Here is a 288,358-nt window from a genome sequence, read left to right as displayed (position 1 = left end):
GCAGCCTTTTCCTGACATGATTGAATTAAAGCTGATGCCAAGCCTATTATTAACCCATCCAAGAAGAGCCTAAAGAATGTCAATGAGACCCAGGCTCGTTAGGCAGTCATGCAAAGACTCTGACAAGAAAACACACCAATATCACACAGGGGTTGAATACTACGGCACAATGGAGCATTTAGAGGACAGCAAAAAATAAATAAAATGGCCAGTCATAAATACCAATTTATAGAAATGATGAATTGGGTTATATTACTGTGCGCTCGCAGATGCACCATGGAGAGGGCCTGGCCTGTGGTCCTGTAGAGCAGGCTGTAATGAACAGGCAGATGCTTCAGCCAGTGAAGGTCACAGGGGTCAAAATGATCCTTTATGAGAACACAAGTGGAGTATTTATTCCGTGCCTTCATTCCTTAATCTGTGTGTGGGGGGGGGGGCCTTAGGGAAAATAGAGGAGGGCTATTTAACCCCCTCAGGCAAATGCACTGCTGATACAAAACACATTCTGTTTGGCTCCTCACTGGTGGTGTGTGTGTGTAGACCCCCTCTCTACCTTCAGGTTGTATGCCTTTAGACTAGCCTATAGCGTGTTCTGTCATCCAGTCTCAGACTGACTCAGGAGAGGGGAAAAAGCTTTGCCACCAAGTTGGATAATGACAGGAAAGCACAGGAAATAAGGACATTTGACATCACTAGAAAAGCATGCAGACTGTCAATCAGACACGAGAGTTGCACAGTCCAACTCTGACAGTTATTATGGACAGACACACATACTGTGGTATGTAATATGTAAAGTAAAGAATACCTGCATTTATGAGTTTCTCCATGTTGATAAATGTGTGGTCGTCTGATGCAAAGCATGTGTGCTTACTGTGGAATTGTAGCGTAGAAAAGTAGTGTGCGTGTGTTATAAATATGTTAGCACAGTTATGGCAGAGCTAACAGTCCAGACACATGGCAGGGAGGGGGAGAGTAGAGTATGGAAGCTTGTTAAAATACTCTTGTAAAACCCTGTGGGATTAGCTGTGAGAAGCCTGTGGCACTATAGGATAGCATAATTAGCAGAAACAGGCAGGTCTCTGACATTAAACCCCCCACTTACGAAGAATAACTCTCATCGACTTTCTCGTCGCCATGTCAGACCTAGCCATCTGTTGTGTAATACATACTCTGAGGGTATTAACATGGCTTCTATTAACCAAGACCAGAAGGTCCTCCATTAAGAACCTTCTCTCTCGTCAAACCATCAGACCTCCATTAGATGAAGGTAACACACTGATAGAGAGACACTGCCCACAAAATGAGGTGGAAACTGAGCTGCACTTCCTGACCTCCTGCCAAATGTATGACCATATTAGACACATATTCTCCTCAGATTACACAGACCCACAAAGAATTTGAAAACAAATCCAATTTCGATAAACTCCCATATGTGTTGGGTGAAACATCACAGCAGCATCATTTATTTTCCCTTTTGTACATCATTACAACAATGTATTTAGACAAAGTCTTGTGTCTTTTACTACATATTTTTTTTAATTATTTATCTATCTATTTCACTTGCTTTGGCAATGTAAACATGTTTCCCAGGCCAATAAAGCCCCTTACATTTAAATGAATATAAATGTAGAGAGAGCAGGGGAATGAAGACAGTAGAACAGACAAACCAGAGAGAAAGTAATAACAGCAGTAATCTATAACGTTTGCTTTGGACTGAGGCTACACTGTAAGGAAACCGCAGTTCCAGGCTTTTCGCTACACTGTTATTATCGGTAAATGGATGGATATGAACCTATTTACTGTAAAATATCATTATTGGTATAAAAACGAACCACAAGTTTTCAGCGAGGCTGATCTCTCCACACGAGCTGCTAACCAGAAAGCCTGCTGCTTTCCCTCAGTGTCTTGCCCTGCCCAGCCTTGCCCTGCCCAACCCAGCTCTGCCCTGCACAACCTTATCCTACTGGAAACAAACAGCCAGGCTAAAGTAGCCCTCAGGAGTCTATAAGGTTGGTTTCAGAATGACTAAGAGGGACAAAAATAATACATAATGGAATCATTCTATCATAATAAGACAGTAATAAGCAATGGATGTCAGATAACTGGGGAAACTGCCATTTAAAAGCTGTGCTAACTCTGTATTATATAGACTACTGAAGCTCAAGTTAAGATTGACAGAAACAAGCCAATGCCAACACATATTACTGCCTGGGCTTAGCTATATTCACTTAAATGAAGACTTGCTACACCTAGTACTGTAAGACAATCATGCGTCTTCTCTCCCAGACACAGTTGTTCCAATTGGCTGACTGAGTGACATCAGGCGTATGAGTCACCAGAGAGGGTATGCTCCCATTAATCATAAAACTTTGAATAAATCATTTTTCACAGCAGTCGTTGAGTCACATGCAGGACAGTGTGAGGATAAGATAAGATGAAAGCTGCACTGGTAAACATTCTACTTTTCATTCACAAACACATCTGGATTGCACTGCAGTGGAGTAAACTTAATTGGTAAAAGATGACAAGTGCTGAGGGTATGAAACACAAAGAATCACAAATGGAAAGAGCTCAGGAAGATAGATAATGACTGTAGTTGGCAATGGGGTTTCCATTGAGAAGTGGAGGATAGAGGAGATATCAACCACAGTCATATGGGAGGCAGGGTAGCCTAGTGGTTAGAGCGGTGGGCCAGTAACCGAAAGGTTTCAAGATCAAATCCTTGAGCTGACAAGGTAAAAATCATGCCCCTGAACAAGGCAGTTAACCTGCTGTTCCTAAGCCATCATTGAAAATAAGCATTTGTTCTTAACTGACTTGCTTAGCTAAATAAAAGATATAATAAAATGATGGCTGTGTGGCAGCCGTTCCATCTACATAGGAGATGTCTATGGGAGGCCACAGGTTAATACACAGAGTTCCTATTATTCAGTTGGGTGGAATGCAGTTAAAAGCAGTGCCATGTGCTCAAACACTCATCTCTGTACCACTTCAGAAGAGAGGGTATCTCTCTATAAAAAAAAACACACTCAGTCACACATTTCTCCAATGGCAAGCAGTTGTTTCATTGTACACAGGATGTGATTTTTTTTCCCTTCGCCTGTGACTCAGTCCTTCCTTTCCCCAAGAGTCTAAACTGAAGGCACCATGCCCTCGCACATTCCCCCCTTCCAGACCAGCCCATTTGGAGCTGCCAACAAAGGGCCTGTTGAGTGAGGACCAAACCACGAGAGACATTGGGGGGTGAGAGAGATGACCCGTAGTCACTAATCCTAAGGGGCAGCAGAGTGTCAGGCATGGGCAGAGATGTATGGACAATTCCAACGGCAAGGTTCTGAGAGAGAGGCAAGAATTCTGCTCTTAAAAAGGGACCGTGGCTGGACGGTCTCTCTAAAGAAGGCTGCCTCTTAGCTCTCATACCTTTAACATTAGGATTGTGCAGCAGCAGATTAGGAGCCAGAGTATCAAATGACAGCTGCATGTCGACAGACAGGAATAGCCTGAGATATACCGTACTGTCCAACTATACACCAGTTACTTACTGTTAGTGTTTACTCTGCCTCCTCAACAGTGGTTGTTTTCCATCTTTACTGTACTCCCATGCAGTATTCATTTATGGAGGTAAAGCTTCAGAGATTAATCACAGGCTTCATATCTAAAGGAACTGGCACAAAGTGGAGCCGTCACTCCTTAAACAGTTGCACAGCAGTGAACCATCTCTGGCTAGACTACAGATTTCTTTTAAATATGGCATTTAGAATGGAAGTGCTTGGCTGGAAGTTAGGTTGCGAATACTGTAGTCCCAAAAACCGGAAAGATCCGTTTTGTTTCCGACACACAGAGAGAGTGCAGTAAGCCTAACACCAAGGCTCAGCACAGTCCTCCACTGCTACTGGACACCAACAGGAGGGGCACCTGCCAATGATAATATTTACCCAGTTGATCTGTTTAAAAAGGTAGCACCCTTCCCAACTATTTATCTGAAACACAAACCATTGAGAGCCATTCATTGCATGAGAACAATTCCTCTGGGAGCTGAAATGAAGCACAACACAATATCAGCAGGTGAACGGTGTGCACTGCAGGGTGCAGACTGAAATGTATTCTGTGTCACACAATAGCACTCAAAGTAATCAAGGAGAAAATCTAACTCCACTTATCCAGAACACCTTCTCCTAGCTCAGCTGGTAGACCCATTGATTCCTCGAGAGGAATGGACTGAATGTTTTCCCTCCAAACAGATCACTGCTGATAAAATAAACCTAGCCAAGACTGGAACAGTCAGGGTGGTATGGCTGGCTGGTTCTCCATACATCCATGTCCTGCTGGCCAGGGAACAGTGATTCAGAGTAAATTGGTCTTAAGTAACAATTCTAGAAACGGCCAGCCTTGTTGGAGGGTTCTGGCCTGGGTGTAGAGTGTCTAATCAAAAACTATTATTTTGACCAATGGGTAAAATTATGTTAATTGTGTAGATTCTCCTCTAAGAAAACCAATGGTCCAAACTTCATGTCTCTACCATAATCCATTCAAATGTTAGAGTTTTAACTCTTGTAGGGTGACTAAATCAATTGAGGTCAGAGAAAAAGTGGTTGAGTCAGCTAGGCTGGATGCTGTGTGAGAATTAATGCTAACTGACAGGCTCAAGGTTTAACTCTTCATCTTTCTTCTCGAATCCAGAGGACATAAAACAATATAGAGGTAAGCTAGTTAGACACGTAGTATTTTCAAATTGTAGCTTTTCATATTAATGTGTAATTCCTGTTCATTTTCAAAGATTTCTCACAAAAACAAGTGTATTTCTGTGAAATGTCAAGGGAGCACTGAGCATAACACAAGCTTATTTTCAAAGCCTTTTACATTTAATTCAGCTCGTGTCGTGTTAATTTTGCTTTCTGCAACCTGTAGAAACAATTTTGCAGACGACCACCACAACAATATAAAATCCTCAAAAGTTGGTGCGAGAGCTTGGTGCTTATTATTGGATTACGAAATCGGACTTTTTGGATATAATGTTAATGATATGTTAGAGAAAAGACCCCACTGAAGGATTCAGAAGACGAAGAATCATACTCGTCTTGGTAAAATGTATTTTGTAACATAAGGAAGTTAAATTTCATCACATTCTGGGCAGAGTAGGTAAACACCCTACTGGGTGAACCGCGAGTAGAAGAGAAACACTATTGGACTGTGGTGAGAAACAGAACTGATCTCCTCTGATATCCGGAGGGCACAGACAAACACACCCACACAAATACACTTTCTTTCTTTACTGGCCGCCACATGACCCCTTCCCTTATCCTAGGGTTCCAGAGGAATACAGAGATGGAAATGGATACAAATAGCTTCCGTTTCCCATGTCTCAACATTTCTAACAGTATGTTTTTGTGTTTGTAAGCCAAAGCAAACTAAACTAGCCATTTATGCAGTAATTGTACCCGAAGGTCCTCCTACAGCAGCTGAGGCCTTCGCGCCAAAGCAGCCTTAAAGATGGCATCTCTCCAGGGAACATGACTTAGAAACATAAAAATCTAATCGAGCTCATTCAAGGTTTGGATGCCAGGGTTGCTGGTGACCTAGAGCAATCAAGGCCTTCACTGTTTACATTGGTCTGACTCCAAATGACTGAACCAACATGACAAAGCCTGAATCTGAGGGGGGAAAAAAAGAGTTTCTCTCACTCCTACATCAAACTAGGCTCCTAATTTGAGTGAGAGAGAGATAGAGCAGCGTTAACGAGGCTGAAAATGCATCTCACATTCCACATGAGTGCTGCTGCAGCCAAGCTCTCAGTCAGTCAGTCAGTCTCCACAGCACTTCACATCTCCCAGAAAAATAGAACCATTGAACTGGAGACTCTGTAGGCTGTTCTGCATGGTAGGTGACTGACAACAAAATACATTTTACTGTGGTCTGTTTTGTTACTAGGACGTAGCGCCTGCTTGTAGCCCTGATGGTAGAGAGAAGGTAGGGTGAGTTGTTGATGAGGCATTGAAGCCCCACTGATGAGCAGGTGGGAGAAGTGCACCCTGAACTGCATCATCTGGATCCATCACAGAACAATACTGGACAACACATGGCGCCTAATGGAACACTTCAGCCAATAGCGTCCCAGCTGTGCTGTATTTACACTTCCAATAGAGGTAGACGGTCACTGAGGTCTGATGGCTAGTGGAGGGTTGGGCTATATCAATCACAATTACAATTGTTGTGCTTGGCTGGTGAAGTAGTTTATGTCACAGGGATAGGCTGCACTATGGCAACTACCACTGACTTTTCTCAACCCGTCTGGACGAGTGGTCGTATTTGTACATATCCCTGACACACACATGCAGTCACATTCACATCTAAACTCACAAACAAAGACAAGTACACATGTAAACCTGATACTGACAGGTACATTTGAAGTCGGAAGTTTACATACACCTTAGCCAAAGACATTTAAACTGTTTTTCGCAATTCCTGACATTTAATCCTAGTAAAAAATCCCTGTTTTAGGGCAGTTAGGATCACCACGTTATTTTAAGAATGTGAAATGTCAGAATAAGAGAGAGAATTATTTCTTTCAGCTTTTATTTCTTTCATCACATTCCCAGTGGGTCAGAAGTTTATGTAAACTCAATTAGTATTTGGTAGCATTGCCTTTAAATTGTTAAACTTGAGTCAAATGTTTCGGGTAGCCTTCCACAAGCTTCCCACAATAAGTTGGGTGAATTTTGGCCAATTTCTCCTGACAGAGCTGGTGTAACTGAGTCAGGTTTGTAGGCCTCCTTGCTCACACACGCTTTTTCAGTTCTGCCCACAAATGTTCAATAGGATTAAGGTCAGGGCTCTGTGATGGCCACTCCAATACCTTGACTTTGTTGTCCTTAAGCCATTTTCCCACAACTTTGGAAGTATGCTTGGGGTCATTGTCCATTTGTAAGACTCATTTGTGACCAAGCTTTAACTTCCTGACTGTTGTCTTGAGATGTTGCATCAATATATCCACATAATTTTCCTGCCTCATGATGCCATCTATTTTGTGAAGTGAACCAGTCCTTCCTGCAGCAAAGCACCCCACAACATGATGCTGCCATCCCCGTGCTTCACGGTTGGGATGGTGTTCTTTAGCTTGCAGGCCTCCTCCTTTATCCTCCAAACAGAACTATGGCCATTATGGCCAAACAGTTCTATTTTGTTTCATCAGACCAGAGGACATTTCTCCAAAAAGTACGATCTTTGTCCCCATGTGCAGTTGCAAACCGTAGTCTGGCTTTTTCATGGCGGTTTTAGAGCAGTGGCTTCTTCCTTGCTGAGCGGCCTTTCAGGTTATGTGGATATAGGACTCGTTTTACTGTGGATATACAGTGCCTTGCGAAAGTATTCGGCCCCCTTGAACTTTGCGACCTTTTGCCACATTTCAGGCTTCAAACATAAAGATATAAAACTGTATTTTTTTTGTGAAGAATCAACAACAAGTGGGACACAATCATGAAGTGAAACGACATTTATTGGATATTTCAAACTTTTTTAACAAATCAAAAACTGAAAAGTTGGGCGTGCAAAATTATTCAGCCCCTTTACTTTCAGTGCAGCAAACTCTCTCCAGACGTTCAGTGAGGATCTCTGAATGATCCAATGTTGACCTAAATGACTAATGATGATAAATACAATCCACCTGTGTGTAATCAAGTCTCCGTATAAATGCACCTGCACTGTGATAGTCTCAGGGTCCGTTAAAAGCGCAGAGAGCATCATGAAGAACAAGGAACACACCAGGCAGGTCCGAGATACTGTTGTGAAGAAGTTTAAAGCCGGATTTGGATACAAAAAGATTTCCCAAGCTTTAAACATCCCAAGGAGCACTGTGCAAGCGATAATATTGAAATGGAAGGAGTATCAGACCACTGCAAATCTACCAAGACCTGGCCGTCCCTCTAAACTTTCAGCTCATACAAGGAGAAGACTGATCAGAGATGCAGCCAAGAGGCCCATGATCACTCTGGATGAACTGCAGAGATCTACAGCTGAGGTGGGAGACTCTGTCCATAGGACAACAATCAGTCGTATATTGCACAAATCTGGCCTTTATGGAAGAGTGGCAAGAAGAAAGCCATTTCTTAAAGATATCCATAAAAAGTGTTGTTTAAAGTTTGCCACAAGCCACCTGGGAGACACACCAAACATGTGGAAGAAGGTGCTCTGGTCAGATGAAACCAAAATTGAACTTTTTGGCAACAATGCAAAACGTTATGTTTGGCGTAAAAGCAACACAGCCCATCACCCTGAACACACCATCCCCACTGTCAAACATGGTGGTGGCAGCATCATGGTTTGGGCCTGCTTTTCTTCAGCAGGGACAGGGAAGATGGTTAAAATTGATGGGAAGATGGATGGAGCCAAATACAGGACCATTCTGGAAGAAAACCTGATGGAGTCTGCAAAAGACCTGAGACTGGGACGGAGATTTGTCTTCCAACAAGACAATGATCCAAAACATAAAGCAAAATCTACAATGGAATGGTTCAAAAATAAACATATCCAGGTGTTAGAATGGCCAAGTCAAGGTCCAGACCTGAATCCAATCGAGAATCTGTGGAAAGAACTGAAAACTGCTGTTCACAAATGCTCTCCATCCAACCTCACTGAGCTCGAGCTGTTTTGCAAGGAGGAATGGGAAAAATGTCAGTCTCTCGATGTGCAAAACTGATAGAGACATACCCCAAGCGACTTACAGCTGTAATCGCAGCAAAAGGTGGCGCTACAAAGTATTAACTTAAGGGGGCTGAATAATTTTGCACGCCCAATTTTTCAGTTTTTGATTTGTTAAAAAGTTTGAAATATCCAATAAATGTCGTTCCACTTCATGATTGTGTCCCACTTGTTGTTGATTCTTCACAAAAAAATACAGTTTTATATCTTTATGTTTGAAGCCTGAAATGTGGCAAAAGGTCGCAAAGTTCAAGGGGGCCGAATACTTTCGCAAGGCACTGTAGATACTTTTGTATCCGTTTCCTCCAGCATCTTCACAAGGTCCTTCGCTGTTGTTCTGGGACTGATTTGCACTTTCTGCATCAAAGTACGTTGATCTCTAGGAGACAGAAACGTGTCTCCTTCCTGAGCGGTATGACGGCTGCGTGGTCCCATGGTGTTTATACTTGCGTACTATTGTTTGTACAGATGAATGTGGTACCTTCAAGCATTTGGAAATTGCTCCCAAGGATGAACCAGACTTGTGGAGGTCTACAATTTTTGTATGTCTTGACTGATTTCTTTTGATTTTCCCATGATGTCAAGCAAAGAGGCACTGAGTTTGAAGGTAGGCCTTGAAATACATCCACAGGTACACCTTCAAATGACTCAAATAATGTCAATTAGCCTATCAGAAGCTTCTAAAGCCATGACATAATTTTCTGGAATTTTCCAAGCTGTTTAAAGGCACAGTTACACTAAGTTATGTAAACTTCTGACCCACTGGAATTGTGATACAGCGAATTATACGTGAAATAATCTGTCTGTAAACAATTGTTGGAAAAATGACTTGTGTCATGAACAAAGTAGATGTCCTAACCGACTCGCCAAAACTATAGTTTGTTAACAAGAAATTTGTGGAGTGGTTGAAAAAACGAAGTTTAAATAAGTGTATTTAAACTTCCGACTTCAACTGTAGATGCATGCTCCTTGGTTAGTGTTTATGCTCCTCATTGCACCCCTTGATCCCCTGAAAGATGAGTGTGCTGACAGGATGAGCATTGATACAGGAAGAGGAACACAAGGCACCCCTGTGGCTGTTACCTGTAGCCCTCAGGCTGTCATAACATTACAGATGTGTTGCATCCTGGTTGATCGACCCCTGAAGTACAATACCCCTATTCCATTGTTACCATGGGAGCTGCACATGTAGGGGCTCAGCCATAACTGCAACTTGTAGGCGTATATCATCCTCAAGTCCTGCTGCTGGGGCTGGATATGGGGCTTTTACCAGACTGATAAATGACACCTTATTTCACATATATTGCACTGTAGTTACATTAGCTGCCACTTCATAGCTGCAGTCTACAGCCAAGGCATTGTATTTAGCGATGATCTACCCGAGTTTTGATGAGCTCTAGTCCTGCTTTTAGTGCATCTCACACACACAGAGTAAATCTCCACTCCATGACAGAACACTCTGTAATCTTCCATCATCTGCATGATAAATCTTAATCTGCGAGTTTATTTGGCACGTCGCTTATATGTTCACCTTCATTTAATCTTCATTTTCCCAAACAAACCACATGGATGAATCTTGAAACGTGACCCACAATAAACACAATTCAATTTGAACCAACACATTAATCTCCCCAAAGGCTTCAATTTATAGCCGTTTAGGGGTGTCAGTCTGAACATGAATAGGCCATGGGCTTCCATCTGTTCAGCTGAACACCAGCCCCACTAACCAACACGTATGTTTGTTTAGTAAAGGATCAAATACTGGGACAGATTGCTACTTTTTGATACCCGAGACCCGATACGGGAGCCAAGCAGGTCAGGATCCAGAATTCTACATAATGGCACGGGTCTGGGTGAGACCTGATATGATTGTCATGGGTCTCGGGTATGTGTAATTTTAACAGACTTGTCTGGAAAGACCAGTATAGATCGGAACGCAACTGCTGCTGTAGAGGGAGAGAGAAATTGTATCATTCATGCCGCTGCTCTTGCTTTTCATTAGTGAAGCGTGTAAGCTTGTTGTTGTTGGCCAATCATAAGTCAGAAAAGCAGCATTGGGCTAAATTCATAGAGCCGCCGTGCGTGGCAAAAGTTAGGAGATATCTAATCAATGGAATATGGAATTAAAATTACAATTAAAATGTTAAGGAACGGATCAAGTGACAACAGGTAGGCTGCTACTTAATCATCTGAATGGAGGTGTAACTTTAGCATGAGAAAGCGCATGCACTGGAGCCTCAATTAGCCTAGCGAGCTAAGGTTAGCGTCTCCCGGTTTGATGCAGTTAAGTCAGGTACTACGTAAACATATTTGATGATAAATAACCTATTGGTCTACTATAGTGAGAGTTGGCTTGGTTGCTTGCAGTCTCTCCCTCCCTACTCCCTGTGTCACTTGCTCACAGTGTGGCCCCTCCCCCACCTACTAGAACTGAGTCTCTCCCTCCCTACTCCCTGTGTCATTTGCTCACAGTGTGGCCCCTCCCCCACCTACTAGAACTGAGTCTCTCCCTCCCCTCCCTCACTTGCTCACAGTGTGGCCCCCCCACCCTGAACTGAGTCTCTCCCTCCCACTCCCTGTGTCACTTGCTCACAGTGTGGCCCCTCCCCCACCTACTAGAACTGAGTCTCTCCCTCCCTACTCCCTGTGTCACTTGCTCACAGTGTGGCCCCTCCCCCACCTACTAGAACTGTCTCTCCCTCCCTACTCCCTGTGTCACTTGCTCACAGTGTGGCCCCCCCACCTACTAGAACTGAGTCTCTCCCTCCCTACTCCCTGTGTCATTTGCTCACAGTGTGGCCCCTCCCCCACCTACTAGAACTGAGTCTCTCCCTCCCTACTCCCTGTGTCACTTGCTCACAGTGTGGCCCCCCACCTACTAGAACTGAGTCTCTCCCTCCCTACTCCCTGTGTCACTTGCTCACAGTGTGGCCCCCCCACCCTAGAACTGAGTCTCTCCCTCCCTACTCCCTGTGTACTAGTGTGGCCCCCCCACCTACTAGAACTGAGTCTCTCCCTCCCTACTCCCTGTGTCACTTGCTCACAGTGTGGCCCCTCCCCCGCCTACTAGAACTGAGTCTCTTCCACTTGCGCTTTATCAGCTCCAGTTAATAAAGTACGTTCAAAAAGGACTTTTCTGCTGCTTTCCTCACTCAGATCAGGTCTGGATCCGACCAGGTCTATATGGAACGGGTCTAGTTGTCCTCGGATCCATTTGTAACAGGTCTCTATATTTAAAAAATTGGGTCTGGGCGGGAAAGCCTCAGCTCCATTTCAGAACAGAAGACTTCTACCACAGGTGAAGACCTCTACCACAGACCCCCCCCACACCATTCCCACCCAAACAACCAGTTTACAGTATAAGCTCTTTATGTCTGACAAGCAGTATGGAGCTGCTGCTTTGAGTATTGCTTATACATCATTTGTAATGTATTCCCTGTGAATCTGGTTGTTCCCCATTCAGATAAAGTAGCCATTTAAGTCTCTTGCATTATTTATCATAAATTAGTGTGAAAGTACCCCATTTCGCCCACTAGATGCCATTGTTCCTGCTACTTTTATCCACTTTGCTGGTCTCGTGTTTATTAAATGGATCACAACATTTTCTTTGCAACTTTGGGTATTAAACTAAGAACTTTTGATTGTTGTCTAAACAAATTGTGCCGTCATCCTCATAATTTAAGCCAGTCCTCCATGAAAGCAATTCAGTTGGTCCTTCTCTTAGGCTTAATATTTGCCCAAGAAACAGCCCTGTTCTTCACACTTATAAAAAGTCTGGATTAGTTAGACCATTCCTGGTGAAAAAAGCAAACCGTTAGGCTACAGCACTTCTAATGGTTTCCATGTTCTGTTTTCTAGTTGTCTTGAATGGTAAAAGTCCCAACACACTGTTTATTGTTGTGTAATGGTAATGGGTTCGGTTTAATGGTAAATGTCACTAATCACATACAGGTGTTTTCTAATCATTTATTTAAAAAAAACATATGACTACAATGCAATGGTTTACAATTGTATTAGAGTTGTCACAATTTAAATCAAATCACATTTTATTGGTTGCATACACATGTTTAGCAGATGTTATTGTGGGTGTAGTGAAATGCTTGTGCTTCTAGCTCAGCCAGTGCAGTAATATCTAACTAGTAATATCTAACAGTTTCACAACATATACCCAAAATACACGTCTAAGTAAGGAATGGATTAAGAAATACATACACACACACACACACATACACACACACACACACACACACACATATATATGTCAGAGCGGCATTTCAGTCACTAGTTCTGGGCTGTAGGAAAAGTCTTCATATCAAAATTGCAGTATGTGGATTGCCCTCAGAGAGCTATATTTTTTTTTGACTTTTCAAGGAGTTGGGTTGAAGCATTCCTAAGAGAAGGTCAAACTCAATTGCTTTCATGGAGGACTGTCTTGAACACACAATTTACCACATAATGTATTTGTAATGGGCAAAAGCTATTAGTTGTCTACACAAAGTTGCAAACAAAATGTTGTGATCCATTTAATAAACACAATAGACCAGCAAAATGGATTAAAGGGTATCGTGGCAGTAGCACGAACAGTGGCATCTAGTGGGCAAAACATGGTACTTTCACACTAATTCATGGTAAATAATGCATGCAACTTCTAATTTCTCTAAACAGGGAGGAAAAAAAACATCACCAGATTTCAGAAGAATCAGATGCTGACTGTCAGGGCTTGCTGAAATTACATGGAATGACCCAATGGAGACTCTCCATTGATATGAAAGGGCTTTTCAGTCCATGAGTAGGCTTAATCTGGGTCCGTACACCCACCCATGTGAGTGAACCAATGTCAAACTATGGTTTGTTGTCCCTGTAATGGGAGGGAGCCCAAGGGACAGGAAGTGGTGGTCATGCCAGTCATCTGGTATGGCAGCCTGGTGACCTGACTGGTGGTGAAGTCCCCGTCAGGACACTGTCGACACCAGCCTGAGCTCACCTGCTTTTTATAGCTCTCCTCCAGACACTGCTGAATTGCCTGCCCAGCCCACGTGCACACGCGCCCCACTTCTCCCATTGCCTTAAATGCCAAATAGAACTTCAGCCACAGGGAAAAAAACTGCCCCATATGACATTAATATTTTCCATGGTAGCTGACTAAATTAGAAGGTTCAATGCAGCCATTTTCATCTCAGTATCAAATAATTTCAGGTAACAATTAAGTACCTTTCTGTAATTGTTTTCAATAAAAAAATATTGTCAAAAAGAAACAAAAATAGCTTCTTAGCAAATACCAATTTCTCAAGGAAGAATTTTTCTAGAACTGTATGGGAGTGGTCTGAGTGGTGAAGGAAACTTGAAAACTAGCCATTATTGGCAGAGAAGTTTGGAACTCTAATTCTTAATGGTCTATGAACTAATTTGATGTCTCTTGGCAGGCCAAAACGCCGTCCCAACAAAACAAGTCAACATTTCAAGCAGCCATTTCAAACGGCTCTTACACAAAAAGGGCATTATCATCCTTTTCACAATATTATTCAAACTTCACAGAGTGGAAATGTATATAAAAACACAGGGGGGAAAAAAAATCACATTTGACAGCATTGGGACTTTGGGGAGTGCATTAGTCCAATCTTGTGACATTTCAAATAGTTTTAAGTTGATCAACAAGAGCAGATCAGTAGGGAAAAACAGTCAAAAGAGCACAGATAACAATAACAGTGCAGTCAAAAACATGAATTTCCTGTGTCTGGCTATGACAAATTCTTGCTTGAGAAAGCTGAAACACTTTTGGACCATTTTAATTGAAAACAATCACAGTAAAGTACTTAATTGTTTCCCAGAAAATAATTTGATATTGATATTGAAAATAAAAAACAGCTGCATTGGACCTAATTTTCCAATGAATAAGGATTGGGATGTACAGCAGAGAGAGAGAGAGAGAGAGAGCAGAGATGCTGTGTTTCCCCTAACAGTGCCTCTACCTACAGACAGTAAAAGGCCTTCTCCTGCAGTGTGGAATGTGACAATAAGCACAGATATTACCAACGCCTGATAAGTCACAGCCAGACGCCCTTATATGGAGAAAAATGTGCCGCGAGAAGACATGAAAAATGTGTGTTTCTCTGAGAGTTGCTAGCACTTCAGAATTAACGACGGACATTCACAGCACACAGCCTTCCACAAGGGGCTTATGGGGAGGAGAACCATACGGCAAGATGTCCAGCTTGACATAGGCCTAAAGCACTAACTATTGAAAAGATTGAAAGTACCTATGGACTTCACTTTAGCCAAATAGGTTCAGCTTTAACACATTAGACAAATGAACACACTACGTATTAGGACATTCCTTTTCTATGAGTACCTTTAAAAATATATATTTTATTGTTTCATAGTGTGTCAACACTCACTTGAGCGAGGAGTTGCAGATGCCTCTCGAGACCATATGTGCCACCCAGTGAGAGTAAAATACACATACAACATCCCTTTAGTCCTTTGTCACTGGTAAACAACTCTGACAGCTAATGGTGGGGCCAGCTGAGAGGGGAACTAATCCCATTCTTCAAAGGTCACATCAGGAGAAAGAAAATAACACAATCATATGGTTTGCTATGTTTCCATTGAAAAAAAAAGCATGGAACTGTCCATATCAATTCTGACTGCAGACCATTTTGGGCTGTAAGTATAAAATGTAGTCTTCCTTGTGGTCACAGAAAGACCCAGGCATACGGATCATGTCTCTAACCCGATGTTTTGTTATTGCCCTCTGAAGGAGCTGGCGCTCATGACAATAACAACAATTATGTCCATGAGCATGTGCTGTGTAAAGAACATCAGGAAGGGAGTAGAGTAGGGTTGTCTGCTGAGATTTAAACCACAGAGAGCATGTCCCCTTCAAATAAACAACTACCACCAAACATTGTAAGATAACAGTCAACAGCACACATGTTCATTTCTGGACAATGTTCCATGGACAGACATTAATGCAAGTTTTACAACTTTTAAATAAGCATTGGGGTCCTTTTTTTAGTTTACTTAAATACATCTTTGTATGAGTGAGGGCGCAAACTTGATGAGCAAATGTGCAGTGCCAGCCAGGTCAGAAATGTACCATGGCATACCAAAGACTATAATAACTCCATAGGAGACTTCAAACAGACACACACCAGTAATAAGCAGAGTCTCCCAGTAAAGCATTAGCCTGGTTTAATGAAAAGCCTTCTCTAGGCCGCAGCAGAGTGTAGTACTGAGGGTGTGTGACAGTCAAACAGACAATAGGGTAATGGGTTACCATAACAGACAGCCCTCTGTGCCAAAAGGCATGCCTGGCCCTTCCTCAAGTCCCTGCTCTCTGCCTCCTCTCCTGGGTGTGTTTGCTCTGGCCAGCCCTGCACTCCAGGGTTCCAGGGGCCCTTTTGTTGCCTCTGTGGCCCCAGAGCTCTTCAGCACAGTGATAACCACCACCCCACTTCCCCAACAACAAAGACAGAGGGTAAATCACCCCCCACACACACACACCACGGGGGAAGGAGCAGGCCGGCCCCCGGACATTTACGGGCATCGCTGGGCGCATTTCTCTCCCCATAAATCAGCAGAGAAGGAAACAATAAAGACACTCTCAGACTGATGTCAGTTACATATTGAACATCCCCAGGCCTTTCATGGTCACAGGTTAATGCATTTCTAATGATCAATTACCTGGGGCAGGTATAGGCAACTTTGATGGGGGTGGGGGCAACAAAAAAACACTAACTCATCATGAGGGGCCGCAGTGGCTCTGCATCAGTGGAGGCTGCTGAGGGGAGGACGGCTCATAATAATGGCTGGAACGGCGCAAATATAATGGCATCAAACACCTGTAAACAATAGAAACCATGTACTTGATACCATTCCACTAATTCTGCCCCAGCCATTACCATGAGCCCGTCCTCCCTAATTAAGGTGCCACCAACCTCCTGAGGTCTGCGTATCCGCATCCATACCCACACATGCAGTCAGTGGGCCCAAGCCTTTTCCGGGCCCTATGTGAAATTGTTGGTTCAATGCAGTTTAAATGTGGTTAGGACTGACTCTGGGCTCCTCAAGTGGCATTTTAACGTTTTGAAGGCCTACAGCAAAATATGACAAGCTTTCAGCAGATTTAAGTTCATCATAGGAAATTAAATAAAAAAAATGTCTTCTATGAATAATTTGGTATAGACCCTGAAGTGACTAAAATTGCGCTTTCTAAACCGCACAGGCCAAATTATGAATGGAAAGAGAGCAAAGAAAAGATACAAATCACCGGTGATTAAATGTTTGGATCAAATGACAAGAGGGCAAAGACTCTTGCAGCACAGATTGTTGGAAATAATGTAAAGTAAGCACACGCATCTATGCATTCTTGTGAGAGAGATCACCACAAAACTTTGAAAACAGTCACATTCAGGTTCACTTGGTGAGCGGTTAGCATCCAGCAATTTTTATTTAACCTTTATTTAACTAGGCGAGTCAGTTAAAGAACAAATTCTTATTTACAATGACGGACAAATAATGATAACGTTGTATTGTTTGGGCACAGCTGCAAGTTGTAATAATGCGCACAATTATAAGCACTGAGCACTTTGGTTTCCATAAACGTTCACGGAATAATTTTCCAATATTCATGGAATAATGCAACAAAAAAAATCAATTCAACCAAATGTTAGACTATTGTCTTTACTGTGGACGATATGAAAGAAGACTTCTCCTTTTACGATAATCGTTTTTTTTTTAAGTTCGTTGATCAACTTACCAGATTACAATAGTGTAAGAGAAGACGTTCGTTGTATAGTGTGGCGTATTTTTCGTGAACTCATAAACATCGGCTACACGTAGTTTTCTACGTAATTTGGCTTTTAACACCAGCGCTGTCCCACGGTGATCCCACGCTTTCCAAGTGTTTTCTTGGTCGCACCACAGGCGCGACGCCAAAATACTGAACTCCTCCCAGACAATGTGTAGGGATTTAACCACGCCTCTAGCTGACGGACACTAGACTCGACTACTAGGCGAAGTCATGGACCAAACGCAACATTTCATGGAAAAACATGCATCTCTACTTTGATTCATGGTGCTCTTTTTTAAAACTGAAACAACTTTAGTTGTCTAGTAATGGACCCCAAGCAGAATCCAGCAGAGTGCAGCCTGCTGTACACAGGTGAACATATTTTCCTATATATTTTTTTACAGTTGTGTCTTGTCTGTCACATAAAAATGTGTGATCAACAAAACAGACACGTTTTCTTCACCACAAATTACAAAGAAGATAGATAAGCAGACATTGTATGTGGCTGTGATGCAGGTAAACAGACCACTGTAGTAAATGCTTGCCAGATAACACTACCAGAGGGACAGGTCTTCCTGGTCTTCCATGTTCATAAACATTATCTGGCTCCTCTGTGACCTGCATGACTGCCAACAAACACACACTATATGTTTGCCTCCCCCTCACAGTCACTAATACTGTAATCTGCAAATCAGTTTCTTTACAGCAGATTGAGGGCTGAACGGAGATGTTTATCTGTGGCTGGTCTATTGTTCTGGCAGATACTGTATCTCAATCTATGCTCTTTAATGTAGGACCATCACTGTCTGTCTACACTGTAGCAGCATGGTGCCTCGTTCATTCCTCTGCACACGGCTGCCCATGGGGGGATTTTCATGACTATACTAGAAGCCCTCTGGCTAATCAACGATGTTATTTATATTACATCTGATTATGCTTCTCTTAGAAATCCCAAAGGATTACAGTATGTTAACTTGATACATCGCTAAAGGTTAGGAATACATACAATTAAAAACCCATACCTCTGTTGCTCGGAGTAATACAATCACTGTGTAATTGGTTCAAATAACAGATACATTTACATATTGGGATATTATTTTTGAGGATATATCGCATTGTATTGTTTTGAAAATGTTGCAATATTATTTTTGCGCCATTTGGCTGCACCTGCACCAAAGCCCATAGCTTGTTCTCCATCTTCTTGTTCTCCAATTTGTTTTCAGCACTTGTATTTCCATGACTGATCAGAACTAGTTTTCTCATGGCTCTCTCTTGTCCCTCTGCAGCAGACATATTGTGAGCAATATGTTTGTAACATCAAATCACAATAAAATCACTGTATCGAATCGCAATACATATAGAATTGGCACCTAAGGATCGTATCGTGAGGTCCCTGGCAATTCACAGCCTTAGTTCAATAGGAACAATTTTGTCATTACATGCTGTAGTCACATACATCTTAATGTATGACTGACAGATAATGGGTGTTAGTTAAAGTATATAGGCAACAAATGATGTGACACAGATCTGTATCATCAAAAATATTTATATTTGTCACATGCCGAATACAACAGGTGTAGACTTTACTGTGAAATGCTTACTTGCGAACCCTTTCCCAAAAATGCAGTTAAAAGTAAGAAAAGAGAGCTAAATGTTGTTGTTTTTTAATTAAAGGAAATAGTAACAAAATAACAATAACGAGGCTGTATACAAGGAGTGAAGTCCGGCCGAACGACACCCTGCCCGTAGACCCTATCCCCTCCTCCCTTCTCCAGACCCTTGCAACTTATCCAGAACGCTGCAGCCCGCCTGGTGTTCAACCTTCCCTAATTTTCCCATGTCACCCCGCTCCTCCCCATACTCCACTGGCTTCCAGTCAAAGCTCGCATCCACTACAAGATCATGGTTCTTACCTACGGAGCAGCAAGAGGGACTGCCCCTTCCTACCTTCAGGCTATGCTCAAACCCTACACCCCAAACCAAGCACTCTGTTCTGCCACCTCTGGACTCTTGGCCCTCACAGCTTCCACTCAGCCCAGTCCAAGCTCTTCTCTGTCCTGGCACCCAAATGGTGGAACCAGCTTCTCCCTGAAGCTAGGACAGCAGAATCACTGTCCATCTTCCCAAAACATCTGAAGCCCTACCTCTTCAAAGAGTATTTAAAATAATCCCACAGCACCCCCTTCAAATAATAGCCTTTTGTGAACTAGCACTTGCACTTGTCCCCCCCCCCCTTACTAGCTCTGACTTTGCTGATCGCTACTTTGAGGAAAATGTACTTACTATGACTGATATGTGCTTGTCCCACATTGCTATCTTAAGATGGATGCACTAGCCATTTGATGAACTGTTCATATGTACATATAACATGTTACCCTAGCCCATATAACATGTGTACAATATCCTGTAATACGGTCCATTCTGGACAGTGGCATGCAGAGCCTTTGTCTGCTGTTGTCTGGCAGCTTTCAGGAGGGCTGCTGCTCTGCTCACATTCACCCTGCATCTCATTACCTCTAGGCTCTGACGGACATCCTGTCTTCCATCAGGTCCTTTCTCTGTCCCCAGACAATAACACTGACCTGGATGAGGTTTAGCCTGTGCATGTCCCAGTCCACGCCAGCTAGACAGATAGCACTTTCCCTACATGCACAGACACACCTCTGTCTCCCCTCCACAGCTATCACCCTTCCCTGTTTGAATTGAGGCTGAGAGACTAGAGAACAACTTCGGCACAGGATGTGTGTATCAATGCGTGTATGGAGAGTCCCACCATCCACTTCTGGCACCAGTTAAATCTCCCAAGATGGCTGCTATAATAGGATCGTCATGGTAATTGTGCGGAGGGGAACAGCCCCCTGCTAAGTGATTTTCTCACCCTTCTCTTCTCGGGGGTGGCTATTGTACAGTGTGATCCAGTCATTATTCCCAACTACTATACCAGCCCCTAAGCATAGCCTGGGCTGTTCACTGTCTGTAATTGCCATGGCAATTTGTCATGTGGAATATAATGGGTAGTTAGCTGGGAGAAATGAGAGCGCTTTGTCTGATGATGCAGTCATTTCAAAGGGAGAGTGTGTGTGTGTGTGTGTGTGTGTCTACTGTATGATTGTAATCAGACACATAAACAACTGGATGCCTGGGTCCCGTTTCTAAATGGAGAATTCAGTATAAAAAGTACCTTCTATAATCATCCTCTCTGCATCTGCGGTATTCTACACATGACACAGCTAGAAATATATGTATAGACTACAACAGTACTGCGTATGAACCCAGACGTGTGGTTTTTAAAGCAGACCCCTTTGAAATGCCTATTATATGTAATTGACCAAGACAGGTCTTAAATGCAATCCCAGTGATGGAGCTTACAGTTTCGTAATGAGCCAACTAATTAGAGATCAATGGTAACTAGTAGTGAACTGTATCAAAGCAGCTTATCAACAGTCACAGTGCAGTACAAGTCCAGTGCAGTACAATACAGGGCTTCACAGTGAAGAGGTGTACGACAGTGTCCATGGTAGATTGTCTTGTGAGTGACGTCCCTCATTGTGTTTGGATGCTGTCAGGGCTGACATACAGTAGACAACTGTTTGGATGTGTTTTCGCAGGAAACCCCCAGATCTAATGGATCTAGCTCACATCATCTGTCTGGTCCGGAGGGCTGACTGTCTGTCTGCTGGGTGATAAACTGTAGTCATCACCGTCACTACTGAGAGAGAGGAAGTATTCATGTTGTTGATTTCCTGATCTCTGGGAGCAATAACTAACGATATATCTATCTATCTATCTATATATATATATGAGAGAGAGAATGTGTGTGAGGAAGAGAGAGCATAAAACTCCCTAGTGACACAAAACCACAGGTCACGCTATTGATGCAGATACAGTACAGTGATATTTTAGGTCTGATGGGAATGAGGTGACCTATTGACCGGGACCACACTACGCAAGTTATGCATTGATATCAATGGAAGATTTTTGTGAGGTTTGAGTTATTTATGAGAATATCAAGTCATAGCTCAGAGCTTATAGCATTATAAACTGATGACATTGTCTCTGGAGGGAAAAGTTGGAGTAGAGGAACCCTGCTGTTTCAGTGTAATACTGTGAGTAACCTATGGTACATGATTTTGCCACGCTCTTGGAAATTGCCCGTTGGAAAAAATGCTGCTGGTCTTGCCATGAGACCATAGAAGTCTAACAGTGGCAGACAGTAGCAGGTCAGACATGCCCAAAAATGGGAAAATAAATTATATAGTTTAGTGGTCAGCATGATGTGTGGCATGACATCATTCAGTAATAAAAAAAATGTCCTGAAGAACATGTCCTGAAGAACATTTCTGATTCCCTCAGTTAAATGAATAATGGGTCAACTTTAATACTGTAGCTTCACAGAGGCATGTAGACGACCAAATATAACATCTAGCATGAGAAAGTCTTCTGTCTTGAAATAAGGGACATTTGTTATTTAGAAAGACACTGAGGGGGCGAGAGAATGTCACATCAATAAAAGCGAAATACCTTTTGAAGCCTTTTAAATAACTGGTGTCTGAGGAAATGTGTGTCAGTGATTGCGTGAGAGTTGAAATGACTCGCTTATCATGTTAAACTACTTCTAGTTACATGACTCTTATTGAACAAACCCAACATAGTTGATGCACATAAGTCCATAAGGGGCAAGTGTAACAGGCCTGGAACATTTATACAGTGTGTCACATAGCCAGTATTGGGTTAGTAGTTTATCCATAGTTTACAGTCAACCGGACATATAGAGCAAATAAACAACGATTAAGAACTGAGGTTCCATTAAGTCTGAATTGGACCAGCCTGATTCTGATTCTAAATCGCATTAAACCACTCAACAGTTTAATATGATTTAACCTCTAGGGCAATAACAAATTCTGCCCTATTCTAACTCAATAAGAGCAGCAACAAGCTAAAAATAGCGAATAACTCTACTTCAAAAGAGTTATTATAAATTATTATTATACATTTTGAAAACAAAATGAAGCAACCACAACAGTGATTTGCACTAAAGAGGAAAACTATGTTTTAGGTAAATATAGCATTTATGGGCAGGTATTTGAGAGGCAGATAAAGAAATGGTGACCGACAGTGTTTTTTTGTAAGGTAACTCTTCCACCTTCCTTACCCGGAGTTTCTGCTGAGCACTACATTCACACCCATACATAGTGAGTAGAGTGGAGGTCTGTTAAGTTACAGTACCTTATTAAAGTCAAGGACTGTGGCTATACTAATTTCCCTTTCACTAATGAACTACAGACCCTGTAAGGAACCAACTCATCTCTGAGAATAGAAAGTGAATTCAGAATCACAGACGAGTAATGAGTAAGCTCCTACGCCTGTCTCTCACAGAGGCAGATCACCTCACAGACCAGAGGAAATGACTGACTGTCCAGGAGGAGCTAGTTGTTAATAATGTACCAGCAGGCCACTAAAACAGTCTGATCTGTACCAGCCTGTCTCTAGCCTGCATGTTTATAGGCCTTGTGGAGGCGTCCATGGCAACCGTGTTTACAGGCTGAGAAAACCTAGAAACACCAACCGGTTCTGCTGCATCTGGTATAGAAAACAACTATTCTGATAATTACAGGCTTATTTAGAAGGTATTTATACATGATACAACTGTGTTCTTAACAAGTATTACGCTATTAATTATGCTGTTAATAGATAATGGATCTGCTACATAAGGCTCTGAAATGTTTTTATCCGATTATCTTCCCAGCGGTGGCACTACGCTGGGCTACGCTGTGGGCTGTATGCTGTGCTAAGCTCTCTGCTGAGCTGGGCTGGGCTCTGCTGGGCTATGCTGTGGGCTGTATGCTGTGCTAAACTCTCTGCTGAGCTGGGCTATGGGCTGTATGCTGTGCTAAGCTCTCTACTGAGCTGGGCTATGGGCTGTATGCTGTGCTAAGCTCTCTGCTGAGCTGGGCTGGGCTCTGCTGGGCTATGCTGTGGGCTGTATGCTGTGCTAAACTCTCTGCTGAGCTGGGCTATGGGCTGTATGCTGTGCTAAGCTCTCTACTGAGCTGGGCTGGGCTGTGGGCTGTATGCTGTGCTAAGCTCTCTGCTGAGCTGGGCTGGGCTCTGCTGTGGGCTGTATGCTGTGCTAAGCTCTCTACTGAGCTGGGCTGGGCTGTGGGCTGTATGCTGTGCTAAGCTCTCTGCTGAGCTGGGCTGGGCTCTGCTGTGGGCTGTATGCTGTGCTAAGCTCTCTACTGAGCTGGGCTGGGCTGTGGGCTGTGGGCTGTATGCTGTGCTAAGCTCTCTGCTGAGCTGAGCTGGGCTGGGCTCTGCTGGGCTGCAGCGAGCCGGGCAGTGTGTGTGGGAGAGGTATTCTGTTATTCTGTCTGACTCAGTCAGATGGTAAGAGAGTGAGTGTCCACCGCTAAAGTCTCCATGAACAAGGCAAAGGACCCGACTGTACTCTCCTCTCCTCTGACCGACAGCCAATTACAACAGCGAGGGTCTGCGGCTTCCACTGTGTGGGACACTCACTCCAACTCGGTGTTGTGTGTTGCTGCGTGTATATGTGCATCTCTCAGTCTGTGTGTGTAGGAGATAGCAGGACTTAACCTATGTGTATAAAAGCCAATTCATCAGATCCACTGCAGCAGCAGCCTATCGCTACCCTTTCCCTCTCATCTGGCACAGAGCTTTCCCCTCGAGTAGCATGGGTCCTGGCAGCTTGACAAATGTGTGCTCTCCCCACCCAGCCAGGCCTGACCCGCTCTCCCCCTCAATGTTACTCTCATTGGAGACGAGCTCTCGGCCGGTGCGTGCCGGGTTAATGTTTCTCATTTTCACCGGCCTCTCCAGGGACCAGGGATGGAGTGAGGTTGTATGGAGGGGTGGAGCCGGCAGACAGACGGCTGGGCAAAAACCTGTTAACTTATGCATAAGCTAACCCCCGCAACCCCCTCTTAAGCACCACCCCACCTCCATCCTCCTCACCCCACCTCTCTCCACTACAACGCCACCTCCCTCCTCCTAACCCCAGCACTACCCCTCTCCTCTACCACATCACCCCACCTCCCTCCTCACCCCTCTCTTCACCCCACCCCTCTCCACTACCACCCCACCACCCTCCTCCTCACCCCTCTCCACCACCCTCCTCACCCCACCCCTTTCCACACCCCACCACCCCACCCCACCTCCTCACCCCACCCCTCTCCACTACCAACCTACCTCTATCCTCCTCACCCTGCCCCCTTCCAGCACCCCCCCACCTCCCTCCTCCTCACCCCCTCCCGATCGATACGCCATGCAGCCCACAGAGAGAAAGTCCTCGTTGTCAGGCCACCTGATTGGAACAAAGAGCGTCTGGTAATAAATCGTCCTGTTCAGGAGAGGAGGGTGCAGCAGGGGGACACTATGCAGCATCAGCACTCATCTATACACCATCCCATCGCTCATCTGTCATCTAATTTGCAGATGCCATGTATACCGTGGGGCAGCACATGAGTGTACAAAACATTAGGAACACCTGCTTTTTCCATGACAGTCTGAGCAGGTAAATCCAGGTGAAAACTATGATCCCTTATTGATGTCACTTGTTAAATCCACTTCAATCAATGTAGATGAAGGGGAGGAGACAGGTTAATAAAGAAGGATTTTTAAGCCTTGAGACAATTAAGACAGAAGGTGTGTATGCCATTCAGAGGGTGAACAGGATATGGTAGTAGGTGCCAGACGCACCGGTTTGTGTCAAGAACAGCAACACTGCTGAGTTTTTCACACAACAGTTTCCCATGTGTATCAAGAATGGTCCACCACCCAAAGGACATCCAGCTAATTTGTTGAAAGCCTTGGAGTCAACATGGGCCAGTATCCCTGTGGAACATTTTCGACACCTTGTAGAGTCCATGCCCCGATGAATTGAGGCTGTTCTGAGGGCAAAAGGGGAGGGTGCAATTCAATATTAGGACGGTGTATGTAGTGCATCATGGGGGGGAAAGCAAGTGCATGAAGCAAGGCTGAGAGGAGAGAAGAATGCAGCAGTGTGAAGGGACATGTTTCCCAATCCTCCATGCTCTCTAGGCCATAGACCTTCAACCCTGGCTTGTCAGTCTCTGGCTTACATTAATGGCATCTGCTCTAGATCAGGTCCTGTTCCTTCCTGCCACACTAGTTGCCACAGGCCCAGACTGTCACAGGTGTCATCCCAGAGGACATTCATTCCTCAGCCCCTCAGAGAGTTCAGCCCCAGTCATCAGAGAGGATGGAACCAAGAAAGCTCTTCCGTCTCTATTTAACAGATGAGTGGATACATATCTGAGGCCTCGTTAACTGACGATGGCCATTTCCATTTCGAGCACTGGATACTAATCAGAGTGAAGGAAGGAGAAGGAAGCACAATCAGATTAAATATGGACGGGGGAAGGCATGGGATGTTCCCAAGGGACCACAGATGCTCACTGGTCTTTAATAAACATGATCATAAATGTTTCATCCTCATCAGTGGGGTAGAGGAACCCTCGTGGGCAATATTGATGAGAGCCACGCGCCAGATTAGAGCGAGCCACGGGAGGGGAAGCGGTTTGAAGCACTCCACACGGGGTTAACTCATGAGCACGGCATTGGATTTCCTGCTTTGTGTGAGCATGGGCGCTGAGATTGAGAGGGCAGATATGGCTTCAATTGATCGGATCAAAAGGCAGGCTTTTCTCTGAAGACGTCTACACAGTGACCTTCAGGGTTCACAATCAGAGAGGGGGGGGGGGGTTCTGTGGGCTCCATCCTTTTTGGAGTACTCAGCAAATAAAGGCTTTTCCTGCTTTCAATCACTTGCACAACATGCAAAGATGCTATGACATTTGATTTACAAACTGGAATTGTGTATAAAGAATTTGATATTGCATTGGTAACCTCAATATATTGTCTATGTTTATGAATCAAATGACTCAGAGGAAGTTGACGTTTTAACAGTGTATGTTTATGATGAATGAAGTCCCATTCCCATGAGGCAATCTGCTCCGCCCGTAATAAAGAAACCGCAAAACAAGCAGGCCTCCAGGGCTAATCACCAGTTGTGTGTTTTATGTGAACATAGTGAGGGGAAAGGGACAGCCTCTGACTGGGCTCACACAACCACTCACACAGCAATTCCCTGGGATTGGAAACAATGAAATGTTATGCTCAGAGGGTGCTCAACCAGGTGGCATGTCCTGAGGCACTGTGTTAGTCTGCCAACATAATAAGTAGCTTTTACTGACTCTTCCTTCAAAACAACGGCAGAAACACGTACTGAGGTCCTGTTTGGAGACAACATTTTGTTTTTGTGTGTGGGACTGTGGTGGCGGAAGGCTGACGGGAATGTCCAACTGTGCATCTGCAATCTCTCTCTGTCAGTCTTGCCATGCTACGTTTCAAGTTTAGAAATTCCCAATTCCCAAGCCTACTGTGCAGCTCTATCGAGCACTTGCTTGCTTACCCAGCATATTCACACCGCTCTCCATCCCTCCTGTCTTTCTCTCTCTGAGCAGGTTTAAGAAGCTCCCAAGACCCTGTGCCTGCGGTGAGATATGATTGAGTCCTCTCCTCTCTCTCCGAGATTGAGAGTATTTAGCTTGTTAACATCGTCTCCTTGACTGACAACTTCCTGCTCCTTTCCCATAGTCTTTTGCTCCCCCCCCTTGGACCTGTTGAACTCTGGGAGGGGTGATGAGCCCTGAACTCTGAATCCTAACCCCGGCCCCTCCTAATACCTGCCTCTCTATTTCAGACAAAGAACAGAATCACTGAGAGGTGGTTTACTAATGAGACTGACAGCCTAACGAGTGTTGGAGAAACCTGCCATCCCTGGCAATGTCAAATCAAACCAAACTTTATGTGTCACATGCACCGAATACAACAAGTGTGGGCCTTACTGTGAAATGCTTACTTACAAGCCATTAACCAACAGTGCAGTTAAAGAAGAGTTAAGAAAATATTTAACAAATAAACTAAAGTAAAAAGTAACAATAATGAAGCTATATACAGGGGGTACCGGTACCGAGTCAGTGTGAGGGAGTACAGGTTAGTTGAGGTCATTTGTACATGTAGGTAGGGGTGACGTGACTATGCATAGATAATAATAAACAGCAAGTAGCAGCAGTTACAAAATGGGGGGGGTGTGGCCATTTGATTGATTGTTCAACAGTCTTATGGCTTGAGGGTATTTAAATGTATTCCTTTATTGAACTAGGCAAGTTAGTTAAGAACAAATTCTTATTTTCAATGACCGCCTAGGAACAGTGGGTTAACTGCCTTGTTCAGGGGCAGAATGACAGATCAATTACCTTGTCAACTTGAGGATTCGATCTTACAACCTTTCGGATACTAGTTCAACGCTCTAACCACTAGGCTACCTGCCGCCACAAGCTGTTAAGGTAGAAGCTGTTAAGGAGCCTTTTGGTCCTAGACTTGGCGCTCCGGTACCGCTTGCCGTGCGGTAGCAGAGAAAACAGTCTGACTTGGGTGACTGGAGTCTCTGACAATTTTATGGGCTTTCCTCTGACACTGCCTATTATATAGGTCCTGGATGGCAGGAAGCTTGGCCCCAGTGATGTACTGGGCAGTACGCACTACCCTCTGTAGCGCCTTATGGTCAGATGCCGAGCAGTTGCCATACCAGGCAACTGGTATGGCAACTGATGCAACCAGTCAGGATGCTCTCGATGGTGCAGCTGTAGAACTTCTTGAGGATCTGGGGACCCATGCCAAATCTTTTCAGTCTCCTGAGGGGGAAAAGGTTTTGTCGTGCACTCTTCACGACTGTCTTGGTGTGTTTGGACCATGATAGTTTGTTGGTGATGTGGACACCAAGGAACTCAACTCTTGACCCGCTCCACTGCAGCCCCGTTGATGGTAATGAGAGCCTATTCGACCCGCCTTTTTCTGTAGTCCACGATCTGCTCCTTTGTCTTGCTCGCATTGAGGGAGAGGTTGTTGTCCTGGCACCACACTGCCAGTTCTCTGACCTCCTCCCTATAGACTGTCTCATCGTTGTTGGTGATCAGGCCTACCACTGTTGTGTTGTCAGCAAACTTAATGGTGGTGTTTGAATCGTGTTTGGCCACGCAGTCATGGGTGAACAGGGAGTACAGGAGGGGACTAAGTACACACCCCTGAGTGGCCCCAGTGTTGTGGATCAGCGTGGCAGACGTGTTGTTGCCTACCCTTACCACATGGGGGCGGCCCGTCAGGAGGTCCAGGATCCAGTTGCAGAGGGTGGTCCTATCTTGTTTGTTTCACAATAAAAAATATTTTGCATCTTCAAAGTGGTAGGCATGTTGTGTAAATCAAATGATACAAACCCCAAACAATCCATGTTAATTCCAGGTTGTAAGGCAACAAAATAGGAAAAAAGTCCAGGGGGTGAATACTTTCGCTAGCCTTTGAATGTACGTACGGTCACTGTGGGGACGGCGTCGTCGATGCACTTATTGATGAAGCCAATGACTGAGGTGGTATACTCCTCAATGCCATTGGATGAATCCCGGAACATATTCCAGTCTGTGCTAGCAAAACAGTCCTGTAGCGTAGCATCCGCATCTTCTGACCACTTCCATATTGAACGAGTCACTGGTACTTCCTAGTTTTTGCTTGTAAGCAGGAATCAGGAGGATAGAATTATGGTCAGATTTGCCAAATGGAGGGCAGGGGAGAGCTTTGTATTCATCTCTGTGTGTGGAGTAAAGGTGTTTTTTTTTCTCCCTATGGTTGCACATGTGACATGCTGGTAAAAATGTGTTAAAACTGATTTAAGTTTTCCTGCATTAAAGTCCCCGGCCACTAGGAGCGCCGCTTCTGGATGAGCATTTTCTTGTTTGTTTATGGCCTTTTAGAGTTGGTTGAGTGCGGTCTGTGGTGGTAAATAGACGGCTACGAATAATACAGATGAGAACTCTCTTGGTAGATAGTGTGGTCTACAGCTTATCATAAGGTACTCTACCTCAGGCGAGCAATACCTCGAGACTTCTTTAATATTAGACATCATGCACCAGCTGTTATTGACAAATGGACACACAAACCCACCCCTTGTTTTACCAGACGTAGCTTCTCTGTTCTGCCGGTGCATGGAAAATGTTCTGTTCTGCCGGTGAAACATAAGATATTACAGTTCTTAATGTCCCGTTGGTAGGATAATCGTAATCGTAGGTCATAAATTTTATTTTCCAATGATTGCACGTTAGCAAGTAGGACAGAAGGCAGTGGGAGTTTACTTGCTCGCCTACAGATGCTCAGAAGGCAGCCCGATCTGCGTCCTCTTTTCCTCTGACATTTCTTCATGCAAATTATGGGGATTTGGGCCCGTTCCAGGGAGAGCAGTATATCTTTCTCGTCAGACTTGTTAAAGGAAAAAGCTTCTTCCAGTTTGTGGTGAGTAATCGCTGTTCTGATGTCCAGAAGTTAATTTCGGTCATAAGAGACGGTAGCAGTAACATTATGTACAAAATAAGTTTAAAAAAAAACAAGTTACAAACAATGAAAAAAATCTAACAAAATAGCACAATTGGTTAGGAGCATGTAAAACATCAGTCCTCCTCTTTGGCACCATCTTTTCATGAATGTCATCCCTCTATGTCTGACTGGCATACAAGGTCATATGCAAATAGCTGATATTTACATGTTGACTGATATGTCCTCTATCTCACATTAGGGGGGATAGGGGTAATAGGGTTACCTACTGAGATATCATGCACACAAACTGATAGAGAAGGCTTCCAGTAACAGTGCATGTGTGTGTACGTGTAGTTGGGGTTTAAATTGTGGTGACTGAAATCTTGACACTGTACCGACAAACACTTGTATTAGTGTTCAGGCTGTGATAGCAGAAATTACCATGTGAACTCTAGATAAGAAACCTCCCCATTCTGCAAACATCCAGGAGACTGATCTGTAAACAGAGCCCGTCCCTGAGATTGTGAGCTGGCTGCCTGCTTCAGCCCTAAGCAAAATATATATTTTTAATTGAACTTCCATTTCCAAAGAGTAGCTTAATACTTTCAGCACACTCAGAGCAATATCGAAATGGTGCTCACCTCACTCACTATGTACATTATACTGTGCATTCGTTAAGTATTTAGACCCCTGCACTTTTTCTCATCATTCTACACACAATAACCCTTATTCTACACACAATAACCCAAACCTTTGCTATGAGACTCGAAATTGAGCTGAAGGGCATCCTGTTTCCATTGATCATCCTTGAGATGTTTCTACAACTTGGAGTCCACCTGTGGTAAATTCAATTGATTGGACATGATTTGGAAAGGTACAATCTGTCTATATAAGGTCCCACAGTTGACAGAGCATGTCAGAGCAAAAACCAAGCCATGAGGTCAAAGGAATTGTCCATAGAGCTCCGAGACAGGATTGTGTTGAGGCACAGATCTGGGGAAGGGTGCCAAAAAATGTCTGCAGCATTGGAGGTCCCCAAGAACACAGTGGTCTCCTTCATTCTTAAATGGAATAAGTTTCGAACTACTAAGACTCTTCCTAGTGCTGGCCTGCCGGCCAAACTGAGCAATCGGGGGAGGTAGGGCGGTGACCAAGAACCCGATGGTCACTCTGACAGAGCTCCAGAGTTCCTCTGTGGAGATGGGAGAACCTTCCAGAAGGACAACCATCTCTGCAGTACTCCACCAATCAGGCCTTTATGGTAGAGTGGTCAGAAGCAAGCCACTCCTCAGTAAAAGGCACTTGACTGCCCGCTTGGAGTTTGCCAAAAGGCATCTAAAGGACTCTCAGACCATGAGAAACAAGATGAAACCAAGAGTGAACTCTTGGCCTGAATGCCAAGCGTCACGTCTGGAGGAAACTTGGCACCATCCATACAGTGAAGAATGGTGGTGGCAGCATCATGCTGTGGGGATGTTTTTCAGCGGCAGGGACTGGGAGACTAGTCAGGATCAAGGGAAAGATGAGCAAAGTACAGAGAGATCCTCAGGACCTCAGGCTGGGATGAAGATTAAACTCCCAACAGGACAACGACCCTAAGAACACAGCCAAGACAACGCAGGAGTGGCTTCAGGACAAGTCTCAATGTCCTTGAGTGGCCCAGCCAGAGCCTGGACTTGAACCCGATCTAACATCTTTGGAGAGACCTGAAAATAGTGTTGCAGCGACGCTCCCCATCCAACCTGACAGAAGGTGAGATGATCTTCAGAGAAGAATGGGAGAAACTCCCCAAATACAGGTGTGCCAAGCTTGTAGCATCATACCCAGGAATACTAAAGGCTGTAATCGCTGTCAAATGTGCTTCAACAAAGTACTGAGTAAAGGGTCTGAATACTTATGTAAATGTGATATTTTATATTTAATACATTTGCCAACATTTCTAAAAACATTATTTCTTGGTCATTATGGGATATTGTGTGTAGATTGATGAGGGGGAAAAACTATTTAATCCATTTTAGAATAAGGCTGTAATGTAACAAAATGTGGAAAAAGTCAAGGGGTCTGAATACTTTCCGAATGCACTGTATATATTAAAGTATGTGAACACACCTTAAAATCAGTGGATTCGGCCATTTCAGCCACACCCGTTGCTGACAGGTGTATAAAATCGAGCACACAGACATGCAATCTCCATAGACAAACATTGGCAGTGGAATGGCCTTTTTATTTAACCTTTATTTAATATTTATTTAACTAGGCATGTCAGTTAATTAAGAACAAATTCTTATTTATAATGACGGCCTAGCCCGTCCAAACCCTAACGGCACTGGGCCAATTGTGCGCCTTACTGAAGAGCTCAGTGCCTTTAAAATGTGGCACCGTCATAGGATGCCACCTTTCCAACAAGTCAGTTTCTTCAAATTTAGGCCCTGCTAGATCTGCCCCGGTCAACTGTAAGAGCTGTTATTGTGAAGTGGAAACTTTGACGAGCAACAACGGCTCAGCTGCGAAGTGGTTGGCCACACAGGCTCACAGAACGGGCTAGCTGAGTGCTGAAGCGCTTTGCGCGTAAAAATCTCTATCCTCAGTTGCAACACTCCCTACCGAGTTCCAAACTGCCAACGTCAGCACAATAACTGTTCGTCAGGTTTCCATGACCGAGCAGCGGCACACAAGACTTAGATCACAATGCGCGATGCCAAGCATTGGCTAGAGTGGTGTAAAGCTCGCATCCATTGGACTCAGTACCAGTGGAAACATGTTCTCTGGAGTGATGAATCATGCTTCACCATCTGGCAATCCGACGGACGAATCTGGGTTTAGCAGATGGCAGGAGAAAGCTAACCTGCCACAACGGATAGTGCCAACTGTGAAGTTTGGTGGTGGATGAATAATGGTCTGGGGCTGTTTTTCATGGTTCAGGCCCCTTAGTTCCAATGAAGGGAAATCTTAACGCTACAGCATATAATTACATTCTAGACGATTCTGTGCTTCCAACTTTGTGACAACAGTTTGGGGAAGGCCCTTTTCTGTTTCAGCATAATGCCCCCCTGCAGAAAGCAAAGGTCCATACAGAAATAGTTTGTCGAGATCAGTGTGGAAGAACTTGACTGGCCTGCACAGACCCCTGACTTCAACCCCATCAAACACCTTTGGGATGAATTGGAATGCCGACTGTGAGCCAGGCCTAATCGCCCAACATCAGTTCCTGACCTCACTAATGCTCTTGTGGCTGAATGAAAGCAAGTCCCTGTAGCAATGTTCCAACATCTAGTAGAAAGTATTCCCAGAAGAGTGGAGGATGTTATAGCAGCAAAGGGGGGACCAACTCCATATTGATGCTCATGATTTTGGAATGAGATATTCGACGAGCAGGTATCCAGTCCACATACTAATGGTCATGTAGTGTACTTCTGAATGTAAGATTCAAGGCTTCTCTTTAAAAGTAGTGTTCTCCTTGGTAACTAGATTCTATACCCATTGCATAAGATCAGTGTTCTCCAGCCACTGAACTAAAAAATCTTACTCCTTTGTCTGTTAATTTGTCAGCCCAGATATTGCCTCTGAGTGAGGTGAGACAGCTCTGTGGGCCATGAAGATGGGAGCTAGCCAGCCTGCTGTGTGTGATAGGAAAGACCCTGACCAAGTCCTCCTGAAGGCAGCTGAGTTATACAGAGTCCCATAGAGGGAATAATTACTATGCCAGCCTTGGAGCTCAGATAGGGATTCCACCAACCAACCGACAGCACGTACCTCAGTGGACTCATCTACTCTCTCTGATTTACTGCCCTGTGCCGCTGAGGCAGGATAGGAATGCAGTAAGCAGTTACAGAGATACGGGCTGATTTAAGTAAGGACTGCCTGGGTGTCTAATCAATGACTTTGATTCATTAAGAATGTAGCATTCCAAAATCAGCATTTAGGACAAGTACCAGACTTGTGTCTTGCTTTCCTTTTCCCCCCTTATCTTTTCCTAACTGATCTTAAAAGATAAAGGGAATATGCATCAGAGATCCATAGTAAATATGCTCTAACAATGGAAGCCTTGCAGTACCATATTTCAGCAGGTTTTGTGTAGAGAACTCTGTGTCCTACAGTATGGAGACTATTAAACTGTGACAAGCTGTGTAAGAGGTGAGCACTGCAAATTTTCAGCTTTGTCTGTCTGTTGCACACGAGTTACGACTGAAGAACAAGGCCACATACAGACAGACCTGTGACTGCAGTAGCCCCACATTGACCCCTAGTGGACAACTAGTGCACCTACACTGTCTTCTATACTACAGAAACTGGGTTCTCGATCCAGGGTCCACATACTGCAAGTGCATACTCCTGTACTGTATACATCACATGCTCATTAGTACAAAGAAAACAGAAGAAAGAAAATATTTGTAGATTTCTGGAATATTTTAAATTAGAGTCATTTAGCAGACACTCTTATCTAGAGAGACTTACAGTAGTAGTGAGTGCAAGCATTTTTCTTACTTTTTCGAATCGGTCCCCGTGGGAATTGAACCCCCAACCCTGGTGTTGCAAGCGCCATGCTCTGCTGAGCCACACGGGACCAATTGTGAATAGATTGTGAAGAGGAGATAGGGTGATTCCATCTCATGCCATAGTATAAAAAAATGTTCAAGACCAAACTACCTACTGTAGTCTGTGAACCAAAGTCTAATGACATTCCCCACAATAGGGAACTTCTCTGCCTCAGACTGCCCCATCAGATAATCATCTCCATCTGTGTACCACTGCCAGCTAGGGAATGAATTATTTCTGTTCCACTCCTATTAATTCTCCCCTGCTGGGTACTCTAGACTAGCAGAGGTCAGCATCTGCTATGCCTCTCTGGGACTGTGTGGGGGTTATGTGTGGCATGAACCTACTTGGCATACAGTGACTTGCAAAAATATTCACCCCCTTGGCGTGTTTCCTATTTTGTTGCATTACAACCTGTAATTTAAATAGATTTGTATTTGTATTTCATGTAATGGACATACACAAAATAGTCCAAATTGGTGAAGTGAAATGAAAAAATAACTTGTTATAAAACATAAAGAAATGGTACGTGCATATGTATTCACCCCCTTTATGTACTCACCCCCTTTACTATGAAGCCCCTAAATAAGATCTGGTGCAACCAATTACCTTCAGAAGTCAAATAATTAGTTAGATTGCACACAGGTGGAATTTATTTAAGTGTCACATGATCTCAGTATATATACACCTGTTCTGAAAGGCCCCAGAGTCTGCAACACCACTAAGCAAGGGGCACAACCAAGCAAGAGGCACTATGAAGACCAAGGAGCTCTCCAAACAGGCCAGGGACAAAGTTGAGGAGAAGTACAGATCAGGGTTGGGTTATAAAAAATATCTGAAACTTTGAACATCCCACGGAGGACCATTAAATCCATTATTAAAAAATGGAAAGAATGCCACCACAACAAATGTGCCAAGTGAGTGCCGCCCACCAAAACTCACAGACCAGACAAGGAGGGCATCAGAGGGGCAACAAAGAGACCAAAGATAACCCTGAAGGAGCAGCAAAGCTCCACAGCGGAGATTGGAGTATCTGTACATAGGACCACTTTCAGCCATACACTCCACAGAGCTGTGCTTTACGGAAGAGTGGCCAGAAAAAAAGCAATTGCTTAAAGACAAAAATAAGCAAACATGTTTGGTGTTTGCCAAAAGGCATGTGGGAGACTCCCCAAACATATGGAAGAAGGTACTCTGGTCAGATGAGACTAAAATGGTGCTTTTTGGCCATCAAGGAAAAACGCTATGTCTGGCGCAAACCCAACACCTCATCACCCCGAGAACATCATTTTTTCACCGGCAGGGACTGGGAAACTGGTCCGAATTGAAGGAATGATGGATGGCGCTTAAATACAGGAAAAGTCTTGAGGGAAACCTGTTTCAGTCTTCCAGAGATTTGAGACTGGAACGGAGGTTGACCTTCCAGGAGGACAATGACCCTAAGCATACTGCTAATGCAACACTCGAGTGGTTTAAGGGGAAACAGTTAAATGTCTTGGAATGGCCTAGCCAAAGCCCAGACCTCAATCCAATTGAGAATATGTGGTATGACTTAAAGATTGCTGTACACCAGCGGAACCCATCCAACTTGAAGGAGCTGGAGCAGTTTAGCCTTGAAGAATGGTCAAGAATCTGAGTGGCTAGATGTGCCAAGCTTATAGAGACATACCCCATAAAGACTTGCAGCTGTAATTGCTGCAAAAGGTGACTCTACAAAGTATTGACTTTGGGGGGGTGGTGAATAGTTATCCACGCTCAAGTTTTCTGTTTTTCATGTTTGTTTCACAAAAAATATTTTGCATCTTCAAAGTGGTAGGCATGTTGTGTAAATTAAATAATACAACCCGCCCCCCAAAAAAAATCCATGTTAATTCCAGGTTGTAAGGCAACAAAATAGGAAAAATGCCAAGGGGGGTGAATACTTTCGCAAGCCACTGGAGCATCCTGGCTGATTGGCACTGGGACATCATAGGATTCCAGTAAAATGAGCTAAGTCTCTGGCTCTGGCCTTGGCAGATACACGCTCCAACATACTGTAGGGATAGTAATCAATGGCTTAAGCTAGCATGGAACCGTGTAACCAAGCTCACACCTTCTCACGCTACATTCTTATTTACAGACACCATGCTGATAGAGTGCTTGATCACATGGTAAAATGCTTGGGTTATGCTCTAATAAGAATCAGTAAATCATTATCACCTTAGTCTGTGTTAATTATACTAGAGAATAATATAACAAAACATCTTAGTTCACTATGTTTGAGATGACCTTCAAGGGCTGTGTTTTGTTAGGCCATCTGTGAATACCAGTGATTCCAAAGGCACACTGAAACAGAATTCCATTAGCAGGGCTGTCCTTTTTCCACCACACTACCATAATAACTGTTAATACTGTTAGAGCGTGAGTTCCCATGGATGTTAGGCTTTTATTGCAGTGTGAGGGAGGGCTGGCTGGCTCTGTGTGTGTGTGTATTACTGAGTGTATGCACTGCAGCCTTCTCTCCTCCACCCCTGAGGCCAGTCTCCTGCTGGGAGGTAAGCACTGAGCTGACCTGCCTGCCTGGAAGATACACTAGGTGGGAGGAAGGATGCAGACGAGGATCACACTGTATTCTCATGAATCATCTCTATGAATCTGTACAGATTTAATCTTTGCACTCAGGTGCAAGATTCTTGAATGCATTGACAAGCCCAGGTAATGATTCCATCATTCATCTGTATTGACTGACTCAGTCTGTTTGAGGTAGAAAAACTACTGTAGTGGTTTGCGATGCAGGATGCTGCATCGACCTACACTGAGTAGCTCAATGCAGCTGTGTCGTAATTTCACTAGACCTTTATCTCAGCAATAACTAGCCCCAGGAATCTATGGGACCTATCGTTGATAAATTATGTTGTTTCCTGACGTTAAACAGGCCAAAATGCACAGGGGGAGGAGCTATGCTGATTAAGCACTTACCCCAGCCTTTTCTGGCAGTGCAGTGGGGTGGAGGCGGCCAGAATAACAAATCAAATCAAATTTAATTTGTCACATGCTCCAAATACAACTGGTGTGGACTTTACCATGAAATGCTTGCTTAGGAGCCCTTCCTAACTTTGGAGAGTTTAAAAATACAAATTAAATAGTAACACGAGGAATAAAACAAAATCCACAATAATGGACCTATATACATGGAATACCAGTACCATTTCAATGTGCAGAGGTACGAGGTAGATATGTACATGAAGACCGGGTGAAGTGACTAGGCAACATGATAGATAATAATAAGATTAAAATGAAGAACAGAGTAGCAGCAGCAAACAATGAGTGTAAAAGTGTGTGTATGTGGGTGTAATGTGTATGTACAGTGCATTTGGAAAGTGTTCAGACCCCTTGACTTTTTTCACATTTTGTTACGTTACAGCCTTATTCTAAAATGATTTCAACCGTTTTTTCCCCCTTATCAATCTACACAAAATACCCCATAATGACCAAGCAGAAACAGGTTTTGAGAAATGTTGGCAAATTTCTTTAAAAAAAACAACTGAAATATCACATTTACATAAGTATTCAGACCCTTTTCTAAGAACTTTGTTGAAGCACCTTTGGTAGCAATTACATTCTCGAGTCTTCTTGGGTATGACGCTACAAGCTTGGCACACCTGTATTTGGGGAGTTTCTCCCATTCTTCTCTCCAGATCCTCTCAAGCTCTGTCAGGTTGGATGGGGAGCATTGCTGCACAGCTATTTTCAGGTCTCTATAGAGATGTTAGATTGGGTTTAAGTCCGGCTCTGGCTGGGCCACTCAAAGACATTCAGAAACGTGTCCTGAAGCCACACCTATGTTGTCTTGGCTGTGAACTTAGGGTTGTTGTCCTGTTGGAAGGTGAACCTTCGCCCCAGTCTGAGGTCCTGAGGATCTCTCTGTACTTTGCTCCGTTGCTCTTTCCCTCGATCCTGACTAGTTTCCCAGTCCCTGCCGCTGAAAAACATCCCAACACCATGCTTCACCGTAGGGATGGTGCCAAGTTTCCTCCAGACGTGACACTTGGCATTCAGGCCAAAGAGTTAAATCTTGGTTTCATCAGACCAGAGAATCTTGTTTCTCATGGTCTGAGAGTCCTTTAGGTGCCTTTAAGCAAACTCCAAGCGGGCTGTCATATGCCTTTTACTGAGGAGTGGCTTCCGTCTGACCACTCTACCATAAAGTCCTGATTGGTGGAGTACTGCAGAGATGGTTGTCCTTCTAGAAGGTTCTCCCATCTCCACAGAGGAACTCTGGAGATCTGTCAGAGTGACCATCGGGTTCTTGGTCACCTCAGACCCTTTTCCCCCAATTGCTCAGTTTGGCCAGCTCTAGGAAGAACATTGGTGGATCAAAACTCCTTCCATTTAAGAATTACGGTGACCACTATGTTCTTGGGGACCTTAAAATGTCTGCAGCATTGTTGGTACCCTTCCCCAGATCTGTGCCTTGACACAATCCTGTCTCGGAGCTCTACGACAATTCCTTCGACCTCATGGCTTGGTTTTTGCTCTGACATGCACTGTCAACTGTAGGACCTTATATAGACAGGTGTGTGCCTTTCCAAATCATGTCCAGTCAATTGAATTTAAAAACATGTTTTCGCTTTGTCATTATGGGGTATTGTGTGTAGATTGATGAGGAAAAACAATTATTTAATCCGTTTCAGAATAAGGCTGTACAGTGCCTTGCGAAAGTATTCGGCCCCCTTGAACTTTGCGACCTTTTGCCACATTTCAGGCTTCAAACATAAAGATATAAAACTGTATTTTTTTGTGAAGAATCAACAACAAGTGGGACACAATCATGAAGTGGAACGACATTTATTGGATATTTCAAACTTTTTAACAAATCAAAAACTGAAAAATTGGGCGTGCAAAATTATTCAGCCCCCTTAAGTTAATACTTTGTAGCGCCACCTTTTGCTGCGATTACAGCTGTAAGTCGCTTGGGGTATGTCTCTATCAGTTTTGCACATCGAGAGACTGAAATTGTTTCCCATTCCTCCTTGCAAAATCAGCTCGAGCTCAGTGAGGTTGGATGGAGAGCATTTGTGAACAGCAGTTTTCAGTTCTTTCCACAGATTCTCGATTGGATTCAGGTCTGGACTTTGACTTGGCCATTCTAACACCTGGATATGTTTATTTTTGAACCATTCCATTGTAGATTTTGCTTTATGTTTTGGATCATTGTCTTGTTGGAAGACAAATCTCTGTCCCAGTCTCAGGTATTTTGCAGACTCCATCAGGTTTTCTTCCAGAATGGTCCTGTATTTGGCTCCATCCATCTTCCCATCAATTTTAACCATCTTCCCTGTCCCTGCTGAAGAAAAGCAGGCCCAAACCATGATGCTGCCACCACCATGTTTGACAGTGGGGATGGTGTGTTCAGGGTGATGGGCTGTGTTGCTTTTACGCCAAACATAATGTTTTGCATTGTTGCCAAAAAGTTCAATTTTGGTTTTATCTGACCAGAGCACCTTCTTCCACATGTTTGGTGTGTCTCCCAGGTGGCTTGTGGCAAACTTTAAACGACACATTTTAAGGATATCTTTAAGAAATGGCTTTCTTCTTGCCACTCTTCCATAAAGGCCAGATTTGTGCAATATACGACTGATTGTTGTCCTATGGACAGAGTCTCCCACCTCAGCTGTAGATCTCTGCAGTTCATCCAGAGTGATCATGGGCCTCTTGGCTGCATCTCTGATCAGTCTTCTCCTTGTATGAGCTGAAAGTTTAGAGGGACGGCCAGGTCTTGGTAGATTTGCAGTGGTCTGATACTCCTTCCATTTCAATATTATCGCTTGCACAGTGCTCCTTGGGATGTTTAAAGCTTGGGAAATCTTTTTGTATCCAAATCCGGCTTTAAACTTCTTCACAAAAGTATCTCGGACCTGCCTGGTGTGTTCCTTGTTCTTCATGATGCTCTCTGCGCTTTTAACGGACCCTGAGACTATCACAGTGCAGGTGCATTTATACGGAGACTTGATTACACACAGGTGGATTGTATTTATCATCATTAGTCATTTAGGTCAACATTGGATCATTCAGAGATCCTCACTGAACTTCTGGAGAGAGTTTGCTGCACTGAAAGTAAAAGGGGCTGAATAATTTTGCACGCCCAATTTTTCAGTTTTTGATTTGTTAAAAAAGTTTGAAATATCCAATAAATGTCGTTCCACTTCATGATTGTGTCCCACTTGTTGTTGATTCTTCACAAAAAAATACAGTTTTATATCTTTATGTTTGAAGCCTGAAATGTGGCAAAAGGTCGCAAAGTTCAAGGGGGCCGAATACTTTCGCAAGGCACTGTAACGTAACAAAATGTGGAAAAAGTCAAGGGTTCTGAATACTTTCCGAATGTGAGTTTGTGTGGGAGTGTCAATGTAGTGTGTGTGTGAACGAGTATGTATATGGTGTGTATATAGGGTCAGTGCAGATAGTTAGGGTACAATAGGCTATTAGCAGTCTTATGACCTGGGGGTAGAAGCTGTCTCGGAGCCTGTTGTTACAAGAGCGGACATGGCTTGGGTGGCTGGAGTCTTTGGCAATTCTTTGGGCCTTCCTCTGACACCGCCTGATAAAGAGGTCCTGGATGGCAGTGATGAACTGGGCTGTCCATACCAAGCGGTGATACAGCCAGTTAAGATGCTCTCGATGGTGCAGGTGTACAACTTTTTGATGATCCGAGGACTCATGACAAATCTTTTCAGCCTCTTGAGGGGGAAGTGGCCCTGCTGTCCCCTCTTCACGACTGTGCGGGTGTGTGTGGACCATGTTATGTCCATAGTGATGTGGACACCAAGGAACTTGAAGCTCTCAATGTGCTCTACTACAGCCCTGTCAATAAGGGTGTGCTCTCCCCTCTTTCTCCTTTAGTCCACTATCAGCTCCTTGGTCTTACTAACTTTGAGGGAGAGGTTGTTGTCATCGTCATCAGTGATCAGGCCTACCACTATTGTGACGTCAGCAAACTTGGTGTTGGAGTCGTGCGTGGCCACGCAGTGGTGTGTGAACAGGGAGTACAGGAGGGGACTAAGCACACACCCCTGATGGGCCAACCATGTTGAGGGTCAGCTTGGCTGAGGTGTTGTTGCCTACCCTCACCATTTTGGGCTGGCCCGTCAGGAAGTCCAGGATCCAGTTGCAGAGCGATGGGTTCAGTCCCAGGGTCCCTAGCTTTGTGATGAGCTTCGAGGGGACTATGGTGTTGAATGCTGAGCTGTAGTCTATGAACAGCAGTCTCACATAGCTATTTATCTTCTTGTCCAGGTGGGAGAGGGCAGTGTGAAGTGCAATTGAGATTGCATCATCTGTGGATCTGTTGGGGCAGTATACGAATTGGAGTGGGTCCAGGGTGTCTGGGAGGATGGTGTTGATATGTGGCATGACCAGCCTTTCAAAGGACTTCATAATTACAGATGTGAGTGCTACAGGGCGATAGTCATTTAGGCAGTTTACGTTGAGCTCTTGGGAACAGGTGGTCAGCTTGAAACATGTTGAGATTACAGAGTGGAACAAGGAAAATGTCAGAGAAGACACTCGCCAGCTATTCTGTGCATGCTTTGAGAATAAGCCCTGGTATTCCAGCCTTGTGATTGTTCACCTGTTTAAACGTTTTGCTTACACCGGCCACGATAATGCGGGATCACACAGTCACCGGAAAAATAGGGCTTTCACGCAAGGCAGTGTTATATTCTTCGAAACAACCATAAAAGGCATTTAGCTCGTTTAGGAGTTCTGCATCGCGGCCTGGTTTCCTTTTGCAATCTGTTATCATCTGCAAGCCCTGCCACATACAACGAGCGTCAGAGCCGGTGTAATAGGATTCCCCTTTCCGCTTATATTGCCTTTTTTCATGTTTGATATGTCGGAGGTCGTAGCGGGTTTTTATTGTATGTGTTCATGTCCCTGTAAGCGGTAGCTCTAGTCTTTAGCCCAGCATGGACATTGCCTGTAATCCATGGTTTTTGGTTTGGATACGTTCTTGAGAATTCCTTCTCACTTGAAGCAGCACACCAGTTATTTATTAAAAAACACACTCCTCTATTCGACTACCCCATTGCCACCATCCAATCCTACTGCTGCATGGAGAATCCACTGAGTACTATGTGCATAGGGTCATCATCCAGTCACATTTCAAAAAGACACAATATTGCAGCTTTTCAAGTCTCTCTGATAGGAGACTCTCAAAGAAGCTCATCCATCTTATTCTCGAGTGATTGGACATTTGCCAATAGAATGGAGGGGAGCGCCGTTCAGTTTGCTCTTCTCAACTTCACCAGGACTCCACCTCTTCTCTTGCATCTACACTTGCAGCATTTTGGTAGCCCATGGAACTAAGGAATAAGGTCCCGTATGAACAGTGGAACAGTTGAATCAGAGTTGAAGTCGTATTTGAAGTCGAAATCGAGATTAGTAACTGTCGATCTGATGTCCAGAAGTGCTTGGTGGTCATATGTGATAATTTGATGAACTTTCACTAAATAGCGAAGTTGGGTTGGAGCCAATGTTCCCTCTAAGCCGTCCGTGTTGTTCCCCGATACTGCCGCACGCTGAAATATAAGCCCACATAGGGAGATTGAATTTCACTCAACTTTTTAGAGCAGTAGTCACCAACCGGTCGATTGCGATCTCCAAGGCATTCCTAGTCAATCACCAAACATTTCTGTAAAAAAAACAACGATAAAGCCTTCTGTTCTTTTTATTTATTTGTCTCGGGCTGTTGGAGGGAGGTGGACCCGAGTCAGCTGCCCTGCGGGCCGGATAGGTGAACTGTTGCTATTTTGAACCACTTAAAGTGTCTGAAAGAACAAACTCTACCTTCCCAACGGGCCTAGAGAGCAAATTAAGTGCACTATAGGCCTACCGCTGGCAAATGGGATGGCACAGATGACCGTGTCTGCAGTAACGTAGCAGGCATAAAAGAAAGCTACAGCAAAGTTGATACTGTGAAATTTCAAAACTTTTAAAACCAAATGTTTTGTAAATAGGCTGTCATTGTAAATAACAATTTGTTCTTAACTGACTTGCTTAGTTAAATAAAGGTTACATTTAAAAATAAATATATAATTTAAAATGTCTAGACACTCAACGAATACAGCAAAGAGATGCTGCTTTTATGAGTGAGTTCATGTTTAAGTTCTTACTCAGCACTGTCAACACTTTGTATTCAACACTTTTATAAGCCCTAAAATGCGCATTCTTCCTATTTCCACTCAACGCTACAACAAGCACTGCAGCAGTAATGAACTAGTAGGAAAGTGTATCTATAGGCTTGCGTTTTTGTGATTATTAGCAGCTTAGGTGTTTTTTAATATCAAGGAAAATTTCACTTTCTCTGTTCGTAGGAGTAACAACATGAATTTGTGCATGAGGCAGAAATAATGCGGTGCGACTTGAGTTTCACCATCATCTGAAAGACAGTGTCCCTTTTTGGTCAGTGTCAGTGGAGGACAGGGAGAGCGGTGTCAGTGGAGGACAGTTGAGAGGCGGACCCTCAATCTGCTGCTCTCTCCCTCCGCTGAGACAGACCATCAGATACAGGCACCATCAGCACAGTAAAATAAAAAGCAAATGATTTAAATGTATGCTCACTCAGCTGTGCTTCACAAGTAATACAACAACGGGTCTATTAATGGTGTGATCATATAGCATACCTCAAATTTCTAAATATAATTTTTCAAAATGGCCCGAAAAACAATGCATTGGCAGGGCAATTCAAGCAAAGCCAATATGCAGTGATAATGTATTGGGCTTACTGTACAAACCTCAATGCTACAGTACTGTTTTTAAATTAGTTAATGTTGCATAGGCTTAAGTAATGTAAAAAATAAAATAAAAAGTAAATAGTGGTAGATCTCAGCTTGCATTTTGACTCAGTGATCTTGACTCAAAAATGGTTGGTGACCACTGTTCAAAAGATTTCCCTGTGAACACTATCAACGTTTCCCTTTACTGTGGCAATTGTGATCGAATCAACCCAATATTAGCCACTTTCAATGCAACATACCGAAACAAAACGAACTATGCAAGAGATTTTTGTACTCCGCATCGGAGTAGGATTCTATTGCATTGACACGCACTACTCAGCCCGTACTCTACACAGACCAGTGCAGCATAACCAATCAGAGCTGCAGTAGGCCTATATGCAAATAGACAACTGCCATATATGGATCTGTGCAATTTACTTTGAACTGGACTGTGCTTACAGCATGAGTGCTCGTGAGTAGATGTGCTTGTTGTGAAATCAAAGCGAGAGCTGCATGCAGCCACGTGTGCACATTTAGTTAATATCCTTTGCTAGTTAGTGAGTTATTAGCCCAGTTATAGATCATTTGTAGTCAGTGATTGCTTCCTATAGGAGTATACTAGACATCTTTGAAAAGCGAGTCAGGTAAAGAGCTTTTTCTTTTGTATTAAAGGGGCAGTGTTGTATTTTGAGACAGGCTTGAATAAGCTAAGTAGCCAATAGACGGTAGAATCATGTCTGATTCTTTTTAATAATGTATGGGAATAATAATACATTTTACTTTGTAAAGTGGTCTCCTGCATCAAACACACAATAATTGGATAAACAGGTTAATGTCAAACCCTGCATGTTTTTTTCTGAAGTCTCATGGAATGTGGCCTACATTGAACACCACACGTTGTCTGTTACCATAGGGGCGGCAGGTAGCCTTGTGGTTAGAGCATTGGACTAGTAACCGAAAGGTTGCCAGATCTATTCCCCGAGCTGACAAGGTAAAAAACTGTTGTTCTGCCCCTGAACAAGGCAGTTAACCCACTGTTCGTAGACCGTCATTGAAAATAAGAATTTGTTCTTAACTGACTTGCCTAGTTAAAGGAATATATATATATATATAAATTGATAGAACAGCTATTTCCACGTCAAAATGTTTTTGATGGTAGGCCACTTTGGTAGGCCTACATTATGATCAAATAGCCACAGTAGCCTACTTGGCCTCTGTTGAAACTGTAACTTAAAGCAGGTACAGCCTCAGTGTTCACAGTAAAGGCGCGCTAGAAGTTGCACAGAATTTTCACAAAGTGCCAGCACACCTGAAATTTGCTCAGTGCTTAAAAAATTAGAGGGAACATTGGAACTCTTCTTGGTTTGGAACCCCTTCTCCGTTGGCGCCATCATTATTAGTCTCTATCCCTCCCAGTCTTCCTTCTGCTCTGCGTGCATATGTCTACGACCAACACCAGATAGATGGATTATGCGTATCTTCAGATCACTCTGACAGGAATCATTCTCTGCCATGTCAATATAAAACTTTCTGCATTATGTACTGTAGCTCACATCTCACTGCTAAAACATGACAGTACTGAGACACCTTTATTGATGTAGGTGTGATGTAGATCAAGGTTACCTAACTGGCGGCCAAGTTTTGTATTTATTTTTTATTGTTGAACATAAAAAAACGGTAAAAACACCAGCAAATCAGCTCCAAGTGATTTTAATTTTGGAGATATGTTCCACAGTATTCCCACACATAATATAGAGGTATATGTGATTGTATACAAATGTAAACAACGTTAGAAATTATTATGTTTTAGTCAAATATATCTGTTTGGGCTTCTTGCAGTCAATTTGCAGTCTACAAAATTATTTGTAATTATGTTCCAGCCTCCCTGACCATCTGTTCAAGAAGAAAAAAAATCCCCTCTGCTGAATCTAGTTCATGATCCCTGATGTAAACAGTGTGGAATTTACCTTTGTATATTTCTGCCAAGTTTTATACGATACGGAATAAAAGTCAAACTCTTGGTAATGTCCTTGATTGGGCCTTTTGAATTTCAAATGCCAGCCATGAAAACATGTGGAATACCTTCTGTGTTCTAACTGTGCAGCCTGATCTATAGTACAGAGGCTAAACCAGGGGGTGTAATGGTGTGTGGAACAAGGATCCTGGTCCCTAATCTACCCAGATTAGGATTTATGACAATAAGGAAAAAAATGCTGATTTACCTTCAACTTTATTCAACTTCACAACTCTTATAACATTTGCTTCTCTGAGAGAACTTCAGACTATTGAACCTGTCCTGGTAGTATAGTGTCTCAACAGAAATGCACTGGAGAAGTATGAAGTGAACAAGACAAAGGAGAATAAATGGCTACAGGCTGGCATGCACACAACGATGGAGTAAACAGACTGGTTGGTTCCCCGTATACATAGGCTAAATGGTGTATAGGCTGCTCAGCTATGATCACACAGACAAAGGAGATCATTGTCTGTGTTGTCAGCTTGCTGGACAGACTGCTGTCTCTCTGAGGGGTTGTACAGCCTCAGGGAAACCAAAGCAGCACATTGAGCATAGTGTGGTGTATTTGGTGACATTATGCTGAACAATAATCAAATCAAGAAGGCACAATCCGATCCCAAAGTCACCCACCAAACAGAAGAGAAGTATAGGGAAGTACAGAGTGCGCAGAAGCTAACATAACAAATTAATCCCATGGTCGCAAACAACAAATTTAAGAGCGGTTTAGATAGAATAGATTGATGTCAAAGTACAGGCACTTTAACATCCTGCCTGACTTAATGGAGTACGACAACATCAAGTCAATGGTCTAACTACTGTAGAGACACAGCTGTTTGTATGTGACACCACCGCAAAAAGATTATAGTCTGTGTGTAAAACATTATTCCACTGGTCCTGGGTCAGAAAATACAGTCCTAAAGCATTTGTTAACAAACAAAGCATGTTTATTTCAAACTAAAACAGAATGCACCCAACATCCACCATCCTTAAAAAATAAAAAAAAACATATATATATAGATATTTCTATATATATATTTTTTTTTAATCTCTCTGGCTTACTTTGTCCTTTGAATCACTGCATTATGATGAACAAATTACAGACATTTCTTTTGGGGATAACACAGGTCATGTTTTTAATCTTTTAGGATGTTCCTTTTTAGAAGCAACTGTACGGTTCTTACTGTATGTAGGCTATATTCTGCTTATAGACCAGAAGCATATATATAGGACACCACAAAGGCATTAATTTAAAACTTTGCTGCAGCATATTTTAAAAGAAGAGAAAAAAAACAGGCCAGTGACTGCAGTTTTCAAGTATTCCCTCATCTGGATTCAATTCAGTGGAAACAGCCAGGATCCGTACACTCTTCCATAGGAAGGTCAAAGCTCTTTTTCTCATTTACAATTCAAACATTTTGGCAAGCAATTTTCATTAAAATTCACCAAGCTTTAAATCGTGGGGTGGCATTACAACTTAAAAAAAAGAAAGAAATAAAATATTGAAAAACATAATCACCTACCATTTAATCAGCTAGCGAGCCATCTATTGAAGTACACCGTTATGTGAGAAATAAAATCAGTTGTTAGGTCATCAGACAATATTATGCAAATTACTACCCAGGGTCCCGTGGGTGGCTGACATGAGTACAGAGAAGAGACAACTTTACAAAATGATCTTTACCTACTGAGTGATGATTATGTCCCCTCAGTGTCAGTTTGCTCTACCACTGGCTTTTTCTCAGCTTCCTCCATCGGCTCACTCAGTCCATTGTCCTTAGGGGAGGAGGAGGCATGCTGTGGTGGTTGCTGCACGTCCAGGGGTTCCGGCAGGCATTGGGGTTCCTCAGAGCGGTGTGTGAGGACAGGTGACATTGAGAGTGGGACTGGAGTGGGGGAGAGGGTAGGGGTGGGAGCCCGTTCAGGTGTGGGCTCAGCCACTACGTCAGTGTCCATCCTCAACCCCGTCCCATAGACCAACTGAGATGGAGGTTCCTCTATGGGTTCAGGCTCTTCCATGGGTTCTTCCTGGAGTTTCTCTGGCTCTTCCTGGGTGTCAGTGATCTCCTGGTGTGGCGACGGGGCCTGGGGTGGCAACTGTGCCAGTGGTGGGGACAGGGCCTGGGGGGGCGACTGTGCAGGTGGTGGGGACAGGGCCTGGGGAGGCGACTGTGCCGGTGGTGGGGACAGGGCCTGTGGTGGCGTTTGAGCCCGTGGTGGGGACAGGGCCTGTGGTGGGAGCTGTGCCCATGGCAAGGCCTGGGGAGGGGATGGCAATTGGGCCTGAGGGGAAACCAGGTTTTGGGGTGATGACTGGTTCTGAGGAGAGGATTGGGTCTGGGGTGAGGACTCAGACTTAGGGGAAGCATGGGTCTGGGTAGAGGACTGGGACTCTGTCTGGGGCTCAGGCCTGGGGAGGGCTTCATTCTTGGCTTGAGTTGGAGACTGGGATGGGGCTTGAAGGAACTTGGTTGGGGCTTGAGATGTTGACCGAGTTAGGAGGATTGGAGTTTGAAGCAGACCCGGTTTAGTTAGGAATCCAGGTTTAGGTTGAAGCCTGGACTGTAGTTGCAGCAGGGCCTGAGATTTGCCTTGGGTCAGGGAGAGGGTTGGGGTCAGGGCAGGAGTAGGAAGTAGGGGTTGTGGTAGAGGGAGAAGAGGTGTCCAGGCTCCACGCTTGTTACGGTCCCGCTCACGTTCTCTCTCCCGATCCTTCTCCCTCTCCTTTTCACGCTCTCTCTCCCGGTCGCACTCCTGCTCTCGTTCACGGTTGCCACGCTCTCGCCCATGGTCCCTTTCTCTCTCCCGGTCCCTCTCTCTCTCCCTCTCCCGGTCTTTCTCGCGGCTATCTCTCTCACGGCGGTTGCCGTTCATCTCCTTCCTTAAGTCAAATTCCCTGTCGTCCCTCTCCCGTTGCTGCCTGTCCCAAGCGCGCCGGCGCTCATCCAAGTCCTGTGGCATGTCAGCATCAGGGAACGGTGCTGCAGCTCCACCACGACTCCACGCCGGGCCCCCTCCAACACCCCCGCCACCAGGACCACCAGCACCTACTCCTCCTGCCCCAGCGCGGTTCTGGTTCTCAAAGCGGTTGGGAAAGTTCTGCCCCTGGTTGGAGCCAGGGCGCTCCTCCTGGAAGCCCTTGGAGACCCCGGCTGGTGAGCCCCGCATGTCACGCTCATCAAAGTCCCCTCTAGGTGGCCCCCAGCGACTCTGGGTCTGGGGGGTGAAGCCGGCGAGGGCCTGAAGCCGCCCTACCACGCTGTCTCTAGCTGGCTCCCTCACTGGGGTCTGCAGCAGGGCAGGTCTGCCTCCTCCTCCGCCCATACCCCCACCACCAGCACCCCCACCACCAGCTCCCCCACCACGTCCACCTCCACCCATGGACTCTCTGTGCTCCGGGGGAGGTGTCCTCAGCAGGCCTGTGCTCTGCTTCTCCTGGGGCGGGGGGAAGCGGTAGTCTTGGTCCCTCCCCTGCTGGCTCTCGTCTGCCCGAGAGGAAGGTTGGTCTTCAGCCTTAGACATGTTTTCATTTGGGGGGTTGGGACCCCGGTTGAAGGCCCCTTCGGCCCTGTTGAAGTGGTCCATCTGGGAGGCCGCTCTGGCGCGGGCCTGTGCATGGAGGGAGGCATCCAGGATACTCTGTTGGGACAGGCCCTGCTGCATCAGGAGGGGGAAGCGGGCCCCGGCTCCCTGGAGCATACTAGGCCGGAGGTCCAGCGGCATTAGCCCAGGCATCCTCTGGCCAGGCAGGCCCTGCTGTTGTAGGGGGTGGGTGAGGGAGGCTGAGGGGTGCATCCCCAGAAGACCCATACGACGACTCATTGCATTTTGCATACCTAGAGAGAAGAGGAACACAAAAAGTTATTTAATGGCAAAAAACAGGTATCAGCAGCAAAGTCTTGAGAAAGTGAGACATTTTTCAAAAGATTTCGAAATGGGTCATTAAGAACAGACAAAATATTGGCAAAGCTTTCACCTGAACCCTAGATTATAGTTTACCTTGCAGTACTAACTCTGCAGCAGCGTCCATGCCATCAGCAGATTGGCCCGTCTTGTCATTGGCTCCTTGCTGCGCCTGGACTCCAGGTTGAAGCGGGTTGAAGACCCCTTGTCCAGGGATGGCAGAGGGCATGAAGCTTCCTGGGACAGTGGCTCCGTACGGGGAGTCCTTCATGCTGTCCTGAGCCTGCGACATGGAGGGCTGCACCAGAGCTGCAGGAGAGGAACAGAACAAACCATCTGTCAGATTTGTCTATTTTAAATAAAGCATATCACATAACATTTTAATATTATCGGGCAATATTTACTCAAAAAGTAATGCAACATCATGGTTTCTATAGACATGCTATACTTACATATAGGAGCTGAGCCCATGCCTGCTTGCTGAGGAACACCTGCTGCCTGCATGAAACCTACAGTGGGGAGATACAACACACCATTATCATTACTTTAACAATAAATCACTATTTAGGCCATTCAAACTTCCTTTACTGTTAAACGGATGCCCTGCTTCACGTTTCTCCCCTTATTGAAATATGTATAATTTGGCCAATTTATGCAGTGCTTTGTTCATATAATGCACTGTCCACTTTCCCAAGCTGATGCGCGAGAATCAAAGACCAAACCGCCTCAGATCACTCACTTGTCATGTTTGGGCCTTGGATTGGACAGTGGTACACACTGTGGAGATGTTTCATTTCTCTCGCATGCCAGCGTAGCTGAGGCCAGCGCAAATTCCTAGTATTTATGTGTCTATTTATGTGTCCAGGATAAACATGGTGTGGCATTCCTCGTTATAAACAGTCGGTTAAATTCACGGTTAATGCATCATTTTCTGACCTATTAGAAGCAATTAATACCTGAAACAACAACGTCATCATGGAACAAAACAACTGGCCAGCGATTAGAGCCCTGTGTCATGTAAAAATCTTCCCAGCGTGAAATACTTCCCAATCGTTCTGATTGTTACGTCATGTAAAAATTCTCAGTATGAAAATGTTCCCAGTTCAATAATTGCACGTGCGCCTCTTTATGTGGATGGCTGAGCTCGTACGGACATTTCTCTCACACTCTACCGTAGCGCCCAAGTCTTTGCAATTGCCAAAAATCTCTCCTCACACCAACCAGTGGTGTAAAAAGTACTTAATTGTCATACTTGAATAAAAAGTAAAGATACCTTAATAGAAAATGACTCAAGTCAAAGTGAAAGTCACCCATTAAAATACTAGTTGAGTAAAAGTCTAAAAGTATTTGGTTTTAAATCAACTTAAGTATTAAAAGTAAATGGAATTGCTACTCAAAATAATCCTTTCAAATTCCTTATATTAAGCAAACCAGGCGGCACCATTTTCTTGTTTTTTTCCCTTCAATTTACAGATAGCCAGGGGCACACTCCGACATAATTTACAAACAAAGCATTTGTGTTTTGTGAGTCCTCCAGATCAGAGGAAGTAGGGATAACAAGGGATGTTCTCTTGATTAGTATGTGAATTGGACAATTTTCCTGTCAAAATGTAATGTGTACTTTTGGGTGTCAGGAAAAATGTATGTGTAAAAAGTACATTATTTTCTTTAGGAACATAGTGAAGTAAAAATTGCCAAAAATATAAATAGTAAAGTATAGACACCCCAAAAAACAACTTAAGTATTTTTTTTTAACTTAAAGTACTTTACACCACTGACATCAACCCTCAGCACTTAAGACGCGCAGGTCCGGGTGTTTACATACTGACCTCACGCCTCAACAAGCATCTGAATTGGTCAGTGTCAATACTCATGGCCACCATTGACTGGCAGATGTGTGAAACAAATGCACATGCCCACAGAACAGTTTTTCGAGGTCGAGGAAGGGTGTGAGAGAAACATCCGCACGAGCTCAGCCATCCACACATAAAGAGATGAGCTCAGCCATCCACACATAAAGAGATGAGCTCAGCCATCCACATATAAAGAGATGAGCTCAGCCATCCACATATAAAGAGATGAGCTCAGCCATCCACATATAAAGAGATGAGCTCAGCCATCCACATATAAAGAGATGAGCTCAGCCATCCACATATAAAGAGATGAGCTCAGCCATCCACATATAAAGAGATGAGCTCAGCCATCCACACATACAGAGATGAGTTCAGCCATCCACACATACAGAGATGAGTTCAGCCATCCACACATACAGAGATGAGCTCAGCCATCCACACATACAGAGATGAGCTCAGCCATCCACACATACAGAGATGAGCTCAGCCATTCACACATACAGAGATGAGCTCAGCCATCCACATATAAAGAGATGAGCTCAGCCACCCATATGAAGAGACGCACGTGCAATTAATGAACTGGGAACATTTTCACGCTGGGAGAAATTTTACAGCATGACGTCCCAATCAGAACGATTGGGAACTATTTCACGCTGGGAAGATCTTTACATGACACCCTGCATGGGCATGAATTTTAAGGCCCTACCCTACCCAGGCCTGATTTCTTCTGCCAAATTTAAGGCCCTGCCTGAAATCCGAAATAACTTCCTCCATTAGTAAATCCATTAGCTGCTCCTATCTGTCGGTCACTCACTCCCTGCGTGCAGCTTGTTTTGCTTGCGCTCTGCTCATGGTGCTCTGAGTCTGTGTAACCATAGCAATGGCTCCGCTTGGGCTGCTCTGCTCAATGAAGAGACATGAGAGCAGTTAGCTGTTAGCTACTTTTCGTCATTCTAAACATTATTGTCGGTGAAATAATCTATCCTGTCTCATATTTGACGAGATTGAAGCACTTCTGACAATGTTATGATCTTAGCCAGATATGACTGCACTGAGCAGCAGAGCACTAGCAAATGTTAGTGAACAATTTTGTGATACCCGAGCCATGCCTATACCTTAGTTATTGATGGGAAAAAAACTGTCCCTACCCCATCCTTAACCCAATGTATAATGTTGTTGCCAGTCAGGCTCGGGTAGGAGAGCTCTAGATGCATCGCCAGTGGTATGCACACACTTCACACCGATCACGTTTGGGGCTTTTCCTGGCAACCGGAAGAGGCAATCGAAGGAGTGAATTGACTGTATAGACCTTCTGGCCTCGAATTTAGTAAAGCTTAATTTCTTCAAAGTAAAAGCCTAGTCTGATAGGCCTATTCATAATTGTACTGATACTTTGTTATAGGCTATAGGTAATGAACTCATTATACCATAACATTTTATTTGATTACAATTATTTATTGTCAATCAATATTGAATTAGAAAAACAAATATTGTAGTCTATTGCACTATATACATCTTAAATGACGTTTTACCCTGTAGATGATCGGGATTGGATTGCACTTTTTCCAGTGCTGCATTCATTTCATAGACCTAACTTGAATGACTGTCCCTCTTTATATACAGTAGCCTATTTCTACTAGAAAGTGTTTTGGGGGGGGATTCTATATATATATTTTTAGCTCGCTCACAATCTGTTCAATAGACCTTACTTTTTTTGTGCAATACTCTTTACTGGCAGACTGCTGTGTCTTACCTGGAGGAGGCTGGGAGGCGTTGAACCCTGCTCTGAGGAAGGTGGGCGGGGGGCCATAGCCTGGCGGGGGCATTGTCATGGAAACAGGGAAGGATGGAGGCACAAGACCCCTAGCAGGGACAGCCTGGGCCACAGGGAGCTGAGACAGAGGATAGAGAGGAGAGCAAACCGGTGAAATGAGTGCTGGGATGAATACGCTCGGTTGAGATGTGATCACTGTAATATCATTTAACAATCAATCAAAGAATTAGGAGGAACAATATTTTCCCACTGATAATCATGGTTTAAGACAAATACTATGAGAAACAACAACATTGAAATGCTTTGAGAGTTGAGATGTATTAAACAACGGGTGGGTCTAATCCTGAATGCTGATGGGTTAAAACCACATTCCAGCCAGTGTCTCTTACATAAGTTACCACTGGCTAAATCTATGACGTTAAAATGCTTATTTACTCTGTTCCATCTGACTGCGCTATCCACTGTCTCATCAGCCCAGCCAAGCAATTTATAAACTTGATCACTATAAAAAGCATCTAGACATTATCTCACATTTCTTTTAGACTAACATTTAGTTATCAACAGCGGAGATTTGTATAAACCTGTCTCTCCGACATTTGCAACATTGTTTCATTATTGAAATTTGATCTCCAGCTGTCCCATAGTAAATAACGTGTCGGGACGAGACACAGGCAGGCAGCATTTCACAGCCAGTCAAAATCATGAATCAGCTGGCATAATTTTGATGAATATACACAAAGAAAGGTAAAACGAAGTGTAGCTAGTTTGTTGTCTTTCCAGCTCCGTTTGAAGTGATTGTGTTCACTGTGTTGTTGGCTAGCTCCTCTGAACAACAATGTCCTGATGAGTGAGAACATTTTCTTTGGCAGGCGAAATTGTGCCTCATTAGCTCATTGTTATTGATGTATGCAAATAAATGTCACCAGAAAACAGCTTAAACAAATGCGGCTACTTTGCTGTTATTCTGGCTACACTTTTTGACGTGACCGTAAATCAGCCGTAGTTAGCTAGCTGGCAAGCAAGGGATAAGAACGTTGCCAGCCAGTATGGCAATGGAACATTTAGAACGAACGACTGGGTTGCATCCACAGATTCAGAACAAAAAGACTGAACGACGGTGTCCCGTCTCTGGCAACCTAACCGATAGAACGAACGACCATCCGGCTTGGGTAGCAACCCTAGAATTGTCGGGCCTATATCTTGTGGAAGGATGAAATAGTATAAATAAATTCTATGAAATTATGTCAATAAATATTTGAATATGTTGGTAACTGGTTGTATAAAAGTGATAATGCCCTCCAAGCTGATGTTTGGAGGATATATTGGCAAGTGCCAACAACACCCGTGCCAATATATTCTACAAACACCGGCTTCGAGGGCATTATCACTTAAATATCTGACTGACGAGTTGAATAAGGCGTGTGTGGGTAAATTGCATGAATGAGTTTAGTAGACAGATTAACTCCGACAGAGGTGATTTTCTCTGAGCTGAGTTGTATACTAATCCCCAGCCTAAACACTTCCCCCACCCACTGAGCCAACCCTTCTCATTAGGCCCACCCACGAGCAAACAAACAGAGGCCCTGCATCCTGCATTCACTGAACAACCCTATCAACCCCGTCACAAAGGACTGAATACTTGAGGCTAAGCACCCCATAGACAGGGCAGGAGCTAGCACCAATCACAGGAAGTTTATGGTGTTCAGTTTCACATCACTGACTGACTGGCTCCACAGAAGACACTCGGTACAAAGGAAATGGGAGAGGAACCATAGAAACGTGAAGGGCCCAGTGAATTAATGTGAGATCAACTTGTACCCTAACAGTTATCTTGTAAAATAAACAACTTCACAGCCACATCATGTGTGCATGGGAAATGTAAAGAGTTGATTGATAGCAATTTCACAGTGGGTGTTCCACCCTCCGGCACGCTTTCTCACAAAAACACACAACTCTAGTTTTATATTATATGTTTGGGTACCTGCACAGGCATCATGGAGACTTGTTGGATGAAGGCCTTTTGTTGGGTCTGTTGGGAATTAGTGGCTGCCATGGGTTCAGCGCTAACAGCCTGGCTCACCGCTTCCTTCACTGGCTCTGGTGCATTTTTGGCTGCTTCCCACTCTACAGTTAAGAAAAACAGAGGGGGTTAGAGAAGAAAATTCACTGTACGACACAGTCACATTTACTTTGACCTGCTGGGCTGTATCTCTCCAGTACTATATTTCTCCGTGGGACTTCCTACTCTGATAAACTCCAAATAACCAAACGGCAGTAAATATTTGTGGTTGGTGTTCAGAGAGTTAATGTGAGTGTGTGACGCCTGTTTATGAGTGAGCAGTAGTGTTGGGCTTGTAATTCCTGTGCCTGTGTATGTCTTTTGTTTGTATATATGAGTAAGAAGTAGTGTTGGGCTTGTAATTCCTGTGCCTGTCTAGTGTGTATGTCTTTTGTTTGTATATATGAGTGAGCATGAGGGTGTTTCTCAAAATGCATACTAGGGTCGGAGTATGAGTCCAAATCAAAGTATGTGAAACTGTGCGCTATTTGGACGCGTATTCCGTTGGTAAGTATTTTGAAGCATGCATCGATGCAAGCTTCAACTGAAAGTATCCACAGAAATATGATGCAACCATGTAAAAAAACAACACAACATTAATTGAAATCAATGGCGGCCATTATTTAAGCTGAAGTGAGAAAATAAACTGACTGAATTAAATGTTGCCCATTCACATCTCATATGTTTCCTGACTACAATATTTTATTTTGATACATTAATACATACTCTGTTCATTTTGGCATGTTTACCTGCCTACAATACCCACTGTCGTGTGCATAGAACGCAAGCCCAAGTTAATAGGGTTAATGTTTACTGGTTAGCTACTACTGTTAGCTGGCTAGATAGCCACAACGAATTACCTTGTATGGCATTAGTTTTAAATAATTTTTGCCTGTTAAACTATCTGGTTAGTTCGATTATTACGATACACATCTAGCTAGCTGATAGCTTTGTGTATATCTTGTGTCGTCTCTATTGTTGCCATTGTCCCGGCCGGAAGAAGGTCCAGTGAATGGAGAGGTGCAGCGTGAGGTAATACAGTAGTGAATGTTTTATGCATTCTCAAGAGAATGTCCTCTGAGAATGCACTCGGAACATGAGTGTGGTGCACGGTAGTATGCATATTGAGAAACACCCGTAGTGTTCATTTCTGTGTGTGCCTGTGTCCTTTGCTGCATCTGCTCACCGGCGTTGACAGTCTCCTGGTCGATCATGCCTCCCTCAGCGAAGCCGTCCAGGTCGTCCAGCTTGACCTTCTCCCAGGGGATGTAGGTGACCCCCAGGTCCATGTCCCACAACTGCTTATACTCCTGCTTCACTCCCTTATTCAGCGCCCAAGCGATCTGAACACAAATGTCAGCGGACACATGAAAGAGCAGCAATATCAAGGGTATTTAAGTAGAAACAGGAGAGTAGGAAATATGTAACGGCTGGGTTGCTATGAGGTCAGTGGTATGCTTAGCGAGCCACCCAAGAGATTTAAAAACATTAACACACACAGAGGACATACCCTAACCGCAGTGAAGTGGCAATCACATCACGCCAGACTTTACCTTAATGACCTTGGAGACGATCTTGTGTGAACCAGTGCTGAGTTTCTGTCTGGCTTGGTAGGCATCCTGTCTGTGGACCATACAGATGTAGGCACAGCCACGGGGAGGGATCATCTATAGAAGGAGAGTGAGAAAGGGATGTACAGAAAGACAGATGGTCAGAACTTGCTAATGAGAAATGCCTGGCCTGGCTTAAAGAGCAACGGGTGAGTCCTTTAAAGTGGACTGTCAAGATAATAAATATTTCCCTCCGGTCAGAGGTGACAGAGCTTGCGTACCCACATAATGAGCACCAGTTAATGAAGTCAAGTTCAGACAGACAGCGAGTTCTCTACTTACATTGATAGACTCAATCTGACCAAACTCTTCAAACAAATTGGTGAGGTCCTGCGGAGTGGCCTTCTTGTCTACCTGTCCCACCCACAGAGTGGTGCTGCACACTGGGGACACACAGAAGAGATGGAGGCTTAGAACACATTTAAGGTACCAAGGATGATAAACAGTAAAAGGAGATTGGAGTTTGGAGATTTTCATGAGTAGTGATACACTAAAACATTAAAAGGTCAGTGAAGCGCTAATCGGGGGCTGGTATTACCACTGAGAAACTTGGATCGGATTGGAGGCAGTCCTTTCTTCTGACGCTCTTTCTCTAGCTCGCGGGCATGTCTCTCGCTGGAGTAGGACCGCGACAACTTCCTCTTCCGTTCTCTGGAGCGTGACCGTGATCGCTTGCGATGTTTCCGTTTCCGAGAGCCTGACCGTGATCTGGACCGTCTCTTCCTGGGAGATCTAGAGTAGAGGGTTATTTTGAAGGTAGTTTGATGTTGTGGTAAAATTAACATGCGCCTCTACAAGGTGTCTCAAGATGCCTTGTGGACGCTTTCTCTCAGAATGGGTCCTTAGACTCACCTCGATCGTGACCTGGACCGTGTTCTTGACTGTATGTCAATCGTCTTGGACTTCTTGTCGTCTGGCTCGAAGATCTCTTCGTCCATCTCTGGCCCGTCATCCAGGTCCATGTCCATGTCCTATAACACAGGCATCATTACAACAGAGCTCTACTTACAAATACAACTACCACAGAGCTCTACTTACAAATACAACTACCACAGAGCTCTACTTACAAATACAACTACCACAGAGCTCTTACAATTGCAGTTATATATCCGTTTTAGTCACAGAGAAGTTCATGAGTCAGTGAGGGAAGAAGGCTTACCTGCTGCTGGTTTTCAATGGAGTCATCAATCTTGTTGTCTGGCTCCGGGTGCTGTGATTGGCTGCTGCTCTGCTGGGGTGTGTTCTCAGACCCAAAGATTCCATCCTGATAAATACCGGATTGGTTAGTGTCCTAGATACTTTCCTCACAATGGTCTCAAGAGACGAATGTATGGGAAATTAGTAGGAAATTAAACAGGTAGGGGTTCGGAAAGGAACCAGGGCAGCTTTGTTTAGGGAAGTCAATTCCTGTGCTTATAGAGGTGATGTATAGCAACCTTCTGCTGGTGCTGCTAGTACTCCGGTATGGATAAGGTGGGCGGGCCGTAAAGGAAGGGACTAAGGGTGTCTGTGAAGGTGTGTGTTGTGTAGGTACCTTCTGCTGGTGCTGCTGGTGCTCCATGAGCTGCTTCTGTAACTGCTCTAGGTTCTGCTGCTGCAGCTGCTCTGCCAGCTGGTGGAAGATGGAGTCAGACACCATGGGCCTGGAGGGAAACAGAGAGACAGACAGGGGTCAAGAGTTCAGTTAACTGCTGTGCGCCACACAGGTAGTGGGGAGTGAAAGTCCATACACAGAACCTGTGACATATTCCGCAAGGTCTCAGATTTGTAGATAAAAAAACATGCTTACATCTGGGATGATTGCGAGTCCTTTTTGGATTCTTCAGAGCGTTCTGAATCATTCCCAAAGTCAAAATGACCCAACATTTTCTGCAACAAATGGAGAAAGACGATTGTCGTTAAAATATAGATTTGAGAGTCACACCTAGTAGAAGATAGTTACCAACATCACACAAAACACACACAAATGCGCATTAACAATTTTTAAAAATGTATCCTTAATCTCACGGGGACTTACTTCCACTCCATTTCTGTGTCTGTGGCCTTGATTCCTCACCTTGTTGAAGGAGGAAACCCTCTGGTCCAGGGGGTTGAGGTGCATGGGGTTGGCTGAGGCGGCAGCAGTGAGCTGGGCCGTCAGGGCCTGCAGCTGGACCACCAGGCCTGCATCCAGCGCCTGCAGCAGAGACGGCTGGGGCTTCTGCTGCTGCATCTGCAGACTCTGCACCAGCTGCTGGAGCTGTCACACAGATAAAGACAGCCATAGAGAATGATGCACAAAAAGTCTACAGTTGGTCATTTGGAAAGGAAGGAGCATCAGAAAGGTCAGAACACAGACTCAACAAGTGTAAAAGTCAAAACAAAACTAAAGATGCAAAGAGACATTCAGTGTCATTCTCTGAGCTTCAAATTTGATGTTGAGTTAAATTGACTGTTTGAGGACCATGGATCTTCTATATACTGACCTGTTGTCCCTGTGGACTCTGCAGGATCTGGGCCACAGCAGCTACAGTGTCTGTGTTGGAAAACTGAGACGCCCAGTCAGGCAGACTGGACACGATGTTGGCTGGAGTGGCCGGGGTCGCTGGGGTACCTGGACACAAACACACAGAGAAAATCCATAATGAGAAATCAATATGAATAATTCAACAAACATCTACCATTGAAGTTGATTAGAGAGCAATGCCTGGTCACAAAAAAGGCCTCAGTACATTGTGTCAGTTCAGGAGAAGGACGGTATTTCGCCACCAGGTGTCAGTATAGAGCTGTATGTGTATGCATGTTATATGTTGGGTGACTGACCAGGCGTAGCGTTGTTGACCAGAGCATCCCTGCTGGTCATGACAGGGGTGACACTGGGAGGGGGTAGTCCTGCAGCCATGTCCAGCAGCGGCTGGATGATGTCACTCTTGAAGACGGCGTTCTTCTGCCACAGGTTGAGGACTCTGACAATCTTACTCTGGAACACAACGGAAGGAAGATCACAGACTGAGACACACAACCACTCAATCAAAACAAGACCACTGCAGCGAATGAGTCACCGCCTAAAGTTGATGCTGTATACTCTACAAATGTGGAGTATTAAAATAGTATATTCATTGATTTCATTCCCCACTGACACTGAATAACGTTTTTCAAACAATGCTACAGATCAGATCTATCACTAACAACAATAGAGGATGTGTAGTCAAAGGTAGAATAGAAGGTGGTAAACTAGAACAGTGTTTCTGAATAGAGAAACCAGAGCCGTCTCTGTTCCCACTGTGACCCACCTTGTCATCTGAGGGGCAGCGGTAGAGGTGCTGGAAGGTTCCGATTATGTTTTTGCTGAAGCGCGGGGCGAACACATCCTTGTCCTGGCCAAACTGGTGTCGTGACTGCCGCACGATGGAGTCCATGACGTACAGGCCTGGGACCTTGTACTCTTGCTTGCACTGGATTGCACAAAACAAGGTGAGCGTTTAGCATCTCTGTGGTGATGGGCAAATGAGTGGCAAACAATTTCAAAACATGATTTGTATTCTACTTCACTCAGTTTGACTGGTGAAACCAAAATAAACTCACTTTCTGAACAAACTTCTCCACGCTCTGGACAACATGTTTGTAGTACTGAAAGAGAAGAAACACAAGAAAAGACATTGTGATACCCCACCAAAACTACAACCACAGCATCCCTGGAGACAAAGACCTGAAACTGGTCAAAGATGGCGGTTATAGCAACAGCAGTATGTGAAACCATGAGCAATTCCATCATGTCAAGTGACACAAACAAAATCACATAACACGGAAGTATCCACCTTAGAGCTGCTTTACTCCATCATCTGAGTAATCAAGCATTTTGTGAAATACTGAAATATTTTGAGATGAATCTAATTCCAACACAAAAACAAAACAATTGACGGGGAATTAAATTAATTTCATGTTTTTCTTTCTAACAATGATATAAATAGACATATATTTGGATGTCTCAGCCGAGTTATTTCTCGCTCCTTGAAAGGGAAAACACTGGAGACCCCAATAACTTGATTTTTGCATAGTGTGAATCAGTTATCTAATGACCACAGCTCGAAAAATAGTTGTTATATGTTCATTGGCATTGACTCAATGCAATATGCACTGTTACAAAATTAATTCCTTTGCATTCAAGCCATGTTCTCAGCTGCCTTTCGCCAGATTACAGAGTAATCGATTCCTTTGATTAATTGTTGCTGTAGCATTTAAGCTATATCCTGGTAACATGGGAAGGAGAAATGGGGACTACAAACACTTTTGGGATGTCTCAAGTATGGCGAGAGGTAGGAAATGCTGCCTTAAACATAATGCAGCATGTGTAATTGAAGAATCCACAGAACGTAGGCTATTGGGCAGAATCATTTCACAGGAATTATCACACCACAAAAGAGAGAAGAGAATAATAATGGAGAGAATAGAAACAGATTTTGGGCCATTAGCAAATAATAGAGATATTAACATCATTATTGGTTTGAACTAATGAGTATTTCTAATTCATTGTAATAGATTACTGCCAACTCATGATGCACTACACCTGTCCCTTCACAGCAAGTGGTGTGTTTACTGCAGTGCTGCTGGGATCAAAATATGTAGGAAAGCATTTACATTTTAGTCATTTTGCAGACGCCCTTATCCAGAGCAACTTACAGTAGTGAGTGCATACATTTTCATACCTTTTTCCCCCATTCTGGTCCGCCGTGGGAATCAAACCTACAACCCTGGCGTTGCAAGCACCATGCTCTACCAACTGAGCTACATGGGACACCAGTGCTCAACTACTGTGCTTCTGGCCAATAGGAATCAATAATACAGTGTGAATCAGTTGCTCTCAATAGCTTGTATGAGGGCAAAAACAAGTGATTCAAACATACAAGCGCATCAAGTCAAAGTGGACCACAGGGCTATATGGGATAACTGGGGTCATGAGACCAGCACTAGAACTGCCAGCATGTGGCGCTAAAGTTGCCTTATTTCTCCAGATCACAGTAGGGAGTACAGACTACTCTATGGTACTATACTGTACAAGAATATAAACACCACATGTAAAGTTTTGGTCCCATGTCTCATGAGAAGAATAAAATGTTCCACATGCACAAAATGCTTATTTCCCTCAATTTTTTTGCACAAATGTATTTACATCCCTGCAGTGGTGTAAAGTACTTAAGTAAAAATACTTTAAAAAATACTACTTAAGTAGCTTTTTGGGGTATCTGTACGCTACGTTACTATTTAATATTTTTTCCAACTTTTACTTTACTACATTCCTAAAGAAAATAATGTATTTTTTACGCCATACATTTTCCCTGACACCCAAAAGTACTCATTACATTTTGACAGGAAAATAGTCAAATTCACAGAATTATCAAGAGAACATCCCTTGTTATCCCTACTATAAATTATGTCTGAGTGTTGGAGTGTGCCCTGGCTATCCATAAAAAAGTTTTTTTTTTTAAATGTATTGTGCCATTTGGTTTGCTTAATATAAGGAATCTTAAATGGTTTATACTTTTACTTTTGATACTTAAGTACATTTGAGCAATTCCGTTTACTTTTGATGCTTAAGTATATTTAAAACCAAATACTTTTAGACTTTTTCCACCACTGCACCCCTGTTAATGAGCATGTCTCCTTTGCCAAGATAATCCATCCACCTGAAAGGTGTGGCATATCAAGAAGCTGATTAAACAGGTGCACCTTGTGCTGGGGACAATAAAAGGCCACTTTAAAAGGCGCAGCTTTGTTTGTTATATTTTTTTCAGTATAATTCAGACTACAGTTTATCACTGTAAGACAAAATTACCTCAACAGGTTGTCTATACTTTGAGAAACATGTATAACAGTGTCGGCACTTTGGGCACAAAGGTGCTATAACAAAGTGCCAAGTAATTAATACTTGGATACCTTGTCCTGCATGTTGTTCTTAGTTAGAGCTAGTAGGTTTATAACGCACTGTGAGATCATCTCCAAGACTGTGACAGCAAATACACATCTCAGTAACCTGCACACATTCCACAACCAAGTTCACATCCATTCCCAGAGCTGCTAGACATCATATTACAATAGTTTGGCCTAATATTTGGTTGGTTGGTTTCACTTGCTAAAAAAGACACGGAGGCACACATATTTTAAAAAGACTTGGAACATCACAGAATAATAAAAAAATACATTAAATGCATAATAACAGAGTGGAATTCCCAACAGGGTAGCCATGTAGAATAGCTAGGCTACATTGAGGGAGGGTTTTGAATGGGACAGAATGCAAGTATTGCAAAATTGAGACAGACACTGCTCACAGCTGCTAAATAACAATTCAGCTATATGATTGAGGAATGTTGTTAAACTACAATCTCCATAGGCCATTAAAACGTTGAAATAACTGCAAACCAATAAAGCAGATAACATGTAGGCTGGATGAGCTCATAATAGCTCCGTCTGAAACTGGTTCAGTGTCAGTGAGCCTGAGGGGCAGATGGCTACAATCACCCCAGCAACGCAACATACAGTGAGAAAGTTATGAAAAGGAGTTTATACATAAAGACATTCTGGACGAATTTGGTCTGTCTAGTTTGAGCTGTAATGATTGTATGGAATGTAAAAATTACATTTGTTTTGGTCAATCCTGCCAATGTTTCTTGTACTTGGGTTTCTAAACTTGTACTTGGGTTTTCAAAACTTTGATATATGTAATGCAATGCAAACACAGTATGGCTGGGATTTGCCAGGGACCTCACGATACAATATTATCACAATAATTAGGTGCTGATACCATATGAATTGCGATTGTCACAATAGTATATGTATTGCGATTTGATACGGTGATTTTATTGCGATTTGCTGTTCCAAACATATTGCTCACCATGTCTGCTGTAGAGGTACAAGAGAGCCATGAGAAAACAAGTTTTGATCCCTATTTAAAAGATGGCGAACAAACTATGCAAAGTTTTGGCGCAGGTACAGCCAACTAGAGCAAAAGTAATATTTCGATAATATCAAAATGAATTGTCTTGTAAAAAATAATATATCCCGATATGTAACTGCATCGATGTATTCCCCCATCACTACAACACAGTAAGGCTGCGTTTATATGGGCAGACCAATTGTGATCTTTTTTTCCACTAATTGGTCTTTTGAGCAATCGGATCAGCTCTGAAAAAGATCTGACGTGATTGGTCAAAAAAACAATTCATGAGGGGACTCCCGAGTGGCGCAGCGGTCTAAGGCACTGCAGTGCTTGAGGCGTCGCTACAGATCCAGGTCCAATCCCGGGATGTGTCACAGCCGGCCATGACAGGGAGACCCATGAGGTGGCGCACAATTGGCTCAGAGACCCATGAGGCGGCGCACAATTGGCTCGGCGTCGTCCGGGTTAGGCCAGCTGGAATGTCCTTGTCCCATCGCGATCTAACAACTCCTGTGGCGGGCCGGGTGCATGCATGCTGACACGGTCACCAGTTGTACGGTGTTTCCTCCGACACATTGGTGAACGTGGTTAAGCGACCAGTGTGTCAAGGAGCAGTGGCAGAGTTGTGTTTCGGAGATGCATGGCTCTCGACTTTTGCCTCCTCCGAGTCCGTACGGGAGTTGCAGCAATGGGACAAGACTGTAACTACCAATTGGATATCACAAAATTGTGGGAAAAAAGTATTATTAATGGAAAAAATATCCAAATTGGGCTGCCTATGTAAATGCAGCCTAAGAGTTGTTTTTCACTCCCTAAGTTGCTTGCAGTCAAGTATTGTAGCACAAGCAGGACACAATGTAGGCTAGTGTGGAGCAACAAACTCCCATATATTTAGCCCAGGCTATCATTATCACGTTCTAGGAATAAATCACATTCTCAAAATGGCTGAATGCCAACTTCCAATTCACACAATTCAAATATTTGCTAAACATCTTCCACTAAAATCAATGCATGGTTTATGCAAAGGTTCAACTTCTGTGTGCATTAAGTTTGGAAAAGCAAGGCCTTATCTTTCGTTGGAAATCTGGACAAACTGGGTTACATTTAGTAATTGTAACCTCTTGAGAATAGCCCTACAGTCAGGTCAAAATATTGATTCAAATGTTATGGTCATAGAATTTGATGCAACATGACTCTTTTTCACTCTCTGTGGGCCTGTGTATGATTCGGGCTGGAGTAACGCCCCCAAGTTAAGACTGAGGCTAGGGGGAGAGATCTCGTGTCAAATGTCATGATGACATTTATTCAAGTTCATCAGACTTCAATCTTGGTACACATTCATTTTTGAAGACATGAGCAAGACTGGGTTGACTAATAAACATAAATGAATGTCATTAACCAAATGAAACACACTAATGGAAAGTATTACTGTGTTACTCACAACTGACCTATTATGCAGAGCAGAAATATAATACAATTATATCTAAACACAAAGTAAAGTTTTTCAAAGAAAACAAAATAGAGCCCATGCTATATGTCAACATTCAGTCAATACAGCTGGTCAAGCCAAAGGGACAAGGACACACAGGAAGAGGTTTCGCGGAGGTCACATGGGGTCAACTGGGGTACGGACGTAACAACCAAAGTACCTTTGGCACCGATTACAACTGTGAGTCTTTCTGGGTAAGTCTCTAAGAGCTTTCCACACCTGGATTGTGCAACATTTGCCCATTATTATTTTTGAGATTCTTCAAGCTTTGTCAAATTGTTTGTTGATCATTGCTTGACAACCATTTTCAGGTCTTGCCATAGATTTTCAGGCAGATTTAAGTCAAAACTGTAACCCGGGCCACTCAGGAACATTCACTGTCTTCTTGGTAAGCAGCTCCAGTGTAGATTTAGCCTTGTGTTTTAAGTTATTGTCTTGCTGAAAGGTGAATCCATCTCCCAGTGTCTGGTGGAAAGCAGACTAAACCAGGTTTTCGTCTCGGATTTTGCCTGTGCTAAGCTCCATTACGTAATTTTTTTTTATCCTCAAAAACTTCCTAGTCCTTAACAATTACAAGCGTACCCATAAAATGGAGCCCCCACTATGCTTGAAAATATGGAGATTGGTACTCAGTAATTTGTTGTATTGGATTTGCCCTAAACATAACACTTTGTATTCGGGAGAAAAAGTTCATTGCTTTGCCAAATTCTTTGCAGTTTTACTTTCGTGCCTTGTCGCAAACAGGACACATGTTTTGGAATATTTTCATTCTGTTCAGTCTTCCTTCTTTTCCCTTGTCAATTAGGTTAGTATGGTGTAATAACTACAATGTTGTTGATCCATCCATGTTTTATCCTATCACAACCATTAAACTCTGTTTTAAAGTCACCATTTCACCATAGTGAAATCCCTGAGAGGTTTCCTTCCTCTCCGGCAACTGAGTTAGGAAGGACGCCTGTATCTATGACATTAATTTTATATTCATCACAAAATCTGGACGGAGCCATATAATCCAACTACAAAAAGTTCAACTATGTGTGTTGTTATTGCTTGAATTTGGGCCAAGTTGAACTGGTTCCAATGGAGTCAGGGAGTAGTCAGGGAGTATATTAGAGGTATAGGGAGTAGGGTCATGGGGTAGGGCTGAAAAGCAGTCAGGGAGTATATTAGAGGTATAGGGAGTAGGGTCATGGGGTAGGGCTGAAAAGCAGTCAGGGAGTATATTAGAGGTATAGGGAGTAGGGTCATGGGGTAGGGTTGAAGAGCAGTCAGGGAGTATATTAGAGGTATAGGGAGTAAGGTCATCGGGTAGGGTTGAAGAGCAGTCAGGGAGTATATTAGAGGTATAGGGAGTAAGGTCATGGGGTAGGGTTGAAGAGCACAGTCAGGGAGTATATTAGAGGTATGGGGAGTAGGGTCATGGGGTAGGGTTGAAGAGAACAGTCAGGGAGTATATTAGAGGTATAGGGAGTAAGGTCATGGGGTAGGGTTGAAGAGCAGTCAGGGAGTATATTAGAGGTATGGGGAGTAGGGTCATGGGGTAGGGTTGAACAGCAGTCAGGGAGTATATTAGAGGTATAGGGAGTAGGGTCATAGGGTAGGGTTGAAGAGCACAGTCAGGGAGTATATTAGAGGTATAGGGAGTAGGGTCATGGGGTAGGGTTGAAGAGCAGTCAGGGAGTATATTAGAAGTATAGGGAGTAGGGTCATGGGGTAGGGTTGAAGAGCAATCAGGGAGTATATTAGTCAGGGCTTCCCTCAACCCCCCCCCCCTCTTCCCATGTCAAAGAGGCATGTAATACCTACTCACAGACACACACACTTTAGCCCTGGCATAGTAGCACTGTCTCCAACCAACAGGCCTCGTAGTAACGTAGTGTTGTGACTGCAGACTGCAGTGACAGTTTGTGAAGGGATGACTGCTGTATGACTAGGACACCTCAGTACATGATGAACCACTCTCTGGGTGGTGGAAGGTCAGTATGCACTTACTGAGTACATGCCTTATGCTAGCATCAAATAGGCTTCCCAAAAATAACATAGTCGCTGTCGTATAACATTTATTTTGATTGCAGACTTTCTGCATTTATTCCATCAAGTAGCCTGATTTCAGATGTGTCAATGTAAACAGCTCTTCTTGCAAAGCATGTTGATGTTTTAAATCAAACTATTGGGGCTATATTAATCCAACTATCCACAATAATCATACACAGAGTATACCAAACATTATGAACACCTTCCTAATATTGAGTTGCACCCCCCCCTTGCCCTTACAACAGCCTAAATTTGTCAGGGCATAGACTCTACAGGGTGTCAAAAACGTTCCACAGGGAATCTCGCCCATGTTGACTTCAATGCTTCCCACAGTTATGTCAAGTTAGCTGGATGTCCTTTGGGTGGTTCCTGATACACACAGGAAACAGTTGAGTGTGAAAAACCCAGAAGCATTGCAATTCTTGACAAAAACCATACCCTGTTCAAAGGCACTTAAATATTTGTCTTGCCCGTTCACCCTCTGAATGGCTCACATACACAATCTATGTATCAATTGTTTCAATGCTTAACAATCCTTCTTTAACCGGTCTCCTCCCCTTCATCTACACTGATTGAAGTATATTTAACAAGTGAAATCAATAAGGGACCTTAGCTTTCACCTGGTCAGTCTATTTCATGGAAAGAGCAGGTGTTCTTAATGTTTTGTATACTCAGTGTATTATTGCGTGCATGTATCCGTACTCACTGTTTGCTTCCTGTACATTTAGAAAGGGTTAAGAAGGCGCAATGGGACTGAGTGTAGACTACTGCAGAATACTGTATATTATTCAAGCTCCACTCAGGCCTCTCATACAGGTTTCCTATTCAAGATTTGACACAAAAGTAGATACTAGCTATAATAGGACACTAAATATATCTCAAGCACATGGAGAAGTGCCAAGAGAAAAATTACCTCACTGTATTTAGCTGCAATTGGTAAGCAGTAAATGGTATACTCAAGAAGCTTCTCGCTGCAAGGGTTTGTGTGTGTGTGTTTACGTGCTAGAGAGCAAGCGGGACAAGCGCAGGCCTGTATTGAAAGATAGCCAGCTCAAATGCAACATGTAATTCATTTGATAACAGTGAATGAACACTGCCTAAATCATGAATGATAAAAAAAAATGTAATTGTGACAAGAACTGGCTGATCAAGGAGTGGCTCAAGCTCAAATTGTAACACAAGTAAGGCTGTGACGATTATGGAATTTTGGATAAAGATTATAGCTAGTATCTAATTGTCATGCAAATCGCCACAGTTATTTTCACAATTGTCATTTTTGTTGAAAAATGTTTTGAGCTTGTAATGCTCAAAAATGTCCTACAAAATACAACACAGCTTTGAAGACACTTGTCTCAAAAACTAATAGTTTTGACTGTTGGCAACTTTAGGAAATGACACTTCTCTTCCCAACCCTGCCGTTCTGCTAGAATAATGATTGCCACAAACTTTACTCACTTTATGTAAAAATAAGAAAAACTGCTAATCCGATAAACTAGATCTACTTGAAAATAAAGTACAACCCCCCCTAAAATAACTAAGGTTATTGCCCATAATTGTTGGTTACATGATTATGTGATAATTGTGCCAGCCCTAACAATTGGCTACATTTCATTGACGCTTTCTCCATCAACTTTCAATTCCAGTCAAAATATCCAGTTTCAATGTTCTCTATATCTTTCCCATTGCATCATATATCTCAAAACATGAACAATCTTCTTGAAAATATAAATTGATATTCAATTCACTAGGTCTATATCCATACCTTTCATTGATTGTCAAATCATTTTCATATATTCGATGCCAACAAAGCATCCCATGGCAGTACCTGCCAGTATAGTACAGTACCAACAGCATTCCACGGTAGCACCTGCCAGTATAGTACAGTATCAACAGCATTCCATGGCAGCACCTGCCAGTATAGTACAGTACCAATGGCATTCCATGGCAGCACCTGCCAATATAGTACAGTATCAACAGCATTCCATGGCAGCACCTGCCGGTATAGTACAGTATTAACAGCATTCCAACGTAGCACCTGCCAGTATAGTACAGTACCAATAGCATTCCATGGCAGCACCTGCCAATATAGTACAGTATCAACAGCATTCCATGGCAGCAGCTGCCAGTATAGTACAGTACCAATGGCATTCCATGGCAGCACCTGCCAATATAGTACAGTATCAACAGCATTCCATGGCAGCACCTGCCAGTATAGTACAGTACCAATGGCATTCCATGGCAGCACCTGCCAATATAGTACAGTATCAACAGCATTCCATGGCAGCACCTGCCGGTATAGTACAGTATTAACAGCGTTCCAACGTAGCACCTGCCAGTATAGTACAGTATCAACAGCATTCCATGGCAGAACCTGCTAGTATAGTACAGTACCAAAAGCATTCCATGGCAGCACCTGCCAGTATAGTACAGTATCAACAGCATTCCATGGCAGAACCTGCCAGTATAGTACAGTACCAACAGCATTCCATGGCAGCACCTGCCAGTATAGTACAGTATCAACAACATTCCATGGCAGCACCTGCCAGTATAGTACGGTGTCAACAGCATTCCACGGTAGCACCTGCCAGTATAGTACAGTATCAACAGCATTTCATGTCAGCACCTGCCATTATAGTATAGTCCCAACAGCAATACATGGCAGCACCTGCCAGTATAGTACAGTACCAACAGCAATCCATGGCAGCACCTGCCAGTATAGTACAGTACCAACAGTATTCCATGGCAGCACCTGCCAATATAGTACAGTATCAACAGCATTCCATGGCAGCACCTGCCAGTATAGTACAGTACCAATGGCATTCCATGGCAGCACCTGCCAATATAGTACAGTATCAACAGCATTCCATGGCAGCACCTGCCAGTATAGTACAGTACCAATGGCATTCCATGGCAGCACCTGCCAATATAGTACAGTATCAACAGCATTCCATGGCAGCACCTGCCGGTATAGTACAGTATTAACAGCGTTCCAACGTAGCACCTGCCAGTATAGTACAGTATCAACAGCATTCCATGGCAGAACCTGCTAGTATAGTACAGTACCAAAAGCATTCCATGGCAGCACCTGCCAGTATAGTACAGTATCAACAGCATTCCATGGCAGAACCTGCCAGTATAGTACAGTACCAACAGCATTCCATGGCAGCACCTGCCAGTATAGTACAGTATCAACAACATTCCATGGCAGCACCTGCCAGTATAGTACGGTGTCAACAGCATTCCACGGTAGCACCTGCCAGTATAGTACAGTATCAACAGCATTTCATGTCAGCACCTGCCATTATAGTATAGTCCCAACAGCAATACATGGCAGCACCTGCCAGTATAGTACAGTACCAACAGCAATCCATGGCAGCACCTGCCAGTATAGTACAGTACCAACAGTATTCCATGGCAGCACCTGCCAATATAGTACAGTATCAACAGCATTCCATGGCAGCACCTGCCAGTATAGTACAGTATCAACAGTATCCATGGCAGCACCTGCCAATATAGTACAGTACCAACAGCAATCCATGGCAGCACCTGCCAGTATAGTACAGGATCAACAGCATTCCATGGCAACACCTGCCAATATAGTACAGTATCAACAGCATTCCATGGCAGCCCCTGCCAGTATGGTACAGTATCAACAGCATTCCATGGCAGCACCTGCCAGTATAGTACTATATCAACAGCATTCCATGGCAACACCTAGTGCTGTTAATAGTACAGTATTAACATCTTTCCAACATGGCACCTGACAGTATAGTACAGTATCAACAGCATTCCAACGTGACTCACAGTAGCATCAGCTGGATTACTGGATACCTACACAATGCCAAAACCAACACCACACTTCCCACATTACAGGCTGTTACTAGGGGGTGATTTATTTAATTTAACTAGGTAAGTCAGTTAAGACCAAATTCTTATTTACAATTACGGCCTAGGAACAGTGGGTTAACTGCCTTGTTCGGGGGCAGCCATTTTCACCATGTCAGCTCGGGGATTCGATCTAGCAACCTTTCGGTTACTGGCCCAACACTCTAACCACTAGGCTACCTGCCGCCCCAAATATTTGATATTTGACTGGCAGGTGCTGCCAGGGAATACTGTTGATACTGTACTATACTGGCAGGTGCTGCCATGGAATGCTGTTGGTACTGTACTATACTGGCAGGTGCTGCCAAGGAATACTGTTGGTACAGTACTATACTGGCAGGTGCTGCCATGGAATGCTGTTGATACTGTACTATACTGGCAGGTGATATTTGTCTCTGAGATACAGAATCCGTCTTGTTCTCCAGGTGGGATATATGTAGGGTGTGTGATAAAGGCAGTGTTTCCACTAGGAATTTCCTACTAGGAGGGGAGCTGCACATTGCTGCTAGTGTTAGCTAGCTGTTCCCATAGACGTCCAGTCATTGAGCCAAAATGAATATAGGAGAAACACTGGCAGGGATATGAGGGATAATATACAGGGATATGAGGAATAATATACAGGGATATGAGGGATTATATACAGGGATATGAGGAATAATATACAGGGATATGAGGAATATTATACAGGGATATGAGGGATAATATACAGGGATATGAGGGATTATATACAGGGATATGAGGGATAATATACAGGGATATGAGGTATTATATACAGGGATATGAGGGATAATATACAGGGATATGAGGAATAATATACAGGGATATGAGGAATAATATAGAGGGATATGAGGAATAATATAGAGGGATATGAGGCATAATATACAGGGATATGAGGGATTATATACAGGGATATGAGGGATAATATACAGGGATATGAGGGATAATATACAGGGATATGAGGGATAATATACAGGGATATGAGGGATAATTTACAGGGATATGAGGCATAATTTACAGAGATATGAGGGATTATATACAGGGATATGAGGGATTATATACAGGGATATGAGGGATAATATACAGGGATATGAGGGATTATATACAGGGATATGAGGGATAATATAGCCTAGTCTTGCCTAGAGCAGTATATTCTTAAATCATTTTGTAATGTCAAAAGTCATGGTGTGGTCCATGAACTAAACATCCTATGCTGAACATTTGGAGGGCATCATCTTCATCGGGTGGTATAAACCAACTAGAGGTCGACCGATTCATCGGAATGGCCAATTAATTAGGGCCGATTTCAAGTTTTCATAACAATTGGAAATCAGTATTTTTGGGCACCGATTTTTTTTTACACCTTTATTTAACTAGGCAAGTTAGTTAAGAACACATTCTTATTTTCAATGACGGCCTAGGAACGGTAGGTTAACTGCCTTGTTCAGGGGCAGAACGGCAGATTTTTATCTTGTCAGCTTGGGGATTCAATCTTGCAACCTTACGGTTAACTAGTACAGCGCTCTAACCACCTGATTACATTGCACTCCACGAGGAGCCTGCCTGTTCCGCGAATGCAGTAAGAAGCCAAGGTAAGTTGCTTGCTAGCATTAAACTTATCTTATAAAAAACAATCAATCAATCATAATCACTAGCTAACTACACATGGTTGATGATATTACTAGTTTATCTAGCGTGTCCTGCATTGCATATAATCGTTGCGGTGCGCATTTGCGAAAAAGGACTGTCGTTGCTCCAACGTGTACCTAACCATAAACATCAATGTCTTTCTTAAAATCAATACACAAGTATATATTTTTAAACCTGCATATTTAGCTATAAGAAATCCAGGTTAGCAGGCAATATTAACCAGGTGAAATTGTGTCACTTCTCTTGCATTCATTGCACGCAGAGTCAGGGTATATGCAACAGTTTGGGCCGCCTGGCTCGTTGCGAACTAATTTGCCAGAATTTTACGCAATTATGACATAACATTGAAGGTTGTGCAATGTAACAGGAATATTTAGACTTATGGATGCCACCCATTAGAGAAAATACGGAATGGTTCCGTATTTCACTGGAAGAATAAACGTTTTATTTTCGAAATGATAGTTTCCGGATTTGACCATATTAATGACCTACGGCTTGTATTTCTGTGTGTTATTATGTTATAATTAAGTCTATGATTTGATAGAGTAGTCTGACTGAGCGATGGCTGGCACCAGCATTCATTCAAACAGCACTTTCGTGCATTTGCCAGCAGCTCTTCGCAATGCTTCAAGCATTGCGCTGTTTATGACTTCAAGCCTATCAACTCCCGAGATTAGGCTAGTGTAACCGATGTGAAATGGCTAGCTAGTTAGAGTATGGAATTCACAACTAAATGTTTGCCGGCTAGATATCTTATAACTTAAGTGAATTTTCTAAAATATGCTAAATTCTCTGCAGTTGTGCATTTGGTTTGCTAACTTAGTAGCCGTGCCATCTAATATTAGTTTTGTCTGTGCCGCAAACAGTGAGTAGCATTTTGAGTTCCTTGAATAACTTTATGAGCTGGAATGTCTGTCCTGCAAATAGTTTATATCAGAGACTGTATGAAATGTGTGCACGCATTCGTTAGCATTTAGCTAGAATTCGCTATGGGATTTTACATGTACCTGTTATTATTGCTAACATTCGGAGTGAAAATAGCACCCCTTGGGTTCAGTGCTGGTATTAACGAATATCCAGGGATGGCACAAGGTCAGAATGAAGGTATGACAATCTGGATACCGCCCAAGCCTAGTGCTGAAGCACAATTTTACTATGGTGTAGGTTATATGAAAGCAATTGGGAGCAGCATATGCAGTGCTTATTCAGCAACATTTCTGAGTAACAAAGTAATGAAGCGTATGAATGGCTACAGTCAGCTAATAATTGAAGCAGCCTGAAATGGCTGTGTTGGGCCACCATTGTTCCTGTTCCCAAGAAAGCTAAGGTAACTGAGCTAAACGACTACCGCCCCGTAGCACTCACATCCGTCATCATGAAGTGCTTTGAGAGACTAGTCAAGGACCATATCACCTCCACCCTACCTGACACCCTTGACCCACTCCAATTTGCTTACCGCCCAAATAGGTCCACAGACGATGCAATCTCAACCACACTGCACACTGCCCTAACCCATCTGGACAAGAGGAATACCTATGTGAGAATGCTGTTCATCGACTACAGCTCGGCATTCAACACCATAGTACCCTCCAAGCTCGTCATCAAGCTCGAGACCCTGGGTCTCGACCCCGCCCTGTGCAACTGGGTACTGGACTTCCTGACGGGCCGCCCCCAGGTGGTGAGGGTAGGCAACAACATCTCCTCCCCGCTGATCCTCAACACTGGGGCCCCACAAGGGTGCGTTCTGAGCCCCCTCCTGTACTCCCTGTTCACCCACGACTGCGTGGCCATGCACGCCTCCAACTCAATCATCAAGTTTGCGGACGACACAACAGTGGTAGGCTTGATTACCAACAACGACGAGACGGCCTACAGGGAGGAGGTGAGGGCCCTCGGAGTGTGGTGTCAGGAAAATAACCTCACACTCAACGTCAACAAAACTAAGGAGATGATTGTGGACTTCAGGAAACAGCAGAGGGAACACCCCCCATCCACATCGATGGAACAGTAGTGGAGAGGGTAGCAAGTTTTAAGTTCCTCGGCATACACATCACAGACAAACTGAATTGGTCCACTCACACAGACAGCATCGTGAGGAAGGCGCAGCAGCGCCTCTTCAACCTCAGGAGGCTGAAGAAATTCGGCTTGTCACCAAAAGCACTCACAAACTTCTACAGATGCACAATCGAGAGCATCCTGGCGGGCTGTATCACCGCCTGGTATGGCAACTGCACCGCCCTCAACCGTAAGGCTCTCCAGAGGGTAGTGAGGTCTGCACAACGCATCACCGGGGGCAAACTACCTGCCCTCCAGGACACCTACACCACCCGATGCTACAGGAAGGCCATAAAGATCATCAAGGACATCAACCACCCGAGCCACTGCCTGTTCACCCCGCTGTCATCCAGAAGGCGAGGTCAGTACAGGTGCATCAAAGCTGGGACCGAGAGACTGAAAAACAGCTTCTATCTCAAGGCCATCAGACTGTTAAACAGCCACCACTAACATTGAGTGGCTACTGCCAACACACTGTCAATGACACTGACTCTACTCCAGCCACTTTAATCATGGGAATTGATGGGAAATGATGTAAATATATCACTAGCCACTTTAAACAATGCTACCTTATATAATGTTACTTACCCTACATTGTTCATCTCATATGCATACGTTGATACTGTACTCTATATCATCGACTGCATCCTTATGTAATACATGTATCACTAGCCACTTTAACTATGCCACTTGGTTTACATACTTATCTCATATGTATATACTGTACTCGATATCATCTACTGTATCTTGCCTATGCTGCTCTGTACCATCACTCATTCATATATCCTTATGTACATATTCTTTATCCCCTTACACTGTGTATAAGACAGTAGTTTTTTTTTTTTTTTTTTTTTTTTTGGAATTGTTAGTTAGATTACTTGCTCGTTATTACTGCATTGTCGGAACTAGAAGCACAAGCATTTCGCTACACTCGCATTAACATCTGCTAACCATGTGTATGTGACAAATAAAATTTGATTTGATTTGATTTTGATTTGATTTGTGTGGAGAGTTCTTATGGAAGAAACTTGACATGACTCATCTGCTGCTCATGCTGTAGCCACTGACTATGCATTTGTTAGAACTATTATGAAGCCGACTAACTTGAGACTTGATAGCTAAACAATTGCTAAACTAATATTCTGCAGCATCACACCAATTAAGAGACCCAAATACATGTTAAATAAATGAACTGACATGTAAGGTTTTTCTCTCAATGCTGTATTCCAATAAAATTCTCTTGCTTATCTTTCAGCCTAAGTAGACTGTTTCAAGTTCTTCAAAACTGCTAAGACTAAACAAACTGACCAAGACTCCCAAGCAAAGAGGCCTCCGCCTACTCTGATCATTGTTGCTGTACTACAATCATTTTGTAGACTACATGTTTCAAGGGTTCAGAGATATTTAGGTCACCTTTGACCCACATTACTCTCAATACTGGCTAATACAACTTCAGCAGTCGGATATTGGCTTACTAAGTATAGGCTCTGACAGTAGCTCATAAATTGAATCTAGCGTACATCAAAACAAGATGTTTTATCTGCATCTGAGGCATCAAATATCCTGCCCAAACATATTGTGTGACTGAACATACAACTAACTACAACTTCCATTCAATGCGCCAGGCTTTGGGAATAATAGAGAAATTCCCTTGTAAGTGTTTACAATGCCAACATTTATCCATATCTACAGCTGGATGTTTACTGAGGAAGTTGAGCCTTGTGTCAAGGCAGAGCAGCAGTGTGCAAGAGTAGAGCAGTAGAATGCACATCCACAGGAATTTGAAGTGAAAGGCACAGACATTCAGAGTACGTTATTTGTAGGTGCATTGTAGATTTGCAAAAAAAACTCCCGCGCACTGCTCTTGCAAAGTATAACTTATGATACTTTGGTTTCGGCCTTTCGACAGTTTTTCGACAGGAGGTAAGAGCTATATGACGACAGGCTCATTGTAATGGCTGGAAGGGAATAATTAAAACAGAGCAAAACGTGGTTTCCATATGTTTGATATACCATTCCAGCCATTACAATGAGCACACCCTTCTATAGCTGCTCCCACCAGCCTCCTCTGGTTGAAAGGCTGAAATGTCTGCACAATGCTAGCAAAAAGGTATCCTTTGTTAGTGCAGTGTGCAGGAATTAGGGCTGTGAATTGCCAGGGACCTCATGATACTATATTAAAATGATACGACTGTGGCAATACAATAAGTATTGTGATTCTCACAATTCTATATGTATTGCGATTCGATACTGGGATTTTATTGCGATTCAACGTTCCAAACATATTGCTCACTATATGTAGGCTGTCCCATGCAACAACAAAAATAATAGCTGAAACAAAAACGCTGATATTGTCAAAACGATAAGATACATAATCAAAAAGAATATTCCAATATGTAACTAGGGCTGACACAATTTCCATATAACTGACAATTATGGATGAAGATTTTATTTTTGCGAACAGCTGACTGAAGACTGGATGGCTGGTTGAGTTGAAACTAGCAAACGAGTCTTCGATGCACTAACATTTATTGCATAAACACATTCATTTTCCATTCTAAACTCAAATCTGCTGCCTCTCTGAACTGGATCTGTCTGAGCAAACTGTGTGTCTGTGTAAATTATGAATATGTCTATGGTGTATGCAGGCACCTGAACTGAGCCATAAGGGAAACTGGGCATCTATAACCCCATTATCAGTAAGGGGGTGGCAATGTTTGCCCCATCACTAGAAGGAATCTCCTGACAACAGACTACATTTTAGTGGTTAGAGCTTTGGGCCAGAAACCAAAAGGTTGCTCAATCGAATCCCCGAGATGACAAGGTAAAAATGTGTCATTCTGCCCCTGAGCAAGGCAGTTAACCCACTGTTCTCCGGGCGCTGAAGACGTGAATGTCGATTATGGCAGCCCCCCGCACCTCTGTGATTCAGGGGGGTTGGGTTAAATGTGGAAGACACGTTTCAGTTGAATGCATTCAGTTGTACAACTGACTAGGTGTCCCCCTTTCCCTTTTCTTGAACACCAGTGGTGTAGTGACATTCTTTTTTTAGGTACGGGATCTCCTCAAAAAAAAGTATAATTTCTCAAAGTTTATACCGACAGTCTGTTGAATATAATTATATATATATTATATATAACATGCATTAAATTCATCCTCCAATTGCAACGTCTGCCTATGGCAATACATATTGTCTCAAGAAAATGTACTTTTCTATACGCCCAAACATCAAGTTAGGCATACATTATTTCAAAATAGGCCATTATCACTGTCAATCAAAAATGACCATTTACAATCATTTGATCTCAGGCGGTTTCATGGGAACATGTAGATGTTCTTGAATTACTGCTTCGTGAGCGAATTACAGCTGATGGTGTTTGTTTTAATCAAAGCATATATCCTGCCCAGTGGCGGACTCTGCTGAGTTTTGGCCGAATGAGAAAAGAAATGCGACTACTCAGCTTCAGCTCCTAAAATCTCACTAGAAATTAACGTTAGGCCTACTATGCTATTAGTATGTTATGTATGTATGTAAAATACTCAAATTCAAATTCATCATCATGTGATCTTGAGGGACATTGATTCAGCTTCAGAAATAATTTTTCAGAAATATTTTACCAGCTCGGTGTATTCTCAATTTGAAAAAAGTGTGGGAAAGCCGCTCCCTCGCACTTCAGCAGCACTACATCCCCAATGAACATCAAGCCATGCCAGCCTGACTATTTCAAAACTACAAACAACATAGTGTATTCAGAAGTTTTTCCACATTTTGTTACATTACAGCCTTATTTAAAAATGGCCGTTTCCCCTTATCAATCTACACACAATTCCCGGGATGCTGGCCTTATGGCTTTTTCTTTGCAACTGCCTAGAAGGCCAGCATCCCGGGATGTCGCTTCTTCACTGTTGACGTTGAGACTGGTGTTTTGCGGGTACTTTTTAATGATGCTGCCAGTTGAGGACTTGAGGCGTCTGTTTCTCAAACTAGACACTCTAATGTACTTGTCCTCTTGCTCAGATGTGCACCGGGGCCTCCCACTCCTCTTTCTATTCTGGTTAGAGCCAATTTGCGCTGTTCTGTGAATGGAGTGGTACACAGCGTTGTACGAGATCTTCAGTTTCTTGGAAATTTCTCGCATGGAATAGCCTTCATTTCTCAGAACAAGAATAGACTGATGAGTTTCAGAAGAAAGTTCTTTGTTTCTGGCCATTTTAAGCCTGTAATCGAACCCACAAATGCTGATGCTCCAGATACTCAACTAGTCTAAAGAAGGCCAGTTGTATTGCTTCTTTAACAAAGAACAACAGTTTTCAGCTGTGCTAACATAATTGCAAAAGAGTTCTAATGATAAATTAGCCTTTTAAAATGATAAACTTGGATTAGCTAACACAACGTGCCATTGGTACACAGGAGTGATGGTTGCTGATAATGGGCCTCTGTACGCCTATGTAGATATTCCATTTTAAAACATCTGCCTTTTCCAGCTACAATAGTCCTTTACAACATTAACAATGTCTACACTATATTTCTGATCAATTTGATGTTATTTTAATGGACAAAAAAAATGGCCTTTCTTTCAAAAACAAGGACATTTCTAAGTGACCCCAAACTTTTGAACGGTAGTGTACGTATTCAGACTCTTTAATCAGTACTTTGTTGAAGCACCTTTGGAAACGATTACAGCCTCAAGTATTCTTGGGTATGCCACTACAATGTGGCACACCTGTATTTGGGGAGTTTCTCCCATTCTTCCCTGCAGATCCTCTCAAGATTTGTCAGGTTGGATGGGGAGCCTCGGCGCAGCTATTATCAGGTCTCTACAGAGATGTTCGATTGGGTTTAAGTCCGAGCTCTGACTGGGCCTCAAGGACATTCAGAGATTTGTCCCAAAGCCACTCCTCCTCTTGGCTGTGTCTTGTTGGAAGGCAAACCTTCACCCCAGTCTGAGGTCCTGGGCGCTCTAGAGCAGGTTTTCATCAAGAATCTATGTACATTGCTCTGTTCATCTTTCCCTTGATCCTGACTAGTCTCCCAGTCCATGCCGCTGAAAAACCTCCCCACAGAATGATTCTGCCACCACTACGCTTCACCGTAGGGATGGGGCTAGGTTTCCTACAGACGTGACGCTTGGCATTCAGGCCAAAGAGTTGAATCTTGGTTTCATCAGACCAGAGAATCTTGTTTCTCATGGTCTGAGAGTCTTTAGGTGCCTTTTAGTAAACTCCAAGTGGGCTGTCATGTGCCTTTAACTGAGGAGTGGCTTCCGCCTGGCCACTCTTCCATAAAGAACTGATTGGCGGAGTGCTGCAGAGATGTTTGTCCTTCTGGAAGATTCTCCCATCGCCACCGAGGAACTCTGGAGCTCTGTCAGAATGACCATCGGGTTCTTGGTCACCTCCCTTCTCCCCCGATTTCTCAGTTTGGCCGGGCGGCCAGCTCTAGGAAGAATCTTGGTGGTTCCAAACTCCTTCCATTTAAGAATTACGGAGACCACTATGTTCTTGGGGACCTTCAATGCTGCAGACATTTTTTGGAACCCTTCAACCAGATCTGTGCCTCGACACAATCGTGTCTCGGAGCTCTATGCACAATTCCTTCGACCTGATGGCTTGGTTTTTGCTCTGACATGCACTGTCAACTGTGGGACCTTATATAGACAGGTGTGTGCCTTTCCAAATCATCTCCAATCAATTGAATTTACAACAGATGTTTCTACAACTTGATTTGAGTCCATCTCAAGGAAGATCAATGGAAACAGGATGCACCTGAGCTCAATTTCGAGTCTAATAGCAAAGGGTCTGAATACCTATGTAAATAAGGTATTAGAAAAAGATATATATTATACATTTACAAACATTTCTAAAAAACTGTTTTCGCTTTGCCATTACAGGGTATTGTGTGTAGATTGATGAGGAACATGTTTTATTTAATCCATTTCAGAATTAGGCTGTAACGTAGCAAAATGTGGAAAAGTCAAGTGGTCTGAATACTTTCCGAAGGCACTGTACCATTACTCATGGAGAACTAACAACATGTTTCATCTGTCAGTGATAAAACATCCCCTTCATCTGCAGTATTGTTCTGATGCCAACGGTGACCACCACCACTGGGCAATGCATGGCTTCAAACAGCTACTTTGCATTAGTCACAGGATTTTAAATAAGATACCATTCTTAGTCCACCTTGGTCTAACAGACTCTAAAGAAGGGGGAAACAGTAGCTGGGCAGTTTAACTCAGACACCCGCATAACATTATTTAGCCTACACTACGGACAGAACACTGATGGACAACTTTTCAAGTTCAAACAACTTAAAAAGAGCCCGAAACAGCTCGGTCTATTCAACTCTGTTCTACCTCAGTCAGAACTGAACCACGTATGAAAGCCAGAGAAAAGAGAAAGTGTTGCTGGGGTAGAGAGCAGGGACTCAAGGAGCCAAGAGCGCCCCAGCCATCCCAAGCTCTCTCTATGAGGGAGACATTTGTGTCTCCTTGGTTTGGCTTCTTCCATGTTCCTTGTTTGAAACAGCCCATCTCCTACCTAAGCTGGTTAGGGGTTCCCTTATCTCTGTTACTCTCTCCACCCCATCCTCCTGCTTCACTTTCAGTGCTTTGGGGGAGCTGCGAGAGCTGCTGAGGGAAGGGGAAACAGGAGTTATTCACAGGCAACACAGGCACAGCAACACCAAGATCACACTAATTCGTACAGATTCAAAAAACAAAACAAAAATAAACATTGATTGACCATCCTCAAAAGTGGTTAGCAATGCACTTCATTGTGATACAGCTTATTTTGTTATCCGTTGTTAAAAGGTAAAGGAGCTGTTCATAGAGACTGAGAGAAATCTGCGAGAGGTATAGCAAAAGACATTGGAAAGATGGAGAAGGCAACGAGGGATAAGATTATTTTAGCGATAAGATGTCTTTGTAAGATTGGTCTATGACTTGAAAGTCAAGGATTCTTTCTGTTTAAGTGTAACTACCCAGGAAATGATTGATTAGGATGCATACAGATGACTACTATGAAAGAGTTTGGTTCAAGGTTTCAGCCAGCAGTGAATTACTAGCACTGTGATAGTATGGGAGCTCTTAGGAAGAGGACATCCTTCTTAGATTGTAGCCAATACAAAAAAGAAAGCATATTTTGTGTTGGGACTACATTTCCAAAGTTGATGCTATGTTCATCTCCCTTTTCTCCTCTGTCTCCTGAATGTTCATTGCCTGTGTTTGTTTTTGGTAGAAGTTTGAGTAATGCTCTGCAATAGATGATGCCCCCCAGAGTGAAAAGCTACTCCTACTGTCTAACATGCCATGCAAAACCCAGGAGAGCCTGTCAACTGGTTGTCTCTCTATTCATAGAGCAACACACATCCTGTGGTGTCTGCGCTCACATCACAGACACTAACTAACTTCACAGATGAGTTATCAAAGTATGGCTGGGCAGGAGCTGGCAACACAATCTACCATCAAAGGTTATGAGGGTATATGAAATGTCCAATCAAAGAGAAGCAGCTTATCAGCATCAATCTGCATGTCAAGCTAAAATCTGCTTACACTAGTGTTTCCACCCATTTCTAGTAATCAGCATTAGGCACCGTCTGTCATACCAGTATGGAAAGAAAACAAGAGGATTTGAACAGATGCCATAGAAGGTGAGATCTCATGAGAAATAAGGTTGTGATTTAGGCCTATTGAAGCAGTCATAAGTTCACCCGTCCTGGTGTTTTATTCATGCTCTTGCTAACTCAGACAGCAGAAGTAAATTACTATCTAGCATAAGAAAATACAATCGCTTCTATTTGAGAACAATGTTTGAGCCGTGGCGAACACGAGTTGGAGTTTAAGTACTGCCAACAACACCTGACAGTAGCACACTATTATAATTAGGTTTACAGATAGTGCTCTCAGTTGGAGAAAAATGCATGGAGTCACAGGAAAAGTGTAACAACATCTCCATTACCAACCAAACATTTAGCTTATCTATGTAGCTACTGGTAAGTAGCTACCACCTCAAACGGAATGATCAACATTGTGGCACATTCTTCAGTGGCACCTTCAACTGTATTTCATCAGGCCTAATTATAAGCATGTTATACCAGCGTTAGTGACAGCACAGTTTATGACGCATTTTGAAATTAGTGTTATCAAATACAAATGACACAGAATTGGCCAGTCTGACAAAAAGGCCCTACATTTATTTTTTTAAATGAATGGCTGAAAGTGTTATATACATATCTTTTGGTTAGAGTGAATAGGACGACTGGTAAACTCCCAAACACACCGGCTGACATTTGTATTACTTCCAAAGATTGGTTTTTATCAGTTTATGCAAATTAACCAAAGAGTGCATTGCATGAACATGTCAGAATGACTAGGAGCTTAGTTAGTTCGGGTAAGACAAGGATTGATTGAAACCCAATCATTGTATGGCTGGGAAAGAGGCTCCCTGTCCGCGATCACCCCAACTCTGTCTCTTTTCATTAATTTCTACATACTTACTTTTATAGCTTTTATTGCAGACTTGGTAATATTGGTCATCTTGGCCTTGGAGATCGGAGGCTTGTACTCATTCAGAGAGTAGAGCTGAAACACAAAAAGCGATGGAAACAAACCTTTTAAACATCTAATATAATATACAGTCATTAAATCAGACAAGAAACAATTATCAGGGCTAAGGCTTCAGATAAATGGCAAATATTTAACTTGAAATGCATTTGAAGAGTTTGTACAGTAGGCTACATAAGCCAGGGAAGGAGTGTAGTCGAGTGTTTTAAGACACTTGGGGCTTCCTTTATTATGAACACAAAGATCAATCAAGAAATAGCCTCCAGTCTACTATTTACTTGTTTTTTTCAGTAGCTGAAAAAGTAGTTTGTGTGTTGATACTATTGGGGATGATGCTGATCTTTAAATTTTCTGTATGTTGTCGATGGTATCTGATTTAATGGTTCATGTTATGTAATTCTACACAGGCACACCATGTCATGTGGCCACATCCCCAGTTGTAAGGCTTGTTGCAACATCAGTCCTAATTTTGCATGTCCGTTATCCAGATCATGAGTATCTAGCTATTGAGTGCTAGCTTACTAGCAACACCAGTTGAATTGTGCACTGTAGGACTAGTTTAGACATGCATTATTGCTATAGAGTTCTCAACCAGATAGCTGTGTGTGAACTAGATGGTAATTGTACATGAAGTACAATTAGTGGGACTTCCTTTACCATTTTAAAATTATTTTTGTCGTAGAATTTTAAAAATGTTAAATGTACTATTTAAAGCAAAAAAGCATTATAGTATTTATGGTTTTGAAAAATGTCATAGTAGTGGTAGTGTTGGTGACTGGGTATATTTGATAAAGTAGGTGGATGAAAAGTTAGGATAGCCTGAACATATTAAAGTTGGTTTGCTGTACCAAGCTTGAACGGTTCGAGGTTACTGTTGGTGGGTTATGTTATGCTAATTTATGCACATTTATATAGGATAGTCTGGAAAACATGTTTAGTTGGGATAGTCTGAACATGTGAAAGTTGGTTTGGTGTCCCTAGCTTGAACAGTTCAAGATTGACTGTTGATGAGTTATTTTATGAATTGCTACCTCTGTATTCCTGTGGTTCTCATTCAAACTCATGTTAATTTATGCACACTTTAAGCTTATAGTTATATTATATACAGCATCAAAAATATTTTGACAAGCAATCTGAGTAGAGCGTTAGTCTGGAGTTAATAGCTTAAGCACTGAAACAGGAGATCTATGATTTTAGATTAGTTTACAATTCTAGTCTATGGCCCTCTTTTTGCCATAGCAAGGGCTGCTTGATGACGCAATATGAGAGAGGTGTTAGTTGACGTTAGCTATGTGCTTTTCGTCACTCTAAACTCTGACAAACAGTTGTAACCCTCTACCCTAAGTTTGTGAGAGTATCCTTTGCAACAGCTCCGCCTGAGTTGCTCAATGATGAGACATAAGATAAGTTGTTTTTTCGGCACTCTAAACTCCTACAAACACCTGGAACTTTTTATTGGTAGAAGATATTTTTGTTCAAAAGCCAGATTTGAATAGCAGTGAAGTAGAGGAGTTTGTCTGACTTGTTAGAGTGGTCAAAACAGCAGTGTTCAAAAATACAGTGCATTCAGAAAGAATTCAGACCCCTTGAATTTTTCCACATTTTGTTACATTACAGCCTTAATATAAAATGTATTAAATTATTTGTTCCCCCTCAATCTACACTGAATACCCTATAATGACAAAGCAAAAATGTATTTATTCAAAATTGTAGCAATTTTTTTTTTTTTTTATACATTGGGCTCCCGAGTGGCGCAGCGGTCTAGGGCACTGCATCTTAGGGCACTAGTCAGGATCGAGGAGAAGATGAATGGAGCAAAGTACAGAGGTCCTTGATGAAAATCTGCTCCGCAGCGCTCAGGACCTCAGACTGGGGTGAATATTCACCTTCCAACAAGACAACGACCCTAAGCACACAGCCAAGACAAAGCACGAGTGGCTTCAGGACAAGTCTCTGAATGTCCTTGACTGGCCCAGCCATAGCCCGGACGTGAACCCGATCATACATCTCTGGGGAGACCTGAAAATAGCTGTGCAGCGACGCTCCCCCATCCAACCTTGAGAGGATATTTTTTTTTATTGTATTTAACCTTTAACTAGGCAAGTCAGTTAAGAACAAATTCTTATTTACAATGATGGCCTAACAAAAGGCAAAATACCTCCTGCAGGGATGGAGGCTGGGAATGAAAAAAAATATCCCCAAATACCAAGCATGTAGCGTCATACACAAGAAGACTCAAGGACTTAATCACTGCCAAAGGTGCTTCAACAAAGTACTGACGAAAGGGTCTGAATACTTATGTAAATGTTTTTTTTTTTTTAAATACATTTGTAAAAATGTATAAAAACCTGTTTTTGTTCTGTCATTGTGGGGTATTGTGTGTAGATGAATGAGGGGGAAACTATTTAATCCATTTTAGAGTAAGGCTGTAATTTGATTTGATTTAATGCAACAAAATGTGGAAAAGGTCTGAATACTTTCAGAATGCACCCGGTTTAGTCCAGTCAGTGTTTTGCTTGGCACTTGGGCCTAACAAATCCTACCACTTAGGCGTACAAGCATAGTTTTGTGATATTTTATTCAGTTCCAACCATGGCAGTTATTGGTCCAACTGGGATTCTTGGGAGATCCATACCCTATTGGATATGACATTTAAAATGGTTAGGGTTACGGTGGAGGTTAGGGATGTCCCATGGATCCCGGAAGGCACTAACTACACGTATTTGCTTTGTCATCACGGAGCATTGTGTGTAGATTGATAAATAAAAACATTTCAGAATAAGGCTGTTAGGTAACAAAATGTGGAAAAGCTCGTGGGGTCTGAATACTTTCCTAATGCACTGTAGTTAGAGAAAATGTTGATGCTTTTTTTTTGTCTAAATCGTTTGCGAAGTGATCAAAGCTGAGGAGTCAAAAGTTGCATTGTTTACAGTGAGTGTTGGAAGTGATTATGTAACAATGGGGAGCTTTAACATGTTGAAAAAAGTCATATTAAAGTTAATATGGACAATATCAAAAAGTTGTATGCAAGCACACTATTCCAGACCAGTCTTCACATTTTAAAGTTTGAATTTTGTTTCCAGTTTAAATGGTGTAAAACGAGTCGCGTGCAGAAGAATAAGAATGAGGAAAATGTAAAGTTGGGACTTGAGAAACCAAAAGTCCCATCTAATTACTGCATTCCAGTCAGACGAATTGTGACTCGACCACTTGGCTGCACCAATTGTGTGCGTAAACTGGCAAGGCGCTGGCGCACGCGCGATGTCCAGGCAAAATACGTTTGGATTAAAATATATATTTGCTAACTTTCTACATATAGTGTAGGTACCTAGTCGTACAAAGTCAATTATTGGTTTACTGCCTAACTGCACACGGCCACCACGCTAAAACATAACATTAGCTACCTGGCTAACGTTAGCCATTTTACCCGGCCTTGCTAGGCACAGCTTGGCTAACATTGTTAGTTAGCTCGCCAGCAAACCTTCACAGTTGAATGTGACAGCTAAGAAATTAACTAGTTAACTAAATAAGATTGGGCGGTGTACACGGGTTGTAGCTAGTTATTTTTACGCTTTTTGAGTTAGCTTCGCTGAGTGAGTTTAGCTATTACGTCAGCTAACTAACATTCGCTAAACATTCTTAGCGCACTCTGCCAGATTACAATGTGGCTAACAGTACAGTAGTTGGTACAGTACCTAGCTACAGTTAGCATAGTTATTTCTGACCAAATGACAAGATAGCTTCGCTTACACGTACAAATACTAAATGGGTGGTAAATATTCATAGGCGAAGCAAACCGTGTCTGCTGAAAGGATGAGGCCTTGTATCTAGTTGCCCTTCTCCCCATTTTCTACTTGAAAATCATACAATTCGCTAAAAGTCACTTCCATTGAAATGGGGGAGAAATCATACAAACCTCGTCGTTGAATGCTTTGACTGCCTCCATGGTGTTGTATTTTGGGTTCGCTGTAAAATGTTTATATTGTTCTCAACAACCGGCTTGATGCATACATGCTCTGGCTTGGTGAGATGGAGGAAATTGCCAATATGGCGCACAACCACAACGAAATCCAATACGAACAGTACACAGAAACCAGCGAACCCTAGTGTCACACATTGGCATTGCAGGTCCAGTAGACAAATTAAAGTAATTGGCGACGACTCGTGGCCAAAAAAATACTATAACACCTCGATAGTTTATTCAAAAAAGCATACTCTGTCAGAGGAATAAAATACAAAGACACAAATATATTTATAACGCAGAGCATTTAAACGCTTTAATACTCTTACAGGCAATTAATGACAATTTACCAATGAAAATATAGAATTGTACACACCTTACACTTATGTACAATTATTTTATTTAAAATATTTACCACAGCTAAATCATCTCAATTACAATTCGTGATGAATTGTTGCTGGCACAAAATGTTATGATTGCATAACAACATCTCCATGGATCTGAATGTAACATCTATCACATACATTTTCATTCAACATTGCTGTATCTAAGCAAACCCACAAAAGTATCATGATCCTAATGTAAACAAGTCTAAGTCACAGTACTAGTGCATGTCTGTGGCACTGTTAGAAAATAAAACCTTGTCCTATGGGCTACTGAGCATGTTGCAAAATAAACACTTGTGAACCATCTCTCAGAAAATGTATTTCCATGTACCCAATGTTCCATCGCTCACTACTTAAAATACCACAAAAACAAGCAAACACAAATACTGTACACATTAAAACAAAATTGAAAAAAACCCAGAAAATTGTTAGATCTCTAAACATAAAAAGATAAATTACAACATTAACAATATAAAACCATATAATTTAATCCAATCAACCAAATGTTTGCATCAACTCCATTTAAGAACTTTAAAAATATATATACACTATTCTTATCATGAGTCCACTTAGTGGCAAGACAACATGAGCTGCTTCCTATTGTATATAGTTTGATAAAAACGCAGCCTAAGTACAACTATTAGTGCTACTGGGTTATGGGTTGTCAATGGCAGTGAGTCTTATAAAACGCTCTGAGTAAAAGTTGCCCTTAGGCACAGGTCCACAATCAGCTCATCCATCCCAAATCCTATTCATAAGCATTAGTGGGAGAAACTCAAAACTGACATTAGATCAGTGTTTAGGGGCAACTTCATCCTACTCCCTTATAAACTGGTCTCCACAAAGGAGACAGCGATGGCATTGGCTGCTGCTGCGGAGGGCTCTACCTGTGCTGCCACCTGGTGTACATGCTTGAGACAGATCTCCTGGAGCAAAGGTGTGTTGGCGTCTTTCCATTCCCTGAATCTGGGCGAGGTGAGGTCAGGGTCTGACAGCACCTGCTCGATGGTCAACAGGTCTGCCTCCTTGGCCTGAGTCAAAGGGGAAGAGAGAAAGAGAGAGTGAGAGAGAGAGAGAGAGAGAGAGAGAGAGAGAGAGAGAGAGAGAGTAACTATGCTCAAGAGTCTCAATACTTGCAATACTATTCAAAATGATGCATAAATAGCACATACAATTTCTGCAGAAAACAAGGACAACAATTTGATACTGCCACCTATGTGGTGATAAACATAAAAACAAAAGCATACAATAATTCTAGTCAAGTTGGCGGATATACCTTTAGCGTGCTGTTGAGGGTCCTGATGAGGTGCAGTTTCTCGTTAACGTCCTGGTTTTTGCATCGCTTTATAAAGGAGGCTCTGAAGTCCCTCTTGGTGGATGGTTTGCGGTCTCCTATGGGAGAGAGGCTGGCCTGCTTGAGGTGGATGTACAATCTCTCCATCTCATCAGACGAGGCTTCGTGGTTCACTGCAAGAATAAAATGGACCTTAACAACTTTACATTTTGGCAGAAAAATATTGGTATTTTACTACTTTTCAAAAATCCCTAAAGATAAAGTAGGATGAGGTTTGGGGTCAATTTCCTTACTCAAAAATGGTTCAACAGAATATTAAGTGATTTAAAGCTCATTGACAGTATTTACATAGTTTATACTATAACTGCTTCGGTTAATCTTTTTTTCCAACTGATTCGTTGACAGTCATTAGAAAATGCACTGTATTCTTAGTGCAGGAGGCTGCTGAGGGGAGAACGGCTCATAATAATGACCGGAACAGAGCAAATGGAATGGCATCAAACACCTGGAAACCATGTGTTTGACACCATTCCACTTATTCCGCTCCAGTTATGACTACGAGCCCATTCTCCCCAATTAAGGTGCCACCAACCTTATGTGATTATCCAAAACTGCGAAAACAGGACGATAAACAGCAACTTTTCATGGCTGTTTATTTACCACCACAGACAAATGCTGGCACTAAGACCACACTCAGTCAGCTGTATACGGCAATAAGAAAACAGGAAACCACTCACCCAGAGGCGGCGCTCCTAGTGGCCGGGGACTTTAATGCAGGGAAACTTAAGTTAAATAAATTTCTACCAACATGTTAAATGTGCAACCAGAGGGATAAATAATTATAGATCACCTGTACTCCACACACAGAGACGCGTACAAAGCTCTCTCTCGCCCTTCATTTGGTAAATCAGACCACAACTCTATCCTCCTGATTCCTGCTTACAAGCTAAAATTAAAGCAGGAAGCACCAGTGACTCAGTCTATAAAAAATTGGTCAGATGAAGCAGATGCTAAACTACAGGACTGTTTTGCTAGCACAGACTGGAACATGTTCCGGGTTTCTTCCGATGGCATTGAGTACACCACATCAGTCACTGGCTTTATCAATAAGTGCATCGAGGACGTTGTCCCCATATTGACTGTACGTACATACCCCATCCAGAAGCCATGGATTACAAACATTCGGACTGAGCTAAAGGGTAGAGCTGCCGCTTTCAAGGTGCGGGACTCTAACCCGGAAGTTTACAAGAAATCCTGCTATGCCCTCCAACGAACCATCACAGGCAAAGCGTCAATACAGGACTAAGATTGAATCATACTACAACGGCTCAGGCACTTGTCTTATGTGGCAGGGCTTGCAAACTATTACAGACTACAAAGGGAAGCATAGTGACACAAGCTATATCACTTCTATGCTCGCTTCGAGGCAAGCAACACTGACGCATGAATGAGAGCATCAGCTGTTCCGGACGACTGTGTGATCATGCTCTCCGTAGCCGACGTGAGTAAGACCTTTAAAACAGGTCAACGTACACAAGGCTGTGGGGCCAGACGGATCATCAGGACGTGTGCTGACCAACTTGCAGGTGTCTCCACTGACATTTTCAACATGTCCCTGATTGAGTCTGTAATACCAACATGTTTCAAGCAGACGACCATAGTCCCTGTGCCCAAGAACACAAAGGCAACCTGCCTAAATGACTAGACCCAGATGATGCAATCTCTATTGCACTCCACATTGCCCTTTCCCACCTGGACAAAAGGAACACTTATGTGAGAATGCTATTCATTGACTACAGCTCAGCGTTCAACACCATAGTACCCTCAAAGCTCATCACTAAGCTAAGGATCCTGGGACTAAACACCTCCCTCTGCCACTGGATCCTGGACTTCCTGACGGGCCGCTCCCAGGTGGTGAGGGTAGGTAGCAACACATCTGCAACGCAACACTGGAGCTCCACAGGGGTGCGTGTTCAGTCCCCTCCTGTACTCCCTGTTCACTCACTGCTGCATGGCCCGGCACGACTCCACCATCATTAAGTTTGCAGACAACACAACAGTGGTAGGCCTGATCACAGACAATGACGAGACAGCCTATAGGGAGGAGGTCAGAGACCTGGCCGTGTGGTGCCAGAATAACAACCTATCCCTCAACGTAACCAAGACTAAGGAGATGATTGTGGACTACAGGAAAAGGAGGACTGAGCACGCCCCCATTCTCATCGACAGGCCTGTAGTGGAGCAGGTTGAGAGCTTCAAGTTCCTCCTTGTCCACATCAACAACAAACTAGAATGGTCCAAACACACCAAGACAGTCATGAAGAGGGCACGACAAAGCCTATTCCCCCCCAGGAAACTAAAAAGATTTGGCATGGGTCCTGAGATCCTCAAAAAGTTCTCCAGCTGCAACATCTGCCTGGTACGGCAATTGCTCGGCCTCTGACCGCAAGGCACTAGAGGGTAGTGCGTACGGCCCAGTACATCACTGGGGCTAAGCTGCCTGCCATCCAGGACCTCTACACCAGGCGGTGTCAGCGGAAGGCCCTAAAAATTGTCAAAGACCCCAGCTACCGCATGGCAAGCTGTACCGGAGTGCCAAGTCTTCGACAACAGTTTTTAACCAAAAACCATAAGACTCCTGAATAGGTAATCAAATGGCTACCTGGACTATTTGCATTGTGTGCCTCCCCCCCAAACCTTTTTACACTGCTGCTACTCTCTGTTTATCATATATGCATAGTCACTTTAACTATACATTCATGTGCATACTACCTCAATTGGGCCGACCAACCAGTGCTCCCGCACATTGGCTAACCAGGCTATCTGTATTGTGTCCCGCCACCCACCACCCAGCAACCCCTCTTTTACGCTACTGCTACTCAATGTTCATCATATATGCATGGTCACTTTAACCATATCTACATGTACCCACTACCTCAATCAGCCTGACTAATTGGAGTCTGTATGTAGCCTCGCTACTGTATATAGCCTGCCTTTTTACTGTTGTTTTATTTCTTTACTTACCTATTGTTCACCTAACACCTTTTTTGCACTATTGGTTAGAGCCTGTAAGTAAGCATTACACTGTAAGATCTGTTGTATTCGGAGCACGTGACTCCGAAACTTTGATTTTGATTGGAAGACTTGGATGTTTTGGTATTCAAATCTATTGAAGAAAAACTCCAAGGGGGCAGGATGTGCAGGCAGACATGCAGACTAACTCACATCTTCAGATATACACTGCTCAAAAAAATAAAGGGAACACTTAAACAACACAATGTAACTCCAAGTCAATCACACTTCTGTGAAATCAAACTGTCCACTTAGGAAGCAACACTGATTGACAATAAATACATGAGACGGAGTCTACAACCCACACAAGTGGCTCAGGTAGTGCAGCTCATCCAGGGTGGTACATCAATGCGAGCTGTGGCAAGAAGGTTTGCTGTATCTGTCAGCGTAGTGTCCAGAGCATGGAGGCGCTACCAGGAGACAGGCCAGTACATCAGGAGACGTTGAGGAGGCCGTAGGAGGGCAACAACCCAGCAGCAGGACCGCTACCTCCGCCTTTGTGCAAGGAGGAGCAGGAGGAGCACTGCAAAATGACCTCCAGCAGGCCACAAATGTGCATGTGTCTGCTCAAACGGTCAGAAACAGACTCCATGAGGGTGGTATGAGGGCCCGACGTCCACAGGTCAGGGTTGTGCTTTACAGCCCAACACCGTGCAGGACGTTTGGCATTTGCCAGAGAACACCAAGATTGGCAAATTCGCCACGGGCGCCCTGTGCTCTTCACAGATGAAAGCAGGTTCACACTGAGCACATGTGACAGAGTCTGGAGACGCCGTGGAGAACGTTCTGCTGCCTGCAACATCCTCCAGCATGACCGGTTTGGCGGTGGGTCAGTCATGGTGTGGGGTGGCATTTCTTTGGGGGGCCGCACAGCCCTCCATGTGCTCGCCAGAGGTAGCCTGACTGCCATTAGGTACCGAGATGAGATCCTCAGACCCCTTGTGAGACCATATGCTGGTGTGGTTGGCCCTGGGTTCCTCCTAATGCAAGACAATGCTAGACCTCATGTGGCTGGAGTGTGTCAGCAGTTCCTGCAAGAGGAAGGCATTGATGCTATGGACTGGCCCGCCCGTTCCCCAGACCTGAATCCAATTGAGCACATCTGGGACATCATGTCTCGCTCCATCCACCAACGCCACGTTGCACCACAGACTGTCCAGGAGTTAGCGGATGCTTTAGTCCAGGTCTGGGAGGAGATCCCTCAGGAGACCATCGCCCACCTCATCAGGAGCATGCCCAGGCGTTGTAGGGAGGTCATACAGGCACGTGGAGGCCACACACACTACTGAGCCTCATTTTGACTTGTTTTAAGGACATTACATCAAAGTTGGATCAGCCTGTAGTGTGGTTTTCCACTTTAATTTTGAGTGTGACTCCAAATCCAGGCCTCCATGGGTTGATACATTTGATTTCCATTGATCATTTTTGTGTGATTTTGTTGTCAGCACATTCAACTATGTAAAGAAAAAAATATTTAATTAGAATATTTCATTCATTCAGATCTAGGATGTGTTATTTTAGTGTTCCCTTTATTTTTTTGAGCAGTGTATATACAAAAGGTATGTGGACACCCCTTCAAATTAGTGGATTTGGATATTTCAGCCACACCTGTTGCTGACAGGTGTACAGAATCGAGCACACAGCCATGCAATCTCCATAGACAAACATCGGTAGTAGAATTGCCTTACTGAAGAGCTCAGTGACTTTCAACGTGGCACCGTCATAGGATGCCACCTTTCCAACAAGTCAGTTTGTAAAATGCCTGACCTGCTAGAGCTGCCTCGGTCCACTGTAAGAGCTAATATTGTAAAGTGGAAATGTCTTGGAGCAACAACCTATTCAGCCGCAAAGTGGTAGGCCACACAAGCTCACAGAGCGGGACCGCCGAGTACTGAAGCGCGTAAAAATCATCTGTCCTCGGTTGCAACACTCACTACCAAGTTCCAAACTGCCTCTGGAAGCAATGTCAGCAGAACAACTGTTTGTTGGGAGCTTCATGAAATGGATTTCCATGGCTGAGCAGCTGCACACAAACCTCAGATCACCATGGGCAATGTCAAGGGTCGACTGGCGTGGTGTAATTCAATGCAAAGCGTCGGCGGGAATGGTGTAAAGCTCGCCGCCATTGGACTCTGGAGAAGTGAAAACGCGTTCTCTGGTGATCATTTCACCAGATGGCAGTCTGACGGACGAAACTGTTTGGCGGGTGCCAGGAGAACGCTACCTGCCCGAATGCATAGTGCCAACTGTAAAGTTTGGTGGAGGAATAATGGACTGGGGTTGGTTTTCATGGTTCGGGCTAGGCCCCTTATTTCCAGTGAAGGGAAATCTTAATGCTACAGCATACAATTACATTCTAGACACATCTAATGGAAATCCTTCCCAGAAGAGTGGAGGCTGTTTTGGCAACAAAGAGGGGACCCACTCCATAGTAATGCCCATGGTTTTGGAATGAGATGTTCGACATGTAGGTGTCCACATACTTTTGGTCACGTAGTGTATTTTTACTGTCAGCTCTAATGTGCTCCCAAAGACCAAAGCTGTAACATTATAAAACCAGAGGCAACATGAAGTGTGGTCTTCTTGCACTTCTCTTATCAACAGGTCTGATAACATAAGAACAAAAGGCATCCAAAGGGCACAACTACTGCTCTCACTTTTCCTTAATATCATAGAAATTGTGAGATGGGTGGATTTTCCATTTCCTTCTCAATGAATTAACTAATATGCTCCCCTTATTTAAGTCAACAATTGTTTAGAAAAAAAAACAGCTAAAGAAGCCTCCTCACCATCTTCTGTCCTTATTTCTAGCACAGCCAACTCCTCTGTCTGCTCCCTGGAGTTAAAGTCTTCCCTGGCTGTGCTCCCTGGGGGGGCCTGGAAGGACGAAGCCTCCTGGTGGTGCTGTAGGGGCCCCTCGTTCCTCTGATGCTGTGGGGGCCGATTTGTGTGGACCTGCACAGAGCACACCACTGTTTCCCCGGCAACAGGAGAGGCCTGCGAGACCAGGTCCAGCCAGGACTGACGATGCTTGGCCAGAGAGGACACGGAACTCTGTGATGTTATCGTGCTGACAGGTGAGGAGAAGGATCCATTGGTCTCGCTGGGAGGGGAGAAGGAGTATGGGGGAAGGAGGCTACCCTGGGAGACATGAACATTAAGGGTGTTTCAGCAGGGTTAATAGATGTCCTCTAGTGATTATTTTTTACTTTTACTGTTGAAAAGCGATAACCCAAGTATAAATACAGTAAAGTACACCCACTAAAAGGGTTAAAAAAAATGTTAAGGAAAATAATGTTTAAGACATCTGCAAACTTTAAGGAGTAGGGCATTCAAGGAGTTGGTCTGATGGGAATCTGTGATGTCATCGGCCCCCCCCCTTGTTTGCGGAGTAATAGACAACAAAAGAAAAGCCCCACTTGTGATGTCATGACATATCTGGACCACCTATTTAGATGTGCCTTTTGTTAAGTAAATCAGGTGTTAAATGAGGTGAAAAGACTGGAGTGCCACTTTAACGCTCAACACTTTGCAGAAAGAAATGCAACACAGTGTAACTAGGGCCCAAAGTTTTTCTTGGTCAGGTCACACGATTAGGAAAAACTCCTAGCCCTAATTACCAGGGCTTCCTCAACAACCCAGTGCCTACTGACCTGATGTCCACTGCCATGTGGACCACCCACATCCGCAGAGTCCTGGCTCATCTGCTCTGAGTATGGGGGAGGGGGAGCCTCTATTGTCTCAGCCTCCTCGTGATCACTCGCCTCGCTGTAGCACTCTGGACAGAGTCAAAATGCCATTAGGCTACATACTCCCCAGTCTTCGGCTTGACAAACAATAATCAGCAGTGATACTGAGGCAGTAGTAAATAACAGAGTGAGTCAGTTGGTGGAATTGACTGATAAATGATAAACCATTCTGACGGATCAACATGAAAACCTACCAGCAGTGTTTCCCTCTGCCAATTCATATTGGATTGAAGCGAGCCCAAGCTTATTCAACCATCTGCAAAAGACAAAGAGAAACGGTCACATTTCTCACACTGCTTCTATGATGACACTCTTGACTTACATGACTCTCTTCATGTGACTTACATGTTCATCTCCTCGTAGGTATCAGCTGCAAAGTGAAACATCATGACTTGTGGGTGACATGCTTTGATGGCACTGCAAGAGAGAGGTGAACATTTACTTTCTCACTGTGTTCAATCACTCACTCTGCTCAGACTGAAAAAGTTTCAGTAAATGTTCAATGATTTCTTGGAATAGACCTCATTGACATTTTTACACCAACAGTAGCATGATTTTATAAAATAAGAAAATTGTTAATTACAATTTTTTCTTGCACTCCAATGCTCTGTCGATCATGAAGTCAGTCAGGTTAATGTATCCCTCTGCTTTCTCTGCCTAAAAATAAGACCGGATTGACAGATTCTAAGCATTAAAGCAATAAAAAAATAAAAAACACTATTCCATGCACCATCACCTAATTCATAACACCTTAAATTCTTGATATTGATTACTGCATTGTTGGGTTTGGAGCTTGCAAGAAAGGCTTTTCACTGTACTTGTGCACGTGACATTAAAACTTGAAACACCCGTCACCTTTTCTCAATTTCTAGTTCCCTCAAATTTGTTTTGACACATGGTAAACACAGGCTTTATTAATTCCTCCATCATGCCAATAAGTCATGCAGATCACATCAGCCTCTGTAGAAGAAACTGACACACTGACATTTTCAGCTTCAGGAAACACCATGTCAAACTCCAACAGTGACGAGAGGCAGCAGGCAGCTGTGGCAATGACAGGATGACTCTGCGTAGCGGGCTAAGTGGTGAGCGTTACTCACCAGCGGATTCATGTACCAGTACAGAGAAGTCTTCTTCAGCACAAACCAGTACTTCTTCCATTTGAAGCCCAGGAAGCCCTTTCCTTCCTTCTTCCTGTAGAGCCAGCCCTGGTGGTCAGATTCCCCCAGCTCTTTAACCGAGACCCTCCGCCTGCTCATTGCCACATTACCTGATCATAGAAACACACACAGAGGAGATGGTGCATGAATTCAGGAACTGTGGTTGGATGCAACAATAAACCCTCCATTTCAATGTATTGCAATGCAGGCATTTTAATACGACACTTTGATTGGTCTCATAAATTATATTTATGTACAGCAAATTCAGAATCTCTTTTAACCACTTTCAGCCTACCTGTGTCACATGTAAGTTGTCAGACAGGAAGTAGTCAAAAAGGTCTTCCAAAGGATTATATCACACACAATGAAGCACAGACTGCTCAGCATACAGTAACTGCCCATGAACAGAAGGCTAATAATACTGGGCTCTCTTGCTGAGCTTGGTCTTAAGGCATTTGCAACACAACCCTCCACACACACACTCTAATCATCCCGTCACTTCACACACGCCCACATCAAGGGGCCAAATTACAATTGAGCTGCACAAACAGCAAGCAGCAGAATCAGGCCTGGATAACAATTTACCTCCTCGAGTCTTCCTCCTGGACTTCTGTCTCAGGGAAACCTTGGAGAACAGAAGGTAGTAAGAGGTCAGATAGTCACTAGTTCAGGAGATGGGTGATTGAAGGTAGTGCTCAATCAGACAGTCCCTCACCCAACTACCTCAAATATAGTCTCTGGAACATCCTGTTTCACACCAAGTGTCACATGGGTCTCTCTCGCTCTCAGTCTCTCTCGAAAATAATTATTTGTTGCCATCTTGTGTGTGCATTCTCTCTCAAACATACTGTTGTTTCTTTCATGTTTTCATTCTCGTTCTCTCTCTGATATTGTAAATGTGGTATTTACAAAAAATATATATTTTTTATATATACTGAATAAAAATATCAACTCAACATGCAACAATTTCAAAGATTTTACTGAGTTACAGTTCATAAGAGGAAATCAGTCAATTGAAATACATTAATTAGCCCCTAATCTATGGATTTCACATGACTGGGAATACAGATATGCAGCTGTTGGTCACAGATAACTTTTTTTTTTAAACTATGGGCCTCTGGATCTTGTCACGGTATTTCTGTGCATTCAAATTGCCATCGATAAACTGAAATTGTGTTCGTAGCCCATAGATTATGCTTGTCCACCATGGGGCACTCTGTTCACAACTTTGACATCAGCAAACCGATCACTCACATAGCGCCATACGTGGCCTGTGGTAGGGAGTCTGGTTGGACGTACTGCCAAATTCTCTAAAACCACGTTGGAGGCAGCTTACGGTAGAGAAATAAACAGCATGCCAATTGCACGCTCCCTCAAAACTTGAGACATCTGTGGCAATGTGTTGTTTGACAAAACTGCACATGTGTAATGATCATGGGGTTTAATCAGCTTCTTGATATGCCACACCTGTCAGGTGGATGGATTATCTTGGCAAAGGAGAAATGTTCACTAACAGGGAAGTAAACAAATTTTTGCACAATGAGAGAAATAAGCTTTTTGTGTATATGGACATTTTCTGCAATCTTTTAGTTCAGCTCTTGAAACATGGGATCAACACTACATGTTGCGTTGATATTTTGTTCAGTGTATAAAGTTAAATAATATTTAATGATGACATATGAGAAAGGAATTATAGATCATCTCCAGTACTTACAGGGTTGTAGTCATCAGCTGCCATGGAGGGAGCCAGAGATATAGGGAAGGCAGCCTGCAGAGAGAGACCTTTTAGTTTATTCACAGACCTTAAAATACTAATGCACCGTCGTTGGATGCAACAAGAAACAAAAAACATTTACCCTCCATTTTAAATCAATAGACTGAGTACAATACTATAAATGTCAGAACGTCAACTTGTTCTCTCTGGATTCAGAAAAAAAGGGGGAACTGCCTCACATCATGGATGAGTAGGTAGCCATTTAAAGCATGTACTGTAAGTTGCATTTTGCCCCCATAGGTCAATTTTCACATGATTGTGTCAGCAGGTAGCCTAGCGGTTGCTGGTTCAAATCCCTGAGCAGACTAGGTGAAAAATATGTCAATGTGCCATTGAGCAAGGCACTTAATCCTAATTGCTCCAGTAAGTCACTTTGGATAAAAGTGTCTGCTAACGGACAAACAAAAGTGTAGTCAGTCCTTTTCATTACAGCAAAACATCTTCAAACCAAACATGGAAACCGACATTGTCACAGGCAGAAACACAGTTCTTTGCATTGACATTATTGACAAACTTCCTCATAGGATACTCCCTCAAGGGAACTGGGTTCCAAACAGAGAATAACTGAAGGTTTCGATGGTGGGACCCTAACAGACCCCATAGCCACACAAACCAAAAGGTACCTTGCCAGTGAGAAAAGCATGTCAACTAAGGAAACACTCATTCCAGATCCATAATAGATCCATAGTAAATACATCCAATTCAGTAAGATGTATGATTTGAAAACTATTTTTAAGTACTGGCAGAGCAAAAATCCCATTCCTATAATACCATACTACATACAACATAAATGATATCAAGATGATACATTTTTTATACAGTACCTGCTGCTTTCAAACCAGGTTAAGAGATATACACTTCAGAGTCCTGCTTCAGTTAAACTACCTGCATCGTAAGGCTGGTCCTCACCAAATGACACATACCACAGAAAGGAAACCTACCCAGCATACACTTCTCCCTCAGGCTTGCTCAACACACTTGCATTTCAGTCAGCAACACGTTTCCGGTTGTTAGCCAACCGGTGACCATGAGCTAAACTGAATGATGCTTCACTGTTACCACAGCTGCAGCCTTATGCAATGTCTATGAACTTCACTCTATGGATCCACTAACCACAGCTAAACAGATGAACTAACTGCACCAGTTATCAGATTACAGAAACTATGTAACAACCAACTCTAGAGAGCAGCATAACCACATCAGAGAGGTCAAGAGGGGCAAAATGCTTCCACACTCAATCACTGCTGGTTAGTGCTATCTGGGGGATCCATGGGACTTCACTACCCTAAAACCTAACCTAACTCTAACCATCTTCAATAGGGTAGGGACCTCCCAAGAATCCCAAATAGGACCAACAACGGCCATGGTTGGAACTGAATACAATATCACAAAACTACGGTGTACACCTAATTGTAGGATTTGTTATGCCCAAGTGCTAAACAAAACACTGACTCGACTAATCCCGGGTTCAGTGAAAGTTTTTATGCCTAGCCATTTACTAAAATGTGTGTCTTTCTATGATGTATTGACTAGTTCAATTGTTTAACCAAACCCCGTGTTTGTGTAAAGATCATATTGGCCTATAATAATGCAGTTTTAACTAACAGGGCAACGAAAAAAACAATTGGTGTTCAAACATTAAATTGAGTCAAGTAGTCAAATATATCACCCCAAAACATACCTGCAACCTAGATTTGAAAATGCGTATTTTAACGACGATAACGTTTCTGTTGAAGGAGAGTTTGCAACGTCGAAACTCCGCTAAAACGTTGTCGAACATTAGGGTCCTTATAAAGTATCAGTGATTCAGAATTCTTTCACTTGAGTTAGTGTGTGCGCCACCACCCAGTAACCACTAGATGTCCCTCTAGCCAGCGCATCAAATGTGTAAAGACCTGTTGATTTGACTTTCATTGAATTGTCAAACTCTTGCTGTAGCCCATATATATCCAGTCTGTGCAAACAATTACAAGTACACTTGCCATAATCATGCGGATATTACAGTCTATCAAAGCCATTATTACTGAATTAATTTCATAAAATATACTATAACGGAGGTGCCTTAGGAAAAAGGAAATAAATGTGTAAGATCATCAGAAGATTGCGGGAGCTGTATTGTTAGACTTCCGTGCAGCCTTTGATATTATTGACCATAATCGGTCATTGGAAAAACGTGTGTTTTGGCTTTACATCCTCTGATATATATTGGGTTGAGAGCTATCTATCCAATAGAACACAGAGGGTATTCTTTAATGGAAGCTTATCTAAAGCAAATCATGTAAAGTGTGGTATTCCGTAAGGCAGCTCTCTTGGCCCTCTACTGTTCTCTATTTTTGTACTAATGATCTACCTCTAGCACTAAGCAAAGCCTGTGTATGTATGCTGATGATTCAACATTGTACACGTCAGCAACCACAGCTAGTGAAATCATTGCAACCCTAAACAAAGAGTAGCAATCAGTTTTGAAATGGGTGGTTAGTAATAAACTAGCACTGAACATTTCTAAAACTAAAAGCATTGTATTTGGTACAAATCATTCCCTAAGTTCTAGGCCTCAGCTGAATTTGGTAATGACTGATGTGGCGGTGTCATTTTTATTGAAAAAATAATATACAAGGTTTCTAAACACTTCTACAATAATGTGGATGCCTCCATGATTACGGATAATCATGAAGGAATCATAGATAATGATGAGAAAGGTAGACGCAGAAATATCATACCTCCCATTATTGTAATGGTGAGAGGTTAGCATGTCTTGGGGTATGATATGTAACTTTCTCACTCATTATTTACGATTTATTCAGGATTATCCGTAATCATGGAGGCATCCACATTATTGTAGAAGTGTTTAGAAATATTTTCTATAAAAGTGACCCCAAAATGCAACAATACATTACATACCAATCATTTCTATGGAGTACAGAGCCCCACCCCCCAACATATGGGTCACTGTCCCAATTATTTTGGAGCTCACTGTATGTATGCATGTAACTGTCCGTCAGACCTTTTTTAGTAATATTGTTCTTATAAAAAGTGTGTAGTTCAGTCCTTGCCTATTGATATGTATTATGTCATGTTTTATGTGGACCTCAGGAAGAGTAGCCGCTGCTTCAGCAACAGATAATAAAACACTAGATCACAGGCAGAGAGTTCCCTCTTGGTCCACTTATGGTTTTCTGGGAGGAAATATGTGGGGAAATCAAAACTCCTCTCTCCCTGTGGGGAGCACAAGCCGTAGCCATAACATTGTCTGCATGCATGAGCAGATCTAGCGCTCTGACTGGGGCTGTAACGTTTGTGGATGGAAGCTGCTATCTGCTCCGAGGTTTGAATGTGGTGGGTTCTCCCAGTGCTGGGAGACTAGTGGCAAACCAGACATATTCCTGGAGATTCCTGGACAACTATAATATAGAGGTTACCCTCCTCCTCGTGTCCCCCCCTGACCTCAACTCTCATGGGGCTCATTTCATGCCCCATTGCGCCCAAAAAGTGACAGGCATAATATAGGGACGTACAGGCTACACTTGTGTATAATACGTCATCCTGTTGACTTGACATTCATTGAATTGTCACACTCTTTGCTGTGGACCATATACAGTATACCCACAGTCTGCGCAAACAATTACACTTGCCATAATCATGCTGGTATTACATTCTACTAAAGCCATCACTATTGAATCAATTTCACAAAATATACCATTATGGAGGTTCCGTCCGTCCGTCCCTCCCTCCCTCCGTCCGTCTCTCCCTCCCTCCCTCCGTCCCATATCAAGTAACACCATTGTCATTAAGTTAAAATGAACTGGGCCATGGCTTTTTTTGTTTTCAAATGGAAAAGATTGCTGCTACTGTTCTCATTCCTTCTAGAACAAAAGTCTTAGCATGTCGCATTAGAATGATTTAGCACTGAACATGTTTTGTAACATAAAAAAGCACAGTGGGGGAAATTAAGTAAGCCCTCCGCCACTCATGTCAGAGTCCAATAGCCTTCCTGGGAATGTAGATTTGTCACAGCATTCTGGGCTAAATCTCCCGTCATGTTCCATTCTGATAATTGTCACGGCACTTATCTAATATTCCCGAGCCCTGCTCCGGAGCAAGGGGCTTTCACTGGCAGACAGTGTCTCTTCTTTACCTGGGGTCTCTCATGCTGGGCTTGGGCCCCGGGCTGCAGGGCGGGAGATGGTATCAGGTTCTTTACACTGCTCAGTGTGCTGTGACTACAGGAGGTTGGAAAAGGCCCCACTGCACTGTAAGACCCTGTTATAGGTATTTCCCAGTTGCCTGGCATTGTGGCACTATTTCCACAGGGAACACAGAGTGCTGCAGTGGTCCATAATTTGATGAGCAATGATGATCCCCCCACCTACATACATGATCCCCTGCTCCTTCTGAAAATATTCAGAGGGAAAAAATTTAAATGTATGACTTACACAGTACCCCCCCGGCTTTGACATTTAGGTCTTCTTGTGTTAAATAAGTCCTGGACAGCATGCACCTGCAGTGCACTAGTGATACATTCCCTTGTCACTAGGCCCCGTGGTCATTTATCAGACCCCACTGGATGTGTATGTCTGTTGTGTGTGATTTATGGATTGATATTAACTCATGGCTCTCTTGGATATGACAGGAGGGGAGGAGGCAGGAAAGTGATGGCCAGTGCCCAATATTTAAAAAGTTATCCATCTGGATTTCACCTATCAGATAGGATTAAGTCCCCAATCAAGTCAATGATTGGTAAATTATATTTCTATACATTTAATCCTATCAGATAGGCGAAATCCAGATGGATAACTTTTGAAATACTGGGCCCATGCAGAGGCTTGGCCGCTGAATATTACGATACCCCCCCAGCCAGGTAATCCAATATTTAGATCTGTCATAACCAAGCAGTGGCAGGTCAATTTCAACAACGGCTCATTTTGAGACATAACAGTTGGACATGTCCCGCTGCTGATAAGAGCTTCCAGAATGGCCACTTTCATGGTTAGCTATTAACTGATATTATTAAACTGGCAATGAAATGGCCACCATTATGAAGACCATGAAGGATATGGATAATGGTTTAGTGTTTGTACCAGGTCGCTTGTTAATCTGTGGTTGATTCTCTCTCACACTCGCTCTCACTCTTCTCCTCCAAAAACGACCCTTTAATTGATAGAGTATGGCAGAGTTATAAATCTATCACTGTTCATTGAATTGTGAAATCAATGCTAAGTATGTGTGCTTCATTCATCACATGAGTACTCCAGGGCTTCTCATCACCATTAACAGGATCATGGGGGATTGGGATGTGGGGATGGAGACCAGGAGCCACTCTGAACCAGTGGGGTAGAGATAGAGTTCATGGACACAAAACAGATTATTTTAAGGCTCAGGGGTCAGACATGTCCTTACCGCTTGGGAGAAGGACCAGGATCGAATATGAGGTTGGCTGTATCTGGTGAGAAGAGAGGAGGCGGCAAGATTAGAAACAAAGCATCTAGCATAGAATCTAGACTAATGACAATTAGTCAGTGGGCACATGGGTAACATTCACTTGTCCAAACCACTCATTCTACCCCCTGCATCAACCTCAACATACCACATACACTTACTATACCATTTTGGTTTTGGATGACACATACAGGAAGTTGAAAATCACCAACACATACTTAGTGCATCCTTGGCTCATACATAGGCACTTACTGTCTTTATCTAGCCTCCATTTCAGTTAACTTTCATATACAATTTGCGCTGACAAAATGGGTATTGTGGCCAGATTTTTTTCTCTCTGTGGCGGGAGGACACAGACAGGCAAAGAGCCACGTGTTTTTCCCTGTCTGATGATTCTTTCCCCCCAGTGTCAGTAAATTCAAAACTTGTTCGATGGTCTCAGAAGGTTGGTTTAAGATGGCTGAGACATGGTGAGATTTATGATCAGTCCTTCAGCTAATACATCTGTGGATGTGCCCGCCTCTGATTTTTTAGAAAGGGCTACTGAAAATAATTAACTTGTCTGTAAGTGGATTAGCTAGATACTTGAGTGTCCTAAACTTATTGAATATTCATAATCAAGTGTTTCTGCTGTTACATGCAAATAATCACTCAATTGTCTACTATATTGTGTAACAGTGTGATCTGAAATCTGTGCAATTAGGACAGATAAGGGTCTTAATATGTGAGCACTCATCATGTGTGACAAACAAGCAGAGAATGAGGGGGTCTTAAAATAGCAGTTTGGGGTGTGTGAGTGTGTTGGGATTAGTCATCAATCCCAGTGTTAATGAGTGCAGTCACACCTCCTCAGGCCCAATGAGAGGCTCTACCAAACAGACAGGGTGATCCTTCCACCATCGTCAGTCAGTAGGTTGGAGCAGCTACAGTATTTATAGTTTGTTTGGAAAATCATGTTTTGTTATAACACGGTCATCATTTGTGATTCCTCTTGTAGGAGGTCACCGAAGTGAGGTTAATTTCATTTCAATAAAGGGAATAAAATATGATTGGTGATGTCTTCAGAGATTAAACCCAAATCCCTAAAATAAGAACTATCCTCATTCAGAGCCCTCCATTTCCACACAGAAGGATCTGCCCTATTCCTTCTGGGTCTTAATCATTCAAAGAAAGTCATGCCTTGCGGTTGTAACACTACCTGTCTGATCTAACATGTGGTATCCCAGTAGTCTGTTGGTCTTCTTGTCTGGTCATCTGACACCACGAGGCTGAGGTTAGTTTTCTAACACACTTTTTTTTTCATTTGTCATTAAAATCCAGTTCAGAGCACCCACCCCTGGCTTGGTTAAAAACATGCCACTACTCCCTGACTGACTGGGGGCTCCAGTCAGATGTCACCAAATATCAGGGGTATTTGTCCTATCTGACCTCATACTTCACATGCTTACAGTACAACACACAAGCACTTGAGAATGGGTTGTTATGAGTGTTATGGTTGACGTAATGTGACCACCCACCTGTTGGGGAAGCCACTGCTGGAGCGCCTGTCAGACACCTGTGAGTGACGGACACAAAGAACGAAGTTAACTCATTCACTACCCAGACAGCACTGGTCAACAGTTACTGGCCTTCTGAGTCACTTTCTCTGCATCTTCTGTTCTTGTGAGTTAGAGACTACACTAGTCTGTCTTGCCCATATCGTTGAAAGGCATTGGAGGCAAGACCTGCTCTACAGTCACTTAAAAATCCTTACATTTTTTAAGAACATCTATGTGGCTAATTTAGAAGTTTTGATTTACTAATGTGTTAAGTTGGACAAATCGCTGATTCGCCTCCAAAGCTTAACATGTAAAAAAGAAAAATAGAGAGCATGTCATTCAACACACCAACATAATTTCCTTCAAAGAAAATGGTGAAAAGAAATACATACAAATCTGTCAACATACATAACATCTTTCCCTTTTCACATGAACATAATGCATGGCTGTGGCTTGTGTTAGAAGTGAGCAAACATTGCAGGGAGAAGCAAAGAGCAGGCTGTATTTTCTTCCCACCACAAACATGCAGATTAGTTAAGGACCGCATGTTGCCATAGCTAGGCAGGCTAGGGCAGGGCACAGAAGGTTAGAAGGAAGAGAGACTAAAACAAACAGACAGGGGGCACCCAGACAACCGGTATAATCATGCAGGGAAAAGGTAGAGGGGGAGAAAGTAGTGAGATTAATGTAGAAATATGACAAAGTCAATGTTGTTGTTCTTGTCTAGTATTATGATTTTCAAAAGCCAAATTGGTCTGCCAGCTTTTTTGATCAAATGTAACAAATAAAATAAAGTGAGTCCCGAGTGCAATTTAGATGTAGGTGAAAAGGCGTACAGAGGTTAAGAGTATATTTTAAGCAAGATATCTTGACAGTACAATAAGACATTTGCTTCACTCTCCTTAATTAGAACGTAGGGTCCATTTAAGTTTGAAATAAGGCAGTTGCAGAAGCATGGCCAGCAGAGAGAGAGACAAGGTAACTTTAGCTTGACTATCCAGTTTCACCACATGCTTAAAAAAAAAACAGAAGTAGAGTTCATTCTCAAAAGGTCAAAGCAAACTAGGCCAGATCATAACAGCTTTAAGCCCCTGAAGGTCCCCTTCCAAGGTGAATAGCCACTGAAAGTAACAATGCTAACACCTTTCATGCAAATGGTTGGTGTGGAGATTTGACAGATCACCAACCTATAACAATATGTTTAATCTAGTTCTTCAGTAAAAATAAATTAAGACAAAACAAATGAGAAATGGAATCAACTGGACCTTTAATAATATACTATCAAAATGTTACAAAAAAGGTACAATTGTGTTTGTTACATTTCTTGACATGTCATGGTATTGAATAATACTGTCCGTTAAACTCTGGTGTTGTTACGCTTCTTATAAGCTATCCATAGTCTTACTAAGCTATCTGTGCTGATTACAGAAGACTGCCTGGCCAGTGAATCCAGAGGCCTAACCTACCATCTTTGTTCCCAAGGCTGATTGTAGACAAGCAGCTGTTCGCATCCTTTGAGCAGGATGATCACAGAGCAGTGTGTCTACAGGGCAGGACATGGGACTGTACAGGGGAGTGCATAGCCTTGAACCCAGAGATAATAATTGCTGGTGATGTTGAAACAGTATTTTGTCACCCGCCATGCAGCATCAATCTGTGATAGAGAGTTCCGATATGCATAGCTTTTAAAAAGGCCACCATTGGCAGTGTAGTTTAACTGAATGGTAACAAGGGCCTGACATGTAAAGACAAACAGTAGAAATACAAGTACAATAGAAACCTGGAAACTCTTTTTTTCTTTGTATCTCAAATAAAAAAACACAGTTGGAATTCAAATCTAAAACTCCCTGTAAAAGTGTTTGATTGTTTCTCAAAAATAGTGCTATACAGTGCATTCGGAAGGTATACAGACCCCTTGATAAGATTCTCTGTTCTGATGAAACCATGATTGAACTATTTTCCCTGAATGGCAAGCGTCACATCTGAAGAAATCCTGTCACCATCCCTACGGTGAAGCACGGTGGTGGCAGCATCATGCTGTGGGGATTTCTTTCAGCGTCGGGGACTGGGAGACTAGTCAGGATTGAGGGAAAGCTGAACGGAGCAAAGTACAGAGAGGTCCTTAACAAAAACCTGCTCTAGAGCGCGCAGGACCTCAGACTGGGATGAAGGTTCACCTAACAGGAAAACGACCCTAAGCATACAACCAAGACAACGCAGGAGTGGCTTCTGGACAAGTCTCTGAATGTTCTTGAGTAGCCCAGCCAGAGCCCGGACTTGAACCCGATCTAACATCTCTGGAGATACCTGAAAATAGCTGTCCAGCAACTCTCTCCAGTCAACCTGACAGCGCTTGAGAGGATCTGCAGAGAAGAATGGGAGAAAATCCCCAAATACAGGTGTGCAAAGCTTGTAGCGTCATACCCAAGAAGACTCGAGGCTGTAATCGCTGTTAAAGATGCTTCAACAAAGTACTGAGAAAGGGTCTGAATACTTAAGTTATTTTAGTGTTGTTTTTGTTGCAACAATGTCAACACCTTTTTCTGCTTGGTCATTACGGGGTATTATGTGTAGATTGAGGAAAAAATGAATCAATTTTAGAATAAGGTTGTAACGTAACAAGATGTGGAAAAGGGGAAGGGGTCTGAATACTTTCCGAATGCACCAAGTAAAAACAAATCTATTTAAAAAAGTTCCCATGAAGATACAAGGCTGATTTGTCCCAAAACATTCCTCTTGTCCATTTGTAGACAGATAGACAGTTCCTTTTGGTAAAACATCTAGCTCCAAATATTATTGTTCTCATGCATGTGCTGGGTGTGGCAGCCAGCGCACTAAATATTCCTATATTTATCTGATTGTGCGGCTGAGATGGGATTGGTTGGTAGTCGGTAGGGGACTGGGATTGGTTAGGAGATGATGTATCAGAATGCAGTGAGTTAACTACTAAAGCAGTTTGGTTGTGGAGCAGTACAGTAGCAGTACAGTAGTAGTAACACCGGGAAGGCAGGGAGAAAGTGAGAGAGAAGGAGAGCCCACTGCAAACAGTCGGAGGACAAAAAAGCACTGAGGAGGACAAAGATAGGAACAGGAAGCCCATCAGTGAGTCAATAGCTTAAGCCGTGTGATCCAACTGACCAGAAGCGAGGGCTCTGCCGGGGGGCGTTTGGAGGCGGGGGCTATGGGTGTCTTTTTGCTGTCCAGGTCATGGTCCTGGTAGGGGATGGTGGCGCTGTGGTGGAGGTCCTGGTTGGCAAAGTAGCGGCTGCCCCGGATGTGGTCCACCCCTCGGACCAGCTGCCGTTCCCCCACTGGCCTGTAGGGCGGCGCCACTGATGTGACCTCCTCAGCGATGGTGGGGATCCGCTCATTACTCAGGTATCTGTACAGTAGATCCTCGCCTGGAGGGGAGCGTGGAGGGAAACACACATCTTTAGTACAATTGATTAGAATGTAATGTACAAACACACATCACTGAGAATAGGTTGTTGATTTTAAGGCATATCTTCAGTAGGCCTAAACTGCATTAAGAGAAGCACTATTAAATAAAATGAGTACAATTGATCCCTACAGCATGTGTTAGCCATGCAATGACAGAGCACTGCACAGGCATCTAGGCCAATTAAATCATTCTCCCTCTCCTCTACCATTGCAGTGTAATTGGGTTTCCAGCAGTGAGAGACAGTTTGATCCCTCTGTCTGCATTCACAACTGTCTGTCCTCTCCAGGGGATGAAGAACTGATCTTCTCGGTGTAAACCAGGGGTTTAAAAAAAACAGAAAAGAACGAAGATCAGAAGCGGGAACAAAAGTGATCTATACCGGAACAGAACTGGGAACTGCGTAACAGTGTTATTTTATCTTCTATACCAGGATATATGGAAACAGCCACAGGATGGTTTTTCAATAACCTTCTAAACTTCTATAAATTGTCATTTGTAGCTACTTTAAATAAATACCTGCAGTCAACTTGTGCAATACGTCAGGAGATAGATCTTCATTTCACCGGTCACATTCTTATACATAATGAAGCGTACCGAAGCTCCCCAGAACACGTGTTTTTGTAAATCGCACAATGAGAGAAAGTGGGTAGCAGGTGAGTCCAGCTGTGTATTGACAGGGATCGTGTTTCATATTGAAAGTATGTTTTTTTGCTTCAATAGAGTGATCAGGGACATGTAACTAAAGTCTTCCTTCACAGAAAATACATAAGCGCAACACATTCGGGAGAAAATAGCTTAATTGTCATCAGATGACAACAGAAGTGCAACACTATTTGGCTAGCAGCCACAAGTAAATGAGCTTACAATGAAAAAAAAAAACTATGCATGGCCATCATATTTTGTAATGTTTATCATTGAAAGAGAGGAACCAGCTACATTTCCTAATGTTTTGCTTAAGTTTAATCTTGCATTTTACCGGAGAAAAGTAGCTACACCGAGAAAAGTACCAGAGAAAAGTAGCTACACCGAGAAAAGTACCGGAGAAAAGTAGCTACACCGAGAAAAGTACCGGAGAAAAGTAGCTACACCGAGAAAAGTACCGGAGAAAAGTAGCTACACCGAGAAAAGTACCGGAGAAAAGTAGCTACACCGAGAAAAGTACCGGAGAAAAGTAGCTACACCGAGAAAAGTACCAGAGAAAAGTAGCTACACCGAGAAAAGTACCAGAGAAAAGTAGCTACACCGAGAAAAGTACCAGAGAAAAGTAGCTACACAGAGAAAAGTACCAGAGAAAAGTAGCTACACAGAGAAAAGTACCAGAGAAAAGTAGCTACACAGAGAAAAGTACCAGAGAAAAGTAGCTACACAGAGAAAAGTACCAGAGAAAAGTAGCTACACATCAGTCAGAGGGCTGTCTTTTGATAGTATGCCCATTCGTGAATTATCATCCGAGTGCAGAAGTGCAACTTAAGCACAAAATGTATTTGCTGAGCAAAAATTACAATAACACGAATTTTAGATCTGCATATACAAAACGCAGCAAGATATTTCTTAGGCGTTTAAATATTTTTTTCCTGCGTGAAAAACAAAAGTACTATGAGTTAGGGCAACCCTTAAGTTTAACTTGCTCGTTATCTGTACTGAACAAAAATATAAACGCAACATGTTAAGTGTTGGTCCCATGTTTCATGAGTTGAAATAAATTATCCCAGAAATGTTCCATATGCACAAAAAGCATATTTCTCTCAAATGTTGAGCACAAATTTGTTTACATGCCCGTTGGTGAGCATTTCAAGAAGCTGATTAAAATGCATGATCATTACACAGGTGAACCTTGTGCTGGGGACAATAAAAGGCCACTAAATCTGCAGTTGGGCCTTGCTCCCAAGTGGGTGGGCCTATGCCCACCCATGGCTGCACCCCTGCCCTGTCATATGAAATCCATAGATTAGAGCCTAATTTATTTAAACTAACTGATTTCCTATATGAACTGTAACTCAGTAAAAGTTTAAATTGTTGCATGTTGCATTTATAGTTTTGTTCAGTATAAGTGGCTGAAATAATGTCACAGGAAATGTTCCCTCTAAGCACGCAGCTCCTCCAGGACTGCAGCGCAAAATAAAATATCAGAAGCACAAGAGATTGAACTTCACTCAACTTTCTAGAGTTTTTCCCTTTAGTTAAAAGGAACGGTTCACCCATTTTGAATGTTTATATTGTTTTTGTGCATCTCTGAACGATGTTCTATCGATTCCCTGGGTCAATTCATGTTTTCATGCATATCTGAGATATTGCTGTTCAACAAGGCAGAAATCTGTCCGGTTTGACGTAGCACCGTGATAAAGTCGCTCTCACTACACTGGAAGTTAATAGGAATACAACTTTTAGATTACGAAAACTTATCATACATGTCAGATTTCAATACTGGCCGGTGTCATAACGCAGTAGGTTGTCTTCTCTCGAATGAGCCATTGATCCTACTTTTGCAATATTCCTACCTCGAGAAATTTAAAAGCTATACAATACTACAGATAGAAAGATAATTCTCACAATTCGGAGAAGATTTGTAATGCTGTAATTCGTGCTAATGTTGGGTTTGAGCTAGCGCACAATAGACTGAAGGTAGCAAGACCAACTTTTGCCAGGACTTTGAAGGAACACTAGGAGGAACACTCAACCACAGGAGCAAGAGCAATGGACACCCCGCCCAGACCAGCAAGACACTATTCAATTAGTCAAAACAGGAAAATGTGGCTAGAAATCAATAAAGAAATTCTCAAAAGAGAAATGTCCTCATGCGTGCTACCTACAACGCAATGGGACAAGGATATCCCGGCAAAGCCCTCCCCCAGACAACGCTGGGCCAATTGTGCGCCTCCTCATTGGTCTCCTGGTCACGGCCGGCTGTGACACAGCCTGGGATCGAACCCGGGTCTGTAGTCACGCCTCAAGCACTGCGATGCAGCGCCTTAGACCGCTGTGCCACTGGGGAGGCCCTCAGTGGCACAAAAAACAACCAACCAACAAAAATGGGTCACAACTCATGCAGCTCTGTCGCACGCTGGGTCTGTACATAGTCAATGGTAGGCTTTAAGAAGACTCCTATGGTAGGTACACGTACAGCTCATCCCTTGGCAGGAGTACTGTAGATCACTGACCTCAACCCAGAGTCTCTGAGCGTTGTCAGCCCACTGATGCTCCTATCAGACTACAGCAAAATCACAGTCTACTTGAACAGAGCAATACTCAATAAAAGCCAAAAACTCCACAGTATTAAGAAATGCTATAGATGGAAGGAAAGTAGTGTAGAAACCTACCAAAAAACAATTAGGCAAAAACAAATTCAATCTCATTTACATAACTTCCTGGACAAAACATTTCACTGTCATAGAGAAGGTATAAACTTCACAGTATAAAGCCTAAACAGTATATTTGACATTTAGCTTCCCTATCAAATCTAAAAATGTCAAGTAGACAGCCTAAGAAAATGAAAAACAATGACAAATGATTTGATAAAGAAAGTAAGAAATTGAGGAAACTATCCAACCATAAACAGAGACCAAGAAAACCTGAGCCTACACCTCCACTATGGTGAATTACTAAAACAATACAGAAACACACTATGGAAAAAGGAACAGTTCAATATAATTGAAGAACCCATAGACTAACCACTTCTTAGGAAATTGGAAAACACTAAACAAACAACAACATGAAGAGTTAACTATCCAAAACAGATGTATGGGTAAACCACTTCTCCAATATTTTTGGCCCTATAACAAAGAACAGCAAAAATATATACATGATAAATTTAAAATCTTATAATCAACTATCACATGCTACCAGAATCCACTGGATTCTCAAATTACATTGAATGAAATACAGGAGAAAATGCAAACACTCCAACCCAAAAAGGCCTGTGGTGTTGATGGTATCCTAAAAGAAATTATTTTTAAAAAACCAAACAGACCACAAATTCCAATTGGCTACAATTAAACAAAACATCCTCAGCTCTGGCATTTCCCCCAATATTTGGAACCATGGACTGATCACCCCAATCCACAAAAGTGGAGACAAATGTGACCCCAATAACTACCATGGGATTTGCGTCAACAGCAACCTTAATGATAATGCCAAGAATTTTCCGACCAGCAGACACGTACATTTCGTCAGTGAAAAGAATGTACTGTGCAATTGTCAAATTGGCGTTTTACCCAATTACTTTGACAGACCACGTATTCAATCTGCACATCCTAATTGACAAACAAACCAAAACAATAGCAAAGTGCAAAGTCTTCTCATGCTTTATTGATTTCAAAAAAGCTTGACTCAATTTTGCATGAGGGTCTGCTACACAAATTGATGGTAAGCAGTGTTAGGGGAAAAACATTTTTTGTGCAGTTAAAATGATCAGGGAAAATGTTTTACAGAGGAATGTGGGGTGAGACAGGGATGCAGCTTGACATATAGTCGTGGCCAAAAGTTTTGAGAATGACACTAATTTTCAAACTCTGCTGCCTCAGTTTGTATGATGGCAATTTGCATATACTCCAGAATGTTATAAAGAGTGATCAGATGAATTGCAAAGTCCCTCTTTGCCATGCAAATGAACTGAATCCCCAAACAACATTTCCACTGCATTTCAGCTCTGCCACAAAAAGGACCAGCTGACATGTCAGTGATTCTCTCGCTAACACAGGTGTGAGGGTTGACGAGGACAAGGCTGGAGATCACTCTGTCATGCTGATTGAGTTCAAATAACAGACTGGAAGCTTCAAAAAAGGAGGGTGGTGCTTGGAATCATTGTTCTTCCTCTGTCAACCATGGTTACCTGCAAGGAAAAGCGTGCCATCACCATTGCTTTGCACAAAAAGGGCTTCACAGGCAAGGATATTGCTGTCAGTAAGATTGAACCCAAATCAACCATTTATCGGATCATGAAGAACTTCATAGAGAGTGGTTCAAAATGTTGTGAAGGCGGCTTCAGGGCGCCCAAGAAAGTCCAGCAAGCACCAGGACCATCTCCTAAAGTTGATTCAGCTGCGGGATCGGGACACCACCAGTACAGAGCTTGCTCAGGAATGGCAGCAGGCAGGTGTAGTGCATCTGCACGCACAGTGAGGCGAAGACTTTTGGAGGATGGCCTAGTGTCAAGAAGAGCAGCAAAGAAGCCACTACTCTCCAAGAAAAACATCAGGGACAGACTGATATTCTGCAAAAGGTACAGGGATTGGACTGCTGAGGACTGGGGTAAAGTCATTTTCTCTGATGAATCCTCTTCCTGATTGTTTGGGGCATCCGGAGAAGACAAGGTGAGCGCTACCATCAGTCCTGTGTCATGCCAACAGTAAAGCATCCTGAGACCATTCATGTGTGGGGTTGCTTCTCAGCCAAGGGAGTGGGCTCACTCACAATTTTGCCTAAGAACACAGCCATGAATAAAGAATGGTACCAACACATCCTCCGAGAGCAACTTCTCCCAACCATCCAGGAACAGTTTGGTGACCCACAATGCCTTTTCCAGCATGATGGAGCACCTTGACATACGACAAAGTGATAACTAAGTGGCTCGGGGAACAAAATATCAATATTTTGGGTCCATGGCCAGGAAACTCCCCAGACCTTAATCCCATTGAGAACTTGTGGTCAATCCTCAAGAGGCGGATGGACACACAAACAAAAAACAAATTCTGACAAACTCCCAAGCATTTATTATGCAAGAATGGGCTGCCATCAGTCAGGATGTGGCCCAGAAGTTAATTGACAGCATGCCAGGGTATTTGCAGAAGTCTTGAAAAAGAAGGGTCAACACTGCAAATGTTGACTCCTTGCATCAACTTCATGCATTTGTCAATAAAGGCCTTTGACACTTATGAAATGCTTGTAATTATACTTTAGTATTCCATAGTAACATCTGACAAAAATATCTAAAGACACTGAGGCAGCAAACTGTGTAAATTAATATTTGTCATTCTCTCAACTTTTGGCCACGACTGTACAGTGAATTTGGAAAGTACTCAGACCCCTTGACTTTCCACATTTTGTTACGTTACAGCTTTAATCTAGAATGTATTAAATTGTTTTTTTTCCCCTCTCATCAAATCTACACATAATGACAAATATATTTTTTTAAAGTAGAGTATTCAGACCATTTACTTAGTACTTTGTTGAAGCACCTTTGACAGCGATTACAGCCTCAAGTCTTCTTGAGTATGACGCTACAAGCTTGGCACACCTGTATTTGGGGAGTTTCTCCCCTTCTCCGCAGATCCTCTCAAGCTCTGTCAGGTTGGATGGGGAGTGTTGCTGCACAGCTATTTTCAGGTCTCTCCAGAGATGTTAGATCAAGTTCAAGTCTGGGCTCCTCAAGGACAATGACTTCCCCCGAATCCACTCCTCCGTTGTCTTGGCTGAGTGCTCAGGGTCATTGTCCTGTTGGATTTTTTTAATAAAAAAAAAATGTAACCTATATTTAACTAGGCAAGTCAGAAGCACAAATTCTTATTTACAACGACAGTCTACTGGGGAACAGCCTTGTTCAGGGGCAGAACGACAGATTTCTACCTTGTCAGCTTTGGGATTCGATCCAGCAACCTTTTGGTTATTGCCCAACACTAACCACTAGGCTACTAACCTGCTAAACCTTCACCCCAGTCTGAGGTCCTGAGCGCTCTGTAGCAGGTCTTCATCCAGGATCTCTGTACTTTGCTCCTTTCATCTTTCCCTCGATCTCGACTAGTCTCCCAGTCCCTAAAATACATCCCCACAGCATGATGTTGCAAACACCATGCTTCACCGTAGGGATGGTGCCAGGTTTCCTCCAGATGTGATGCTTGGCATTCAAGCCAAAGAGTTCAATCTCGGTTTCATCCGATCAGAGAATCTTGTTTCTCATGGTCGGAGTCCTTTAGGTGCCTTTTGGCAAACTCCAAGCGGGCTGTCATGTGCCTTTTACTGAGGAGTGGCTTCCACCTGACCACCTTACCATAAATGCCTCATTGGTGGAGGGAGTGCTGCAGAGATGGTTGTCCTTCTAGAAGGTTCTCCCATTTCCACAGAGGTACTCTGGAGCTCTGTCAAGAGTGACCATCGGGTTCTTGGTCACCTCCCTGACCAAGGCCCTTCTCCCCCGATTGTGCAATTTGGCATGGCACCCAGCCCTATGAAGAGTCTTTGTGGTTCCAAACTTCTTCCATTTAAGAATGATGGGGGCCACTGTGTTCTTGGGGACCTTCAATGTTGCAGAAATGTTCTGGTACCCTTCCCCAGATCTGTGCCTTAACACAATCCTGTCTCAGAGCTCTACGACAATTCCTTCGACCTCACTGCTTGGTTTTTGCTCTGACATGCACTGGCAACTGTGGGACCTTATATGGACAGGTGTGTGCCTTTCCAAATCATGTCCAATCAATTGAATTTACTGCAGGTGAAATCCAATCAAGTTGTAGAAACATGAAGGATGATTGTCATGACGTTGCCCTCTGGACACAGCAAGCACCATCTCTCTGTCTCCTACACCCTGGCTGCTGTGGTCAGAGAGGTTGTAAATTCCTGGAAGAGACCATCTCCTCATGGCCAAAGTAGAGAGCGAGAGAGTGAGTTTTCATAGAGAGAACAAAGGAATTACTTCCACCTCACAGAACTGGAGGTCCGAACAATATTTATGTTCTGGAGAATGTATAAAAGATCGGTGAAGAAGAAGAATCCAGCTACGAACTGGTCCGTTTGGTACAAATTTGTGAAACTCACGAGAGACAATACGGCCACATTACAATAACACTGTTTATACAATAGCCTCAGTTATTAGGCTTACATCTAATTGTTGTACAAAATGAATGAGTAAAGATGATACTATTTGTGAAATGACGGATGCTATGTAATGATGTTAATGTGAGAGAATTGTATTTCTGTTGAAAGTTTCACTAAGTCATTGGCACACCCCCAGGGTCAGACAGGACCCGGCATCATGAGAACACCCCCAGGGGCAGACAGGACCTGGCGTCATGACAGCCCTTTTCGATGTTCTGAATAAAAAACCCACTTGGGTTTTCTATCACCAGACCAGTACCTCTATCATAGAGGGAAATAAGGTTTAAATAGATTAAGCAATCTTTTAACCATCCCACGTGGTTAAACTCTTAGACTATCGATACCGACAGAATAAGAACAAGTCTTTGATATTAATTACTAGTCTGCAGCTAGGAATTCGGTATCATTGAACACGAAGACCGACAACTGCCAAAACGCCTATTCTATAACGACATAAATTAATGTCACTCTGAACTATCCATTCTAACCACGACAGAGAGAGAGGGAGGCCAAACTCACCAACAGAAAAACTTTTCAACTGAGATCCCGACGACACACTGAGTAAATATATTGATTTCAATTATTCCCGAATGCGTGAGCGTTCATGTGCAAAGGATTAGCATTTCAATTGTTATAATTATCAACTCTGTAGTGTCTTCTCAGCTGACCCCCACTCCTTTTGTCTAACAAGCCACCATGCCGGTTTAGCCCACTAGGGCACATTTCCCCTAGCATTTCTTTGTAACCATATCTACTTTGTTTGTGTTATGCATTTCTGTGAGTACTTAGTAAATACATGATTTTAAGACAATTGATGTATGGATGACTCAGTGAGGGCTGGGTTCGTGCAGATATCCAACAATTTATGACATTTGGAATGAGACTAACGTGAGGTAAAGAATAATTCATTAATTAGAAGACTAAGTGATCAGATATTAAAATATCTGAAAGTTATTAGGAAAACTATAACTTTGTATTCTGAATATTTTCCTTGGTGCCCCGACTTCCTAGTTAATTACAGTTACATGATTAATCAGTTTAATTGCGTAATAATAAGAGTTATTTGATAAATACAGTGGGGCAAAAAAGTATTTAGTCAGCCACCAATTGTGCAAGTTCTCCCACTTAAAAAGATGAGGCCTGTAATTGTCATCATAGGTACACTTCAACTATGACAGACAAAACGAGAAAGAAAATCCAGAAAATCACATTGTAGGATTTTTTATGAATTTATTTGCAAATTATGGTGGAAAATAACTAGGATATGAAAATCTGGATACCACCCAAACTTACTGCCTGCCAAATGAAAATCTTTGCCAGTGTTTGTGTGTTTTGGCTACCTGCTCCTCCCCCTCAAGCATTGGCTACTGTAGCGTGATTCAGAAATTAGGGAGAGATTTTTTAATTACAGAAGAATGGTTTAACTTTTTCAATGCTAGTTAAGGTACTATAGCAGTTTCACTTTGGATTTATTAACTAAAATAAAGCAAGACCTGTTTTTAATTCAGGTACCGCTCTGCACACACAAGCTTGTTAGCTAGCTAGCTCTGGTCCAACATAAAGCCATCTCTCGGAAGTTCAAAGACGTTCAAAAGTCCTGTATAGAAGCCTCCACTCCGTAGCTATATTTCTGTGGGCCTAATTCAGTTAATGCATGTCATAACAAGATGCCCAGCGCTTCAGGCCAAGCCTCCTCCAACACCCTCTCTCACCATAAACTTGTCTGTCCATCGCACATTTAAACAACTATTGCTTGCTCGCTCCTAAGCGGCTCTTTCTGCACTGATTGGTGAAGTAATTTAATGTCAAGCTAACTGTTAAAAAATACATTGATTTCAGAGGTTTAAAAAAGGAATCGAAAAGAATCGAATAAACCTACACTTTTTTTTGGTTCGAACCATTTCATAACTTTATTTTGCAGGTTTGAACAGTGAAACGGAAGAAAAAAAGGGAACAAAATGGTGGTTCCAATCCCTAGTGTAAACTCTAGTAAACTCTGGCTCTCAGTTGACACTAATCACATGGTTCATTCATTGGTCAATTAAGTAGAGGTACCAGTCCTCCAAGGTCATCGGAGGGGTAAATTCTACCATGTGTTCAATTATTTAACCGTTGAAGGTATGAATTGGATAATCTGAGGTTGTGGTCAATTAGTTTACTGTTGGTTGATTACTGTCAATTGTTGTTCTGAAATTACTCAGAAGATGGGTGGCTGGCATGTGTTTCTTACCTTTCTGGCCTTGTGCCCAGGGCTTGGCATAGGGGTCTGCAACTCCAAGACAGGTGTCCACTGGCATGGAGAGGGGGCGTGGCTTACCTAAGCAGGAAGAACAGAATTGTTTTGAATATTGGCTTGAATTCTAGAATGAGTGGGCCTTGTGTATGTCGTCATTGTGGGGGGATAACACTAACCACGAGATGAGGTGTTGCGTTGCCTCATCCTGGGCTGAATGACATTGGCCTCGATAGGGTAGATCACGTCCAGCTTGTCGTAGTCTGCGATGGTGAAGCGTCTTTGACTCTCCAGGTCCAGGAAGGAATTGGGCGACTCTGAACCCTTTTGTCTGTTCTTATTGATACTGGAGTAAGAGCTGATCTTACCCTCTCTGTGGAAAGAAAATTATCAGCATTAACATCCCATTTCAAATAGGTGAGAGCACAAGGAAGGAGATCAAATTAGTACAATTTGTTTTATGCTGTTGCGCAGTCCATAACTAAAGTTGCTCTGGATATACGAGTCTGATAAATCGCTAAAACTTAAATTCAAGATGCATACAACAAAATCAACAACCTGTTGAATATGATTCACCATCTGAACATAGCAACAGCCTGGTCACTGCCATACACAGAGGGAAGGAGAGAGACAGCGAGAGAGCGAGAGAGATGGAGGCAGATGAAACAGAGGCTGTTGCATAACGTGTCTAGCGGAAAGGGATGAATGTGCTCTGTTGTAGGGGTTTATGGGTGAAAGGCCAGAGATCGGGGGCTGAAACACTACTTTTCCAGACCTCAAAGGCAGGGAAATGGAGCAGGAGAAGGTAGCTGGAGAATGGAGCGCCGGCTGTCTATGGGTGCGCGGCTCCCTCAATGCAGGGTTACAGGGACCCACACATACGTCTAACTCACCCCGAGGTGTAGATTCAGGCTAGGAGTTTTTACAGAACCCAAAGTACTCTAGGCTTATGACTAGGCCTGGTTAAATGCCTAGGAAGACCCCTGACCCTAGTGTATGGCAGTGATTGGAGAAGGGGGTGCAGGACTTACAGGGGTACACAGCGTGGGGTGTAGGGTACCGAGGGGGGAGGGGGGATGTACAGGTCCAGGATAGCAGGTTTCTCCTTCTTGGTGGCGCTGTCTGTGGAACAACCAGGAGACTGGGGTTTGTTCAGGGAAGGCGTACTCTGAAAAAAAAACATTCAGTCAGAAAATGCTCCCCTCAGAACCTATTGTAACTGTTGGTGGGCAAACGGCCAGCAACATAGCTACAGCAAATGGATCGATGTCTCAAGAGGTATCTACTTTCTAGGAAATCTACTAACTTGTTGGCAAGGAACAGCATTTCTCCCATATGTCACATCCTATTGTCTACTCTAGCTAATTGATTTTGTCTTTTTAAACTTCCAACATTCATCATCAAAATTGATGGCTTATTATCTCAATTGTCTGCTACTGTATTTACATTCCCTGGCCAAGGAAATTTAAACACTACTTGTTAGGAAAGAGGTGGCTCAAGATATGGCCGGTCCTACATTATAGCTGCATGCCGGGGGGGAAGGGCCTTGGTCAGGGAGGTGACGAAGAACCCAATGATCACTCTGACAGAGCTTTAGAGTTCCTCTGTGGAGATGGTTGCCCTTCTGGAAGGTTCTCCCATCTCCGCAGCACTCCACCAATCAGGCCTTTATGGTAGAGTGGCCAGACGGAAGCCACTCCTCAGTAAAAGGCACAAAACAGACCACTTGGCGTTCGCCAAAAGGCACCTAAAGGACTCTGACTATGAGAAACAAGATTCTCTAGTCTGATGAAACCAAGATTGAACCCTTTGGCCTGAATGCCAAGCGTCATGTCTGTAGGAAACCTAGCACCATCCCTACGGTGAAGCATGGTGGCGGCAGCATCATTCTGTGGGGATGTTTTTCAGCGGCAGGGAGGCTAGTCAGGATCGAGGGAAAGATGAACGGCGCAAAGTACAGAGAGATCCTTGATGCAAACCTGCTCCAGAGTGCTAAAGACCTCAGACTGGGACGAAGGTTCACCTTCCAACAGGACAACGACCCTAAGCACGCAACCAATACAACGCAGGAGTGGCTTCGGGCCAATTCACTGAATGTCCTTGATTGGCCCAGCCAGAGCCCGGACTTGAACCCTATCAAACATATCTGGAGAGACCTGAAAATAGCTGTGCAGCAACACTCCCCATCCAACCTGACAGAGCTTGAGAGGATCTGCAGAGAAGAATAGGAGAAACTCCCCAAGTGCAGGTGTACCAAGATTGTAGCGTCATACCCAAAAAGACTCAAGGCTGTAATCGCTGCCAAAGGTGCTTCAACAAAATACTGAGTAAAGGGTCTGAAAACTTTTCGCTTTGTCTTTATGGGGTATTGTGTGTAGATTGATTTGTTTTTTTCTCCTCATCAATCAATTTTAGAATAAGGCTGTAACATAGCAATGTGGAAAAAGTGAAGGGGTCAATTATATTTGGGGAATGGAAGGATTTGAATGGGAATCCAAAACAGCTGCTGCGGCATACATTTAAGAAACTATACCATTCTACCACAGCTATGGCGGCATTTTAGAGCCACACTACTTGGTAAATTGACCATGTTCAGTTTCACTCTCCATCAAGCAGATCATAGTACGTCTCCCCTCTCCTCCTCCCCCAATAAACAGCCTACCTGTAGAATCCAGTGTCACTCCTGAATCACTGTGTGTTCCATCATTGTTTAACACACTGACACATCTCTCATCATAACACCCAAGATGTGGCGCTTTTGATTCCTGACACCTTGTTCAAACACGAGGGTGAACAAGTCCCGAATGATCCAGTATCTTTGTGATGAGAGGTTCTTTGTTAGGTGAAACCAGCTCTGCTTTGATATCATGTGATCTGATCTTCCCAGGGCAGAAGAAGCCTCCAGAGGCATGACAGGGCAGTGCCAGGACCAGCACACAGGTTGGGTTACAACAGCGTATTGTTCCCTTTGGAGACCCAGTCACTGCAGGCAGGGCTCAGGTGCTTGGCTGTGGCTAAGAGCTCAGCAAAGTCATAATTGTCCACATATGAGAGAGTGGTGAATTGGATTACCATTACATAACTTCATTAACACAGGATTTGTCTGGACCTTCTGAGACTTGATTCTCCTCGTCTTCACTAACTCAAATCTTAGGGGTTTTGACCTTCTCAAAAGAGGGTGTACCCAAGCCATTTGTGAGCTGAACCATTGAGCGGCCCACTGAAAGACTTGTCTTCCATGGAAGCTCGCCGACTAGCCAACCTAACCCACATAAATACAGCATGGATCACTAGTGATTCCCACCCTACATTACTGCCAGATGTTGATCTGGTTCTACAACCACCACCACATACACAGACCACTCAAATACATTTGTTCCTCTCTCTTCTACTCACCACTGTCCCCAGTGGTGGGGAGCTCCTGTCTCTGCAGACTGACTCACAGACTGCAGCCACTGATGACCCAGTAAGAGGGACATCATCATCACTGTGAGAGTACAGTAGTTGTCCTCAGCCCTGTGGCCCTCTCTCTGGGTGGTTCCTACACTTGTCTAGACTTGTTACACACACATTTCCCTACTCCCCCATAAGGCACATTTAACAAAAGGTAATATGAACAATAACAATCACACTGCCTTAGTACATCAAAGTAAAAGATGAAGGGGTTTAGAAGGTTCACCTGAGCCATGGGCGGTTTCCAACGCATGTTCTTGAGGGGGGCCGGTGTGAACCCACAGGTGCCTGTAGGTCTCTTCTTCAGCAGCAGGACTACACCTTTAGGGTCCTCTCTCAGCTTCCCCACCAGGTTCTTCAGCTGCCAGCCCACCTGACAACACACAGAGTGTCAGCAATATATCCTTCTGTAGCTGTGTAGTGAACTACAAGGGCCAGATTCTAACTTGAGACACAAATGTGTGGTTTTAAGTGAACGTGTGAGCCGTGGACAGTCTCAACCCTTCTATAGCACTATAGTCAATTGGAGGAGTGGTGTGTGTGACAGGTGTCAGATATAACAGGTGCTCACCACTGTCTGCTGGTTGACCTGGATCACCTCGTCACCTCCATGGATCTTCCTAGTCATGTCCGCGGGAGACTGACAACACAAAGGAGAAGATTAGTCTACCAACAGACCTCACCTACATGTAATATTAGCTCCTGGATAATTCCACATTTATCTGTGTTTGCTTTGTCAGAAGTGCCACGTATGAGCTTGTTACAAAACAGACCCACTTCATAAGCCCCTGAGGATATATACCTTCAATATTATTCTGACTACACAACACAAACACCCTTCTTAATGAATGGGTTGTCACATTATACATGATACATTTTGCATGAGAATGTCAAAGCAATTAATGAGTCATGATATATGATGAATTAGGGTTTGATAAACGACGGAAGGCATGATAATTAGGCTGTATTAGCTAGCGCTGCCACATTACTATTCTTCTGATGCGGAACACTAGGAGGATATTTTACTGTTGGAGTTTGGGGTTCTAAAATGGATGACTGAGATGGGAACAGCTATATTATTCAACCCATACAAAACTCCATCCCCCTCTTCACTGCTTGGTAAACACATTTACACTGGTATCCTTGCTCTGGGGTAAACACATCTGCCCTCGACCACCCTTCACATGGGAGGAGGGCGGCAGGGTGGGTTGTAAAGGAGATGGATTGTTTGAAGCCCACCCTTAACTGTCCCCAGTGGTGGAAAAACTACCCAATTGTCATACTTAAAAAGTAAAGATAATACAATTAAAAGATAATAAAATAAATGACTCAAGTAAAAGTAATATTCCTACTAAAGTTAAAGTATTTGGTTTAAAATATACTTAATATAAGTATCAAAAGTAATTTCAAATTCCTTATATTAAGCAAACCAGATGGCCCAATTCTTTTTAATGTACCGATAGCCAGGGGCACACTAACACTCAGACATAATTTACAAACAAAGCATGTGTGTTTAGTGAGTCTGCCAGATCAGAGGCAGTAAGGACGACCAGGAATGTTCTCATGATAAGTGCGTGAATTAGACTATTTTCCTGTCTTGCTAAGCATTCAAAATGTAACAAGTTCTTTTGTGTCAGAGAAATTGTATGGAGTAAAAAGTGCATCATTTTCTTTAGGAATGTATTGAAATCAAATTAAGAAGTTATCAAAAATATAAATAGTAAAATACAGATACCCCCAAAAACTACATAAGTAGTACTTTAAATTATGTTTACTTAAGTACTTTATACCACTGACTGTCTCCCCCTCAGAACTTGGCACATGGCAGCCAGTATTTACGCATAATATTAAGAGTTGCTATACCAACTGGATTTATATTGAAACATGGCGCGTTGACCAGGATGGTGTTCACTAGGATATACTCAAGTATTCCTCTGTGGCCACTATACTTACATGCTCTGTGGTGCCCGTGATGACATGAAGTCCATCATAGGTGGATTTGATGTACATACCCTGTACAAATATGAACATGAGGAACATGAATTATCATTTGTGAGATGGTTGAGAGTTTGTCTGGAGCTCAACTTTCTTACACACTGAGCTAGTAGTCCAGACAGACTGAGCTAGTAGTCCAGACAGACTGAGCTAGTAGTCCAGACAGACTGAGCTAGTAGTCTAGATGGTTTGGGGTTAAACTGAAAACAGGCAGCATTCCTCACCAGTCCCTCCCCAGGCTTGAGGTTGTTGAGCTGAACTTCATCCAAGCATGCTGATTGGCTCATCAGAGGGTCAGAGGTGGTTCTCACGGTCTGGTCACAGATACTGTTCAGAACCTTGGACTGGAACGAGAAAGATCAGAGGGGATCCTTTTAAGCAACGCAAGAAAACCAAAACAAACAACCCAAAGAATGAAAACAAAATCAAATGGAATCTCATGAATCCATCTCATCTCGTTGCTTGTTCCAGTGACTCGATGTTCTTTCCTGATGGCTGTGATTACACGACCAACCCAGTAATGTAATGTCCCGTCACGTGACTGATTCTGTAGCTACCGCCTGTCACCTAAGAGGTGTTGTGTCTGTGGCTGTGTTAGAGGGGTGGGCTGGCAGGTCGGCCAGGCAGTCAGGTGACAAGAACAGTCAGTCACTCTGGGGCAATTATCACACTCCCCCAGGGAAGAGGGGAGAAATGAGGGGTGAGGGTCATTAACGTTAACATTAGCTGGTTCTTCAGCTTCAGATACAGCACTGAGAACATGCGGGGGATCCGCCTACCCCCCTCTTCTCCATTCTAGGTCATTATGGACAATCTCACCACCTTGTCATCATTAGTGGGGGCATTTTAGTGATGCTCTGAGAAAAAAAAATAGCGTTTTCTTCAGGCGAGTAACAAGCATCATGCCTAAAACACGCACAACACATTTGTGCTTACATACAGATGCGGACAGGACACGAGTTAAACCAACTGATGCACTGAACCAACCTTATTTTAGCTCTAATTGAATTTTGTGTTGACCACACAAGTCTATAACTAGATCCCTTGACAGGAATTTGTAAACAAACCAGAATCAATGAAATGCTACTCACACACTTCAGAATATTCACCATAGATAGGGACCAGTCTAACTACAATAGTTTTTCTGGTGCACTTATTTGAACAACAAGTTCAACATGGAGAAGACTTCTAAACAGTGTAGAGATTGAGATCTTGCTATTGTGTGTGTTCCTGCAGCAGAGTTCACCGACAGTGTCTGAGAGGGAGGAAGTTCAGTGTGAGCTGTAGAGTCTGGACTGTCAGTGACAGGAAACACTGATTGATGGCCGGGGTGTATTTTAGCCTCTTTTACCAGAGGGCCCAAGCCCATGGCCCTGCCTGCACTATTAACTCAGAGGGAGACTGCGCTGAAACATGCCACCTAATCTCCATATAGGACATTAGAGATCAACATCTACCCAAACATTCAAACAGACTTTACCTGAGTGCTCCCATAGGTGGGAACTCATTCTAAAGTTTACACAAAAGGAGAGGAGATATACTTACAACTTCCAGGATCTTTTCTTCCATCTCGTAAACAGTATAGTCCTGTGGAGGAGGAGACAGATAGGCGGCCTTCTCAATACTCCATCAACAAACAGGAAGAGGTTCTTTCCCCAAAAATATAGTTTTTATTTACTAAGTATAATGAGTCAGTAAATATGATATAATCAAAGCTCCAGATATAGGACTGTGGGAGATGGAGAATGGCCTCAAATAAATAGCTTTCCGAGTCAAATTACATCTCCATATGAACTTGGGGACAATATAATTGCAAAACGTGGTGTGGTGTTACAGTAAACTATAGAGTAGTGTAAATGAAGGAACCTTGCATCTAGAAAACACAACTTTGAGGCGGCAGTGTTACACTGTAGAAACCATATCATCTAACTTCAAGGTGACCAAAAACCCGTATCCAATCCCATATTATACCATTTTAGTTTTTTAAATTGACTTCGGTAAACAAAACAAAAAAAACACTGTTTAGCACTGTATTCCCATGCATTTCATCCTCTAACTCAGTCATCATAACCTTTGATCGCCTGGTACTGTCCCATCTCAAAACCTCTCTTGGTCTGTGGACGACACTGTCAACATGGGCCTACACTACATCCTCAAAACACCTTGATAACCCAAAGACATACGTAAGGATATTGTTTGTGGACTTCAGCTCTGCGTTGAATAACATCATCCCAGAACCACTACAAGACAAACTCTCCCAATTGAATGTGTCCGGCTCCATCGGTCAGAGCATCATTGACTTCCTGACCAAAAGGACGCAACACGTAAAGCTGAAAAAACACCTTTTCGGACTCTTTATCCCTCAGCACCGGAGGGCCACAAGGACACGTGTTCTCACCTCAACACCGATAACTGTACCTGTCAAACTACTAAAGTTTGCATATGATACAACTGGTCGGTCTCAACACCGACGGCGATGAGTCCATGTACCGTGGAGAGATGACCGGCTGGTGGCCTGGTGCAGTCACAATAACCTAGAACTCTACACAGACAAAACTGTGGAGATGGTTAACTTCAGAAAACATCCCCCCACCTTCTCCCCTTCGAGATGAATGGCTCAGCTGTTACCACGGCTGAAAAACTCTAATTCCTGGGAACCATCATCTCCCACAACCTCAAGTGGGAGGACAACATCAGAACAGTCACCAAGAAGACACACAAGCGGATGTACTACATTGCTGACCCCTCCCACCACCTACTCTAAAAATGGACCTCTGGCAGGCGGTTCAGGTCACTGACCCGAATCTCCCACCATCCGAAAAGTTTCTTTCCCTGGGCAGTGGACCTCACCAACCAACCATCTGGCCCACAGAGACCAAAGGAAAATGCACTCTATGCTGCATACCACATCAAGCCATCTCTGAACTGTATACTAAATAACTACACTTGCACTCTGTTCATCTCTCTGCATTTAAAGTCATACTGACACTAAGTCCACTGTATATCTGCTCATTCTCTGATAGCTCTATGCTCACTACCTAGTTGTATATAATGTATGCTGTCTGTATTCTTTCTCTAAATGTTGTCTATCACTAGCAGCACCATATGACCAAGTACAATTCTGAGTATATGTAAATGTAAAGGTGATTCTGATTGCTAGGTAGGCGAGTCTCTCCTGCAGTAAAAGTATGTTTATTTAACTAGGAAAATCAGTTAAGAACAAATTCTTATTTACAATGACGGCCTACCCCGGCCAAACCCTAACGACGCTGGGACAATTGTGCAAACAAGAACTTGAGGAGCCAGGATTTGTATCCTCGTAGTAAAGTTTGTGTGCGCGGACATCTATCAAGTGTTATTGGTCACATACACGTGTTCAGCAGATGTTATTGCGGGTGTAGCAAAATGCTTGTGTTTCTAGCTCAGACATTGCAGTAATTAATAACAAGTAATATCTAACAATTTCACAACGTATACCCGATACACACAAATCTAAGCAAAGTAAAGGAATTTAAGAACATAAATATACGGATGAGCACTGTCAGAGCGGCATAGACTAAGATACAGTAGAGTAGTATAGAATACATATGAGATGAGTAATGCAAGATACTTAAACATTTATTAAAGTGGCCAGTGATTTCAAGTCTGTATATAGGCAGCAGCACTGTGCTAGTGATGGCTATTCAACAGTCTGATGGCCTTGAGATAGACACTGAAAAACAGCTTCTCGGTCCCAGCATTGATGCACCTGTACTGATTTTGCTTCTGGAAGACAGCTGAGTGAAAAGGCAGTGGCTCGGGTGGTTGTTGTCCTTGATGATATTTTTGGCATTCTTGTGACAACGGGTGCTATTGGTGTCCTAGAGGGCAGCTAGTTTGCCCCTGTGATGCATTGGGCAGACCACACCACCCACTGGAGAGCCTTGCGGTTGCGGGCGGTGCAGTTGCCGTACCAAGCAGTGATACAGCCTGATAGATGCACAATTGAGAGCATCCTAAGTTTGTGAGGGCTTTAGATGCCAAGCCAAATTTATTCAGCCTCCCGAGGTTGAAGAGGCGCTGTTGGCCTCTTTCGCCACACTGTACATAGAGGTTGCTACCTATATACAGACTTGACTTGACATCACTGGCCACTTTAATAAGTGTTTAAGTGTCTTGCATTACTCATCTCATATGTATTCTATACTACTCTACTGTATCTTAGTCTATGCCACTCTGACATTACTCATCCGTATATTTATATATTCTTAATTCCATTACTTTGCATAGATGTGTGTATCGGGTATACGTTGTGAAATTGTTAGATATTACTTGTTAAATATTACTGCACTGTCTGAGCATTGCTACACCTGCAATAACATCTGCTAAACATGTGTATGTGACCAATAACACTTGATAGATGTGTACGCAGAGGAACTTGAAGCTTTCCACCTTCTCCACTGCGGTCCCGTCGATGTGGATAGGTAGGTGCTCCCTCTGCTGTTTCCTGAAGTCCACAATCATTTCCTTTGTTTTGTTGACGTTGAGTGAGAGGTTGTTTTCCTGGCCCCACACTCCCAGAGCCCTCTCCTCCTCCCTGTAGGCTGTGTCGTCATTGTTGGTAATCAAGCCTACCACTGTTATGTCGTCTGCAAACTTGATGATTGAGTTAGAGGCATGCTTGGCCACACAGTCATGGGTGAACAGGAGGGGGCTGAGCACACACCCTTCTGGGGCCCCAGTATTCAGGATCAGCAAAGTGGTGGTGGTGTTTCCTACCTTCACCACCAGGGGCGGCCCGTCAGGAAGTCCGGGATCCAGATGCACAGGGCCAGGTTCAGACCCAGGGCCTCGAGCTTAAAAGATGAGCTTGGAGGGTACTATGGTGTTGAATACTGAGCTATAGTCAATTAACAGCATTCTTACATAGATATTCCTCTTTTCCAAATTGGATAGGGCAGTGTGATGGCAATTGCATCGTCTGTGGATCTATTGGGGCGGTAAGCAAATTGAAGTGGGTCTAGGGTGACAGGTAAGGTAGAGGTGATATGATCCTCGACTAGTCTCTCAAAGCACTTTGTGATGACAGAAGTGAGGGCTACGGGGTGATAGTCAGTTCAGTTCCGTTTGCTTTCTTGTGTACAGGAACAATGGTGGCCACCTTGAAGCACATGGGGACAGGAGACTGGGATAGGGTGAATGTGAAAACCAGAGGCGGACTACAGCACTGGTTTGTTCTTTAGGGCCAAGAGTTTTTTTCCAGCAGTCTCTCTCTATGGAATCATCTTATGATCCGCACTGAGCTGAATGTTTTCTTTTGGGATACCGATGCACATCAATAAATAAAAATGTAACTAGTGAAACCACCAGAACAAACATGGAGGAAAACTAATAAGCATAAAATACGGTTTCAGTTTTGGTACCAAAACTGTGTTTCCCCTCAATTACTGTCCAACACGGCCAAGGACGTGTGGTGGTTTTGAAAGGAATTTGGCATGACCTCCATCAGAAGCTGGCATATATTTGCCATAAATAGGTCTATATTTGGATGAATACGTCAAGCTGAAATGCATTTTTCATGCCAAAAACAGATATGCTAAAAAGACAGATTTAGTAGGTTTGAGGTCAAAAGCAGTTTCATAATAAACTGCTTTCTTACATGCAGACTATTTTATATCAAAAGTAGCCAATGATCACAATGTGAATATAATGCTTGTTGGCATAATCTTTCAGATCTGTGTTTTTTGACAATCCCTTGAAGTATCAAACTTTCAAAATCAGAACAGAAGCAGTATTCATACAAAAGCCAGATGGAAACCAAGATCAGAGTGAAAGACTGAGGAAAGATTCCCTGGGTAAAGCAGCCGATCCTCAGCCTCCTCATGCCATGGTGGTCCTCCCACAGCAGACTAGGATCAGATGACTCCCCAGGCGGCCCTGCAGCCTTTGATCTGTAACCAGAGACAATTTGTCCAGCCGAGCGATGAAGTGGCAAAAAGAGAAGGCTGCTGGACACCAGTTCAACAAGAAGCCAGTTACACAGCTGACCAGACTGGACAAATGAACAGGATCTTACAGAACAAGAAATCAAAACACAATATGAGGACTCAGACCTGCCCTCAAGACTTCCCTTCCTCCTACAATGTCTCTCCACCTCTTTACTGTGTGTTACCCACACCTTTTTTGATCCTTTATGCAGGAAGACAGAGCAAGCTCTGACCTCACGGGTCAGATGAGGTGGCTGCAATGGCAGCATGTTTGCCGTTTCATTGCTATGCTCGATTGTGTGTGTATACAGAGTTCATTCAGGCAGAAGGACATAAAGCGACCATCTTTAAAGCCCTGTTCTTGGCGGAGGTTCATTAACAGGCTGTGTAACCTCATGAAGCAATGCCCACACCATAAAATCACAGTTCCACTCCCCCTCAGCACCTGCCTGGTCTTTCATCAGACAAACACCTACCTGAAATCTGTAGGGATGGGAGAGTCCAGGAGTGTCTAAAGCCTATGTCAGATACACAGGTCTGTGAGAGCATTGGAGGTATCTTCCTGCATGTGTCTATAACAGGATAAGGTGGCTCCTGGATGGACTGAAGACATATCCACCTGGGTCTCTCACAGCTGAGTGCCATCAAGGCCAAGGTGTCTGCTACAGTACACCACAGTAAAGCTGCAACAGGCAGCCCTGGAGTACAAGGCTCACGCAACACAAAAACCCTTCACTTCAAACACCTTTGTGGGAAATGCCTCCCCTCAACTCTCCATTCCTTCTCCTCCACACCCAGGGTGAGACTCACCACAGTAAATCACCCGCGCTCTGAAATCCCAGACGTCAGCAAGGCAATCAGCACCCTGGGAACATAATGTACTCTAAAATAACCCTTCAAAAACAGTACCTGCAATCTCAATAGCCACTTTCACTATGGCTGTAAAATGTAAAGGCGGTTGGCAATGGTTGGGATACCCTGGGGGGAAAAACGGTCAAAAAGCAGATCGGCACTTTGTGCTTGGGTTTTTAACTGGCTTAGTTTGTTTTCTTTCAGAGCTGACTCTTACATAAACAGTTCGGACAACAAACTGGAAATATTAATTCTATAAATCTGATAAAAATAGTACCCGACAACCCATGGTCAAATCAAACACACATTTAACATGGAATGTTTGCTGATTTTTAAGGAGGGGTAAACATCTCATATGCGCCAGAGAAGGAGGGGTAAACATCTCATATGCGCCAGAGAAGGAGGGGTAAACATCTCATATGCGCCAGAGAAGGAGGGGTAAACATCTCATATGCGTCAGAGAAGGAGGGGTAAACATCTCATATGCGTCAGAGAAGGAGGGGTAAACATCTCATATGCGTCAGAGAAGGAGGGGTAAACATCTCATATGCGTCAGAGAAGGAGAGGTAAACATCTCATATGCGTCAGAGAAGGAGAGGTAAACATCTCATATGCGTCAGAGAAGGAGGGGTAAACATCTCATATGCGTAAGAGAAGGAGGGGTAAACATCTCATATGCGTCAGAGAAGGAGGGGTAAACATCTAACATGCGTCAGAGAAGGAGGGGTAAACATCTAACATGTGTCAGAGAAGGAGAGGTAAACATCTAACATGCGTCAGAGAAGGAGGGGTAAACATCTAACATGTGTCAGAGAAGGAGAGGTAAACATCTAACATGTGTCAGAGAAGGAGAGGTAAACATCTAACATGTGTCAGAGAAGGAGAGGTAAACATCTAACATGTGTCAGAGAAGGAGGGGTAAACATCTAACATGTGTCAGAGAAGGAGGAGTAAACATCTAACATGTGTCAGAGAAGGAGGAGTAAACATCTAACATGTGTCAGAGAAGGAGGAGTAAACATCTAACATGTGTCAGAGAAGGAGGGGTAAACATCTAACATGTGTCAGAGAAGGAGGAGTAAACATCTAACGTGTGTCAGAGAAGGAGGGGTAAACATCTAACATGTGTCAGAGAAGGAGGGGTAAACATCTAATGTGTGTCAGAGAAGGAGGGGTAAACATCTAACGTGTGTCAGAGAAGGAGGGGTAAACATCTAACATGTGTCAGAGAAGGAGGGGTAAACATCTAACATGTGTCAGAGAAGGAGGGGTAAACATCTAACATGTGTCAGAGAAGGAGGAGTAAACATCTAACATGTGTCAGAGAAGGAGGGGTAAACATCTAACATGTGTCAGAGAAGGAGGGGTAAACATCTAACATGTGTCAGAGAAGGAGGAGTAAACATCTAATGTGTGTCAGTGAAGGAGAGGTAAACATCTAACATGTGTCAGTGAAGGAGAGGTAAACATCTAACATGTGTCAGAGAAGGAGAGGTAAACATCTAACATGTGTCAGAGAAGGAGGGGTAAACATCTAACATGTGTCAGTGAAGGAGGAGTAAACATCTAATGTGTGTCAGTGAAGGAGGGGTAAACATCTAATGTGTGTCAGTGAAGGAGGGGTAAACATCTAATGTGTGTCAGTGAAGGAGGGGTAAACATCTAACATGTGTCAGTGAAGGAGGGGTAAACATCTAATGTGTGTCAGTGAAGGAGAGGTAAACATCTAACATGTGTCAGTGAAGGAGACCAATGTACCACCTCAACCCACTGTGCATTAACCGTCCAGAGGACATAAACACAGAAAGTATGCTCTCCCGCTGTGAACATCTTGCAGCAGGCAAACAGAAACCACATGGCAGGGGGAATAATGCACGACACAATGTTGGCAGATGCTTTTAAAAGAGCGCCAGAGGTTTTCATTAAAGTGTAAACTCAGTGGTTGCAATTGCCGTTAAAACACCACCATGGTTGGGGTCTCCTCATTAGCTAACCTGAGGGGGGACGGGGGACCAAAAACAAAACAGCAGAAGCAGGCTTGCGATGTTCATAACCCCCTGCCCCTCAACTTAAATCCCACATGTGTCTGCCCTCAGACCAGGCTGCCCTGAGTGGAAAGAGCTATGGTGTGATTTTTCCAGGGGCATGCTGCTTGTGCACTGTTGAGAGGGAGCTGGAGCAAGAGAGAGGGGAGGTAGAGCCAGCGAGAGAGCAACATGCCGACCTGTTGAACTGTGGTGGTGAGGTCCAGACACAGCTGAATGATCTTATTCTTGATGCTGGTGAAGTCACTGATCCCAGTCAGGGGCGTCCTGCAACAAGAGAGGAGAGAAAAGATTGAGATGCCATTTTATCATTACATTCTAAGGTCCGGGTCTTGTCCCTGACCGTACTGATATTCAGTAGCAGTCAGGAGAGCTGGATAAGGGGGTAAACATCACAGTGGGACAACAGTGCGACAGAGCTACCTCTACGAGGCTGTTAATAAGGAAAAACTACAGTACTGGTGAACCTTGCTCTACTTTGCGTGTGCCTAGGATAGAAGGCTCTGTGGCCACAGACAATGATTGGAAGGAACACAGTCTGTCTCCATGTTGGGCCACCTCCTCCATTCCTTCTCTAAAATACCCACCCCTGAACTCCAAAACACATCTCCTACCGCTAGCCCCTCAACACCATGCCACCCCCAAATACGTTGGGAGAAGTCATCACAACACACTTTTGATCTTGAAACAAACCTTAGAAAATAAACAAATCCTTTCAGCTGTGAAGGTCAACATGGTAACATTAATACTACTTCCTGGTTTAGTTTTAACTGACAGAAGGGGAGAGAGATCTTTAAAACAAATGCTAGGAAAATAAAGCAAGCACTGTACATGAGCAGTAGAGTATGTGGATATTCTGGAGGTTCTTACAGCTCATCTGGATATTCTCTAGACAGAGGTAGAGGAAACCCACCAGACTGTATCCAATTTCATTTATATGTCCTCAAACCCTTTCTAGAAGGCTCTCCTGAGAGAGAAGAGCTGTGTTTCTGCTATAGTCTGTAGAGGCTGAGGAGAAACCAATGCCTGTAATGTGTAGCGTAGAAGTATATTCTAGTCATGAGGTGATTCAGTGAGCTTAATGACTCCTATGCGTTGGAAAAACGAACATTACAGCTAACCCCAACGGCAGTCCAGGAGCTTGAATGTATATAGAAGATTTTATGTAGCTAGGACAGCTATGCAAAGTTACCATGGTAACCCTACTCTGTACATACAAAGAGAGTACACTGAATGTTTTTTGCTCGTGGGGACAGCCTTCCCAGAATGCTGTGCGAGGCCTTACCTGTCCAGCCAGGCCAGGAGACTCTTGGCAGCTCCGATGAGCTCCACCACAGAGGTGAGGAAGTCGTTGGGGGGTTTCCTGGAGGTGCTGCCGTCGTATGTCTGGCTCTTCCTGCGGTCTGACGTGGACATGTGCAGGCTGTTGGTGGCTGCTCTCATCCTCACCACCAGACCCTTCAGATTGTCTGTCTCCACTCCATAGTTCTGAGAGGGGAAGAAAGAGCAGAAGAGTTGAGCTTGATATATCAAAGTTAAAGTTTGTCATAAAACAATGTGTTTTTTATGTGATTACAGTGAACGTCAAATCATTTTTTGGGACAAAGCATTCCTGATCGGAACTGTTTTTCCAGATTTTTATGGCTCTGGATTTCATTTCACAGACAAACATGTTTCCTGCAGAGTAAATGTGGGTTATTAATTGTAATGGGCTAAGGACGCATGATTTAAGAGGCCATGTCTCTACCGGCACCTCTGGGGAGAAATTCCCCTGCATTCTTCAGGCACGTCTGGCTCAACCCTCGGGAGAGAGGCGTGCACGTGCCGTCACCTGATTCCCATCAAGCAAGCAAAGTTTTCTTTCCTGAGCCAGTAACTTGAGGGCAGACGTGTAAGCCTGGCCACAGATCTGTGTGTGCTTAGGCTACTGCTCTGTCGACTGTTTATTCCTACTGCCCTTACAACCCTGACCACAGATCTGTGTGTGCTTAGGCTACTGCTCTGTCGACTGTTTATTCCTACTGCCCTTACAACCCTGACCACAGATCTGTGTGTGCTTAGGCTACTGCTCTGTCGACTGTTTATTCCTACTGCCCTTACAACCCTGACCTCGCTGAGCTGCTCCAGGGGAAGTGATTAGGCAAATGATTGACGGACACACCCAACCTAGTTTTTACTTCCAACTGTGTAGAAAATTATTATCTTTTGAGTTTACGACCCAGAAAATACCTATAATATATAATGCCTCCTAATGGCCAAAGAAATCCCTTATTTGAGGCCAAAGTTGTGTCCTGTACCTGCTGGTCCCTAGCTCTGCTCCTACAGGGATATTTTGTATGAAATAAAGCCATAGATGTACATTGTTAGTACAGTATGAGCAGGCCAAGTAGCATTTCTTTACGTAAGCATCCGCAGCGCCTCACAAAGCCTTCATCATAGCGCATAGCTACAGTTAGTCATATGGTGAGTTCATCACCTAAAATCGGATTGTGCAGTACATTTCACTGCGAGCAATGTGTCTGATCTCAGGGAGCATTGGATTTAACACTGACCTATGGTCAGGTTCAGACTAATGCTCTCATCAAACACCACGATGGCCACATTCATTGTGACGTCAGTCAGCTGCCGGCTCTGCTTAGTGGCTTAATTTAGGATGGCTTAATTTAGCAACTAATCCTGGCAACTCACGCACGCTCCACTTAAATATTGCGGAAAGAATGTGTTTGGAGTGGAGTGCTAGTTAAAGGAGATGAGAGGGGGGGTAGCCTAAACTCCTGTTCTGGCAAATATCAGCTCACATGGTGTTGCATCCCTGCCAGCCTCTCTGGCCTCAGCCCGACTGGCACGCTAACGGCTAAACACGCTAAAGATCAGAAAATAGCCTGCGCTCGCTCCGCCCTTCTCCACACTGAGGAAACCTGCAAGTGATCAGCGGCTAACTCCACTCAGCTGCCGTTTTATATCAGGAGCATTTACTCAGGAACCGATTATATATTACCTCACCCTAAAGTCGTCCCCACGGAGCTGCATGGAGCTGAGGCAGAAGCCATATGTGCAAACTGATAGAGCATGTTACATTTCCTACATCTCAGTTGGCAAATCAAACATCCAAATGGCTCTTTCAGAGGTCCACGAGACAGAGATTTTGAGGTCATTATGGGAACCTCATGAACCTTAAGCAGATTTATACTAGGAGAAGAGATGGAGAGAAGGTGCATATAACTATCTCAGATGCTCTAAAACCCCACACTTGTCCATTATAAGACACAGCAACTGTGTTGAACCAAAACAGAGTGGCTTTGAAACTAAGCCATGGAGAGCCAATCAACATCAAACAGCACTGCTGGCTGTGTCATTAGTGAGCCAATAACACACAGAAAACACCAGCTCTGACTGGTAGGCAGATGTTCAACACCTCTTTGTTCCATAGCTGTAGCAACTTATAGGAACAGGGACCAGGTAAATAATGGGCGTTTTAAATCAAATTCACTCCATTTCAAAGTGGCTGTTGTGAGCAGGATCTGCTTGGGCCTCCAGATAGGTCCTGTATCCTGACATGAACAAGTGTTCTCAGGAGACCCGAGGAGGGCTATCGCAACAGGTTCTTCCTGCCCCTCACCACATGGGCCCAACGATACGCATCACCTGACACGACCAGAGGAACATGGCCCAAGAAGGGCGTTCCCACAACTCTCAACCACAGACAGGAGGCTGTTGCCAGGTGGGGGCCCACATCGGTTTTCTGCTCCTGAGGAGATAGGTACGCACCTCTAGGGGACAAGTCCACAGTGGACAGTAAAACACCAATCATAGCAGTTTCCACACACTACTTGGCTGCTGCGCCTTGAATATCTATTCCATGGCTCTGGGAGACAATAGTTGGGCTTTTCTCCTGTGAGCTGGACGCTGGGTTTCTAAAGACAATCAGAGGTGTTGGGTTTCAAGATGGGTCTCTGCAGAAGTCATCATGGTTTTAACGAGAGTCCCAGTTTCATTAATCAACATGTCCTTCGTCGGTCTACAGAGACTAGTTTGCTCTGATGGCTTTTGGCTGGTGTGAGCTTTAATCGGAGTATGTCAGTCTGTCTAACGTCCGGCTGAGGGGGAGGAACTCTATGAGAGTCAAGCTAAGACACGGGTCATACAAGGTTCTACTCATTTATGAGATGAAAACAATTACACAGCACTGACGTAAGAACATGCTCTCCAAGAGTATTCAATAGAGAAAGAGAAGGTTCAGAGCATCTCATCTCCTGATCATCTATTCAATGGCTACATGACCGATACAGGGGGTATCCTGTCTACCCTGAAAGGACGGTGTGACCACAAAGAGAAGAGTTGGATTTGAACCGTTTGACCCCACAGCAGAGAGACACTAATGAGGGGGGAATTGGCTGCCAAAGTGAGGGGGTCTGGTATTTGTCGGCTGTGTGTTCCCGTCATAAGCCATGACCTCTCCCAGGGCCAATGAGAGAGAGGCCTCTATGTTAATAAAGTATCCTGGCGGGCTGTATCACCGCCTGGTATGGCAACTGCACCGCCCTCAACCGTAAGGCTCTCCAGAGGGTAGTGAGGTCTGCACAACGCATCACCGGGGGCAAACTACCTGCCCTCCAGGACACCTACACCACCCGATGCTACAGGAAGGCCATAAAGATCATCAAGGACATCAACCACCCGAGCCACTGCCTGTTCACCCCGCTGTCATCCAGAAGGCGAGGTCAGTACAGGTGCATCAAAGCTGGGACCGAGAGACTGAAAAACAGCTTCTATCTCAAGGCCATCAGACTGTTAAACAGCCACCACTAACATTGAGTGGCTACTGCCAACACACTGTCAATGACACTGACTCTACTCCAGCCACTTTAATCATGGGAATTGATGGGAAATTATGTAAATATATCACTAGCCACTTTAAACAATGCTACCTTATATAATGTTACTTACCCTACATTGTTCATCTCATATGCATACGTTGATACTGTACTCTATATCATCGACTGCATCCTTATGTAATACATGTATCACTAGCCACTTTAACTATGCCACTTGGTTTACATACTTATCTCATATGTATATACTGTACTCGATATCATCTACTGTATCTTGCCTATGCTGCTCTGTACCATCACTCATTCATATATCCTTATGTACATATTCTTTACCCCCTTACACTGTGTATAAGACAGTAGTTTTTTTGGAATTGTTAGTTAGATTACTTGCTCGTTATTACTGCATTGTCGGAACTAGAAGCACAAGCATTTCGCTACACTCGCATTAACATCTGCTAACCATGTGTATGTGACAAATAAAATTTGATTTGATTTGAAGTAGGGATGGGCACGGTTATCCAAAGTTATGACAGTTATGAGTGTGCCCCATAAAAAAGACATACCGGTAGCCTAAACACTTTTCACATGTGTAGCTTGTCATTGTTGGTCAATCAAAGCAGCACTACCGTCAGAGGCTCCATGTATGGCAAGTGAAGTGGGAGATTTCCGCTAAATGGAATTAAGTTAGTTAAATGAGGAGTAGGCTACAATGATCAACCAAAATGTTGGCTGTTTAATATGAATGAAGTTATTGTAGACAAGTACGCGTAGAGCACGGCAAAATAGCCTCAAATAGTTAGCTACCTAACCAAATTAGCTGGCTATTTTAGCTAGCTAGCTTCTTTACATCAATTTGATGCCGTCAAGACAGACACTACCAGATGAGTTTCTAACTTGCAAATCAAATCAAATCAAATTTTATTTGTCACATACACATGGTTAGCAGATGTTAATGCGAGTGTAGCGAAATGCTTGTGCTTCTAGTTCCGACAATGCAGTAATAACGAGCAAGTAATCTAACTAACAATTCCAAAAAAAACTGTCATACACAGTGTAAGGGGATAAAGAATATGTACATAAGGATATATGAATGAGTGATGGTACAGGGCAGCATAGGCAAGATACAGTAGATGATATCGAGTACAGTATATACATATGAGATGAGTATGTAAACCAAGTGGCATAGTTAAAGTGGCTAGTGATACATGTATTACATAAGGATGCTGTCGATGATATAGAGTACAGTATCAACGTATGCATATGAGATGAACAATGTAGGGTAAGTAACATTATATAAGGTAGCATTGTTTAAAGTGGCTAGCGATACATTTACATCATTTCCCATCAATTCCCATGATTAAAGTGGCTGGAGTAGAGTCAGTGTCATTGACAGTGTGTTGGCAGTAGCCACTCAATGTTAGTGGTGGCTGTTTAACAGTCTGATGGCCTTGAGATAGAAGCTGTTTTTCAGTCTCTCGGTCCCAGCTTTGATGCACCTGTACTGACCTCGCCTTCTGGATGGCAGCGGGGTGAACAGGCAGTGGCTCGGGTGGTTGATGTCCTTGATGATCTTTATGGCCTTCCTGTAGCATCGGGTGGTGTAGGTGTCCTGGAGGGCAGGTAGTTTGCCCCCGGTGATGCGTTGTGCAGACCTCACTACCCTCTGGAGAGCCTTACGGTTGAGGGCGGTGCAGTTGCCATACCAGGCGGTGATACATCCCGCCAGGATGCTCTCGATTGTGCATCTGTAGAAGTTTGTGAGTGCTTTTGGTGACAAGCCGAATTTCTTCAGCCTCCTGAGGTTGAAGAGGCGCTGCTGCGCCTTCCTCACGATGCTGTCTGTGTGAGTGGACCAATTCAGTTTGTCTGTGATGTGTATGCCGAGGAACTTAAAACTTGCTACCCTCTCCACTACTGTTCCATCGATGTGGATGGGGGTGTTCCCTCTGCTGTTTCCTGAAGTCCACAATCATCTCCTTAGTTTTGTTGACGTTGAGTGTGAGGTTATTTTCCTGACACCACACTCCGAGGGCCCTCACCTCCTCCCTGTAGGCCGTCTCGTCGTTGTTGGTAATCAAGCCTACCACTGCTGTGTCGTCCGCAAACTTGATGATTGAGTTGGAGGCGTGCTTGGCCACGCAGTCGTGGGTGAACAGGGAGTACAGGAGAGGGCTCAGAACGCACCCTTGTGGGGCCCCGGTGTTGAGGATCAGCGGGGAGGAGATGTTGTTGCCTACCCTCACCACCTGGGGGCGGCCCGTCAGGAAGTCCAGTACCCAGTTGCACAGGGCGGGGTCGAGACCCAGGGTCTCGAGCTTGATGACGAGCTTGGAGGGTACTATGGTGTTGAATGCCGAGCTGTAGTCGATGAACAGCATTCTCACATAGGTATTCCTCTTGTCCAGATGGGTTAGGGCAGTGTGCAGTGTGGTTGAGATTGCATCGTCTGTGGACCTATTTGGGCGGTAAGCAAATTGGAGTGGGTCAAGGGTGTCAGGTAGGGTGGAGGTGATATGGTCCTTGACTAGTCTCTCAAAGCACTTCATGATGACGGATGTGAGTGCTACGGGGCGGTAGTCGTTTAGCTCAGTTACCTTAGCTTTCTTGGGAACAGGAACAATGGTGGCCCTCTTGAAGCATGTGGGAACAGCAGACTGGTATAGGGATTGATTGAATATGTCCGTAAACACACCGGCCAGCTGGTCTGCGCATGCTCTGAGGGCGCGGCTGGGGATGCCGTCTGGGCCTGCAGCCTTGCGAGGGTTAACACGTTTAAATGTCTTACTCACTTCGGCTGCAGTGAAAGAGAGACCGCATGTTTCCGTTGCAGGCCGTGTCAGTGGCACTGTATTGTCCTCAAAGCGGGCAAAAAAGTTATTTAGTCTGCCTGGGAGCAAGACATCCTGGTCCGTGACTGGGCTGGGTTTCTTCCTGTAGTCCGTGATTGACTGTAGACCCTGCCACATACCTCTTGTGTCTGAGCCGTTGAATTGAGATTCTACTTTGTCTCTGTACTGGCGCTTAGCTTGTTTGATAGCCTTGCGGAGGGAATAGCTGCACTGTTTGTATTCAGTCATGTTACCAGACACCTTGCCCTGATTAAAAGCAGTGGTTCGTGCCTTCAGTTTCACACGAATGCTGCCATCAATCCACGGTTTCTGGTTAGGGAATGTTTTAATCGTTGCTATGGGAACGACATCTTCAACGCACATTCTAATGAACTCGCACACCGTATCAGCGTATTCGTCAATGTTGTTGTCTGACGCAATACGAAACATCTCCCAGTCCACGTGATGGAAGCAGTCTTGGAGTGTGGAGTCAGCTTGGTCGGACCAGCGTTGGACAGACCTCAGCGTGGGAGCTTCTTGTTTTAGTTTCTGTCTGTAGGCAGGGATCAACAAAATGGAGTCGTGGTCAGCTTTTCCGAAAGGGGGGCGGGGCAGGGCCTTATATGCGTCGCGGAAGTTAGAGTAACAATGATCCAGGGTCTTTCCACCCCTGGTTGCGCAATCGATATGCTGATAAAATTTAGGGAGTCTTGCGTGAGTCGGTTTGGCTACTTTCCCCCTCTGTGTCAGACACCCCGGCCCGAAAGAGAGCGAGAGCGAGAGCGAGAGCGACAGGTAGCCAGGAGGGTAGGAGCATTGGGCCAGTATCCGAAAGGTTGCTGGAACGAATCCCCAAGCTGACAAGGTAAAAATCTCTCGTTCTGCCACGAGCAAGGCAGTTAACCCAATGTTTCCCGGTCACCAATGACATGGATTTCGATTAAGGCAGAGCCCCGCACCTCTCTGATTCAGAGGGATTGGGTTAAATGCGGAAGACATTTCAGTTGAATGCATTCAGTTGTACAACTGACTAGGTATCCCCATTGCACCCCTTCCCCACCCATCTCTGTTGAAACAAGCCTCTCCTGAGTCACGCGAGCAAGTTCCGTTGAACAATTTTTTTAAATTTAAAAAATGCATTTAGACTATCCAGATATCTGAAAAAAACGCATATTACTGTAATAGTGAAATTATTTAAAATTCCCATCCCTATTAATAAGGAGAGCCACAGCAGATCATCACATTTACCCAGGGTTCTTCAATCACAGGTGTGAGGGCAGTTCCAGGCATTCCAAACAAAGTCCGACTAAACATCCTCTCGGTCGTCCATGACATAACTATCCTCTCCCAACAGACTTTCAATTTATTTTGAGAAATAACAGAGGCCCTGCATTGGGGGAAGACATTAAAGCTAACAAACACACACTGGAGAAACAAGGGAGCACGGGTTAAGTTTATGAAGCCCATCAAGAGAAAACTATGAGGCTTCAGTAAATTGCAGGGGATGAGCAGAAATCTGGGCCCAATTACCCTGAGCAGAGGAAGGGATGCAGGATGTACGGTATGGTAAATAAGGTAGGACACATAGATTAATCAAACCATTAGACATACCCTCTCACCCCTGTAATAAGCGTTTCCACGTGTCCATCCATTCCCAATAACCACAGAAACGTTACCGCCCAGGGTGTTATCTATTCAAGCTGCCATTCACCGTAGCCAGAAAGGGATGCTCAGACACTATCCAACAATACTTCCCTTGGAATATTCCCGAAAGATGGTGAATCAATGAACCCCAGACTTCAGAGGTCCATCCCAGGATAAGGGTCTCACAGCTGGACACAGACATAGGGCTCAGGACACTCAGACTGGCAGCTACCATGCTGAGGTTAATCTCCTCATTTGAATCTCAAACTTAAACATTAGGAGCAAACTAACCAGGAGCAAACTAACCAGGATCAGATGTTAAAGGGCACGAACACGACTGGTGTCTAACAGACCAGCACACACTCCCACAAGACCTTTCTAAACCACACTAGGCCCCTCAGGTATTTAGATGGTGGGCCAGTACCTGCTAAATTAGATCGGTTTGGGCACAGTAACCTGTTGTCTACTGAACTTCCTTCTTTATAGAATAAGATCAGTGAGAATAAAATCGAAATGGATATGCTCTTTTTAGGAACTTGATAGAGGGCAAATCATTAATGTGAGCTAATTTAAAAGGAGCATAAGGATTTGACAAAAGAACGCTGACACTGATAAAAACTCAAGACCGCAATCTGGGCTTATATGACACAGGAAGCGATAAAAACCCAAATCAATCCCATCTGTTTGAAAAGATCAGACTGAAACAGAACCAGGTTGTGTTTTAAGAGAGGCTCTATCCCAGTCTTTTGGTCTCTCCCTCTCCTCTCTAGGAGCTTTAATACAACAGTGTTGACCATAACTCTTCGCCTGGCAGCTCTTCTGATGGACGGCCCATCTCCCAGTCAGATCCCAGCCCAGCTAGTAGGCTGTAACTCCATTCCCATGAGCCACTGGGGTAAGAGACAAGAGGCCAAGGCCGGGAGTGCACTGGGAATGTACAGCTGACCTGACATTTCTCTCTGTATATGTGTGTGTGTGTGTAAGAGAGAAAGAGAGGGAGAGAAACAGAGACCAAAAGTGAGCACACTAACCCATTTCGCCACTTCATGTCCTGCCTCCCTATCTGTGGGAATGTTTACTAATTGTAAGTCTCTCTGGACAAGAGCGTCTGCTAAAATGTAAATGCACTACTAATCATCAGCTCACATTCAACCACCACACCAGACCTGGGACCCATACAGCCTGATTTGACTCCATCTCTGGAGTGAAACTGATAGCTTTTACTACTCTAATATCCTGGAGCAGTGTTCCACATCCCATTGAGCTCTGTGGGAAATGAGAGGTTCTGCAACACTGGATCTGTTGGCTGCCAACTATTTTCTGGGCATATTTCAAACACACGCTAGCACTGCGAGAGCAGGGTGGCAGCAGGGCTGATGACCTAAGCTCCATGAGACTCACTAAACAACCAGCAAGTTCATGGTCCCACCATCTGTTTTATCTTAAACTAGAACCAACCTATTGACTTGACATGCCGGGGGGGGCAGAGAGAGAAAGATGTGGTGTGAGCACCCCATACCAGAGCACAGAGCAGGTCGACAGCCTCCAGCACCAGCTCCTGGTGTCCAATGCGGGCCACACCCAGCTCCTCCAGGTCCTGATGGGAGATCTTCAGCAGCTGCTCCCCACTGATTTTCTCCTGCTCAAAGTTAGCTACATACTGCTGCAGGCTGTCATCCAGCCCTGGGGGGGAGAATCCATTGATTAGACAAAGATCACCTACAGCAATAATTCCTCTAAACAGCCCATGCACAGAAGCAAGAGATTGAACTTCATGAACGGGGAAAACTCTATGAACACAATCAACGTTTCTTTTACTGTGGGAATTGTGATCGATTCAACACTATATTAGTTATTTTCCATGCAACATACTGAAACAAAACAAACTAAGCAAGAAATTCTGTTCTAGGCAGAACGCACCGGAGTAGGATTCTATTGTATTGACAGACCCAACCTCTATACAGACAGGTGCGCCATAACCAACCTGAGCTGCAGTAGGCCTATATGCAAATAGACCATTGCCACATATGGATCTGTGCCTTTCACTTTGAACTGGACTGTTTTTACAGCATGAGCGGTTATGAGTCGATGCTCTTGTTTTGAGATCAAAGCGAGAGCTACATGGAGCAACGTGTGCACATTTGAACGTGTTCATATCATTTGCTATTTAGGGACTTATTAGCGGAGATCGATCATTTGTAGTCAGCAATAGGGGAGTGATTGCTTCCTACAAGAGCACAAAATGTGTGCATTTCTAGACATCTTTGAAAAGAGTCGGGTAAAGAGCTTTGCTCCATTTGTAGTGTTGTATTTTGAGACAGGGTTAAATAAGCTAAGTAGCCAATGGGCAGAGGGTAGCATAATTTGCCTGATTCTCTAATATTGGTATGGAAATAAACAATGCATATTATTTTGTAGAATGATTTCTTGCGTCAAACAACCATTTCCAGTCACCTTGTCTTAGGGACAAGTGGATAAACCGGTTAATTTGCTTCAAAAGTTTAAATGGAATGTAGGCCTACATTGAACAGCACACACTGGCTGCTACTGTAGGCTGAATGATAGAACAGCTATTTCCATGTTAAAATGTTTGAAGCATCTTCGCCATTGTTTTTTATGGTAGGCCACTCTGGTAGGCCTACATTATGATCAAATAGCCACTTGACCAGTGCTAAAACTGTAACAAAGTGGGTACAGCCTCAATGTTCACAGAATTTTCAACGTTCAAGTTTGCGCTGAGCAAAACTGAAATTTGATGAGGGAACGTTGCCTATAAGGAAGACCTTTTCGTGTGGAAAGACTCAAAAGATAACATGAGAAAATAGTGAAGCAATTAATCCTGCTTTGATGCAGGCCCCCTGGCTCCCTATAGCATTCAGTACCGATTCCTCATTAATCCTGCTTTGATGCAGGCCCCCTGGCTCCCTGTAGCATTCAGTACCGATTCCTCATTAATCCTGCTTTGATGCAGGCCCCCTGGCTCCCTGTAGCATTCAGTACCGATTCCTCATTAATCCTGCTTTGATGCAGGCCCCTGGCTCCCTATAGCATTCAGTACCGATTCCTCATTAATCCTGCTTTGATGCAGGCCCCCTATAGCATTCAGTACCGATTCCTCATTAATCCTGCTTTGATGCAGGCCTCCTGGCTCCCTATAGCATTCAGTACCGATTCCTCATTAATCCTGCTTTGATGCAGGCCTCCTGGCTCCCTATAGCATTCAGTACCGATTCCTTGTTTGAGACACACCTCATTAATCCCTGTAAAGACGCAACAGCCTTGTATTGACAAGCCCAGTTCTAATTGCGGACTTGACACCGGACAGGCGGCTGTGTGTACACAAACCAACAGCAGAGAAAAACAGGTGCATCAGATCTATCCTCAAGATAAACACACCATAAACAGAAGAGGTTAAACCTGACTGAAGTCTGTTTGGCCAGTTAAACAATAGATGGCTCTCAGGTCTGATTACAGTTGGAGAATGTCTCGTCTGCTATTCAAATCCCTACACTGTTGGATGAGTTGTAACGATCACAATACCAGCCATTCTGCCCACTAAAGGATAAGAAATCCATACTACATTACAGTGACACTTAGTAAGGTCTCAGCTGGATCAATTGGACCAACAAAACGTGGTTCATATTTTACAGGCCTGTGAGATTGACCCAGCGGTTGGATTTTACAGTGAGGCGGCAATAGACTTTTCTTGCCCAGTGAGGCTTTTTATTTGAATGTGTGGAATAATGCGAGCAAAACTTAATATTTAATCAAGAAAAGAAACTGGACATCGAACAATAGATCAAACCTGAACTGAATCAAAGAGCATTTAAAAGAAATCAGGCATTGTTGAGGCCTGGGTTAACTCGGCAGCATGCTGACCTTACTCTGTCCTCGGCTCTAACCATGAAATTACAGGATTTAAAAATAGGGCTACCTTTTATTTATTTTTTTATAATCTTTATTTAACTAGGCATGTCAGTTAAGATCAAATTCTTATTTTCAATGACGGCCTAGGAACAAACGGTGGGTTAACTGCCTTGTTCAGAGGCAGAACGACTGATTTTTACCTTGTCAGCTCGCGGATTCGATCTTGCAACCTTTCGGTTACTAGTCCAACACTCTAACCACTAGGCCATCATGCCTCTGACCAATTAACATCAAAAGCCAAGCATTACAATACACCCATGTTCAGATCAGAAACAAAGCACAACTGTGCTAACCCACATTATAAATTACAATAACAAAATAATAACAAAGTGCTGCTCAAACTGTTCCATAATCAATGTCTGGTTCTTCATATAGACATGCATTTAGATTAAGTGACGGATGAAATGATAATCGTCACAAGCATTCTTCGCAGAAGTCTGTGTGGGTAATGTGGAGTGCTTTAGATAATAAAACATGTGACGTGTAATTAAAATTATTTTGGGGGGGGGAAGGACAAAACAGCTCCAGCAAATAAGTCTCCCTTCGAGCCAAACAAAAATGCTTCTTGTTCTAAATAAAACCTGACTGCAACAATCACAACCCCCTCTCATTTGGGCCGGTAAGCAGTGTTGTGACAACAGAGTGAAGAACAGGCCTGTGTGTGGGAGAGGAGGCATGGGCCAGAGAGGAAGGGAGGAAACACCATCTTGCTTATCAAAGAGGGCACAGAGAGGGGCAGCTGCAGAGCTAAAGCCCTGAGCCCTGGTCCCCTGAATGGCCTGTCAGCTGCACAACACACACACACAGAGCACTTTGGATTCTAGCATTCTTTCCAGTCTAAACTGCAGCCATAATAACCACACTCCGTATAGGAATATACTACATATAGTGTATGTAGAGCATGTGTGTGTGCAGACAGGGTGTGTTCTGTGGTCAGGGGCCATCTTTATGAATGGCACCTCATATTTATGCCTGTGTGACAATCAATGTGTGTGTGTGTGGAGTGCTGTTGCTAAGGCAAAGTGTGTGTGTGTGTGTCAGCGTATTGAATGGTTCAGTGCTGCAGGAGATCCGGTTACAGATACCAGAGCAGACTATTAATCTGTCTGGCGGAGAGACAGACACGGGCTCCCAAGACTGACCACAGAGGCTGCTGTGCCAATCACATCTACTGGATTGCAGCAAGAGTAGTGTGTGCATGCTGCTGTGATGGACTGTCCACTTTGCAACCACACACACATTCTGTACATTCATAGAAACAATTACATTGACATTAGACCTACATTCAAACCCAACAACTCGGAACAGCCAAGTCTTATACAAAAAAACAAAATACTACAAATGTGCAGAAGAATCTCTTTAATATACCATTAGCTGTGCTTTATTGCATTTTTAACAACATATAAAACACAAAAATGTTTAGGGAAAGTCTGCAAGGCTTCTGCAAATGAATCTATCAAACTGCTCAAGTATAACACAATCAGTCAAGTACATTTACTGTCTAAACATCTTTCCCATTCTTATGTTGAGAATTCCCAGGGCAGACTTGACAGTTCTGGCTTAACCCCTTAGATTAACCGGGTTCAGGCAGCACAGAGGGAACTCACTTCATGGACCCAGTGGAGGAGAGTATGAGTGGGTCCCAGCGAGCGCTGTGCTGCCGTGTTGGCGGGCGGACTGAACCCAGCCCAACCCAAACACAGACTACGCCTCTGACTGGGCCAGCCGCTGGTAATGGGATTAAAGAGAAACAAAAAGGATGGAAACCATGGGCTAAGGTTTCTCCTTCCTGCATTACCCTCGCCGTGTTAAAAGGCATTTCCTGTGGAATGATTCCATCCTTCTGCGGAATATCTCCACGGATGAGTAAAGAAGGGTAGAGGGGAAGGCAAGCTTGAGGTTTAGGTTACCAGGCCTGCTCTGGCTCAGACAGTGCCCGTTTTCCTTCCCATCCTTAAAGCTTGAATCCTTAGTTGAATCAATAACAAAGCGGTCTTCCCACCTCTGTTTTGGTAAAAAGCTGAGGGATGGGCCTGGAGAAAATGATAACACTCAAATGCATATATAATCCTTTCATCTGTTGGTCTGACTATCCATCATATCAAAAGGATAGCTTTAACCATGTTCAAAGGCTGTTTGTTTACATTACATTGTTGACAAACATTGGCGTAAAACAAGCATATATATTTTGGGTTCTGATGGGGTATGACAGTTGAACTAAGCTCATGGGGAATTTATAAGTTATATTCTTCAAAAATAAATGGGTATGTAATTTATTCATAAGTACAAAAATGTATGTAGCAACTAAAGATTCTAGATTTAAACAGATGAACCTCTCCTGAACAGCCCATGTAAGAGCCGATTACAAAGCTTTGGGTAGACAAAAAAATAAAACTTCACAAAGGAGAACTTTTGTTACACCAATATAGAAATTGGTTGATTTGTTTGTTGTTCCCTAATTTTTCAAATGAAATGCCTCCAAAATCCCTCTAAGAGCACTGCCTTGAATTTGGAATCCTGGATCATGTCATGGACAGTGTGAACTAGTCTGCCACTTCAAACAGCCTGTGTGTGTGTGGGGGGGGGCATCCCCTCTAATGGGAATAACAGCGGATCCTGCTGGGGAAAGAGTGGGTACTGGTAGATGCCGGCTTCTAGCCAGTAAACATGTTTAAAGCCGATAAATGTAAAACTGTTGCCGGGTATATTGCCCGGAAGAAAGGAAATCCATATCAAAATAATGCTTTTTATTCATTGATGTAAATACCAGTCGATGTGCTCCAACTCCAAATATGGGCTACTTCATAGGCTAATAAATCCTCAAGTATTAGTGGGTTTCTATTTTTACTCACGCAAAATACGCGAGTTCCTCATAAAGGGACTTCATCCAAGTGTACCCCGGCTAAGCAAAATTGCCAAAGACTGTGTTGACCATACCCGTTGTCAGTGTGACTGCCGAGAGGCGATTCCTTCTCCAAAACAGACTGCCTCAAGATGGCGCCTTCTCGAAGACAAAGTAACAAGGCTGATGTGCATCGAGCTGCTCCAGGTGGTTGGATCATTTTGACTTCCCAACAGCAGCGGGTCACTGAGCGGGCCAAGGTCCACCGGAAACAGAAGTAACTTAGAGGCAAATTGTGTGGCCACCCTAGGGAAGATAAACATATGCCACCCGTGTCATGTATAGTAGAAAGATTTGGAATGGATCGATAGACTAGACTAGAGTAATGATGTGCATCATGCACAATTAGTGCATCATGCACAATTAGTGCATTTCAGTTAAGCTTATTCAGTAGCACTTGGAAACAAAATTCATTGCCAACTACTCACATCGGAGAGTTACGTTGCAATCACTAGGCAGCCAACTGCCTATCGTAGGAACCAGAGTTATCAATAAGACACGTATATTACACAACATGAGTCACAACCCCACGATAGTTCAATGACAATAAACAGAACATTTATCATCATTCAGAACAGTAAAAACATATTTTTTTTAAAGTGCGATATAAATTTGAACTTTGGAAAAAAGTGCTTTCATAAATGCATGACGCAGGCCTCCTTTCATGGAATCACTGTAAAATAAGCTCTCTCTCAATGAACAAGCCTTACATAAGAACATTGTGTCAGTCACATTGCCAAATGTTCCTACTGGAAACCCTGGTGGGAACATGGGTTCCCCCAGTCAGATTCCATTATTCCCATTGGAACCACACACAGCACTATCCCTATAGTCATACAAGACATAGTGGATTTCTCCCATAGGAGTCACACAGCATTTGTTCCCAGAGGCTTCAGGTACTAAAAAAAATCTGTTTTCTGCCCCTGAGCAAGGCTGTTAACCCACTGTTCCACAGGCACCGAAGACGTGGATGTTTATTAAGGCAGCCAACCGCACCTCTCTGATTCAAAGGAGTTGGGTTAAATTGCGGAAAACACATTTCAGTTGTACAACTGACTAGTTTATCACCCTTTCCCATGTTCTCTGACCTGTACCCTTGCCACAACCAGAAGAAAATATGCCCTTTTTCCACACACACACACAACTATCAATTTCCATTAAGGACATAAAAACAAGTGAGGGAGGTTGGATGTCACATTGTGAAATGACGAAGGAGATGAGTGGGGGTGTCTTTTCAGAGTATGTGAAAGCTCTTCAAAGGGGTAACGAGGCTCAAATGCTTTAGAAATGTTTTACTGCCATCCTGAAATCAACACTTAACACACACTTAAATGCAAAATCTGAGATGAAGTGAGAAGCAACATGCATAAACTGACTCATTCTGTCTCACTAACCCAGGTTTCTCCTAATTTGAACATCAGTGTGTATGTATTAGTGCCAACAATCCAATTGACTCATTACACGAGGCCAAACATATGGTTGAAGCCAAGTGTGTTTTCAATGTAACATAATAGGAGGACGTTCCGTTTCAAAGCAATTAGACTGAGTGATCTATTTTCACAATATGGGGGATGAGTAACAAAGCCTGATGCCCACAGTCTATCCTTACCCCACCCACTCTGGAGCAGGGGGCAGGATGGACGGGCACCTGCTGTTACTGTGCAGGTCCTGCGGTCACCCACTACATCCAGTCATTTGGACCTGGAACTATGTACAACAGGTTATCAACAAAACAGCTTCAGTCCAGAAGTGACAGGAGTTGACACAGACAGGCATGATTCTGGACAGCTGGGAAAAAGCCGAGAGGCTGAGGCTCAGTTTGGACTTTAGAAACGGATCTGGATTCCACTGAAAGTCCTGTGTGGCTCAGTTGGTAGAGCATGGGAGGCGGGGGGGACCAGTACGAAATTGTATACAATCACTACTGTAAGTTGCTTTGGATAAGAGCTGCTAAATGGCTAAAATGTAAATATAAGGCATTCTTAAAGGGATACTTAGAGATTTGGGCAATTAATGAACTCGTGGATACCATTTTTATGTCTCTGCGTGCATTTTGAAGGAAGTTGCTAACTAGCGTTAGCGCAATGGCTGGAAGTCTACGGGTAACACTAGTTAGCATTCACTCAAAAACTACCTCTAAACGTCCTTTATACTGTACACAGAGACATACACTTGGTATCCACAAGTTCATCTGACTCTGGGGAAGTAGATAAAAGGGCCTCATTGACAAAATCTCAAAGTATCCCTTTAAGGCTCTAAGCACAAGTTTTTGGCCATGTAAACACAGTCATTTTGGCAGCCAACAGCCTGGCTAGTCCTGTGATGATCCTAACATTCCTGGTTCACATCCTTACTGAAGCACTAAAAACAGCAGGTTTCCTTTCAGAAGCCAGAACATGACAGTCCATGGAGAATCAAAGAATAATCAGGCAAGTCAGACACTAGAAATGCTAACAAGTATAGTAGAAAAAGGCTGCACAGAGCCCCACAGCATGTAGACTCGCTAGTATACTACTGCAACACTTTTGGAAGCAGATATCATGTGTAAGGTTATTTGCTTTACAATGAAATCCAAATGCCTTAGATTGTGGGTTCTATTACAAAAGAACACTACGTCTTTTTCTTATCTGAAGCAGACCTTGATCAAAATACCGGTTAATCCTACATAATTGATTATGTGCTGCAGATTTAGGATGACATGCACATCTGTTCCTTACAACAGTATATAAACACACTGGTGCACGTCCACTTGCATGCACATAGCCCTCCTCCTCGCACTCCTCCCAACGCCAGGCTCACATCCGCCACCAAGCACGGTGATACTCTGGCAGGCTTAGCTTGGGTTCTCAGGGGTTTGATTACATGAGAGAGAAGAGTCTTTCACCTCCCACAGAAAAAGCCCTGCCTCTCCTCACTGTTTTCCAGGGGGGCTCTGGCCATCTGTCCCCTTGTCTCCTCCCTGGTCCTACCCTGCCTGGGCTGGACAACGGGAAAGCTTCTGGGCGTACAATAGCAGTGCCACTGTAACTCTCCCCATTTTATTTAACCCGGCAAACCTGTGGGGAATCAGAGGAATAGCCATTGTTCTCAGGAGGCGTGCCATTGTGGGAATTCCAACATTCCAGCACAATGGCTCTGGGCAGCCTGGGTTGTAATTAGAAAAAAAACTCAAAGAAGAGTGCTAAGCCTTCCTCTGATGCAGGACTTTACTTCACATGAGCAAAACAAAGCCCATGCACAAGACAGTAGCTAGTGTGAAAGGGACAGTTGTGCAACAGTACCATCCTCACTGAGCATCTAACCAACTGTGCACATTGAGTATCTGTCTATAAGCTATGCCCCCTGGGCTATAAAGAACGTTTTTGGGGAGGACTTTATCCAAGAGTACAATTTCACATTATGGCCCATCCTGTTTACTGTCTGTACGCTTAGAAGTTACCATCACCAGGAGCAAATGTGTGCCCTCATCAGTTAATCCATTGGTGTGTTTCTGTAGGCTATTTGTGTACGGTCCTAAGTTTAACAAAGTATTTTTTGCCTTGCAGGGCTTATCTTGAACAAAGATTACACTTTTAACCTGGTTCTCCAACATGATAAATGTCTTAAGGAGAGTGACAAAAAAAAGCCCTGTCTGTCGAGGGGAGATGGACGATGACGGCGCAGAGATCACACTCATGTCGTGTGGTAAGATAAACACAACCTCATCCTGGCCCTACTCCCCATGCAGGCTCCAGTTACACTGGGGATACCTCACTCAGCAGATAAGGTGGCGAGACACTGACAGAGGTCAAGGAGGTTGGATTCTAGGGCTGTGATGGAAAAAGGGGAGTTTTGACCTGTGGATATACTTGCTGACCTGCAGGCATGTGACAAAGATGGAACGATACAGAACTACACCAAGGGGAGTGAACAACAGAAAGTGCCACAAGCTCATAAACTCTGACAGTCACTCCTGGCTGAGTTCCCAAGCACCAAACGCGTCAGTCACATCCACGTTTCAACAGGACATAAACGGAAAGACCAGTTATGGGTTGCTGAGTTTCTTCCTGTAATGGAGATCCAATGAAGTCCTTTCTCACAGCTCAGAGAGGCTGCCCCTGCATAAGCTTGTGTACAACAATCAGAGGTCATACACGTCAATGCGCAGAATGACTTCTATGGGCATTCTTATTCAGTGAGGTCTGGTTCTCGGACTGGAGCAGGAGCTGTGAGTAATGCTGTGGTTCTAGAACTACCTCTCCCGCCTACTAAACACTGCAGCCAGCCAGCTAGCTAGCCACGCTACTCATTACTTCGCACGTGAACAACCACTAAAGAGAGTAACAAAGGGCCACAAAAATGGCAGAAATTCCCTGTCACTCCACCACGCCCCAGCTTTCTCCATGCTTATAATGTTGGTGTTTGTTTGTCCTGGGACGATTGTTTTTTAACAAAGTCTTTGTGCAATTGTAACACACCTCCCAGAGCTTGCCAAAGTCATCTGAAAAACCATAAGTCAACTTCACTCAAACACCCCACCCACCCCAAAAAGGCACCTATACTGTCACTATATAGCCAGGCTAAAACATGTAGTTTTCTTCGCTGAGGTTGTCTCTTCAGTCGTCACAGATATAGAACACCATGTCTCATCCCAGCGAGGCAGAGGAAACCTATCATGCCCAGCCATGTAAAAAGGGAGCTGACCAGGAAACACTCCTGCCCCTTATTTATAGACAATAGACAGACTGCCTGTACAGTATAGTGAGTGACCTTTATTTATAGACAGACATAGACTGGCTGTGTAGTGAGTGAGTGATCTTCACTCCTCATGTCAGGTGTATGATCATGGTGGCCTGGCCAGTTTAACAGGGATGTCATGGGACTACCTTTAAGATTATCTCCGAAGGGGAACAAAGGGAGTACACAACTTTACAAATCTGGCTTTTAGTTCAGTTCTAACAGGCTGTTAAACAGTCAGAAAGGACCAGAAAAAATATCTGCCATTAACTGCCAAGCGAAGAGAGTATTTCCTTGTCCAAATCTAAAAATGAACCTGGCATCCCATTTCTGACCTCCCCATAATCGGGCAGGCCTGCCTCCCGCTTGGCCCAGGCACACACACTATTTGTTTTTACCCACGATGTGCATTCTCTCAGCTAAACCAGGCTTTAGCAGTAACCCTGCTCTTTGTGCCGGTCCCAAACACTCACAATGACTGCCAGCGCAGCCCTCACGGCTGGGCCCGGTAAAAAACAACGGGAGCGTAGCCATGATAACGGGTCTGGTGGGGAGTTGGAGACTTGAGATGGGGGGGGGAGAGAACAGACATTCCGTTTAGAAAGATTTACAGCCTACACGCATCCAGGTCAGGGAAGGAGACAAGGGTCAAAGAGATTGAGTAACTTTACTCTGTCGTCCCTCCCACTGAAGACCATTAAGTCGTCAGCACACACAGGACATACATACACACAACAAGCAATAAGCTGAGAATCAACACACCACAATGGTTGTACTGCTTTCATTGAGATTTCACAGCCACCCAAATGTTCTCTTCCTCAGATTACATGCTGTACATTACAGCTGAATAGAAACTACGCAATAGGAATCCCCCGCAGCTAGCACTCAGATCCTGTGGAACAGAGAGAACGAGTTCAAAAGAGAGCGGGGCGTTGAGATGAGTCGATCCTGTTCTCCGTGTGGGAGAGACTGAAGGTGAGTCATCTTCAGTGGGATGTCATCTGTGAGCGACAGCGTGACCAGCCAGTGTGACACCCACAGGTAACGACGCAGACAGCTATCCCACTGCAAGGCAGTGACGCACCACAGACTCCTACTCTGCCATGTTAATGACCTACCTGTCGCTCTCTCTCCCTCTGACACACACACACAAAATAATGTGTTTCTGGATCTCTTATGATGTGTTAGTGACACAAAGAAATATACTCTCAGAAATCATGAATGATGGAGTAGTTCCTTGTGACGGCAGGACAGACACACAGCAATCCTTTTTCACCACAAAACACACCCTGTTCATTTCCTGTTCCGCGTCACCCAATACTGTCGTGAATAAGAGTGACTGACCGAGTTACTGTCATTTTAACCCACAGAAATTCTGTCAACATAAAATGTACTGTTGACTGGAAATTGTTCTAAAATTACAAACAGAGGTAAAACGAGGTGAAAAGAGTCCTAGCTATAGGATTGTGTTGGACCACTGAAAATGGCACTATTTTCCTTGAGATGGGAGATACCAGTAGTTTGAGCAGTAATGCATTACATGCGATACTACAAAAGCAGACATTACATGGGTTAATGTCAACCAACCTGAGGAATGCAATCTCTAGGTTACTGTTACAGGTTACTGCCTGTGTTTGGTAGAATGTAGACATGCCTATATGCCCTTAAAGCAGTAATCAGCAATTTAAAAAATAACCAAGCATACTCCCCACCCCTGTTTCGGTAAAAAGCAGAGAGATGGGGCTGGAGAAATGTAAATCACTTTCAAATTCATAGACAGAGCTAAGGATGCAATGACCGACCATCCATGATATCAAAATGACAGTTTTAACCATGTTGAGGATTTAGTGTTTATTTACATTTCCTTTGTTTACAAAGATTGGAGTGAAACCAGCTTATATTTTAGGTTCTGATGTTCTGACAGTTTGACTTCAATGGATGAAGCAAAAGCAGACTGCCCCTTTAACATGCAGTTAAACATTACATACAACCGTGGAGAAAGAATGACTGTTTACGCCTATTTTAGAACTACAAAATATTTCTCAATTATTCAACGTGTTCATTTTGTTTTAGCTTGAGAGCACCTAAGATAAATGGGCTAAACACCAACAGGTTATGGCGGAATGAGAAGACTTGCATGTGTATAGGAAGTGTGTTCTTAACCGAGAGAGGCTGAACAGTCATTCTAGCTCAGGCATTTCAATCCTTTTAAAAAATAAAACTGGTGGCATAAGTGCATAAAAGGACATCATGCTTGTTTTCACTGCTGATTCACCGAGGCAGTAGTTCGGTCCCGTAGCAGAACACATTCCTGTCATATCCAGTGGCTGTTAGAGCATAGTTCACTCCATAGTGCTTTAATAGTACCAACACCACCACGGTAGTGAGTATTTTGAGGCCTTACAGGCCTGCCCGCACTGTACGTCGGATTCCTAACACCAGCTACACCATAAAGGCTCAAAATGTCTGACGGAACTTTGTCGGAGCCTACGACAGTACGTAGTGGTACTTCAAAATCGGCAGACCTAGTCACGAGGAACGAGCAAAGACCACGACAATTGTTTGCAACTTAAGAGTTCGCCCACAACGTGGAAATTGTCTGGCGCAGCAAAATCATGCCTATACAAAACATGTCGTTAACAGACTTTCTACGGTGACGTCAAAATAAATACCAACCATTACGATTACAACAGTCCAGGAATATCACTCATATGATTCCGAAGTTGAGGTACACCATCTCTCTCACAGCTCTCTGCATGGGCAGTTAGCCACTATGGCTGCAGTGACCCATCTGTGCCCAGAGCAGTGCCACCTAAGGTTGCGATTATTCCCACAATGTTAAGCTCTGTGTGTTTCAGAGGCCAATGCTCTTAGGGCAGACTGGGGCCAAACCTCTAGAAGCACCACTAAGCTCAGATGATCTGGGAGATTTGCAATTCACATTGGGATTTGAATGAAAAGCTAACTGCCCTGCCCAGTTTGACAGAGGCACAAGGAAGGTGACCCCCTCTAACCTTCCAAAGCATTATAAAATGAGCGCAAACCAATTCTGGTTTACAGTTTGGAACCTTTTATGAGCTTCTCAGACAATAGTCTTCATTGTGTACGTTCTAATTAAAATCTTTGGCCTAACCACCAACCCAATACTGTTGCACACAACAAACTGGACAATGGAGAAATATAATCTATTGGTGACTGATTGAGAAGTCCCCATATTGCAAGCTCTTCCACATCAGGTTAACACATGGGCTTGTCAGAAATAGGACAGGCAGGGCGAAACCACTGCCATCACTTTCAGGTTCCTGTCCCTCAGGGAGAATCCTCTTACACAGCTTCCCTGAAGTCTAAAGCCTTTAAAAAAAAGGGAAGTTACACATATCTCTAGATCAACAGATTACAATAGGTCCACCCTAAAAAGGGGAATGAGAGGATTACTGGACATTAGTTTCTGCCAAAATTAGTTATCTTAACGATTTCCATGGAATAACCTGCCTCATTCTTTACTTCCTTCTTTGAACATGGACCCTGGTGTGTGGAGGGGGGAGGCAGTCCTGTGGTACTTAGCCCAGTTTAGTTAAAATGAACACATGCTTCTCTACTGGCTGTATACATAGTCGATGCAGGTTATTACAGGGATTAATAAAGCCTAGGTCATTGTGAGGACTTTTTTTTTAATGTAGCCATGCTGGTACAGAAGAGCGAGAGTTAGGCATTATCATGTGTAGTAGAGAGGGGCCAATTATCATGTGTGGTAGAGGGGGCAATTATCACGTGTGATAGAGAGGCATTATCGCGTGTGGTAGAGAGAGGCATTATCGCGTGTGGTAGAGAGAGGCATTATCGCGTGTGGTAGAGAGAGGCATTATCGCGTGTGGTAGAGAGGCATTATCGCGTGTGGTAGAGAGAGGCATTATCGCGTGTGGTAGAGAGAGGCATTATCGCGTGTGGTAGAGAGAGGCATTATCGCGTGTGGTAGAGAGAGGCATTATCACGTGTGGTAGAGAGAGGCATTATCGCGTGTGGTAGAGAGGCATTATCGCGTGTGATAGAGGCATTATCACGTGTGGTAGAGAGGCAGTATCGCGTGTGGTAGAGAGAGGCATTATCGCGTGTGGTAGAGAGAGGCATTATCGCGTGTGGTAGGCATTATCGCATGTGGTAGAGAGGCATTATCGCGCGTGGTAGAGAGAGGCATTATCACGTGTGGTAGAGAGAGGCATTATCACGTGTGGTAGAGAGAGGCATTATCACGTGTGGTAGAGAGGCATTATCACGTGTGGTAGAGAGAGGCATTATCACGTGTGGTAGAGAGAGGCATTATCACGTGTGGTAGAGAGAGGCATTATCACGTGTGGCAGAGAGAGGCATTATCACGTGTGGTAGAGAGAGGCATTATCACGTGTGGTAGAGAGAGGCATTATCACGTGTGGTAGAGAGAGGCATTATCACGTGTAGTAGAGAGAGGCATTATCACGTGTGGTAGAGAGAGGCATTATCACGTGTGGTAGAGAGAGGCATTATCACGTGTGGTAGAGAGAGGCACATGGCTCAATAAGCTCTCTGTTCTGAGTCTGTTCACACCGCCACCCTGTAATTGCCTGATAAGGATCATGAAGATCAATGCCAACACCTCACAAGACAAGGCCTCGGACATCCTCCAGAGGCAAAGCCACTGGGCACTTCACACTGAAGTACACACACACACACACACACACACACACAACACCAATTTGGCATGTCAGTTCTATTCTAAAAAATGACACCCTCCTCCTCTGGCTGGTACAGTCCTGATTTTTGACACTTCCATCCTGTGACCACATTGGGACAGATGTAGGCCACTAGATCATCTGCTCTCTAATCGTGGTCCACCAACAGGTTGTTGTTGCTTAAGAACAAACCTGTCGCTACATTTCTCACACCAATTACAACAGTCTGCTTGCAAGAGTCTTTGATTGGAGTATTCTATTGTCAAACACTGAAAACGTCAGACATACTGTAACACTATATTGCTGATGTCTTTCTTAAACTAAAGTCAGTAAAACTCACATTACTATGAAAGCCTCTTCTTACTCACCAACTTGAACAGTAGTTGTGATTGCATATTTGGAATGCCTGAGCAAACCTGGTAGACTCTGCTGTGAGTAGGAGGATAAAAAATCAAGTGAGTTTGTAAGTGTGAAACTACTCAGCTGAGATTTGGACTAAACATTCTCTGATCAGCACTAGCTCTCCTCAGTCTGGGCATTAGGAGCAGCAGGTAGACTAGTGGTTAAGAGCATTGGGCTAGTAACCCAAATGTCGCTGGTTAGAATCCCCGAGCAGACTAGGTGAAAAATCTGTCGATGTGCCCTTGAGCAAGGCACTTAACCGCTCCTGTAAGTCCCTCTGGATAAGAGTGTCTGCTAAATTTCTTAAATGTAATGTGAATGGATTCAAGATTATATTTGGGAAATGACTAGTCTGCCATCAACTTCAACACCCAGTGTGGTCCTGCTAGTGTTATTGGGAACAATTGCAAAGGAAAATATAAAAAGATTAAAAATTTATTAAAGTGAATTTCACAATATTAGTGCATAGTAGGATAGTCTGCTTGAAGACCTGGTGAGAAAGGTGCTGCAGGACATCCAGTCAAAAATAATGTTAAATTCAGAGATTTAACTGACCTTTCACAACAAAGGGAACACTAAAATAACACATCCTAGATCTGAATGAATGAAATATTCTTATTAAATACTTTTTTCTTTACATGTGCTGACAACAAAAATCACACAAAAATGATCAATGGAAATCAAATTTATTAACCCATGGAGGTCTGGATTTGGAGTCACACTCAAAATTAAAGTGGAAAACCACACTACAGGCTGATCCAACTTTGATGTAATGTCCTTAAAACAAGTCAAAATGAGGCTCAGTAGTGTGTGTGGCCTCCACGTGCCTGTATGACCTCCCTACAACGCCTGGGCATGCTCCTGATGAGGTGGGCGATGGTCTCCTGAGGGATTTCCTCCCATACCTGGACGAAAGCTTCCGCCAACTCCTGGACAGTCTGTGGTGCAACGTGGCGTTGGTGGATGGAGCGAGACATGATGTCCCAGATGTGCTCAATTGGATTCAGGTCTGGGGAACGGGCGGGCCAGTCCATAGCATCAATGCCTTCCTCTTGCAGGAACTGCTGACACACTCCAGCCACATGAGGTCTAGCATTGTCTTGCATTAGGAGGAACCCAGGACCAACCGCACCAGCATATGGTCTCACAAGGGGTCTGAGGATCTCATCTCGGTACCTAATGGCAGTCAGGCTACCTCTGGTGAGCACATGGAGGGCTGTGCGGCCCACCCCAAAGTAATGCCACCCCACACCATGACTGACCCCCCACACCATGACTGACCCACCGCCAAACCGGTCATGCTGGAGGATGTTGCAGGCAGCAGAACGTTCTCCACGGCATCTCCAGACTGTCACATGTGCTCAGTGTGAACCTGCTTTCATCTGTGAAGAGCACAGGGCGCCAGTGGCGAATTTGCCAATCTTGGTGTTCTCTGGCAAATGCCAAACATCCTGCACAGTGTTGGGCTGTAAGCACAACCCCCACCTGTGGATGTCGGGCCCTCATACCACCCTCATGGAGGTGAGCAGACACATGCACATTTGTGGCCTACTGGAGGTCATTTTGCAGGGCTCTGGCAGTGCTCCTCCTGCTCCTCCTTGCACAAAGGCGGAGGTAGCGGTCCTGCTGCTGGGTTGTTGTCCTCCATGTCTCCTCATGTACTGGCCTGTCTCCTGGTAGCGCCTCCATGCTCTGGACACTACGCTGACAGACACAGCAAACCTTCTTGCCACAGCTCGCATTGATGTACCATCCTGGATGAGCTGCGCTACCTGAGCCACTTGTGTGGGTTGTAGACTTCGTCTCATGCTACCACTAGAGTGAAAGCACCGCCAGAATTCAAAAGTGACCAAAACATCAGCCAGGAAGCATAGGAACTGAGAAGTGGTCTGTGGTCACCAACTGCAGAACCACTCCTTTATTGGGGGTGTCTTGCTAATTGCCTATAATTTCCACCTGTTGTCTATTCCATTTGCACAACAGCATGTGAAATTTATTGTCAACCAGTGTTGCTTCCTAAGTGGACATTTTGATTTCACAGAAGTGTGATTGACTTACACTGTGTTGTTTAAGTGTTCCCTTTATTTTTTTGAGCAGTATATATATATATATATACTATAAAAATAATTTCAAATATTTAAAATATTTTTAATTGCAACAATTTCAAATATTTTACTGTGTTACAGTTCATATAAGGAAATCAGTCAATTTAAATACATTCATTAGGCCCTAATCTATGGCTTTAATATGACTGGGAATACAGATATGCATCTGTATATCACAGATCTATGTATCACAGATACCTTAAAAAGGGAGAGGCGTGGATCAGAAAACTGTTTGACTCATACATCTCCGCCGCAGAGAGTTGGTCAGGTTGTTGATTGTGTACTGCGGAATGTTGTCCCACTCCTCTTCAATGGCTGTGTTAAGTTGCTGGATATTAGCAGGAACTGGTTCAAGCTGTCGTACACGTCAATCTAGAGTATCCCAAACATGCTCAATGGTTGACATGTCTGGTGAGTATGCAGGCTGGGACATTTTCAGCTTCCAGGAATTGTGTACAGATCCTTGCGACATGGGGCCGTGCATTATGCTGAAAAATGAAGTGATGGCGGTGGATGAATGGCACAACAATGGGCCTCAGGGTCTCATCACAGTATCTCTGTGCATTCAAATTGCCACCGATAAAATGCAATTGTGTTCATTGTCCATAGCTTATGCCTGCCCATACCATAACTCCACCAACATGGGGCACTCTGTTCACAACTTTGACATCAGCAAACCGCTCGCCCACACGATGCCATGCATGTTGTCTGTGGTTGTGAGGCCAGTTGGACATACTGACAAATTCTCTGAAAGGATGTTGGACGCAGCTTATGGTAGAGAAAATAAATGATCTGACAACAGCTCTGGTGGACATTCCTGAGTCAGCATGCCAATTGCAGACTCCCTCAAAACTTGAGACATCTGTGGCATAGTGTTATGTTATAACTGCAAATTATCCCCAGAACAAGGTGAATCTGAATAATGATCATGCTGTTTAATCAGCTTCTTGATATGCCACACCGGTCAGGTGGATGGATTATCTTAGCAAAGGAGAAATGCTCACAAACAGGGATGTAAACAAATGTGCGCACAAAATTGGAGAGAAATAAGCTTTTTGTGCGTATGTGACATTTCTGGTGGGATCTTTTATTTCAGCTCATGAAACATGGGACCAACACTTTACATGTTTTACATGTGTTGTTCAGTGTAGATTAATGGACCATTACTAATCAGCTTCATAAAATGAAGACAACCAACGACTTTTGACCCAACACACACAAACGTAACCATGATCCCTCCGAAGAAAACAACCTTAGGACGATTAGCACAGGCAGCATTGGTGTTTGCTGAGTTTATACTGCATGTGAAGCACCAATGGCCTGTTGTCATTTTAGGCACAGAGGCTGTCTTATGGCAGTCCAGTGAACAGAGCCAGTGGTAAGACCCTCCAATAGTGAACTGCCGAGTCAGATAGCCAGAGTGAAGACTGACGAGTAGGGCTTGTCTACTGAACAAATTGTCCCTCTATCCACTGGGCACACAGGGTAACCCCAAACAATCCCTTTAGCACATCTATCTACACACAGGCACTGAACAGGAACACTAGAAGGCCTACACACCAGGTTTGCGGCATTCAGCAACTACTGAAGAGTAGACAGATGTGGGTGTTCAGTCTAGGGCAATGAAATATGTAGGAACTATCAAATAACTTTACTCTGGAAAATGAAGGCCCTAGGATATATCAAACAACATTTCAGATGCTGTTTCTTTTGACATAAAGATTATTCACAAGAGACACTTCTATCCTCCTATGATGTTTCATATAGGGGAGTGTTGCTGCATATCTGTGACTGACGATACTTCTCATGTCAGTAGTAGCAGAGTCACTTTGCATGCCAATGCTGTGACAGGGTTCAGGTAGTTCAAAGAAAATAGTCCTTAGGTGATGTCATACATTTCCATAACCGGCATTCCAGGTTTGATTCTCACATTAAGAATATGCTGGGTGTACCAATACAGCATTGTGGAGTTGTGCTGTGTGTTTAACCAAATATTACAGGAAAATAGTTTGTGGTTTCCAGTGTTACAATAATTTTGTCTGATGGCTAATAGAGATTAAGACAATTATGATTCAATTAATTCCGTTTATATTCTTCAGCTCTATTGTGCCTCCAGTAAAACCAACTGTTGTAACACATTGTGCTTGCCAAATAGAGATATATAAAAATAACTGCACTGTTTTTGGTTAATACTGTTATTGCAAAAGTTGTCTCCTCAAAGAACAGTGCAAGAGGCACAGCCAGAGGCAATTTGTCTGGAAACGTTGGTCCACCTGTGTCATGATAATTCTGAGTGTTTGTCAAAGATCACACAGCTGTTACGTGTTAACACTTTTAAATTAAACTCACAAACATTAGCAATATATTATTTCCCTTTGTTCTCTGTGCAACAAGTTGACAACGACGATAGTTGGCGGCAGCACATAGAGGCAGTTTCTACGAAACATGAGCTTTAACAAAAAGCGCATGCATTGCAGGGGTCCGCGAATGAGGCGGATTGAGTTGTTTCAAGTTTCAGATAGCGGTTAACATGGACAATTATTGTGAATTGGGCGGTGTGTGAAAGTGATCCAAATTTACCTTTCATCCAGTCGACAACTTGCGTTGGTGTCCACTTCGTTATTGGATCCATTGCTTGCATTCCCAGGAAGCTATCTAAAACAACAATTAGAAATTGATACTATAAAACACTGCTTACGATTGTCAATGTATTATAAAACTAGCATTGCTTCTCTGTAGAGCAGCTGTCTTTCTCTATGTGATTCTCTTCACTCTAGCTCGTATTCTCAGTGCACTCAGCGATTGGGAACTCAATCACATCACACATGGTTGGAGGCAGGAGCGAAAACCCCCATAGCTCGTCACTGGGCTTGGGATCAAGTTGCATAGTTTCGCTCAGCTGAAACTACTGAACAGGGCGGAGCAATCAACAACATTGCACCACAAATATGTAGGCTATATCTTACTACATTGACCACCGATAATGAATGTAGCCCTTTGGCCGATAACGACTATACTATAATAATACATTATTGCATTCAAAAGTTGAGGGAAAAAAGTACATTCTTGAAGTGCATAGTTCGTTTTTTTCCTTTACTGTGTGTTTCTGTCTATGCAGCTTCATATAGCATTTGTTATGGGTAATTTAGCCTTTTTAAAATATATCATAAATATTATAGACCATGTTTCATCATATCACCTAACTTTTCGTTGCCTACACTTCGATCAGAGTCATTCTTATCAGGCATTGTTTCACAGAACGTTAGAACAGCGCAGTTTAGAAGCAGTTATTTAACAGACTGGTGACAAAGAAAAGGGTGACTTGAAACAGTGCGATTGAGAGCATATCAGCGAACGGAGCAATTTTACAGAAAGAGGAACCGCATAAACTGTCCCTTCTTCAGGCCATATAAAATAACAAATGACATTTCCCTCTTCCACACTACCATTGGTTACGGCTGCGCTCTGTTGGTGAGCTAACGTTAGCTATTGCTCAGCAGGAAACTATAAACCACTTCTGCATTGTACTACTACAGTGCCTTCAGAAAGTATTCACACCCCTTTACTTTTTCCACATTTTGTTGTGTTAAATCCTGAATTTAAAATGTTGTGTCACTGGCCTACACACAATACCCCATCATGTCATAGTGGAATTATGTTTGTATATATATTTTTTTTTTTTTAATGAAAAGCTGAAATGTCTTGAGTCAATAAGTAATCAACCCCTTTGTTATGCCAAACCTTAAAACGTGCTTAACAAGTCACATGATACGTTGCATGGACTCACTCTGTCTGCAATAATAGTGTTTAACATGATTTTTTAATGACTACCTCATCTCTGTACCTCACACATACAATTATCTGTAAGGTCCATCAGTCGAGCAGTGAATTTCAAACACAGATTCAACCACAAAGACCACATTTAAAAATGTGAAAAAACCAACCACATTGGTTTTCCAATGCCTCGCAAGAAGGGCACCTATTGGCTGTGATAGGAGAAAACTGAGGATGGATCAACAACATTGTAGTTACTCCACAATGCAAACCCTATTGACAGAGTGAAAAGAAGGAAACCTGTACAGAATAAAAATATTCCAAAACATGCATCCTGCTTGCAATAAGGCACTAAAGTAAAACTGCTCAAGAAATAAACGCCATGTCCTGAATACAAAGTGTCATGTTTGGGGCAAATTCAAAACAACACGTCACTTTGTACGAGTCTTCATATTTTCAAGCGTAGTGGTGGCTGCATCATGTTATGAGTATGCTTGTCATCAAATCAAATCCTCGACAAGGACTAGGGAGTTTTTTGTGATAAAAAATAAATTGAATAGCGCTAAGCACAGGCAAAATCATAGAGGAAAACTTTGTTCAGTCTGTATTCCAACAAACACTGGAAGACAAATGCACCTTTCAGCAGGACAAAAACCTTAAATACAGGGCCAAATATACACTGGAGTTGCTTACCAAGATGACATTAAATGTTCCTCAGTGGCCTAGTTACAGTTTTGTCTTAAATAAGCTTGAAAATCTATGGGAAGACTTGAAAATGCCTGTTTAGCAGTGATCAACAAGCAACTTGACAGAGCTTGAATATTTTTTTAAAGAATAATGTGCAAATATTGAACAATCCAGGTGTGCAAAGCTCTTTGATACTTACCAAGAAAGACTTACAGCTGTAATGTATGCCAAAGGCGATTCTACCTTGTATTGACTCAGGGGTCTGAATACTTATATAAATGAGATATTTCTATATTTCATTTTCAATAAATGTGTTAACATTTCTCAAAAGCCATTTTTACTTTGTCATTATGGGGTGTTGTGTGTAGACGGGTGAGAAAAGCTGTAAAACAACAAAATGTGGAATAAGTCAAGGGGTACGAATACCTTCTGATGGCATAATATGCTTTCCATATTATAACAATGGGGACTTTTTGCCACATAGGAAAGCTACAGTTCCTTCATAATACAAAAGATGTGATTGGTTCTGGAGGTAATACAAAAATGTTAAAGGCAACATGCATACAAAGGCTCATATGGGAAGCAACAGATGATGTGTGAAAGAATAAAGGCACATATACAGTGCATTCGGAAAGTATTCAGACCCTTTGACTTTTACCACAATAAGACCACAGTCTTATTCTAAAATAGATATTTTTGTTGTTCCTCAATGTTGTTCCTCATCAATCTACACACAATAGCCCATTATTGACAAAGCGAAAAAACACATTTTTAGAAATGTTTGAAAATGTATATAAAAAAACAAAAAATACCTTTTTTACATAAGTATTCAGACCCAATTTGTTTTTACATGTAACTAGGCAAGTCAGTTAAGAACAAATTCTTATTTACAATGACGGCCTACCCTGGCCAAACCCGGACGACGCTGGGCCAATTGTGAGCCGCCCTATGGGACTCCCAATCACAGCCGGATGTGATACAGCCTGGATTCGAACCAGGGACTGCAGTGCCTTAGACCGCTGCGCCACTCGGGAGCTCAGGTACATCCTGTTTCTATTGATCATCCTTGAGATGTTTCAACAACTTGATTGGAGTCCACCTGTGGTAAATTCAATTGATTGGACATGATTTGGAAAGGCACACACCTGTCCATAGGTCCCACAGTTGACAGTGCATGTCAGAGTAAAAACCAAGCCATGAGGTCAAATCAAATCAAATGTATTTATATAGCCCTTCGTACATCAGCTGATATCTCAAAGTGCTGTACAGAAACCCAGCCTAAAACCCAAAACAGCAAGCAATGCAGGTGTAGAAGCACGGTGGCTAGGAAAAACTCCCTAGAAAGGCCAAAACCTAAGAAGAAACCTAGAGAGGAACCAGGCTATGAGAGGTGGCCAGTCCTCTTCTGGCTGTGCCGGGTGGAGATTACAACAGAACATGGCCAAGATGTTCAAATGTTCATAAATGACCAGCATGGTCAAATAATAATAATCACAGTAGTTGTCGAGGGTGCAGCAAGTCAGCACCTCAGAAGTAACTGTCAGTTGGCTTTTCATAGCCGATCATTAAGAGTATCTCTACCACTCCTGCTGTCTCTAGAGAGTTGAAAACAGCAGGTCTGGGACAGGTAGCACGTCCGGTGAACAGGTCAGGATTCCATAGCCGCAAGCAGAACAGTTGAAACTGGAGCAGCAGCACGGCCAGGTGGACTGGGGACAGCAAGGAGTCATCATGCCAGGTAGTCCTGAGGCATGGTCCTAGGGGCTCAGGTCCTCCAAGAGAGAGAAAGAAAGAGAGAAAGAGAGAATTAGAGAGAGCATACTTAAATTCACAGAGGACACCAGATAAGACAGGAGAAGTACTCCAGATATAACCAACTGACCCTAGCCCCCCGACACATAAACTACTGCAGCAGATATACTGGAGGCTGAGACAGGAGGGGTCAGGAGACACTGTGGCCCCATCCGATGATACCCCCGGACAGGGCTAACAGGAAGGATATAACCCCACCCACTTTGCCAAAGCACAGCCCCCACACCACTAGAGGGATATCTTCAACCAGTATAGCCCAGAGTATAGCCCAGAAAGATCTCCGCCACGGCACAACCCAAGGGGGGCGCCAACCCAGACAGGAAGATCACATCAGTGACTCAACCCACTCAAGTGACGCACCCCTCCTAGGGACGGCATGAAAGAGCACCAGTAAGTCAGTGACTCAGCCCCTGTAATAGGGTTAGAGGCAGAGAATCCCAGTGGAAAGAGGAGAACCGGCCAGGCAGAGACAGCAAGGGCGGTTCGTTGCTCCAGAGCCTTTCCGTTCACCAGGTCGAAGGAATTGTCCATAGACCTCCGAGACAGGATGGTGTCGAGGCACAAATCTGGGGAAGGGTACTAACACATTTCTGCAGCATTGAAGGTTCCCAAGAACACAGTAGTCTCCATCATTTTTAAATGGAATATGTTTGGAACCCCCAAGACACTTCCTAGGGCTGGCCACCTGGCCAAACTGAGAAATTGGGGGAGAAGGGTCTTGGTCAGGCAGGTGACCAAGAAACCGATGGTCACTCTGAAGGAGCTCCTGAGTTCCACTGTGGAGATGGGAGAATCATCTCTGCAGAGATGCACTCCTCCAATCAGACCTTTATGGTAGAGTACTCCTCAGTAAAAGGCACATGACAGCCTGCTTGTAGTTTGCCAAAAGGCTCCTAAAGACTCTCAGACCATGTGAAACAAGATTCTCTGGTCTTATGAAACCAAGATTGAAGCAAAACCAACCAAAACCTGGCACCATCCCTATGGTGAAGCATGGTGGTGGCAGCATCATGCTGTCGGGATGTTTTTCAGCGTCAGTGACTGGGAGACTAGTAAGTTTTGAACGGAGCAAAATACAGAGATATTCTTGATGAAAACCTGCTCCAGAGCGCTCAGGACCTCAGACTGGGGTGAAGGTTCACCTTTTAACAGAACAACAACCCTAAGCACACAGCCAAGACAATGCAGGAGTGGCTTCGGGACAAGTCTCTGAATGTCCTTGAGTGGCCCAGCCAGAGCCCGGACTTGAACCCTATCGAGAGACCTGAAAACAGCTGTGCAGCGACGCTCCCCATCCAACCTGACAGAGCTTGAGAGGATCTGCAGAGAAGAATAGGAGAAACTCCCCAAATACAGGTGTGCCAAGCTTGTGGGGTCATACCCAAGAAGATTTGAGTCTGTAATCTTTCCCAAAGGTGCTTCAACAAAGTACTGAGTAAAGGGTCTGAATACTTATGTAAATGTGATATTTCAGATTTTTGTTTTATAAATTAGCAAACATTTCTATAAATCTGTTTTTGCTTTGTCATTATTGGCTATTGTGTGTAGATTGATGAGGTAAAATAACAATGTTGTTCCTTTTAGAATAAGGCTGTAGTGTAACAAAATGTGGAAAGTCAAGGGGTCTGAATACTTTCCGAATGCACTGTATATGCTGTTAAAGTAAACAACGCAGTTGATACAATAACTATTCACTTGTTTGAGTCTATATTTATCCCAACTTTTACTCGATTTTACTCACTTCCTATCTATCCCCATAACTGTCTAATAATGAAACACTTAAAAACCCATGAGGCAGGGGTCAGCAACAAGTGGTCCGTGGGCCAAATCGGTCCGCGAGTAAAACATTTGATTTTTTTAAATAATCACCAGGAATTCAGAAAAAAAAAAGTTGGATATCTGTTCCAAAGTTATACAAAAACAGAAGTGATCGTGTCTCAACCTAATCAGGGAATTAAATTGTTATTTTCAAAAACAGTCTCTTTTTGGCCTAAGTTGTAATCAATTTGCAGTGTACAAATTATTATAAATATTTTCCTCCCCCGACCATTCACTCCAACAAACATCGGCCTGCGGTTAAATCTAGTTACCTACCACTGCCATAAGGCATATTCCAGCGTCTTTCCGTAATTAGATCCTGCCTGTTATGATTTGTTGAACCCTTTCTATTCATGTTTTGGGTGTTGGCTGACTTTTATATGTTTCCAAAGTTTCCCAGAGACTGATGAAGGACAGTACAAGCGACCAGGCGACCACACAATGAGTGGGCTACCATGCCTGTCCCACAACCCTCACTGACACACGCTCAAAGGATGAACATTGATCCCACCAGAAAGGAGACAATTGATTATCCCATTATATACAATGACATTAATTTAATTAGGAAATAAGTCCAACGCTAGAAGGTAGCATAATTGTAGTTTGGGTTCAGGGAAAAGACCTAGAGGTGACAACATAAGGTTAAACTATGCTTTGTGTGACTGTTTACAAAGACTGTATGATATAGTGTATTTATTGACTGTATTTGATGTCTTTGTGAATGGAATAGCCCAAACTTTATTTCACTCTTTTTGCCATATTGTGAAAATGTTGTACCATACAGTGATTAATACATTCTGGGGTGGTATTACAGTGTTTCCAGTCAACAGCAGGATGAGGGGAGTGTCTGTTGTATCTGTCTTTGTTCCCACAGTTAGCAATAGTACAGTAGCCAATGGCAGAGAGGCAATAGGGCCTAAGCAACAGATGGTTTCCTAAACAAACCCAATATATTTGCCTCAACCACCTCCCTCTCTCCAAAACACACCTTGCTAGGGAGAGTCCCCTACTAACCTTCTTCTCAGCACAGCTGGAAGGTAGAAGCTACACTTTAATCATCAGACAATTACAGTTCAGCTTCAATTACACCTGAGCACATATAACTCTGCTGCCAGGGAATAAAATACTGGAAACCACAATCAGTACTACTCTGCTATTACTTCTGCTTTCTCTCCTCCTCCCTGTTTGAACATGCTGCTCTTTATGCCCCTTAAACTGAACGACAGGGCCAATCCACTTCCCTCAGGTTACCCACATGAAAAAATACTATAGTGTACTATGATATAAATACTATAGTATTATATGTTTTTGCAGACTTTGCTGTAGTATTCACTGTACTGTTTTTGCAGACTTAAGTTAACTATAGTTAAATACTGTAGTGAAAGAAAACCGCAGTATAGGGCGGCAGGTAGCCTAGTGGTTAAGTGTTGGGCCAGTAACCAAATCGCCAAGCTGAATAGGTGAAACATCTGGAGATGTGCCCTGAGCAAGACACTGCTCTGGATAAAAGGATAAACTAAATGATGTAGTTAATGGTTTGTTTTTGCAGATTGTAGTATTTACTGTGGCGTTTAGGTAAGGCTGGATTCTGTACAGATAGTTCAGTGCTTCTGCTCTTTTACATAACTTGTATTGAGCATAATACAGTACATGCTGTACACTTGGCATGTAGGTTTTTCATTCATGGGTGGCGTAAATTGGGATATGGGGGATGGGAATGGGTGGAATATATGCAAATTAAATACTGTAGCATTACAATAGTAAAAACACTGTAGTGTTTTTGTGGACTGTACTATTTTGGACATTACTGTAGCAGTTACTCATGTTTTTTTTTCAGATAATACTGTTGTATTTACTAAAGTATTCTACAGTGTACCTCAGAATTCTGTAGTAAGTACTACACAATTGAGGGATACTACAGTGTGTAGTATAATATTCTACAGTATACTACAAAATGATATAGTAAGTACTACACGTGATCAGGGATACTACAATGTGGAGTATAGTATTCTACAGTATACTATAGTTTACTACAGAATTATATAGTAAGTACTATAGTGTTCTAGAGTAAACTGTAGTATTTTTTAATGTGGGTAACCCCACCACCCACCACAAATAGAGCTTCAACTCTTCAACGACAGGAATAATTCATGTAAATTAAGAAGGCTAGGCTATAATGACAGGGCCTAGAGTGGCATGGTGCGTGTCAATGCTCTTCCCTCCAGTTAGAGGGAAAGAACAAAAGGCTGGATCAAATAGATTTAGACACACTATTCTGATCAATCACCTGCACAACGTACCATGAAATGCTTCCAGTCTATCACTAGGAGATACAGAATGCCAGGATTTTGGAGGAATTTGAGCGGTTAGGCAGATCTAGTCCGGTGTTTTGACCGGTTTGACTGTGACTACATTTTTAAATGTTTTTATTTTTATTTAACCAGGTAGGCCAGTTGAGACCAAGTTCTCATTTACAACTGCAACCTGGCCAAGATAAAGCAAAGCAGTGTGACACAGACAACAACACAGAGTTACACATGGAATAAACAAGTCAATGACACAGTAGAAAAAAAATAAAGTCCATATACAGTGTGTGCAAAAGGCACGAGGAGGTAGGCAATAAATAGGCCATAGGAGCGAATAATTACAATTTAGCAGATTAACACTGGAGTGATAAATGAGTAGATGATGACGTGCAAGTAGAGATACTGGTGTGCAAAAGAGCAGAAAAGTAAATAAAAACAATATGGGGATGAGTTAGGTAGATTGGGTGGGCTATTTACAGATGGACTACATGTATACATAATGTATACATAATGGTGTCGTCTGCATAGAGGTGGATCAAGGAATCACCCGCAGCAAGAGCGACATCGTTGATATATACAGAGAAAAGAATCGGCCTGAGAATTGAACCCTGTGGTACCCCCATAGAGACTGACAGAGGTCCGGACAATAGGCCCTCCGATTTGACACACTGAACTCTATCAGAGAAGTAGTTGGTGAACCAGGCGAGGCAATCATTTGAGAAACCAAGGCTGTTGAGTCTGCCGATAAGAATGTGGTGATTGACAGAGTTGAAAGCCTTGGCCAGGTCAATGAAGACGGCTCCACAGTGCTGTCTTTTATCGTTGGCGGTTATGATATTGTTTAGGACCTAGAGCATGGCCGTGGTTCACCCGTGACTGGCTCGGAAACCGGATTGCACAGCGGAGAAGGTACGGTGGGATTCGTAATGGTCAGTGATCTGTTTGTTGACTTGGCTTTTGAAGACTTTAGAAAGGCAGGGCAGGATGGATATAGGTCTGTAACAGTTTGGGTCTAGAGTGTCACCCCCTTTGAAGAGCGGGATGACTGCGGCAGCTTTCCAATCTTTAGGAATATTGGATGATACGAAGAGAGGTTGAACAGACTGGTAATAGGGGTTGCAACAATGGTGGTGGATAATTTTAGAAAGAGAGGGTCCAGATTGTCTCGCCCAGCTGATTTGTACGGGTCCAGGTTTTGCAGCTCTGTCAGAACATCTGCTATCTGGATTTGGGTGAAGGAGAAGCTGTGGAGGCTTGGGCAAGTAGCTGCAGGGAAAGAAGCTGCAGGGGATGCGGAGCAGTTGGCCGGGGTTGGGTTGCCAGGAGGAAAGCATAATCAGCCATAGAGAAATGCTTTTTGAAATTCTTGATTATCGTGGATTTATTGGTGGTGACAGTGTTTCCTAGCCTCATTGCGGTGGGCAGCTGGGAGGTGGTGCTCTTATTCTCCATGGACTTTACAGTGTCCCAAAACGTTTTGGAGTTAGAGCTACAGGATGCAAATTTCTGTTTGAAAAAGCTAGCCTTTGTTTTCCTAATTGACTGCGTGTATTGGTTCCTGACTTCCTTGAAAAGTTGCGTATCGTGGGGACTATTCGATGCTAGTGCAGTCCGCCACAGGATGTTTTTGTGCTGGTCGAGGGCAATTAGGTCTGGAGTGAACCAAGGGCTATATCTGTTCTTAGTTCTACATTTTTTGAAAAGGGCATGCTTATTTAAGATGGTGAGGAAAATACTTTTAAAAACAACCAGGCATCCTCTACTGACGGGATGAGGTCAATATCCTTCCAGGATACCCGGGCCAGGTCGATTAGAAAGGCCTGCTCGCAGAAGTATTTTAGGGAGCGTTTGACAGTGATGAGGGGTGGTCGTTTGACCGTGGACCCATAGCGGATGCAGGCAATGAGGCAGTGATCGCTGAAATCCTTATTGAAAACAGCAGAGGTGTATTTGGAGGGCAAGTTGGTCAGGATAATATCTATGAGGGTGCCCATGTTTACAGATTTAGGGTTGTACCTGGTGGGTTCATTGATCATTTGTGTGAGATTGGGGGCATCTAGTTTAGATTGTAGGACTGCCGGGGTGTTAAGCATATCCCAGTTTAGGTCACCTAACAGAACAAGCTCTGAAGATAGATTGGGGGCAATCAATTCACATATAGTGTCCAGTGCACAGCTGGGAGCTGAGGGGGTCTATAACAGGCGGCGACAGTGAGAGACTTATTTCTGGAGAGATTCATTTTTAAAATTAGAAGCTTGAACTGTTTGGGCATAGACCTGGAAAGTATGACAGAACTTTGCAGACTAACTCCTCCCCCTTTGGCAGTTCTATCTTGACGGAAAATGTTGTAATGGGGGATGGAAAACTAAGAATTTTTAGTGGGATACCTAAGCCAGGATTCAGACACTGCAAGGACTTCAGGGTTGGCGGAGTGTACTAAAGCAGTGAGTAAAACAAACTTAGGGAGGAGGCTTCTGATGTTAACATGCATGAAACCAAGGCTTTTACGGTTACAGAAGACTTGTAGACTTACCTGTCAGGGAGTTTCCTGTTTGATCAGTGTGCTAACAAGGATTTGGGAGGGGCAAATACAAAGAAAATATGACAAAATGGCGACCAGAAAAATTATCCTGAAGTGCGTATAGTTCCCGGTGCCTAACCCCACCACAAACACAGCTTCAACTCTTCAACAACTGTAGGAATAATTCAGTAGGTATTGTTCAAAATAACAAGGCTAAATTGGGCTGTGATGAGTATGCGGATCAAGGAAGTCATCATCACTCACATCCCCGTATGCCAGTTCAATTTGTGCACATCACACACACAGGTTAAACAAAGGCATTGTGGCGTATAACTTGCTGAGACATGATGGGAACAATTAGTGTGTGAGAAAACACAGGCACGAATCACCCAGGGAGGCCAAGGAGAGAGAGTTCTGTAATATCACAGAAATATGATGAAGATCAAGAGATGCTGAAGAAGAGAACTCTTCATAAGAGGCATCTGGTGATCTGCACGAGTCAAGTCAAAGCAAATTATATTTGTCACATGCTTTGTAAACAACAGGTGTAGACTAACAGTGAAATGCTTTCTTACCGGCCCTTCCCAACAATGCAGAGAGAAAAATAGTAAAATAATAGAGAAATCACACGAGGAATAAATACACAATGAGTAACGATAACATGGCTACGTACATGGATACATGGGGTACTAGTACTGAGTTGATGTGTAGGCGTATGAAGTAATTGAAGAAGATATGTACATATAGATAGCGGTAAAGTAACAAGGCTACAGTATAGATAAGAAACAGTTGCAGCAGTGTGTGTGATGAGTCAAAATAGTTAGTGTAAAAAGGGTGAATGCAGATGGTCCGGGTAGCTAACTACACTGAACAAAACTATAAACATAAAGTGTTGGTCCCAAGTCTCATGAGCTGAAATAAAAGATCCCAAAAATGTTCCATCGTTGTGAACAGAGTGCCCCATGATAGCGGTGAGGTAATGGTATGGCAGGCATAAGCTACAGACAACAAACACAGTTTCATTTTAGAGATGGCAATTTGAATGCACAGAGATACCATGACGAGATCCTGAGGCCCATTGTCGTGCCATTCATTCACCCCCATCACCTCATGTTTCAGCATGATACTGCAATGCCCCATGTTGCAAGGATCTGTACACAATTCCTGGAAGGTGCAAATGCCCCATACTAACCAGACATGTCACCCATTGAGCATGTTTGGGATGCACTGGATTGACGTGTATGACAGGGGCGAGGAGGCGGAAGATGGGGTGCGGTGGGGGTGAAGACGGGGGAGATGGGATGAGGAAGGGTGTGTGGTGGAGATGGGGTTGAAGAGGGGCAAATGGGGGTGAAGAGAGGGGACATCTGGTTGAGGGGGAGATGGGGGTAAGGAGGGGGAGATGGGGGTGATGAGGGGGAGATGGGATGAGGAGAGCGATAAAGAATGGGGAAGAGGAAAGGTGAGGGGTGGGATATAGGGAACACCTGACTCAAACAGAGCACAAGGCTAATCTGAGTGATGGGCTGAGCTGAGGAGAATAGCAGAGTTGTCATCTCTTCCTGTTTTTGAACAGGATTTCAATAAGAAGTTGTGCTTATTCCCGCAAAGCACAGGCCACCTATGTTCACAGCTCTAACCTGCTGTCACACAAACAATGTCAACTGCTTTTCTTTCACTTTTGACGTCAAAAATACCGGCAACAACTACCAAAGTAAAAAACAAGATCTTCAAAGGTAAACAGTGCGTGAGGAGAGGCGTTCTTTTTTTTGGATAAACATTTATTTCAGACTCAAATAAAGGATGTACATTTTTTGCAGTGTGTATTATTCCAAGACCAGCATCAATCAATCATTCAAACAAATATATTTATAAAGCCCTTTTTACATCAGCAGATACAGAGACCTAACCTGAAATCCCAAACAGCAAGCAATGCAGATGTAGAACATCAAAACGTAGCTAAAATTGTCATAAAAACACAGCAGGCTTTTCACCTTATATTTCTATGTGACCTTGCAGGATATAAGGAAAACATAAAGATGACATATTAACAATACAAATATACATATTATCTCCTGACCTCTGAAAGTTTTTCTATGCTACTATGAACTGGACAGTGTAAGGCCATGTACATTCAGACACAAATAGCAAGGCCACAGCAGATCTTTGTGTGATCGTATAGAATTACAAAGCTTCTGGGAATGACGTCAGGCTCATGAGCCACTGTCTCCTGCCACAGCTCTTCCAAACCCTCCTCCAATTAATATTGAAATGATCTCCATCCCTCTGGAAAGCAAGGGAATAGGCCTCTCTGTTACTGTGTATTATCAGATAGAAGGCAGGCAGTAATGTACCAGTATAAACAACAGAAATAACACAATAGCAAGTCATACGCCACTACTTTAAAAATATACAGTAGAAGTCAGAAGTTTACATACACTTAGGTTGGAGTCATTAAAACTCGTTTTCAACCACTCCACAAATTTCTTGTTAACAAACTATAGTTTTGACAAGTTGGTTAGGACATCTACTTCATCTGCATCATCTGCATGACACAAGTAATTTTTCCAACAATTGTTTACAGACAGATTATTTCACTTACAATTCACTGTATCACAATTCCAGTGGGTCAGCAGTTAACATACACAAAGTTGACTGTGAAATATCCTCTGGTCTGATGAAACAAAAATAGAACTGTTTGGCCATAATGACCATCGTTCTGTTTGGAGGAAAAAGTTGGAGGCTTAGAACACCATCCCAACCGTGAAGCACGGGGGTGGCAGAATCATGTTGTGGGGTGCTTTGCTGCAGGAGGGACTGGTGCCCTTCACAAAATAGATGGCATCATGAGGCAGGACAATTTTGTGGATATATTGAAGCAACATCTCAAGGACATCAGTCAGGAAGTTGAAGCTTGGTCGCAAATGGGCCTTCCAAATGGACATTGACCCCAAGCATACTTCCAAAGTTGTGGCAAAATAGCTTGACAACAAAGTCAAGGTATTGGAGTGGCCATCACAAAGCCCTGACCTCAATCTTATAGAAAATGTGTGGGAAGAACTGAAAAAGCATGTGAGCAAGGAGGCCTACAAACCTGACTCAATTACCCCAGCTCTGTCAGGAGGAATGGGCAAAAATTCACCCAACTTATTGTGGGAAGCTTGTGGAAGGCGATCCGAAACGTTTTACCCAAGTTAAACAATTTAAAGGCAATGCTACCAAATACTAATTGAGTGTAAGTAAACTTCTGACCCACTGGGAATGTGGTGAAAGAAATAAAAGATTAAATAAATCATTCTCTCTACTATTATTCTGACATTTCACATTTGTTAAATAAAGTGGTGAACCTAACTGACCTAAAACAGGGAATTTTTACTAGGATTAAATGTCAGGAATTGTGAAAAACTGAGTTTAAATGTAGTTGGCTAAGGTGTATGTAAACTTCCGACTTCAACTGTATATTTAACCAGGCAATCAGATAAAAACAAATTCTTATTCTACAATGACGGCCTACCCAATTCAAACCCTCCCCTAACGACGCTGGGCCAATTGTGTGCCGCCCTATGGGACTACCGATCACGGCCAGTTGTGATACAGCCCAGGATTGACCCAGGGTCTGTAGTGACACCTCTAGTGCTGAGATGTAGTGCCTTAGACCGCTGAGCCACTTGGAAGCCCCAATGTTTATCTTGTTAGTCTATCTGCATGTCTGTCTATTCTTCCTCTTGGCTAGTGGGGCACAGGCATAGCTCCTCAGAAAGAGAAGGGGATGTGGGGACATAAAGAGAGCACTGTGGAAGCAGACACACAGAATATCCTGTGTGGTAGTCTGGAGGCTAGTGACAGAGCATCGATAGGGCTTTGTGTGTGTGTTGGCCCTGGCTGTGAAGACAGGGAACTGAAAGGAGGGTGTGAGAGCGAGGAGAGCGCAGTGGATAGGGATCTTATGATAGCTGCCGTGCTTTCCACAGGATACCACTTCACTGGGCTTGGTATTTTCATCGCTTTGGGATTTTAGGAGGATTGCAAATGTTTTTCCAAATGTAGACATTACTTAACAACATCAAGAATGTTTACCTTTACACAGCTTCATGTTTTCAAAACAAGAGACATCCTAAACCCTGTCATATGTGATGTGTGTAGAGAGAGCTGTGGTCCCACTAGAACCAGACAAGCCCTAACATTTAGGGGGCGCTTTGGGGGTTCAGGGATTAAGGATTTATATTGAGGTACTCCAGCACAAACACCTGCAGGATCTTGTTGAGGTTCTCGATGGTGGAGCGGTCCAGGTTCTCCTCGTTGTCATCAAATGTGTTCCACACAGAGGGGAAGGGGGTGGGGATGAGATAAAGGATGTGCACACCTGAGATGAAACCACAATACAATGTTTATTTATACCCTATAGAACACATCCAAGTCGGTGTCAGACCCAGTGTGTTGTGTGTTAGTTTACCTCTTAGGAGGAATGGCATGTGGTCATCCTGCACCGGACCCACAGGCATACCAGGCCAGCAGTAGTCATTTGGATGGTCCTTCAGCTGGCCAATGTGGTGCAAACGATGCTCTGAAAAGAGAGGGAACATTCAACACAGACAGACAGACAGACAGACAGACAGACAGACAGACAGACAGACAGACAGACAGACAGACAGACAGACAGACAGACAGACAGACAGACAGACAGACAGACAGACAGACAGACAGACAGACAGACAGACAGACAGACAGACAGACAGACAGACAGAGGCTGATAGAATGACAGAGATCATAGTCTGTGAGCTCTCACCAATGTTCTGCATTCTGGTGAGCCACCAAGCAGTGTTGGGGAACTGGTTGCCAAAGCGAAGGCTAGGGCCTCCAATCAGGTCTAAGAGCACAAACAGGTCATGGAGGAGAGGGAGAAAGAAGGGAAGAAGAAGAGGAGAGGAAGAAATAGGATCCCCTTAGGTCAGTGTGTGAGAGGGTCCACCAGCCAGGCCTCATAGGAAAGTAACTCTCCACAGCCTGGAGATAATTCCCTAAAAGCCCACTGCCTGGAAGCTTTGAGGTTAAGGATGACATCATGTGTTCTTCAATGTTATACATTAGCACCATGCCCAATGCATGACTCCTTTCTAAAACACACACATACCTCACTGCAGGACTATGAGCCTCTCAGAGATAGTCTCCTTTATCTCTCTTCCCTGACAGAAAAGGTGACAGGAGGTGACAGGAAAGGTGCTCTATTTGTTTAAACAACAGTAGTACTATATCTCCATAGCTTGGATACAGATCGGATACAGAATAACACATCTTACATTTATTTGAGATATTGTTATTGTAGATGACATGATGAAGGTCCAAATATATCCCACTACTCACACCTCCTTAATGGTTGCTTGTCAAGGCTGTAAGATATGTTTATAAATCAAACATATGAGTCTTAATATAGATTTTAAGATAGCCCATCCCTGCTGCACTGCAACAAGGTGAATCTTAGGTCCTGATAAGCGCTGAATTGGCTGAATTGGCTGAATTTGTGCTTGGGTGTTTAAATATGTGCCTGTAATGCCTGACATACAATGCATTTGGTTGGTGTCTGTGGCTCCAGGTGGGTGTGCTGTGTTCTCCATCTCCTGAGCTGACTGGAGCCGTACAGGGAGTCTGTAGCGGTCCACTGGAACAGAGCTTCCTCACCATCAAAGAACAATAGCTGGAGAGACAGGTTGGGATTGGATTCCTGAGAGAGAATGAGAGAGAGAGGGTGAGAGAGAGAGTGAGACGGAGACAAAAGAAGGGGAGTGAAAAATATGTACTACACACACTACTTTGGGAACTACTGGTGTGAACGTTTAACTTTGCTGCCACCTATTGGTTTAAACAAAACACTGCTATATGAAGAAATCAGTATTCATGGTGGCATTTGGCACTATCTGCACAGTCAGATAAACATGTCCCCTGGCCAGGCCATATGGCAGTCTCTGTCACTCAGGACCCATCCCCTCAGACTGAGGTCAGCTGACCCATGGAGAAGGGCAGCAGAGACAGCAATTTGAGGGGTCTCTGTGACTGTGACTGCCAAGTGAATTCCATCTCTTCTCTTTTCTCAACATCCTGCAATTCTTTGTTGATCTTGGCTACAGCTGTGTAAAAACTTTGAGTGGGTTTTACAAACTTTTCTGATTTAATATTGCTCAGAAAACTATTCTACATTATATAAATTATTCTACAGACTAAAGTGGACATATGAGAAAATTCTCAACCTTTCCCCACCTGTAGAATCTTTAGCTCGCGGTCCAGAGCCTGTACAAGCTCCAGCATCATGGCACAGGGCACAGATGAGTCCGTGGCACCCAGGAACTCACACCTATGACACTGGAGAGGGTAGTACTTGGAGTCATAGTGGCACGCTAGCACCAGACGACGCTTGGCGGAGGGGTTGAGGGTAGCAATGATGTTGTTGAAAGTCATGGGACCGTAAGGGGTGTGTGACTCAAACGTGTCCTCTTTAACATCCCAGCCTGTCCTCAGAGAACACAGAGTGCTCTTGATGTGCTATTGGGAGACACACATTGCACAGTTAAATAGACAAAGCATCGGGAAACACTTAACAGACGTCATCCTGGTAACTGACTGAGAAGAACTGACTAAAACCCCTCTCCTACATTGATTGACTAGTCTAATCATCTCTATGATGTTATAAGTAGACCACACACAGCCGATTGTTCATGCCATCGGGATACCGACCTGATGCACTGCCAGGTTACCTGCAGAGTTGGGGTACCATGACACTAGCAGAGGCCTGAGGTCCCTCTGCCACATCTGGTTCAAGTTTGTATGTGAAAAAGACACTGGTGATGTCACTGGAGCTGAGGGAGCTGGGCTTGTGGCCAATCTAGGCAGAAGAGACGAGAGGGACAAGATAAGACAAGATAATCAGAATTATGGCTGCTTCTCTGATATCAATGAGGATCAGCCTGTGGGTTTCCTTACCAGCTGTTATAGTTGAGAGAAGCCCTGGCAGAGACTCTGTCATTGAAAAAAGGCATCACAAATGCAATAAATCTCCTCATTAATCGCAGTTAATTCAACCAAGGAGGTAGATTAGTTTAAACATTTGACGTTTTAGTAGACGCTCTTATCCAGAGCGACTTACAGGAGCAATTAAACCAGCAACCTTTCGGTTACTGGCCCAACACTCTTAACCTCTAGGCTTCAACCTTTCACAAAGCTATCAATAAAGACATCCATGCAGGGAAACTAATACCATTGCTAATCACTACCATCTTGTTCCAATATCTACAGTGTGTAGAAGGAAATATACAGTTTAGAAACTGTGAAAGAACATTGTGATACAGTTGCAACGTGCAGACCTTCAAAGTAGAAAAAGGGAAATCTCCTCTAGTGATACATTCAAATTGAGGAACAGGCAGGAAATACACATGATGCATAGATCACTGTCTCTAAATACTGTAGCTGTGTGGGATATCTATCAGTACATGATGTACTGTAGAATTTCAAACTGTCAGTTAATTGTCCATTATGAATTGCTACATTGTGTTACTTTGATGTTTGTTGTTTACAACACCTTGCTATGTGATCATCTGTATATTCTGTCTGGCTGATGTGCATCATCAAGACAAGCTACACATCATCCGACAGGGTTACCCCATCATCAAATCAAAGACTACAGTTGGTCCTGTATGGCTCAGTTGATAGAGCATGGCGCTTGCAAAGCCAGGGTTATGAGTGTGATTCCCACGGGGGACCAGTATGAAAGAGAAGGTATACACTCACTACTGTAAATGACTTCAATGTAAATATAGGAGATAATAAGGGAGAAAACAAACCGGTCCTGAATCTGTCTATAACAAACTCAGCTTAAATATAATTTTGGAAAGACACATGGACATTAAATAGGGTATTGATGGTATTCCACTGACCCAGGTCGTTTTCGTTTGGTCTCAAAGTTCACCTGCCTCTTGTGCAGTGATCATCTGTTGTCCTGGTAACCGGGACAGAGTGCCAGCACAGTGATACAAAAGATGGTTAATGAGAGAATAACAGCACCCTTCCCCTGTAGCTTACACTGTGCTCTGAAGATCAGCAGCTCTCTATTGTTTCAGGGTATAGTTGGCATGTGGTGATCTGGCTGAGGAGATGACTATGATTCTCGTGTGTATTCTCTGGGACTTGACCTGAAAGGTCAACATCAATATGAACAGAGCATGGTCTTTCTTCTCTCTCCATTCAGCAGCCTCCATTACATTTACATTTTTACATTTAGCAGACACTATTATCCAGAGCAACTTACAGGAGCAATTAGGGTTAAGTGCCTTGCTCAAGGGCACATCAACATATTTTTCACTGAGTCAGCTCAGGGATTCGAACAAGCAACTTTTCGGTTACTGTCCCAACCTCTTAACCGCTAGGCTACCTGCTGCCCTTTACAGAAGGTAATAACACAGTGGGCTAATAACATAGTAACACATGGACTATTAACCAATGCAATAGAGTAGTAAACTGGTTATGATCACAGAGACTTAAAACCAATACTGTGGGGATCTTGTATTAGAATATCTCTTTCCTAGATGTATGCTGCAGTGAATGGGCTCACACCATGGGTCACACATGAGGTTGGTGACACCTTAATTGGGGAAGACGGGCTAATGGTAATGGCTGCAGGGGAATGGATTCTATGTGTCCGGTGCTATTCCATTCGCTCAGTTCCAAACATTATTATGAGCCATCCTCCCCTCAGCAGCCTCCTGTGGTAAAAGGGGTTCAACTTAAGATTTATAAATATCAAGATCTGCAATTGGTGGATCAATGATGATGACTGTGCTGCCATAGCAACGAGACGAAGAGAAGAGAGGATGAACAACATGCGACCTGCATGGCCAAGCGCCTTGCATCACAAAGGAATTACACAACATCTACACTCTTAGAAAAGAAGGTGCTATCTAGAACCTAAAATGGTTATTTGGCTGTCTCCATAGGAGAACCCTTTGAATGACCTTTTTGGTTCCAGGTAGAACCCTTTTGGGTTCCATGACGAAACCTGCCACAGAGGGTTCTACATGGAACCCAAAAGGCCTCTACCTGGAACCAAAAAGGGTTATCCTATGGGGACAGCCGAAAAACCCTTTAGGAACCCTTTTTTCTAAGAGTGTGTTGCAAGTGAACAGGTAATAAAATACCATTTGAGATCAGAGTTGTAAAAACAGACTGGCTTTATTGTTACTTTGCATGGATTATACTATTTTACGTAGCTAGGCTACAAACCCACTTTGAAATAAATGGTTTGCAATATTATTAATTATAAATATGAAATGTCAATATGTGGAAAATATTCTAGATACTGCCTGTGTGTTTATCTCATTGCCCATCTATTCATTGCATTTTCATTGAATTTTGCCCAGGCAGCCCAGCAATCTTGTTACAATAGAAAAATAACATTTTGTATTAATTTAGGCTATAACAATCACACATGCAATAGAAAACGGTAATCTAGAAAATGAAAACAGGTAACTTTAAAAAAATAAAAGCAACAAGAACATGCTCACATAATCATTGAACAATATAATGTCGTGTTTTTATAGCCTACCTTCTCTTGTGTCCATGGGATGTGTGCCTTCTCTCCATTGATATTATCGACAAATGTTGCACAAATTCCTACTACATAAAACAAATGCATAAACGCCGCGGTTTCTCTCACTGAACATTCCGAGGCTCTCCGCTTTGTAATCTAAGTATAGCCTTTCAAAGTGATTTCAAAACTTACATTTCCCATTTTTAAATGACTTGAGTGGCTTGTAGATATACTAGTAAAGTAATCAAACTATGGGAACGAAACTGCGCAGTGACAGCAGCGCGTGTAGTGCCTTGATCAACCCGCTAGATTCAACCTGGCGCTGGAACGCACCTCCAACTGGCACGTGGTCTCATTACACGTGAGCCTCTTCTGTAGACCAGGAAGTACCGAGTGCTACAAATCACCACAAACATCACTGAAACTGTAACAGCCAGCAACGTTGTGACAGTTTCCTGTCGCACGTGTTTTCTATCGTATTGTAACAATGGCGGAAGAGGTTTCCTGCTTGAAGGCACGGCTTATGGAGAAAGAAAAAGAGATAGTTGCATTGAAGAATAAACTGGCATTAGAAAAGGTAGGCCTATGACACTCTTTAGCTTTTACACTGAATATCAGGAGGTAGCTGTAGCCTCGTGCTTGCAGTGGCTGTTTAGCAGCAGCGCACGTTATAATGTAGCTATATGATTCAGAGTTTGAGCAACGATGCTTTGGTTTGAGCAGTGAGGAAGACCTCCTTGAGTCAACAAGAGGAAATTTGGATGGATAGATTCGTGAGGCTAACTAGCCTACAAATCAATTGACTTTATGTCCCTTGACGTGTTATATTTGGTTATTGTCTAAAATAATAACAACAACTTTAACGTAATTCTGAACCACCACCCTTTCTCCTGAAATCAGAACAGTTTGATAGATCTGCAGCTGCAGGAGAAAGTGACAACACTTCCACCTCTGAAACTCAAGGCAGCTCTGTCCAATGAAGACATCATGCGCTACAGCAGACAGCTTATACTGCCAGAGTTTGGTGTACAAGGTAATAATGGCAGCTTTCACCCAATCTCTGATTGACGTAAACACACTTGAAAAACACTATTGAAACCATCATTTGATCTCTGCAGGTCAGCTAAACCTCTCCCAGACATCAGTGCTGGTTGTGGGGTGTGGAGGACTAGGCTGTCCCCTGGCACAGTATCTAGCTGCAGCAGGAATCGGTAGGTAAAAATGTGGGGAAAGAGAATTTCAGTAAGTTATACCCTCAGTAACGGTCAAAGATTCATATGCTGTACATCAAAATAGATGAACAAGTCCCTTGAATCTGTACACATCAATAAAGCATTTGAGGATGACATAACTTCACAAAGTATTAGGTAGGCCTACTACATGTAATATACCTGTGAACCTTTAGGGATATGCAATACTTATGTGTGTGTACACTGTTGTAACGTGTCCATCCCTCTATAACCCCAGGGCGTGTGGGTCTTCTGGACTATGACGAGGTGGAACTGAGTAACCTGCACAGACAGGTGCTCCATGGAGAAGACAGCCAGGGACAGGCCAAGGCCCAGTCTGCTGCCCATGCTGTCAGAAGGTACAGGAGGCTACTGGGGCCTGCACAGGCTGATACATGGACTGTAATCATGTCAGTCACTAGCATGTAGGCCTACCATAAGTTGGTGCATTCACTGCCATCTCACTACATTGTCACAGGTTGTATTACACTGTTGTTTTGACTGTCCACGAATACTCAACTATCTTTCTCTGTTGATTTATTTTCGAAAGCACTTATTATGGTCTTTCACTCAATGATGCTGCAGTACTGTGATGAACTTCCACAGCATAGCTATAGCCACTTGGTGGTGCCATTTACTCAAACAGCAATAGCTTGCTTTCAGATAACTGTATAGGTATAGTCATCACTCTTATTTGTTAGTTTACATACAGTACATTAATGACATTGCAATTGAATGTTAAAGTCCTACTCCCGTCTCCTTTTCACTTCATTTAACACCTTATTTACTTAAAAGGCACATCTCAATAGGTAATCCAGATGTCTCATGACATGGCAGAAGTGGGGGTATTCATATGTGGGAAATCTTTTTTTCAACAGGAAAAGCAAAACAAATTACTGGAGGGTGTTTTTAAGGTTTTGGCATTCAGAGGAAAAGAGAATTGGCGAGCCTATATTTTGTGGAGTAGTTCTTGCTCTCCAAAATGAGTATGAGGGGTTGAATGTGAATGGCCTTGTCTGTCCTTTTTATGTGTGTACAGGTTGAACTCCACAGTAGAATGCATTCCCTACCACCTCCAGCTGTCTCCAGAAAATGCTTTACAGCTCATCCAACAGTATCCTCCCTCTCAGCCTTGTGCCTTCTATTATCTTCCAGGGGGTAAAGAAGAGGTTTTACTGTTTGTCATACAGGATTTCCATGTCATCAAATCCAGAGTCAAACATTTACCGTAACACTGACTTTTTGAGGGAAGAAAATCACTGCATTTTTACTCCTTGACATTATGCACCTCATGTTCGACATTGTGGCTGACTGTTCGGACAACGTTCCCACCCGGTATCTGGTGAATGATGCCTGTGTCCTCAGTGGCAAGCCCCTAGTATCTGCCAGTGCCCTGAGAATGGAGGGCCAGGTAAGGATCTAGTTACATTTTAGTCTCTATAATTAAGTCCCCACATGCTAACTGGATTTACATCAATGTCTGACAAATGATTGACTAGTAAATGGAATGTGTTTATTGGTTTTCCTTTGTGCATAGTAACCCCTCTTGTCTGTATCTAGTTGACAGTGTATAACTACCGTGGAGGCCCCTGCTACAGGTGCCTGTACCCAAAGCCTCCACCCCCAGAGATGGTGACCAACTGCTCTGACGGAGGGATCTTAGGAGTAGGTGAGTCCACTTCTAATTTGTGTATTCACTGTTAGGTAGAGAGAGGAATTGATTGTTGATGTTTCACTCTTTTCTTTCCTCAGTGCCAGGGATCATGGGATGCTTCCAAGCATTGGAGGTCCTGAAGATAGCCTCAGGACAGGGCTGTATCCTTCCCAGTGAAAGCTCCATGAGTCACTCCACTGCCCCACTGCTTAGCTACTGCACAATGAAACAACACTTTCTGCTTAGTCATGGTGCTGACTAGATGAATGAAAGCCTGAATGAGTCAGTGTAGCATGGGAAGGAAGGGGTGTTTTTCTTCATGACCATGCCCATCTGACAACACTTGACTAAAAGAGAGGAAAGTCTGTGAAATTTCAGGACCTTTGAGGTCTGTTTCTGAATATACAAAGAACATTATGGTGTTTGTCAAGCCAGACAGGAGCCTTTTCTTTGACCGAGTGTGACAGCTTCCTGTGGCCAACAGCTGTTGATGTTTGACGCCCAAGATGCCAAGTTCCGGTCCATCAGGCTGCGGTCCAAGCAGGCCAGCTGTGCTGTGTGTGGAGAGAACCCCACTGTCACACACCTTGTAGATTATGAGAAGTTCTGTGGGTCTGCTGCCACAGATAAGGTCAGGGGTCACTGAGAAGAGGGCCAAGTGGGCAAACATCTTGCATATTGAGTTGCAATTTAATACAGTTCAAAGGGTTAAGTTACCATTTTAAAGTAAGAGGAGGTGGTATGTCCCAATCTAAAATGACCAGAGTGAGTGTCATCACTACACCTTTGACGGCTTAGAACTACACGTAGCACATGGAATGTTGTGCCAGGAAAATGTGTTAATTATCCATCATTTAGATAAATAGCAGAGATATGCACTGTATGTCAAAAGGAGTTTTCTGTACTTAGCTCAACTAAAAAAAATGTTTTCCATCAATTATAGGACAATTTTAGTTTCAATGTTTGCTTTGAACATTTACCTAATATTTTCTGGGTTTTCTTTCAGTGTCGAAGACTAAACCTTCTCTCCAAAGACCAGAGGGTAACAGTGCAGGTAGAGTATAGTTGATTACTTTCTGTTTTATAATTATGATTACACTTGATTGTCTGTGATTCGTGTGCATTCATAAACCTAGATTAAATCTAAAAGCTGACCCAACCCTAAATGGGAAATGACTAAAACTCGAATGTACGTTTTCTACGGAAAATAATAATGTATTTGTTTGTTGGCACTGACAGAAATGGTGGTGGTTTAGGAGTTGTTTGGGTTTCTGCTAAATTACAGTTTTCAAAAGAATTGAGCCATTAAGATGAAGATCATGATTGATTAGGCCTAAAATAGATTATTTAATGCATGGAGTCAGAAACAGTTTTATTTCCTATAATTGAAATAATGTGACAAAGTTAAACTTACTCCACCCTACTCCACTCAAAGAAGGCAGCCAGTTGTGCCATGCATATGGTGATAGGCCAAAGCAACTCAACCAGTCTTTGTGCCATCTTTGTGTCATCTCACAAAATAACAGCAACTTTAATTCAGATGTGACAGACCTTTTAAACACTACACTGTCTAACAAAGTGAGTGTTGTAGGTGACCACTGACAACCATTGTAATTTCTCCTTTCTATTGCCAGGAGTATAAATCTATAGTGGACAACACAGCTGCTCATCTCCTGCTGGATGTTCGCCCTCTAGTGGAGGTAGATATATGTCACCTACCCACCTCCCTCAGTATCCTTTTGCTGAATGCCCTCCTGTCATTGTACTCCACTAGCTATATAGTTACCATTTGCAAGATATGGAGTTAGCGAGGAGGATATAAATACTGCTATTAATGACGTCAGTCATCCCTGTGCTTTCATAAGTGTTCTGAGCTGCGTTGAGTAATTGTACTCAATTCAATGGTACAATGTTTAATTTCCTTAAATCATTGCTAGACATTCCTCTATCCAGTTTAGAGGACAGAAAAAGTGAACATATCCGAGTGCTGAAGGAGAGAATTGGCAGAGTGAAAGAGGAGATGTTGAATGAATCCCAGGTCCCAGGTAATATGACTGACAATAGGTCTTCATCTAGCTACACAGGTCACAACACACAGTGGCAGTTCAGTAGCTAGCTAGGTGTATTGAGCAGCCCATATTCACTGAACAAAAGAGGGGTAATTTGAGTGCTAATTAAGTCTGTGTAGCCTTGTCCTGTGAGAGTATTTTGGACAGCCAATGATGGGAGGTGGAGTTGCTAGGTAATTATTTTTCTAACACAAAAATATACCGTCATCGTGAACAGCTGGCCTCTTTTTATTGAATAGTCATCATGGTCTTTTTTTCTGCAGTGTATTTCCAGCAAGCCTGTGTATATTTTGTTATTAATGAGCTATTTTAATTGGTCATTCTGGGAACGACAGTGTAAACAGTAAACGCAGACCTTTAGTTGAACACCTGACACCCTTGAAAGTTTCAAATCGATTCAGGTTTCAAGAGTGAAAGAAGGGACCTGAGTTTACAAGTCATATCATGTCCATAACACATCCAATAGTGAATTAGAATATCATCCCATAACTCTGCTTCTAGCTGAGCATTAAACAAGGATTTTTTCTTGCCCATTTTATATATTCAACTCACCTAGTCAGGAAATTGCCAGGAAATTGAAGCTACTCATCAATTTGATCTGTCTGTGTTTCCATACTGCAGTATATGTGATCTGTAAGCTGGGTAATGACTCCCAGAAGGCAGTTCAGGTCTTGGAGAAGATGTCAGGCTCTGAAGTGGACTTTGTCACTGTTAAAGACATCTGTGGAGGGCTGATGGCCTGGGCACAGAAGATAGACCCCTCTTTCCCACAGTATTGACTCAACGTCACAGATTCTGCACTGTGGATTCATGACTTTGTTAATAAACATGTTCATAAATGTCATCATAGCCACCATTTTTCTACCTTGTTTTATGTATGCTGGTTGCATTGGACATGGCAAATATGACTGACAGATTAAATTGCAGTTACATCTTAAAGGTGAAAAGTGAAAGAAATAGTCACATATCTGCTGTTCATGTTTTCTGGGCTGTATTATATATATATATAACCTTGTTCCAGATTGTAGAATTTTTATAACCCCAATTCATCGTGAAGGGGATGCAGGGTAATGTGTGTGTGTGTGTTAATTCATTATGAATTTTTAGCTATTCGGGAACATAGAAAAAAGTTAACAAATGTGTTATTATTGAGTTATTACACATCTATACATTCATAATGTGTTGCCAGTTTGGATATGACACAATGAGTAGCTGATGCATGTCACCCTCCTCTCCAAAACAATATTAGAAGCAACACTGCGACAGTGTAAAGAATAAAGAATGATGACATGTTTCACCCTTGTCGGCAACTTATTTTCAGAACTGAACCATTCGAGGTAACTAGTTTTTTTTCCCTGCATCAGCCCGAATAACGGAAAGGATGTAGATGAAAGAGGCATGCGCAATGTAAAGTGAACCTTTTAGAGACGCCATTGCGTTTGTGAGATTGTAGTTTGAATATTTCTCTTCACCGATGGAAACCCAATAAAGCAAATAGGTGATCGAACTCCAAGCCCCAGGAACCTTTCTCCTGTTTTTTTTCTGTCAGAATAGGGGGAGAAGTCACAGCTGGGACGATAATAAAATGCACATGAATTTACTATCTAGCAACAACGAATAGACTACAAGAGGAAGTTTCAAAAAGCGGAGAACTCGGTAATGTGAGTTTTAGCGAGCGTTTAAACATTTGTACAAATGCATGTAGTTACATCGTTTTTTATCGATAAGGCAACTTGAATCTTAGTTTTCTTCGATTGTTGGAGTTTTTGGAGAAGTTTTTGCTGTCCACGGATCCAATGTTGCCTTTTTCAGAAGGTGAAGGTAATGTAAGTATGTTGTTTTAGACATGTATATACGATTGGAATAGTTCATTCATAGTGAATAATATTTGAAGCTTTCACTGCAAAACCAGGTGTTGTATAACTTGTTTGGCATTCGTGGACATGTAGTTTTCTGCCAGCAGTTCAATCGAAAGCGGGAGGATGTTGAGAAGCCTTGATTCCAGATGTTGCTTCTGCACGAGAATAGATAAAACAGATAACATGCCCTAATGTATGGTTCTAAAACGTGATGCATTGTTTGTACTTACGCACCTACATTGTAAGTGTTGTTAACAATATAATCGAAGTTTAAAATTAGGTCTACAATTATTTAATTTGTTTATTGTATGCAGACCTTATCCCTACCATGTTTATTTCCCGTAAATTGCAGCTTGTATTGTTATTGCATAGCCTTGTCAGCTTTGACGTCATGATTTGTTTTGCTGAATTTGTTCAGTTAGGTTGAATAATGTAAAATGACGACTTTTATGGCCTCCTTCCATTTCCACAAACCCAAACATATATTCTACCATCATTACATTTACTGCATCTGTTTTGTGACAGATTTTCTGTGGTCAGGGCGGATTTCTGACTCCAGTACTGTGAGGGGACACCATTCAAGAACATGACGTTTGGAATGGTGACCGCCTCTTGCATTGAGCGTTGGGGAATCGATCTACCACGTCCAGAGCATCCACAATGCATACTGCACACATCTCTTGCCTTGAAGAGTGAGTGGAGGCCATTAAGTGCAATCAATAGGCTTTGTCCATGAATTGACTGCCAGGTATCTGTCTGAGAAGTCAATGGGGAGGAAAGTTTGACTATTGCTGTTGACTAACACTGCTCATGATACTTTGAAGACCTTGCATTTCATGTCTCCTAGAATGAGTATTGAGTGTTTCTTCAACCTAGTGTCTGTGCTTAGTGTTTCAGTGGTGCCTCATTTAACAAGGCATCACTGACAGTTCCATTACTTTACATTTTGCATCATCATCTCTGCCATTGGAAGAAACCCAATGTCTGCCTGCAGCAGCTCAACTCCTCCGTCCTTTCCTAAAGCCTACCTCCACTCACAACTCCCAGTCCTGCCTCCGACCCCCTCACCATCGCCAAGCCCCCCAGCACCCCTCTACAGCCGCCTGTCCAACGGGAGTCACAGAAGTCACACTCACAGCGCTCCCAGCCCCACCAACTCCCGCAGCTCTTTCCATGGAGTGTCCTTCCTCCTCCAGATTGGCCTGACCAGGGAGATGGTGAACCTGGAGAACCATGACCTGTCGCTGTCTGCTGTCAAAGACCTGGTCTGCTCTATTGTTGACCAAAAGGTAATTACACAACTCTTCCTTGTTTTAACACTTGACCAACTGCAGCTGATGCATAATGACAGAGTGAAAATGGTTGACTTTTACGGATATTTATAGAATGAAATGCAATCGATAGGCCTGAGCAAGAGAAAGCAAATTCACGGTAAATCCTAAAAGCTTAGTTGTCTTTTTGTGTGTCAAATTCAAGTTTCAAGAAAGTTTGGAAAGTCTTCCATCAAGCATACTGCTAAGTAAATCAGGGGCATATTTCCTTAACACTGCTCTTTGGAATGTTGTTCTGTATTCTTTGCTGTGGTTGCAAGTTGAAAGAACACAGTTTAAATGAACAGGGAGACAGTTATATTGCAGACAGTGTTGCCCTGAAATGCATAGCATCTGTGGTTTGCCATTTCTGTGCCATACTCCTCTGTTTGGGCTTTGTTTTTGTAAAGCAGACATCTGTGTCTCGTGCACAGAGTGAGTTTTATGCACCACAGCAGCACGCTCGGCAGCAGTGAAGCCTCTCCGGTTGCCGCGCACGATCTAGTAGCATCAGCTATTTACATTGTGGTGTACTCTCACTGGAGACACAAACACTGAACCACTCAGTGGTTTATTCCTCTCAAAGTCATCCATGATGTAATGTTCAAGCCAGGTTATTTTCCATGACAATGGTGGCTCTTAGTAATGACTTTGGGTTATGGCCCCTGCATAAGACGAGTCTTTGAACATATAGGCTGTATCAACAAACAGTGGTTGCCCATGTACCACTGACTAGAAAGAGGCAGAAGCAAATTTGGAAAATCAAGAGTGAACCAAAGGTAGTTTGCTGATTCCATTTGTTTGGAGTTGCCTTGGCTCAGAATACAAATTTCACATTCAGATGTTCCTATCCAACTGATACCATACATTAGACTGCTTATTAGATCATGAACGTTTATATATGTATGTATGTATATACACTGCTCAAAAAAATAAAGGGAACACTAAAATAACACATCCTAGATCTGAATGAATGAAATATTCTTATTAAATACTTTTTTCTTTACATAGTTGAATGTGCTGATAACAAATTCACACACAAATTATCAATGGAAATCAAATTTATCAACCCATGGAGGTCTGGATTTGGAGTCACACTCAAAATTAAAGTGGAAAACCACACTACAGGCTGATCCAACTTTGATGTAATGTCCTTAAAACAAGTCAAAATGAGGCTCAGTAGTGTGTGTATGACCTCCCTACAACGCCTGGGCATGCTCCTGATGAGGTGGCAGATGGTCTCCTGAGGGATATCCTCCCAGACCTGGACTAAAGCATCTGCCAACTCCTGGACAGTCTGTGGTGCAACGTGGCGTTGGTGGATGGAGCGAGACATGATGTGCTCAATTGGATTCAGGTCTGGGGAACGGGCGGGCCAGTCCATAGCATCAATGCCTTCCTCTTGCAAGAACTGCTGACACACTCCAGCCACATGAGGTCTAGCATTGTCTTGCATTAGGAGGAACCCAGGGCCAACCGCACCAGCATATGGTCTCACAAGGGGTCTGAGGATCTCATCTCGGTACCTAATGGCAGTCAGGCTACCTCTGGCGAGCACATGGAGGGCTGTGTGGCCCCCCAAAGAAATGCCACCCCACACCATGACTGCCCCACCGCCAAACCGGTCATGCTGGAGGATGTTGCAGGCAGCAGAACGTTCTCCACGGCGTCTCCAGACTCTGTCACGTCTGTCACATGTGCTCAGTGTGAACCTGCTTTCATCTGTGAAGAGCACAGGGCGCCAGTGGCGAATTTGCCAATCTTGGTGTTCTCTGGCAAATGCCAAACGTCCTGCACAGTGTTGGGCTGGAAGCACAACCCCCACCTGTGGACGTTGGGCCCTCATACCACCCTCATGGAGTCTGTTTCTGACCGTTTGAGCAGACACATGCACATTTGTGGCCTGCTGGAGGTCATTTTGCAGGGCTCTGGCAGTGCTCCTCCTGCTTCTCCTTGCACAAAGGCGGAGGTAGCGGTCCTGCTGCTGGGTTGTTGTCCTCCTACGGCCTCCTCCATGTCTCCTGATGTACTGGCCTGTCTCCTGGTAGCGCCTCCATGCTCTGGACACTATGCTGACAGACACAGCAAACCTTCTTGCCACAGCTCGCATTGATGTACCATCCTGGATGAGCTGCACTACCTGAGCCACTTGTGTGGGTTGTAGACTCCGTCTCATGCTACCACTAGAGTGAAAGCACCACCAGCATTCACAAGTGACCAAAACATCAGCCAGGAAGCATAGGAACTGAGAAGTGGTCTGTGGTCACCACCTGCAGAACCACTCCTTTATTGGGGGTGTCTTGCTAATTGCCTATAATTTCCACCTGTTGTCTATTCCATTTGCACAACAGCATGTGAAATTTATTGTCAATCAGTGTTGCTTCCTAAGTGGACAGTTTGATTTCACAGAAGTGTGATTGACTTGGAGTTACATTGTGTTGTTTAAGTGTTCCCTTTTTTTTGAGGTGTGTGTGTGTGTGTGTGTGTGTGTGTGTGTGTGTGTGTGTGTGTGTGTGTGTGTGTGTGTGTGTGTGTGTGTGTATATATATATATATATATAATATATATATATTACAGAACCAGTCAAAAGTTTGGACACCTACTCATTCCAGGGTTTTTCTTTAGTTTGACTATTTTCTACATTGTAGAATAATAGTGAAGACATTAAAACTATGAAATAACAAATATGGAATCATGTAGTAACCAAAAAAGTGTTAAACAAATTAAAATGTATTTTATATTTGAGATTCTTCCTTGATGACAGCTTTGCACTCTCTTGACATTCTTTCAACCAGCTTCATCATGTAGTCACCTGGAATGCATTTCACTTTAACAGTGGTGCCTTATTAAAAGTTACTTTGTGGAATTTCTTTCCTTCTAAATGTGTTTGAGCCAGTTAGTTGTGTTGTGACAAGGTAGGGGTGTATACAGAAGATAGCCCTATTTGGTAAAAGACCAAATCCATATTATGGCAAGAACAGCTCAAATAAGCAAAGAGAAATGACAGTCCATCATTACTTTAAGACATGAAGGTCAGTCATTACAGAACATTTCAAGAACTTTGAAAGTTTCTTCAAGTGCAGTTGCAAAACCATCAAGCGCTATGATGAAACTGGCGCTCATGAGGACCGCCACAGGAAAGGAAGACCCAGAGTTACCTCTGCTGCAGAGGGTAAGTTCATTAGATTTACCAGCCTCAGCCCCCCAAAAATGCTTCACAGAGTTCAAGTAACATACACATCTCAACATCAACTGTTCAGAGGAGACTGCATGAATCAGGCCTTCATGGTCGAATTGCTGCAAAGAAACCGCTACTAAAGGACACCAATAAGAAGAAGAGACTTGCTTGGGCCAGGAAACACGAGCATGTGACATTTGACCAGTGGAAATCTGTCCTTTGGTCTGATGAGTCCAAATTTGAGATGTCTGGTTCCAACCGCCGTGTCTTTGTGAGACACAGAGTAGGTGAACGGATGATCTCCGCATGTGTGGTTCCCACTGTGAAGCATGGAGAGGAAGGTGTGGGGGTGCTTTGCTGGTGACACTGTCAGTGATTTATTTAAAATTCAAGGCACACTTAACCAGCATGGACACCACAGCATTCTGCCACGATACGCCATCCCATCTGGTTTGCACTTAGTGGGACTATTATTTGTTTTTCAACAGGACAATGACCCAACACAACTCCAGGCTGTGTAAGAGTTATTTGACCAAGAAGGAGAGTGATGGAGTGCTGCATCAGATGACCTGCCTCTACAATCACCCGAGCTCAACCCAATTGAGATGGTTTGGGATGAGTTGGATGACAGAGTGAATAAAAAGCAGCCAACAAGTGCCTAGTATATGTTGGAAAAGCATTCCAGGTGAAGCTAGTTGAGAAAATGTCAGGAGTGTGCAAAGCTGTCAAGGCAAAGGGTGGCTACTTTGAAGAATCTCAAATATAAAATATATTTTGATTTGTTTAAAACTTTTTTGGTTACTACATGATTTCATATGTGTTATTTCATAGTTTTGATGTCTTCACCATTATTCTACAATGTAGAAAATAGTAAAAATAAAGAAATACCCTTGAATAAGTAGGTGTCTCCAAACTTTTGACTGGTACTATATATATATTTTTAATTGAATTTTTTAACCCTTATTTTACCAGGTAAGTTGAATGAGGACACATTCTCATTTACAGCAACGACCTGGGGAATAGTTAGAGTGGGTAGTTTGTCAGCTTATAAAACATACACTTTGTTCAAAGGTCATTTATGGTATAAGTCTTACTCACTCTTTTGATGTTTGTTACTCAATGACATTTTGTGCTTTTCTCTCTCCATTTTGAGTGTTTGGATTCCTATTTGATAGATCTGGTGTAGGTCCTACTGTTCTTATATGTGGATGTTCTTATCACAGACACCTGTGTTAATGAAATGGCATTCACACATTCATCTATTGTATTATCGTCTTACACCCATAATGAAGATTACTCTATTTGTGTCTGTAGTTAATCGGCGACTAAGTGAGTGAGAGATGAGATTATAGAACTCATTCCATCAGGTCTAATGGGTAAAGAGAAGGGAGGGTTGGAGTCACAGGGATCAGGTATTTTGGAGAAATGGGGGCATGAGGGTTGTAGTTAGAAAGAGGAGGTAAAACGTGATATTTTTCTATGTGCTTCCTGGCTGCCCACACAGTCACATTTATAGATACTTTGTTCACTTCACACCTCCCCTTACTCATCACCTCTAGAATGCAAATACTCTGTAACCTTTTCCTCTCCAGAGATTTATTGTTCTCAGAAAATGGAGCAGCTTTGAGCTACAGATGTAGGATCTACATTTGACCACTCTGTTGCAGGAGAATTTTCCTGCAAAATGGGAAATGTAAAACTTGTAGTGTATTTGAGGTTTAAAACGGCTTCTGAAGCTTGTAATTTCCACATTGAAATTTCAGACTTGATTTTCCTTTATGAAAAATGTATTAACTGCTGTAAAAATGTCAGTTTAATTGTAATTCACATAATAATTCACATTTCCTTTTCCCGCTGTAGCAAACTGGCTCAAATTAAGGTCCTACATCTGCATTGAGCTGACACGACCAATTCAGTACACCTGAGCTAGCTGGTCGTAGCTATCTTATTCTTATCCATATTTTTTTTAACTGCATTGTTGGTTAGGCGCTCGTAAGTAAGCATTTCACTGTAATGCTGTTGTTTTCGGCGCATGTGACTAATACAATTTGATTTGATAAAAGGAACATACTGAGAACCATTCAAAATTGCTAAAGCCCATATAACCACCAGTGCTAATTGTACAACAAAGTGAAAATGTAATTAATCATTGAGTGTCTCGCTTATGTTCTGTAATGGAATGTAGTTTACATTCACATTCCCCCAGGCCAGTGTAATGTTGTTGTTCTTTATGGGTTATGATGATACTCACTCACTAGTTCTGGGGATTTCTGATCTGCAGAGCAGAACATCTGATCACTGCTGATATTTGCATAGATCTGGTAATGTATTGGCAAGTTTGCAAAGGTTTGTTACAAGAGCTAAAGAAAAAGGTCATAAATACGATATGAAGAAAATGCTTTTAAAAAATCAAAACTGTCTGTTTGCATTAACCTTAAAGGTGATATTACTTTTAAATACGCTGCTTACATTAAAATCTGCTAAATAGGCACTGTACTTTGTGTTACCCTTCAACAAGATGGCACCGACAGACATGGCAGCTCTGTTTCTGGCTCCTAAGAAACTTCAGAGTATACAGTATCAGTCAAAAGTTTGGACACACCTAATCATTCCAGGGTTTTTCCTTAGTTTTACTATTTTCTAATCTACATTGTAGAATAATAGTGAAGATATCAAAACTATTAAATGACACATATGGAATCTGTAGTAATAGAAAAAAGTGTTCAACAAATCAAAATGTATTTTATATTTGAGATTCTTCAAATTAGCCACCCTTTATATTGTGACAAGGTAGGGTTGGTATACAGAAGATAGCCCCATTTGGTAAAATACCAAGTCCACATTATGGCAAGAACAGCTCAAATATGCAAAGTGAAATGACAGTCCATCATTACTTTAAGACATGAAGATTAGTCAATCCGGAACATTTCAAGAACTTTGAAAGTTTCTTCAAGTGCAGTCACAAAAACCATCAAGCGCTATGATGAAACTGGCTCTCATGAGGACCGCCACAGGAAAGGAAGTCCTAGAGTTACCTCTGCTGCAGATGATAAGTTCGTTAGAGTTACCAGCCTCAGAAATTGCAGCCCCAAAAAATGCTTCACAGAGTTCAAGTAACATACATATCTCAACATCAACTGTTCAGAGGAGACTGCATGAATCAGGCCATCATGGTCGAAATCCTGCAAAGAAACCACTTCTAAAGGACACCAATAAGAAGAAGAGACTTGCTTGGGCCAAGAAACACGAGCAATGGACATTAGACCGATAGAAATCTGTCCTTTGGTCTGATGAGTCCAAATTTGACAAGTATCTTTGTGAGACGCAGAGTAGGTGAACGGTTCCCTCTGTGAAGCATGGAGGGGAGGTGTGGGGGTGCTTTGCTGGTGACACTGTCAGTGATTTATTTAAAATTCAAGGCACACTTAACCAGCATGGCAACCACAGCATTCTGCAGTGATACACCATCCCATCTGGTTTGCACTTAGTGGGACTATCATTTGTTTTTCAACAGGACAATGACCCAAAACACACCTCTAGGCTGTGTAAGGGCTATTTGACCAAGAAGGAGAGTGATGGAGTGCTGCATCCCATGACCTGGCCTCCACAATCACCCAACTTAATTTGAGATGGTATGGGAAGAGTTGGACCACAAAATGAAGGGAAAGCAGCCAACAAGTGCTCAGCATACTGTGGGGAGAACAAGTATTTGATACACTGCCGATTTAGCCGATTTTCCTACTTACAAAGTATGTAGATGTCTGTCATTTTTATCATAGGTATACTTCAACTGTGAGAGACGGAATCAAAAACAAAAATCCAGAAAATCATGCAAATGAATTACTTAAAAATCATACAATGTGATTTTCTGGATTTTTGTTTTAGATTCCGTCTCTCACAGTTGAAGTGTACCTATGAAAGAAATTACAGATCTCTACATGCTTTGTAAGTAGGAAAACCTGCAAAATCGGCAGTGTATCAAATGCTTGTTCTCCCCACTGTATGTGGGACTCCTTCAAGACTGATGGAAAAGCATTCCAGGTGACTACCTCATAAAGCTGGTTGAGAGAATGCAAAGCTGTCATCAAGGCAAGGGGTGGCTTCTTTGAAGAATCTAAAATATATTTTGATTTGTTGAACACTTTCTTGGTTACTACATGATTCCATATGTGTTATTTCATAGTTCAGAATGCAGCATTCTGCAATTCCGAGACATAAACATGTCTTATATGGGCAGAAAGCTTAAATTCTTGTTAATCTAACTGCATTGTCCAATCTGGCATTCATACCATGTTTGTATTATCTTTTACCAGATCTATATATATTATATATTATTACCAGAATTGATATTCTCCTACATTAATTTCACATTTCCACAAACTTAAAAGTGTTCCCTTTCAAATGATATCAAGAATATGCATATCATTGCTTCAGGTACTGAGCTACAGGCAGTTAGATTTACTGACAATCTGAAAGGTATGAAGTTGAACCCAGGATTTCAGTGTCACCGGGGAGCGGACAGGGAAGGTGTTTTATGTTCTACTATCTCGGTAGATAGAGTCTGGACAGAACTGTGCCCCACTGAGGGACAGTTTAATGGGTAGGTGATCCACCAGTACGTCACTGAGCCAGGCAACAAACATGGAGCAACATCAGTCAGGAGTATACGCTGTTGGAGCAGTTGATTCCCTTCAAATTAAAAAAAAACAGATTAGTATTAGATTTTAATTTACTTTGTCCTTGGCCTAGTCCTAGATTGACATTGTCGTTGCTCTCCCTTGTTTGCACTGAATACACACATTGACCTGCGTTGTTATCTTTACAGATGCTTCCCTGTGGTTTTTCAATGTGTATAATCAGCATTGACCATTTATCTCTTGGCTGAACCCTCATTTTGAATCAGACTAGTTAGCGAATGCAATCAGTTATAATAGCTGTGTATTCTATGGACTCCATGTAGCTCATTCATCATCCAACTGACTGCCAAACCACAGGGCCCCCATGGGATGTGTAATGAAGTTGCCCTTATTCACTGATCCAAGGTCTGTTTTGGCTCTCTATGGTTAAGATAGGTAACCGACCGTTAAGGGAACTTTTACAAAACCTCGTAATGATTAAGATTGACCATGGGATAACCTGATCCTAGAGTTTATCGTAGATTATAACTTCTTCCTGAAGCCCTCTGCATAGCTGTTGCCCTCTCTGCTCCACTTCAGTCAATGAGATGATGGGGGTGCTGACCCTTTTTGAGAGTATCATCAGTTGGCGTGAGAGCACCACCTCACCCACGCAGACCATGCTCCTCTGGGACTGTGAGGAGACACAGCAGAGGGAGTGAGTGACATGACCCACCCTGAGGGGCACCAGGCGGCTTAGGCTTGGCTCTCTTCTCTGTGACTGCCTGCCACCAGACTCTGGGTCTGTCTCCCTAGCCCTGGCTATTTGGTTGGGGTGTCTGGGGGGGAAGAATGGGGGGATAAACAGCGATAGTGTCTGCTTGTGGAGCCGCTTCCTGTTTGGTGTCGCTCAAGTCCTCTCGTGCAGCCAGAGAGGGAGCAACCACGGAACAAAGGTTCACGACTCCCTGAGAATGACTTTTCTCCAGCAGCCTGCCAGGCCAGCCAACAAGCATTCCTCCGCTTCCCATTCAGGCATACTTGGAGGATGATGTGATGTTGTTGGGATGGGATGCCATGAAATTAAATATTTTCAGCTATAGCACTGGGTTTTTGTATCACTTCTGCCAAATTGTAGAGGAGTGTGTAATGGTTATGGCATGCTCGACATAGGATATTAAGCTATGTTTATGGCGTGCTTGACATGCCTTAATAGCCTATAAATGCAGGATTAAATAACAGGTGGGGGTGTTTGGAGGCGAAGGTTGGGAAACGTTGCCTCGTCAGTTGAAACGTTGAAAGTGTTGGATGTTAAAATGGAGGGTTTACAGTGTACCTTGGCCTTCAAGTTATCGGTCCTCTCTAACTGTCAGAGGGGATGATAAAGCTTGCAAAGAGGAAGGACATTTTAAGTCCTTTTGGCAAAGGCAATGGAAAAAAATACAACTTTTCCTCAAAAGGCAGTTTTATGAACATCTCTACCTTACCCCTAGGATATTCCTGCTCTGTTCTGAACATATTCACTACAGCTGGAAATACTGTGCTGTGAAATGTTGCTGTCTCGCACAGTACACACTTGCTTTCCTACTGGTTTGTTAGTGCAGTAGAGTAACTCCCAGTTTCTGGTTGAGAGTAGCACTGCTGCTTGTGTAATTAGCTGAACAAAGGCCTTTTGAGAAGCATACACTCCATGAGTCAAGTTTTATTTATTAACCTTTATTTAACTAGGCAAGTCAGTTAAGAACAAATTCTTATTTACAATGATGGACTACCCCGGCCAAACCTGGATGACGCTGGGGCAATTGTGCGCTGCCCTATGGGACTCCCAATCACAGCCGGATTTGATTCAGCCTGGGGCTGCCTGATTTGATTCAAACCAGGGACTGCCTCTTGCACTGAGATTCAGTGCCTTACACCGCTGCGCCACTCAGGAGCCCCAAGTTTAACGATATGAAACAGCATAGTGAAAACAGTAGGATTTGGGTAATATGGAACCTTTGAGTAATAGCAAGCTGCTCTCAATATAGTTTGTTGTAAAAAAAAACAACAACAACCAGACAACAACACAATAACCGATTATAATCAAGGGATTTGCACAGCCTTGATGTATGGAACAGTACACAACCTAGTGTTGTAGTTTGATTTGCCACAAACAACATTTGTTTGGGATGATTTACACTGAACAAAAATATAAACGCTACATGCAACAATTTCAAAGATTTTACTGAGTTACAGTTCATATAAGGGCTCCCGAGTGGCGCAGTGGTCTAAGGCACTGCATCTCAGTGCTAGAGGCGTCACTACAGACCTTGGTTCAATCCCAGGCTGTCTCATAACCGGCCGTGATTGGGAGTCCCATAGGGCGGCGGACAATTGTTCCAGCATCGTCCGGGTTAGGGTTTAGCCGGGGTAGGCCGTCATTGTCCGGGTTTAGCCGGGGTAGGCCGTCATTGTAAATGAGAATTTGCTCTTAACTGACTTGCCTAGAAAAATAAAGGTTCAATAAATGAATAAGGAAACCAGTCAATTGAAGTAAATGAATTAGGCCATAATCTATGGATTTAACATGACTGGGAATACAGATATGCATCTGTTGGTCACAGATACCTTTAAAAAAAGGTAGGGGCGTGGATCAGAAAACCAGTCAGTATCTGGTGTGACCACGATTTGCCTCATGCAGCGTGACACATCTCCTTCGCATAGAGTTGATCAGGCGGTTGAGTGTGGCCTGTGGAGTGTTGTCCCACTCCTCTTCAATGGCTGTGAGAAGTTGCTGGATAGTGGCGGGAACTAGAACATGCTTTCGTATAGATCGATCCAGAGCATCCAAACATGCTCAATGGTTGACATGTCTGGTGAGTATGCTGGCCATGGAAGAACTTGGACATTTTCAGCTTCCAGGAATTGTGTACAGGTCCTTACGACATGGGGCCGTGCATTATCATGCTAAAACATGAGGTGATGGCGGAGGATGAATGGCACGACAATGTGCCTCAGGATCTCGTCACAGTATCTCTGTTCATTCAAATTGCCATCGATAAAATGCAATTGTGTTCGTTGTCCGTAGCTTATGCTTGCCCATACCATAACCCCACCGCCACCATGGGGCACTCTGTTCACAACGTTGATATCAGCAAACCGCTTGTCCACACGACACCATACACACTGTCTGCCATCTGCCCAGGACAGTTGAGACTGGGATTCATCCGTGAAGAGCACACTTCTCCTGTGTGCTGGTGGTCATCGAAGGTGAGCATTTGCCCACTGAAGTCAGTTACGACTTCAGGTGAAGATGCCGGATGTGGAGGTCCTGGGCTGGCATGGTTACCAGAGGTCGACTGATTATGATTTTTCATCGCGGATACTGATTATTGGAGGACCAAAAAAAGCCGATACCGACTAATCGGCCGATTTTTAAAGATGTATTTGTAATAATGACACTTACAACAATACTGAATGAACACTTATTTTAACTTAATATAATACATCAATAAAATCCATTTAGCCTCAAATAAATAATGAAACATGTTCAATTTGGTTTAAATAATGCAAAAACAAAGTGTTGGAGAAGAAAGTAAAAGTACAATATGTGCCATGTAAGAAAGCTAAAGTTTAAGCTCCTTGCTCAGAACATGAGAACATATGAGAGCTGGTGGTTCCTTTTAACATGAGTCTTCAATATTCCCAGGTAAGAAGTTTTCGGTTGTAGTTATTATAGGAATTATATGACTATTTTTCTCTATACCATTTGTATTTCATTAACCTTTGACTATTGGATGTTCTTATAGGCACTTTAGTATTGCCAGTGTAACAGTATAGCTTCTGTCCCTCTCCTCGCCCCTACCTGGGCTCAAACCAGGAACACAACGACAACAGCCACACTCGAAGCAGCGTTACCCATCGCTCCACAAAAGCCGCGGCCCTTGCAGAGCAAGGGGAACAACCACTTCAAGTCTCAGAGCGAGTGACGTTTGAAACACTATTAGCGCGCACCCCGCTAACTAGCTAGCCATTTCACATCGGTTACACCAGCCTAATTCCGGGAGTTGATATGCTTGAAGTCATAAACAGCTGCTGGCAAACGCACGAAAGTGCTGTTTGAATGAATGCTTACGAGCCTGCTGCTGCCTACCATCGCTCAGTCAGACTGCTCTATCAAATCATAGACTTAATTATAACATAATAACACACAGAAATACGAGCCTTTGGTCATTAATATGGTGGAATCTATCATCTCGAAAACTAGACGTTTATTCTTTCAGTGAAATAAGGAACCTTTCCGTATTTTATGTAACGAGTGGCATCCATAAGTCTAAATATTCCTGTTACATTGCACAACCTTCAATGTTATGTCATAATTACGTAAAATTCTGGCAAATTAGTTGGCAACGAGCCAGGCGGCCCAAACTGTTGCATATACCCTGACTCTGCGTGCAATGAACGCAAGAGAAGTGACACAATTTCACCTGGTTAATATTGCCTGCTAACCTGGATTTCTTTTAGCTAAATATGCAGGTTTAAAAATATATACTTCTGTGTATTGATTTTAAGAAAGGCATGGAGGTTTATGGTACACATTGGAGCAACGATACGCACGGCATCAATTATATGCAATGCAGGACACGCTAGATAAACTAGTAATATCATCAACCATGTTGATTGATTGATTGATTGTTTAATGCTAGCTAGCAACGGACCTTGGCTTACTGCATTTGCGTAACAGGCAGTCTCCTCGTGGAGTGCAATGAGACGCAGGTGGTTAGAGCGTTGGACTCGTTAACTGTAAGTTTGCAAGATTGGATCCCCCGAGCTGACAAGGTGAAAATCTGTCGTTCTGCCCCTGAACGATGTAGTTAACCCACCGTTCCTAGGCCGTCATTGAAAATAAGAATGTGTTCTTAACTGACTTGCCTAGTTAAATAAAGATTAAATAAAGGTGTAAAAAAAAAAGTCTGCCAAATCGGTGTTCAAAAATACCGATTTGCGATTTGTTATGAAAACTTGAAATCGGCCCTAATTAATCAGCCATTCCAATTAATCGGTCGACCTCTAATGGTTACATGTGTTCTGCGGTTGTGAGGCCAGTTGGACATACTTCCAAATTCTCTCAAATGACGTTGGAGGCCGCTAATGATAATTTAATGTTAATTTCTCTACCTGGCAAAAGCTCATGGTAGACATGCCAGCAGTCAGCATGCCAATTGCACACTCCCTCAAAACATGAGACATATGTGGCATTGTGTTGTGTGACAAAACTCCATCTTTTAGAGTGGCCTTTTATTGTCCCCAGCACAAGGTGCACCTGTGTAATAATCATGCTGTTTAATCTACTTCTTGATATGCCACACCTGTCAGGTGAATGGATTATCTTGGCAAAGGAGAAATGCTCAACATTTTTGAGAAATTAGCTTTTTATGCGTATGGAACATTTCTGGGATATTTTATTTCAGCTCATGAAACATGGAACCAACACTTTACATGTTGCGTTTTTATTTTTAGTATCTCATTAGCTTATGACACTTAAGTCGCACATCGCACACTCATATTGTTATGTACTGTACTGTGTACTGTACTGTATGGCTGTTGTGGTTAAAGACAGTGTGGTGCTTAACGTAAGTATGGTGGTCAGAATGAGTGGCACGTCATTAAATGTCAGAGGGATGTACAATGTGAAACAGTGCAGACATGTTCTTCTATAGCTAAGCTAACACCTAATATTAACCACATATTCGATTAAGGATTAAAGGATTTGTCCGAGCGACAGGAGCAGAACTGCTTTTTGCTTAGTAACACAATTTCTCTGCTTTATCATTCTCCTGTTAGGGTCATATGGAGGAGAGATGTCAACATGGTCAATTGTTGCCAAGGCAATAGAGGCCTGTGTAAATCCCAGAGAGAGAGAGAGGGAGAGACAGAGAGGTGAACTCAGAACATGGGTAAAAGAAAAGGGGTAAAACAGAAAGAGAGAGAGTGCAGATGGAAACTGGAGAGTGCTCCTCTCCCAATGGCCAAAACTAACTGGAACTCACAAGAAATAAATCACGTCCACCACCCCTTCCCATCCCCTCCTCCATAGTCCTGAACTGCTCAGCCCAGCTCTGCTTAGCACACATCTGCATGTTCCTATGGAACAACCATATTTCATCTTGAGGATGGTTGGGCTCAGCTATGTGTTATATACATGGGGCAAGCCACTCCCTGGAAGTCACATTCTTCAGCTTCTCATAAGAAAAAAAAATCACATTTGAGTCAACCTTCACATTTGAGTCAACCTGTCAGTGTTGTAAGTTAGTGGCTTCTGGATGGAGACTGATTTTAGGGTTCATTTTATCAGCTTAAATGTTTATATTTCAATTGAAAATCTTTTTAGGCTAGTGCAGACTAAATTATGGTTATATATGAATGCTGCAACTGAGGGATACCTGTATCACCAAAAGCCTTCACTTATGTCTGGGAAAAACCATGTTGTGCAAGCAATCTATCAATTTGTCCAGTCCTTTTGCGAAAGAAGAGAGGAAGGGAGAAAAAACCATCTATAGTAAAGTGAACTGAGTCATTTCTCTAGTCTCCATCTCCCCAAATGCAGAGTGGCATGGTAGAGCAGAACACTCACCCACAACAGTCACAGAATGACAGACTGGGGCAGCGTGACTGGTGAAGAGAGGTCCTCCCTTGGGAGAGATGGGAGGACGGCTAGGCGGCAGGCCTGCATGGGTGCCTGGTTTGTGGCCTGTTATTTGCCCACTGGTGCCCTGCTGTGTGGTAGGAGCCAGACCCAGCCATGGAATTCACAGATGTCCTTCACCATCCTCTGACTGTACTCTGTCTGAACAATGGTTGGTAGAGATAATCTAGTATTTCTCTAATCCCCATAGTCGGGGTTCAAACAGTGATTATAATAAATACGCATGTGTATAGATTTTCAAGCACTTACTGTACAGCACGGTTATTATAGTTTTGTTTTTCTATTCGTTTTTAATTCTATTCATTTTTACATTTTCATTTGAAATCCAGTTTAGTTTCAGTTAGTTTTCCAGACCTGATTTGCTAGTTTTTTTTAGTTGTATCCATTTAAAAAAAAATGTTATTTGATTTTATTGAAAACTCCATTTGATATTTACCCAATGTTTAGAAAAAAGAATAGAACTGAACTTAATTCATAATAGTTTTTTATTTCGTTTTGGAGTCAAAGATAGTTTTAGTTTTTCAAACGGTTTTGTTAATTATTTTATTTTCGTGTACCCCCAAAAAAACATGGTTAGTTTTAATTTTAATTTCAGTTTTAGATTACTGTAATAAGCTTTCTGTAAAGTCATCATCCTCAAACTACCTTGTATTTATAATTGTGCTGATCTATTCCTTTAGTACAGCCAATGTGAAATTATTGGGGACAGATATAGAACTAGAAATTAAAGTAATGTCCCCTCATAAATCTTATACCGGTGTTCAGTATATTCCTGTTTATAGAAGGATGTCACATTTCCGTCATTGATTTGTCTGACGGCTGCTCACTTAGTCTTGGAGTTATAGTATACTTCCCCCTCTGCACGGACAGGCATTCCACCTTGTCTGCACTCTCTAGCCTGGCCACCTCAGCGCACACTTAATGGATTAAAGCCATCATCAATGCTGAGGGCACTTGCAGGTTGGCCCATTGCCAAGTTCACTCATTTTCATGTCCACAGAGAGAGAGGAGTCGGGCCTGGCCTGGCCTGGCCCTAGGTTGGTTAATTTGTCTCGGCAGAAGAATGGAGGTCAGTGTCCACAGATGTCATGGAGACACTGTAACAATACGGGAACTGATTTGATTTGATTTGAACTGTTAGTGCTCAGAAACAGGGGGTGGGGGGCAGGTTGGAAATGCTGCACTCTGAGGTGTTTTCTCAGCAATGTTTTCCTTTCCTGTTTGTCAGATCAGTGAGTGATCAACCAGGCTGATAACAAGGTGGCAGAGGAAGTGCAACAGGGCATCGATACCAGGCAGCACTAAACCCATAACCCATTGAGAACAGAAAGGACATGTATGACACTTTAATGGTGACATTGAGCAACAGTAGACATGATCTGATCTCACAGAGGTTTAAAAAGCAAATGAAACAAAAAAGAATAATATCTTTCAACATCTCTGATCCCGTGTGTGTTTAACTTATGTTGTGTTTACTTCTGTCTCCGACCACAAGTGATCTAGCCAGTCAGTCAGTTGGCTTGATCTGTCACAATGTCTCCACAGCCTGTATGCTCTTAGCTCAAGTCCCTCTCCAGAGCCTCTCCCTGTTTCCACAGCAGGCTCTGTTTTCTCCTGCTCCTCAATCAGCTGCCTGCGGTTAGTGGAAGAGTACAGTGTGTTCAGTGGCTTATTTAGTCGTCTGTGTGGCTCTGGCTCTGTCCAAATGGATTTTCTGTCCACTGCAGTTTCTTTTATTCCTGTCTGTCTCTGTGAATGAAAGGGATCATGAACTAAATAGATTTTTACAAAATGTTGACCTCATTTTACTCACGTCTGAATCTATTCTGTGTTTTGTTTAGACTCTTGTTTTTTTAAGCATTTAAACTGATAAACAGTGAAGATGGTCAGGAATAACCCTTTGATATGGAGTTAAGGTCTCCTCGTCTCCTGTCAAATCCTATGTTTCTTTGTGCTAACAGAGCACAGAGATAAGCTATGGATCACCATCAATATAATTTTGCCTAAAGCAAAATCTTCATACGATTATTTACACTGTGTTCAGAATCAGACCCACCTGGCCGGCACTAGTCCCCTGTCATTCCCAGACAGAGAGGAGAGAGTGTTCATAGTATATCTTCACTGGGCTGCAGAAGCATCACCATGGGCCCATAACTCGGAGCTCAGGGCCTAGCAGAGCTGCTTAGAACACACTGCTCTCTTCCTCTCTTCCTGAGAGGGCTCAGATCCTGTGACTCAGCCTTCCTCCTCTCCTCTCCTCTCCTCCTCCCAGACCCTAGACACACTCACTCGCTCATACACTCACGAGACGACCAGGGGAAGGGAGCCAGTCTCTCTCTGTCATCTGTAAAGAATGGACCGTAGCTCTCAGAAAGCTCTCGTTAAAGACTCGTTAAGGAGCTGGCCACCAAGTAGTGACCATCTCCTCTGCACTGAGGACTGGAGCACTTGTTGCTCTTGAGGCAACATCAAATTGTATTAGTCACATACACATGTTTAGCAGATGTTAATGCGAGTGTAGCGAAATGCTTGTGCTTCTAGTTCCGAATATATCTAACAAGTAATCTTAACAATTCCTCAACAGCTACCTAATACACACAAATTTAAGTAAAGGGATGGAATAAGAATATATACATAGAAATATATGGAGGAGCGATGACCGGGCATCATAGGCAAGATGCAATAGATGGTATAAAAATACAGTATTTACATGTGGGATGAATAATGCAAGATATGTAAACATTAAAGTGGCATGATTAAAGTGACTAGTGATCTATTTATTAATGTGGCCAATGATTTCAAGTCTGTATGTAGGCAGCAGCCTCTCTGTGCTAGTGACGGCTGTTTAACAGTCTGATGGCAGTCTGATGAGACATAAGCTATTTTTTAGTCTCTCCTCTAAATATTCCCCAAAATGTGCAACCCTAGGTGGAGGTGATATGATCCTTGACAAGTCTCTCAAAGCACTTCATGATGACAGAAGTGAGTGCCACGAGGCGATAGTCATTTAGGTCAGTTACCTTCGCCTTCTTGGGTACAGGAACAATGGTGGCCATCTTGAAGCATGTGGGGACAGCAGACTGGAATAGGGAGAGATTGAATATGTCCGTAACCCTACCAGCCAGCTGGTCTGCGCATGCTTTGAGGACGCGGCTAGGGATGCCGTCTGGGCCGGCAGCCTTGTGAGGGTTAACATGTTTAAATGTCTTACTTACGTCGGCCCACAGAGAAGGAGAGGGAGAGCCCCGCAGTCCTTTGTAGTGGGCCACGTCGGTGGCACTGTATTATCCTCAAAGCTGGCAAAGAAGGTGTTTAGTTTGTCTGGAAGCGTGACATCAGTGTCCATGACGTGGCTGGTTTTACTTTTGTAATCCGTGATTGCCTGTAGACCATGCCATGTATGTCTCGTGTCTGAGCCGTTGAATTGCGACTCCACTTTGTCCCCATACTGACATTTTGCTTGTTTAATTGCCTTGTGGAGGGAATAACTACACTGTTTGTATTTGGCCATATTCCCCATCATCTTTCCATGGTTAAATGCGGTGGTTCGCGCTTTCAGTTTTGCGCGAATGCCGCCATCTATCCACGGTATCTGGTTAGGGTAGGTTTTAATAGACACAGTGGGTACAACTCCAATGCACTTCTTTAGTGTTGAGTCATTTTGAGTCTAAATCCACACTGCTGAAAGGGCAGTAATAGAGCACAATGTTGGCTAAAGGTCCATGGGTTTTATTTGGAAGAGTCTCAAATTAAAGCAGTAAGACTGCCGTGAACAGGAAGAGAGGAGTATCATTATCCCAAATGTAAATTAAGTAATGGGAGTAGCTCCTACGGTTTGTCATGATAGTGGAAGCAGGTCCATGCTGACAGGTGTATGGCCTCTCTTCACGACAGCACTGCTCTGGGGTTCTTGAGAGAGGCCTAGACCTAAGCTCCCTGGTTTGCACTGTAATTTCATCTTGTCAGCACTTGATATGTACAGGGCTCTCGAGGTAAGGGCGCCACACCAGCACTGAATTAGTTACATATGAAGGTTTGGCATGTTTTCAATCTCTGTTTTTCTCATCTCACAGAGTGGGCTGAACCTATAAGGTTGTGGTGTTCACACTTTTCTTGAAATATTGTGAACATTTGTAGAAGAAGGAGCTAGTGCAGTATAGCGCTCTGAAAAGTTGCTCAGACAATAAGTTACTCTGTCATTATGGTGACCTTTGCCCACAGACTGAGTGGAATGTGTCAGTTCTGCCTTTTTATTCTAAATCTAACAGATACATGGGAAATGTTAGAAAAGTGTGGCTTTTAGTTTCATGGTCTTCTCACTAATACAAACTACCTTATAGTGCACTGATTCATTCAAAACTATTAATATTCACTTTTTCCATAGGAATACACTGTCATTCATTTTCAGACGTATCTGAATTGTCATACCACGTGGAACTGCCGTTATGGTCATAACCTCGAGCAAGAAGAACGTCTAAAAAAAACATCAACACTCCCCCGCCACATGAATTTCCTTTCCACCGCATCTCTTTGCACTGGGCTCAGTTTGTTACCAAGATGGATTTTCTTCTTGTTTATTTTTCCTGCTGTGGAAAGTAGCTGCTATGGCCTGCAGAAAAGTACATATGAGAATGTGTGAGAGTAATGGATAAACAAAGGGAAAGAGAGAGAGAGAGAGGGAGGGAGATGCTGATAGTTACAGGACCAACCAACTCCCTAAAACAGCAGTATGTGTGAAACGTGGACCATATGAAGACTATAGTGCTATTGCAGATGGACTGTGCAGTTGGCTGCTCTCTGTCTCTCTGCCTCTCTGCCCCTTTGTTCCAGCTGTAGTGTGTTTTCTTTGGCTCCAGACAGCAAAATGGGGAGCGAATAGTTTTATGTCATGCACTGTAGAAAGAAAGCATGACCCCCCCCCCCCTCGCTCTCTCTCCATCCACTGGCTACTGGGCTTGGTGTAAGGGAAGGCACATACTCGTCAGACGATTATGGGAGCAGTGCATTATATATCGGTCTAACTCGGCATGTACAGTATATAAGATGTACTGTATATAGGAAGATGGACAGATGCATTTTCTATAGATTATCAACATACTCAAGCTCCAGGGAAGCAGCATAATTCTACTCTAGGCTACTGTGCTTTATGTGTCCCAAGATTCCCCTTGGCTTCGTGTGGCCTACTCATTAGCTTTACAAATGGACATAAATCTCCTAAAGCATCAAACGATTGTGGACGCTTGACCTTTTCGTACACTTTTGACACTGTCCTCAGGGCTTGTAGCATCCAGCTAGCAGTCGAGTGTGTTGTATGGATCAGTCATGAATACCACTATCCTTTCTGAACAATGGCTGCTGCCCCATTGTGGGTGGGGGGCTCACTGATCAACAACGTTGTCAAGAGAGAGGGATGAATTTTGTGCTTGTTTTCATGAAAGCTCAATGAGATGGTGTTTGTGTTGTGTTATTTTTGAACACGATCAAGAGGACTGTTCTAGCGAAATTAGACAAGCAAATTACATGGTAAATGACCCGTCATGGGTAGCACTGAAAAGCACATTATGGTCAACAAAACACTCCAAACACATTGACATTTCAAGTGGTTTGTAATGAACATCGAAGATCTGAACTAAGATGCCTAAAACCAGTAGTCTGCCAACAGAAATGTTATATTTTCACTTGTGTACTAGTCTGTCTTGTAATTTTGCTGCTCGTGGATAGACCATGTTTATGCTCCAAAATGAGCAGCTTGTTCGTATTCCTCCCAGCCTCTATGCCTGCTCAAATTCCTCCTGAAATTCTTTGTATAATGTGTCCAGTAGGCTTGGGCAGTATCCAGATTTTCATACCGTCATTCCGTTTTTCTGCCATCCTGGGATTTATGGTATTACCAGCATAGCACACAAGGGGGGCACTAAAAACGCAAAGAAAAGCCCATAGGGGATCAAACACCAGTACGCTAACAACATGAGCACAAATAATAGCTAATTTTCATGGATGCCTTTATCTAAATGCTAACAAGCGCAAACAAATTAATTGCAGACAGGCAAATCCAGCTCATAAAGTTATACAAGTATATATAGTAGCCATTTTCGGTGAGTGTGGAAATTTACAAGTGAAAATGGAGAGAAATTGTGCAAATGAAGAAAGTTGTGATGCTTGTCTGAAGAAAGAACAGCATGTGTACATGGAGCAGAAGGGAGAATTAAAGATAGGAGATTAATGCTAGTGGGAACCACATGGAAAAAATGGGCGCTGGACAGAACATATCCAGAGCTCTTTGCCTTCTCAAACACGGCAGAAAGCTAACATCCCGTCTCCTTATTAATTCAGCCATTTAATTATCAGACTAACAAGTCACCAAATGCGCAGCTGGAAAGTATAGCACATCTATTCTTAGACAGTTCTAAGATATTTGATGGTAAACATTTAGTAGTACATTTCATACCAGTGTAACTTCATCACATCATGTGCACCGCGCCGCACAATAGAGAGATACTCACCGATAGATATAGAATGATATGGACTCACCGGTTCCCGCTTTCTCCTGTTGTGCTCTTTACAACGTACACGTACGTGACTGGCTGTTGTTCTGGGGAACTATGGTAAGCTTCATAATGAAAACTTATGTGACAGACGAAATTAAGAAAGCGATCTGCTTTATCTCCTAACGCAGTGGTTCCCAACCTTTTTATAGTCCTGTACCCCTTCAAACATTCAACCTCCAGCTGCGTACCCCCTCTAGCACCAGGGTCAGCTGTACCCCCTCTAGCACCAGGGTCAGCGCCCGCTCAAATGTTTTTTTTTGCCATCATTGTAAGCACTATACGATACATTTATTAAACATAAGAATGAGTGTGAGTTTTTGTCACAACCCGGCTCGTGGGAAGTGACAAAGAGCTCTTATAGGACCAGGGCACAAATAATAATCAATAATTTCGCTCTTTACTTAGACATCTTACATATAAGACCTTATTTGTTCATAAAAAATGGTGAATAATGAGAAGGATGTGCTTTAAAGAATGCCCGTAACTCTGCAATGTTGGGTTGTATTGGAGCGAGTCTCAGTCTTAAATCATTTTATAGACACAGTCTGTGCCTGTATTTAGTTTTCAGGCTAGTGAGGTCCGAGAATCCATTCTCACATAGGTACATGGTTGCAAAGGGAATCAGTGTCTTAACAGCGTGATTTGCCAAGGCAGGATAGCGCAGCCCAATCCAGAAATCACATTTGACATTTTACGTAAGCTTGAGTTCGTTTGCACGCAAAAAAAATCATACAATGATGGAATACCTGTGTATTGTCCTTGTTAATGCAGACAGAGAAGAGCTCCATCTTCTTAATCATAGCCTCAATTTTGTCCCGCACATTGAATATAGTTGCGGAGAGTCCCTGTAATCCTAGATTCAGATCATTCACACAGATAAGCCAGTTGTGTGGGAAACTCGTCATCATGCAAGCGGTCAGACAAGTAAACATTTTGGTCAGTAAAGAAAACTTTAAGCTCGTCTTTCAGTTTAAAAAAAAGTGTCAATACATTGCTCCTTGATAACCAGCGCACTTCTGTATGTTGTAAAAGTGTTACGTGGTCGCTGCCCATATCATTGTATAATGCAGAAAATACACGAGTTCAGGTGCCTTGCTTTAACAAAGTTAACCATTTTCACTGTAGTGTCCAAAATGTATTTCAAACTGTTATGCATTCCTTTGGCAGCAAGAGCCTCCCAGTGGATGCTGCAGTGTACCCAAGTGGCGTCGGGAGCAACTGCTTGCACGTGTGTTACCACTCCACTATGTCTCCCTGTTATGGCTTTTGCGCCATCAGTACAGATACCAACACATTTTGACCACCAAAGTCCATTTGATATCACAAAGCTGTCCAGTACTTTAAAAATATCCTCTCCTGTTGTCCTGGTTTCCAGTGGTTTGCAGAAGATAATGTCTTCCTTAACTGATCCTCCATAAACGTAAAGGACATATACCAGGAGCTGTGCCAGGCCCGCCACATCTGTTGACTCATCCAGCTGTAACGCATAGAATTCACTGGCTTGTATGCGAAGCAGTAATTGTTTCAAAACATCTCCTACCATGTCACTGATACGTCGTGAAACAGTATTGTTTGATTTAGACATTGTCTGTATAGTTGTTTTGGCCTTGTCCCCCAGCATTGTCCCAGCCATATCCGCAGCAGCAGGAAGAATGAGCTACCACTCGGTAGCTCACCAAATAGGATGCTTCTAGCCCATTCTTATTAATGGTATCTGTTGCTTTTATACATGTCTAACTACTGAAAATTCATCTTAATTCTCGCTCAAAAATCGCCATGGCTTATTTTTCATATTAGAATGTTTTGTTTCTAAATGTCTGTGCAAGAGTGAAGGTTTCATTGAGTTGTGAGATAGTACTTATGCACATATAACACACTGTGGCTGATGAAAGGCACTACTCCCAATATGAGTAATCCCCAAGTTGAATTCCCGTGAGAGAGTAACGGTTAATGTGATTGGATGTTAAATATTTGACTAGGCTACCTGTATTTGACATTGTGTTGTTATTTCACGAGATGGTTTAATTTTATTTTTGGCAGTGAAACGAGGCTACTCAACCAAATGTAAAGCCCCGTTGGAAAATCTAAATAGACTGTTTGGGGGTACGCATACCCCACTTTGAGAATACCTGTCCTAACGTATTGCAGAAGTTGACTGCAGGTATTTACTTAAAAATAGCTATAAATATTCAAATGTATTCAAAAACGTCGAAGATATACACTACCGTTCAACATTTTGGGGTCACTTGGAAATGATTCATGAAAGCATACATGAAATGAGTTTCAAAATGAATAGGAAATATAGTCAAGATGTTGACAAGGTTATAAATAATGATTTTTAATTGAAATAATAATTATGTCCTTTAGAGGTCGACCGGTTAATCGGAATGTCCGATTAATTAGGGCCGATTTCAAGTTTTAATAACAATCGGAAATCTGTATTTTTGGACACCAATTTGGCCGATTTTATATATATTTTTTTACACATTTATTTAATCTTTATTTAACTAGGCAAGTCAGTTAAGAACACATTCTTATTTTCAATGACGGCCTAGGAACGGTGGGTTAACTGCCTCGTTCAGGGGCAGAACAACAGATTTTCACCTTGTCAGCTCGGGGGATTCAATCTTGCAACCTTACAGTTAACTAGTCCAATGCTCTAACCACCAGCCTCTCATTGCACTCCACAAGGAGACTACCTGTTACGCAAATGCAGTAAGCCAAGGTAAGTTGCTAGCTAGCATTAAACTTATCTTATTAAAAAAAATCAATCAATCATAATCACTAGTTAACTACACATGGTTGATGATATTACTAGTTTATCTAGCGTGGCCTGCGTTGCATATAATCGATGCGGTGCGTATCGTTGCTCCAATGTGTACCTAACCATGAACATCAGTGCCTTTATTAAAATCAATACACAGAAGTATATATTTTTAAACCTGCATATTTAGCTAAAAGCAATCCAGGTTAGCAGGCGATATTAACCAGGTGAAATTGTGTCACTTCTCTTGCGTTCATTGCACACAGAGTCAGTGTATATGCAACAGTTTGGGCCGCCTAATTTGGCAGAATTTCACCTAATTATGACATATTATTGAAGGTTGTGCAATGTAACAGGAATATTTAGACTAATGGAGGCCACACCTTTAGATAAAATACGGAACGGTTCGGTATTTCACTGAAAGAATAAACGTCTTGTTTTCGAGATGAAGTTTCCGGATTCGACCATATTAATGACCTAAGGCTCGTATTTCTGTTGGTTATTATGTTATAACTAAGTCTATGATTTGATGGGGCAGTCTGACTGAGTGGTGGTAGGCAGCAGCAGGCTCGTAAGCATTCATTCAAACAGCACTTTCGTGCGTTTTGCCAGCAGCTCTTTGTTGTGCGTCAAACATTGCACTGTTTATGACTTCAAGCCTATCAACTCCCGAGACTAGGCTCGTGTAACTGATGTGAAATGGCTAGCTAGTTAGCGGGGTGCGCGCTAATAGCGTTTCAAACATCACTCGCTCTGAGACTTGGAGTGGTTGTTCCCCTTGCTCTGCATGGGTAACGCTGCTTCGAGGGTGGCTGTTGTCGTTGTGTTCCTGGTTCGAGCCCAGGGAGGAGTGAGGAGAGGGACGGAAGCTATACTGTTACACTCGCAATACTAAAGTGCCTATAAGAACATCCAATAGTCAAAGGTTAATGAAATACAAATGGTATAGAGAGAAATAGTCCTATAATTCCTATAATAACTACAACCTAAAACTTATTACCTGGGAATATTGAAGACTCATGTTAAAAGGAACCACCAGCTTTCATATGTTCTCATGTTCTGAGCAATGACCCTTTTTTACATGGCACATATTGTACTTTTACTTTCTTGTCCAACACTTTGTTTTTGCATGATTTAAACCAAATTGAACATGTTTCACTATTTATTTGAAGCTAAATTGATTTTATTGATGTATTTTATTAAGTTAAAATAAGTGTTCATTCAGTATTGTTGTAATTGTCATTATTACAAATACATTTTTTAAAAATCGATTGATTAATCGGTATCGGCCTTTTTTGGTCCTCCAATAATTGGTATCGGTGTTGAAAAATCATAATCGGTCGACCTCTAGTGTCCTTCAAACTTTGCTTTCGTCAAAGAATCCTCCATTTGCAGCAATTACATCCTTGCAGACCTTTGGCATTATAGTTGTCAATTTGTTGAGGTAATCTGAAGAGATTTCACCCCATGCTTCCTGAAGCACCTCCCACAAGTTGGATTGGCTTGATGGGCACTTATTTACGTAACATACGGTCAAGGTGCTCCCACAACAGCTCAATAGGGTTGAGATCCGGTGACTGTACTGGCCACTCCATTATAGACAGAATACCAGCTGACTGCTTCTTCCCTAAATAGTTATTGCATAGTTTGGAGCTTTGCTTTGGATCATTGTCCTGTTGTAGGAGGAAATTGGCTCCAATTAAGCGCCTTCCACAGGGTATGGCATGGCGTTGCAAAATGGAGTGATAGCCTTCCTTCTTCAAGATCCCTTTTACCCTGTACAAATCTTCCACTTTACCAACACCAAAGCACCCCCAGACCATCACATTGCCTCCACCATGCTTGGCAGATGGCGTCAAGCATTCCTCCAGCATCTTTTCATTTTTTCTGTCTCACACAAATGTTCTTATTTGTGATCCAAATACATCAAACTTAGATTCGTCTGTCCATAACACTTTTTTACAATCTTCCTCTGTCCAGTGTCTGTGTTCTTTTGACCATCTTAGTCTTTTCTTTTTATTGTCCAGTCTGAGAAATGGCCTTTTCTTTGTAACTCTGCCTAGAAGGCCAGCATCCCGGAGTCGCCTCTTCACTGTTGACGTTGAGACTGGTGTTTTGCCGATACTATTTAATGAAGCTGCCAGTTGAGGACTTGTGAGGCATCTGTTTCTCAAACGGGACACTCTAATGTACTTGTCCTCTTGCTCAGTTGTGTACCGGGGCCTCCTACTCCTCTTTCTATTCTGGTTAGGGCCAGTTTGTCCTGTTCTGTGAAGGGAGTAGTACACAGCGTTGTACGAGATATTCAGTTTCTTGGAAATTTCTCTCATGGAATAGCCTTAATTTCTCAGAACAAGAATAGACGGATGAGTATCAGAAGAAAGTTACTTGTTTCTGGCCATTTTGAGCCTGTAATCGAACCCACAAATGCTGATGCTCCAGATACTCAGCTAGTCTAAAGAAGGCCAGTTTTATTGCTTCTTTAATCAGAACAACAGGTTTCAGCTCTGCTAACATAATTGTAAAAGGGTTTTCTAATGATCAAATTAGCCTTCTAAAATGATGAACTTGGATTAGCTAACACAATGTGCCATTGGAACACAGGAGTGATGGTTGCTGATAAGGGGCCTCTGTATGCCTATGTAGATATTCCATAAAAAATCTGCTGTTTCCAGCTACAATAGTCATTTACAACATTAACAATGTCTACACTGTATTTCTGATCAATTTGATGTTATTGTAATGGACAAAAAATGTGCTTTTCTTTCAAAAACAAGGACATTTCTTAGTGACCCCAAACTTTTGAACGGGAGTGTAGTTTGACTGTATATGAAAATCATCCCATGGGTATTTCCCAATACCCCGGTGTACGGTATATACGGTATAATGTCCAATAACCAATAATATTAAGTAGAACCAAGTGTCAAATGTTTCATTGCCAGGAGGTGGGTTTCAATATGAATACTGTTGTTTCCACATGTGGTTTATGTTAGTGCTCTCTTGGCTATGTGTGCTATAATATGACCAATTATATGAATCATCTAATATAAGACCAATGCAATCATTTCACAGGAGACAGCGGGACACTTCATTTAATAATTAACACAGTTTGCCATTTCCACTAAATGTGCTTGATGTGAATCTTACACTCCAATTCCATTCCCCAATGCCACATAGAGCACAATTAGCTTTTCCTTTGTGCAGATTTTGGACTGTGTATTCAGCACATTTTCCACTGATGTGGTCCGTGACATGTGCCACAAAGTTAAACAACAGTTTTGCATTTGACATCAAAACACTTTTCCTCTTTGTCGTAGACTTTCCGTCTCACTTGGATTCATAGTTTTGTTCCTTTGCACTTAAACCACACAGTACATGCAGCTCTGCTCCTCTCCACATTTTGCATTCAAGCCACTGAGTCACATTTGGAATTGAACCTTTAACCTGTAGCGGATCCTTCTCTGACCAATCGCTCCGTCTATAATGCCTTACCACCACAACACGACAACAGTGACACATCCACAATCAACATTCTAAGGTCTGCTTCCTCTATGGCTTCATCAAGACACCTTAGTTCACCAGGCCACGAAAACAACTGAATAACATCTTGTGCTTCCCGGTAGGTCTGTCGGTTTGGGGTTGAAGGGCCAGGCTGTTCTTTGTGCTGATAAACAATGTCATACACAGCTATGAATGGCTGCATTATGGCAGATAAAACACCTCGTTTCACACTCCAGTCTTGTGATGGGCTTTATCGTGGCCAGGGCTTACTTGAAAAAGAGATGTAAATCTCAATGTGACTTCTCTGGTTAAATAAAGGATACATTTAAAAAACGGTCTCACCTCTGGCACTCAGTACCTTAGTGAACGTACAACACTGCACTCAATGTGATTTGAGTGTTTGCTAAAAGTCATAGAGGACATTTTTGGTCTATTCATGAATTAGCATTACAAATTCTGCAGGAGACCTTTCCATTAAATATTTAGGGCTCAATATCACCCGTACCTTGTCCTCTCTGCTGGATGATAACTTTACTTTATTCCCCTGATTAACAAACTTACACTAGAATTTCAGAGATGGAGTATTCTCTTTCGTACTTTATTTGGTAAAGGGAATTCCATTAAGATGAATGTATTGCCCAGATTTCTGTATTTGTTTCAACGTCTCCTTTTTCTACCCAAGTCTTTTTTTATTTCAGTAGCTAAACATATGTGTTAGTTTTTATGGGGCGATGGCAGTTCAAGAATACGTAAAGCATTCCACCAGAGAGAGAGAACACAGAGGATTAGCCTTTCCTAACTTTATGTATTGGGCCTCCCGGGTGGTGCAGTGGTTAAGGGGCGCTGTACTGCAGCGCCAGCTGTGGTGGGCCGGGCGCACTAACCAAGGTTGCCAGGTGCACGGTGTTTCCTCCAACACATTGGTGCGGCTGGCTTCCGGGTTGGATGCGCGCTGTGTTAAGAAGCAGTGCGGCTTGGTTGGGTTGTGTATCGGAGGACCCATGACTTTCGACCTTCGTCTCTCCCGAGCCCGTACGGGAGTTGTAGCGATGAGACAAGATAGTAGCTACTAAAACAATTGGATACCACGAAATTGGGGAGAAAAAGGGGTAAAAAAAATTACAATTTAAAAACTTTATGTATTATTACTGGGCAGCAAATATACAAAATACTGTTTACTGGTGTCAAACAGAAACCAACTCCTGTTTCTCTTCCTCTTTGTCAGCATTAATCACCTCCATTCTTCCTCTCTTAGCTTCGCGCTACTCATCCTATCCAATACTTATCAGTGCTCTTAAAATGTGGACTCAATTTCTTCAACACTTTAAACTCAGATTTCTCTATTCAAGGTCCTATATGTAATAACTCATAAATCACCTATTCCTTCCAGCTAAACTAGATTCCGCTTTTAGGCTTTTGGCCTCCTTTTGCCCTTAGAACAGCCTCAATTCCTCTGGGCATGGAGTCTACAAGGTGTTGAAAGCTTTCCACAGGGATGCTGGCCCTTGTTGACTCCAATGCTTCCCACAGTTGTGTTAAGTTGGCTGGATGCCCTTTGGGTGGCTTTTAAACGGGCTTTTAAAATTCAACATTGGTGCACAATTTCTAGTTAAAATATCAAATGGACACAAAATGTGCTCTTTTCCTGAAGCAACCCAATAATATTCTACTAAAGGTTAACTGTAAGTCTTCTGTGGTTCTGAAATGATTGTGGCCCTAACTTATTGGTAGCCTAGTGGTTAGAGCATTGGGCCAGTAACTGAAAGGTTGCTAGATCGAATCCCCGAGCTGACAAGGTAAAAATCTGTCATTCTGCCCCTGTACAAGGCAGTTCATCCACTGTTCCTAGGTTGTCATTGTAAATAAGAAATTGTTCTTAACTGACTTGCCTAGTTAAATAAAGGTACACATATATATATATATATATATATATATATATAATAATATTGACCATGTAATGCTTAGTTCTGGTGTAGAGGCTATACCCTTACAGGAATCACATGATCTCACTTCTCTGTATGTTGCTGCAGAGTTACTAGTGGAAGGAAATTCATTTGCACAACTGAATGCATTCAACCAAAATGTGTCTTCTGCATTTAACTCTGAATCAGAGAGGTGTGGAGGGGCTGTCTTATTTGACGTCCATGTCGTCGGCACCCGGGGAGCAAGTGTTGTTGGGGGTTTTCCTGCCTTGCTCAAAGGCAGAATGGTTAATTTTACCACCTTGCTGGCTCAGGGATTTAACCTTTGTGTTACTGACCCAACGCTCTTAACCACTAGGCTACCTGCCACCACTGGAGAGAGAGAGAGAAGAGTGCCAATAATGTAACAGGATTGACCATAACAGGGTTGAGGTTTTCATCTTAAATCAGCCATGAATCAGCAATATTTAGCTAATTTGATTTATTTGGTTTCATGTTCTCCTTGAGTATCATCCTTCATATTACACAGCCAAATAGCAGTACCAGTTGCTTGTTGAAACATGGGTTTGGTTAACCAAACCCTGTGCTGTAGCTGTCCATCACTGTAGACTGGACCAGGGCCAGCCTCATAAAGGTGTAAGGCAGCCTGGGTCAGACAGCACACCTTCCTCAGTGTAATCATGTGTCCATCTGTCAGACCCTGCCAGCTCCCCTCTCTCCTCTCTGACAGGGTTTCCCTGTTACCACCCTCCTCTCGCCCTGATCACTGATACCCTTTGGACCCCCACACGCTAACACACACACATATAGACGCACACACATACACACACCAGCATAGAGCATGCACTACACATCCCATTTCCTTCTCTGAGTTAGAAAATATTTGAGATTTTAACACATTGAAGGAATGTTTTACATTGGTGCCACTGATCACTATACATGTTAAGATACACCAATCATGATGGGTGATTTATGACAACATCAATTCTCAAATTCAGTAGCATCTTAAATGCAGTGTTCTTTTGAAATTTGTTGCAGTTAAGCAATAAGTAAATCTGGTTTCTCAGGGACTAACTACAGCCCTGACGGGTTTGTTCATTCAAACCAGAACAGTTGTGTCAGACTCGATTTTCCATGTCTGTTCTGAGGCTATTTGTTTTTGGAACTCATTGAAATGTATCATATTTCTCGTCTGCCCCGTCCATCCCTCCCTTCCCTCTCTTTCTGCCTCTAACGGGATTTAGCATATCAATGGCAGATTAGTTAGTTTAACAAAGGCTTACCGTGGTGAAGCTCTTTTCCACTCGGCTTTCTAGTGTGCCGCACGGACCTCACACATTGATTCGTCATGTTGGTGTCTTTGGTGTGTGTGTGTGTGGTCGCCTGCATGTCTTTGTGCAGGGTAGGGCTGAATGGTTGTGTGCTGTTAGCCCCACAGTGTGTGTTGATTACAAAGGCCATGCTTAGTTACTATGGGACCTGACCCAAGATGTGTGTGCCATTTCTCTAACCAGCCTGGATGCCACTCTGTTATGTTAGTCATCTTTATTGCCTAACAACAACACAGCTACAATAGAGCTTGCCAATGCAAGTGCCTCAGTGCAACCAATCAATATGCTCAATAAACTGTATGTATATATATATATATATATATATATAATCAATATATTTACAGTACTAGTCAAACGTTTGGACACCGACTCATTCCAGATTGTTTTGCTTTATTTGGACTATTTTCTAGATTGTAGAATCATCATTAAAGTCATTAAAACTATGAAATAACACATGGAATCATGTAGTAACCAAATAAGTGTGAAACAAATCAAAATATATTATATTTGAGATTCTTCAATGTTGCCACCCTTTGCCTTGATGACAGAGTAGGTGAACGGATTATCTCCGCATGTGTGGTTCCCACTGTGAAGCATGGAGGAGGTGTGGGGGTTCTTTGCTGGTGACACTGTCTGTGATTTATTTAAAATTCAAGGCACACTTAACCAGCATGGCGACCACAGCATTCTGCAGCAATATGCCATCCCATCTGGTTTGCACTTAGTGGGACTATTATTTGTTTTTCAACAGGACAATGACACAGCAGACCTCCAGGCTGTGTAAGGGCTATTTGCGCAGCATTTGTGGGAACTCCTTCAAGACTGTTGGAAAATTATTCCAGGTGAAGCTGGTTGAGAGAATGCCAATAGTGTGCAAAGCTGTCATCAAGGCAAAGAGTGGCTATTTTGAAGAATCTAAAATCTATTTTTTGATTTGTTTAATACTTTTATGGTTACTACATGATTCCATATGTGTTATTTCATAATTTTGATGTCTTCACTATTATTCTACAATGTAGAAAATAGTAAAAATAAAGAAAAACATTTGAATGAGTAGGTGTGTCCAAACTTTTGAATGGTACTGTATACACAATCAATATATGATATATGCCATTCAGCAGAAGCGTTCATCTAAAGTTCCTTATAGTCATGCATACAGTCATGCATAAATTGAACAATCACCAGGCTATACCCCATTTTGGATCTATTAAGTACAGTAATACTACCCAGCCCTCTATAGGGTCAATGGAGATAGTCCGGGTAGCTATTTGGTGGACTATTTAGCAGTCTTATGGCTTGGGGGTAAAAGCTGTACAGGATCCTGTTGGTTCCAGACTTGGTGCATCGGTACTGCTTACCATGTGGTAGCTGAGAGGACAGTTTAAGACTTGATAGGCTGGAGTCTTTGTCCATTTTTAGGGCCTTTCTCTGACACTGCCTGGTATAGAGGTCCTGGATGTCCGGAAGCTGGTGTACCGGGCCGTGTACTGGTGTACTGGGCCGTACGCACTACCCTCTGTAGCGGCTTGCGGTTAGATGCCAAGCAGTTGCCATACCAGGTGGTGACGCAGCCAGTCAAGATGCTCCCAATGGTGCAGCTGTAGAACATTTTGAGGACCTGAGGGCCCATGACAAATCTTTTCAGCCTCCTGGGGGGGAGAGGTGTTGTCGTGCCTTTTTCATGACTGTGTTAGTGTTAATTCCTTAGTGATGTGGACACCAACCTGATCCACTACTCTCCAGAGCCCTCTACCCAGCCCTCTCCAGAGCCCCCTACCCAGCCCTCTCCAGAGCCCTCTTCAGAGCCCCCTCCAGAGCCCTCTACCCAGCCCTCTCCAGAGCCCTCACCCAGCCCTCTACCCAGCCCTCTCCAGAGCCCTCACCCAGCCCTCTACCCAGCCCTCTACTCAGCCCTCTCCAGAGCCCTTGCCCTCTCCAGAGCCCTCTACCTTGCCCTCTCCAGAGCCCTCTACCTTGCCCTCTCCAGAGCCCTCTACCTTTCCCTCTCCAGAGCCCTCTCCACAGCCCTCTACCCAGCCCTCTCCAGAGCCCTCTACCCAGCCCTCTCCAGAGCCCTCTACCCAGCCCTCTACACAGCTCTCTACCCAGCCCTCTACATAGCCCTCTACCCAGCTCTCTCCACAGCCCTCTACCCAGCCCTCTACACAGCTCTCTCCACAGCCCTCTACCCAGCTCTCTCCACAGCCCTCTACCCAGCTCTCTCCACAGCCCTCTACCCAGCTCTCTCCACAGCCCTCTACCCAGCTCTCTCCACAGCCCCCTACCCAGCCCTTTCCCCAATACAGAACTGTACCAATCTGTAGACCTGAGCTGCATTCAGCTGGAATGGGAACTACGTGCAGTAGAAAGTGTTGCAGTAAATGCCAACAGGAGGTGAATCCAGCTGGCCAAGTCTCAGAGCAGGGCAGAAGGGGGAGTGGAGGGGGATGGTCCCGGGGCCCTGGGTCTGGAGATTAGGAATGTAAGACGTATTGAGGAAAACCTCACCCTGACAATGCTAGAGCCATGCAATGAAGCACTTCAAAGTATGACTTAGGATGTCTCTTGTTTTGGAAACATGAAGCTGTGTAAAGGTACACGTTCTTGATGTTGTTTAGTAATGTCTACATTTGGATAAACACCAAGCCTAGTGAAGTGGTATCCTGTGGAAAGCAGGACAGCTATCATAAGATCCCTATCCACTGCGCTCTCCTCACTCTCACACCCTCCTTTCAGCTCCCTGTCTTCACAGCCAGGGCCAACACGGCAACACACACACACACACACAGAGGCTTTGCGGTCACTTCTCCCCACCGGGGAATCTTATCTCTTTGTTCCCTGCTCTCCGCAGGACCCCAGCTTATCTCAGCTACATTAAAGCCAGAGGCAGTAGCCCTAACACTGGGGTCATTGTTATGGTGTGTGTGAGCACCCTCCCTCTCCCTTTTCCCAGCCTTCTCAGCCCTCCTTCCCACTAGACGCATCTAGAAAACTAGTACTGGCCATGGGTGGATTAGGCTAGACAGACCAAAAGCATAGCGATGCTTCAGTCTATGGACCTTCATCCGACTGAATCAGGCTTACAGGAGGAGATGCAGACTGGTCTACTGTGTATAAAGGCAGACTAGATGCAAGGGCTACCCCCTCAGATTAGAGCCAGAGCCTAGGCCAGCCGGGAGCGCTGGATGATCATGCAGTTATGTAAGGCAGCTGCTAACAGACGGAGCCTTTCATGTTCCATATGCATTAGGCATAAAGGAGGCCTTTTAAACACAGGAGTTTATCAGTGTTTACATGACTGGGCCATTTAATGGCCTTCAGCAAGGCTCTGCTCTGCTGCTCTGGGAACTAGGCACATTGAATGTGCTGTTTAGGGGGTGTATAATAATGTGTATGTAAGGGTTAATTCAGTACAGTAATTCTGGTTGATGCTCATTTAAAAGCAGTTTGCATAGTTTGTCAGTGTAGTCCCTAACCCTGTCCTCTTTCCTGGTGTTCTCTTTCCTGGTGTCCTCTTTCCTGGTGTTCTCTTTCCTGGTGTCCTCTTTCCTGGTGTCCTATTTCCTGGTGTCAGCCTGCAGCCGTGGCTCCACCACCCTGGAGAGAAGCATTTTAGGAGCTCCAGCTGTTCTCCTCTCTGCTGTATCGTGTGCCAACCCTGGTGCCCGTGGGCCTCATTGGCCGTTGTGTTACTGCTCACATTGTTCCGTGGGCATTGTGTGTGACCCTGACAGGGAAGCAGCTGTGTTAGGTGAGCCTGCCAGAGCAGCCATCTTGGCAGGGAGAAGCAGCTCTGTAGGGGGCCTCCGCCAGGGGCCCGCTTTGATGAGCGCCACACAGGATGGCCCCCTACATCCATCCATCCCTTCTTTGGCTCTCTTCCGCCCTGACAGCCCCTATCGACCCTTACATCTGAATATGACACACTGCTGATGAAGGTAGGCTTCTCTTGACTGGCTGGCTGACTGGCAGAAGGGTTGGGGAAACACATTTTATCATTTCATGAAGGGAGAGATGAGAGGAGTGAAAAACGGCATTGCTGCCCTTCACAGGAACTGGGCATCGTCTTCCTGCCAGACAGAGGACATGACCTCCCCTGCGAGGGAAGACGGTGAGTGAGAGATCCATGGTTACAGTGTCATACAGTGTCGTCAGGCATAGCAAGAGACAGGCTACTTTTCTTATACAGAACTCCATGTCCAGTGGAAATGTTGGACTGAGAAACCTCAGAAAGGTTGTGAAATGTCCACTTTGCTACATGACACCACAATGGATGTGTGTATGAAAAGAAGATATGCTGTAGCCAGGTGAGCGGGTGTGCGGACGCCAGTGATTTAGTGAGTGTGTGCATGTATGTGTGTTTAACCTTTGTGTCTTGACACGAGCAGTGGAAGTTGTGTGGAAACTGTGGGTCTGGGACCAGGAAGTGACTCAGTATTGACTTGGCTTACTTCCTGGCTGTGTTGCAGGACGCTGCTGCTCCTCTGTCACTCCTCTCAGGATGTTAACCCCTCCTCCCCTATCCTCTCCTCTCCTGTTTCCCTCACTGCTTGCTGTCTGATGGCCTGGGCCATTATCTGAGAGTCCAGAGCATTACCTGGCCCAGCCCTGACGGACTGCCAAGCTGGAGGTTACATCACAGCTACTGGAGAGCATTGTTGACGTGAGCTCACCTCAGACTGTCTGCTGAGAACCAAGGCTAGCAAGACAAGCAAGACACTTCTGTCTTTTCTAGCAGATGCTTAGTTGTCATTTTGCTCCTAATGCTGCTGGATAGAATTTCTGCAATAAATTATTACTGACAGTCAGTAACTATTCCACATCGTCGACTAGAAAAGTTATTACAATGTTATTACAATGGCTATGTCAGTGCGGTTTTGATATAAATGTTTCATTATCAATAGCCTCCACCTAATGGCACTCTGCCTACTTGTATTGCTGTATGGAGAAGAGTGGAATGCTATATTGATTAGCCATTTGAAAGTTTTTTCCTTCCGCTGTAATCAGTGCATTCCACTGTTTCAGGGGATAAAGGTGTTTGAATGTGAGCTCTCTTCCTGAGCCAGTGTGTTTTTGAATTCTCCTCCATCCTCCACGTTGACTGCTGACGTGAGCCACAGGAAGTAGTTAATGGGAGCAGGAGTGTGTGTGTGTGTGACTCATTGTAGCTTGGGTGGATGAAACAGCTGTGTTTCCCTCTCTCTCTCCCTCTGTGGTGATATTCAGCCGAGTGTTCATTCCACACACACACCCCCGTTCCATTCCTACACCACAGGCTTGCTGGCTCTGGCTATGATGACTGTATAAAGGCAGCCATTACTCCGTGAGTCAGAGAAGGAGCTCTATATAGTACTGTATACAATATAAACTTATATTTATCAGATGGGGGCCAACCATAAATTAGTAGCACTTGTCCAGTAAATATGGGAAACCGCATTGAACATAATCATAAATGTCCCCAAACCACATGAGAAGGGAAAAATAAAGAGTAAACAACTGTTGAATGAATATTAAGACAGGGTCTTGATCAGCTGATGCCAATTTCAAAAAGTGTATACGAGTTATTGTGTGTATATTGTTGTTCGAGCCAGTAGATTATACGCGTTCCAGACATTGCGTTCTGGATATAGTGGATACTCACAAGCGTTTTTCTGTTTCTTCCTCGCCAGTTCCCGGAGTGTGGCTTCTTTGGCATGTATGACAAGATCCTGCTCTTCCGCCATGACCTGACCTCTGAGAACATCCTTCAGAGGCTGACGTCAGCAGAAGATATCCACGAGGGAGATCTGATAGAGGTGGTGCTTTCTGGTGAGTAGTTCTGAACTGGGTTCAACCCGAACAGCTTTTATTAACATTTTGACTTTAGGCTATATGTACTAATTTAGTAAACAACATTTTCTGTAATTCAAACCTGTGTGTTATACAGTGCTGTTTCACGCCTATCTAAAGCTCACCTCCAGAGAGACAGGTGGCTAGTTTCCCCTCTCTTTTCCGGTCACAGATGATTTCAGTTTCCTGCTGACTATTGAGTCTAACAAACACTGGCTCGTAAAGGCATTCTTTTCGGTTCCATCTGTCTTCATTGGGAAGCACCTCACAGTCCCACCACCTGGACTGTACATCCCCCTCCTCCCTCTCTCTCTCTCCGCGGTAGAACTAGAAGCATTGTCTGCATGGATCCAGACATGAAATAACTCTGCGGCCGGATGGATCTGATCTGCTGGTGTTTAGCAGTGAGCCCCAAATGAGTGTATCCAGGAGACCTCTGTCTCCTTCCCTCTGGGTTCAGACAGTTGACAGGTTTCAACCTCAGTGTTGCACCTGGATGGCTGTGTGAGGTCAGAGTATTGTCACATCCACAAGCTCTACATCCACCCTGCTTCCTCGTCTTAGCCTTGTAGTTGGTCTGCATATGCTGAGGAGATCTACATGTGTCAAACTGGTGCAATGCAAGCTCCGATATGCTTTGCTGTTCTAGTCTGGCACACTGAAAATAGGAATTTTTTAAATCATACTATTTATCCTTCCCTTAGTTGCTTCTAATTTACATGAATTAAATACTTTAAAGACACCATTGATTCCTATAAATTCTTTGAGACCTGTTGTTCAGTTCTGTGGCTGTGAGAGACAAACAGCTCAGGGTTCTCTTGGCGCTGGACTCAAAGGGCCTGGCTTGTTTTCTCTGCAGTAAGTGATTGTAGTGGACCCACTGAGTATAAACATGCTGGGCTGTGCAGGGCGGCACTGGAAATAGTGGAAAGGCCATCCCTAACCAGGGGGTTGGACATGGAGAGAGGGCTGTTTGGTCCAATAATCCCACTCACTGTTTGTTTCTCACTCAGCATCCCTCTTATTTGACAGGATATGGCATACAAAATGGATGTATATATTTGTTTTATAGCACTTTTAGTCGCCGATGTATGTTATAGACTATAACTTCTGAATTATGTCTGATGGACACTTGTGATGCCTGATTAGTCAAAAATGAAAACAAACAGACATCACATTGATGTCAGGCCTGCTGCTTGTGAAAAACTCTTTATTGGCTCAATCTTCTATGGTGTTTGATGCAAAACATCTCAACAACCATTTCATAAAGTTGAGGCCGTTAATAGGCTGTGCGTTTTTTTTCCTCGATGTGTTTGAAAAGCCCATGAATGCCTTCTTTCATGTGTTTTTTTGCCAGGGAGCTATGACCAGTGTGGTGGCATGTGACTTTCTTGAGTTCTTTTTATGCTTTGAAGTTCGACTCACGGCCGAGTTTATTAGCAACTAAATTAATCTATATAGCTAGTTAATGAAATATATATTATTCATATGGAGGTGCTGTGTGTCCATATGCATAATTTTAACATGGAAATCAACAGTGCTGCTTTTTAAGCTTGGACCTTTAGATTTGACAGTCCAAGGACCTGCAGTAGAAAGTCATAAGTTGATCTGTGGAGGCCCCACTATCGCTCATCTGTGTTCCTCCCCACAGCCATCTGTTTTGCTCTCCCTTTCTTCCTGGTGTCTTTTTCTCTCTCTTATCTTCCAAAGAATGTTCTCTCTTCCAGGTATTTGGGGATTGTCAGTAAAGTAAATTTTATTCCCTAAGTGGATAGATGTCACATTTGTTGTTCAGAGCTGCATCTCGTCACGGCAACAGCTACTGAGAACAGCTACTGTCCCTGGTGCATCCTTCATTGAATACTGGTATGTCAACTTGGTCTTATTGTAAAGCTGGATCAGAAAAAACACACACAAATAATTTGTGACATTACACAGGGTTTTCCACCTAAATTCTGGCGTAAAAGATTATGATTCCCTTGTTGGTCAATGGGAAAACCACAACAGCATAAATGATTCCAAAAGAACTGTGAGAAAGAGATTGATCTCTTTTCTCTCCAGTGCTGGGGGGATGCGGTCACACAGGTTTGGTAGCGAATAGCGATCTCTTATTCACATCTTGGATGAGTCACTCCTGTGAACTAACTGTCCCTTCCAAGAATGACCTCACTCATATACCTCCAACACAAACCACAGCAGCAGATGGAGAAAAGTTCCCTGAGTAATGGCTGGGCCTACCTTGTGTTTCAGTCCAGATAGGAAACAAACCAAACCATACTATGAACTAGCTTATTAAAGAGCATCATTATCATGGGATGTGGTCTTCTCTGGTCCTGTTCTGTTGAATGAGACGGTCTGTCTCAGTGGTCTTTAGTGTGCTCTGTAATGCCATACCACTCTGAAACAGGTGATGTTGTAGACAACCTTGTAGCCTGTTGTTAGTTTCTGCTGTACCGCCTCCTACTGTAAGTAGCTGTTATAGCACTGAGCCGTTAATGGGATGTTATAGCACTGGGCTGTTAATGGGATGTTATAGCGCTGGGCTGTTAATGGGATGTTATAGCACTGAGCTGTTAATGGGATGTTATAGCACTGAGCTGTTAATGGGATGTTATAGCACTGGGCTGTTAATGGGATGTTATAGCGCTGGGCTGTTGGGAATAGCGCTGGGATGTTATAGCACTGAGCTGTTAATGGGATGTTATAGCACTGAGCTGTTAATGGGATGTTATAGCACTGGGCTGTTAATGGGATGTTATAGCACTGAGCTGTTAATGGGATGTTATAGCACTGAGCTGTTAATGGGATGTTATAGCACTGAGCTGTTAATGGGATGTTATAGCACACTGAGCTGTTAATGGGATGTTATAGCACTGGGCTGTTAATGGGATGTTATAGAGCTGGGCTGTTAATGGGATGTTATAGCACTGAGCTGTTAATGGGATGTTATAGCACTGAGCTGTTAATGGGATGTTATAGCACTGGGCTGTTTAATGGGATGTTATAGCGCTGGGCTGTTAATGGGATGTTATAGCACTGAGCTGTTAATGGGATGTTATAGCACTGAGCTGTTAATGGGATGTTATAGCACTGAGCTGTTAATGGGATGTTATAGCACTGAGCTGTTAATGGGATGTTATAGCACTGAGCCCTAGTGAGAGAAACTACGACCTCGGAACAGAACAGCTTTCCACTCCAGCATCTCTTACTGTACATAACTGCCTGTTCTAAGTTACTTCCCAGGTCAGACTCTCTGATATGGATGCATTCTATGTGCACAGTTTATAGGTCCAGGTCTGTCAGAAATATTTTTGCTGTTTTGACTTCAGGAATTATGGGCCCAGTAGCTGGCGGTGGCGTGAAAAGGCTGGGTTTTGATGAATAAACAGTGTCTCCTCACTGGCCAATCCGAACGTGCTCCTTGGTTAAATATGTGGTTGCTTCAAGTTGCGTATTTATGGTATTTTATGTACTGCGTTGTCATCAATTCCAGTGTAGTCCATAATAGCCTAGTTTGGTAAATAAAATAACTAAAAGCATACAGAAACAAAATAACAAAATGTAGGCCTATCCCATCTCTGCTAAATATGTTGAACATGTTTTCAGTCCACATTGTTCGAAGTAATTGCTTGGTTTCAATATGGAAATATATTGTTAAAACATAGCATTTACACTGATATAGGGGCTAGCCTACTATAAATTGCATTATGGTTGAGCCATGGATATGCCAAACATTGTCAATAAGCAAGATTAAATTCACTATTGATAAAGCCTAAAATGAGAGTGAATAATTCTAATCGAAACGACTAGTTTAAAATAGGCTGTCTAAATACAGTTACAGGCGCCATCATTTCTCCCTGTAGGCATATAATATTAAGGCAACACAGACAATGGAGGGTTTTACGCACATCCACACTTTTCACAGAATCTGAAAAAGAGAATATTAAGATAATGTCCCAAATACAGTATAATGTTTAAAAAACGTAATGGAACCATCTTACAGATGGCATTCACACTTCTCCAGAAATAGCAGACGGCTCCTAAATTCCATTGCATGCGAGCTGGTTTTTAATCAAATTAAATGAAAAATAAGCAATCCATTTTTTTAAACAACAATAATATTTGTAAATAGCTTGGTCAGAAGCTATGGAACAAGAGAGGATATGTGTTTTTTGTACCTGTAACCCTTGTAGTTATAAACATAAAGAACAAAAGGTTTTTCTCATTTGGGTCTCATTTAATTAAAAATCAACCAAGTAGAGACCTATAGCCTCCCCTGCCTCAATGAAGGCTGTTTTTTTGTTTGCCAAGTAGCCAAGCCTATCAATGAAGGTTTTGGCTCGTGAGACTGCTTTGAAATAAATCTTAATCAACAAAGCTTTATTAAAAGATCAAGTTTGGGAGCAGTCACTCCTCTCTTGTTTTTTTTTTAACTAGCTCAAGGGCACTGTGCGTCACGGCTGGATAGGTTGTGCTCCCGCTCACAAAATCCATGCTATTACCAACCGTGTTACTGCTAAGACCTGCTTTTCGTTGTTCTTAAAGGACACACCTCAAATGTTGCCACATCAGTGCAAGCGAGCTGATATTAGACCGGTACATTTCTGAACCTGGTGAATGGGGTGGAAAACACAAGAGCGACAGTTTTTACATGCTGAAGTTGAAAACAAGTGAGCGTTTAGCACTTCAGCCGAAAATGGAGCCCGAAACCTCTTAACTGTACGGACAATAAAAGGCCATTCTAAAATGTGCAGTTTTGTTACACAACAGAATGCCACAGACGTCTCAAGTTTTGAGGGAGCATGCAATTGGCATGCTGAATGCAGGGATGTCCACCAAAGCTGTTGCCAGATCATTTAATGTTAATTTCTCTACCATAAGCCACCTTCAATGTCATTTTAGAGAATTTGGCAGTATGTCCAACCGGCCTCACAGCCGCAGACCAAGTGTGACCATGCCAGCCCCACATCCAGCTTCTTCACCTGCGGCATCGTCTGGGATCGTCTGTAATAAAGCCCTTTTGTGGATAAAACCCATTCTGATTGGCTGGGCCTGGCTCCCCATCCATGGCTGCACCCCTCCCCAGTCATGTTAAATCCATAGATTAGGGCCTAATGAATGTATTTCAATTGACTGATTTCCTTATATGAACTGTAACTCAGCAAAATCTTTGAAGTTGTTGCATTTATATTTTTAAGTTTAATTGTTATTTAAAAAAATTGTAATTCTCATTATTTGGTTTCAGGGTTTTTGTGTTTGAAGTTTATTTGTTTTGCTTTAGTTTTGTTTGCCATGTTCTTGTTTTTAAGTTGTGTCTGAATTGCAGCTTTAGCCACAGTAGAGGACTTCCAGATCCGCCCCCATGCCCTCTATGTCCACTCATACAAAGCCCCCACCTTCTGTGACTACTGTGGGGAGATGCTATGGGGCCTCGTCCGGCAGGGGCTCAAATGTGAAGGTAAGCACACACGCATACACACACACCGACACACACACACACACCGACACACACACACACACACACACACACACACACACACACACACACACATCAAGCTCTCTCTCACATCAAGGCTGGGGTGCACTGTGAACCGAAAGCCAAGGTGTCAAATGTTTACCCGACTCGTACACTCATACACACACAAATCAAGCATGCCCTGCTCTTGGTCCAATCTGAGAGGTACATTAAGGCTGGTAGCACTGTGCAGCAGTAAGCCTCAGTGGAGTGTGTGACTTCCTCTCATTACTAAAGAAGGTCTTTGAAGAGATGGCCGGCCTGGCCTGTTTGAATTGAGCCCAGTGTGCTGATGCCAAGCGTTGGACTCAGCCTTCAAAGGCCCTTTAGAAAGCATGTGCTGCTGCTCTACTCTAACCCTCTCTGATGGATCCAGCCTGTCCCTCAGTACAACACAACCTGTTCCGGGGCCAGCCGGGACAGGAATGCAACAGGCGCTCCAATAGGATGAAAGATTTGGACTGGTATACCTAGTCAAATTGCAATTAAATGTGGAATTGTGGAATGTAGAATTGCATGTGATTTGTGACTATTGGATCAGATCTATTTTATTCCATGCTATGTCTTTGAAAAGCATTTGAAGCTTTCTTTGAGGAAGGATGAGATCAAATGACTGCATGTAGAGCCCTCATGTGGACGTTTAAGAGAATGAAGCTGGTGGGTAGAATCAAAGTAGTGCTTTCCTACCGTATTCATGTACTTAGTTTCCTTCCTAAGACGTGTTAATATATCTCAAGATGTCATCACAAATATGTCTTAATACATGTCTTAAGATGTCTCAAGATGGCTGGGTATGAAATGTTGCTGAGTATCAAGCCCAACGCTGACATCCAAAGTCTGTTTCATACAGTCGTGGCCAAATGTTTTGAGAATGACACAAATATTAATTTCCACAAAGTTTGCTGCTTCAGTGTCTATATATTTTTTTGTCAGATGTTACTATGGAATACTGAATTATAATTACAAGCATTTCATAAGTGTCAAAGGCTTTTATTGACAATTACATGAAGTTGATGCAGAGTCAATATTTGCAGTGTTGACCCTTCTTTTTCAAGACCTCTGCAATCCGCCCTGGCATGCTGTCAATTAACTTCTGGGCCACATCCTGACTGATGGCAGCCCATTCTTGCATAATCAATGCTTGGGAGTTTGTCAGAATTTGTGGGTTTTTGTTTGTCCACTCGCCTCTTGAGGATTGACCACAAATTCTCAATGGGATTAAGGTCTGGGGAGTTTCCTGGCCATGGACCTAAAATACCGATGTTTTGTTCCCCGAGCCAATTAGTTATCACTTTTGCCTTATGGCAAGGTGCTCCATCATGCTGGAAAAGGCATTATTCGTTACCAAACTGATCCTGGATGGTTGGGAGAAGTTGCTCTCGGAGGATGTGTTGGTACCATTCTTTATTCATAGCTGTGTTCTTAGGCAAAATTGTGAGTGAGCCCACTCCCTTGGCTGAGAAGCAACCCCACACATGAATGGTCTCAGGATGCTTTACTGTTGGCATGACACAGGACTCTGATGGTAGCACTCACCTTATCTTCTCTGGACAAGATTTTTTCCTGGATGCCCCAAACAATCGGAAAGGGGATTCATCAGAGAAAATGACTTTACCCCAGTCCTCAGCAGTCCAATCCCTGTACCTTTTGCAGAATATCAGTCTGTCCCTGATGTTTTTCTTGGAGAGTAGTGGCTTCTTTGCTGCCCTTCTTGACACTAGGCCATCCTCCAAAAGTCTTCGCCTCACTGTGCGTGCAGATGCACTCACACCTGCCTGCTGCCATTCCTGAGCAAGCTCTGTACTGGTGGTGCCCCGATCCCGCAACTGAATCAACTTTAGGATATGGTCCTGGCGCTTGCTGGACTTTCTTGGGCGCCGTGACGCTTTCTTCACATCAATTGAACCGCTCTCCTTGGAGTTCTTTATGATCCGATAAATGGTTGATTTCGGTGCAATCTTACTGGCAGCAATATCCTTGCCTGTGAATCCCTTTTTGTGCAAAGCAATGATGACGGTACGTGTTTCCTTGCAGGTAACCATGGTTGACAGAGGAAGAACAATGATTCCAAACACCACCCTCATTTTGAAGCTTCCAGTCTGTTATTTAAACTCGATCAGCATGACAGAGTGATCTCCAGCCTTGTCCTCGTCAATACTCACACCTATATTAATGAGAGAATCACTGACATGATGTCAGCTGGTCCTTTTGAAATGTTCTTTTGATATTCAGTTAATTTGCATGGCAAAGAGGGACTTTGCAATTCATCTGATCACTCTTCATAACATTCTGGAGTATATGCAAATTGCCATCATACAAACTGAGGAAGCAGACTTTGTGAAAATTAATATTTGTGTCATTCTCAACCTTTGGCCACCACTGTATAGCCTGTACTGTACAATATGTGTTTTGTTCTTCATGTGTAATTGGTGACCACTGTGTCCTGTGTACTTCCAGGTTGTGGGCTGAACTACCACAAGCGCTGCGCCTTTAAGATACCCAACAACTGCAGTGGGGTGAGGAAGAGACGTCTGTCCAACGTGTCCCTGCCGGGCTCTTCGCTCTCAGTCCCCCGGCCCCTCCCCGGTCCCACTGAACATGCGGTGGTATTCCCGGAGGAGGTAAGACCTGTGCTTCCATTGGTGTAGAGAGATGTTCTGTGGTAAAGATACATTCTGCACAATATAAAGAGCTTTAAGACCCTGTGAAAGTTACACCCAAGCACAGTTCATTGCTTGCAAGGCGGCAACGTTGTCCGTCTACGCCCCTTGTGAAAGTACCATAGGATTTTAATCTTCAGTACAGTTACTAACCAGTTCTATGTGATTGGCTTAAAATGTTGTTCACTTTTGACGTAATCTAACTGTCATTCCGATTTAGACATATTTCTCAGTTGGCAATAAATGAACTACAATTTCATGCCTTGTTGTTTCTTAACAATTGTCTATGTTTGTCAGCCAAATCTATTGGAGTATCTTACTATCTTGATGTGAAACACCACAAAGACACAGCAAATTGAATTTGATTAACTGGATGGTATGATGGCCTCCCCTAAGCGTATGAAACGTGTTTGTTTGAGGCTAGCTGGATGGAATATTCTCCTTGGTGACCAACGCTTATGAAAGGTCCATGAAAATACAATTAGGCCAATTAAATGAAACCCTTGTAAATTCTAGCCCATGTTTGTGTATTTGGTCCTTTTTGGTCCCTCCATCCCTCATCTTCTTCCCTATTTTGCTATCTCCTTCCTTCCCTGGTTTATTTTCTCTCTCCCTCACTCCCACTGGCTACAAATCTCTCCATCCATACATTCTGTGGTTACCACACTTGCTCCATCTGCCTCTCCCTCTCATTTATTTATTTCACTCCCTGCCTCCTTCCCATCTCTCCCTGCAACAGCGCTGCCACCAGGAGGCAGGGAAGAGGATCCTGTCGTGGAGTGGCCGGCCCATCTGGATGGAGAAGATGGTGCTGGGGCGAGTCAAGGTGCCTCACACCTTCGCCATCCACACCTACACGCGGCCAACCATCTGCCAGTACTGCAAACGCCTGCTCAAGGGCCTCTTCCGCCAGGGCATGCAGTGCAGAGGTGAGATGCCACCTCCCTTCGTCTCGGTTTGTCTGTATATCTCTATGTCCATATCGGCCTAGACCTCTTTACCTTTCTCCCTCTAGAGTTCCATGTTGTGTTATTAAATCCATGTTTTCTGTACTTTCTTTTCAGATTGTAAATTCAATTGCCATAAGCGGTGTGCATCAAAGGTACCAAGAGACTGCTTGGGCGAGGTTTCCTTCAATGGAGGTAATTTCTGCTGTCCTATTTTCACATTCCATGTCCATTTATCATGGTAAGATGTAACTGAGGGACATACTCATATTTGTGTGATCGTGTGTGTCCACAGAGCCTGCCAGCCCAGGGCCTGACTCTGACAGTACCATGGAGGTGGACAGTAGTGATGTGGAGAGCACTAGAGGACTACTGGATGACTCTGACGAACCTTCAACCCCAGATGACAAGATGTTCTATATGGACTCTCCTTTTCTGGACCGCGAGAAGGACGAGGAGCCCATCAAGACCATCAGGTATTATATAGCAAGACACCTTACATTAGTGGGACATATTTGAGCTAACTTGGAGTCTAGCTTATGTAATAGTTGTGTAAACATAGACCATGTAGTTATCAAACAGGTCTGCGTCAATGGACCTTCTTCCTTGCCATTGTTGCTTCTGCTTGCTCTTCTCACGCTCAGGCCCGGGTTTCTGCTAAGCACTTTGTGACAAATGTTTTCGTAAAAAGTGCTGTGTGTGTGTCCCCAGCCCATCCACCAGCAGCAACATCCCTCTGATGCGGGTGGTCCAGTCCATCAAACAGACCAAGAGGAGGAGCTCCACCATGGTGAGGGAGGGCTGGATGGTCCACTACACCAGCAGAGACAACCTGAGGAAGAGACACTACTGGAGGTTGGACACCAAGAGCCTCAGCCTGTTTCAGAACGACACTGGAGCAAAGTTCTATAAGGTGAGAGAGCAACACCACATATCATCTATTACCTGACAGAGGCAGAGGCATGGCAGAATGAAATGAGCACCAGAGTCTGCATTTACATTAATGTCACAGAACAACGTAAACAGATCAGTAATTCTCAATCTTTACACTGTCTAAAACCAAAAGGTTTCAACCAAACGCTGACAACAAAACACATTTATATATATATATATATGTCTGTTTTATTGTCTTGGGTGTATAGTGTGTTAAAAGGGCCTGCCCAATGTAATGGTGTGACTAAGACTGGGGGCTGCTGTGTCGCAACTGTAAACTAGAGTGGGCCATTAATACACAGAGAAAATCCCCCAGCCTGCCTCCTGTGGTTTCACAGGCAGTACACTGACATTTCTCCACAGTCGCAGAGTGAAAGTTTTTTTCTAGGGCCACGTTGTCATCAGCAGTATTTGTATCTGAAAATGTTATGGGGTTTTGCTGGGGAAATCTGCCTGAAAGGGATGTCCAACACATACAGTGGGGCAAAAAAGTATTTAGTCAGCCACCAATTGTGCAAGTTCTCCCACTTAAAAAGATGAGAGAGGCCTGTAATTGTCATCATAGGTACACTTCAACTATGACACTGATAACAAGTTCAAACAGGTGCCATTAATACAGGTAATGAGTGGAGGACAGAGGAGCCTCTTAAAGAAGAAGTTACAGGTCTGTGAGAGCTAGAAATCTTGCTTGTTTGTAGGTGACCAAATACTTATTTTCCACCATAATTTGCAAATAAATTCAGAAAAAATCCTACAATGTGATTTTCTGGATTTTTTTCCTTTTCATTTTGTCTGTCATAGTTGAAGTGTACCTATGATGAAAATTACAGGCCTCTCATCTTTTTAAGTGGGAGAACTTGCACAATTAGTGGCTGACAAAATACTTTTTTGCCCCACTGTATATACAATACATTGTAACAAGTTGCATCACTCATAACAGATATGCTCTTTCAAATGTCTTACCAAACCTTCACCATAAACTTTTGTTGTCAAGTTTGAATACATTTGATTCATGCATTTTGACATTGATTTCCAAATGCTATAACTCCAGCTTCAGAGAGTGTGTGACAGTTCCATGGTGACACCAGTGGCGTAGCTGTGTAATTAGACACTTGGCACTAAGGCAGCCAGGCAGTCCTTGTTCCCTCTGTGTAAAGGCTTCCACATGTTCCGTACAGTCTTGCCTCTGTGAGCCTGTCCCAGCCTCGTTCGGTGTGGGTGTGTTACTCTGACGCCTCCCCTGATTGTGGTGAGAGATGTGACGCAGTGGGAGGGTGTTTATGGTGCTATGGTTTCTAACGACTTTTGTTTTGTGAGATGTAGCACATTCAGTGTGTGTGTGTGTGTGTGAGAGAGAGAAAGTGTGTGTATGTGTAGGTAGACACCTAATTGCCAGGCTGTCGTCTAATATTATTCTGTTTTAAAGGTCCACTCTCCGAGTGTTACGGCTGTGACGGACACACCCTCCATCTTCCCAGCAGTGAAACAGTGGAGAGGAAACCCCAGTCTTTTATACAGCTGGGATTGAGACGTTCAGGGTGTGTTTAGAGGCAGCTTTATATGGTCGTTTATTATCAACTTGCCACTTAGCATAGCACTCAGGAGACTAATTGAAGACTAGCTGTTCGCCAATGCGTTCTTTCTCATTCTCTCAAATCTCGTCATATGGGTCGTTCTGTTTTATTTGTTGCTAGTGTGTGCTCCATAGATTGAGCCAGTGGTCACATTAGGTTATCTACCGTAGCCTCTGAGTCTCGGGTGTTTTCCCCCACTGTCTCTCTCTTGTTCTCCTGTCGTGTGGCTGTCCTCTCCTCTCTCTACCTCCATTCATCTGATTAGCGGTGGTGGTTGTGTGTCGATGCATCAGATGACTGCCATTTTCAACATTTGGAAGTCATATACGCTTCTCTTTTGAAGATGAGACCCCTGTACTTGTGGTTTCCAAAACCCTTTTATGGGGGTAAGGGGGCTTCACTCAGTCTCTAGCTCCCCCGCCCCATCCCTCTCCCCAACACCCCCGCACTGGGTTTTTGTTGTCTGATAGTCTGTGGAACAGTAGTCACTGTGTCTTGCGTCTCAGTGGCTGGCAGCACGACTCGTGCTCAGATGGGGCTCTCGTGTCCTGCCTTGTAATCATGGGGCCTCTTCTCTTCAATGGGCCCAGGTCTGGTTCACGTGGGCCGGCCCTACTAACCACTTCATCTGATACTCTGTGGTGAGCCGCCCTCAGGGGACCCAGAGGAGACGGGGGGTGGGACAATGGGGGCGAGGCACTGCAGGGGCTCCTATTGGCTAGGGACTTCCTTCTTTGATTTGCATTTGACAGTGAGGCTGGAGGGAAAGAGGACTTTTAAAGTGTACTCAAACTGTCCCTCGTGCCACTTCTGTAAGGATCTGTCAGACAGAGGCTGTGCACTAGGCAGGGGCTGTGGATACACTACACTGTGGGAAGGGACTTGGTCTAACTTTGGGTTACTCTTTCTGGTACGCGTGCTAAGCGTTAGAGCATTTTTCAGCGGTTACCTCTGAACTCTGCAAAGGATTTGGTGTCTGCTTACATCTGATCTGACTTTCTGTCTTGCTAGTGATTGATTCAGTGACTTGTCTTTCTCAGTTTGACTGTTCACTAGGCTGTGGTATTTTCTATGTCTATCATGGTTGTATTTGTCTTCTGTGTCTCTCTCTCCCCAATCACTAGCGGTGATGGCATGGCTCTCTTTGTTTGTGTCTGTTATGACCCTGGTGTCTCTCTCCCTCCTTCCCTCATGGCCCACAGGAGATCCCTCTCTCAGAGATCCTGCAGGTGGAACAATCAAGCAACTTTAGCAGCCTAGCCCAGAGCAGCAACCCACACTGCTTTGAAATCATCACCTCCACCATGGTCTACTATGTAGGGGAGAACCACGGGGTCCACTACAACAGCCCCGCTTTGGCAGCTTCAGGCGTGGGCATGGAGGTGGCCCAGGGCTGGGAGAAGGCCATCCGGCAGGCCCTGATGCCTGCCACGCCCCAGCCCAGTGTGGCCACCGCAACCGGGCAGAGCAAGGACCACAGTGAGTACAGTACCATTCTCTACTGTTAACATGGAGACATCGCTTTAGGCTACTGATCATGTGTGTATACATTAGTTATTTCTATTGGAAGTAGCATTGGCATATATTTGACATATTGTAGATAATGGCACGAGCACTGGAAAGGTGGTATGAAATTTGGTTATGTGAGCGATGGAAATAGTACTATTTATGCACATAAAATGGCTAATCCCATATTGTGGTCGTTTGATTTTTATATGAGTGCAGTGGGTCAAAAGAGTCCCCATTAAATGCTTAAATCCTGAGTTAACGGTCAAGTATGGTGAGGTGATGTTCTGAAGTGAGTAAGCAGTCAGTCTTGTTTTGAGAACTACAATGGCATTTGACATTTTTGTCATTTAGCAGACACTCTTATCCAGAGATTTACAGTAGTGAGTACATCATTTTTTTTGTAGCTGGTCCCCCGTGGGATTTGAACCCACAACCCTGGCATTACAAGCGCCATTCTCCACCTACTGAGCCACAAGGGAACATCACCAGAAATGACTACTTACAGACACAACAGAGCCTTGAATTGAGAAGCCATGGTTTACCTCTTCCCTCCTATGATGATGGATGTTAATGAATTTGATTATAATAATTATGATGATCTTAGGGGCTATAGAGTCATGGTGGCACATTCAACCTGTTGCTCACCTGTGGGCACATGGCGCGACACCTGAAACCTGACATAGATTCAGGGGATTATATGTGTGTGTTAAAATGCACCTTCCTCTTCCATCACATCCAATACAGTAATGCACCTTAATCTAATAATGAAGATGGCCCGAATCAGATTAGTGGTATTTTTTAACCTTTAGGTTATTAAATAAACACACTTGCGGTTCAGTGCCCACAATCACCAGGGTAGGTTTTAACGTTTTAAAGTGGAGATGAGATGAGGTCTAAATAACCCCTGGAGGTCATTTAGCTGGCCATGAATTGTGGTGTAAATCAGATAGATGGTGAGGCTGATTATGCCAAACAGATGAGGCCCACCATTTTATTACCCATCGCTATCCAACCACCCGTAATAACAAGTTGCAGAGACTCAGCCTCGTGCCCAATAGTGCTATACTATGCTTCTTACTCAATGACAAATACAGGAGGACACACATTCTTGATCATAATATTATTTTTCATTCATTTTATTTAACCTTTATTTAACTAGGCAAGTCCGTTAAGAACAAATTCTTATTTGCAATACCGGCCAAACCCGGACGACGCTGTGCATCGTCCTATGGTACTCCCAATCACAGCCGGTTGTGATACAGCCTTGATTCAAACCAGGGTGTCTGTAGTGACGCCTCAAGCACTGAGATGCAGTGCCTTAGACCGCTGCTCCACTGTGTGGTAAAACATGACTTTGAAACTCCATGACTGAATATTGGCCTCAGGGAGGCTCCCATAACACTTACTATGAAATGCAACACATAGTTATGCCGTTCAATAACACATATCTTTCCTAATCAATTTGAAAGGGTCATTATTGTATCTGCTGTGTGTAGTCCAAGCAGCTGTGATAGGCTTTAAGGACGTGAAAACTGTATCTCTGTTTTTGATAAGTTAGGGATACATTGAGTACTTTCTGCATTTGTACTGTTTATAGTGAAAACTTTTGTTTCCTCCACCAGAACAGGAGTTGTCTGTCAGCATATCTGTGTCGAACTGCCAGATAAAGGAGAATGTGGTGAGTATGGTAACTTTTACGGACAATCTTGCACAATTTCTCTATGTGCGTGTGTGCAGTCATACATTTTCCTCTTTTACTTCTGCATTCTTCATTGACCATTAAACATTGCATGTAAACTGTATGAAAAAAATATATATATTTAAAAAGACATTAAGGAAGTCACAGATACCCTTGTTATGGGAAATGGTGATATTTGTGTGTGCTATATTTCTGCATTGAGTGAAAGTGACCCATTTGGCATCATATAGCAGTGTAAACATATAGCTGTGTATTAGCACTAGCATTACCCTTTACTAATAGATGTAATAAACTTTAGTAATACTAAAGCGTTTTCCACTCTGTAGGATATCAGCTCTGTGTACCAGATCTTCTCTGACGAGGTTCTAGGATCTGGTCAGTTTGGGATTGTGTATGGAGGTATGTGCCTGGATATCCATGTTTTTGATTAATTGTATTCTCTCAACCCAAACATATCTATCTTTATGATACTATAAATACACTACATGACCAAAAGTATGTGGACCCCTGCTCGTCGAACATCTCATTCCAAAATCATGGCCATTAATATGGAGTTAGTCCCCTTTTGCTGCTATAACAGCCTCCACTGTTCTGGGAAGGCTATCCATTAAATGTTGGAACATTGCATTTGGGACATGCATCCATTCAGCCACAAGAGCATTGGTGAGGTCAGGCACTGATGTTGGGCAATTAGGCCTGGCTGACAGTCTGCGTTCCAATTCACCGCAAAGGTGTTCGATGGGGTTGAGGTCAGGGCTCTGTGCAGGCCAGTCAAGTTCTTCCACACCGATCTCAACCAACTATTTCTGTATGGACCTCGATTTGTTCACGGAGGCATTGTCATGCTGAAACAAGAAAGGAACTTCCAAAAACATTTGCCACAAAGTTGGAAGCATAGAAAGGTCTACAATGTCATTGTATGCTGTAGCGTTAAGATTTCCCTTCACTGGAACTAAGTGGGCTAACCCGAATCATGAAAAACAGCCCTAGACCATCATCCCTCTTCTATCAAACTTTACAGTTGGCACTATGCATTCGGGCAGGTAGCGTTCTCCTGGCATCCGCCAAACCCAGATTCGTCCGTTGGACTGCCAGATGGTGAACCGTGATTCATCACTCCAGAGAGCGTGTTTCCACTGCTCCAGAGTCCAATGGCGGTGAGCTTTACACCACTCCAGCTGACACTTAGCATTGCACATGGTGATCTTAGGCTTGCGCTCCGCCATGGAAACCCATTTCATGAAGCTCCTGACAAACAGTTATTGTGCTGACGTTGCTTCCAGAGGCAGTTTGGAACTCAGTAATGAGTGTTGCAACTGAAGACAGACGATTTTTACGTGCTTCAGCACTCGGCGGTCCCGTTCTGTGAGCTTGTGTGGCCTACCACTTTGTTGATGAGCCGTTGTTGCTCCTAGATGTTTCCACTTCATAATAACAGCACTTACAGTTGACAGAGGCAGCTCTCGCAGGGCAGAAATTTGACGAACTGACTTGTTGAACAGGTGGCATCCTATGATGGTGCCACGTTTAAAGTCACTGAGCTGTTCAGTAATGGCATTTTATTGCCAGTGTTTGTCTAAGGAGATTTTTACATGGCTGTGTGCTTGATTATTTTTACACCTGTCAACAACGGGTGTACAGATACTTAAAAAAAAATGTGTATGTACACTGTTACATACTTATTTATTTATGTTGGCAGGGAAACACAGAAAGACTGGAAGAGATGTTGCCATCAAGGTGATTGACAAAATGAGGTTCCCTACCAAGCAGGAGAGCCAACTGAGGAATGAAGTGGCCATTCTCCAGGTAACACATAGAACATGTTGTAACAGTCAGATGTATTATAGCCCGAATGTAGTAGGGATTGATTGAAGCTACCGAGAACCACATACCGGATTTTTAACACAGTCGTTAGCAAAATAAAATGTCTTGCCCAAGCCTAGCTCAATATCTAGGCGTCTGATTACAGCGTCCATAAAGAGAACATTAGTCTTGACACCTTTTGGACTGAATGCGTTTGTATGGCAAAAGTTTTAATTAAATGTATAATTTATCACTCCCACATGCCAATATTGAACCAACGATATGCTACCTTTCTGTAGCATTTCTGACACTGCTAATATATTTTCCGAATCTAGATTTCTAAAACCGGGACCAGCAACTCGGTTGCTGCGCAACAGCAGCAGCTAGCTAGCGAACACCAGTCAGATGAGAAGCAAGCTACAAGCAAAGGAAGCTAGCTAGCTAGGTATATTTAAACAAAATCAGACGACAAATAAGTAAGCTAGCAAACGTCCCCGCTGCTATAGCCTGTTAGCTAGCCAACTAGCCAGTAGCTACAGGTACACGTCAACGAGACTGTAACATAGCTTTATAGATCGTAGACCATAACGCAATGTTGATAATATATCATAGCTAGCTACATTCTTCCATAAAGCAAAGCTGGCTGGCTGGCTAGCTAAGTAAAGTTTGTCAAGATCAAACTTTTTGAACTTTGGGAAACGCTGCTAACTGGGAAACTGCCACGCTACTCAGGCATGTTACTGTCAAACAGGCTAGCTAGCATCATGTGCAGCCAGATGTCAGTTTCAGCACAAACAACTGCTAGCTAAGCTACATTTACCCAACCAAGCCTCGCACAACACAAATGGTCTTGCTAGCTGCTGAATCTAAACCCGGCCAATGCACATGCAAGTAGCGCATCGGATGTGCATTGTAGTAAGTGAACACAATTAGCTAGATCAACACACGAGACCGAGACCTCGCTGTTAGAGCATCCAGAACAAACTCAAGCTCTTACCTTATGATGCATTAATTCAGTACACTGCCTCCTTTGTCATCGATCAAATTTCCTTCATGTCATAATCAAAATTTGCGCTGACTGATCAACAGTGTCAAGTTACTTTTCAGTATGTTACCAAAAATTTGAACAAAGTAAGCAAATTTACGTTTAAAATATGTATTTTTCAGACATTGAAGTTAGGGTAATTTTAGGTTCTAAATGAACGGTGAATATATGTATTTTTAGGAACTTTAAAAGATGTACAGTACCATTCAAAAGTTTTGACACACCTATTCATTCAGGTGTTTTTATTTTTACTATTTTCTACATTGTAGAATAATAGTGAAGACATCAAAACTATGAAATAACACACATGGAATCATTCTTCACAAAATAACACATGGATTCTTCAAAGTAGCCACCCTTTGCCTTGATGACAGCTTTGCACACTCTTGGCATTCTCTCAACCAGCTTCATGAGGAATGCTCTTCCAACAGTCTTGAAGGACTTCTCACATATGTTATTGGCAGTCACAGAGAGACAACTTGATTCTATGTTTAGCGGAGATCTTCTGTTTATAAAGTGAAGAGGAAGAGCAACAAAGCATGTAAAGACCCGGTTAGCTGTTTTATAAGTGGTCTGAGGCAGTCGGTAAATAACGAGTGTTTTCAAGTGCAACTGTAGTAATGGTGGTTTTGGGAAACAGCTCGGTGATTTAACGATGTGTCTACGAAGGTTCTAACGATGAAGTTAGCCTTAAGATGCTTTTGGGAAACTGGGCCCTATTAAAATAATATATACAGTTGAAGTTGGAAGTTTACATACACCTTAGCCAAATACATTTAAACTCAGTTTTTCACAATTCCTGACATTTAATCCAAGTAAAAAGTCTCTGTCTTATGTCAGTTAGGATCACCACTTTATTTTAAGAATGTGAAATGTCAGAATAATACTAGAGAGAATTATTTCTTTCAGCTTTTATTTCTTTCATCACATTCCCAGTGTGTCAGAAGTTCACATACACTCAATTAGTATTTGGTAGCATTGACTTTAAATTATTTAACTTAGGTCAAAGTTTTCAGGTAGCCTTCCACAAGCTTCCCACAATAAGCTGTGGAAAGCTCAGTTCTGCTCACAAATTTTCAATAGGATTGAGGTCAGGGCTTTTTGATGGCTACTCCAATACCTTGACTTTGTTGTCCTTAAGCCATTTTGCCACAACTTTGGAAGTATGCTTGGGGTCATTGTCCATTTGGAAGACGCATTTGCGACCAAGCTTTAACTTCCTGACTGATGTCTTGAGATGTTGCTTCAATATATCCACATCATTTTGATGCCCTCTATTTTGTGAAGTGCACCAGTCCCTCCTGTAGCAAAGCACCCCCACAACATGATGCTGCCACCCCCATGCTTCACAGTTGGGACAGTGTTCTAAGGCTTGCAAGCCTCCCTCTTTTTCCTACAAACATAACGATGGTCATTATGGCCAAACAGTTCTACTTCTGTTTCATCAGACCAGAGGATATTTCTCCAAAAAGTACGATCTTTGTCCCCATGTGCAGTTGCAAACCGTAGTCTGGCTTTTTTATGTCGGTTTTGGAGCAGTGTCTTCTTCCTTGCTGATCGGCCTTTCAGGTTATGTCGATATAGGACTCGTTTTACTGTGGATATAGATACTTTTGTACCTGTTTTCTCCAGCATCTTCACAAGGTCCTTTGCTGCTGTTCTGGGATTGCACTTTTCGCACCAAAGTACGTTCATCTCTAGGAGACAGAGCGCGTCTCCTTCCTGAGCGGTTTGACGGCTGCGTGGTCCCATGGTATTTATACTTGCGTACTATTGTTTGTACAGATGGACATGGTACCTTCAGGCATTTGTAAATTGCTCCCAAGGATGAACCAGACTTGTGGAGGTCCACAACGTCTTGGCTGATTTCTTCTGATTTTCCCATGCAAAGACACACTGAGTTTGAAGGTAGGCCTTAAAATACATCCACAGGTATACCTCCAATTGACAGCACAATGCCACAGATGGCTCAAGTTTTGAGGGAGCATACAATTGGCATGCTGACTGCAGGAATGTCCACCAGAGTTGTTACCAGATAATTTCATAATTTCTCTCTCATAAGTTGCTTCCAATGTCGTTTTAGAGAGTATGGCAGCACTTCCAACCGGCCTCACAGCTGCAGACCACGTGTAACCACACCAGTCCAGGACCTCCACATCCTGCTTCTTTACCTGCGGGATTGTCTGAGGTGGTGCTGAGGAGTATTTCTGTCTGTAATCAAGCCATTTTGTGGGGAAAACTTCAATCTGATTGGCCCACCCATGGCTGCGTCCTTGACCAGTCATTTGAAATCCATAGATAAGGTCCTAATTAATTTATTTCAATTGACTGATTTCCTTATATACAGTGCCTTCGGAAAGTATTCAGACCACTTGACTTTTTCCAAATTTTGTTACGTTTACAGCCTTATTCTAAAAGGGATTAAATAAAACAATTTCCTCAGAAATCTACAATACCCCATAATGACAAATCAAAAACATGTTTTATTTTTTTTGTGCAAATTTAAATAAAAAATAAAAAAACATACCTTATAAACATACATTTTGCTATGAGGCTCGAAATTCAGCTCAGGTGCATCCTATTTTCATTGATCATCATTGAGATGTTTATACAACTTTTTTGGAGACCACCTGTGGTAAATTCAATTGATTAGACATGATTTGGAAAGGGTCACACCTGTCTATAAAAGGTCCCACAGTTGACAGTGCATGTCAGAGCAAAAACTAAGCTGTGAGGTCAAAGGAATTGTCCGTAGAGCTCCGATACAGGATTGTGTTGACACAGATCTGGGGAAGGGTACCAAAACATTTCTGCAGCATTGGTGGTCCCCAAGAAGACAGTAGCTTCCATCATTCTTAAATACAAGAAGTTTGGAACCACCAAGACTCTTCCTAGAGCTGGCCGCCTGACCAAACTGAATAATTGGGGAAGAAGGGCCTTGGTCAGGGAGGTGAGCTCTAGAGTTCCTCTGTGGAGATGGGAGAACCTTCCAGAAGGACAACCATATCTGCAGCACTCCACCAATTAGGCCTTTATGATAGAGTGGCCAGATGGAAGCACACGACAGTCCACTTGGAGTTTTCCAAAAGGCACCTAAAGACTCTCAGACCATGAGAAACAAGATTCTCTGGTCTGATGAAATCAAGATTGAACTCTTGGGCCTGAAGTAGCCACACTTTTCCTTGATTTGTAGCTTTGCAAATTCTTGGCATTCTCTCAACCAGCTTCACCTGGAATGCTTTTCCAACAGTCTCGAAGGTGTTCCCACAAATGCTGAGCACTTTTTGGCTGCTTTTCCTTCACTCTACGGTCCAACTCATCCCAAACTGTCTCAATTGGGTTGAGGTCAGGTGATTGTGGAAGTCAGGTCATCTGATGCAGCACTCCATCATTCTCCTTGGTCAAATAGCCCTTACACAATCTGGAGGTGTGTTTTAGGTCATTGTCCTGTTGAAAAAGAAATTATAGTCCCACTAAGCGCCAACCAGATGGGATAGCGTATCGCTGCAGAATGCTGTGGTAGTCATGCTGGTTAAGTGTGCCTTGAGTTCTAAATAAATCACAGACAGTGTCACCAGCATCCCCTCACCATCACACCACCACCTCCATGCTTCACGGTGGGAACCACACATGTGGAGATCATCCGTTCACCTACTCTGCTTCTCACGAAGACACTGCGGTTGGAACCAAAAATCTCAAAGGACAGATTTCCACCAGTCTAATGTCCATTGCTTGTGTTTCTTTGCCCAAGCAAGTGTCTTCTTCTTATTAGAAGTGGTTTCTTTGCAGCAATTTGACCACGAAGGCCTGATTCACGCAGACTCCTTTGAACAGTTGATGTTGAGATGTCAGTTACTTGAACTCCGTGAAGCATTTATTTGGGCTGCAATCTGAGGTGCAGTTAACTCTAACTTATCCTCTGCAGCGGAGGTAACTCTGGGTCTTCCTTTCCTGTGGTGGTCCTCATGAGAGCCAGTTTCATCATGGCGCTTGCCGTTTTTTGCGACTGAACTTGAAGAAACTTGAAATGTTCGATATTGACTGACCTTCATGTCTTAAAGTAATGGACTGTTGTTTCCTTTTGCTTATTTGAGCTGTTCTTGCCATAATGTGGACTTGGTCTTTTACCAAATAGGGATATCTTTTGTATACCACCCCACACAACTGATTGGCTCAAATGCATTAAGGAAAGAAATTCCACAAATGGACTTTTAACAAGGCAGTTAATTGAAATGCATTCCTCATGAAATTGGTTGAGAGAATGCCAAGAGTGTGCAAAGCTGTCATCAAGTGAAAGGGTGGCTACTTTGAAGAACCTCAAATATAAAACATACTTTGATTTGTTTAACACTTTTTTGGTTACTACATGATTCCATCATTTTCCATCATCAGATGTCTACACTATTATTCTACAATGTGGAAAATAGTAAAAAATAAGAAAAACACTGTAATGAGTTGGTGTGTCTAACTTTTGACTGGTACTGTATGTGGACACCCCTTCAAATAAGTGGATTCTGCTATTTCAGCCACACCTGTTGCTGACAGTTGTATAAAATCAAGCACACAGCCATGCAATCTCCATAGACAAACATTGGCATTGGAATGGCCTTACTGTGGAGCTCAGTGATAGCATGCTACCTTTCCAACAAGTCAGTTAATCTAATTTCTTCCCTGCTAAAGCTGCCCCGGTCAACTATAAGTACTGTTATTGTGACATGGAAATGTCTAGGAGCAAGAACGGGACAAGCTCACAGAACGGGACAGTACTGAGTAAATGGTCTGAATACTTATGTAAATGTTTCTGGATTTCTTTTTTTTTTCTAATACATTTGCAAACATTAAAAAAAAATCAGTTTTTGCTTTGTTATTATTGGGTATAGTGTGTAGATTGATGAAGGGGGAAAAATTATTTTATCAACTTTAGAATAAGGCTGTAATGTAACAAAATGTGGAAAAAGTCAAGGGATCTGAATACTTTCCGAATGCACTGTATCTCATTGGGCTGTGTGTATATTTAGAAATTGGCCTATTGTAAATGTGTATTATTGTAGCATCACCATCTTTATTGCAAAAAATAAATACAAATACATACAACTTTAAGGTACATAGTCATTTGACAGAGGTAATAACCTGCTCATTGATCAGCACGGCAATTGATAAAACTGAACCATGTTTGCAGAACAAGTGTTTCTGAGTTTATGTAAATATTACACAGGTAAGCTAACGGTTACAGAAATCAGGAATGCAGACAGGCTCTATAGACCTCTATATATGAGTGACTGTGCTCAAACACAACAACTGTTGTGATAAAATAAAGGTTTAAGGAAATACCGGCAGGCATCACATTACTACAAGCATAACAACTTGCTCAAAGTATGCTTTCATACCATTTTAAAACGATTGAAAAGGTAGCGGACGCGGATTAGTATGGTGTGTGAAGAATCCAATACTTTAAATTGTATGTGGTACAAATCACATTATTGTGGGAGCACCTCCTCTAAGAGTATGAATTAGGCTGTTTGAGAAGGTTTGAATCCTACGCAACCTTCCTACACATAGTTTGAAGTACAATAGACCAACGTAACTACTGTAGTAGGTCAAAGCTGGGTGCTAGAAAACCTTGGTAGAGCATGGGTGAAGAAGGCATTGTGGTGCTCATGTGTATTTGCTTGCTTTTTCGGCTTCAGACAAATCCCTACTTCTCACTTAACACTGTTTTTTGTTTTTAATACAGTAGTCATTCTTGCTGAGTTTCGAACGGTGACACTGAAATATGGCACAGGATAGAATGTTGACTCTGAGGTTTGCTCCCTCGTTTAGAACCTTCACCATCCTGGCATCGTCAACCTGGAGTGTATGTTCGAGACGCCAGAGAGGGTGTTTGTTGTCATGGAGAAGCTCCATGGAGACATGTTGGAGATGATCCTGTCCAGTGAGAAGAGCAAGCTCCCAGAACGCATCACCAAGTTCCTGGTCACACAGGTCTGTTTCTTTCTCCCATTCTTGCTTGCTCTACTTTTCTCTTATCTCATCTCTAACTCCCCCTCTATCTCTCTGTCCTTGCTCACTTTCTTTCTCCCTCTTTTCCTCCCTCTCCCTTTCTCTATATAATCTGTAGTAGACTCAACCCTGGGCCTATTTATTCTTGCGGTGTGTGGATATGGGGGGGATTGTTTACGGGGAGCGCTGGTCTGGATGGCATCATCGCCGTGTCCCTCCCGGTGGATTACAGCCTGCGGTGGCATAGTGGTGCGCTGCTCTGCTCTGGTCTGTGGGCTAATTAGAAGAGAGGGGCCCCGGGGCCAAACACGAGCGGGTCCATTAGGCATGGCTCTGATGTGGTTTATCAGGACTTTGTCAAAGTCAGGAGTCGGGCAGCTGTGTGGAGTGTTTAGAGGACCTCAGCTAAACATGCTTGCAGCAGTAGCAACTACAGTTTATGCTTACACTACAGCAGAGATGAGATCATGTCTCCATATGGAACCTAAGTGACCAACCTAGAAATAGCTTAGTTAACTACTAAAATACTAATTGCAACTCCCATTATTTACACATTATATTTTATGAGTGAGTCCATAAGGTTGTATGAATGGGTCATTGTGTGGTATGATGTGGTTTGATATAGCTAACCCCATGGGCTTTGGGCTATGTTCTGTAACAGATCCTGGTGGCTTTGAGACATCTGCATTTCAAGAATATCGTCCACTGTGACCTGAAGCCTGAGAATGTGCTGCTGGCCTCAGCAGAACCCTTCCCTCAGGTAACAACCAGTAATCTTTCTAGTAAAATATTTATTGTATGTGTATAAAATGTGTGGAGGAGACAATGTAGCATTCTCATGTGTGTGTTTGTTTTTGTCCTGGCAGGTTAAATTGTGTGACTTTGGCTTTGCCCGTATCATTGGTGAGAAGTCGTTCAGGCGTTCGGTGGTGGGTACCCCAGCCTACCTGGCCCCAGAGGTGCTGCGTAGTAAGGGCTACAACCGCTCCTTGGACATGTGGTCAGTGGGGGTCATCATTTACGTCAGCCTTAGTGGCACCTTCCCCTTCAACGAGGACGAGGACATTAACGATCAGATCCAGAACGCTGCCTTCATGTACCCACCCCAGCCATGGAAGGAGATCTCTGCAGAAGGTAGGAAGGAAGGAAGGCAGGCTGTTTAATAATATTTAAATGCATGAATGCTAAGTGATGACACACATCTCTGTAAAGTGTGTAATGTAACTACAGATGTAATTTGATCGCCCTGATGCAGGAGAACTTTCCTGCAATGCATGAAATGTAAAACTAGTGTATTTGAGGTTTAAAAAGGCTTCTAGAGTTTGTTTTTTCCACTGACATTTCTGACTTGATTTTCCCTTACAAAAAATGTATCCACCACTATAAAAATGTACATTAATTATAATCCACATAATAATTCACATTTCCTGCTGTAGGACAAGGGTTTTGCAAACTCGGTCCTGCCCCCCCCCCCACCACCACCACCACCAAGTTGAACTATGATTTCTAATATACAGTAGTGTAGGCCTATGTGGGGGATATTTAGATGGGGCTGCAAGGAGATTTGTCAGTGAATCATGTAAACCACACAGGTCAAAGAGCCACAGGGTCTGAAACCCACGCTGGTAGACGTGTGGGTAGAGAGACAGCACTGATGTTGCATGTCTACCTCAATTGGAGACTAACATTACATCTCTATTCCTCTCACAGCTACTGATCTCATTAATAACCTCCTACAAGTGAAGATGAGGAAGCGGTACAGTGTGGACAAGTCTCTCAGCCATCCTTGGCTACAGGTAATAAATATTAGCCTATACTTATACTGTAAGCAGTGTATAGGCACATCTAACAAAACATTTCCACACGTTTCATAATGTGACTTAGAAAAGGGCAGACATTGTATTGGATCCCTGCTATAACTCCTGTTCCTCTCTCTCTTTCAGGACTACCAGACATGGCTGGACCTCAGGGAGTTTGAAACACGGCGTGGCGAGCGTTACATCACTCACGAGAGTGATGATGGGCGTTGGGAGGAGCATGCAGACGAGCACAGCCTGATCCACCCAAAACACTTCATCATGGCACCCAACCTGGACGATATGGAGGAGGACCCCTAGTGGCCTGTAGGACATGTTACAGGATACAGGTGTCGTCAAGAGGAAAACCATAGGAGCCTCTGCAGGTTAAGGACCTTTGGAAGCATTCCCTTTAAAAATGGTTGGGAAACGATCAGACACCCATGTGCAGGGGCTGTGTGACAGGGAGACATTCTGACCCAAGACTCTATGGTTAGACACTGTCACAGGGAACAGACTGGTGGCACTGTGGAGGCGTCTGACTCTATGACACGGCAGTCTAACCAAAAACGTTGGGTGAAGGACTTTTTTACATTACACTTTTTTTATTTTTTTATGTTGTAGAATCATTCTATGATGAAGCTTAATTTCATTGCTCCTTTAAGGAAATGCATCATTATTGCAAGGCAAATGACAATTAAGAAATACAATTTCCTCAACATAGGGAGTGAAAGTAATGGTATGCTATTCTACCTGTGAAGGGCTTACAGAGTGAGCTTAAAGGGCACTTTTTACAAGGGATTTGTATCCACAGAAAGATTGGAATGCTTAGGTATTTGCAAACATAACTTTGTGCTTATACCAATATTGTTTTTAAAGTCCTTTGACGGTATGAAACTGGAACTCTCATGTGTATGTTATATTTGACTAATGGGGGTACATTTTTTGCACTATACTACCATCCACCCTAACAATTTGAAGTTGAAAAGTTAGCGCTGCTACATCAGGTTCCCTGGAGAAAACTACCAAAGGACAGAAATGGTTGACTGCGTCTCAACTTGACGTTTGTGGTAAGAGCTTGATACAGTAATTCCGACAGTAGGTGACAGTAATTCCGACAGTAGGTGAGTAGTATGAAGTTTGTGAAAAGGGCTGCAATACAAAGCCGTTAGTAGAGCACCTATCAAATAAGCAAGTCAATTTAAAATCTGAGGGACAAAAGACTCCAACTCGTTGATATTATTGATGTTCCATTTTCCTGTTTTTTATAATGACAGTCTTATCATTGTGGCTCACTCGACTTCATTGACGAAATGGATTTACTACGTACATTCCATGCAGGGTTGAAAGCAAGACTGGTGATGGGACTACCACACCTTCAAGGTATTACAGTAGCTGTCTACTGTATGTGAAAGAGACTTGGTTGAACCAAGGCCACTCCAGGTCCTTGTATCAGGCTATGCCAGCTGAATAGGAGGGACTGAGAAATGGGCTTACTACGGGGTTTATCATGAGGGGCCAAGCCTTCATTATAAGGGCTCCATCATGCCAATACCATGCATGGGTGCAAGGTATACAACATTGTTCTATCCGTTCATTTGAATTTGTGAAGCAAACGGAGAGATGAGAAACACATTTTACTCATTGGTGAGTGTTTGGAAAGAATAGCCTATTGTGAGCATCTTTTGTGTTTTTCTACATCTTCTACTTTCATGGAGTTGATCTTGAATATCACAGTGAATACAGCCCTAATTCTGGAATATGTCAGTGCAGTGCACTGTTGGTTTCTCAATGAACATTCCTGTACTGCTTTTGACTGCTTTATGTCTCCCCCAAGGTTACCAAACTATGTTTCACCCGTAATTACACTTTGATTTGACGACCATTAACTACATTTCAACGCCTGTGTCCATCTCAAGCAGTCCCTATGCCCAGAGGAAGCTGTAGCCGAAAGCCTATGGTGTTAGTGGGCTATTAACTGGGAGGATAGATCCTGGTTCAGGCTCTACTGGTCGTTAATCTGGGAGAATGAAGGTGGATCTATTTGTATTTTCCTGTTCTTGTCTGTGTTGCCGCTGGATTGGCAGGTGTCAGTGTTTTGTATATTTTAGTACATACACATTTAATAAAACTCTACTTCTTTACATACCTATTGATTATCAGTCCGTGTGTGTCATAAAACTAGATTTCTCCAACCTTCTAATCAAATTTCTCAGTTTAATCAACAACAACAAAAAATGGTTATTAAAGTTGTATTTATTTTTTACAAACAGAAGAAGAAAAACAACATTGTACAGCATTAAAACATTGTGAATGAAATCCAGACAACTTGTTTCTATCAGTAATCATATCAAGCATTTGTTCATAAGATGCCACAGTTGAAGTCGGAAGTTTACATACACTTAGGTTGGAGTCATTAAAACTTGTTTGTCAACCACTACAAATTTCTTGTTAACAAATTATAGTTTTGGCAAGTTGGTTAGGACATCTACTTTGTGCATGACACAAGTAATTCTTCCAACAATTGTTTACAGATTAATTCACTGTATCACAATTCCAGTGGGTCAGAAGTTAACATACACTAAGTTGACTGCCTTTAAACAGCTTGGAAAATTCTCATGGCTTTAGAATCTTCTGATAGGCTAATTGACATCATTTGAGTGGATGTATTTCAAGGCCTACCTTCAAACTCAGTGCCTCTTTGCTTTGCATCATGGGAAAAGACCTCAGCCAAGACCTCAGGAAAATAATTGTGGACCTCCACAAGTCTTGTTCATTCTTGGGAGCAATTTACAAACGCCTGAAGGTACCACGTTCATCTGTACAAATAATAGTATGCAAGTATAAACACCATGGGACCACGCAGCCGTCATACTGCTCAGGAAGGAGACTCGTTCTGTCTCCTAGAGATGAACGTACCTTGATGGGAAAAGTGCAAATCAATCCCAGAACAACAGCAAAGGAACTTGTGAAAATGCTGGAGGAAACTGATACAAAAGTATCTATATCCACAGTAAAAAAAGTCCTATATCGACATAAGCTGAAATGCCGCTCAGCAAGGAAGACGACACTGCTCCAAAACCTACATTAAAAAAAGCCAGACTATGGTTTGCAACTGCACATTGGACAAAGATTGTACTTTTTGGAGAAATGTCGTCTGGTCTGATGAAATAGAACGGTTTGGCCATAATGACCATCGTTATGTTTGGAGGAAAAAGGGAGGCTTGCAAGCCAAAGAACACCATCCCAACTGTGAAGCATGGGGGTAGCAGCATCATGTTGTGGGGGTGCTTTGCTGCAGGAGGGACTGGTGCGCTTCACAAAATAGATGGCATCATGAGGGAGGAAAATTACATGGATATATTGAAGCAGCATCTCAAGACATCAGTCAGGAAGTTAAAGCTTGGTCACAAATGCGTCTTCTAAATGGACAATGACCCCAAGCATACTTCCAAAGTTGTAGCAAAATGGCTTAAGGACAACAAAGTCAAGGTATTGGAGTGGCCATTACAAAGCCCTGATATCAATCGTATAGAAGATTTGTGGGCAGAACTGAAAAAGCGCGTGAGCAAGGAGGCCAACAAACCTGACTCAGTTACCCCAGCTTTGTCAGGAGGAATGGGCCAAAATTCACCCAACTTATTAAGGGAAGCTTGTGGAAGGCTACCCACAACGTTTGACCCAAGTTAAACAATTTAAAGGCAATGCTACCAAATACTAATTAAGTGTATGTAAACTTCTGACCCACTGGGAATGTGATGAAAGAAATCAAAGCTGAAAGAAATCATTCTCTCTACTATTATTCTGACATTTCACATTCTTAAAATAAAATGGTGATCCTAACTGACCTAAAACAGGGATTTTTTACTAGGATTAAATGTCAGGAATTGTGAAAAACTGAGTTTAAATGTATTTGGCTAAGGTGTATGTAAACTTCCGACTTCAACTGTACCTCCAACATTGACTATATTCACTGTTTCAGAGTAGGAGTGGAATGACCCTTCTAAATTCTAAGGATTACTCTAGCTGCTGTAGCCATACCAACAGTCATCAGTGCAAATTCCTACTTTGTTACATTAGAACATTGTTACCTATCGCCCAAGAGATATTCTCAGTGAAACTGGAATTGTTAAGCCCAACCATTCCTCCAGACATTTCAAAACATCCTTCCAGAAAGGTAGCAGTAATGTACATTACCATATGCGTGTACAAATGTCCCAGTGTCATTTTGGCATTTCCAACACAGAGAACTGTTGGTCAGCCACATCTGATGAAGCCTTGTTGGGGTCCAATAAAACCTATGTAGTATCGTATATTAAGTAAGTTTCCCCCTGGCTTCACTTATGTTCCTCCCTGAGCTGGACAAGATCTTCAACCAGATATCATCCTCAATTTGCCATATTGTTCTGAGGTTTTTACAGTCTTTACTCTGCAGACGACTAAATATTGAGTAAAAAATGTTTGCTTATTGTTTGGGGTTTTCCAAATACTCAGCTATTGCTGGATTTTGTTGACAGCCGGTTAATAAATATTTCCAGAAATGTCCCTTGTCTCCCACATATTTTTGTAGCATATGAGTATGACATTAAAACTTCATTGTACAGATCACCTATAGTATGAATTCCTTTCAATAGCCATTGTTTCCAGTACACAGACTTCTTTCCTATCTGTAGCCTAGGATTGTGCCACGATGAGTGTCCTTGTTTTATATGTGAAAATCCACATTTCTTGTGTCCTGGTCTCCACACCTCTGAGTATAACAAAATTGGGTTGGGAGTTTCAACAGACCTCTCCCCTGTAAGACTGTAACAGAGTATCAACAGACCTCTCCCCTGTAAGACTATGTGACAGAGTATCAACAGACCTCTCCCCTGTAAGACTATGTGACAGAGTATCAACAGACCTCTCCCCTGTAAGACTGTAACAGAGTATCAACAGACCTCTCCCCTGTAGGACTGTAACAGAGTATCAACAGACCTCTCTCCTGTAAGACTGTAACAGAGTATCAACAGACCTCTCCCCTGTAAGACTGTAACAGAGTATCAACAGACCTCTCCCCTGTAAGACTGTAACAGAGTATCAACAGGGGTGGAAGGATAACTTAGTTCCCGTATTATTGTTATCCAATCCAAGCCAGCACCCATTTTGCCCCAATGCTTCACCAATTTAGCCATTTCAAATGGTAAATTGGACTATTTAACATCTGGTAAAGCCAAGCCTCCTACAGCCCTTGGTGAGCACATCTTCTACATATTAATCCTGTTTTTTTCCCTATCCCACAAAAAGTACTTAGCAGTTTAATCACTTTGACCTTAATTGCCATATTGTAAGCTATAGCAAGTGCCAGCAGGGTTCAGATATGCAGCCTTGGTACAGTCTTGGAGATAAAGCATTTTTCACCTTTCATATAGTAAGGATTCATTCCTTTGGGAACCCTGATATCCATACATCCGCATCGGTGGAGGTGGTGGTGCAAGCTTGTTTTTCAATTCTTAGTACCATTCTCACAGTTGAAATACAACAGTCATTCACTGCTTTAAATTGAATTGAATTTAAGTGTATACCTCAGACACGGGCTCAGTTTTGGATCCCAGTCAAAGGAAGAAGACAATAACAATGTAAATCAAGCCGCATATAAAAATATTAATCCACTCAATTGTTTATATAAATAGTATAAATAACAGCTTCCAGACAGATTTGCCTCTATCCTCAGGTAGATGAACCTCATTAACCTTTCCAATCCCAAAGACCCAGCTGAGCCAGCAGGCATCTCAGGTTGAGACACCGGGCAACTGCAAGTCTGGCTCTGAGGGTTGGCCTCTGGTGCCACCATGGGGATGATGGGGGGTGGTTGTGGAGGATTGTTTCCATTCTTCACAGGGACGCTGGCCGTTGGGAGGATCCCCTCACTCTGTGCAGGGACGCTGGCCGTTGGGAGGATCCCCTCACTCTGTGCAGGGACGCTGGCCGTTGGGAGGATTTTATTTAACCAGGCTAGTCAATTAACAAATTCTTATTTACAATGATGGCCTGTGATGAGGCAAATAGCCTCCTGTGGGGATCGGGGCTGGGATTTAAAAAACTAAAACTAAAAACTATGTAAGACAAAACGGACAACACAGACAACAGCACAAATACAACAGCAGAAAAAAAGTGGATGTTTTATTTTATTTAACTAGGCAAGTCAGTCAAGAATAAATTCTTATTTTGCAATGACGGCCTACAGTGTGTGTGTGAAATAAAACATGCATCCTTCCATAAGGCAAAGCAAACTAGTGACAACTAAAAACTACATGTCTCAACAACCTGTTAATCTATTTGTCCTTTGAACTCCTCCAGGGACACCAGGTCCTGGAATTTTAGGTTGGCTTTGGGGTAATTCCAAGACCAGGGGGCTGACTTATGAAAGGACCTTTTTCAATGCCCGGTTCTAATTTTCGGTACTCCTAGGATTTATGGTTGTTCAGCATTGAAACATTCAGCACACCATGACTATTGAACAGTAAAACAGTCAAACCATGCTTCATTGTTGGTCGTTCACATTCATTTCCATTGGCCATATAATGATTCCCATATGGTGGATGGTCCTTCCCTGGGGAAAGAATAACAACAGCTGGGGTTTACACTCTCACTTTTAGATAAAGTAGCCTAATACAATTGTTAGACCCATCAGAAGTGTAGCCCCCAGGCTACTTTACTGTCAATGTTGGGCCTGGAAAGCATAGAATGAGAATTACTATTGTGATGCATAATTGCCATGGTAATTTGGAATGTTCAGTCAATGAGCAAATGCTGATGGACTGAGACCCATTCCATGCGTCAGTGTCTGTGTAAATGTCTATTCTCGTGGTGCGAGACCATCTGTCCAGGTCAGAATAAAGCTGCAATTTCATTCCACTTAAGTCTCTTGATTTCTCACAAACGTTGGTTGTTTTAACTGAGCATTCCAAACTAAAACTACTGTTCATTGGGGTCTCAAATGTCTGATGGTTCCAAAATTATGCTCATCAGCAAGATCGTTGGCTGAGTTTGCAATCACGACAGGCTCATTGTAACTCAATCTAATCGCTACTGGTGAACAGTAGCTTGAGCCTCCCCTCCTATCCTTGGGCTGAGGAGCTCTTTGATAGAGCTCTTGGCTATCAGCTCCACTGAAATTGCTTCAAGATGAGGGCAGCAACACAAGGCTCACTGACCCCATTCACCCAGAGTTACACACGCCACTCAACAAAGCTAAGAGATTTCATAAGACATGGGGAACCCTGTTTCCCACAACCCTCCAAAAGGTAGACGTACACATCAGCAGAGAAACCCCTGTCAATGGCCTCTGAACTATTTCCTAAGAGGTCAAAACAGAGTACTAGTTTATTTTGGACTGCCTTATGCTGAGAGAATCCATTTTGAATGAGTTGCACCACAAATTAAAAAATGTACAGCTATCTGTGTAATCACAGACGCTAACTGAGCTAGGGAGCATTCATATCAAATGTACTGTTAAAGTCGGAAGTTTACATACACCTTAGCCAACTACATTTAAACTCAGTTTTCACAATTCGTGACATTTAATCCTAGTAAAAATTCCCTGTTTTAGGTCAGTTAGGATCACCACTTTATTTTAAGAATGTGAAATGTCAGAATAATAGTAGAGAATGATTTATTTCAGCTTTTATTTCTTTCATCACATTCCCAGTGGGTCAGAAGTTTACATACACTCAATTAGTATTTGTTAGTATTGCCTTTAAATTGTTTAACTTGGGTCAAATGTTTTGGGTAGCCTTCCACAAACTTCCCACAATAAGTTGGGTGAATTTTTGCCCATTCCTCCTGACAGAGCTTGTGTAACTGAGTCAGGTTTGTAGGCCTCCTTGCTCACATACGCTTTTTCAGTTCTGCCCACAAATGTTCTATAGGATTGAGGTCAGGGCTTTGTGATGGCCACTCCAATACCTTGACTTTGTTGTCCTTAAGCCATTTTGCTACAACTTTGGAAGTATGCTTGGGGTCATTGTCGATCTTTGTCCCCATGTGCAGTTGCAAACCATAGTCTAGCTTTTTTATGGCGGTTTTGGAGCAGTGTCTTCTTCCTTGCTGAGCGGCCTTTCAGGTTGTGTTGATATAGGACTCGTTTTACTGTGGATATAGATACTTTTACACCCGTTTCCTCCAGGATCTTCACAAAGTCCTTCGCTGTTGTTCTGGGATTGATTTGCACTTTTGGCACCAAAGTACGTTGATCTCTAGGAGACAGAACGCATCTCCTTCCTGAGCGGTATGACAGCTGCGTGGTCCCATGGTGTTTATACTTGCGTACTATTGTTTGTATAGATGAATGTGGTACCTTCAGGCATTTGGAAATTGCTCCCAAGGATGAACCAGACTTGTGGAGGTCTACAATTGTTTTTCTGAGGTCTTGGCTGATTTCTTTTTATTTTCCCATGATGTCAAGAAAAGAGGCACCGAGTTTGAAGGTAGGCCTTGAAATACATCTTACAGGTACACCTCCAATTGACTCAAATAATGTCAATTAGCCTATCAGAAGCTTCTAAAGCCATGACATAATTTTCTGGAATTTACCAAGCTGTTTAAAGGCACAGTTAACTTAGTGTATGTAAACTTCTGACCCACTGGAATTGTGATACAGCGAATTATAAGTTAAATAATCTGTCTAAACAATTTTTGGAAAAAGTACTTGTGTCATGCACAAAGTAGATGTCCTAACCGACTTGCCAAAACTATAGTTTGTTAAATAACAAGACATTTGTGGAGTGGTTGAAAAATTAGTTTTAATGACTTCAACGTAAGTGTACTGTATGTAAACTTCCAATTTCAGCTCTATTTAACCTTCTGAACAGTATACATCATCTCACTAGGCACTGACGTCAGTTCGTCTAGTTTTGATTTACATTTGGTTGACTTGTCAACTAACGTAAATTCAATGTGAAATCAACAAAACATTTCACATTGTCATTGGATTTAGGTGCAAAAAATACGAAATGTTGATATTTTTTGCAAATCCAGTCAGTTGATTCAATGTTGATTGAATGTCATCACAGATTTTGGGGGTAGAAATTACATGAAAACAACTTTGATTCAACCAGTTTTTGCCAAGTGAGATGAGTCAACTTAACACTTAAGCACCAGCTCCACAAAGAGATCATGTGTAATTTGGCTCAGTTAGGAGCGTGATGTAGTGATTCAATTTCTTGGCTTCTCTCATCAGCCACCACTCATACCCTCTAAAGAAGTTCTTAATAAATCCTCTTTAGGATCGGATCCTTTTTTTCCAATTTTCGCCTAAAATGACATACCCAAATCTAACTACCTTTAATTCAGGAGCTGAAGCAAGGATATGCATATTCTTGATACCATTTGAAAGGAAACACTTTGAAGTGTGTGGGAATGTGAAATTAATGTAGGAGAATTTAACACATTAGATCTGGTAAAAGATAATACAAACAAAAAAAATCATGCTTTTTCAATTGTTGTTTTTTTCCCCCATCATCTTTGAAATGCAAGAGAAAGGTCATAAAATAATATTGCAGTTTAGGACCAATTTTGATTTTGGCCACCAGATGGAAGAAATGTGTGTGCAAAGTTTTAGATTGATCAAGTGAAGCGTTGCAATACAGGACAATATTTTGTATCAAGTCTGCCAAAATGTGCCGAATTGGTCAATTGACACATTTAAGTACATAACTATAGAGAATATACAAAAATTATACGGTAATACAAAATGTGAGTTAACACACTCCCAGGAATGTCTTACATGATGGATCATTAGCTTATACACTAACTTTCACACATCTAGATGGCCAGGCGGGGTGGTGTGGAGCCAGAGACAGCAGGGGTTCAAACTGTAGAACCCAGTTCCTACATTTGAATCTCTGGGACTCTCAGGATGACAAATCAGAACAAGATTCCTGAATGTAAGTACTTTATTTACCTTCAGAGGTGAATGTATCGAACCAGTTGCAGTGATAAGTTTTTGTTGTTGTTGTGCACTCTCCTCAAACAATAGCATTGTATTTGTTTCACTGTGATAGCTACTGTAAACTGGAGAGTGCAGTTAGATTAACAAGAATTTAAGCTTTCTGCCCATACAAGACATGTCTATGTCCTGGAAAGTTTGCTGTTACTTACAGCATGATGCTAATCACATTAGCGCACGTTGGCTCAACCGTTTCATCTGTAACCGTTCCACATGTTATGTCATAATTGATAAACACATTTGTCCAAAATGGCACCCCTATTCCCTATATAGTGCAATACTTTTGACAGGGCCCTGGTCAAAAGTAGTGCACTATAAAGGAAATAGGGTGCTATTTGGGAACCAGACAAAGGGATGAAGGGAACATTTTCCATGTTTACCTGTGGTCTGTCTGGATGTCACCTCCAATCTGTCCTTTGTAGAGGAGCCCCAAAGTTTGGCTGGAGACAGCAAATAAAAGTTACATAGGCCTACATTTACACTACATCACACCAAGACACGGGTAGTGCATGGTTATCCATGAAATTAGATTAGAAGAAGTCAGATATAACAATGAATGTAAACCGCTGTAGACCTTGAAGAAATTGTCCAATATCAGGCTGCGGTAGGGTTCAGCATAGCTCTCAAAAACCCTTCTCTATGTAGGGTTTTCAGCGGTTAGCTTTAGCCACGGCTGTCCATATTTTAACATCAGAGAGAAAGATTATTTAAAATAAAGATACTTACTGTAGCAGATTTGCACAGATCCATACGCTGTGGACCTCCACGTTGATGAACTACAATTCCTCGCCAGTTACGCTTACACACAGGTGTTCGCAGCACGCTAGATAGCTAATTATCCCAGGTGGTCGTCTGTCTTAAGTAAACAAGCCCTGTAACATTTGAGATAAGACCTTGTGGGAACACTAACCCTATTAATTAAGGTGTTTAGTAATTTAAACTTCTTTCGGTTGAAAATTATTTATTGCTGATATGAAAGATGAGTTCTTTATGTTTCCAAAACCATACCGCAAGTGAAGCTTGTCAATGTTTAGAGCAAGCGTAGGGGCTCTTAGCAAAAGTCCCCAGGACGAAGACACCTTCATTAATAGGCACTAATGGTAGTTGGCATCTGTAAATGGGTGTAGGTTCTGCACAATTCACCTACAGGGAAAGGTGGCAGAAATGTTTTTTTTGTTGCAAATTGCAAGAGTGAATTTACAAATGCACCCAAGTATAAATGGAGGGCTTTATTCTAATGAAATCTAAAATCTCTAATGAAGTGTTTTGTCCAAAGAATGTCCAAAATGAACACATTTTTCCCCTCCAGTCTCCATCACCTGACTCCAATGAGGTAGGGTTAGACTAGGTCATATGCCAACTGGGAACTTGGAAATCTCTGACTTAAGAGTATTCAAGACAACTGGGAACTCTGAAAAAACAAGCTCAGACTGAGAAAATTGTTTTGAAAGCACCCCAAATCACAAAAAAAAATTGGAAAGCATTCCCTCCCCTGCAATGATTGTGTGCGCTGTCATCGACTGTGCCGTCTGACACCAGATTGCTATAACATAAACTCAGCAAAAAAATAAATGTCCCCTTTTCAGGACACTGTCTTTCAAAGATAATTCATAAAAATCCAAATAACTTCACAGATCTTCATTGTAAAGGGTTTAAACACTGTTTCCCATGCTTGTTCAATGAACCATAAACAATTAATGAATGTCCTGTCTGGTCCAGCGACCTGTGGAACGGTCATTAAGACACTAACAGCAATTAAGGTCACAGTTATGAAAACTTAGGACACTAAAGAGGCCTTTCTACTGACTCTGAAAAACACCAAAAGAAAGAGGCCCAGGGTTACTGCTCATCTGCGTGAACGTGTCTTAGTTATGCTGCAAGGAGGCATGAGGACTGCAGATGTGGCCAGGGCAATAAATTGCAAAGTCCGTACTGGGAGACGACAAAGACAGACAGGACGGACAGCTGAGGCAGACAACGTCCTTGCAGTGGCAGACATGTAACAACACCTGCACAGGATCAGTACATCCAAACATCACACCTGAGGGACAGGTACAGGATGGCAACAACAACTGCCTGAGTGACACCAGGAACGCACAATCCCTCCATCAGTGCTCAGACTGCAATAGGCTGAGAGAGGCTGGACTGAGGGCTTGTAGGCCTGTTGTAAGGCAGGTCCTCACCAGACATCACCGGCAACAACGTCACCTATGGGCACAAACCCACCGTCGCTGGACCAGACAGGACTGGCAAAAAGTGCTCTCCACTGATGAGTCATGGTTTTGTCTCACCAGGGGTGATGGTCGGATTCACGTTTATCGTTGAAGGAATGAGCTTTACACCGAAAAAGTAAAGACACCTTACTTGAAAATTACTCAAGTAAAAGTCACCCATTAGAATACTACTTGAGTAACAGTCTCAAGTATATTTAATATCAGTTACTTTAAGTATAAAAAGTTAAAGAATGAAACGTAACAGCCGTAAAGCAAAACAGCCAGACCTTTTATTTGGTTTGAGCTTTTCTGAAAGGTAACAGTCTTACGGATGCAAGAAGAGCTCAGATTTTTTAAAAGAGGATTCTCAAATAGGCAACACTTCAAAATATATCTTACAGACAAAATAGAATGATGCCTTAATGAAGGAATATAGCCAGTAAACGTAAGCTTACAATCACAGTCACTTTGCTTTAGAAAAAACATGCTATAACAGACCCTATACATAAAATAAAAAAGTACATGTACAGAACTACGCACAACCTCACTATAGCAATAAGGACATCACCACTGATGGAACTGTATTAGAAATCAGTGTGTCAGGTCATGCCTTTGTAACAAGGACATCTATAACTGGTGAAGTTTTTAAATAAATGAACAAAACGCATAAGGCATCTGTGTCCTTGCTAGCATTAAGCTGTCATTATTTGAAGTTGAAGGATTTATGGTTCATCTTCAGTAAAAGCTGGTTTTCAAAGTTTATGGAATCTACCCTTGCTCTCCTGGGGCTGAAAACAAGTCCTGCAATGCTGAACAGCCTTTCAAAGCCAGTTGATGCAGGTAAGGGTGTGTTTAGCCTCAGAGACAGCTTACAGACTGCCGGGAAGGACTTGAGCAACTCCATATGATCAGTTGAACAGGCCAGGTATCCGTCCAGCTGTTTGGAGCTTTCTTGTGCTTGAGACGTCTTCATTTATTTTTATTTAACTAGGCAAGTCCGTTAAGAACAAATTCTTATTTACAATGACGGCTACCCCGACCAAACTCTAACCCGGACGATCAATCACTGCCGGTTGTGATACAGCCTGGAATCGAACCAGGGTCTGTAGTGACACTTCTAGCACTGAGATGCAGTGCCTTAGACCGCTGCGCCACTCAGGAGGGAAGAAGTCCTCATCTGATGGACTGGTGCCATCGCCTAGCTGCAGCAAGGGTTCTTCCAGGTGGTCCTTGATGTCGTCCATTCCTGAAATACAAGGAAGATGACAATAGAAATCATGTAGATATGAGTCTACATGAATTCATCCCTATCTCCCATCTATATAAACCAAGCAACAGGGCTGAACCACAAAGTCAGGATTGTAGTTTAAATGGGTGGTTCTCAAATCTATGAAGTGTCAAAATGTACACAACACACAGCTGTTTATGAATAATAAAATACTGTTAATTAACCATGTTGTCTTACCCATTCTGATGGTGGCGTCATCCTTCATCCACGTTGTTTTGAATTTGGGGATAAGGATTGCAGGTGTGATCAGCTGGGTTGAGTCACTGACGTGATCTTCCTGTCTGGGTTGGCGCTCCCCCTTGGGTTGTGCCGTGGCAGAGATCTTTGTGGGCTATACTCAGCCTGGTCTCAGGATGGTAAGTTGGTGGTTGAAGATATCCCTCTAGCCCTGTCCGGGGGAATCATCGGATGGGGCCACAGTGTCTCCTGACCCCTCCTGTCTCAGCCTCCAGTATTTATGCTGCAGTAGTTTATGTGTCGGGGGGCTAGGGTCAGTTTGTTATATCTTGAGTACTTCTTCTGTCTTATCCGGTGTCCTGTGTGAAGTTAAGTATGCTCTCTCTAATTCTCTCTCTCGGAGGACCTGAGCCCTAGGACCATGCCTCAGGACTACCTGGCATGATGACTCGTTGCTGTCCCCAGTCCACCTGGCCGTGCTGCTGCTCCAGTTTCAACTGTTCTGCCTGCAGCTATGGAATCCTAACCTGTTCACCGGACATGCTACCTGTCCCAGACCTGCTGTTTTCAACTCTCTAGAGACAGCAGGAGTGGTAGAGATACTCTTAATGATCGGCTATGAAAAGCCAACTGACATTTACTCCTGAGGTGCTGACTTGCTGCACCCTAGACAACTACTGTGATTATTATTATTTGACCATGCTGGTCATTTATGAACATTTGAACATCTTGACCATGTTCTGTTATAATCTCCACCCGGCACAGCCAGAAGAGGACTGGCCACCCCTCATAGCCTGGTTCCTCTCTAGGTTTCTTCCTAGTTTCTTCCTAGGTTTTGGCCTTTCTAGGGAGTTTTTCCTAGCCACCATGCTTCTACACCTGCATTGCTTGCTGTTTGGGGTTTTAGGCTGGGTTTCTGTACAGCACTTTGACATTTCAGCTGATGTACAAAGGGCTATATAAATAAATTGGATTTAATTAGATCAGCTCAGTGTCGTGAAATATGTGGCTGAAGCGCTTCTTCAGTCCCAGTTGTAGCACATCCACCAGAGGCTTACAGTACTTCAGAGACAACTTGATTCGGTCAATTTTTGTGATCAGCAGGTTGATAGTAGGAAGTAGCCACCACATCTGGACATTGATTTCAGCCTGCAGGATGTTGATGGCATTTGCAACTGGGCTCATGGTAGAAGCATACTCTGTGAGGAAGGATGAGTGCAGCTGGATTGAACCTGTAAAAAATATATTATAATAATAATACTACTCTGCTTCCTAACCCTATACAAAGGGGACTACTAACCATTTCACCTGATTTAACTGCAGTAATCATAGGCTGGATGAGTAGTTTACTAAATGGATCAATTTAGTGTGTGGCTACAACATGTGAAATAGTTATTAGTCCCCAAGCAAAAGGTCAGAAAACACTGCAACAGATTTAGACAACATTAAATTATGACAAAATACATCATCCTTACTTACATTGGAACCTCGAAGTCTGTGCAGGGAACTCTGATGGCCGCCTCTCCTTTGTCGATCATCAGGAGTCTTTCTACAGCCATGAACCAGGAGTTCCGCCTCGTAGCATTTGGGTGCAGCAGCTGGAGGTCGCAAGCATCTTCAACCGTTTTGGCTGCAAGTGTGTATCTTCCGCATTTGTTCCAAAGTGCTTGGCACTTGCCAAATGTTAAATGGGACACTTTTTTGTAAGCCTCACTGGATGTTGCTTTCAGGGCATCGACTGTAGTTACTAAGTTGAGTAGGTGGTAAGCACAGCGCTGGTGCTTCTGCAGCTGGTACTCAAAACCATCATCTTCATTCAGGATCGTTGCCACATCAACAAACTCCACTTCTTCACTCTCCTCTTGTTCCTTTTCCCCATCTTCCTGTCCTGGCTGAGCTGCTTCACTGCTTCCAGTGTCTCGTTGTTTTCACCTTCTCCAAAAACTTGGAAAGCTTTCAAGTTAGAGCCGTTGTCTGTTGTTGTTCACACAATCTTAACCTGGATTTCAAACTCAGAATAGATGTCATTTAGGGCACCTGCCAACACATCAAAGGTGTGCGATCCTCTCAACCGTTTACAGGCAGGGTTTGCAGAGCATCTGTTGAGACTGTCAGGGTCTATCCAGTGGGATATAACACCAATGAAGCTCGGTCTTCTTGCAGACCAGCAGTCGGTGGTGGTGGCGATGTGGTCAATTCCTCTCATGGCCTCAGTCACCTTCTTCTTAATTTCCTTGGAGACTTCATCAATCCTGGAGCGCAGTGTGGGCCTTGATAAGATCTTTTGAGTTAAGCTGCAGATCCTGGACAAACTCTCTAAATGGTTCTTGTTCTACAACAGCTAATGGTTGGAGCCCTTGGACCACATACTTCACCACAGCTTTGTCAATGGATTTTTGAGACATTGTCTTCAGTAATGTGCTCTGCTTGATGGTGGAGGGAGTTTTAGGGGCATGTTTTCTCTTCAGTGTATGCTGTGAGTTCTCCATACTTCTTTAGATGGTGTACATGCTTTCTCTGAAATAATAAAAAATATATAAATAGTTACTTAGCTAGATAACTACCATCACCAAATACTTAAGGTGTAGGATACTATTTTTAAAGCTATAAACATTAGGTAAGTGACTGCTTGTGACCATTTAATATTACAATGATTCAAAAAAACTGTTAATTGATCTAGCTAGTAGGTTACGTCAATAAATTAAGTCTACAGTAATTAGCAAGGTAATAACAACTTTATCAACGAACAAGGAATAAAATGGCTAGCTAACTGGGTGTTTGCTAAAATTCGAAAGCTAACATTAGTTAGCTAGCTAGACCAGGTGTTTAGAGGAAATGTGTTCGGCTAGACTAACGTTAGCTGACTAAAATGTACCCAGATTCATTAAACTACTAGTTAGCTACAGTAGCTAGTTAGCTAAAGGCAGTTTAGTTAGATTGCGTCAGCTAACAAAGCTTCTGAATCTGGGTACATCTTAGCCAGCTAAAGTAGGTATCTACTTGCTAGTGAACTATTGAGGTGTAGAATTAGCTAGCATCAACTAACCGCTTGTTACATTAGCAAATGTTGGCTAGCTAGGTTAGCTAATGTTAGCTAGCATGCTAATTATCATGCTAACTTTATTCTAGCTAACTAGCAAGCTAACAGTAGGCTTATCTCAATTTGTTTTTTAAGTTCAACGGCGAGATCTTGAAGGCTAGTAATTTCCTGAACTTTTGGTAAAGATAAGACATTTCATCCTTTAGGATGAATTCTTCATTCCGAGAAAAGACAACATTTACTATAGATACAGCCAAGGACGTTGATACTCATCAGTAAGTAGTGGTAAAGCGATGTCGGGCATGATTGTGTAACTCTGTGTTGTTGTATTTGTCGAATTGCTACGCTTTATCTTGGTCAGGTCGCAGTTGTAAATGAGAACTTGTTCTCAACTAGCCTACCTGGTTAAATAAAGGTGAAATAAAAAAATGGTGCGATTTCGGACATACTTTAGGCAAAGTGCTGCTGAGTGGATGGCTGTTCTGGGTTGGCAAGTAACGTGAACAGGCTGCCGATGGGTGGGGTTTACACGTTAGGACCCTTGGATTTGCCCAAACTGGTGAGGATTGGATCAACTCTGCATGTCGTCGCCTACTGCCATGCAAAACAATTTCCCCCATGAGTGTGCCGACTCGCCGATGTTGCTTTCATCCAACATGATTCGTCTTTTTTTCCAGCCTCAGATTTATTTTTATTTTTTTGCGAGTAACGAATGTGTTAGGGGAAATGTATCCGAGTACATGCATACTTTTTTTCATTTTTTATGTAGTGAAGTAAAAGTCGACAGAAATATGAATAGTAAAGTAAATTACTGATACCACAAAAAACGACTTAAGTACAGTAACGAAGTATTTCTACTTTGCACAAGTGTAAAATACATATCCACATGTTGTAAAAATCTGTGCCAGGCGTCAGCAACGCGCCCAAGATCGGTTTGGTTGAAACGCTATCAATCATGGGACTATTTGGTGGGGAAGAAAATTGAATGTTCTCGATATCCCGCTGTACTACAGAGAAATAGTGTAAGTTATTTCTTACCAAAATGAAGTAGCCATGACAGGAGTGTTCCATACAATGGCATTGTATTTATACCAGTTGGCCTTAGCCTCTGGTCTCCAGCCAAGGTTTACTACCATTCCGTTACTTATGATGTAGGCCGAAGGCTTGACAGTGCATCAAAACGATTCAAAATATTTCAGAGAGCCCAGATCAAGCAGGTTGGTACGTATATATTATATAAATATAGGTCATCAACTCCAGATGTAGTCCCCAAGTGATCATTTCTACGGCTCTTTTATTAGGTGTAATGGCTCCCTCCTCGGGACACATGCAGAACAACATAATTGAACCCTTATAATAATTGCCTTGCCACCTGGTGTTGCTTTACATTAGAGGAAAGTCAGGTCAGGGACCTGTAGCTCCAGAGAAGCACAGGTTCAATTGTGATTTTGTAGATGGTGAAACGATCCTTAAAATGTCTTTCTCTCGCAAAATGCTGCATGTAACATATGTCAGTTCAACAATGATTGTGATGTCTCTCAAACGGAGGTTTGTGTGTCTTTAAGATGGTTCAATGGCGCCCGAACAGATGGCTGCAGTTTTTCATGTTCAAATAAAATCCCATTTTATTTGTCACATGCGCAGAATTTTTTAAATGTTGTATTTTTTAAAATTTAACCTTTATTTAACCAGGCAAGTCAGTTAAGAACAAATTCTTATTTACAATAATGGCCTATCAGGGAACAGTGTGTTAACTGCCTTGTTCAGGGGCAGAACAACATATTTTTACCTGGTCAGCTCCGGGATTTAATCCAGCAACCTTTCGATTATTGTCCAACACTCTAACCACTAGGGTACCTGCCAAATACAACAGGTATTACAGTGAAATGCTTACTTACAAGCCCTTAACCAACAATGCAGTTTTAAGGAAAAAACAAGTGTTAAGTAAAAAATAGATAAGTAAAAAATAAAATCTTCGTACTGGACAAAGATTTTTTCTTTAACGAGTCGGACACAAAGTATTTCCTTCAGACACCAGATAAGGCCAAAATCTCTGTCCTTCACATGAAGAAGACACAGAGATATAGGGGACGTAGGTCTGGGTGCCTTATAAGAATCCGACGACGAGTATGTAACCCGCCTCTATCATCCATCCTTTTAGCCAACGTGCAATCATTGGATAATAAACTGGATGAGCTCCGTTCAAGACTTTTGTACCAACGGGACATTAAAAACTGTGATATCTTATGTTTCACTGAGTTCTGGCTGAACGACGACATGGATAATATACAGTTGAAGTCGGAAGTTGACATACACTTAGGTTGGAGTCATTAAAACTTGTTTTTCAACCACTCCACAAATTTCTTGTTAACAAACTATAGTTTTGACAAGTCGGTTAGGACATCTACATTGTGCATGACACAAGTAATTTTTCCAACAATTGTTTACAGACAGATTATTTCACTTATAATTCACTCTCTCACAATTCCAGTGGGTCAGAAGTTTACATACACTAAGTTGACTGCCTTTAAACAGCTTGGAAAATTCCAGAAAATGATGTCATGGCTTTATAATCTTCTGATAGGCTAATTGACATAATTTGAGTCAATTGGAGGTGTACCTGTGGATGTATTTCAAGGCCTACCTTCAAACTCAGTGCCTCTTGCTTGACATCATGGGAAAATCAAAAGAAATCAGCCAAGACCTCCACAAGAAAATTGTAGACCTCCACAAGTCTGGTTCATCCTTGGGAGCAATTTCCAAATGCCAGAATGTACCACGTTCATCTATACAAACAATAGTACGCAAGTATAAACACCATGGGACCAGGCAGCCATCATACCGCTCAGGAAGGAGACGTGTTCTGTTGGCAAAATGGCTTAAGGACAACAAAGTCAAGGTATTGGAGTGGCCATCACAAAGCCCTGACCTCAATCCTATAGAACATTTTTGGGCAGAACTGAAAAAGTGTGCGAGCAAGGAGGGCTACAAACCTGACTGAGTTACACCAGCTCTGTCAGGAGGAATGGGCCAAAATTCGGGGAAGCTTGTGGAAGGCTACCCAAAATGTTTGACAATTTAAACAATTAAACAATTTAAAGGCAATGCTACAAAATACTATTTGAATGTATGTAAACTTCTGACTCACTGGGAATGTGATGAAAGAAATAAAAGCTGAAAGAAATCATTCTCTCTACTACTATTCTGACATTTCGCATTCTTAAAATAACGTGGTGATCCTAACTGACCTAAGACATGGAATTTTTACTAGGATTAAATGTCAGGAATTGTGGAAAAACTGAGTTTAAATGTATTTGGCTAAGGTGTATGTAAACTTCTGACTTTAACTGTATCTGTCTATTTACCACCACAAACTGATGCTAGCACTAAGACCGCACTCAACGAGCTGTATAAGGCCATAAGCAAACATCCAAAGGTATCAAACATTCTCATCCAAAGGTAGTGCTCCTAGTGGCAGGGGACTTTAATGCAGGGAAACCTAAATGCTTTTTAACTAATTTCTACCAGCATGTCACATGTGCAAAATAACTTGAGACCCCCTTTACTCCACACACAGAGACGCGAACAAAGCTCTCCCTTGCCCTCCATTTGATAAATATGACCATAACTCTATCCTCCTGATTCCTGCTTACAAGTAAAAACTAAAGCAGCAAGTACCAGTGATTCGCTCAATACGGAAGTGGTCAGATGACGCAGATGCTAAGCTACAGGACTGTTTTGCTAGCACAGACTGGAATATATTCTGCGATTTTTCAGAGTACACCACATCTGTCACTGGCTTCATCAATCACTGCATCAATGATGTCATCCCCACAGTGACAGTACGCACATACCCCAACCAGAAGCCATGGATTACAAGCAACATGCGCACTGAGCTAAAGGGTAGAGCTGCCGCTTTCAAGGAGCAGGACTCTAACCCAGACGCTTATAAGTAATCCTGCTATGCCCTCCGACGAACCATAAAACAGGCAAGCGTCAATACAGGACTAAGATTGAATCCTACTACACCGGCTCTGACGCTCGTCTGATGTGGCAGGGCTTGCAAACTATTACGCACTACAAAGGGAAGCACAGCCGCGAGCTGCCCAGTGACACGAGCCTACCAGACGAGCTAAAAGACTTCCATGAGCGCTTTGAGGCAAGCAACACTGAAGCATGCATGAAAGCACCAGCTGTTCCGAACGACTGTGTGACCACACTCTCTGTATCCGAGTGAGTAAGACCTTTAAACAGGTCAACATTCACAAGGCCGCCGGGCCAGACAGATTACAAGGACGTGTACTCCAAGCATGCGCTGACCAACTGGCAAGTGTCTTCACTGACATTTTCAACCTGTCCCTGACCTGTCCCTGACCAACCCTGTGCCCAAGAACACCAAGGTAACCTGCTTAAATGACTACCGACCCGTAGCACTCACATCTGTAGCCATGAAGTGCTTTGAAAGGCTGGGCAAGGCTCACATCAACACCATCATCCCAGAAACCCTAGACCATCCCAATTTGCATACTGCCCCAACAGATCCACAGATGACACAATCTCTATTGCACTCCACACTGCCCTTTCCCACCTGGACAAAAGGAACACCTACATGAGAATGCTATTCATTGACTACAGCTCAGCGTTCAACACCATACTGCCCCCAAAGCTTGTCACTAATCTAAGGACCCTGGGACTAAACACCTCGCTTTTCAAATGGATCCCGGACTTCCTGAGGGGTCACCCCAGGTGGTAAGGGTAGGTAACAACACATCTGTTACACTGATCCTCAACACTGGGGCCCCTCAGGGTTGCGTGCTCAGACCCCTCCTGTATTTCCTGTTCACCCATGACTGCATGGCCAAGCACGACTCCAACACCATCATTAAGTTTGCCAACGACACAACAGTGGTGGTAGGCCTGATCACCTACAACAGCCTATAGGGAGGAGGTCAGAGACCTGGCAGTTACAAACTCTCCCTCAACGTGTTCAAGACAAACGAGATGATCGTGGACTACAGGAAAAGGAGAGCCGAGCACGCCCCCATTCTCATCGACGGGGCTATGGTGGAATAGGTTGAGAGCTTCAAGATCATTGGTATCCACATCACCAACAAACTATCATGGTCCAAACACACCAAGACAGTCATGAAGAGGGCACAACACGCCTATTTCCCCTCAGGAGACTGAAAAGATTTGTCATGGGTCCTCAGCTCCTCAAAAAGTTAAGCAGCTGCACCATCGAGAGCATCCTCGATGATGTTCTCTCTGCTACCACATGGCAAGCGGTACCAGAGCACAAATTCCAGGTCCAAAAGGCATCTTAACAGCTTCTACCCTCAAGCCATAAGACTCCTGAACAGATAATGAAATAGCTACCTGGACTATTTGCATTGCACCCCATCTTTTACGCAGCTGATTTGTATTATCTATGCATAGTCACTTTACCACTACATACATGTACGTATTACTTCAATTACCTCGACTAACCTGTGTCCCCACACATTGACTCTGTACCGGTACCCCCTGTATGTAGCCTAGTTCCTTTTATTTGATTGTTGCTATTTAATTATTTCCACTTTTTCTATTTTCTTTTTTTTACTCCAGTTTATTTTAGTAAATACTTTCTTAACACTTGTTTTTCTTAACTGCATTGTTGGTTAAGGGCTTGTAAGTAAGCATTTCACTGTAAGATCCTGCAAGTTCAGGGAGTGAGTGTTTTAATCAAATGAATGGAACATAATACAAAACAAGAAACACTAACAGCACACAGACATGAAACAGAAACAATAACGCCTGGGGAAGGAACCAAAGGAAGTGACATATATAGGGAAGGTAATCAAGGAGATGATGGAGTCTAGGTGAGTCTGAAGACGCGCAGGCGTGCGTAACGATTGTGACAGGGGTGCGCCATAACGAGCAGCCTGGTGACCTAGAGGCTGGAGAGGGAGCACACGTGACAATACCTTGTATTCGGCACATGTGACAAATAACATTTGATTTGATTTTGAACGTACCAAAGCTTTTGTCTTTAGCGAAAGGAAAATACATAATCCTCTGTGAGACAGCTTACATTGCACACAATGTGATGTATGATGTCCTTATGTTTCATGAACATAAGATGAGAAATGCATATTTTTCCCACACAGCAGATAACACAATTCACCCTCTTTCTGTGTCTACACATTTACACACAAGTATAGTATGTGGAGGGAAAATCCATTCATTTTTTCATGTAACAAAGGCTCATAGAGACGGGAGTCTGTCTTGGTGGGGTACTCATGTCTGCTTGTATTTGAGAGCAGCTTTGCTCAATAGATTCACTGTACTTCTCGTCACCTCCTGTGGAGGTCTAGTGATGGCTCGTGCCCCTTCCATCTCCATTCCGGGTGTCCATGGGTATAGACCAAATAAGCAAACAAACAACACAAGAGCAAACCCTTTCACAGACAAGATTCGTCTGGGATTGGGGAGAACTCTTGTTTGCACTGTGATGGGCTGGTTCCATTTCAGTGTGATGGCATAGGATCCCTCTCAGGTCAGGCCTGGCCAGGCCTGTTTTATTTGATTTTTTACGTCTGGGTGATAGCCTCCCTCTATATCATAGCGCACCAGCAATAAGATTATACAGCATTCCACTCGTATTAAGAAATCTTCATCTCAAGAGAGATTGTGCTGTAGCACTCACTCATCATCCTTCCATCCTGCCACACATCATTTGATTAGCCAGTCCAAGAATGACATAGTGTGAATATTTTTTTTTTAGCATATAGAGTCTATTATAAACCATCCAAAATATACCAAAGCACTCTTACCAGGTAGCCTGGGAAACCAAAATGATGTGACACACTGAATCAAACCGACAAATAAACCGACTTCGCTACAATGTTTACTTCAAAGGTTTAATTCTGTATTCTTTTAACATTCCCTATGTCTTTGTTTCTGCTGTCCTTCCTGGAGGACAAACAGGAGCAGGTAATGTCCATGTCTCCAATCTCTAATGCAATCTCACAGCCGACATTATTTATTTTCCCTATCTTTTTATTCACATTAAGGCCCAGGTGAGAATTGAAAGCAACGACTGAGGGCATTTACACCTTTGTGTATGTGTATTAGGGACAAAGGTGTTTTAAAAATGGCGAGTGGCTGACAAGATCAACTTTAAATTCCCCTGCCTGTTTACCTATCCGCAACACAGCCTAATGACGAGAGTCATGGGAGTAGCATATGTGCCCATTTTCAATAAAGGCAAATAAAGTAGCATGTATGTTAGAGAATAAATAATTAATTAGAATAATAACAAGGGTTTTGTCACTAAAGTCAGGTTTTTGCTATGCGATGCCAGAAGCAATCTCTGACCACTGGAGTCAGAAGAATGCAAAATGTCCAGGTTTACTTCTTGATATACTACAGTATCATGACTGTGGAGGGTGACACAAGTTTATTGTCCATTATATTTTTGTGATGACTGCAGAGATCTCTTATTCTTGTCCGTATTTTTTGAAACTGCATTGTTGGTTGGGGGCTCGTAAGTAAGCATTTCACCTGTTGTATTCGGCGCATGTGACTAATACAATTTGATTTGATTTGATTTGATAATGAATGATTTCCTCAATGCTGGTAATTGCAGATTTGTTGAGCCCAGCTGTGGCTGAAGGTGTCACATAACTTGACACTGGCAGGGCTGCTGCGTGGGGCCATATGTACGCTCCTGCAAGCAGGCACAATACGCACCCCAGAATGGGATGGCCATTGAACTCTTAGGCAAGTGGCAATATTTGCTCACCTGAAATACCCACATCTTGCTGGTTGGGGTGGGGAAGGGCTCCTGGTGCAGCTGTAGCCTGGAGAAAGGGCAGAGCAGGAAGTTTTGTTGGGGGCTCCCCTGCTGAGCGGCTGTTTAGCGGTGGCTGCTCCATTGTGTTTTATGTGAGGCAGGGCCATATTTGTCCGAAGCTGCAGGAGGCTGATGAGGTGCAAATCTGTTGAATGACCCTGTCATTGGACCTCCTTTGCCAACGGCCTGTTAGCTGTCAGGGACGGTAAAATGCCAAATTTACAGGCTCACTAAGACTCTGCCAAGGATGTTCACGGGTAAGATAACACAGATTGGGGACTTATGTTGTTGGGCAGGCAGGGAAGCTTTACCGCCAAGATCCTGGAGTGACACGTAGGCAGATCTGTTTGAGCCTTCTTCATTACCCAAACTGTCCCCGCTATGTTCCTCAGTAAACACTACAAATGACACATCTACATATGGATGGCTACCGGAAGATAAGGGTGCTGGACGACTGAACAGAGATCAGCTCTCCACAGACACACCAGCTTTTAATTTCACTCTATTGTGTTTAATCACAGATGTTACTTATAAACCGAGGTGGTCCGGTGTGATGGTAGAAATGCATTTCTGCCTCTGAGCCAGTGGGATCTAGTGGAGAGCTTCATAGTAAGTTGAATGAAAGGCTCGGCTTTGCGTCTGTGGCGGCAGGCTCAGGTCATCCGTGGCTGTGTCAGAGGTAATACCAAACTTGAAATTCCCCATCAGCCTAGAATACAGATAAGACAGCTGCAGATATGGGACTGATGGAAAAGGAAATGGCCAAATGCCCCCGACAGGCAGATGAATAACTGATACGTGAATGTTTTCTAAACAAGTCCCTTTTGTTTCTCAGATTCAGCTCAATGGATTTCGAAATCTGAAGTCGTGGTGATGATTAGAATAAGCTGTTATATTTCAGACTATCACAATGTCTGCACTTGTATGTGCTCAATAATATAACACACAGTATGTGTTAAAAAAAAACACAACATGAAGCTATGAAATTTGCATTTGACGATAACAAGGAATAGCTGGTAAATTATTCCATATATATGCATCAAAACAAGTGCAAAGGTAGCTTTTTGAGAAATCCCTTGATAATGTTTACCATTAGATGGACTAGTAACTGATTGATTCATTTCCAATCAGCCCTGATTGCAGCCTGTGATTTTAGAGCATAGCAGGTGAATGTGAATGACAGTACCTGACAGTTTATCAGGGCTGGTTGAAGTGATATTAGACACAGTTCTTCCCATGGGATCACACCAGGTTAATTAGCATAGCACTACTTGGCCTCACGTTTAATTGCCTTCTGTCTGTGATTAAATGTGTATTGACTCTGCTAATGAATAAATCAAATCAAATTGTATTGGTTGCATACACATGTTTAGCAGAGCATATGTAGGCAATATTACATATTTTGCCCTAATACACATCAGTTCAAATGGTTTAACATAACATGCTGGAGCAATATGCAAGTTTGTTGTGTCAAAGCAATTGTACATACACTATTTCACCAAAAAATGGAGGCTCATGGACAAAGATAAGAATGGTTCAGTAGCTAACATCACAAAGCACGCTCCACACATGACCCTGTACCTCTTGTTGTATTATGTCCTTCAAAGTCCTTTGCTCTTAACATTTTGAGCATCTGACTGTTGCATCTCAAGGTGTTGGGTCCCATGATATCTCCTCCTGTGGTCCACTGAGTAGACACTAGACAGTCACCTTGTTTGATCGATGCAGAGCATCACTCAGCTTAGGCCTCCTTTTTACATGACAAGAGAAAAGTATCACAAATGAAATAACCAGGGCCTAGATACAGCAAACATAAAACATAGGCTATTGCGTGGCATTCCTCAGTGCATTCCTCTCAATATCAAAAGGTACGTATTTGAGGAAATCCTTAGTCCATTTACGCCCGTGTTTGCCCCAGGACCCAGTGGGATGAGTCAGTGTAATAACTGCTGCCCCCTCCCTCTGAATCACATCACTATGGCTGTCCTGTCTTCATTTAGCCGGGTTGTGTGCCTTCCCCGTCTAGTCGCTTTTCAGATTCATTTCCAGGTAAACACACTGTGGCAAGCCGCAAACCTGCAGCCAACAGGCGTTGTCACAGCTGTGGCAGATAATGGCAAGTCCAAACCCCGGGCCTGCTCTGGTATGTTTACTGTCACCATGGGCACTTGCCAGCAAATATTTTTCCATCACTTTCTGAAGAAAGAGGATCTTTATTCATTTTATTTTGATGATTTGCAAGCTTAACCTATTGGCCCCAGTGTTTTGTATGAGGAGGTGCCTCAGAGGAAAGTAATGCAAAAAAAAACTCAAAAGGTGGAAACTAAAGTGAAAACTGATGCAGCACAGTGGAAAGAAATCCTACTTTGAATGTGAAACTTAAAGTAACACATTCCAGTCAACAACTCCTAGGTGTTTGAAGGAATGTTAGATGGTCCTGCCTTTCTCACGGAGCAGAAAGCGCCAAGTTTTCATCCCCCAGCCCAGCTCTGTTTCCATACCTCTCTCAGGCACCTGTGGATGACCCTGAGGTGAAGGGGATCCAGAGAACTAAGCTTTGTGATATGAAGTAATAGGACAGCGTAATAGGATGATGTTATAGGATGATGTTATAGGATGGCACAATAGGACGGCGTAATAGGATGATGTAATAGGATGATGTTATAGGATGATGTTATAGGATGATGTTATAGGATGGCATAATAGGACAGGATAATAGGATGATGTTATAGGATGATGTAATAGGATGAGATAATAGGATGATGTAATAGGATGGCGTAATAGGATGATGTTATAGGGTGAGATAATAGGATGGCGTAATAGGATGATGTTATAGGGTGAGATAATAGGATGATGTAATAGGATGGCGTAATAGGATGATGTAACAGGATGATGTGATAGGATGATGTAACAGGATGATGTGATAGGATGATGTTATAGGATGATGGTATAGGGTGATGGTATAGGATGATGTTATAGGGTGATGTTATAGGATGATGTTATAGGGTGATGTAATAGGATGATGTTATAGGGTGAGATAATAGGATGGCATAATAGGATGACCGCAATAGGATGGTGTAATAGGATGATGTTATAGGGTGATGTAATAGGATGATGTTATAGGATGATGTTATAGGATGATGTTATAGGGTGATGTAATAGGATGATGTTATAGGATGATGTTATAGGATGGTGTAATAGGATGATGTTATAGGGTGATGTAATAGGATGATGTTATAGGATGATGTTATAGGATGATGTTATAGGATGATGTAATAGGATGATGTTATAGGGTGATGTAATAGGATGATGTTATAGGGTGAGATAATGGGATGGCATAATAGGATGACCGCAATAGGATGGTGTAATAGGATGATGTTATAGGGTGATGTAATAGGATGGCGTGACAAGATTATGTGATGGAAGGTGTGTTGTGATAGCACAGGTGTCAGACTGTCACTTTGTGTTTGTGACCCTTGAGATAGTTTCCCCAGGGTTATTTTAAGGTTTTCCCTTTGTAGTTCCACAAGGACATCTTTAGTTTGGAAATAACTAGAGGATTCAACTTAGGTCCTTTAGGGCCACAGTGTTTGGAAGTGGCCTTTGAAGCCTGGAGCTGTGCACCTGTGGGCTAGATACATAAATTCAAGTGCTGTAGTATCATAATCATATTCAATGTTTCATTCATGGAGGCAGACAAGAAATAATTGTATCCCAAGAGCTGCCTTGTCCCCTTAGTTTCCAGTACCTGGTATGAATGACAAATCGTCCGAGAATAGAATCCAAGATCTCCATAAAATCAAAGCATAATGTGCCTTTATGTTAAGCTGACCATACCATAGTATGACCATAGTTTGTAAGGGGATATTGCACTGCGATGCCAGTGTTAAAGAACTATAGCACAACCCCTTCTGTGAAAAAAGTGTGGGATCCATTTCTGTCACCTATTGGACAAGTTATTATTGCACTCATCGCCATACAAGCAAACATGACAAAGGACTGATGGATGTGTAAGTCTCAGTTTGTTGAAATGGTCTAAATCCATTGTTATATGACAATTATAATGTTATGTTGTAGTTTTGTTTTTATAATACAAACGAATTTGTGATCTTTACATGAGAGGACATGCTTCGGGGATATGCTTTTTAACAATTAATTACAGAATTAATACTTTTTAATGTCCAAACCATGCAGATTGAGGCTTATGTTATGCTTCTCAGTAAATTAAAGTAAATGTTTCCTTAAACATAGCAAGAGGTGCACGATCTAATTACCAAGTTAAGAAGACTGTCTGTTGGCGCCTCGTCAACATGGACCGGTTTACTCTCCTTTAATAATGGGTTTTACCGATAGTTATGTTCTTAGTCTATGTACAGTCAAATAGATGTTCAACCAACCAACGGCACGTGGCTGGCACCACTGTCCTCGCCTTGATGCAGTAAATATTTTATTAATGTCCCAAATGCTTGGGCCAATGACTCGCTGCATGACAGGGAGTTAGTAAAAAAATCAAATTAAATTGTATTTGTCACATCAACTGGTGTATACTTTACCATGAAATGCTTACTTACGAGCCCTTCTCAACGATGGAGAGTTAAAAAATAATAATAGTAACACGAGGAATAAAATGAAATAGAGGTATGAGGTATTTGAAGTAGATATGTACATGAAGTCAGGGTAAAGTGACTAGGCATCAGGATAGATAATTGGTCCGGTGTGGCTCAGTTGGTAGAGTATGGCACTTGCAACGCCAACGTCATTGACCTGTTTCCAAACTTCTCAGGTCTATACATAAATAGGGTCAAATGTGACTGGCCAGACTGTCACAAAGGAATGTTGAAGGAAAGTCATTATGAAACACATTTTAAGGATGACAATTTGCTTTATACATGACCAACTGGACAACATAATGTAAGATATTTAGCTAATTCTGTAATTAATTGTAAACCAGCGTATCCCCTCCACACATTCGCTCATGTAAATGTCCCAAATTGGTTTGATTCCCGCCAGGGACAAGTACGAAAAAAAAGTAGATGTATGTATGTATGTGTATATATATGTGTAGTGTCTGAGAATGTGTGTGTGGGTTTTGTGTTGGAGTGTCTATGTAGTGTGTGTGAGTGTGTGTGTATATAGTCTAGTGAGTGTATAGGGAGTGTATAGATAGATGTTAAAGGGTGTTGTTTTATAACCAAATGCGCCGAACTATTATTGTTGGACAAATATAACCAAGAGAGGGCGCTATGAAACTTCAATCTTCTTAAACAAACCCATAGAAATAGCCTAATTAAAAAAACGATTAATTTTCGTTTGATTTGATAATAGAGAAACCTTAAAACATTGTCGTTATTATGTTTTATAAAATATGTAGGGGGGAAATGTGGACAGGGAGAAAATATGGACAATTATAATATTGATTATTATAATTGGCTGGATGATTTTATTCTAGCCTAAATCATTCTCCCTGAGCCTTCCTGCCTTCAATTTTTAAATGTTGTTTTATTTAAAATGTATTTAACTAGGCAAACCAGTTAAGAACACATTCTTATTTTACAATGACGGCCTACGTTGAGGTGATCCGTTAAATCGTCAGTGCTCAAACACATTGAATAAACTTTACTTTGTTTAAATGTATCTAGCTAACAGCAGCGCGTGTGTCCTCAGCAATCAATAGTCCACACCTTGACCCTCACGCGCGCACACGGACTATACTTTATCTGGCCTATTTTAGTCCACACATTTAAGAGCAATAGAAGCAGCCAAGTGAATACTACCTTATAAAATTAAAATAAATATAAACTGGCAATATGGAGGTTCCCGAGTGGCGCAGTGGTCTAAGGCACTGCATCTTGGTACTCTAGGCGTCACTACAGACACCCTGGTTCGAATCCAGGCTGTATCACAACCGGCCGTGATTGGGGGTCCCATAGGTCAGCGCACAATTGGCCCAGCGTCGTCCGGGTTTGGCCTAGTTAAATAATAATAATATATATATTTGCTATACATATTAGGCCCATGTGGGATTATTGCTTGCGCAATAGGGGTTTAAAATATCAATATTATTCTTCAGGGGCCAATAATGAGTTCTTACTGTAAAACTGGTTGAATACCCTGAATTTTTTGTTTAGGCTACAAATTATATCGACTAAGTGATAAACTTAAACTACATAATTGCTCTATCGCCTCACCAAAGCTATTTTTAATTCGGTTAATTTGTTATAACACTTCAATGAGAAGGAGTAGACTAGTGAACAAGTACATTTCCTCGTCAAATACTAATAAAGACCTCAGGCCTTGATGGGAAAAAACAATTAAGATGCTTTTAAATTACTTTTTCAAGCAACGTCTGAAAAATAACATCACAGGATAAATAACGAGCACGATGAAAAAGCAGCGTTAAAGCAGCACTTAAAATCCCCCCCACCCCCATTTTCTGACTTTAAATAAGATTAGTTTATAGTGAATCTTTTCATGAGGCTGTTCTTTTTAGTTCGCACAGGTGTACAATAGGGGGGCAAGTCGAGGATTCTCACGCCTAGGTGTGAGGAGATTATTCAAATAGGGCAAGCGAAGAAGTAGGCTAGGGATTGGAGGCTCGACTGGCGAACATACCTATATCATAGCGTTTGCAGCCAGCTTTGAACGTCATTTCAACTCCAGTCATCACCAGACGCTTTTCAGCGCCCCTGGGCACGGCTGGCTGAAAGACAGACCACACATGCGCCAGTCCTTGACAGAGCATAGGCTACCATCGACCCGAATACCCCGTGGTCCCAAATCACCGTCTGTTAGAGCGCGTTTTGCCATTTCTTCTGCGGAGAAACGGTTTGAAAACTATTCGGAACTTCCATGATGCTTGGAGCAGTTAAAATGGAAGGACACGAACACACAGACTGGAGCACCTACTACGGAGAGCCCGAGGTGGGTACCTTAAATATATTTTTTCGTCTAAAGCCGATCCCATTTTATACAATTCAATATTAGCCCAGAGATAATATTAACTTTGTGATCAAATATTGACTTGAGGCGCCTCCAAATCCTGCTCCATCTCAACTCACCGCACTATCCTAACAAAGATGTTCTTGACATGTTGGGGAAACGTTTTACTCAGATTGTAATTGCATATGTCTACATTTATCTTTACAAAATCATACACAGTTTTAAATTATTTTATTTTTTTACCCATGGAGCAAATATTTGTGTTGCAGGTTATTTAGCCTAATATCGTCCACATATAGCCTATGCTTATTACACACTAGAACAAGTTGATCGAGTTTCTATTTTTAAGATTTTTAGCTGAGGTAAGACATGGTGACAACTCTTCGTTTTTACTTGCTTGATGTTGCCTAGACATTACAATTCGTCACATCATTGAGTGAATTATATTACTGTCAAGAAATGTTCTTTACCAAATTTTGACTTTCAACAGAGCACGAAACTGCAGCGGGATTGCTTGCTTTTTCACACCAATTTATTATCACACCGTTTAAATAATAGGCCTAATGATGATCGTATTGTTGTTGATTGTTATTATTATTGCTGATATTAGACTACTGTTATTATTTTAGTAGCATAGCTATATTAAGTATACTACACATCTATAGGCTGTAGTGTCAAACTTCCTAAAATCTCAATACATAACAGGCTAACAATCTTTGTTTTCCGTCTTGCTTTCTAGTGTTACTCCTCGGTTGGCAACATGAACACAGGCCTGGGCATGAACTCAATGAACACCTACATGAGCATGTCGGGCATGAGCACCACGGCCAACATGGCAGCCAACTCCATGAACATGTCATACGTGAACACAGCCATGAGCCCCTCCATGGCCGGCATGTCACCAGGCTCCGGAGCCATGAACAGCATGGGCGCGGGCATGACAGCCATGAGCGCTGCGCTCAGCCCCAACATGAGCCCCATGACCGCGCAGCCTCAGTCCATGAACTCCCTAACCTCCTCCTACGCCAACATGAACGCCATGAGCCCCATGTATGGACAGTCCAGCATCAACAGATCTAGGGATCCCAAGACATACCGGAGGAGCTACACTCACGCCAAGCCCCCATACTCTTACATTTCCCTCATCACTATGGCTATCCAACAGTCCCCCAGCAAGATGCTAACGCTGGCTGAGATCTATCAGTGGATCATGGACCTTTTCCCGTTCTACCGACAGAACCAGCAACGCTGGCAGAACTCAATTCGCCACTCTCTATCCTTCAATGATTGTTTCCTCAAAGTGCCTCGATCCCCAGATAAGCCCGGAAAGGGCTCGTTTTGGACCCTCCACCCGGATTCGGGGAACATGTTCGAGAACGGCTGCTATCTGAGGAGGCAGAAACGGTTTAAGTGTGCCGGCCAAAAGAAGATGTGCAAGGAGTCGGGTCGGAAGACATCAGAAGGCGGCTCCAACAGCAGCTCGGAGAGTTGCAACGGCAACGAGTCCCCCCATTCCAACCTGTCCCCCAACGACCACAAAAGGTCTCTGTCAGACATGAAGTCGACCCAGGCTCTGAGTCCAGAGCACGCTACCTCACCGGTGTCCCATTCCCAGGCACATGGACACCTCATGTCCCAGCACCATTCGGTCCTCGCACACGAAGCACACCTGAAACCCGAGCATCACTACTCGTTCAACCACCCCTTTTCCATCAACAACCTTATGTCATCGGAGCAACAGCATCACAAAATGGATCTAAAGACTTACGAGCAGGTGATGCACTATTCCGGCTACGGTTCCCCCATGGCCGGGGCGCTATCCATGGGTTCAATGGGCAAAACGGGCTTAGATTCCTCGTCAATACCCGCTGATGCATCTTACTATCATGGCGTCTACTCCAGGCCTATTATGAACTCCTCATAAACGTTGACCCCAAACCTCAAACAGACCTTTTTCAGCAATTTGTAAATTTGTAAAATTATAGTTTGTGCATATTATGTAGGCCTATTCCATATATTTTTGACGTTTCCCACTGATTTAGTTGTCAAGTTGGTTTAGTAATTATTTTGTAAAGGGATGTTAATAATAATGTGTCAAAAATCTGTTTAAAAGTCTGCTTTGAGAATGGACCAAAAGATGATTAGCCTACTGTAAAATGCATCTGAATAGCGGGAATTTTAAATGATTTTAATGCATTGTGGGAGACTG

The 288,358-nt window shown here is 43.0% G+C and overlaps 6 protein-coding genes and 1 pseudogene across 15 annotated transcripts in view; 3 read left to right on the top strand and 4 right to left on the bottom strand.

Annotated features, from left to right (window-relative positions):
- LOC112261964 (rho guanine nucleotide exchange factor TIAM2) overlaps positions 1-17,630 on the bottom strand; it is a 109,139-nt gene extending 91,509 nt beyond the window's left edge. For both annotated transcript variants that reach the window (XM_042330081.1, XM_042330080.1), the window contains exon 1: positions 17,453-17,630. The gene's annotated coding sequence lies outside the window, so the exon portion shown is untranslated. The remainder of the gene's footprint in view (positions 1-17,452) is intronic.
- A 28,764-nt stretch (positions 17,631-46,394) lies between these two features.
- LOC112261963 (SR-related and CTD-associated factor 8) lies at positions 46,395-88,047 on the bottom strand. Of its 3 annotated transcripts, none has more exons than XM_024437620.2 (20): positions 87,898-88,047; positions 83,916-83,999; positions 60,959-61,003; positions 60,667-60,828; positions 60,197-60,353; positions 59,860-59,987; positions 59,451-59,633; positions 59,184-59,263; positions 58,929-59,037; positions 58,554-58,658; positions 58,247-58,365; positions 57,933-58,126; positions 57,677-57,777; positions 57,338-57,451; positions 56,971-57,127; positions 55,707-55,849; positions 53,705-53,843; positions 50,551-50,607; positions 50,195-50,407; positions 46,395-50,031 (listed from the first exon to the last, which is right to left on the bottom strand). In XM_024437620.2, the coding sequence occupies exons 1-20, from the start codon at positions 87,925-87,927 to the stop codon at positions 47,894-47,896; spliced, it is 4,458 nt and encodes a 1,485-aa protein (XP_024293388.1). In that variant the 5' UTR covers positions 87,928-88,047; the 3' UTR covers positions 46,395-47,893. The 3 variants fall into 3 exon arrangements, with proteins under 3 accessions (XP_024293388.1, XP_042186020.1, XP_042186021.1); XM_042330086.1 differs by lacking the exon at positions 87,898-88,047 and adding an exon at positions 81,958-82,049; XM_042330087.1 differs by lacking the exon at positions 87,898-88,047 and adding an exon at positions 81,958-82,046 and having other exon boundaries at positions 83,916-83,993.
- Positions 88,048-88,228: 181 nt separating this feature from the next.
- LOC112261962 (connector enhancer of kinase suppressor of ras 3) lies at positions 88,229-165,105 on the bottom strand. 3 transcript variants are annotated; one of them, XM_042330079.1, is made up of 26 exons: positions 164,786-165,105; positions 150,312-150,522; positions 144,967-145,130; positions 135,429-135,631; positions 134,323-134,410; positions 126,826-126,867; positions 125,505-125,624; positions 125,239-125,298; positions 123,857-123,925; positions 123,512-123,658; positions 120,864-121,000; positions 120,012-120,205; positions 119,830-119,916; positions 109,490-109,752; positions 106,331-106,368; positions 104,775-104,817; positions 99,318-99,371; positions 98,189-98,228; positions 97,544-97,713; positions 97,027-97,100; positions 96,789-96,860; positions 96,638-96,699; positions 96,348-96,472; positions 95,484-95,835; positions 89,605-89,795; positions 88,229-89,359 (listed from the first exon to the last, which is right to left on the bottom strand). In XM_042330079.1, the coding sequence occupies exons 4-26, from the start codon at positions 135,584-135,586 to the stop codon at positions 89,153-89,155; spliced, it is 2,793 nt and encodes a 930-aa protein (XP_042186013.1). In that variant the 5' UTR covers positions 135,587-135,631; positions 144,967-145,130; positions 150,312-150,522; positions 164,786-165,105; the 3' UTR covers positions 88,229-89,152. The 3 variants fall into 3 exon arrangements, with proteins under 3 accessions (XP_042186013.1, XP_042186012.1, XP_024293386.1); XM_042330078.1 differs by lacking the exon at positions 150,312-150,522; XM_024437618.2 differs by lacking the exons at positions 144,967-145,130; positions 150,312-150,522.
- An 11,793-nt stretch (positions 165,106-176,898) lies between these two features.
- On the bottom strand, positions 176,899-184,895 carry LOC112262192 (annotated as a pseudogene).
- Positions 184,896-185,073: 178 nt separating this feature from the next.
- mocs3 (molybdenum cofactor synthesis 3) lies at positions 185,074-190,490 on the top strand. The gene is made up of 13 exons (XM_024437616.2): positions 185,074-185,271; positions 185,595-185,727; positions 185,813-185,905; positions 186,162-186,282; positions 186,963-187,037; positions 187,217-187,334; positions 187,484-187,592; positions 187,676-187,738; positions 188,045-188,208; positions 188,584-188,631; positions 189,212-189,308; positions 189,515-189,622; positions 190,268-190,490. Exons 1-13 carry the CDS (start codon positions 185,182-185,184, stop codon positions 190,423-190,425), a joined length of 1,377 nt encoding a protein of 458 aa, XP_024293384.1. The 5' UTR covers positions 185,074-185,181; the 3' UTR covers positions 190,426-190,490.
- Positions 190,491-191,057: 567 nt separating this feature from the next.
- Positions 191,058-256,818, top strand: LOC112261959 (serine/threonine-protein kinase D3). Of its 5 annotated transcripts, none has more exons than XM_024437611.2 (19): positions 191,058-191,467; positions 192,031-192,197; positions 192,529-192,794; positions 229,030-229,168; positions 234,516-234,647; positions 237,162-237,325; positions 238,104-238,293; positions 238,429-238,506; positions 238,607-238,787; positions 239,023-239,224; positions 242,021-242,297; positions 243,950-244,005; positions 244,353-244,425; positions 245,726-245,832; positions 252,695-252,856; positions 253,536-253,634; positions 253,741-254,008; positions 254,585-254,670; positions 254,818-256,818. In XM_024437611.2, the coding sequence occupies exons 2-19, from the start codon at positions 192,092-192,094 to the stop codon at positions 254,989-254,991; spliced, it is 2,760 nt and encodes a 919-aa protein (XP_024293379.1). In that variant the 5' UTR covers positions 191,058-191,467; positions 192,031-192,091; the 3' UTR covers positions 254,992-256,818. The 5 variants fall into 5 exon arrangements, with proteins under 5 accessions (XP_024293379.1, XP_024293380.1, XP_024293381.1 ...); XM_024437612.2 differs by having other exon boundaries at positions 191,058-191,472; XM_024437614.2 differs by lacking the exons at positions 191,058-191,467; positions 192,031-192,197 and adding exons at positions 227,095-227,298; positions 227,413-227,471 and having other exon boundaries at positions 192,662-192,794.
- Positions 256,819-285,803: 28,985 nt separating this feature from the next.
- LOC112261958 (hepatocyte nuclear factor 3-beta) overlaps positions 285,804-288,358 on the top strand; it is a 2,667-nt gene continuing 112 nt past the window's right edge. The window contains exons 1-2 of the mRNA XM_024437610.2: positions 285,804-286,131; positions 286,889-288,358. The exon at positions 286,889-288,358 is cut by the window's right edge and continues 112 nt beyond it. Of these exons, the coding sequence (XP_024293378.1) occupies positions 286,060-286,131; positions 286,889-288,073 (1,257 nt within the window). The 5' untranslated portion in view covers positions 285,804-286,059 and the 3' untranslated portion in view covers positions 288,074-288,358. The remainder of the gene's footprint in view (positions 286,132-286,888) is intronic.

This window comes from Oncorhynchus tshawytscha, linkage group LG11 (genome assembly GCF_018296145.1).
Source record: "Oncorhynchus tshawytscha isolate Ot180627B linkage group LG11, Otsh_v2.0, whole genome shotgun sequence".
NCBI lineage: Eukaryota > Metazoa > Chordata > Actinopteri > Salmoniformes > Salmonidae > Oncorhynchus > Oncorhynchus tshawytscha.
Note: the sequence above shows the minus strand (reverse complement) of the source record. Positions and strands in the feature narration are given on the sequence as shown.

Bases quoted from the DNA above. Each gene is read 5' to 3' on its own strand.
- LOC112261962 (XM_042330078.1), bottom strand. From the start codon at position 164,846: ATGCAAGCAATGGATCCAATAACGAAGTGGACACCAACGCAAGTTGTC. The intron at 126,868-134,322 runs GTCGGCATGTTG...CCTCCTCCACAG, and splicing joins TCACCACCACAGTTCAACAG to GACTATACTGTTTACGAGAT. The intron at 119,917-120,011 runs GTTAGTGTTATC...CTTCCTGCTTAG, and splicing joins ACGCAACACCTCATCTCGTG to GTAAGCCACGCCCCCTCTCC.
- mocs3 (XM_024437616.2), top strand. From the start codon at position 185,182: ATGGCGGAAGAGGTTTCCTGCTTGAAGGCACGGCTTATGGAGAAAGAA. The intron at 186,283-186,962 runs GTACAGGAGGCT...ATGTGTGTACAG, and splicing joins GCTGCCCATGCTGTCAGAAG to GTTGAACTCCACAGTAGAAT. The intron at 187,739-188,044 runs GTATCCTTCCCA...CGAGTGTGACAG, and splicing joins GATAGCCTCAGGACAGGGCT to CTTCCTGTGGCCAACAGCTG.
- LOC112261959 (XM_024437611.2), top strand. From the start codon at position 192,092: ATGACGTTTGGAATGGTGACCGCCTCTTGCATTGAGCGTTGGGGAATC. The intron at 252,857-253,535 runs GTCTGTTTCTTT...GTTCTGTAACAG, and splicing joins CCAAGTTCCTGGTCACACAG to ATCCTGGTGGCTTTGAGACA. The intron at 253,635-253,740 runs GTAACAACCAGT...TTGTCCTGGCAG, and splicing joins CAGCAGAACCCTTCCCTCAG to GTTAAATTGTGTGACTTTGG.
- LOC112261963 (XM_024437620.2), bottom strand. From the start codon at position 87,927: ATGGAGGCAGTCAAAGCATTCAACGACGAG. The intron at 57,128-57,337 runs GTAAAGTCTGGC...ATTTGTGTTCAG, and splicing joins TCGTCTCCAAGGTCATTAAG to ATCGCTTGGGCGCTGAATAA. The intron at 50,032-50,194 runs GTAAACTATAAT...TCTTCTCTCTAG, and splicing joins TGCAGAGTTAGTACTGCAAG to GTATGCAAAATGCAATGAGT.